This window comes from Bubalus kerabau, chromosome 1 (assembly GCF_029407905.1).
Source record: "Bubalus kerabau isolate K-KA32 ecotype Philippines breed swamp buffalo chromosome 1, PCC_UOA_SB_1v2, whole genome shotgun sequence".
Classification (NCBI taxonomy): domain Eukaryota; kingdom Metazoa; phylum Chordata; class Mammalia; order Artiodactyla; family Bovidae; genus Bubalus; species Bubalus kerabau.
Window position 1 is genome coordinate 82,513,395 of NC_073624.1, and position 282,952 is coordinate 82,796,346.

Sequence of the window (282,952 nt, forward strand, 5' to 3'; positions counted from 1 at the left end):
TCAAGCATTCATGGTAAAATTTTAGTGTTTTATATCAAAAGACATTCATAATCATATGAATAGCTTTAACTATCTTTGGGAATCCTAGGATATTTGGTCAAGAATCTTGCTTTTAAAACATCATACACTTTAAAATTTAAATTTTATTTAAATTTAAAAATTAAAAAAATTAAATTAAAAAATATAGAAGTATACTATAAAATAAATAAATAAATTTAATCATTCCAAATTTTCCTGTCTTCTCCATCTTATACAAATTGTATCTCAGCTTGTCATTTTGTGCTTTAAAAGCCTACAATGGCTCTTCATTGCCCCCAGGCTAAACAACTTCCAGTAGCTGTCAACTACTGGATATTCACTATATGCTGAGCCCTTTGCAGCCACTGCTTCTACACCTCTCAACCACCTTGCTATAGATAGAGACTGAAAAAACTAGGGCTAGGGATCAAAAATAAAATTCAGGTGTATCTAATTTCAACACCTTGAATTCTTGCCACTAGAAAATGATAGCTCACAGTAATTATATGTCTCATTTAGGGTAAATAAGAATACTTTACCGAGTTATAGGGAAAATAAAGTGAATAATCTCTTTAAAGAGCTTAGAGTCTAGTATATAATTAAATATCATTATAATTATAAAATACTTCAGATATACAAGAGCTATATATATATATATCAAAGTATTTATTCAAAATGAAACTGAAAAGATAGAACATTATAAATACATTTAAACATACATGTACTCATCCACCCTCTGCAGGAGAAAGCAATGGCACCCCACTCCAGTACTCTTGCCTGGAAAATCCCAAGGATGGAGGAGCCTGGTAGGCTGCAGTCCATGGGGTCGGGAAGAGTCGGACATGACTGATCGGCTTCACTTTCACTTTTCACTTTTCACTTTCATGCATTGGAGAAGGAAACGGCAACCCACTCCAGTGTTCTTGCCTGGAGAATCCCAGGGATGGGGAAGCCTGGTGGGCTGCCGTCTATGGGATCACACAGGGTCGGACACAACTGAAGCGACTTAGCAGCAGCAGCAGCAGCAGCTACCCTCTGCAGATGTAGCCATTTCTTAAATTTCAATATTTATTCTTTTTATTTATGCTTATATCCAATTACTAAAGGGGTATATATTGTTAAACAATATATGAAAATGGTTTCTCATTTTATAATGAATAAGACCAACTATATTCTGTACTCTAGCTTTTAATGATATATGTTTTGCTTGTGAAAGTAACCATTATTATTATTTAAGTACTGGCTCATTTAATTTCACTATCTATGTTCTGTTTTAGGAATGAAAGACATTTCTTCATCTATTCTCTTACTGATATATATTTAGATTTGTTTCCAAAATTTTACTCTTTTATAAACTGTTATGAAAATAATAAAATGATGAAAGTAATATAAACACTTTTTGATGATTATGTTTTAGGCACTAAGTAATTTACAAATATTGAATTATTTAGTTTAACAACAATTTTTAAGTATTACTATTGTATACCGTGTACACATAGGGAAACAGAGTCAACATTACAGAGCAAGTACACGATGCTGCTAGAAATGAAATGAAACAAATATATTCAAGAGTTAATTCTCCTAACCATATATCTCCCTGGACACACAAGTGAAAGGAGCTCTAAGGCTGATTGTCAGTCCTATCTGTATGTTAGAATCCTCTAGGGTCTTAACTAAAAAAGACATGTGCCCAATCCTCCATGGATCAAGTGATTCAAAATCTCACGGGATAAAGTCTGTAGATAAACAATTTTTAGCCTTATTTTAAATTAAAAAATTATTTTGAGGTAATTGTAAATTTATATGCAATTATAAAAAATAATATGGGGCAATCCTAGGGGCTATTTACCTAGTTTCCCCCAATGATAAAATCTTGCAAAACAGTATAAAAACCAGGATTGACATTAATACAGTTAAGACACAAAACATTTTTACTATCACAAAGATTTCTATGTTGGCTAATGCCAAGATAAATATCAACACACATGTACACATAATCTTTTTTTTTTTAATGCTTTGAATTTAGACTCCATACTTAGTGTAAGTAAAATAGTTTATAGTAAAATGAAAACATTTTAAAACCGTTTATTCATTTCTTGCTTGCTTTTAACATATGAAACGTTTTTTTTTTTAATTTTGGGTTCTTTATGGTTTTATTATTTGAATTTTACATTTGAGTAATTGTAGCAAATCTATGTATAAAATAAAATACCTGAGCTATGCTGAGGTATCATCTTTCATTCATGTTTTAAGAAACTAGTCATCACTTACTACCTTTCTTGCACAGTGTTAGGGAAACAAAAACTGGTTCTGTGAACACTGCAATAATGCAATGGTTTTCAGTCCAGTCTCTACTGCATTACCATCACCTGGAGAACTCCAAGTTCCACTCCAGAGATAATAACTTGGGTTTTGAACCAGGGCAGGGATATATTACAAAAGATTTTTCAGTGATTCTACCTTGCATTTTAGGTAGACAGTGAGTGAGCTAATGAGAAGGCTGTGTTTTTCAAGTGAAATGTATGCTTTAAGGTCAGTAACTATTTCAGGTTTGATAAAACCAAACAATGACATATTTATGGCTTCTATTCTTTTTCAGTCCAAATCCTTGACAAAGAAAAGTGTTTCTGAAAGTATGTAACTGGGAATGAAAAATTCAAATATATTTCCCCAAATGTAAGACATTAGAGTAAACCAAAGTGAAAAGAGAATGCTAGTGATTATAAAATTGATACTCCTTTTCTCCCTTTGCAACTGGGACCTGCTGGCCTGCTTCACATTGCTTATTCACAGAATGAAAGAAATGTTTTTAAGAATTTTCCACAGAAGAAAGTGATTGATATTAAACAGACACTCTGGCTCAAAGGGTATTGCTAAGAAACACACTTTGAATGTGAAATGCCCTACTGACCTGTATCATCTCATAACAGGAAAGTATGGTGGATTTAAAAAGTAGAGAAATAATCTGTTTAAGTGTAACCAGAGGGACTCTATTATAGTTTCACTTAAACAGTTTTATTTTGAAAATAGTTTTGGTTTATTTATGCTACACTGAAGCTTCCATATATTCTGTTTTGTGTAAGGATAAAATTGCAATCATATAATAATATTTTGTTCAAAATAATCACTTTTAAAATAAGTATGCATAAATACAAAATAAACATAGCTTACTTTTCTTTAATCATGATACCCTATTAAAGTAATATATCCTTCATCATAGGAAAATTTGGAAATATGGAAAATATAAAACAGAAAATATCATCCATAATGATACAATACAGAAATGACCATATTTTGGTATTATTCCTTCATATGTTATTTTCTCTAAATACTGAGTAGTTGTTAGCTAGGGGTTTTAAAGTTGTTGTTTCTTTTCTTTTATTTTTTTTTAAGTATGTTCCTTGCCTTCGTGGAGAGTTCTGAAAAAACGTGATCCACTGGAAAATGGAATGGCAAACCACTTCAGTATTCTTGCCTTGAGAACCCCATGAACAGTATGAAAAGGCAAAAAGATAGGACACTGAAAGATGAACTCTCCAGGTTGGTAGGTGCCCAATATGCTACTGGAGATCAGTGGAGAAATAACTCCAGAAAGACTGAAAAGACATAGCCAAAGCAAAAAGAACACACAGTTGTGAATATTGGAAGTAAAGTCTGATGCTGCAAAAAGAAATATTGCATACAAGTCTGGAATGTCGAGTCCATGAATGAAGGCAAATCAGAAGTGGTCAAACAGGAGATGGCAAGAGTGAATGTTGACATTTTAGGAATCAGCGATCTAAAATGGACTGGAATGGGTGAATTTACTCAGATGACCATTGTATCTACTACTGTGGGAAAGAATCCCTTGGAAGAAATGGAGTAGCCATTATAGTCAACAAGAGTCTGAACTGTAGTACTTGGATGCAATCTCAAAAATGACAGAATGATCTCTGTTCGTTTCCAAGGCAAACCATTCACTATCACAGCAATCCAAATCTGTGCCCCGACCAGTAACGTTGAAAAAGCTGAATGGTTCTATGAAGACCTACAAAACCTTCTAGAACTAACACCCAAAAGATGTCCTTTTCATTATAGGGGACTGGAATGCAAAAGTAGGAAATCATGAAATACCTGGAATAACAGGCAAATTTGGCCTTGGAGGACCAAATGAAGCAGGGCAAAGGCTAATAGAGTTTTTCCAAGAGAACACACTGGTCATAGCAAACACCCTCTTCCAACAACAGAGGAGAGGAGGCTATACATGGACATCACCAGATGGTCAATACTGAAATCAGATTGATTATATTCTTTGTTGCCAAAGTTGGAGAAGCTCTATACAGTCAGCAAAAACAAGACCAGGAGCTGACTGTGGCTCAGATCATGAACTGCTTATTACCAAACTCAGACTTAAATTGAAGAAAGTAGAGAGAACCAATAGACCATTCAGGTATGACCTTAAGCAAATCTCTTAAGATTATACAGTGGAAGTGGCAAATAGATTCAAGGGATTAGATCTGATAAACAGAGTGCCTGAAGAACTAAGGGTAGAGGTTTGTGACATTGTACAAGAGGCAGCTATCAAGACCATCCCCAAGAAAAAAAAATGCAAAAAGGCAAAATGATTGTCTGAGGTGGCCTTACAAATAGCTGAGAAAAGAAGAGAGTTGAAAGACAAAGGAGAAAAGGAAAGATATACCCATCTGAACGCAAAGTTCCGAAAAATAACAAGGAGAGATAAGAAAGCCTTCCTCAGTGACCAATGCAAAGACATAGAGGAAAACAACAGAATAGGAAAGACTAGAGATCTCTTCAAGAAAATTAGAGATACCAAGGGAACATTTCATGCAAAGACGGGCACAATAAAGGACAGAAATTGTATGGACCTAATGGAAGCAGAAGATATTAAGAATAGGTGGCAAGAATACACAGAACTATACAAAAAAGATCTTAATGACCCAGAAAACCATATGGTGTGATCACTCACCTAGAGCCAGACATCCTGGAACAAATTCAAGTGGGCCTTAGAAAGCATCACTATGAACAAAGCTAGTGGAGGTGATGGAATTCCAGTTGAGCTCTTTCAAATCCTGAAAGATGATGCTGTGAAAGTGCTGCACTCAATATGCCAGGAAATGTGGAAAACTCAGCAGTGGCCACAGGACTGGCAAAGGTCAGTTTTCATTTCAATCCCAAAGAAAGGCAATGCCAAAGAATGTTCAAGCTACCACACAATTGCACTCATTTCACATGCTAGGAAAGTAATGCTCAAAATTCTCCAAGGCAGGCTACAACAGTACGTGAACCATGAACATCCAGATGTTCAAGCTGAACTTAGAAAAGACAGAGGAACAAGAGGTCAAATTGCCAACATCAATCTGTTGGATCATCGAAAAAGCAAGAGAGTTCCAGAAAAATATCTACTTTTGCTTTATTGATTATGCCAAAGCCTCTGACTGTGTGGATCACAACAAACTGGAAAATTTTGAAAGAGATGGGAATACCAGACCACCTGACCTGCCTCTTGAGAAATTTATATGCAGGTCAAGAAGCAACAGCTAGAACTGGACATAAAACTACAGACTGGTTCCAAATAGGGAAAGGAGTACATCAAGGCTGTATATTGTTACCCCACTTATTTAGTTTATATGCAGAGTACATCATGAGAAACACTGGGTAGATGAAGCACAATCTGGATACAAGATTGCCAGGAGAAATATCAATAACCTCAGATATGCAGATGACACAGCCCTTATCACAGAAAGCGAATAAGAACTGAAGAGTCTCCTGACGATAGTGAAAGAGGAGAGTGAAAAATTTGACTTAAAACTCAACATTCAGAAAACTAAGATCATGGCATCTGGTCCCATTAGTTCATGGCAAATAGATGGGGAAACATCTATTGTATTTGGGGGCACTTCAAAATCACTGCAGATGGTGACTGCAGCCATGAAGTTAGAAGATGCTGGCCACTTGGAAGGAAAGCTATGATCAATCTAGCAGCATATTAAAAAGCAGAGACATTGCTTTGCCAACAAAGTTCTGTAAAGTCAAAGGTACAGTTTTTTCAGTAGTCATGGATGGATGTGAGAGTTGGACTATAAAGAAAGCTGACTGCTGAAGAACTGATGTTTTTGAACTGTGGTGTTGGAGAAGACTCTTGAGAGTCCTTTGAGATCCAACCAGTCCATCCTAAAGGAAATCAGTCCCGAATATTCATTGAAAGGACTGATGCTGAAGCTAAAACTCCAATACTTTGGCCATGTGATGAGAAGAACTGATTCATTTGAAAATACCCTGATGCTGGGAAAGATTGAAGGCCAGAGGAGAAGGGGACGACAGATGATTAGATGGTTGGATGGCATCACCGACTCAATGGACATGAGTTTGAGTAAACTCCAGGAGTTGGTGATGGACAGGGAGGGCTGGCATACTGTAGTCCATGGGGTCCCAAAGAGTTGGACTCTACTGAGCGGCTGAACTGAACTGAGCCTATGCTTATGTGCTCAGTAGCTAAATCATGTCTGACTCTTTTTGAGGCATGGATTGTCACCTGCCAGGCTCCTCTGTCCTTATAATTTTCCAGGCAAGAACACTGGAGTAAGTTGCCATTTCCTACTCAAGGGATCTTCCTGATCAGGGGATTGAACCCATGACTCTTGTGTGTCCTGCATGGGTAGGCAGATTCTTTACCACTGTGCCACCTGGGAAGCTATAACCTATGCAGGATTCTAAAAGGACCTAAAAAGGACTCTGTACAAATATGTCAGTTAAGTTTAAACATTTAAAAGTATATAGTGTTAAAATGCAATATTGAAAACATAAGTCAAATATATACTTATTAATTTCTCACTAAGGTTTCTAAAATATGAATAAATTGATGTATGATTTTTTAATCATAGCTTATGGTTCTAGACTCTAGAATTTTAAAGAAACATATTTTATAAAATGAAAAGGAAACAGATTTGTGTGTCTTTGTTCTTTTTCACATTCCTATTGCTGAAACAGAGAAAAGATAGAAAGTATTTTTTTAGATAAAATTCCCTGATTTGTAGGGAAGGCAGCAAGGAAGCCCTGCTGCCTTCCCTGCAAAGATAGAGAGACTATGGAATTACTTAAGAGGCAAACAGGCAGAGTGCCTCTCAATAAATAAGATTGATGCCTATAACAGACACGAGAGGGAAGAGATCGTTTTCCTTGATTTAGTAGCTGGTAGAAAATTAGAGATACCAAGGGAACAGTTCATGCAAAGATGGGCTCAATAAAGTACAGAAATGATATGGACCTAACAGAAGCAGAAGATATTAAGAAGAGGTGGCAAGAATACACAGAAGAACTATGCAAAAAGGATCTTCATGACCCAGATAACCATGATGGTGTGATCACTCACCTAGAGCCAGACATCCTGGAATGTGAAGTCAAGTGGCCCTTAGGAAGCATCACTATGAACAAAGCTAGTGCAGGTGATGGAATTCCAGTTGAGCTACGTCAAATCCTAAAAGATGAAGCTGTGGAAGTGTTGCACTCAATATGCCAGCAAATTTGGAAAACTCAGCAGTGGCCACAGGACTGGAAGAGGTCAGTTTTCATTCCAATCCCAAAGAAAGGCAATGAATGTTCAATTGCACTCATCTCATATGCTAGTAAAGTAATGCTCAAAATTTTCCAAGCCAGGCTTCAACAATACGTGAACCATGAACTTCCAGATGTTCAAGCTGGTTTTAGAAATGGCAGAGGAACCAGAGATCAAATTGCCAACATCCACTGGACCATGGAAAAAGCAAGAGAGTTCCAGAAAAATATGTACTTCTGCTTTATTGACTATGCCAAAGCCCTTGACTGTGTGGATCACAATAAACTGTGGAAAATTCTGAAAGAGCTGGGAATACCAGACCACCTGACCTGCCTCTTGAGAAACCTGTATGCAGGTCAGGAAGCAACAGTTAGAACTGGACATGGAACAACAGACTGGTTCCAAATAGGAAAAGGAGTACATCAAGACTGTATATTGTCACCCTGCTTATTTAACTTATATGCAGAGTACATCATGAGAAGCACTGGGCTGGATGAATTGCAAGCTGGAATCAAGATTGCAGAGAGAAATATCAATAACCTCAGATATGCAAATGACACCACCCTAATGGCAGAAAGTGATGAAGAGCTAAAGAGCCTCTTGATGAAAGTGAAAGAGGAGATTGAAAAAGTTGGCTTAAAGCTCAACATTCAGAAAATGAAGATCATGGCATCTGGTCCCATCAGTTCATGGCAAATAGATGGGGAAACAGTGGCAGACTTTATTTTTTGGGGGCTCCAAAAATCACAGCAGATAGTGGCTGCAGCCATGAAATTAAGAGACGCTTACTCCTTTGAAGGAACATTCTGACCAACTTAGAAAGCATATTAAAAAGCAGAGACATTACTTTGCCAACAGAGGTCCGTCTAGTCAAGGTTTTTCCATTAGTCATGTTGGATGTGAGAGCTGAACTATAAAGAAAGGTGAGCACTGAAGAACTGATGCTTTTGAACTGTGGTGTTGGAGAAGACTTTTGCAATTTCGTGGCCTGCAAGGAGATACAACCAGTCCATCCTAAAGGAGATCAGTCCTGAGTGTTCATTGGAAGGACTGATGTTGAAGCTGAAACTCCAATAATTTGGCTACCTGATGCGAAGAACTGACTCATTTGAAAAGACCCTGATGCTTGGAAAGATTGAAGGTGTGAAGAGAAGGGTACAACAGAGGATGAGATGGTTGGATGGCATCACTGACTCAATGGACATAGGTTTGGATAAACTCCAGGAGTTGATGATGGACAAGAAGGCCTGCCTTGCTGCAGTCCATGGGGTTGCAAAGAGCTAAACACAACTGAGTGACTGAACTCAACTGAACTGAACTGAGAAAACCTTCATGGGAGGAGAATGTATGAGGACAAAGAACAAGTTTTCCTTCTCTGATTGCCTCTGAATTCATCCCACAATATCACGCCAGTGGGGGCACAGGCCTGGGCTAGCAGATATTCACTTCATGGGGCCAGTCATTTGAAAGTTCTTTAAAGTATTTTGACTGAAACTGTAAAAAATTAAAGCAAACAAAAAATCCTTCTTAGCCTATTCTCTGTAAGAGTTCAACCTTGTCTTAGGAAATGCATTTCTTATCTACCCATTTAATGTAGGTGAGAGGTCTATTAAGAGGTTGGTGAGAAGCAGCTAGGCCGATCATAAAAATCACTGTCCCTCCTTAACTCAATTTAGGCCATAATGTGAAGCAGAAAAGACAAAAATTGTGACTCTTATGGGCAGTTTAAAACAAAACAAAATTACTAAGATAGTTTAACATAGTGATACAGTTAGAATGTGATTGAAGAAAATAAAAGGGCAGTTGTTATGTCATTACTTTTCAGTCTTCAATTTATCCCTGCAGGTGTTGTGCTAATTATGCTTGTTTTTAGTGCCATATAATAATTATGACTTTCAAGGCATTTGTTAATTTATACATGCAGAGATTTTTTTTTTTTTGATGTTTATTAAGCACTTCTTGAACTGTGATGTTGGAGAAGAATCTTGAGAGTCCCTTGGACTGCAAGGAGATCCAACCAGTCCATTCTAAAAGAGATCAGTCCTGGGTGTTCATTGGAAGGACTGATGCTAAAGCTGAAACTCCAATACTTTGGCCACCTCATGCGAAGAGTTGACTCATTGGAAAAGACTCTGATGCTGGGAAGGACTGGGGGCAGGAGGAGAAGGGACGACAGAGGATGAGATGGCTGGATGGCATCACCAACTCAATGGATGTGAGTTTAAGTGAATTCCGGGAGTTGGTGATGGACAGGGAGGCCTGGCGTGCTGCAATTCATGGGGTTGCAAAGAGTCGGACACAACTGAGCGACTGAACTGAACTGAACTGGACTGAAGCACTTCTTGAGTAATTAGGCATTATGGTAGCCTCCAGGAATTTTATAATTTGCATTTGTTCTGTGATCTATTTTGAGATCTTGTGTGTGTGTGTGTGTGTGTGTGTGTGTGTGTGTGTGTGTGAAGAGTGTAAAGTTTTTGTCTAGATGCATTGTTTTTGCCTATGGATGTCTCATTATTCTAGTAGCATACGTTGAAAGGATTCTTTGCTGCCCTACATTGCCTTTGCTCCTTGGTCAAAGTTGACTGCACTTATACAGATCTATTTCTGGGCTCTCTATTCTATTCTATTCATCTGTGTGTTTTTTCACCAATATCACAGTATCTTGATTACTAGAGCTATAGAACAAGGCTTGAAGAAGAATAGTGTCAGTCCTCTGACATTGTTTTTCTCCTTTAATACTGTGTTGGCTATTCTGGGTCTTTTCCTTTTTGATATAAACTTCAGAATCAGCTGTTAATATACAAAATAATATAAAGTAACTTGCTGGAATTGGGATTTTATTGAATCTATAGAACAAATTGGAAAGAATTGACATCTTGACAATACTGGATCATCTTTCCTGTCTTTTCCTCTATGGATAACATTTGCTGAACTGTTTATTCAATAAAAGAATAAAATAAACTCCTCCAACCATAGCCATATCTCAAAAGTTACATTCCTTCCAGAGCTTAGCACTGGCCAAATAACCAGCTGGCCAATGAGGTCAAACAAAGGTCTACCACCCAGAAATTGCATCTTTGCATCGAGCCTATCTGAAGGTGAAGGATATGTTGATTAGATATACTTAGCAGAAGGTGTGGAGAAGGCAATGGCACCCCACTCCAGTACTCTTGCCTGGAAAATCCCATGGATGGAGGAGCCTGGTGGGCTGCAGTCCATGGGGTCACGAAGAGTCGGACACTACTAAGCGACTTCACTTTCACTTTTCACTTTCACACATTGGAGAAGGAAATGACAACTCACTCCAGGGTTCCTGCCTGGAGAATCCCAGGGACGGGGGAGCCTGGTGGGCTGCCGTCTATGGGGTTGCACAGAGTCAGACACGACTGAAGCGACATAGCAGTAGCAGCAGCAGCAGCAGAAGGTGAGAAGAACAGTATAATTACAATGTACCTGAACTTACCTCAAGTTCAAAATCTATGTGATTACATACATGCCAGGTGGTTTGGGAGCTTTTCATTCTCAGCAAACATTGTATATGAATGAAGAAGTTTTCTGTGAAAGACTGTATTAAGTATTGATGCCTATTCAAATAAAAATATTAATTGCAGAAAACAAAATGTCATCCTCCAAGAGAAGGAAACACATCAACAGGAGAAAATAGAACCATAACTAAATAATAATTACTATTGGCATTTTTAAGGATGTCCTGAGGATGTCCTTTTTCAACAATTGTGTACTTTGGTTCTGTTCAGTTCAGTTCATTTCAGTCGCTTGGTCGTGTCTGACTCTTTGCAGCCCCATGGACTGCAGCACACCAGGTTTCCCTGCCCATCACCAACTACCTGAGCTTGTTCAAACTCAGGTCCATTGAGTTGGTGATGCCATCCAATCACCTCATCCTCTGTCATTCCCTTATCCTCCTGCCATCAATCTTCCCAGCATCAGGGTCTTTTTCAGTGAGTCAGTTCTTCATATCAGGTGGCTAAAGTATTGGACTTTCAGCATCAGTCCTTCCAATGAATATTCGGGACTGATTTCCTTTAGGATTGACTGGTTTGGTCTCCTTGCACTCCAAGGGACTCTCCAGAGTCTTCTCCAACACCACAGTTCAAAAGCATCAATTCTTCAGTGCTCAGTGGTCCAACTCTCACATCCATACATGACTAATGGAAAAAACATAGCTTTGAATAGATGGACCTTTGTTGGCAAAATAATGTCTCTGCTTTTTAATATGCTATCTAGGTTGGTCATAGCTTTTCTTCCAAGGAGCAAGTATCTTTTAATTTCATGGCTGCAGCCACCATCTGCAGTGATTTTGGAGCCCAAGAAAATAAAGTCTGTCACTGTTTCCATTGTTTCCCATTCTATTTGCCATGAAGTGATGGGATTGGAATCCATGATCTTAGTTTTCTGAATGTTGAGTTTTAAGCCAACTTTTTCACTCTCCTCTTTCACTTTCATCAAGAGGCTGTTTAGTTCTTCACTTTCTGCCATAAGGGTGATGTCATCTGCATATTTGAGGTTACTGATACTTCTCCCAGCAATCTTGATTCCAGCTTGTGTTCCATCCATCCCAGTACTTCACAAGATGTAGTCTGCATATAACTTAAATAAGCAGAGTGACAATGTTCAGCCTTGACATACTCCTTTCCCAATTTGGAACCAGTCTATTCCATGTTCAGTTCCAATGGAACCGTTGCTTCTTGACCTGCATATGGATTTCTCAGGAGGCAGATAAGGTGGTCTGGTATTCCCATCTCTTTAAGAATTTTCTATAGTTTGTCATGATCCACACAGTCAAAGGCTTTGGCGTAGTCAATAAAGCAAAAGTAGATGTTTTTCTGGAACTCTTTTGCTTTTTTGATGATCCAACAAATGTGGGCAATTTGATCTGTGGTTCCTCTGCCTTTTCTAAAACCAGCTTGAACATCTGGAAGTTCATGGTTCATGTACATTTGAAGCCTATGGAGAATTTTGAGCATTACTTTGCTAGGGTGTAAGATGAGTGCAATTGTTCAGTAGTTTGAATATTCTGTGGCATTGCCTTTCTTTGGGATTGGAATGAAAACTGACCTCTTTCAGTCCTGTGGCCACTGCTGAGTTTTCCAAATTTGCTGGCATATTGAGTGCAGCACTTTCACGGTATCATCTTTTAGAATTTGAAATAGCTCAATTGGAATTCCATCACCTCCACTAGCTTTGTTCATAGTGATGCTTTCTAAGGCCCATTTGACTTTGCATTCCAGGATGTCTGGCTCTAGGTGAGTAGCACACCACCATGGTTTTCTGGGTCATGAAGATCTTTGTTGTATAGTTCTTCTATGTATTCTTGCCACCTCTTCTTAATATCTTCTGCTTCTGTTAGGTCCATACCATTTCTGTACTTTATTGAGCCCATCTTTGCATGAAATGCTCCCTTGGTATCTCTAATTTTCTTGGAGAGATATCTGGTCTTTCCCATTCTATTGTTTTCCACTATGTCTTTGCCTTGATCCCTGAGAAAGGCTTTCTTATCTCTCCTTGCTATACTTTGGAACTGTGCATTCAAATGGGTATATCTTCTCTTTTCTCCTTTCCCTTTAGCTTCTCTTCTTTTCTCAGCTATTTGTAAGACCTCCTCAGACAACCATTTTGTCTTTTTGCATTTCTTTTTCTTGGGGATGGTCTTGTTCTCTGCCTTCTGTACAATGTGTACTTATAGTGTCTTAAATGAAACTTCACTTCTTCAAAGGCAAGATATTTGCAATCTGATACTTTGCAACTTTTTAACAGTCCTGTCTGTGAGGTAACTTGCCAATATCTCGTAATATAATATATATTAAAAGAAATATAAAGGGCAACACATATTTTTTGCTTCTCTGGAATGCTGAGAGAGATGTTTGGTCCAAGAGAATACAAATCATCACAAACACCCTTTCCCAGAAATTCAAGACATCAATCAAAGCAAATAGAACAAAAATGAAAACAGCTAGAGAGTGAGTAAAGAAAAACATGATGGAGTTGAAAACATAATGCTTTTATTAATTGGAAAAGAATGACCTACTAAGATATGAGAAATTAACCATAAATATTCTGGTGGTTATTATTATTATTAAAGATTTCAAATATTGTTAAAATATGAACAAAGAATGAAGGGTCACTTAGATAATTCAAGTAAAAATATTGCATTTTGCCTAAAATTTTCTGCAAAAATTCTTCCTTTTTACCTTGACTATGGAGATCATTATATCATAGCCAAGTAAGAGATTTAATTTTCAAGTGAAATTAAAAATCTCTTACAATGTCAATGGTAATTCAAGATTTTTGTACAGACATATGGACATATTGAATTCAAAACTGATAATTAAGGCTAAAGGTCCTTGAAAAATCATAATAAACCTTGTATTATACTTTCAAAATTAGTTCAAGAGTGGACACATTTTTGCTTTTTAAAACTGTGAGATCTTTATTCTAAGAAACTGAAACTAAACTAGTGACATTTACTAAATCTTCAAAACACCCAAGAAACTGTTTTCTTTAATCTTTAAAAAAAAATCTTCAGCAAGAAATTTTGAACAAAAGCCAAAATATTTTTTTAAACTGATAAAGAAAATAATTCCGGCAGGAGTGCAAAGAGCTGCAAGGTTCCTGCCAAGATGCAACTGTAGCTGCTTTTTTCTTTTAAAGTCAGTGGGCAGACCATGATGGGTGAAAAATTAATCTCAGGTGTACACTTCTGCTGTTAAATTTATCTTCCTTTAATTTCTGTACTGCATAAAACAAATTGATTTAAAATGTTCTACCCATTACTGAACTTCAAAAATATTAGCTCTTTGCAAATCCCCTCCAAATGCCTATACCCTTACCCCAAATTCTGGTCTCACTTATTCAAATGTTTCACTGGGTATCACCACTTGGATGTCTAATAGGAAACTCAAACCTAGCATATTCAAAAGTAAATTTTTTGTCAAGTCACCTCCCTACCAAAACCCTACCTCCCCTTTGCCAAATGGAAGCATCTTCTACTACAACGAGGAAGCTGAGAGATAAGCACTCATCTCTGAACTCCTTCAGAGAAGGCAATGGCACCCCACTCCAGTACTCTTGCCTGGAAAATCCCATGGATTGGAGGGCCCTGGTAGGCTGCAGTCCATGGGGTCACTAAGAGTCAGACACGACTGAGCGATTTCCCTTTCACTTTTCACTTTCATGCATTGGAGAAGGAAATGGCAACCCACTCTAGTATTCTCGCCTGGAGAATCCCAGGGACAGGGGAGCCTGGTGGGCTGCCGTCTATGGGGTTGCACAGAGTTGGACATGACTGAAGTGACTTAGCAGCAGCAGCAGCGGCTGAACTCCTTCCTTTTGCTTATCTTCTACTTCCAGTCATTTTTTATGTCTCACTGGTCATACTTGAAGTCAAATGCCACTTATTTTGTGTCTACTAAATCTCTATGATCTAGACCAGTGTACATGATAGACACTTAAATATTTTAAAACAAATAAAATTGCCTGTACAACTGCTTCTACTACTATGTACTGCTAAGTGAATTGCTGACTTTACCTACCTACATTGCAAGTTGTATTGACAGCTGCACTGTATTAGAGAAGTCATTAGATCTTGGAAGAGAAATGGTATCATATCGTTCCTCTCAAGATAAATACATGGAATTATCCTCAAGTCAGGATTAACTATTAACAGTGATTAAGTTCTAAATGAAGGCAGTGTCATAGCCATTCACAACTGTGGTACTTTTTCTTTCAGTTAGCTTGTTTCTCTGACATGCAAACCTTCTATGGCATTGAACATACGCATACTCATACACCAGTGTGCACATGCACACACATACATATATATATATATATAATAATCACAAGTTCTGTGCAAAGCATTTAATCCTTAATAATATAAACACATATATATATAAGGCACGTTCTGTTCCCTAACTTATAATCTAGTTCTGGTGATGAAAAATTAACACAGATGTACAAATGTTTTGTGTACATTTTTCAAATGATTCTCACAATTGACATAGGCTGGAATAACTTGCCCAAAATGAAATAACTATATGAGGAAGTTCTGATATTATCCATACTCTTGTCTCTCAGTCTCACTGTCTTTTGATAATATAAAAATCTGAAATACTGTGACCATATGTACAGATTTCCCAGGACAATTTCATAATCAGATATTTTTCTCTACTTATTATCTTCATAAGCCATTAAGACCTATCAGAAATATCAGATTTTGACAAAGAAACAACTTATCCAAAATTCTTTTTTCTTCACCTCTTAAAGTGGCTTCAAATGTTTAGTAATCAAATGTCCATATATTCTTTGGAAGTTTGGAAGACAAGCAAGAGCATAATAATGACATATCAGTGAGTCAAAAACTACATAAAGATTTTAGAAAAGGGACAAGACCTCATAGAAGGATATTGAGGACAGTTTTCCTTATAAAGATAATCTTGATCTAGGTTTTAAAATATAGGAAAGGTTTTTGTTTTCTTATCCACTGTAGGGAAAGAGCAAATAAACCAAGATGGTGGTGGTCAGGCTCTGTCACCCGACAGCCTCTCCCTCTCACCCCATGTTTAGTAAATACCTGGTTATGTAACAGCTGAGATCACTTATAGCACTGTGCATGCGCCTCATGATGTACCTGCTTGGCCAAGGGCCACTTTTGCTCTGTAAATCTATATAAAATCCACCTGAAAAGCCCTTGCAGCTGTGCCATGGCTGTGTCCACTGGGTCAGCTTCGAGAGAATACAGCATGTCTGTAGCTGTTAAGTCTGCTGTGCCAGCCAAGAGAAAATAAACATGTCTGCAGTTCCTACAACTCCTTGAGTTTTCTTCCAGCTTCCCTGCTCATGCCTTGCCTATCCTGGGTTCAGTGCACAGTGAGATACAGTAAGACATCCATGAACTGAGGCTAAGAGTAGTAGCTACATTATTGGTTCATGTAAAGATTACTTGAGTTAATGCTTAAGTTTCTAGAACAGAGGCTAGCTTACAAAATGAGAGGTCATAGAGTGTGGTTATCTCAACTACTAAGCTAAAACTTATAAGTGAGTTTTTAAATTTCTTTAATATTAATGTGTACTACATATGATAGATAGTCAATAGATATTTGTTGAAATTTATATCACTGATAAATTTTGAGGCAGAAAGTAAAAGTAAGTCAGTTAAATTTTCTAAAGATCAATTTTAATATTATTCACTAGGTTTCAGATATTTGGATACATGTTCACTAAAATAGTAAATGCATAGGTAAATTTTCCTCTTAACAGCAGGGATCAAAGGGATATCCACTGAGATTTCTCTGAATCTTGAGCCTAACTAGACTCAAAGCTTCTGAAGTTTGAAAACTTGCCTCTACTTCAGTTTGCAAGTGTGGCTTGTATAGCGCCTTTCATATATTAGGTACCCAGTCAGAATTTGCTGATTGATAAGATTTGGGTATGACACAAGAAATCCTTACATTTAGAAAGAATAAAATTATTTCCAGAAGTTATAGATCCTTTACTTTTATATTTCAGTTTTAAAATAATCCACATCTTTGTTCTGTAAGTTCATATAAATGGAGTGATATCCACTCTTGTCTTACAATTTAATCTTTGATATAAATTTGAATAAAAAGGGATAAAGTACTCTGTATAGCCCATGACCATGTTATCCCTATCAATCTGAAACCTTGATGCTATGAATGAATCAGAGTGCAGAAGTTGGGGAGTTTCACCAATATCTCTTCTGGTCACAGAACACTGAAGAGGAGCCTGAAGAGCAGGGTTCATCAACCAAAGTATTTAGGATTAAATATTATGACTATATTTTCTTGCAGAACAATTCAGCAAAAGAAACTTAACTCACTGCCTGTGGAAGAAACCAGAAGTTCAACACATGACATTTAAGGTCCTATAATTTGACAACATTTTTCTCCCCACTTATTAAACGCTCCCATGAGTGCAGTCCCTGGTCATATTAAATGCCTCAGATTTCTCTGAATTTGACACACACTTTCCTACTGTATGCTTTTAGTATTGTTGCCTCCTCCTGCTTGCTTGGATCCATGAGCCAAAAGTAAGACCAGTGATTTGCTTTTAGTAATAGCTCATTATGTTTATTCAACAGATAGTAAATTGAATATTTTCAATGTATAAGATATCACGTCAGGTAATATGGGGCACTGAACAAGGCACAATGCAATCTTATATGGCATTTCTAACCATAAAATTTCCTCACTGGATAAGTCTTTGATTTACAAATAGTTATGCTGCTACTATGAAATGTCTCAATTTGATAGATACTTTATAAATATATATGGAAATAATGAATAATTAAAAATTACCACCCAGCTACCTTTATATGATTATTTTATTTTATACTCTTAAAAGAAAATGAAACAAACTTCTTGGTCTTTGAATAGCATTCAATAAAAAAAACAGGTCTATTAATTCACACTAACATTCAATGACATCCTCTTACATGTGTTTCAAAAAATGAATAGTTATTGAATTGTTCTAGTTGAAGCACATTTTTAAAAAGTGATTCTCTTATGCTGTTTCTAGAAATAAGGGCCTAAAATATCTGAGTAAAAATCAGTCATAAGTTTAAGTACTGAAACAATGACAGGAGTCAGTAACTTTTCCTTGCTTTTTAAAATGAAATGTCAGTGGTTACTTGTTGCCATTTCAGGAGGTCTGTGCCTTCTGTGTGGTATCTCTCTTAACCTGAACAGCACCATGCAATCATGGATGCGTCAATTGTGGGAGAACAGCATGAAATTCTATGTACCTTTATTGGTGAGGTAGAATAAAGGTCTGCTCTTTTATACACAGGACATACAGTTAGATCTGTGCAGCACAGAGCAGTCTTTGGATAGAAGGGCTTAGAGTGGAGCCTCAACAGCAGAGTGGCAGCAGCAATAAAGCCTTGCTGTTAGACGTGGTCATTTCCACAGAAGAAGGAAGCCATACAAAAGGGAGACTATGGCCCAGGAACTCTTTAAAACTCCCAGTGTAAATTGAGTGAGCGTTTCAACCTGGCACCTTTTCTTCACAGACTTGTCCTTTTATGCATGTGTGGGAAGGCAAAAGGAAAAGAAGTTGAAATTTCTCTCTTCCTGGCATGGGAAATTTTTTCTGCTGTCAAGGACTTATTAAATCCTACTTTGGATTTTTAGATATGATTCACAGGGAAAGTATCACAGAGTAGGTTTCTTTGTAATAGTACAGCTATCTCAGATGATTTTGAACTACAGTTAGGCAACAAGAGAAGTTATGTCATTATAGTCCAACAAGAGGGTCTCATTTTAAAGTAGGAAACCTTCCAGGTGGGTGTCAAAGCAATGTATCAAAATGCCTGTTCATGACAATGTAGCAAAGTAAATCAGATGTAGACAGAAAGGATATTCAATTCTCACCCAGACCAAACGCTGCAACAAAGTATAGTGTAGACATAATTTTAAGAGGTAGGTTATTAAGCATTGCATATCTTTTGATTTTTAGAGTGCACTGGCTAAAGATGGGGCTTAATAAAGTCAGAAGCCATTTGCATATTCTCTGACTGGTAGACACTCCAGTACTCTTGCCTGGAAAATCCCATGGACAGAGGAGCCTGGTAGGCTGTGGTCCATGGGGTCGCTAAGAGTCGGGCACGATTGAGCGACTTCACTTTCACTTTCATGCATTGGAGAAGGAAATGGCAACCCACTCCAGTATTCTTGCCTGGAGAATCCCAGGGACAGAGGAGCCTAGTGGGCTTCCATCTATGGGGTCGCACAGAGTCAGACACGACTGAAGCGGCTTAGCAGCAGCAGCAGCAGCAGCAGCTGACTGGTAGAAATATTCCAACCTTCACTTAATTCATTTACTACAATAGTTCTTGAACTTTAGTATGCCTACAAATTACCTGAGAAGCTTGGTTAAAATGCAAATACCTGAGCTGTTCCCTCAGAGACTCTAATTATTCTTGAGAATTGTCAGAAATCTATTTTATTAACAAGCACACCAAGTACTGTAAATGTGTGTGGCTCCTAGACCATACTTTGTAAAACACTGACAGTATTTTGAAAAATATGTTAATCATTGAATGTATAAAATATCATTTATGATTTAGAGCAAGAACAGCTAAATATCTCCTTAAAAAGTTAAATGGTAGAAAGTAAAGGATTTAAGTCTGCCTGGAACAGAATTCAAATTTAGCTCTGTTTTTAGTTGTGTGTCTTTGGGTGATCCTCAGAAGTCGGTCTGTCTCTCAAAATCTCACAGAAATTTGGCAAGATATGGCAGAAAGTGAAGAGGAACTAAAAAGCCTCTTGATGAAAGTGAAAGAGGAGAGTGAAAAAGTTGGCTTAAAACTCAACATTCAGAAAACTAAGATCATGGCATCTGGTCCCATCACTTCATGGGAAATAGATGGGGAAACAGTGGAGACAGTGTCAGAATTTATTTTGGGGGGCTCCAAAATCACTGCAGATGGTGACTGCAGCCATGAAATTAAAAGACACTTACTCCTTGGAAGGAAAGTTAGGACCAACCTAGATAGCATATTCAAAAGCAGAGACATTACTTTGCCAACAAAGGTCCATCTAGTCAAGGCTATGGTTTTTCCAGTAGTCATGTATGGATGTGAGAGTTGGTCTGTGAAGAAAGCTGAGTGCTGAAGAATTTATGCTTTTGAACTGTGGTGCTGGAAAGGACTCTTGAGAGTCCCTTGGACTGCAAGGAGATTCAACCAGTCCATTCTAAAGGAGATCAGTCCTGGGTGTTCCCTGTAAGGACTGATGCTAAAGCTGAAACTAATACTTTGGCTACCTCATGCGAAGTGTTGACTCATTGGAAAAGACCCTGATGCTGGGAGGGATTGGGGGCAGGAGGAGAAGGGGACAACAGAGGATGAGATGGCTGGATGGCATCACCAACTCTATGGACATGAGTTTGAGTAAACTCCAGGAGTTGGTGATGGACAGAGAGGCTTGGTGTGCTGCAATTCATGGGGTCGCAAAGAGTCGGACACGACTGAGAAACTGAACTGAACTGAACTGATGAGATAATATAAAGTGAAAAGTAAAGTCACTCAGTCGTGTCCGACTCTTGGCAATCCTGTGGATTGCAACCCACCAGGCTCCTCAGTCCATGGGATTCTCCAGGCAAGAATAATGGAGTGGGTTGCCATTTCCATCTCCAGGGATGTTCCCGACCCAGGGATCGAACCCAGGTCTCCCTCATTGGAGGCAAACGCTTTAACCTCTTGAGCCACTAGGTAAGCTGAGACAATACATAGGCTGGGAATTAATAAGTTTTTGGTTTTTTTTTTTAGCACATATACATGTTGTACTGTGTGCTGTGCTTAGTCATTCAATCTTGTTTGCCTCTTTGCGACCCCATGGACTGTAGCCCGCCAGGCTCCTCTATCCATGGGAATTCTCCAGGCAAGAATCCTGGAGTGGGTTGCCATGCCCTCCTCCAGGGGATCTTCCCAACTCACGATCGAACCCAGGTCTTCTGCATTGCAGGCGGATTCTTTACTGTCTGAGCAGCGACTAGGAAACCGCCATATACATATTGAAGTGAAATGAAGTGAAGTGAAGTGAAATGCAGTGAAGTCGCTCAGTCGTGTCCAACTCTTTGCGACCCCATGGACTATAGCCTACCAGGCTCCTGGGTCCATGGGATTTTCCAGGCAAGAGTACTGGAGTGGGTTGACATTTCCTTCTGCAGGGGATCTTCCCGACCCAGGGATCGAACCCCGGTCTCCCACGTTGTAGGCAGACGCTTTACCGTCTGAGTTACCTATTGCTCCTTAATTGTTCCCATGTGTCTGAAGTTACCATATTGCTTTCAGTTTTGTTATTAATCTGCCTGACTCCATTCAGTTCTTTCCAACCTGAACCATAATGTAAACCACTGACAACACAAAGATTATTAGGGCAACTCCCCATTATCGTTTCTAACTCTTACTAAAATTCACCTGCTATGCTTTATGTTTCATTTAGCATCCATTTGATATTTTGAAGAGCAATTCTTTGCTATACCCAGCACTAGATTCTGAGGATTCAAAGTAGAATAAGTTATGGAGTTGAATAATAAATGGATTCTTTTAATATTAGTATCATTGATTTAAAATACCAGTTTCAGGTGTACTATATAGTGATTCAATATTTTTATAGGTTATGATCCATTTAAAGTTATTACAAAGCTTTGGCTATATTCCCTGTGTAGTGCATGTGTGTGTGTGTGTGTGTGTGTAAGCAGTTGTGTCTGACTCATTGTGACACCATGGACTGTAGCCCGTTAATGTGTAGTACAATGCTTGTATCCTTGTATCTTTTTTAAAATATTTGTTGTTTTAAGGATCTTGAGTTTATTTATAAACATTTTATATAAGAGTAAGGAGAAGGCAATGGCACACCACTCCAGTACTCTTGCCTGGAAAATCGCTTGGAAGGAGGAGCCTGGTAGGCTGCAGTCCATGGGGTCTCGAAGAGTCAGACACGACTGAGAGACTTCACTTTAACTTTTCACATTCATGCATTGGAGAAGGAAATGGCAACCCACTCCAGTGTTCTTGCCTGGAGAATCCCAGGGACGGGGGAGCCTGGTGGGTTGCCGTCTATGGGGTCGCACAGAGTCCGACACGACTGAAGTGACTTAGCAGATATAAGAGTAAAGCTGATTATTAATACTGTGATAGTTTCAGGTGACTTGTATCTTATTTTATATATAGCATTGTGTAGTGCTTATCCCCAGTGGCAACTGCTGGCTTGTTCTCTATATCTGTGAGTCTGTTTCTGTTCTGTTATATTCATTTATTTATCTTTTAGATTCCATGTGTAAGTGATAACATTTAATATATGTTTCTCTCTCAGATTTATTTCACTAACTATACTACCCTCCAGGTCCATCAGTGTTTTTCTAAATGGTAAAATTTTATTTTTTAATGGCTGAGTTATACACACACACACCATTTCTTCTTTATCCATTCCTCTATTGATGAACACTTAGGTCGCCTCTACATCTTAGCTATTATAAATAATGTTGCTATGAACATTGAAGTGCATGTACCTTTACAAATTACTGTTTTCATTTCCTTATGAATATGTACCCAGGACTGGAACTGCAGGATAATATGGTGATTCTATTTTCAGTTTTTGGAGCAATCTGCACACTGTTCTCCATAGTACCGTGCCAATTTGCATTTCCACCAACGGTGTTTAAGGCTACATCCTTGCAAATCATTTGTCGCTGTTTAGTCTCTAAGTTGTGTCCGACTCTTTTGTGACCCCATGGACTCTAGCCCCACCCAACTCCTCTGTCCATGGGATTTCCCAGACAAGAATACTGGAGTGGGTTCCCATTTCTTTCTCCAGGGGATCTTCCTGACCCAGGGACATAGCTCATGTCTCCTGCCATAGTAGGCAGGTTCTTTACCAGGGAAGCCCACGACCATTTGTTATATGTAGTTTTTTTGACGATAGCCATTCTGACAGGTTTGATGTGATATCTTATTGTGGTTTTGATTTGTATTTCTCTAATGATTAGCCATGTTGAACATCTTTTCAAGTGACCCTTAGCCATACATATGTCTTCTTTGAAAAAAAAAAAATTTGTTCAAATCTTCTGCAATTTTTTGCTTGGATTTTTTTTTTCTTTCTGATATTCAGTTGTATGAACTTCTTGTATGTGTTGGATATTAACCCCTTTATCAGTCATATCCTTTACAAATATTTTCTCCCGTTTAGTAGGAAATCTCTTCCTTTTGTTGATGGTTTCCTTTGCAGTGAAAAAGCTTTTAAGTTTAATTATAACCTAATTTGCTTATTTTTTGCTTTTATTTATTTTACCTTGAGAAACTTATCCAAGAGAATACTGCTACAATTTATGTCAAAGAGTATTTCATCTGTCATCTCTCCTAGGAGTTGTATGGTTTTGGGTCTTATATTTAGGTCTTTAAACCATTTGAGTTTATTTTTGCAGATGGTGTGAAGGAGTCTTATAATTTCATTGTTTAAGTTTTTAAATTTTATTTAAAGTTGGCCTTTTATTAAAGTTAAATTTCATTGTTTAATTTTTTATTTTGTATTGAGATATAGCCAATTAACAATTTTGTGATAGCTTAAGGTGAACAGTGAAGGGGCTCAGCCATACATATACATATATCCCTTCTCTCCCAAACTCCTCTCTCATCCAGGCTGGCACATAACATTGAGCAGGGTTCCATGTGCTGTACAGTAAGTACTTGTTGGTTATCCATTTTAAAATATAGCAGTCTGTACATATTGATGCAACTCTTCAGTTTTCCCAGCACCACTTGTTGAAAAGATTAGTCTTTTCTCCATTGTATATTATTGCCTGCTTTATAGTAGATTAATTGAGTATAAATGTGTGGCCTTGTTACTGGGATCTCTATTCTGTTCCATTAATCTATATGTCTGTTTTTATGCTCATACCACATTGTTTCAATTACTGTAACATTGTAGTATAGTCTGAATACAGGGAATGTGGTAGCTCTAGCTTCAGCCTTTTTATTTTTTTAATCAAGATTGTTTTGATTATTCAGTCTCTTGTGCTTCTATTATCAATTTTAGGACTATTTGTTCTACATCTGTGGAAAATGTCCTTGGTATTTTGATAAGATTGCATTAAATCTGTATATTGCTTTGGATAGTGTGGGCATTTTAATATTATTTCTTCCAGTCCATAAACATGGGATATATTTCCATTTCTTTGTATCATCTTCAATTTCCTTCAACAGTGTTTTATAGTTTTCAGATATTAGGTCTTTCACCTCCTATTTTAAACAGGATTGTTATCCTGCTTTCTCTTTTCTTAAGTTCACTATTGATGTATAGAAAGCAATAGATTTTTGTATGTTAATATTATATCCTTCAATTTTATATAACTCTTGTATTAGTTCTAAGAGCTTCTAATAGAACTTTAGGATTTCCTATATAAAGTATCATGTCATTTATAAATAGTGATAATTTTACTCTACCCTTTTCTTTTGGATTTTTTTTTTATCTGATTGCTGTGGATTGCAATCAGAAAAATGTGTATAGCAAAAGGCAAAATGGTTGTCTGAGGGTGCCTTACAAATAGCTGAGAAAAGAAGATAAGTGAAAGGCAAAGGAGTAAAGGAAAGATATACCCATCTGAATGCAGAGTTCCAAAGAATAGCAAAAAGAGATAAGAAAGATTTCCTAAGTGATAAATGCAAAGAAGTAGAGGAAAATAATAGAATGGGAAAGACCAGAGATCCCTATAAGAAAATTAGAGATACAAAGGGAACATTTCATGCAAAGATTGGATAGAAAAGGTATGGACCTAACAGAAGCAGAAGATATTAAGACGAGATGGCAAGAATACACAGAAATATATAAAACGATATTAAAGACCAGATAACCATGATGGTGTGATCACTCACATAGAGCCAGACATCCTCAAGTGTGAAGTCAGGTGAGCCTTAGGAAGCATCACTGCAAACAAAGCTAGTGGAGGTGATGGAATCCCAGTTGAGCTATTTCAAATCCTAAAAGATGATGCTGTGAAAGTGCTGCATTCAATATGCCAGCAAATTTGGAAAACTCAGCAGTGGCCACAAGACTGAAAGAGGTCAGTTTTCTTTCTTTTTTTTTTTTTTTTTTTTTGCATTTTAGAACTTTTAATTCCAAATTAATTTATTTTTTTTCTTTTTTTTAAAATTTTATTTTATTTTTAAACTTACATAATTGTATTAGTTTTGCCAAATATCAAAATGAATCCACCACAGGTATACATGTGTTTCAGTTTTCATTCCAATCCCAAAGAAAGGCAATGCTACAGAATGTTTAAACTACTGCACAATTGCACTCATCTCACACTCTAACAAAGTAATGCTCAAAATTCTCCAATCTAGGCTTCAACAGTTCATGAACCAAGAACTTCCAGATGTTCAACCTGGGTTTAGAAAAGGCAGAAAAATCAAAGCTCAAATTGTGAACATCCATTGGACCATAGAAAAAAGAGTTCCAGAAAAACTTCTATTTCTGCTTTATCGACTATGCCAAAGCCTTTGACTATGTGGATCACAACAACTGAAAAATTCTAAAAGAGATGGGAATACCAGATCATCTTACCTAATGCCTGAGAAATCTGTATGCAGGCCAAGAAGTATAGCCAGTTAGAACCAGACATGAAACAATGGACTGGCTCCAAACTGGGAAAGTAGTACATCAAGGCTGTATATTGTCGCTCTGTTTATTTAACTTATATGCAGAGTACATCATGCAAAACAATGGGTGGATGAAGCACAAACTGGAATCAAGATTGCTGGGAGAAATATCAATAACCTTAGATATGCAGATGACACTACCCTCATGGCAGAAAGTGAAGAGGGACTAAAGAGCCTCCTGATGAAAGTGAAAGAGGAGAGTGAAAAAGTTGGCTTAAAACTCAGCATTCAGAAAACTTAGATCATGGCATCTGGTCCCATCTCTTCATGGAGATGGAGAAACAATGGAAACTGTGACAGACTTTATTTTCCTGGGCTCCAAAATCACTGCAGATGGTTAGTGCAGTCATGAAATTAAAAGACGCTTGTTTCTTGGAAGAAAAGCTATGTTAGACAGCATTTTAAAAAGAAGAGACATTACTTTGCCAAGGTCCATCTGGTCAAAGCTATGGTTTTTCTATTAGTCATGTATGGATGTGAGAGTTGGACCATAAAGAAACCTGAGCACTGAAAAACTGTTTCTTTTGAACTGTGGTGTTGGAGACAACTGTTGAGAGTCCCTTGGACAGAAAGGAGGTCAAACCAGTTAGACTTAAAGAAAATCAGTCCTGAATATTCATTGGAAGGACTGATGCTGAAGCTGAAACTCCAATCCTTTGGCCACCTGATGCAAAGAACTGACTCACTGGAAAAGACCCTGGTGCTGGGAAAGATTGAAGGCAGGAGGAGAAGCAGATGACAGAGAATGAGACAGTTGTATGGCATCATCAGCTTGATGGAAATGTATTTGAGCAAGCTCTGGGAGTTGGTGATGAACAGAGAAGCCTAGTGTGCAGCATTCAATGGAGTCACAAAGAGTCGGACACAACTAAGCAACTGAACTGAACTGAACTGCTGTGGATAGGACTTTTGAAACTATGTTAAATAGAAATGGTAAAAGTGAAAATCTTTGTCTTCTTCCTGGTTTTAGAGGAAAATCTTTAGTTTTTACCATTGAGTATGATGGTAGTTGTGGATTTGTCATAAATGATATCTTGTTAAGATACACTATTATTCTGATTTTTCAAATCCCAAAGCCATGTCAGTTACAGAGAAGAATATGTTTTTATTTTGCTTCTTTCTAAAAACACAGGTACTTGAGTTGATGTTGTAGCATGTGGCCCCAGCATTAAATTTACTCCCTCGATTAATAAAAAAAAAAGATACGCTACCTCAGACATGACTTAGGGACTGAATGGCTTATCCTGTTTCCTCTGTGCCATCTTTGATGAAAGCTTTAATCACAAATGGATGTTGAGTTTTGTCAAGTGCTTTTCAAGTGTTATTGAGAGGAACATGTGAAATTTATCTTTTGTTTTGTTAATACAGTATATCATACTGTTTTGTGGATATTGAACCACCCTTATATCCCTGGAAATAATTCCACTTGATTATGTTGTATAATCCTTTTTATATTGGTGAATTTAATTTTTTAGAAAAGGCAAAATGATAGGATACTGAAAGAGAAACTCCCCAGATCAGTAGGTGCCCAATATGCTACTGGAGATCAGTGGACAAATAACTTCAGAAAGAATGAAGGGATGGAGCCAAAGCAAAAAGAATACCCAGCTGTGGATGTGACTGGTGATAGAAGCAAGGTCCAATGCTGTAAAGAGCAATATTGCATAGGAACCTGGAATGTCAGGTCCATGAATCAAGGCAAATTTGAAGTGGTCAAACAAGAGATGGCAAGAGTGAACATCGACATTCTAGGAAACAACAAACTAAAATGGACTGAAATGGGTGAATTTAACTGAGATGACCATTATATCTACTACTGTGGGCAGGAATCCCTCAGAAGAAATGGAGTGGCCATCATGGTCAACAAAAGAGTCCGAAATGCAGTACTTGGATGCAATCTCAAAAATGACAGAATGATCTCTGTTCATTTCCAAGGCAAGCCATTCAATATCACAGTAATCCAAGTCTATGCCCCAACCAGTAACGCTGAGGAAGCTGAAGTTGAATGGTTCTATGAAGACCTACAAGACCTTTTAGAACTAACACCCAAAAAAGATGTCCTTTTCATTATAGGGGACTGGAATGCAAAAGTAGAAAGTCAAGAAACACCTGGAGTAACAGGCAAATTTGGCCTTGGAATACAGAATGAAGCAGGGCAAAGGCTAATAGAGTTTTGCCAAGAAAATGCACTGGTCATAACAAACACCCTCTTCCAACAACACAAGAGAAGACTCTATACAGGGACATCACCAGATGGTCAACACCAAAATCAGATTGATTATATTCTTTGCAGCCAAAGATGGAGAAACTCTATACAGTCAGCAAAAACAAGACCAGGAGCTGACTGTGGCTCAGATCATGAACTCCTTATTGCCAAATTCAGACTTAAATTGAAGAAAGTAGGGAAAACCACTAGAGCATTTGGGTATGATCTAAATCAAATCCCTTATGATTATACAGTGGAAGTGAGAAATAGATTTAAGGGCCTAGGTCTGATAGAGTGCCTGATGAACTATGGAATGAGGTTCGTGACATTGTACAGGAGACAGGGATCAAGACCATCCCCATAGAAAAGAAATGCAAAAAAGCAAAATGGCTGTGTGGGGAGGCCTTACAAATAGCTGTGAAAAGAAGAGAAGCAAAAAGCAAAGGAGAAAAGGAAAGATATAAACATGTGAATGCAGAGTTCCAAAGAATAGCAAGAAGAGGTAAGAAAGCCTTCTTCAGCAATCAATGCAAAGAAATAGAGGAAAACAACAGAATGGGAAAGACTAGGGATCTCTTCAAGAAAATCAGAGATACCAAAGGAACATTTCATGCAAAGATGGGCTCAATAAAGGACAGAAATGGTATGGACCTAACAGAAGCAGAAAATATTAAGAAGAGATGGCAAGAACATACAGAAGAACTGTACAAAAAAGATCTTCACGACCAAGATAACCACGATGCTATGATCACTGACCTAGAGCCAGACATCCTGGAATGTGAAGTCAAGTGGGCCTTAGAAAGCATCACTATGAACAAAGCTAGTAGAGGTGATGGAATTCCAGTTGAACTATTCCAAATCCTGAAAGATGATGCTGTGAAAGTGCTGCATTCAATATGCCAGCAAATTTGGAAAACTCAGCAGTGGCCACAGGACTGGAAAAGGTCAGTTTTCATTCCAGTCCCAAAGAAAGGCAAAAATGCCAAAGAATGCTCAAACTACTGCATAATTGCACTCATCTCATACGCTAGTAAAGTAATGCTCAAAAATCTCCAAGCCAGGCTTCAGCAATATGTGAACCGTGAACTTCCTGATGTTCAAGCTGATTTTAGAAAAGGCAGAAGAACCAGAGATCAAATTGCCAACATCCACTGGATCATATAAAAAGCAAGAGAGCTCCAGAAAAACATCTATTTCTGCTTTATTAACTATGCCAAAGCCTTTGACTGTGTGGATCACAATAAACTGTGGAAAATTCTGAAAGAGATGGGAATACCAGACCGCCTGATCTGCCTCTTGAGAAATTTGTATGCAGGTCAGGAAGCAACAATTAGAACTGGACATGGAACAACAGACTGGTTCCAAATAGGAAAAGGAGTTGGTCAAGGCTGTATATTGTCACCCTGTTTATTTAACTTATATGCAGAGTACATCATGAAAAACGCTGGACTGGAAGAAACACAAGCTGGAGTTTGCCGGGAGAAATATCAATAACCTCAGATATGCAGATGACACCACCCTTATGGCAGAAAGTGAAGAGGAACTCAAAAGCCTCTTGATGAAAGTGAAAGTGGAGAGTGAAAAAGTTGGCTTAAAGCTCAACATTCAGAAAACAAAGATCATGGCATCCGGTCCCATCACTTCATGGGAAATAGATGGGGAAACAGTGGAAACAGTTTCAGACTTTATTTTTCTGGGTTCCCAAATCACTACAGATGGTGACTGCAGCCATGAAATTAAAAGGTGCTTACTCCTTGGAAGGAAAGTTATGACCAACCTAGATAGCATATTCAAAAGCAGAGACAATATCATGTATGAAATGAGTTGCCAGTCCAGGTTCGATGCAGGATACTGGATGCTTGGGGCTGGTGCACTGGGACGACCCAGAGGGATGGAATGGGGAGGGAGGAGGGAGGAGGGTTCAGGATGGGGAACACATGTATACCTGTGGCGGATTCATTTTGATATTTGGCAAAACTAATACAGTTATGTAAAGTTTAAAAATAAAATAAAATTTAAAAAAAAATGAAAAAAAAAAAAAGCAGAGACATTACTTTGCTAACAAAGGTTCGTCTAGTCAAGGCTATGGTTTTTCCAGTGGTCATGTGTGGATGTGAGAGTTGGACTGTGAAGAAGGCTGAGCGCCGAAGAATTGATGCTTTTGAACTGTGGTGTTGGAGAAGACTCTTGAGAGTCCCTTGGACTGCAAGGAGATCCAACCAGTCCATTCTGAAGGAGATCAGCCCTGGGATTTCTTTGGAAGGAATGATGCTAAAGCTGAAACTCCAGTACTTTGGCCACCTCATGCGAAGAGTTGACTTATTGGAAAAGACTCTGATGCTGGGAGGGATTGGGAGCAGGAGGAGAAGGGGACGACAGAGGATGAGATGGCTGGATGGCATCACTGACTCAATGGAGGTGAGTCTCAGTGAACTCCGGGAGTTGGTGATGGACAGGGAGGCCTGGCGTGCTGCGATTCATGGGGTCGCAAAGAGTCGGACACGACTGATCTGATCTGATCTGATCTATTGAGGATTTATTGTGTCCATAAGCATCAGAAATATTGGCCTATAATTTTCTTTTTATAGTTCCTTTGTCTGGTTTATGTATCAGAAACAATGTGCGTCATAGACTGAGTTTGGGAGTGTTCCCTCCTCTTCTATTTTTTGGAATAGTTTAAGAAGAATAGATATAAAGTATTCATTGTAGAATTCCTCTATGAAGGGTTTTAATCTTGGACTTTTGTTCACTGGAAGTTTTTGGTTACTGATTCAACTTCATTATTATGATTGATCTGTTTAGATTATCTATTTCTTCCATATTCAGTCTTGGAAGATTATATGTTTAGGAATTTATCCATTTTTGTAGGTTGTTTATTTTTGGCTGCAATATTCCTTATTACTTTTTGTATCTCTGTGATAACAGTTGTAATATTTCACCTCTCATTTCTCATTCTGTTTATATGAGTCCTCTCTCTTTTTTCATAATAAGCCTAGCTAAAGGTTTATCAATTTTGTTATCTTTCCAAAACTAGCTCTTACTTTCATTGATCTTTTCTACACTTTGTATAAATTTTCTTTCTTTCTTTTCTAATAGCTATTATTTTCTTCCTTCTGCCAACTTTGGATTTTGTTTGTTCTTTTTCTAATTCTTTAGATGATAGATTAGGCTGTTTATTTTGAGTTTTTTCTTGTTTCTTGAGATAGGTCTATATTGCTACAAACTTTCCTCTTAGAACTGATTTTGCTGTATCCCATTCATTTTGGAAAGTTGTGCTTTTGTTTTATTTGACTTGAGGTATATTCTGATTTCTTATTTCATTTCTTTACTGAACCATTGGATTTTTAGTAACATGTTTAGTCTTCACATGCTTGTATTTTTCCCAGTTTTCCTCCTGTAATTGATTTCTAGTTTCGTACCTTTCTGATTGGAAAAGATGCTTGATAAAATTTCTAACTTCCTAAATTTCTTAAGATATGTTTCAGGGCCTAGAATGTGATCTATCCTGGAAAGCATTTCATTGCTGGTTTTAGATGGAATGTTCTATGTCTACTAATTAATATCTATTAATTCAACTTGTCTGATGGATATTTTAAAGTAATTTTCCTGATTGTTTTTATGTCTGGATATGTTCTTTTATATGTGAGGTACCCTACTATTTTTGTATTATTGTCAGATTTTCCTTTTATCTATTGTTAGTAGATTCATATCTTTAAGTACTCCTCTATTAGGTGCATACATGTAAAAAAAAATGTTATATCTTGTTCTTATTAGGATCCCTCTATCACTACATAATGCCCTTCTTGATCTTTTGCATTTTGTTTCTTTAAAGTCTACTTTGTCTGACATGAGTACTGCTATCCCAACCTTTTTTTTATTTATATTTTTATAGAATATCATTTTTCTATCTCCTCATTTTCAGTCTGTGTCATTAGCTCTGAAATGAGTCTTCTGCAGATAACTTTTTTTTTTTCCTTGACAGAGATATCAGTGGTTTATTTGACAGGGAGATCTTACAAGTCTAATACGGAGAGTCTTGGAGTGGCAACCCCATATTGTTGGGGATAGTAGATAGCAGGCAGGATATAGTCTTTTTGTTTGTTTGTTTGTTTTAATCTGATCAGTCACCTCTGCCTTTGAGTGGAGTATTTAGTCCACTGAACATTTAATGCAATTATCACTGAGCATGTACTTTTCTTATTTGGTTTCAGTTGTCTTTGTAGTTATTCTCTGTCCTTTCTCTCTTTTTTTTTGCTCCTCTTCCCCTATGGTTTGATGATTATCTTTAGTGCTATGCTCTTATTCCTTTCTCTCTAGTTTTTGATAATCTATTGTGTGTTTTTCATTTACAGTTACCATGGATTTCTATTTGTTTTATTGATAGTCATTTAACTTCAAACACATTCTAAAACAGGTACCATTTTTACTCTCCTCATCCATGCTTTGTGTTTTTGGTATTTTGTATCATCATGTCTATCCCTTACATGTTTATTGTAGCTATATAGATTTTACATTTATTGTCTTTTAATCTTCATACTTGCTTATTTAAATTGTTGATCCACAAACTTTATTATATATTTACCTTTACTAGTAGAATTTTACCTTTCCTATAAATTCTTATTGAAGCCTATTCTTTTCCCATTAAAACTGCCATTTAACATTCCATTTAGGGTCAGTTTGGTATTGCTGAACTCTTAGTTTTTGCTTGTTTGAGATATTATATTTTTCACCTTTAATTCTGAATGATAATTTTACTGATTATAGCATCCTAGGTTTTAGGTTTTTCATTTCAGCACTTTAAATTATAATGTCATTTCCTTCTGGCTTGCAAAATTTCTGCAGAAAAAATCAACTGAAGCATTATAAGAATTTACTTATAAGTGACTTTTTGTTTTTCTCTTGCTACCTTTACAATTTTCTCTTTATCTTTAACATTTGTCATTTTAACTATGACCTGTCTTCATACGAGTCTCTTTGAGTTCCTCTTGTTTGGGACTGTTAGTGATTCCTGTACCTACAAATCTGTTTCCTTCTTCAACCTCAGGAAGTTTTTAGCCATAACTTTATCAAATACATTTTCTACCCCTTTCTCTCTTCTCCTCCTGGATCCATATAATGCAGAAGTTAGTACACCTTATGTTGTCCACAAGGTCCTCTAAGCTATCCTCATTTCTTAAAATTTGTTTTTATTCTGCTCTTATTTGGTGATTCCTATTATTCTGTCTTTCAGATAATTTATGCATTCTTCTACATCACTGATTCTGCTTAGTTCCTTCTAGTGTAATTTTTAGTTCAGTTATTGCATTTTTCTGAAGTAATTGATCAGAAGAAAGAGTGGCTAGGGCCAGATCCAGGTTTGAACCAAGGCTTCTCTCGTGCTCAATGGCAGTCATCCCCCTATCAAAGGCAGAGTTGGTGCCCAAGGTGCTGGAGCAGAAGCCCTGAAGTTTGTATCTGAGCTGGTTTCATTCTAATTGTGTGAAGTCTACTGGCAATGGCAGCTTTCATCCTAACGGAGAGCAACACCAGTGCCAGAAAGGCTGGAGCCAGTGCCAGGTATGGGTCAGGGTACATGCTGGGGCAATCACAGAAAACTGGTCAGAGTCCTAGGCAATTTTCAATTTACAGCTTCTGCACTGTTACTGGGAGTAAGCAAGCATCTGCATGCATGCTTCTTGAGAAAAGTCTTTCTCATAGCTCTCTGGTAAGTTTCACTGGTTTTCAAACCAGCTAAGGGAACTCATCTTACCAAGATCTGAATCCAGGACTGAGATGTCTTATATGTGATTCAATTCCTGGGGAAGATCCTTGAGCCTGGGATATCCCCATTCCTCTTTTGTGTCTCCTGCTAAGGGCTTGGATCCTGACCCATTCACTTCTTCTCCCTTCCTACCTGATTTCATGTGGATCTTTCTTTAAAGGTTTGGTTGTAGGAGAGGTTTTCTTGCTGGTCTCCAGGTTGTTTTCAGCAGGAGTTGATCCATATGTAGATGTAGTTTGATGTGATCATAGTGGGAGGTCAGCCTAGCATCCCCCCACTCTGTCATCTTGATCTCCCTCATAAACTGATTCTTATTTATACACTGATGAGAAAGAGGTTGAGTGGAATCCCCCACATATACGTTTGAGTATTAAATCTTTTTCGACAGAGCAACACTTCCCTTGTTCATTGTTCATCCAAAATCAATAATTTGGGAATTGCAAATAATCAAGAAATCTTATCACCTCATTTGCTTATTACTCTTCCTCTTTTCCATTACCATCTCAGTTTTGTAATTTCAAACAAAATAATTATGTACTATTGGCATCATGTCAGTTTCATTGGGGAGACAATTTCAACTCAACAAAAACTTTCTCTACTTTCTTGAATTTCAAGCAATATCTAGCTATACACACACATACTCCTGAAATGGGACAAAATTCTGTAGGACTTTATTTATCATATAAAAGTGAGAGTTTCTTGAAATTACCCGAACAAAAAGCATATCAATTAGGACATGACTGAACGACTAATACTTTCACACGTCTTTCATATCAATTAGTCCTACATGACATAATGTGCCGACAAAAACTTATATGTTATAAATATCCTGAATAGGATTGCATTATTTTTTAAATCCTTCTTCAGGCATTATATCATTTTGGAAATAAAAAAGTAATTAATTGATCATAAATTCAATTACCTAAAAATATGAACAATCAGTTGTTTTGTAAAATGCAGAGTGTGCTGTCAACACTCAGTAAATACCCATATCTTCAAAAAGCCTTCAGGGTTTTTTTTTTCTGTCAGCAGCCTCCAAGTCATTAATTTCACAGTCCAATAATTTTATATTTATTAAAATACTTGAAACATATTATTTTGCTCCTCTTTTTACCTATACTTCACACACAATCAAGTATCAGGGTATTTCAGCAGCTAATGTAGTTGCTGAAAACAATCACATCCTACCTGTTAGTTGAACAGTGTCTGACTCTATTCTGGAAGAGAAGGATACTGTTTATAATCATTTTCAAAAAAGGTGTTTTTCTTGGGTATGTACTTTATTACTTGGCTTAGAACAGTATGTTCTTCAGAAATTTTTACTGAATATACTTAATCACAGCTGTAAGCTGCTAAAACACTATTAATAACTTTGCAGAAAAACTATTAAACTAAGACAATAATAATTTGATAATAGAGTTTTAAGCTGAGACAATAATAATTTGATAATAGAGTTAAAAAGTAAGTATGAGGCTGAAGAAGACCTCCTAAAGTATGTAATTATGTAGCTACAGGAAGTTATGTCTATGTTTAAGTTGTTTTTAATAATCTGAAAATTATACTGGACCAGTATAATATTGATGTGAAAGTGCTTAATATATAATGTATATAGTATCCCCTTTCTGAGGGATAAGACTTTTAAAATATATAATATCCCTTTTCTAAAACATTCACATATTTTAAATTCAAATCTAATTTGAGTCTTCCCTGGTGGCCCAGTGGTTAAGACTCCACACTTCCACTGCAGCAGGCGTGGATTCCACCCCTGGTCAGGGAACTATGATATCCCACATCCCACACAGCCAAAAAACAAAACAACAAAAAAAATACTGACTTTATTTCTTCAGATTTTTAGTTAATTTCACTTCAGTGAAATAAGACTTCAGTCTATTCTATTTGACTTCTATTATGTACACATATCACAGGATTAAGTGACTGAACAATGTAACCATGTCAAAGGCTTTTACTTATACACATAGATGTGTATCTATATGCGTGCATAATTTGTGTGTGTGTACCCAGTCATGTATGACTGTTTGTGACCCCACGGACTGTAGCCTACCAGGGTTCTCTGTCCATGGAATTTTCCAGGCAAGAATACTGGGGTGGGTTGCCATTTCCTTCTCCAGGGAATCTTTCTGACCCAGGGATTGAACCCACGTCTTTTGAGTCTGCAGCATTGGTAGGTAGATTGTTTACCGCTGTGCCACCTGGGAAGCCCTATGCATAATTTAGTCCTCACAATAATCTTCTGAAGAATGAACCTGAGTTTGCATTCTACAGACTGGGTAACTGACACCTCAGGAAGATTAAGTGACGGGTGCAGCAGAGGCAGATTTTCAGATTGAGTCTGAGGACAAAATATTCCCTGATTTTAAAATGTAGAGTAAGAAATGTTGATGTCTTTTCACCTAGGATAATCTGAGTTCAGCACAAACAAGTTTCCTCTATTTTCTGGAAACTGAAATTCATGGCAAATGTTCCTTAGAACCAGAGCAGAGTGGTCAGTATCATAAGTAAAATTTTAGGTTAAATATTTTTAACATGACCTTTTATGAGCTGTGTTGAGGATCAATCAGAATAGATTCCTGAAATCCTGCCAAATCTTTTTTCTTTCTAAAAGAGATGCCACCACTTGCTAATACATATTAATGTTTTATCCATATTTCTAAATTTTGTTCTCTTTCAATGTAAATGCTTGTATAAGCATCAGTTCAATGAAATATTAGATTTATTGGTATTGTTGGAGGAAACTCTGATTATGTACCAATACTAAATACTTTGTGAATAACTGTTAGTGGCCAAATGTTTGCTAATGTATAGTTGAAGATTTTTAAAATAATTTATATGAAATACCTCATAACAGAACAAAATAAGACAAGAACTAGATGATGTCTGTCTAGCAGAAAAATGCATACATAGATATGGACCAGATTTCTCAAAGGAGAACCATGGCATCATCTAAAGTAAAGAGAGAGGGGAAAAGACAGAAGAGAGCATGAAGGAAGGAGGCAGAGGCTGTCACCTTGTGCTGCCTTATTATATTTTTGTTGTTGTAGTTGTTTAAATATATAAGTAAGTGTCTTAGTAAAGGATGTTGAATTGTTTGGAGAATACTATAGCACCAATACATGTTAGGGAAACACCAGTCCCTAGACACCTATAGAGCTGTGGTTAAGTTGTGATATGAGCCATCTGCAGTACCTGGTGAAAAGCCCTAGGGGAGAGTAGGAGAAACCAGGGAGCTGTTTCCTAGCACAGCATGGCATGTGGACAGGAATGCATCCCCTGGTTCTGGTCATTCTGTTCTTTTGGATATTGAGAAGAAAAGGTCTGCTTCTTTTATTGGCACATCTTTGAGTTGTTTTCTTCTTATGCCACTTCACTTGCTACAACACTTTCAGGAATGTGGGGGCTGGGAGCTGGCTGTGGATTACTGAGTGGTAGGTCCTTAAGGGAGAATTAAGAAGAGCTGTTTCTTCTGTACTAGCATGTGTGGGCTCAGCCTTGCCTCCCTCTCCTCTGCTGCACTCTGAGAGGATGGGATCAGGAGTCACAAGTGATGGGATAACTGGTGACACAACAGAACAAATCAGCAGCATAAAATGCTGTGAGAGATGCTTTTATACTGAAACAGAAAGAAACCCATTAAATAAAATAAAATACATGCTGCCAGGATAATCACTCACTGTCCTATTGAAACAGGCAATATTTGGAGTGAAGGAAAAGATAGTTTGCCTCAGGATAATGAAAAATGTCTCCTTCTGATGAGAATGAAAATATTGAAATTGGAAGACAGTCTTTCAAAAACACTCAATAAAATACACATTAAAAATGCTTTAAAATATTGCTGCTTAGACTGTCCTCTTCTAAGGTGTATATATAAGCAGCAATAATCCATAACTGAGACCAGAGCCCCAGTAAGAAATACTTTTTATTACCTATTAAGTATTTCATGCTTACTTGAAGGAACTAAAGTTAAATTTTAGTTTGTTTCTGGCAAGTGTTTTGAAATACAGTTATGGAATGGTCCATTCATTTCTTCAATAAATATATATCAAATGACTTCTCAGTGCCAGGCATTAGAGACACAACAATAAACAAGTAACATGTCATTGTCTCTTGTAGCCTGATGGGCCCTAACGCCTAGCAGAATAATAGTTAATATTTATTTACTACTTTCACAGTAAGCATTTCACATGTATAATCTTATATGACACTTGCAAGAGTTCTATGAAATGCACATTTTTTTTTTCATATTTTGTACATGAGTCAGAACTTGAGTAATTTTCCCAAAGTTGCAAGCTAAAGATTGGTTGAGCCAAGTTTCAGACAAGATCTGGCTGACTTTCCTGGATTTCCTTTGACTGTGCCTTACCTCAGGTTCCCATATACTGTGGGTGTTGTCTAAGAAGGAAATATAAGATAATATTCTTGACCTAGAAAATTCTTCTGTATCTTATTTTTAGTTTTTTGAAATTGCTCACTCATAGTTACTCTTCCTTTAGACCTGCCCTCATTCTTTCCCAGATTCTTTATATAGTTAATAAGCTAAACAGACCAAGATCTCACTCACATAATTTGTCAAAATTAATAATCTGAAGGATACTCTTCAGAGTAATTGTTCTTTAATTTTACCTGATTCTTTTTCTCTCTGGTCAGTACTACTTCCTCTATAGTCTATAAAAAAAAAAGCAGCAGCATCCCTTGCTCTTAAGATAAATATTATTGGTATGTAAAGTTATTATTTAGAAGTATTTATTATCAATTTAGGTTTATTAATTGATAAATTTGAACTATTTAAAATCCAATAATCACTGACACATTAAACTGCACATGCTTTGTAATTTGCAAAATGTTTGCAAATATATTATCTAAGTTGACCTTTACAAAAAGAACTGTTTGATCGACACAACAGTTTTGGCATAGTTTATGTTTGCCTTTCTCCCCTCCTCCTCATTAAAGGAACTCATCTTAATTAGTGTGTATAACTCAATGAAAAGAATTACAAACCAATGGGCCAAGAAAATGCTGAAATGTACATTTTTGGAGACAAACTTTAAGAGATATAAATAATGTGTATAGGTTTCAAAATTTTTAATTTAGATTTATATTTGAATATTAATGATAACAAAATAAAAAGCTGAATTCTTCTATAGATCATTTAATAGATTCCCCTGCCTCCTGAAGGAATTTATCTTTATTCTTCACCTTTGTTTACTGTTTCTTTTCCTTTCTAATCAGTTCTGTTTAGTAAAAGAAATAAAATTTAAAAGTCTAGACTTAATACAATCTATACATTTGTGTAGTTCTCTTTTTCTTACCAATGTCCAAGAGAAATAAATTGGTCATAATCAATCTTGGCATTTAAAAATTATCTGTTGAATATTTTTCCTTTTGCAAAGATATCTAAAAATTTTCCTGTTGCTCCACTGACCCATATTTACTGTTTGATCTAAAAATTCAACTCTTTTTTTTTTCAATAAATAAATGATTTTTCACTGAAAAATAACCTATACACCAAAAGGGAAAAATATTTTTCCTGATCCATGTAGTAACACTAAATATTTTTACCAGTCTTGGAAAATGCTGGAATTCTGGCAAATTAAAGGGGGAAAAATATGGTCTTAAAGTCCATCACATTAAAAAAAATAAGTAGTACTCTACATGTCATTATGATGCAAGAAATCAGTACCATTTTATTTTGGCTGCTTTAGATAGCATTTAAATATATTTATATATTGATAATAATAACATTAGGTATTTTCAGAATTGCTTTCATGCTCTAATTTATATTTTACATTCAATTCTATGTCATGAGATTCTTATATCCTATTTCTACATATTCTTTGAAAATATGATTTCATGTGTTTTCAAATTGAAGAGCCTATTGTGTCTCAATTGAAGAAGTCAAGTCTGTTTGTAATGCCCTGGAATATTTGAAAATGTGTTATAGTGCCACCACCAGGTCCATCTGAGACATATTTTGCAGTGTTTTTAATAAATGATTAACATGCCAGAATTGAAAGAGACACGTGTACCCCAATGTTCATCGCAGCACTGTTTATAATAGCCAGGACATGGAAGCAACCTAGAGGTCCATCAGCAGATGAATGGATAAGAAAGCTGTGGTACATATACACAATGGAGTATTACTCAGCCATTAAAAAGAATACATTTGAATCAGTTCTAATGAGGTGGATGAAACTGGAGCCTATTATACAGAGTGAAGTAAGCCAGAAAGAAAAACACCAATACAGTATACTAACGCATATATATGGAATTTAGAAAGATGGTAATGATAACCCTGTATGTGAGACAGCAAAAGAGACACAGATGTATAGAACAGTCTTTTGGATTCTGTGGGAGAGGAAGAAGGTCGGATGATTTGGGAGAATGGCATTGAAACATGTATAATATCATATATGAAATGAATTGCCAGTCCAGGTTCGATGCAGGATACAGGATGCTTGGGGCTGGTGCACTGGGACGACCCAGAGGGATGGTACAGGGAGGGAGGTGGGAGGGGGGTTCAGGATGGGCAACACGTGTACACCCGCGGTGGATTCATGTTGATGTATGGCAAAACCAATACAATATTATAAAGTAATTAGCCTCCAATTAAAATAAATAAATTTATATTAAAAAAAAACATGCTTTCAAGTTTAATAATATGTAGATCCAAACAAGTCTGTCATTGCACTGACCTATGTACACATAAGCATTACTGTCGATCTGTGAACTTTTTAAGGGCAAGCAGACTATGCTTTCTTTTTGATTCTTTTATCTGCATGCTTGGTCACAGATGGAGCTACAAAGATGATGATGAGGCTTAAGTCAAAGAGCCCCTCACTAAAATGAAGCTATTTCAATGCCTTGAAACCAAAATAATCATGTGGTCAGAAGTTTTTACAGAATTTTATAAAAGCAAGATATTTTACTTAGACTGATGCATAATTTTGTAGCATAGTTTATTTATTTATTAGTATTTTTTTAAATTTGGCTGTGTTGCATCTTAGTTGCTACATGTGGGATCTTCCATGTGTAGTGCAGGATCTTTCATTGCAACTCATGGACTCTCTAGTTGTGGTGAGTGGACTCAGTAGTTATGACACATGGGCTTATTTTCTCCATGGCATGTGTGATCTTAGTTCCCTGACCAGGGATTGAACCTGTGTCCCCTGAATTGCAAGGTGGATTCTTAGACTTCCCTGACCACCAGGGAAGTCTCTGTAGCTTAGTTTATATTAGTAATTTTGTCTTATCTTTAAAGATAGCTCTCCAAATTTTAAAGATTTTGACATACAAAACCTAGCTTCTCTCTTATAAGGAACAATTATTTACATTTTCTTGAATGAATAAAGGAAAAAAGTGAAAACAGGGAAAGGGAATAAACAAGTTATTAATCAATATACTTTAACATTTAAAAATTTAGCTTTTCTGGCAAAAATTTTCCATAAATTACCAACAGGCAATACTAACATATAACTCTTGTACAATGTCTATGAATTTATAAAATTCTTATACAGATATGGTTGTAGTGATGATTTAGTTTCTAAGTCATGTCTAACTCTTGAGACCCTGTGGACTGTAGCCTGCCAGGCCCCTCTGTCCATGGGATTTTCCAGGCAAGAATCCTGGAATGGGTTGTCACTTCCTTTGCCCTGGGATCTTCCCTACCTAGGGTTTGAATCCGGGTTTCCTGCATTACAGAGGGATTCTTTTACTGCTGAGCTACTAGGGAAATTCTTATACAAATATATGTTTTACTAAATCTTTCTACCAGCGCTTCAGGTCAATTTAATCTTCAGGTAAAATAGTTGACATTGAAATGTTCACAACTCTGCTATTTGTAAAAAGATGTTACTATACTCAATTATTAAAAACTTAAACAAATGTCAATTCAGTTACTTGCTCATGTTTCTTACAATGTCAGTACTGGGAAGAAGCTGAAGCCCTGATACCGAATCTACTCTTTTCATTACAATATGATGTTTACAAATGTATTTAAATAAATTAAAACTTATTCTACAAACAAGAAATATAAAATAAAATAGAATTGATAATATTGTTGACTCCAAATGGTGATATTTTCCATTCCCTTTCTTTCCTTTTTCTTATCTTTCCTCTTCCTTCTCTTCTCTTTATGCAGGTGTTTAATATTATCCAACTGCCATAAAGTTAAAGATTTTTTTTGAAATTTGAACCTAAATTCTACTGAACACAAGATGAAAATGTGGTTGCTGTTCAGTCTCCTTGTAATAATATCTTTTAAAACTTGTCTATCAGGTAAGAAATATCCTGTCTATAACATATAACTTCCATAATTTATGTCAATGTAATTAATATTCTTTTCACTATATTGAACCTGGTGTATAACGTTCAGAATTAATATTTTCCTTTGCCATCTGGGTCAGGCAAGTAAATGCATATATATTAAGGCTGACACTTTTGTTCTTTTTTCTTTTTAGTTTCAATTAAAATTTCATAAGAGAAGTTAATCAATCTTATATAGTGATGTGCTGGTAAATGGTTAAAATCTGAATATGTGGGAGGGGAAAAATACCCCTGCTGCTGCATTTGTCAATCCTACAGAGTACATCGCCCTACTGTTGTCATTTTCAACCTGAAACCCTGTACGGTGGTGGGAGAAACGTTATGCAATAGCTCACCATTATATAGTATGTTCACTATAGCGGTAAAATCGACTTAGCCTCATCAGTATACATAAAAGTAAAACACAGTAAAATATTAGAAAATAATGGGTTTTAAGCTTTTGATACATTTGTCTATTTTTTATAAGTTAATATAATTTAATGTTTATTATTGGCTGGTCAATCTTTTGAAAACAGTTCAAAAATAATCTACAGTGTATTCAAGGACTTAAGAATAACAATGCAGTTTTAAGTATACCGTAGTTTTAGGATAAACAAACACTATATTTCTATTTTTCAAAGATAAGTGTGAAAGATTAAAAAATATTTCTAAAGGTACATTGTATTTTTATCTGAAGCAGTGTTTTCTAACAATATTTTATAATACCTCTGTCTCAATTACCTAAATTCAGCACTTGTTGAGTTGCTGTTAAGTTCAAGATATAGATGGATCTTATATTTTCATTTACGAACCTCCCTTGATTGCTTTAATAATGAACTTGATGGGCACACACATATAGAACTATTTGCATATATGCATATATATTATGTAATATAATAAAGAAAATTTGTGGTAAGGTTATTACTGCTGTCTACATTTATGAATAAAATAAAGCAAAGATATTCTTATTAGTACTGAAAATTCATGCCAATTCTTTAAAATTTTTGGTGCTGTAATTATAAAAATGCAAAGATAAGAAATAAATATTTCCAAAGACATGGTCATACTTCAGCCTTAATAGTGAAGAGCTGATAATCTAATTTCATTAACTAATATCTCATTTATTTGAGTAACATTTGAAATCAAAACAAAGAGCAGCTTTGGGATTAATATTTTTCTGGTTTTTGTCTTTTTTTTTTTCTTTTTAGAGTTTACATGGCACAGAAGGTATGGTCATGGAGGTAAGTTGATGAAAGGGTAACTTTTTAAATAGATTTCTTCAAATAAACCATATTTCATCCCTACATTAAGCTATTAAGTTTTTAAACTTATAGCAAGTGGTTACAATTAGAGCACTTGGGAATTTTGTAGATGTTTTTTCTGAGGTCTTCATGTAATTTATTTGATTACCAAAATAAATGAATAGATACATGACAAGCATATATCCAAGTGGAGGATTGTAGCAGATAGAATATATTCAATGCAACCTGTATTTTCCCTTCATGTTTTATAATAATCCTATAGTACTTAATTTTGCAGCAATATTTTTAATATTGTAAAATTCTAGCTTGTTTTGAAAGCCTTCTGCTTTGCTGCAAGAAGAAGAATTAAAGTTAATCAGCTTGGAACCTTAAGATTCAGTTTAATTAGAAATCCAGATAATGGAAAATTTATTGTTTATCCTTCATTAAATATAATTAGCTATCCTGATAGTTTAGATTATATTTCAACCACTGAATAGTAATTGCTAGAAATATAGACTGGAAAAAATTAGAGTAAGATCAGTCTGGACTTACATATTCAACCTGGTATTCACTATGTGATCTTGTGCAAATTATTCAATTTCTATGAGACTTATGTTTCCTACATGTAAAAATCACAGGATTCTTGTGAACACTAAAAACACAATGTAATGATAACTTACAGCACTGCTGCTCCTAAGTCGCTTCAGTCGTGTCCGACTCTGTGACCCCATAGACGGCAACCCACCAGGCTCCCCCTTCCCTGGGATTCTCCAGGCAAGAACACGGGAGTGGGTTGCCATTTCCTTCTCCAGTGCATGAAAGTGAAAAGTGAAAGTGAAGTCACTCAGTCGTGTCCGACTCTTCGCGACCCCATGGACTGCAGCCCACCAGGCTCCTCCGTCCATGGGATTTTCCAGGCAAGAGTACTGGAGTGGGGTGCCATTGCCTTTTCCAACTTACAGCACAGTGACCTACATAGTAAACAGATAAACATGGTAACACTGGTAATCATTGAAAGCCACAGCACAGTGGTAGGAGAACGAGTAATTAAAAGAATCACTGAGTAACCAGTGCCATTGCTTCCATGCCAAAGCAAGAGTTTCATGCCAGAGTGAGTCAGAATCTCCATCGATAGGGGATTTATAAAAAGGAAAGTCTCAGCAAGAAGCATATCAAAGCTATTTCTGTTTCTTCCTTGTGACTTAGCCTATATAGTGTGAGTATAGGCTATATAAAGATCAGTGACATATGCTCCTTGATTTCAAGAACCTTACATATAATAAGGAATAATAAAAGTAAGTGGGTAACAAATTCATAAGAAAAATATGATAGGCTCTTTAAAATAATTGAGGAATTAATAAATATTTAATGATGGAGCTAGTAGGCAAGGGAAACTGGAAGTATTTCAATTATTAGAAATGGAAATAATTCTTAGAGGAAGTAGAACAAATAAAGCACAGAAGTGGGTAAATATGGACTGTGTTAGGTCACTAATTCAAAGAACACTTGTTCTGAAGGATGTTAGTAGGACTTCATTGTCAAAAAATTTGAGAAAGGCTAGTTCATTAAACTTCAACAGTTTATTATTATGTGTGTTGTTTTTGTTCAGTCCCTCAGTTGTGTCTGATTCTTTGCAACCCCATGGACTGCAGTAATGGACTTATTAGTTTCCTAGGACTGCTATAGCTATAATAAAGCCACCAACTGGGTGGCTTAGAACAACAGAAATTTATTGTCTCACATTCTGAGACGAGATGTCCCAAAGAAAGGAGATATCAGAGTCAGGTTTCTGCTGAAACCTGTATGGGAAAGCTCTTTCCTTTCATCTCTCAGCTTCTTGTACCCCAAACACTGGGCTTCCTTTGTGGCTCAGATGGTAAAGAATTTGCCTACAATGCATGAGACCCAGATCAAGTAGACCCCTTGGAGAAGGGAATGGAAACCCACTCCAGTATACTTGTCTGGAGAACTCCATGGACAGAGAAGCCTGGCAGGCTACAGTCCATGGGGTCACAAACAGTCAGACACAACTGAGCGACTAACACACACACACACACACACATACATCCCAAACATTCCTTGGCTTATGGCAGCAAACACAGGCAAACACAGGTAGGTGTGAACAGATGCCCAGATTGTTATGCAAAACACAGTATCTAGAGTCTGAGGTTGCACCATAGGTCAAGGAAGTAGTTGTCATTAATAAATATGAAAGGCTCTTCTTAGGCAAATAAAATCATGCAAGGAAAACTTAGTCAACAATTCTGATAACCTGATCTTAATTTTCCTTCTAATAATTGGATTCCTGTACATTCTCAAGACCAACTTGTTATATTTTAGTTATGATATATTGCTGCACTGTTACCTATTACCCATGAGACTAAAGAAATGACGAACCAGAGTATTCAAAGCTTAGGCCCTAAATGTCCTTATTCTCTGGAGAAGGCGATGGCACCCCACTCCAGTACTCTTGCCTGGAAAATCCCATGGACGGAGGAGCCTGGTAGGCTGCAGTCCATGGGGTTGCGAAGAGTCGGACAGGACTGAGCGACTTCACTTTCACTTTTCACTTTCACGCATTGGAGAAGGAAATGGCAACCCACTCCAGTGTTCTTGCCTGGACAATCCCATGGACGGCGGAGCCTGGTGGGCTGTTATCTATGGGGTCGCGTAGAGTCGGACACGACTGAAGCGACTTAGCAGCAGCAGCAGCAGTCCTTATTCTCTTATCAGTGAGGAATGTTTGAAAATGGAGATAATAATAATGCTTTGAGCCAATTTAAATATTGTCTCATTTAGAGAGTTTACTGTATTTTAAGAGGGCTTACAACACTCCCCAGGCCATATCCACTGAATATTGTAAACACTGTAAAAATTCAAATATTAGACTCTGCTAAAATTTTGTTCTCATTGCTTTCTTCCTGAAACTCTCATTAAAACATGCTTATGTAAAATTATGTTTGAAAACTAACAGATTAAGATGACATATTACAGAATGAGAAATAGGATTTCTTTCACTGAATATAAAATGAATAAAAATAGCTCTCAAGCACAAATTGTAATTATACTTTCAATTTCCAGAGATAAAATAAGATAGCAAGGTTACAGTGGATCATCTCTACATACCAAGAGGTGAAGTATTTCATTTAAGATCATACACTAACTGACTACATTAACTGTGAGACTGAGAATGCTACTGAAAAAAGCAGCAGTTTTTGCCTTTCTGTTAATCTTCTTGATCAAATTTAAGAAATGAACTTGCTTCTGCAATAGATGAACACTATATGGTAGAAAATAAATTTTTATTGAGTAAATCAAAGAATGATTTGAAGTAATTTTTCAAGTAGCTTGAGAAGTTATCTATATAACTGTGTGCTCCTTTTTAAAAGACTATATCTGGCACAAAAAAAGAGCATATGTTTTAAAAACAACTTTATTTTAACATATTTTCCATTTGTTTCTGTACCCTTTAACCTCATAATACTTCCAAAGCATGATAATTTATCATCTAATTATTTCCATTGCCCTAGAAATAAAGCAAAGGATAACTTAATTTTTGTTAACAGAGATTATAATGCTTGTATTAATGGATCCTTTGCTGAACCTTGTGTTGTATTACCCCTGAAAGTTCTTTTTCCTTGATCTGAGTGCCCTAGCTCAACTAACAGAGCAATGAGCTTGGATAGTCTTCAAGCGGGTTACGAAGCTTACATTCAGAAGTTAACCCTGAGCATACCAAAGCAATTCGAAGCCAGTTATGAGTAATTTATCTCCCAAGAGCCCAAGTATGTCCTCAAAATAAAATGCATATTGTAATTGGTAAACCACCCAATGAAATACATTATTTTATTCAGGCTTGAAAATATTAGAAAAGCAAGAAATATTTATAAAATGTATAAATATATGCTAACATTTTATAAATAACATTTATAAAATAATACTAACTAGAAACACAAATGTGATATCAAGTGTGTCATAGTCTCCTTTTGTTCTTAAAATGGGCAAAAGGAAATATCTTAAATATAATATTTTGTCAAAATGGAAAAATTCAGTGTTTTATTGGAAATTAGTTTCATATTTTATCACTTAAATGATTCATTGTCTCTTCCTGTAAAGGACAAATGGAAATGGAGCACTTGGAAATATCTGCATATAATTTTGGAAAAGTACTTGTTGAGAATAAAATAGCATGGGGCACTGATAATATTCAGTTTGGCCTATAAACTTCAACCCAACTCACCCCCAAAGTGTTTTATCTTTACTTCAATCAGTAGGGGGATTGCCAATCAATAGATATAGTCTGATCATTATTAACATGTGACATTCCATTTTTTTCAATGGAAATTGCCATTGCTGATGTCTTTCCAGAAAGAAACATGCCTTATGATCATGATGAATAAACTATAAACATATGTTCAGTTTGCTAAAAGGTGATGAATTTTTATCTCAAAGTCACACATCTTAAAATCAAAAGATATCCTATCAAAAGAAACATTTAAAACTATGCATTTTATGAAGATGTGCAAGTGTGCAACTAACCTCGACCTCCACACAGATGTATGTTTATGTGCAGCTGTCTTTGTATTTCAAGGCACCATACAATACTTGAAATAATTAAGGCAATTAAGAATGAACAAAACTCAACTACTTCAAATGATAAAACTAGTTATTTTAAGAAAATTAATAAATTATTAATTAAATTGAGGATTCAGGATTGTTATAATCCCAATAAGGCTTCCCTGGTGGCTTAGATGGTGAAGAATTGACTTGCAATGCAGGAGATAATGACAGTACCAGAGGACTCTTTAGAAGCAGGTGCTAGACAGGCCAGGATTAGCTATTTCTACATGGGAAATACAATACTGTTGAATCTTTAGTTAATGCAACTGTGCACCTATTGAGATGAGTTCAAATTTTTTTAAATTGTATGTGATTACAATTATTAAATGAAGTACATATTTAATTCAGTTCAGTTCAGTTCAGTCATTCAGTCGTGTCCGACTCTTTGTGACCCCATGAATTGCAGCACGCCAGGCCTCCCTGTCCATCACCAACTCCCGGAATTCACTTAAACTCACATCCATTGAGTAGGTGATGCCATCCAGCCATCTCATCCTCTGTCATCCCCTTCTCCTCCTGCCCCCAATCCCTCCCAGCATCAGAGTCTTTTCCAATGAGTCAGCTCTTCGAATGAGGTGGCCAGAGTACTGGAGTTTCAGCTTTAGCATCATTCCTTCCAAAGAACACCCAAGGCTGATCTCCTTTAGAATGGACCGGTTGGATCTCCTTGCAGTCCAAGGGACTCTCAAGAGTCTTCTCCAACACCACAGTTCAAAAGCATCAATTCTTTGGCGCTCAGCTTTCTTCACAGTCTAACTCTCACATCCATACATGAATTAGTGGAAAGTTTTTCCAATTTGCTGCTTATTCCAAAATTCTCCAATGTATGTTGAAATGGACCTAAGGAAAATCTCTAATCTTGAAGACCTAAAATTCTATTAACAGTGTCTTTCACAGAACAGAACTTTTAAACATGAATAAAGTCCAGCTTATCATTTTTTTTTTCTTTTGTGGATCATGCTTTTGAAATTATGTCTCAAAATTCTTCACCATATGCAAGGTCTGAATCAAGTTATTGACTGAATTAAGGACACATCGGAGAAGGCAATGGCACCCCACTCCAGTACTCTTGCCTGGAAAATCCCATGGATGGAGGAGCCTGGTAGACTGCAGTCTGTGGGGTCTCTAGGAGTCAGACACGACTGTGTAACTTTCAAGTAGACAACCTGAGCGACTTCACTTTCACTTTTCACTTTCATGCATTGGAGAAGGAAATGGCAAGCCACTCCAGTGTTCTTGCCTGGAGAATCCCAGGGATGGGGCAGCCTGGTGGGCTGCTGTCTCTGGGGTCGCACAGAGTCGGACGTGACTGAAGCGACTTAGCAGTAGCAGCAAGGACAACCAAAACCTCTAGTTCATTAAACTGTAGCCTCACAGAAGACCATTTAAAATTCCTATGTTAACTCTAATGTAACAAGTGGAAACTCAAGATCTATCCAGTGTAGATAAGTTGACTTCTGTTTAAGTTTTATAATTGCACCAAACATTCATTCCTCTTTAAATTTGATGATCTTTTCTGTTGATGATAGTAATACCATAATCATCAAGCTTGTATATAAATACAATGTATTTAGAAGATATTCATGAGCTTAAACTCCCCTAAAATGTATTTATTTTAATATTCTGAATAATTGGTATGTTTAAATTTTTGTAAATTGCTCAGAATTGTTACACTATTCATTATTCATCAAGGGTTAAAGTGAGAATAGTATTCATCTTACCTTCAAGAAGAGAATCAAAATATATTAATAAAATTGAACTTCACTGCTCATCTTTTTAAGCATTTTTGTGTGAATTGGGAAGAAACAGCAGAAGCTCCAAAGCAGCAGGGTTACTAAATTGCTGCAGTTAGTAAAGCTGGGCAACTGACAGAGATTCAAAGAAGAGTTCATGAGATTGTTTAAGTGGGAAAAGAAAGGAAAGTGAAAGTGAAGTTGCTCAGTCGTGTCCGACTCTTTGCGACCCCATGGAAGGTAACTACCAGCCTCCACAGTCCATGGGATTTTCCAGGCAAGAATACTGAACTGGGCTGCCATTTCCTTCTCCAGAGGATCTTCCCAACCCAGGGATCGAACCCGGGTCTCTTGCACTGGAGACAGACTATTTACCGCCTGAGCCACTAGTATCATAGATGTGTGCTTAGTCGCTGTTGTGTCAAACTCTTTGCAACCCCATGGACTGTAGCCCACCAGGCTCCTCTATCCATGGAGACTCTCCGGGCAAGAATACTGGAGTGCGTTGCCATGCCTTACTCCAGGAGATCTTCCCAACCCAGGGATCAAACCCAGGTCTCCCGCATTGTGGGTGGATTCTTTACTATCTGACCCACCAGAGAAGCCCAAAAACACTGGAGTGGGTAGCCTTCTGCAGGGGAACTTACCAACCCAGGAATCGAACTTGGGTTTCCTGCATTGCAGGCAGATTCTTTACCAGCTGAGCTACCCAGGAAGCCCTTTTTATCATAGATAATTCCAAGGCTATTTCTTTCTGAAATCAAAAAAAAAGTCTAGAACCTACATACAAATAAAGGTCTTGTTATCAAGGATTTGAGATTCATTACATGTTTCCCTGTCATGCTATTTCTTCCTAAAGGCCAGAAAACGCTGGGCATCATCAGGTAATTACTAGAAGCAAAGCAGAAAACATTATAGTATTTCTAGTTTTTAGTCTCAAGTATATGGAAATGAACAGCTTAGAGCAGGACTTCAAAAATCATTAGCAAATGACTTCTGTGAACACCTTGCATTCATCATCTTACTTATGGTTGCAGTAGGCCTATGGAGTCCTTACGGCACAGGCCCCAATTCCCTTTTTTTTTTTTTTTTTTTTTTAGTGTAAATAGCATATGGAACGAATGACTTGTATAAAACAACAGCTAGGAAACCAGTGTTGAGCTAAATCCCATTTCCTCTAGTTCCTCCAGTTCTGATTCAGTGATTTATCTGTGATCTGAAATAGGATGATGCTATATAATGTAACTGAGATCCATAAATTCTTGAATGGCATTTTCAGCAAATTCCAACTAAAAATGAGGCTTCTCCCTTTGAAATATTTCAGGTCAGTTTAGAAAAATTAATACTGGGAAAATTAATACTCTTCATACTGGGAGAAACTAACTGAGGTTTTTGATTAATCATCTGTGTACACAAAAATGTGTATTGACATGATGCTTGTGGCACCAGAATTAGAAGAATGAATAAAATTTGGCTTCTGAAACTTTTGGAATTAGTCTAAACGGTGAGATATATAAGACATGTAAATTAAATTTTGAAAAAATTGGCAAATTCATGAGAATGTGGGTTGCCTCAATGTAATTCTCACAGTAGTCAAATGAGGTAGGTTTTAATATTATCTCCATCTTATAAGGGGGGATATCAAGGCTTGGAGATATTAAATAATTTTTCCAAAAGCACTGATAAACTTCACTAAGGCAAGATTTAAAAGATGTAATTAAACTGCTTGTTAGGAGAAACTAGAAGAAAGTTCTTATCCTCAAGTTTAATGTTAGAATAGCCAATTTTTCAGTATGACATTTGCCTTACACTCGCTCTTAAAAAGATAAATTGAAAGAGTGAACCATAGCTTTTGATTAAGCAGAGACCTACAATGATCCCATGTAAGAATATTCCTTCTTTCTAGCCATATATATAAGTATGAAGTCATTTCGAGCATCTGGCTCTTCACTGGGCTCTATAAAAAATGTTCCAAACTGATGACATGTGAGTGATTCTCTTCCTCATCCTGCTGTGAGGTGTCACACCTCCTCTCCAGAGAGGATATGCTGTCAGGAACAACTGCTTCAACACTGGTATTTTTGTGGTAGATTTTAAACCAGCTGGCCAGATCCCATATCCATTTACTGATAACTCATGGATTGTTCAGTAATTTACAGATTGTTCTAGATGCTACCAGTTTTGGTCACATGTTTAAAGAGAAAAACAAAACAAGAACTGACCCAAGAAAAGAACCCATTTCCTCAGAACTTCTAGAAATATATTCATTCTATTGTTCAAAAATTGTTAAACAATTATTATGTTCCACACTGCTAGACAGCTATGGAGGAGAGTGCAGTATAGAAATTACGGTATCTGCAATCTAGTAAACCTTTCCCCAGGCATCTGCAATCTGGTAAAACCATAAATTGCATCAAGAATCACAGCAGCTGTGTTAAGTGCCATAGCCTGCCAGGGAGTTATGAGAACGTGGACCCATTAAAACTAGGAGGGGTTTGAGAGTTGGCTTCCCGAAGGAGCTAACTTTATGATTGCCATTAAGGATTGTACAAATTTTGATGGGAGGAGAGAAATGAGATGGTGGTTCCAGAAAGAAGAAAATCTCAGGGGCATGAAAGCATGACTTGTTTGAGAAGCACTAATTAGTTAAGCATGGCAACACAGAGTGGTTTTCAGAAGATGATTGAGAGATAAGTAGAAAAGAATTTTGAATAAACCTAAACATTTTCCTCAGGATCCTAGAGGCAAACATCTTTGGTTCAAATGACACTGGAGACCCCATGTTTCTGACCTTTCTTTCAAAAAAACCTTTTTAAATGTACTCAAATTTTCTTTGATTTCTAAAATAAAGAAATATAAAATAATTTTATTTTTCTTATAGTTTCTGAGGAAGACAAAGGATTTGGACCAATTTTTGAAGAACAACCAATCAATACCATTTATCCAGAGGAGTCACCGGAAGGAAAAGTTTCACTAAACTGTAGGGCACGAGCCAGCCCTTTCCCAGTTTACAAGTAACGTACCTCACTGCTCTTTTCAGAATGAAGTGTTGGACTAAGATTACAGATCAGCATCTATGATCCTATATCTATAGAGAAAGCTATGGCCTAAAGCTTTCTACAAAATCTAGGGTCATTATAAAAAATATTGTCATACAGCTAATTTTTTAAAAGTTGTTTAATATTGAAATAGTTTTCTTAAACATATGCATATAATTCACTTCTTATTTCCTGCACAGAGAATGCCAGTACCATTTCACATTATCACTTAAAAATCGGCTAATGGAGATCATGCTATTAAATAAGAAAATGGTTACATGAAAAATTTAAATATATTTAAAATATATGCACTTGAGGATAAACTGTTTTTGTATTTATTGGCCTGCTGCTGCTAAGTCATTTCAGTCTTGTCCAACTCTGTGTGACCCCATAGACGGCAGCCCACCAGGATCCTCGGTCCCTGGGATTCTCCAGGCAAGAATACTGGAGTGGGTTGCCATTTCCTTCTCCATATATTGGCCTAGATAACTCATATTTACAGATGACAGATAATAGTCTATATTAACCACATTTAAAGAGCATATTACATAGATAATTCTAGAAAACACCATTTTTCAGTAGTCTCAGATCTATATGCCAGACAACAAAACAAATTCCTTAAATGACTCTATCTATCAGACAATCTATATATCTCTTCATGTTTTTTTCTGGAGTACCTATTAACACTATCAAAAATAAATTTATGAAAAGTAGCAGTCAGTTTTCTTGCTTCAGGGTGTTCAGAAAAATATACTAACAGTTTCTAGTCTGATATAAGGAATAAGATTTTAAAATTAACCAAATGCCAATGGATTTTGGTTCCATGAAGACAAAGCAAGTGATTGACAGGAAAATTGGGGCTCTCGTGTGTTCATATCACCTGAGTTAATTGAAGGTTGTCATTCAACAAAGTTGATTTTAGTAGTAGATTTTTCTTTTCGTGGATAGAAAAACAACTTCTCATTGCTATTAAAAATTTATTATCATGAAGAATACACATTCCTTTCATTTCATTATACTTGAACTCATTTCCTAGTGCCTCTAACTATAATTGCAAATTTTTTCTTAAAATAAAATATAAATTTATATGCAAAATCACCATCTTGGAGTGTAATATAAGTGGATATTTTATAAATTATATAAATAACATATTTGTTCTGAAAATATCTGATGGGCTAGATTTATTTTTACCCTTAAGTCATTCATCATGGGAGTTTACATACATAACCTTGGACTTGGCATAGTATAACTAATGACAGGCTCTAGAGAAGTACAGAATTTTATAGGAAAGGAAGCTGTGACCTATATAAGTAAATTGACTTGCTCCAGACCTAGTACATCACAGCTCTAAGACTGAAACACAAGTATTATGACTTTCAAGGAAACATATAATTTTTTTTCAGTATTCATCTATCTAGACAGGTTGATAGTATTTGAAAAGCTATTTCAGTGATGGTTATTCTGTGATTCTCTTTCCTTGACGTTCATACATGTGGAACTTAAGCAAATCAGCCTCCAGGCTCCCATGAAGAATAAAAGAACAGAAAGAGGTTGTTCTCAGATAGTGTTCTAAGAATGCGGGCTTCTCTTTGCTGCCCCACTGCCACCATAGAGACTGTAAGAAGCAAAGTTTTACATCACTAAAATTGTGTACATATTAATACCCCCTTACATCTGCCTCCCTCAAGTCCCATTTAGTTTTCTTATCACAATTTAAAAAATAACAATAAAAAGCAAAACTTTGCTTGGCAAATATATCACCAACTTCCTCCCACAGACTACATAATCATTTAAGTCCCCAGGGCAAGTATGCCCTTATTATCTATACAGTAATATAGAAAACTGATAGGAAGAAGTAGATGTTTAATAGTTGTGAAGATGGTCTGCATTTGACAGCAAAGTAAGAAAAAATTATTCAGCTCATGATGTAGCTTGTCTGACAAAAGAACACTTGCCATGATGAAAATTTACTTAATATTCAAGGAAAGCCATACTAACCTTGGTAATCATGCAATTTGTCATTAACATAGTACTTTGATATTTATGGTATGTTCTGTGATAATTTGTTATTCATGGCAACATCATGAAAGATAAAACAGGGAACTTTTTTACTTACCAGTCTTGAGACTTTCACTATCTTGCCCTGTCTCCCACAATAACAAGAACTCAAATAAAAATTGTATTTAAGGCTGTGTGAAAGGGATTATAACAATGGTGAATATTCCGAAAAATTAAATAGACGAGTGAACTTACCTAATCACAGCAAGATTTAATCATTATATCACATCAGGACAGAATCAGACCCACTGGGAAGAAGTTAAAACAAGAAATAAAAATTTGGAGTGAATATAATGGGGAGGAATGTATATTGATATCTTATATTTTGATATAACTAGTGCCTCACAAGGGAAACCACTGCCTTGGCAAATGCTAAGTGACTCGACATTGGATGGTTCAGGCAGGGACAATATTGCCATCAGCTAGGATGAAGGGGATGATTTATTCATAGGGCTGATATTTGGTAGGTTTTGAAAAGCAAAGCATGGTTTCCTGTGTTTGCTTTTAAATTACTTCCCACGCTGTAAAAATTAAAACTAAAAATGTTCTAGTAGTTTGATTTATTAAAAATATTATAAAATTATTAGGCCTTTCTAGCAAGATGCTAACCCTAATCAGAATTCTGCAGCCAGGACATGAGTGATGGGGCCACAGCCCACTGGTTGACATAGCTCTTGTCTTAAAACACTGCAGAAGACATGAAACCTTAACCCTAAAAGAGAATGATTATAAAATTATGCAGGTGGTCAGCTTAATTGAAAACTATTTTATATATGCAATCCTCTCATCATCTCACCATGAAAGTTTCCTGATTCTAGTTAGTTTAGATTCTAGATTCCTGTTTCTAGTTAGTTTATTCTCCGTCACCATCAATATACCTGCAATAATGTATCTGTGGCCTGGAACCAAGACCCAATTGACTTTAGCCATTTTCAAATGGTGTGATCGACCTCTAGTGGTCAGAATATGACATTAAATGAGTAAAACCCTGATTTCTATTGGTGTTTTATTCAAAATGAAATTTTATTCAAAAATGACTTTGATATTGATATCTTATATTTTGATATCTTACATCTTATACTTTTATATCTTGTATTCATATCTTATATTTTACTTCTAATATAGTAATATTTTAAATATTTATATAACATTTATTTATTCATGAATCTAACCACTGCATAAATGGTTATTATTTGTGATCCATGTATATCTGCTAAGAAACCATTTATGTAGCAAAATTCAATGAAATATTTGTCCTTTGGAATGCCTCATGCTAAAAAAGGAAATATCTCATATACTTGAACATTTACCTTTCTGTGCCTGAACTAAATTATAAATCATGAGCCCAGGACATGGAATTATAGAATATGAAGAAATACCACTCTGAGTCAACTACTTAATCACCTTCTTTCATGTGGAGCTGTACTCATATTATTTTAGAACAATGTTATCCCAGTATACTGATTTCAGTCCTCTTGACATTTGATATGGCATTTACTTATTTTTTCATAGATGGAGAATGAATAATGGGGATATTGATCTAACAAGTGATCGGTACAGTATGGTAGGAGGAAACCTTGTTATCAACAATCCGGACAAACAGAAAGATGCTGGAATATATTACTGTTTAGCATCAAATAACTATGGGATGGTCAGAAGCACTGAAGCAACCCTGAGTTTTGGATGTAAGTAATTGTGACTTTAAAATGGGTATGTGCATTTAGGTGAAGAAAATTTTATACATTATCAGAAGAATTAAGCAAAAAAGGGGAAATCGAGGAGAAAGAAAAGTGAGAGAAAGACTTATAGATGAGGTGGGTTTTATAAGATTAGTGGGCCTTAATTGTGTGGAGAAGAAAAACAATTCCAAGAGAGCAAAGTGTTATGAGGAGTATTATGAATGTACTTAAAGTAATGAAAGATGATAACACTGGAAAATAAACTAAGGTCATGTTCAGAAAGATCTTGAATAAGTTTCTAAAAATTACTCTCAATGGAAATGCTAAGCTTTGGATTCTCACTGGGGATGATATTGTTCCCAAGATAGTGAAAATCAGTTCTTGGAGGCAGGGAACCATCTTATATATTACAACACAATGGTCTTATTCCGTAGTATTTAATTTTTCTTGTTAGTAATGAATTAAATGTTAACTGATTTAAGTTTAAATTAAATAAAATTTCTCCTTTTAGGGACAATAATAATGAGAATACTTTGAGAAACATTGTGCTAAACTAAAAGTTAGAGGTTATTATGGAATAAAAATGTGTATTGGGAGAGGAGTTAGACTAGATGTTCTCCACACGTGATTTTATAAGTCAGCATTTAAATATTTTGCAAAATGAATTATAGGATGAAAGTGACATTTTTATTTTATTTTTTTTTTTTTAAATTTTATTTTATTTTTAACTTTACATAACTGTATTAGATTTGCCAAATATCAAAATGAATCCGCCACAGGTATACATGTGTTCCCCATCCTGAACCCTCCTCCCTCCTCCCTCCCCATTCCATCCCTCTGGGTCGTCCCAGTGCACCAGCCCCAAGCATCCAGTATCGTGCATCGAACCTGGACTGGCATCTCATTTCATACATGATATTTTACATGTTTCAATGCCATTCTCCCAAATCTTCCCACCCTCTCCCTCTCCCACAGAGTCCATAAGACTGTTCTATACATCAGTGTCTCTTTTGCTGTCTCGTACACAGGGTTATTGTTACCATCTTTCTAAATTCCATATATATGCGTTAGTATACTGTATTGGTGTTTTTCTTTCTGGCTTACTTCACTCTGTATAATAGGCTCCAGTTTCATCCACCTCATTAGAACTGATTCAAATGTATTCTTTTTAATGGCTGAAAGTGACATTTTTAAAAGGACCCAAGTGGTACTGATTACCAGAAGGGAGTGAGACAAAATCAGCAAGTGCAGCCAGATTAAATTCATGTGGTGACAGTGAGAGTGCAAATGATAAACTCAATCCTTGAGGAAATAAACAACAGATTCACTGAAGGAAAAAGACCTTGAATATTTTCTTAAGGAAAGTCTAGTCAAAGGGCAGAAACATTTTGCTCTCTTTAAAATGAAACAGGAGCAATTAACACCAATTTCAAGGATAAAAGGAAGCACTTCAATAGTCTCTTCACATTTAGAGAAAACATTGTTATCCACAGTGAGATAGACCCCAACTAAGTTTTAGAATAGGAATGGCATTCCAGGGAGGCATCAGGACAGGAAAAGCAGATTTGAAGGGTTCTTTGCAAAAAGGTAATTATTGGAATGATGATTTTTCAGAGATGTAAACATATTAAGAGAATTAAAAACTAGATTTCATAATTTGAGTACTGATCACAGCATATTAAAAAGCAGAAACATTACTTTGCTGACAAAGGTCCATTTAGTCAGAGCTATGGTCTTTCTAGTAGTCATGTGAGAGCTGGACCATAAAGAAGGCTGAGTGCCGAAGAATTGATGTTTTCAAATTGTGGTGCTGGGGAAGACTCTTGAGTGTCCCTTGGACAGCAAGGAGATCAAAAAGTCAACCCTAAAGGAAATGAACCCTGAATATTCATTAGAAGGACTGATCCTGAAGCTGAAGTTCCAATCCTTTGGCCGAATGATGTGAAGAACCAACTCACTGGAAAGAACACTGATGCTGAGAAAGATTAAGGGAAAGAGGAGAAGGGGGCTACAGAGGATGAGAAGGTCAGATGGCATCACCAACTCAATGGACATGAGTTTGAGCAAACTCTGGGAGATAGTGAAGGACAGGGAAGCCTGGTGTGCTACATACAGTCCATGGGGTCGCAGAGAGTCAGACATGACTTAGTGACCGACACCAACTTATCACACATAAGGAATTGGAGATGAGACAAGTCTGAAACAGAATAAGAACCAGTAACATAAATGAAGAATCAGATAGTAGACTATCAAAGAATCCAAGCAAAATGTGAGTTCCAAATACACAGAACAGAGTGAAGGAAATAAAAACTGAGGAAAGTCCAGAATTTGAAAAAGAGCAAGATTATTGACCTTCACGTTCCTCAGCTAGGATTCTGCCCTTCATCCTTACTCCTCCCCACTGGACTCCTCTCTCAGACTTTCTCTGGTAGAGCCCTGGGTTTGTCTGTGCACATTGCATTTCCAGATATTCTTACAGAGAGTCTTCCTAAATCTGAAGCAAGGTTTAGAAAATGCACAGTCTTCCGGGTTGTCACAATAGTTATACAGATGCTGCCAATGTCCATAGTCTTCTGTAATGTGTGCACATTCCAGCGTCTGAAAAGGCTCGAATAAGCTTTTGATAAGCTTCACCAAACCAACAGAGAAATATTGTATCCAAAAGTGAATTAGTAGCTGAAAAAGAAACTTTAATGAGTATCAATTTTTCTATTGCCCAGAGAATGAATGTTTTCCTTCTTGCTTTCATGATTAGATCTTGATCCTTTCCCACCTGAGGAACGTCCTGAGGTCAGAGTGAAAGAAGGGAAAGGAATGGTGCTGCTCTGTGACCCTCCATACCATTTCCCAGGTAAACTTAGCTCTTCTATGATTATAAGCATCTAGGAAATGAAGTGGGAACACTTTTATTTCTTAATGATATTGGAGCATTTATAATTAAGACTCAGTATTTGTATAACCTTATAATACATCACTTACTAAAGCTTATAGATGCTTGCTTTTTTGATTCTTTAAACAGTTGTCCGTAATTCCAAAGGTCTATGATCATTTCAGCTTATAAATGACATGTATGTTGGATTATGTTCCTATTAATGTCCTGTTACACGGAAGAAAATATGGTAGATTTTCTACAAATAATTCCTATAATAGAATAGTACCAAGGAGGAAATAATTATTTTATTAATAATTTGGCATCTAAAATATGCTGCTGCTGCTAAGTTGCTTCAGTCGTGTCCCACTCTGTGCGACCCCTGAGACGGCAGCCCACCAGGCTCCCCCGTCCCTGGCATTCTCCAGGCAAGAACACTGGAGTGGGTTGCCATTTCCTCCTCCAATGCATGAAAGTGAAAAGTGAAAGTGAAGTCGCTCAGTCGTGTCCGACTCTTAGCGACCCCATGGGCTGCAGCCAAATATACTAGGACCTGTAATTAAACACCAGAAAGAAAGAGACATAATACATTATTAATCTCTTTAGGAGTTCTAATCCACAAACAAAATGTGAGTTACAAATACATATAGTAAAGAAAATAAAAGCTGAGGAAATCCAGAATTGGGTACAGAGCAAGATTGTTGACCTCCACGTTCCTCAGCTAGGATTCTGCCCTTCATCCTCACTCCTTCTCCCCACTGGAGTGCTCCCTCAGTCTTCCTCTGGTGAAGCCCTGGGTTTGTCTGTGCACATTGTATTTGAAGCAAAGTTTAAAAAATGTGCAGTCTTCAGAGTTGTCACAACAGGTACATAGGTGCTGCCAATGTATCCCTGTACACAAGAAAGGGGCTAAACTGAAGTTCATCTGTTACAAGATTCAACTTTGGAATACATGTTTTCAGTAATTTGATATGGCTAAAATGAAAGCTACAAAACCATTGATTGAAAGATGAACACTGCATATATAATATTTTCACTCATTTCATTTATCAAACATTTTCTTCAAATAATATATTTATACCCTTTTTCTCTCATAAAAAAGTATTCTGGGTTCTTATAGTTTTAATCTTATGTCATAAAGTTGTCTCTAAATATCTCTATATAGAATGATTCATAACAGACTATTATAAATCTGGCATATATTAATATGGAATATATATACATGCACATATATACTATTCTGATTATGTATAGATAATAGACAGTTTATAATCAAATGGTGATCACTTTTTTCTTATAACTGTGGGAGAAAGAGAATTAGTTGATATACATAGGAGACTCAGTAGACATGAGTCTGAGCAAACTCCAAGAGAAAATGGAGGACAGAAGAGCCTGGCATGCTGCAGTCCATGGGGTCGCAAAGAGTCTGACATGACTTAGTGGCTGAACAACAACAAAAGGAGAAATTTATGAATTCAAATGTTGTAAAAAGTTTTTCAATGAAGGAGTGGTCTTTTTTTTTTTTAAGAACTGACAAAATTATGAAAAAATCCCCTCATGTTCATAGTGTTTCCCACAAACCATTGGCATCTGCTTTGAGTGAGATTTTCATTAAAGGGCGTTGAGCAGAGGAATCACAGGACATCACTTAAGTTATAGAAAGGCAAATCTGGTTACTGTTGTAAGAAAAGACTCAGCAGAATATAAAAGTGAAACCAGGAGCTCAGTTAAAGATATTGCCATCATGTAGGCAATGCATATGGACCAGAGCAGGGGAACTGGAGGTAGGAAGAAGTAGTTAAATTCAAGATATATTTTGAAGGAAGGGGTAAGAGTACAGGCTGGTAGACTTTATGTGTGAAATAGAAACACAAGAGTCAAGATGACATCAAAGTATTTGTCATGAGCTCTGGAGAGAATGGAGTTGTCTGGAAGAATAGTAGGTGTGGATGTAAGAGTGAGGTGCCTAAATTAAAATTCCAAAAAGAGTTGTTCAGTTGGCAGTTCTATGAATGTGGAACCCAGGGGCAACATCTGAGGTAGGAGCATCAGTTTGTCATGCAGCATTATATAAACTGTTTTCAAAGTCATAGGACTGTGTGTCATTACCTAGGGAAGTAGTATAGATAGATATATGGGGAATGGTTCAAGGAACACAAACTATGGGATTTTTCTGAGATGAGTCTTGTTTTCAAGCCTTTGTGGCATCTTTACAACTTTGTTGACTGAAGAATTTCATGGACCAAAACTAAGGTTGGTAGAAGCTTCAAATCATTAAGCCAAATGAGTGTATTACCTCTTCTTCCTGATAAAGATACAAATGTTTATATGGGTAGGGGCAGGACTGGGAGGTCTTTTAAATAAGCCAAAGAAACATCATTAATCACAGAATAGAACCTGAACAACTCATCTCCTTGTGCTCTTAGTGGATTATGACCTGTTTGAACATTAGACATGACACCTTCAAATATAATAATGGACATATGCTTCAAGACCATAGTGTGTATATATGTGTGTACTATTTTGCCATTTGCATGTCATAAATCTATCTTTCCACTATATGCAGTTAAGGTTTTGTATATTGCAGTTAATATTTCATGGAGTTGAGGTATAAACGAACCGACCAGGTTTGGATTTTGAACCTCAAAGAACATTATATATGCAACTATTTATAGCAGTCAAATCTTGTTGGCTCTATTTGGTGATCTGATAACCTAAAATTTACTCCTTACTAAGTCAACTTAACTTAGCCATAACTACATCTCAGTTTGCTTGTTTAAAATTTAGGAGTAATAATTCTTGTGCCACCTACTTCACAGACCTTGTTATGAGATTCAAATTTAATGTTTTTAAATTATAAAATGGATATTTAATTTAAAAGGATTATTATTCAATTAAATAAAATGTATTTAGTACATTTAATGTTATATTTTGAATCACCATTAAAACAAAAAAAGTACATCTCACTTCACTAAGAATTTTTTTTATTCACAGCTATTGAATTCACCTCTTATTTATGCACAGGAAAAAGATCTAAGGGGCAATCTCATCATTTACATTCACTACATTTTTCTATGGATTTGGGTGTTCTACAATTTCTTGCAAAGAGAAAAACTCTTATTTGAACCAGTTGTTTATTTATTAGGAATACTTATACATACCTATATCAGTAAAAATGTTGATTCAATTTTATAACAACACTTGATATGCAACTGATTGCCTAGTGCCTAGCACAGGATATGTGTCCAACAAATATTTGAAGAATGAGAAAGTAAAAGAGTAAATAAGTGTATTCATTAAATTGATAGATACATAGTGATTACAATTTTAGCAAAAGATAAATTTTCTTGTTTAGATCTTGTTTTATTAAATAGAATCATGAATTCATTAATGTGTAAGACTTTCTAAACCCCTAGATTCTCAGAAAATGGAAACATGATTCTTTGATTCCAACTGATTTTCAGAACCATCAGAAACTGAGTTACACATGTCACAAAATAGGAATCATATATGTGCATATTCTGTAAGAAAATTTAAAAAAGCCCATCATTTGAAGAGTGAGTACTATTGAGAAAATACAGGATATCTAATAATAGACATGGTGTGGATTTTTAAATAAATAAGAAAGTGGGAATACTCTTAAGAGAAAAAACTCATTAAATGTTGAATGTGATAGTGACTGAATCTCAATAGACTAGAAAGGTAAGCATAAAAATAGACAAGCATGCTAGAGCATAGTAGGGAATATATGAGCCCACAGTATAACCTGGTATAAATTTCTTTCTAAAAGAATTTATATATAGTTTACTATAGGTGTCAAACAAAAGTTAGAAGCTATTGTGATTTTATTGGTATAGGTAAATTCTGTTCTAATGAGGTTAATTAACAACAACAACAAAAAAAGTACAAAAATCTTCAAAAAAGTTTGTGGACAGAGACAGCACTTAATTCCTTCAAATATATATCAAGGAGAAATGTAAAATTATTTATCAAGCTTGGGTAAGTGGTATATTTCAAAATAATACAATGAAACTGATCAAATGCACTATAATTGGCCAAAACAAATCCCCACTGTAATATGGTACAGACTCTCTTGAGGCAAAGAAAAAAGTCCCAGGCACCTATGGATAAAAGCAATGTTTTTGAAACAGTCCTGGTATTTACTCTTCCTAAAAAGTAATTTTATAATAATTTATTATTTAAGCCAGACAGCAAGGCTATGAGGAAAATAGGTGCTGACTTCTTCAGTTCAGTTCAGTCGCTCAGTCGTGTCTGACTCTTTGCAACCCCATGAATCACAGCACGCCAGGCTTCCCTGTCCATCACCAACTTCCGGATTCACCCAAATGGATGGAGTTCGATGGAGTTCACATCCATCGAGTCGGTGATGCCCTCCAGCCATCTCATCCTCTGTCCTCCCCTTTTCCTCCTGCCCCCTACCCCTCCCAGCATCAGAGTCTTTTCCAATTAGTTAACTCTTTGCATGAGGTGGCCAAAGTACTGGAGTTTCAGCTTTAGCATCATTCCTTCCAAAGAACACCCAGGACTGATCTCCTTTAGAATGGACTAGTTGGATCTCCTTGCAGTGGAATGCAAAAGTAGAAAGTCAAGAAACACCTGGAATAACAGGCAAATTTGGCCTTGGAATATGGAATGAAGCAGGGCAAAGGCTAATAGAATTTTGCCAAGAGAACGCACTGGTCATAGCAAACACCCTCTTCCAACAACACAAGAGAAGACTCTACACGTGGACATCACCAAACAGTCAACACTGAAATCAGACTGACTATGTTCTTTATAGCCAAAGATGGAGAAGCTCTATACAGTCACAAAAACAAGACCAAGAGCTGACTGTGGCTCAGATCATGAAGTCCTTATTGCCAAATTCAGACTTACATTGAAGAAAGTAGGGAAAACCACTAGACCATTCAGGTATGACCTAAATCAAATCCATTATGATTATACAGTAGAAGTGAGAAATAGATTTAAGGGTCTAGATCTGATAGATAAGAGTGCCTGATGAACTATGGATGGAAGTTCGTGACAGTGTACAGGAGACAGGGATCAAGACCATCCCCATGGAAAAGAAATGCAAAAAAGCAAAATGGCTGTCTGGGGAGACCTTACAAATAGCTGTGAAAAGAAGAGAAACGAAAAGCAAAGGAGAAAAGGAAAGATACAAGCATCTGAATGCAGAGTTCCAAAGAATAGCAAGAAGAGATAAGAACACCTTCCTCAGTGATCAATGCAAAGAAATAGAGGAAAACAACAAAATGGGAAAGACTTCTTCAGAGATGGTTAATTTTACCATTTGTAGGGAGTAAGGGAAGACAGATAATCTACTGAATGCCCGTAAGAACTGAGTCAGAGTTTGGCTCTTGATTACCTAAATTAAGCTTCATTCTTAAGTCTGATCAGCAGGGCAGCTACCACACCAATTGTGGAACAGTTTTGGTAGTTCTGGGTGGAAAAGGAAGTTAAAAGATCAGTTCTGCCTTCCTTTTGCTAAATGAGAGTCCCTTGGACTGCAAGGAGATCAAACGAGTCAATCTAAGGGAAATCAGTCCTGAATATTCATTGAAAGGACTAATGCTGAAGATGAAGCTCCAATACTTTGGCCACCGAAGAACTGACTCATTGGAAAAGACCCTGATGCTGGGAAAGATTGAAGGCAGGAGGAGAAGGGGATGACAGAGGATGAGATGGTTGGATGGCATCACCGACTCGATGGACATGAGTTTGAGTAAGCTCCGGGGGTTGGTGATGGATAGGGAAGCCTGGCATGCTGCAGTCCATGGGGTCACAAAGAGTAAGACACAACTGATCGACTGAACGGAATTGATTGCTATATGTCCTTGGGCGAGTCAACCTAGCTAAACCTCTGTATCCTTTTTTTAAAATGACAGTAGTGATCCCTAGCTTTGTTTTAGTGAGAAATGATATCATCCAACATATTGCAATTATTCTTTTGTTCAAGTAGATGGTTTATCATTAGACAATAATCTATTAAATAAATTTATATTATTAATATTACAAGTTCCACAAGGGCAATGACCAAATTTGTCTTGTTTAGTGGCACATAGAAGATAACTCAGTAAACTGGAGGGGAGGCCCAATTTTGACCCATTGAGCAGGAAGCTCCCATGGAAAATGGGATGGGTACCCACTCCACTATTCTCACCTGGAGAACCCATGGACAGAAGGGCCTGACAGACTACAGGCCATGGGGTCGCAAAGAGTTGGACACAACTGAGTTACTAACACTTTCCCATTGAATATTTAGGAAAATACACACTGGGCCTTAAATCAGCCAGACCATTTATTCTGTAGTACAAGATTTATGTTTTTACCAACACATGGCAGTAACTTCTCTGACCTAACTTTTCTGCCTTTAAGATTCAAAGAGTAAAACATTATCCTGTTCCTCTTCTCTAATGAGTGGTACACAGAAAAATTTCTTAGAATTTAGAAAAACTGAGTAATATGGTAGTTAAAATAGCCTGACCAAAGTCATATTAATATTTAGTCTAGAATTAAAATACAGGTCTCCACATTGACATAACTATGGAGTACTCAGAATATTCTGAATTAGTTTTGTGTGTGGTATCTTGAAATATTGTATAGCTAAGAAAATTCTTCTGTAAGGAAATCTGTACTTTCCTGACTCTTTCTGATTTTTTTGGAATTTGTGTCCAGAAATCATTACAAAAATATTAATTTTCTTTTTAAGTGAGAATACAAAAATTATTTCAAAACTAGACAAACTCACATCTGTTGAAATATACTTTAAATATTATTTTGGTTTACAGTCTGTTAAAATATATGATAAATGTTATTTCTAAATACTATAAACATAGAATTATTTGTTGCCCAATTCCAAAAACCTGATTTCAGCAATTTAAGCAGCCTCCAAAGTTTCTGCTTATTTTGTTTCTTCTGTGGTTTTTACCTGACCTTCTTAAATCAGCATAAGGATAACAATTAATATTAATAGAATCATTCACTTCATGGCAAATAGGTTGGGAAACAATGGAAACAGTAAAAAAGTTTATTTTCTTGGGCTCCAAAAATCACTGCAGAGGATGACTGCAGCCATGAAATTTAAAAAATGCTTGCTCCTTGGAGGAAAAGTTATGACAAACCTAGTCAGCATATTAAAAAGCAGAGACATTTCTTCACCAACAAAGGTCCATATGGTTAAACTATGATTTATCCAGTAGTCATGTATGGATGTGAGAGTTGGACCATAAAGAAGGCTGAGCACTGAAGAACTGATGCTTTTGAACTGTGGTGTTGGGGATGACTTTTGAGAGTCACTTGGACAGAATGGGGATCAAACCAGTCAATCCTAAAGGAAATCAACCCTGAATATTCATTAGAAGGACTGATGCTGAAGCTGAAGCTCCAATACTTTGGCCACCTGATGCAGAGAGTCAACTCATTGGAAAAGACCCTGATGCTGGGAAAGACTGAAGGCAAGAGGAGAAGGGGACAACAGAGGATGAGTTGGTTGGATGGCATCACCGACTTAATGCACTTGAGTTCGAGCAAGCTCTAGGAGATGTTGAAGGACAGGGAAGCCTGGCGTGCTGCAGTCTATAGGGCCACAAAGATTTGGACATGACTGAGCAACAGCAACAAGAATTATTCACAGATACAAAGGTCTAGAGAGGTGTATGCTAACAATAAGAATGCTGAGTTGGAGAAATATGGTGATTTTATTTTCTTTCAAATTTAACTTTGTATTTTCATTTTTTGAAAACAAAAAATAAACTTCTGTAATTAAAAAGTTAAGATAAAAAAATAATCATCTTCATTCACTTTTATGAGACTGTATATTGCTGGAGAAAATTATATAGCTAATTTAAATGGAATCCCCTGGACTATTATTTTCAATCATACTGGATGTATATAGCATGCAATTCTTTTAGTTTTTCATATTAAGCTCTTTTTCATTCTCTATTTAGCAGCTTTACCAGTCAATCACCTTGAGTTCCATAAAGCAAAATGGAATGGTGTCAGGTCAAGATTATTTCATTTTTAAAATATCTTGATTTTCCACCATCTTGCATCTAAATCTTTTCTAACTTGAACTAAGAGATCTTTTTCTGAGGGTACCTTTTTTTTTTTTTTATTCCCCTGAGGGTATTTTTTCCCCCTGAGGGTATCTCCCTAGAGACAGTTGTCTTCACATGGCTATAATGTTTTAAAGGGGATTAGGATATTGAGACTGAGAAATATGTATCACCCAGCGTTCCCTCTTATGCATTACTGCTGTGCATGACTACTGGAATGTCATCCCTCAAAATATAAAGGGGAGATCCGAATGGAAAACTGGGAAAAGCAGCAATTTAATGAGGAAATTCAACTTTTGGCCTAACCAGCCAGTATGCTTAGCGAAAGGAATTTACAACAGTTAAAAGTTACCATATAATCTGCTTCCTAATATTTAAGAAAACAAGTAAAATGCCTTTTTTTCTTTTCTGTAGTTTTTACTTTTTAATGTAGCCAGAATAGGCTGCATAAACTCATTTCTAAATCTGTCATGTATAATAGGAGAATAAAAAGATATAAAGCCACAGTACAGTTGACTTTATCTTTTAAATGCAGTAGGGAAGATGGAATTTGAAGTTATTAGACCTGGATTCAAAATCCTAATTCTACTTAGTCATGAAATTCTAAGCAAGTCATTTAAACTGAGTTGCATTCAGCCCATAATTAATTAAAAGAATAATGGTAATTCATGAATAATTGAGAAATAGATATTATTGCTTAGTATCACTTTATATTCAAACTACGGTAGCTTTTAGAAAATTTGTGCTGTTTATCTTGGCCTACTTCCAACATTTACTCTACAAAAGCCTAGATTAGATTATGTGCTAGTTTATTTCTAGAAAATAAGACTTTTCCTTTTGGAGAAGAGCTTAAAACTGAGTCAATAATATTTGAAAAGCCTAGATTAAGTTACGAACTAGCTTACTACTAGAAAACAAAATCTTTGCTTTTGGAGGGAGTTTAATACTTAGACAACAATATTTTCTTCTAGATGATCTTAGCTACCGCTGGCTTCTAAATGAATTTCCTGTATTTATCACAATGGATAAACGAAGATTTGTGTCTCAGACAAATGGCAATCTCTACATTGCTAATGTTGAGGCATCTGACAAAGGCAACTATTCTTGCTTTGTTTCCAGTCCCTCTATTACAAAGAGTGTGTTCAGCAAATTTATCCCACTCATTCCACTACCTGAACGTAAGTATATTTGTTCTCTGTTTTTGTAAGGTTGTCTACTTATGGCATACTTATAATAATGAAAAGAAATTTCCAGTGGGCAAACCAGCTGACTGCTTCACCAGGACAAATAGAGGACATATACTTTGAAAGTCTTGGTTTTTCCTTAGATTTTCACCTAGAGAAGATTTACATCATAAAGTGTCCTAAGGTGGTTGAGTTTGAATTGGTTGCCTCCAGTTCAGTGAATGTATAGAAACCTGATTGATTTACTAGCAAAATGCCAATATATTGGTTATAAATGGGAATCACCACCATCTGTTTTTTGTTTCATGGTCAGTCCTACTTCTTAGTCAATTCATGAAAGTGAATGAATGATTATATCAAAACAAGCTGCAGTGATTACAGAATTAGGGTGGAAGGAAAGGCAATCAGATCATTTTTTATTTTTAAGGAATTATTTACATGAAGCAAATAAGTATAAAAATTGCCTTTCTATTGTAAGTAGTGTAGGGTATGACTACTGTGGAACCATCTTGAATGACAGTTAAGAGTTAATACACTCTTAACGGGCCTTTCCCCAGGCTTCAGTTGAATGAACTTAAATCAGAATACAATATGTTTTCTTACTTCAGGTTATTTTTATCTCAGTCCTCCTGCAACACTCATATCACTGAATTCAAGCTTCTAAGGAAATACTGGTTCTGTTGTTGGCAGACTTAAATTTGGGTCTTACCTCTAAGTTTTGTATAATAATGGTGGCAAGTCTATCATATCACAGACATTCTATTATTATTCTCAAGATAGCAGTCACATGGTTAGTATTCAATAAACATCTTATTATCTGGCTTTTTTTTAACCCTCTCAAATCTTAGGAAATACTCTCACCACTACTTCACGGAGTGAAAAGGAACCATCATGTGGAAACTTCCCTCATTTTCATCCCTCAAAATTCAGTGCTTCTTACTTTCTTTCTCAGTGGAATAAGTGTTTTTCCTGCTGCTCAAGCTAATTGCTGCAGCTGCTCTGATTCACATTCCATTTGTTTCATTTAAGGATGTCATTGCATCACTCTTTCTTTTCTGAGTCTTTAAACTCTCCTCCATTTGTTTCCCTCTGCATATTCTTTTGTATTCAATGCAAACAGTCTTGAGTAATCAAAACCACTTCTTATTTGCTAAATCCAAAAGACATTTTCAGATCTGATTCTGTATGAAATTTGACCCTTGTTGATCTCTTCTGCCTCTCTTGAAATCTCCTTTCTTTTCCTATTTTTTGACTATTTCTGCCTCTGCTTATTTCCCAGCTGCCTCAGTGACAACCTCTATGCAGTATCTTTCATCAGATCATCCTCATTCTCATATTTCTTTCCAATCTTTGTCTAGATAGTCTCATTCATTTATACCTTTATTTCACTAGAAGCTCTATGTGCTGACTCCAGATTCACTTCTCCAAAACTTTTCCCTAATCCTACCTACATCCTGGGCCTAACACACAGAAGCTTCTCAAGAGTGTTAAATTTGAAATATTCCAAACACATCTTTCATCTGCTCTCTAAACCTCCTCTACTGGTGTTCTTCATCTCATTGAATAATACTATCATATTTCTCACCGGTAACTCAGGAGAGAATTTTAATCGTCAACTCCTTTCCACTGACATCCTGAGGACAGTGAACACAGCAGTTTTCATTTAGGACATAAGCACTTGGCAAGTTCGAGGAAAATGTGGAACCCAAAGATAATGATTCAGCAGATCCAGGATGTGACCCAGGAATCTATAGTTTCAATGAGTATCCCAAGTGATTTTAATGAATTGGATTTTATTTATTTATTTATTTTTACCAATACAATATTGTAAAGTAATTAACCTCCAATTAAAATAAATAAATTTATATTTGAATTGGATTTTTGATCTGTATCTTGGGAAAACATTGATCCAAGGGGCAGTTCTTTTGATTCTGGTTCTAAAACACAACTTGGATCTGTGTTTTCCTTTCTGCTCCCACTGTGACTCTGCCCTTGTTCAGGCCCTCACTTAGAACTCTGACTCTCTGCTATATTTTTCTTCTCCATGTTCCTTCCCTTAAAACTGCCAACAAATCTACTTAAACAAAGGCAAATTTCATATTTAGTCTCTTAACAAATCCTATTAATAGCTAACCATTGAGGAAATTAATCTCAAAATCTTTAATATCAGTTTCAAACCTTCTATATTGTAGATTCAAGTTCATCTTCAACTACATATACTTCAATATCATTTTGATTCCTAGACCTTTTATAATTGCCTGCACACTCCTGAATTTGTGTCAAAATAAGCGATTTCCTCAACTTGAACTGGTCTGGTTCAAATGTCCTCTTTGCCTGAGATTCCCTCAGCCCTTATATATTTCCAACAATCCTCCTTGGCCACCACTTTTTTAGAGCATTTACTATTGATTTGGTTTATATTTCAGGTCTTTGTGTATCTATTTGTCTTTCAAGTGTTCTACAGTATAAAGCACACACTCATGTTATGATTCTAAGCAGTGTATTTAGCCTTTCTGCTCTGCTTGCTAATTTTGGTTTTTCTTAAATTAGGAACAACAAAACCATATCCTGCTGATATTGTAGTTCAGTTCAAGGATGTATATGCATTGATGGGCCAAAACGTGACTTTAGAGTGTTTTGCACTTGGCAAGTGAGTATGCTCACAGTTTTCATTAATGTATATAGAGTTTAAATCTTATATTTTTAGGAAATAAATGTTAAAAATGTTTATCTATAAACATAGAGTAAATTGACTTTTAAGTGTTGTGGACTATTAGCTCTTGTTATCTTCTATTTAAGTCCTGTTCCTGATATCCGATGGCGAAAAGTCCTAGAACCAATGCCAAGCACAGCTGAGATCAGCACCTCTGGAGCTGTCCTCAAGATCTTCAATATTCAGCTAGAAGATGAAGGCATATATGAATGCGAGGCTGAGAACAATAGAGGAAAGGATAAACACCAGGCAAGAATTTATGTTCAAGGTAGATACATTGTTTTTAATTTTCCACACATGTAATCAATATCTTATTTAAAACCATTTTCTAACTTGAAAACAGCATAAAATGATTAACCTTAAAAATAGTAATGTGCATTACATTGTGAAAAACAATAAAATATTTATGTTTATGTCCAACTAAGTCACAAAAATGAGGAGACAAGTTAGGAATTTATGCCACTGGTATTACAGGAACATGAATGGATCAATAGTAGTGTTCTTGATAATTTTGAGAAAATACAATTCATATGGCTTGTTGACTTTCTTCAGGCTCTTTTTTATTTGTAGAAGCACCTACGCATTATGACATAGTTTAAGCCAGTGATTCACAAACTTTACCATGTTTTAAAATCATCTGGAGGGCTTACTTAAAGACACAAATTGCTGGTTCTCATACTCAAGAGTTTCTGAGTTAGAAGGTCTATGTGGGGTGTGAGAATTTGTATTTATAAAAAATTCTTAGGAGATGTTGATGCTACTTGTCCAGGAGCCACTCTTAGAGAATTATTGGTCTAAGGAAAGTTTTTCTTTGATACAATTTTTTGATACAAGTATTTAATTGAAATAAGCTTTATTTGGGAGGAGAGAATATAGTTTCTCAGTCAATGCTTAAAACTTCGCATACTGAAATCCTCCCTACAGTGTTCTCCAATGTGAAATTTGCAGGTCACACCTGAATAAACATCTAAGGCTTTGATAAGGTCATTCACTGAAAGGATGAATGTACACAGAGTACGTCCTCAGAGGCAGACACAGTAGGAGCCAGAAGAGTTAAATATAGGAAATATTTTGTCCTTGAGGGGTTCATACTCTAGTCATACCATATGAAAAACCTCCAAATTTATATAGTCATACACAGTCAAATAAATATATATCTCTAATGTATATAATTATAAAGAAAATTGTGAGTACAATATGGGGATTACATATGATATTGATAAAGCATTTGATAAAGGGGTACCTTAGTCTCATCAAAGGATGGATGATAGGAAAAACTAGAGATGATGCCTGAGCTGAACTGGAATACCAGTAGACTAAAGAGTGCTGTGGCAGTGTCAAGACCAACCCTTACCTCCTACCCCTGGACCCCAGGCCTCTGTCTATAGAGGAATGAAGTAAGCATCTCCAATGACCCAGCACATGCAGCCTCATCACCACCATCTCAGAACGTCCACTAGGATTAGGATTAATTTAACTTTCACCTTGTGCATTTCATTTGCCCTAAGAAGCCCTTGGACCCCAGGGCCGTCTTATGGGCTACACTTTCATACCCACATAGCTCTGCACCTTTCCTACTCAGACTCTATATTCTCTTCATTCCTAACTTCTGACGTCCTTATAATAAGCCTCTAGAACACATAGTCCATCATTATCAGATTCCCCTATATCCGTAACTTTGCACATTCCCTTTATTTATTTATTGCCTGTTTATTTATTTATTTATTTTATTCACATGCCCTTTAGTCTTTGCTGTAACTGACACTGTTTCTACTGCAGACCACGCAAGCAGTGGCTGAATTTTCTTTCACAACCCTCATCCCCAGGTGTGACTTGTACACTTGTCCTCCTTGCTCTTTATTGCCATTGCTAGACTATCTTTCTTTTCCTTTAATCATCTAGTTTATAATCTTATGTCAGGTTACCTTCCCAACCCATTGTTCTAAGATTTTCATTATTAACAACTATCACCACTACAAGTCTTTTCATGACTTCATTCTTGGTGACATAAAATCATGTGGACTATAATAATTTTTCTAACGCTCTTGTGTCTCACTTCCTTTGAACTCCTCTCTTCCAATGATCTTGTTCTACAATCTTCCTCAGCAATCCACTCCTAAGGCTGAGGGTTCAGGCCTTATTGTTACCAAAAGTGCAATCCCTTTACAATCTCAAGTTTAAGTGTTTAAACTCTGATCACCACCTTTCAAGCTTCAATACCCAGATTCCTACAATCCTTTTAATCTACCAGCAACTATAATCAGTTAGTCTTACTCTGTTTTAACTTCCTCTCACTTTCCCTAACTTGGCCATCTCTTTCCTAAACCTGGGTTCAATCATTATCATTTCCCTGCACACCAACTTAGCTCACTCATCTCTCTCCACTTGGTCTTGCTACTTTGGCAAAGAGTCATACTGGAAAACTCTGGCTCTCTGCCTTAGTGTCAGAACCAAGGCACTTGAATATGACTTGAAATGAACACTACCAAACTGATTAGCCTATGTCTAGTTAAACATCACTGCATCACTAACTTTAAATAGGCCCTTAATATTGCTTGGCAACTAGACTATTTTTCTCCAGATTTATTCACTCTCTCATTTTATTAGATGACCATATCATGCCTTCATGGTTTCCATTAAACCCACAGTAATTCCTTCTTCGACCTTCCTCTCAGCTAATAACTTGGCTTCCTAGTTTACAGAGAAAATGGTAGTAATTAAATTAGAACTCTCACAAACTTCTGTTCTGTTTCTACTAACACTTGCATCTCCACCCTTCTCTCTTTTTACTCTGGAGTCAGCTATTCTCTGAGGACAGCACCTCCACTTGTGCACTGGACTCTATCCCTCTTACACAATAGACTGAAACATAATTCTTTCAAACCTTAAATATCAGTTTGAAAGATTTATTAGAAAAAGATCAGTTATTTTAGTGTTATTTATGAATCAGCTTTCCAACAAAACATGCTCACAAATAGAAAAACAATTATAAATTGAATTAGAATTACCTTGTCTCTAATGATGTAAAGCTTACCTACAGACCTATATACAACTTCAATGATTCTATCATTGATTCTAAGACTCAGAGAGTATCTGATGTATTCTCCAGAAGAAAGTCAAAACTATAAGATTTGTCATCTTGAGTTGATGAAGAATGCTGAGACTTGCATTTGCATTTACAATGTTCTTTACTTTTTAGCATTTCCTGAGTGGGTGGAACACATCAATGACACAGAAGTGGATATAGGCAGTGATCTCTACTGGCCTTGTGTGGCCACAGGGAAGCCCATTCCTACCATCCGATGGCTGAAGAATGGATATTCGGTATGTGTGTTCAAGTGCTTTGCAGTTCTTGAGCCTATGTTCAGGTAACATTTCCTATAATCCCGGGAAAAATTAGTGGCATGTAGGCCCTGAAATATAAAAGTTTCCTTTAAAACAACAACAACAACAACAAAAAAAAAAGTGAACATAAAGTGTCTTTTTTCAGCTTAAACAGTTTTCTATAATCTTATGTCTACCTTCTCTTTCTCTCTCCTTATTGTCTTTGTTCCACTTCCCCCTTCTTCCTTTGCATCCTTCTCCACTACCTGATATTGTCCTCTTTTTCTTACCACTGTTTCCCTGACCCCACAGAAACAGAGGTAAGAGTGAAGGTTCCTACCTTTAGCCCTGGGGACAAGTAGCAGCAGTGGGGTTCTTCTCTACCTTCCCACTGTAATCTCTCAGCTGGGCCGAGAGGGAAAAAGGTGGACTCTCTGCTCTGTAGGATGAATAGAACAAGAGCCACTGGGCATGGTAAGTGGGTTTTACTTCCCCATACCATGAAAACCCCACTCCACTCGACTTAATTAACAGTGGGGGAAAAATAATGTACTTAAAATGGAAGACAACCAAGCCCAAACCCAAATGAAAGCATTTCTGTTAAAGTTTTTCAAGGAGACGTGTTTTACTTTGTGTTCTTTCCAGTACCATAGAGGGGAACTGAGGCTGTATGACGTGACCTTTGAAAACGCTGGCATGTACCAGTGCATAGCTGAAAACACACATGGAGCAATTTACGCAAATGCCGAGTTGAAGATCCTGGGTCAGTATCACTTTCTGTTTCTGTCAACAATCAGCAAGAAAGCAACACATTAAAAAGTATCTTGGGTTATCTAGATTATACTTAATTTCATATTACTTTCTTGAATTAACAGTTTCTTGAATTAGAAATTAAGCATTTCTAAAATGTGGTTTGTATTAGAATGGTATTATTTTCCTTTCATTGAAGAATAGTAAATAAACTGGAAGCAATGTAGAGTATAAAGGTTTTTAAAATGTTTTTAATGGTAAAGCAAACTTTACACATGTCAATTTTTACAAGTCTTGCTTTCTCCTATGTCTGGGCAACTAAACACTGCCAGAACATCGCACAGTACAGCTGCTCCCTCAGTGCCTGTGAGGCAGCCTCGGAGAGTCTTTGGCACTCAGTAGCTTTATCAGTCCCTGGGTTTCATATCCTACAATTGCTGTTCAAAACCTTCAGCACATTCCTCAGTCCCCTTACCCCACACTGAGTTTCTTCTTCATGAATATTGAAAATCATGGAGATAAAATGTTTCAACTTCCTATCCCTCATTCAAAACTATCTGAATCTTTACTATACTTGTCCTTTAGATACTCTTTATCCAGAGGATGATGTATACGTCCTCTTGTCCAAAAATAATCCCTTTACCTCTGTACTCAACACACAGCCCTTCTCTTTGTGTGTGTGTGAGTGTGTAAATGTGTATGTGCATATCTCTCAAGATGCCTCTCTTTCTGGGCATGTTTTCCTCTTGAATTCTCCTCTCCTTTGGGTTTAGTGACTCAATGCTGATACTTCCTATATTATTTCTTCTTGATCACTTCATTTTTTCCTTTTCATCCCTTCCTTTGCTCAGTTGAAATTGCTGTTTTCCAGAGTTCCATTCCTCTGGCTGCATTCCATTTTCTTCCTCATTCTTTCACATATTCTATAATATTATTCCTGAATTATTATTATTTTGAAATTAAAATTATCCTGGATGATATCTTCTTCTCCCATTAACTGTCAATGACCCCTTGATGTAAATCTCTGGGTCAGATTTTTATCCTCAGCTTCTATCTCAGTATGAAAACTTCTTGGCAGAAATGGTCATCTGGGTAAATTCATAGATATCCAAAACTTAGCATGTCTGAAATTAAAGTCATTATTTCTCATTCATCCACACATTTTCCTCTTGAAATGTTTACTGTTCTATAGAATGAAACAATCCATTACATCCTTTTCCCCTATTATATCTATTAAATTTCTCATTTTTACCCTATAAATCTTTCTGAGATTTTTTTTACATTCTTATTTTCATTACAACTACCTTAAATAACACCTTACTATATCATGCCTTTTTCATACTACTTGAAGTGGCTATCATTGAGTTTAGTTATATTTCAAGTAATTAATCCAGATGAGCAGGCTTCCTCTTGTGGATATGATTACTGAAAAGATAAAGCAATAACTCCGGAGAAGGCAATGGCACCCCACTCCAGTACTCTTGCCTGGAAAATCCCATGGACGGAGGAGCCTGGTAGGCTGCAGTCCATGAGGTCGCTAAAAGTCGGACACAACTGAGCGACTTCACTTTCAGTTTTCACTTTCATGCATTAGAGAAGGAAATGACAACCCACTCCAGTGTTCTTCCCTGGAGAATTCCAGGGACGGGGGAGCCTGGTGGGCTGCCGTCTGTGGGGTCGCACAGAGTCGGACACAACTGAAGCAACTTAGCAGCAGCAGCAGCAGCAAAGCAGTAACTCAGTGCAGCCTATTTGATTTTTGCTACACCAAAGGTTAGTCCTTTAAAACAGTTGTACCACTACAAATTGAGTGACACTAAAAGAATGTGAAAGGCAGTGAAATAATAATAAGAAAGTATTAAAGAAAACTATCTTTTAAAAGAGTTGAGCCTTCTTAATTTTAACTTTCCCTGATTCTTCTTAAATTTTAAGGATCATATTCCATTTCTTCCCCTTAAAGTCAAAATTCCTTACTAATATATTCAATCTAGCTTCTTTGGGTATCAAGCAGATGTTTAGGCTTAGGCTTCATACTGTATCACTTTGGTGAAAAGTACAAATAAATCATTTGACTTTTAGAGAAGATATGAGGTGAGTTTCAATTATTTCCCAAATGTAAACTCTTTCGTTTTCTGTTGTAATTTCTTCTTTTTAAAAAAATCAGTTTATCAGTTTTTTAATCAGAGGATAATTACTTTACAATACTATGATGGTTTTTGCAACACATACACATAAATTGGCATACATATGTACCCCCCATCCTGAGCCCCCCTTCAACCTCGCTCTCTATCACATCCCTCTGGGTTTTCCCAGAGCACCAGCTTTGGGTGACCGTAATTGTTATACATTACAAAATGATAAGAAAATACAACAGTTCAGATTGAAAGATCTCTTTGTCTTCAAGCCAAAAATCTTCCAATCATTGAATGTCTATTAATGTAGTAATTAAGCAAACTGAGCATTTTGAGATTGAGATCAATTCCTGGGCATCTTTATATTTGTTTCAATATATTTTTTTGTTTATTGCCTGTAGAAATGGTGTTTCTCATTCTTCTTTCTTGAGTTATTTAGTTAACTTTTATTTATCTATGAAATGATTATTGAGTACTTTTGCTGTACCATATATTAGTCTATAATAAGCTCAATAAAGAACAAAGAGAATATACATACATACCTATGTATATATATATGTGTGTGTGTGTATACACATATATATGAACATAGTCTAGATTCTGTCACTAGAAATTCAAATATTACATAAGCATGAAGTCATTCTAATGACTGGACAAAAGCAACTATTTTATTAAAAGTAAACTGATTCAAGAAAAATTCTCATTTTATAGATGAATTTAGGCTTTTTAAATATAATTATATTACATTTTCTCTCATTTTACAAACAATATGTTACCCATAATATTTATTGAACCTAGACAGTACCCGGAGAAGGCAATGGCACCTCACTCCAGTACTCTTGCCTGGAAAATCCCATGGATGGAGGACCCTGGTAGGCTGCAGTCCATGAGGTCGCTAAGAGTCAGACACGACTGAGAGACTTCACTTTCACTTTTCATTTTCATGCATTGGAGAAGGAAATGGCAACCCACTCCAGTGTTCTTGCCTGTAGAATCTCAGGGATGGTGGAGCCTGATGGGCTGCCATCTATGGGGTCGCACAGAGTCGGACACGACTGAAGTGACTTAGCAGCAGCAGCAGCAGCAGAGTACCACATGCTGTGTTAGGTATACAGCACAAGTTGGTTGTTTACTTATATATTTATTGCCAATTATAAGACACAAACTATAAGAACAATGGAATAACCTAAATCTTTTCCGTAAGAAATGTATTCCTCAGAGTACGTTCCTCACTTCCTAGAAGTGCTGAATTTCAGGTTCACCCCAGACCTACTGAGATCTCAGCAGCATTTTTACCGAGATCCTCTGATGCTTCTGATGCTCAGATAAAATTTGAGAATCATGGAACTAGATGATGAAGCACTAAGACTTGGATAAAGATATACTTAGACTCAGAAAAAGCTGTAGAAAGGACAGTTACAGATCACTGGAATATGTGGAAATAGAAGGAATTCCCCCAGAGTCTGGGGGAAGATGAAGAGATTGAGAAATGAGCTAGATGTGGAGACACTAAAGAAAGTGAGACATCATTAAGTAAGTGATTTTAGGCTCTAACCTGTTTTCATAATTATTGTTCCATACTTTGAGGTAAGGAGATGTATCATGTACTCCTCAGTTAATTGAAAACATCATTCCCATAGCTGTTTGTAGGTTGGTCTTAAATGCAGGGGTTTCTGTTTATTAAGGCATCTCATAGTGTCTGCACATAGTTGGTGCTCAATAAATGTTTGTATAATGAAGGAGGAATCTTATAGTTTACTGAAAAGAGCATGCTTGTGAATTAGATGGAACTAGATTCAAATCTAACTCCCATCTGATAACCCTCTGCCTGTTGTACCTTTGGCAAGTTCCATAATCTTAATAGATATTAGTTTTCTCACTTGTAAACTAGAGACTGTTCAAAGTGTGTTTAAAGAATACTAATTATAAATATGTGTCAGCATTAATAATGGTGCTCCATTTCCTCCAGCCTTTCACTTAACTTCCCTTGTGAAATTGAGTCAAGAAAATTGAATTAGATGTTACCTTAAAAATTATACAGCATTTGACTGCAACTAAAATTTATAATAATCCAGTTATCACCAAGAATTGCATATTTAAAATGGGCAAGATTTGATCAATAAAATATACCTTAGTGAAGTTATTAAAGCAAAGAAAAACTACTAGTGTTATGTATGGAATGTCTGTTGGTCATAGTGGATAATATTTGGTGAGATTAATCCTTTCTGGCTTCCCAAGTGGCTCGGCGGTAAAGAATCCACCTGCCAATGCAGGAGACCCAGGTTTGATCCCTGGGTTGGGAAGATCCCCTGAAGAAGGAAATGGCAACCCACTCCAGTACTCTTGCCTGGGAAACCCCATGGACAGAGAATCCCGTTGGGCTACAGTCCATGGGGTCACAAAAATCAGAAACAATGACCAACAGCAACAATCCTTTCTATTGATTATTAATCAAAAGGAAATAAAAAGTGCTATAGTATAGAAGAATTTTTTTTCTTTTTACCAAAAAAAGAAAATAACTAGTTCTTTCTTTTTAGCTTTGGCTCCAACTTTTGAAATGAATCCTATGAAGAAAAAGATCCTGGCTGCTAAGGGAGGACGGGTTATAATTGAATGCAAACCCAAAGCTGCACCCAAACCAAAATTTTTGTGGAGTAAAGGCACAGAGCGGCTTGTCAATAGCAGCAGGTTAGTCCAGAATGCGGTTCAGTATTCAGAAAAGCTTACTTTGTAAAGAACCTGTTTTCACATTCATAATGTAAATATTTTTGTTCTAACTTTTCTCCACAGATGATATCACAGTTCTAAGGTAAACCAAAATACTTACCCATCACTGTCCCTATCTATTATAAACATTTAAACATCTACAATTTATAAGGATATTTTAAAAGTGAGGCCCAGAGATTTGTGATAAATTGCCCAAGACTTCAAAAGTAATTAACAATGGGAAATAGAACAGAATCTAATTTTTTCCCTAACAAGCACATCTATAGCCATTCATATTTGATTTAATTTTATGTGATTAGTCTATTAAACATTCCAGTGGGGAAATAAAAGGTGATTTCAAAGTACAAGTCACCTCTTCCCATCTTCCAAAGTGAACAGGAACTTCTAATCTTCCTAACTACCTATCAGTATTTTAGAGGCTTTGGGATAAAACATAAAGCATATAGCTTGCATAGATTATTTGCATAAAAGCCAAACTGAATGGTTTTTATAAGTTTCCCAGAAGAAGTTATGATTATATTGAGTACTAAAGTATGGGGAGAAGCAAGTCACGCTGGGAAATAAGAGAAGTGGGATATGAAGGTTGAGGAGCAAGAAATATTTCATTCAAGGGAGTGTAGTATGTGCAAAGGCACTAAGGCAGAGGGCAGAGGATGTATAAAGATTGTAAGAACTAAAATCAGTGTGGCTGTCTTTAGAGGAAAATGAAGAGTGTTAAGGGATGACACATAGTAAGCCAGATGATCAGCAATGTTTTTTGTGCTGAGGGACTTGGCTTCATCTACGAGTAATGGAAATCTGTCTAGAGGCCTAAATAAGGGAGGGGAAAAGTAGCCTTTGCTTTAAAAAATATTCCGGCAAAAATGTAAAATATAAATCTTCTTATAATAATCCAATAAAGAATGTAAGATGGATGCTACCATCTCCATTTTTATATACCTAAAGCCTGGAAGGAGAAGGCAATGGCACCCCACTCCAGTATTCTTGCCTGGAAAATCCCATGGACGGAGGAGCCTAGTGGGCTGCAGTCCATGGGGTCATGAAGAGTCAGACACAACTGAGCGACTTCACTTTCATGCATTGGAGAAGGAAATGGCAACCCACTCCAGTGTTCTTGCCTGGAGAATCCCAGGGACGGGGGAGCCTGGTGGGCTGCCATCTATGGGGTCGCACAGAGTCGGACACGACTGAAGCGACTTAGCAGCAGCAGCAGCAAAGCCTGGAAAGGTTTAAGTAACCTTCTGAAAATATCTCAAATGAGATCTAAGCTAGAACTTTGAACTTGTGCCATGTTGATATGAAATGAACGTATTTCTCTTGTTAGGATAATCGCAGGTATGACTGTGTATACGACAGAAATGGAGTGGGAAGGGGTAGGCAGGGACAGCAGCTGTTTCCCAGAACACATTAACTTTTATAGTTAATATGTTTGACTAAGAGTTATTAAGACTTTAACAAAATAATACCTGAAGAATTAGTGTTAAAGGAAAAGTCAACTTATGCAATATAGCATTGAAACTTTAGCAGTCAGACGAAGAATGATACAGACCGTAATCTAAAGGTAGTTCCATTCTCAGGTATTCACTACTACAACATCCTGGGGCATGGCGTTCCCTATTGGCTGCACCGTTAGCTCTCTCTCCTTAATGAAGAAAATCTTGCTCTGATTCCTATGAGGACTCATGTCATAGGCCTCTGCAACCATGGATTTCTCAGAACCATGCTTCATGGATTATACTGAGATAATTTTGGCAACAAGTGACTAATTTATTAAAGACCATGTGGTTCCTGGCTTCTGCAACTGTTTATATCATATTTTCTAAAAATAAGACATATATTTCACTTGTATATGAAATCTAAAATATGACACAAATGAACTTACTTACAAAACAGAAACAGACTCACAGACACAGAGAAAAGACTTGTTGCCAAGGAGGAGGAGGTTGGAGGAGGGATGGGTTGGGAGTTTGGGATTAGTAGATGCAAACTATTATATACAGACTGGATAAACAACAAGGTCCTACTGTAAAGCACAGAATAGTCAATATCCTGTAATAAGCCATAATGGAAAACAATTTTAAAGGTTTATAAAATAAAGTAAAAATCCAGGGACAGATAATCCAATAATGACTCTAAGTACAAACATTATATAATAAAGTTATATAATAATATACAAAGTATTAATATATGTAATATAAATCATGTATGATATATAATAATATATGTGATATTAATATAGTATGAATTAGATGTAAAAGTTATAAGAAATGAGTTTTTGGTCTCCTGGCTCTAAGGAAGAGGCAGACAGGCAGAGGGAATAGATTTAAGTTCTGTTAGTATGAAAGATTTAGTTTACATTCATAGAAGAATTTCCTAAGCAGTAATTTATACAGAAGCTTTCACTAAGAGAGGTTTTACAATATCTTTGTTTGAAAGTTTCTAAAAATAAAATATGTTTGTATTTCTCTGTAACTGTGGAAATAACAGTCTGTTCTAACTTCCAAGTCTGAAGTTCTGAGGTCACTTTCCTGGAAGATCTGGACTCATATCTTTCAGGCTTGTGACTTGTCTAAGTCTATCTCACAGTGGTTTAAACATCATTTACAGTGGTGTGTAGACAGCCACTACTTCAGTCAGACTCCATGTAGTTCATATATTCAAAATCAGCTTGTTTGAGTGCCTCTTCATTGTTCCATGTCTCCCTCCTTAAGGAGTTTCTGGAAAATAGTATTTTTTTTTTGTTTTTTCCTAATGAATATATAAACGTTAATCGATATCTTACCTAGTTGGAGACAGGACTAAAAACAAAACAGATAAAAATTCATGACATCTAATGCAAAGATAGATAAATAAGTAAAACTGAAGTACTTTTCTGATGAAATATGTATTAGGAAGAAAAATTCTGGGAACAAGGATAGCATGAGGAATGCCAGGACAGTAGCAGAGCCATGTGTGCCTGTGTGCATGTCGTAATATCTGGAGTTATAAGGCAAAGCTTTCCTGAAGGTGCCACTGGGGGAAACCCTGAAGAATGTAGGAAATGAACTGTGAAATTGTACTGGGCCTGAAAGGACAATTTGAGGACTGTGGCCCTTACTATGCATGAGGTGGAAAAGTCACTGGAGGGTCCTGAGCTGTGGAGTGACATCAGTGAGCCAGAGAGTGATGTGATATTAGTTATATGACATATCTTCATGTCTGGCTGACATGTGGGAAAGGAGACTGTGGAGAGACAAGGATGGCAGCAGGAAGATAGGATTACTGTGATAGTCCAAGAAAAAGATGAAGATTGCTTCCCAAAACAATTTGATGTTGGGAAAGAATGTTCTAAACAAAGGCAGAATGTTTCATCTTTTAAAAGTCTCTGTCAAGGAATTTATATAAAATGTTAATGATACAAAGATGTTAGTGTTTTTAAACTAATACATAGAATAATAGCATATTTCATTAAATTAATTTTGTGAAGTATGTATTTTTTTCATTTCATAGAATACTCATATGGGAAGACGGCAGCTTGGAAATCAATAACATTACAAGGAGTGATGGAGGTGTCTATACATGCTTTGTGGAAAATAATAAAGGGAAGGCTAATAGCACTGGGACTCTTGTTATCACAGGTAAGAAAACATTTGATTAATTTTACATTTTTTTTAAAGTTTAACAATGCTTAGTTTCTAATGTGCCATAAGACATGTGATTCTGTACTAAGCTTATAAGACAATTCATGTATTGATGCTTCCACTTCAAAAGCCTTCTGGGCAAATCTCTTGCTTGATGAAACTGTTTCTGGAATTTGATTAGTAGACATCTTACTCCTTTGCCCAGGGAATTCAATTATATTGATTTTTATTTTGTAATATACCAGATAATATGGTGTCTCCTACTTTTTTGAAATGTGCTTTACTCCTCTATTTAAAAATATTTAGATCCCACACGAATTATATTGGCCCCGATTAATGCTGATATCACTGTTGGAGAAAATGCCACCATGCAGTGTGCCGCTTCCTTTGATCCTGCCCTGGATCTGACATTTGTTTGGTCCTTCAACGGTTATGTGATCGACTTTAACAAAGAGAACATTCATTACCAGCGGAATTTTATGGTACGTGTTTTATTTATGGCATGTCCTTATTTTCATCTTATTAACATTCTGATAACACCCATGTGTCTGCATTGGAATTCTTATTACTAAATCATATACTTGAGACTGAAAAACAGGCAATATTTTTTTCATGGGCCTCCTTAAATTAATCGTAGTATTGAACCTTTCTAAAAATGATTAGCCCTGAGGATTTTGGTAGTGAGCCACTAGGGAAGCCCAACAATACTGGAGTGGGTAGCCTATCCCTTCTTCAGTGGATCTTCCTGACCCAGGAATCGAATCATGGTCTCCTGCATTGCAGGTGACCAGCTGACTACTAGGAAAGCCCTCATTATGTCCATTTTCTCTTTATTGTAATACAATTTTATATTAATGTGCGCTCTACCTCACTATATCTATACTTTAGGTTCTAAGTGACTTCATTTCAAATGAAGTAAGAGCACAGAACTTATCCTTTCCTGTAATGATGATTTTAGGTCATTTATTTTTTTTGTTGTTGTTGGTAAGAAATAGACAAAATATATACATGGAAAGCTCAACATTCAGAAAACTAAGATCATGGCATCTGGTCCCATCAATTCATGGGAAATAGATGGGGAAAAGGTGGAAACAGTGTCAGACTTTATTTTTTGGGGCTCCAAAATCACTGCAGATGGTGATTGCAGCCATGAAATTAAAAGACACTTACTCCTTGGAAGGAAAGTTATGACCAACCTAGACAGCATATTGAAAAGCAGAGACATTACTTTGCCAACAAAGGTTCATCTAGTCAAGGCTATGGTTTTTCCAGTGGTCATGTATGGATGTGAGAGTTGGACTGTGAAGAAAGCTGAGCACTGAAGAATTGATGCTTTTGAACTGTGGTGTTGGAAAACTCTTGAGAGTCCCTTGGACTACAAGGAGATTAAACCAGTCCATCCTAAAGGAGATCAGTCCTGGGTGTTCATTGGAAGGATTGATGCTGAAACTCCAGTACTTTGGCCACTTCATGCGAAGAGTTGACTCATTGGAAAAGACCCTGATTCTGGAGGGATTGGGGGCAGGAGGGGAAGGGGATGACAGAGGATGAGATGGCTGGATGGCATCACCAACTCGATGGACATGAGTTTGAGTAAACTCTGGGAGTTGGTGATAGACAGGGAGGCCTGGCGTGCTGTGATTCATGGGGTCGCAAAGAGTCGGACACAACTGAGCGACTGAACTGACTGATACATGGAAAGGTTTGGAGAAGTAGTTCATGTGATTTTTAAAGGTCTAAATGGCTGTATTTTAAGAATAGGAAGCATGGTGATGTCACTGTATAGAAATAAAGAAAACAAAGGAAAAGGAGGAGGGGGTAATGCAGGAATAACAACTTCTGTAGGAACACCCTTGGTTGCACTGATGAGTGAAGTCTCTCAGTCGTGTCCGACTCTTTGCGACCCTGTGGACTGTAGCCCCCCAGGCTCCTCCGTCCATGGGATTCTCCAGGCTTGAATACTGGAGTGGGTCGCCATTTCCTTCTCCATTGCACTGATAAGGTTCCTTAAATTATGATGAATTTAAAGTGCAAATTGATCACTGCTCCTGTCAGTCTGTTCTCTAGGAAGGCAATCGTTTAGGAGCCTAAAGATCTATCTAGACCATATGCTTAGTTAAGAAACTAACTTACTTCTTTTAGAAGTCAGTTATAATAAGTTTGAGTTAACTCAGTATAGTATTTAAGATTTTTCAAGTCCTATGAAATCTGAAGTTTGATACATGTGAAGTGAAGTGAACTCGCTCAGTCGTGTCTGACTCTTTGTGACCCTGTGGACTATAGCCCACCAGGCTCCTCTGTCCATGGGATTCTCCAGGCAAGAATACTGGAGTGGGTTGCCATTTCCTTCTCCAGGGGATCTTCCCAACCTAGGGATCGAACTCAAGTCTGCCACATGGCAGGCAGATGCTTTATTGTCTGAGCCACCAGGGAATCATAATATTATACTTTCAAATTGTCTGCTGCTGCTGCTAAGTCGCTTCAGTCCTGTCCAATTCAGTGCGACCCCATAGATGGCAGCTCACCAGCCTCTCTGTCCACAGGATTCTCTAGGCAAAAATACCGGAGTGGGTTGCCATTTCCTTCTACATTCAAATTGTCTAACTATCCTTAAAAAATTCATCTAGAACATCACACTTTAAAAAGCCAAAACAAGCATTCAGTCAGATTGAGACTGATTTTAATGGGCTGAAAAGACTTATTCTTAATTATTTATTAGATAGATGCATAAAACAATTATCAACACAGTATCAATATTTATGCCTTCCATATGTCCGCTGTAATTCCAGTTTCTTTCTTTTTAATCTAACAGATCTAGGTACAACTGCGCATATACAGAGAATCTACTGTCTTTCAGTTTCTGAACCAAATTTACACTTTAAAACTAAACAACTGGGAATTTATGGAAGACAATTTTAACAGAACATGTGATACTTTTTCCTTATATGCCTATTTTGATGTGCTTAATCATAAGCATGACCAACATAAGTAAATTTGGTACCATTGTCTTTGATAATTTCTTCACATTATGTTTTGTTTTGCAAGAAAAGCAAATACCACTCAGTTTTCATTCATTTGAAGAAAAAAAAAGTAAACAAAATAGAGGTTTGTTGTTTTTTTTTAAAGTAGACTTTGAATTTTAGTTACTTGGTGTTATATACTGAATAATGTCTAAAATGCAGCAAGTATAATTTATATAAGTACTTACTTTTAGCTGCAGTGGAGTCTATAAAAATGAATTGGCAGTTATAAATTGCCCAAATAAAGCTGAAACTTCAAATGCCGAGCCTCTATTTTCTTTAAAATGATAGTTTCTTTTTGTTGATTGATTCAAATAAACATTTCAAAAGAAAGAAATTAAAGGAGGAAGGAAGAAAGGAAGGAAGGGAGAAAAGGAGAGAGGAAGGAAAGAAGACAAAGAGAGAGAAGTTGGGGGAGGGGAGAGGAAAAAAAGAAAAAAGAAGCTCATGAAGAAATAACTGAAATCCTAATTAAGAAATTAATATTAAATTGGCTGATAATGATGTAAAAATTGGCTTAAAGCTCAACATTCAGAAAACTAAGATCATGGAATCTGGTCCCATCATTTCATGGCAAATAGATGGATAAACAGTAGAAACAGTGGCAAACTTTATTCTTGGGAGGCTCCAAAATCACTGCAGATGGTTATTGCAGCCATGAAATTAAAAGATGTTTACTCCTTGGAAGAAAAGTTATGACCAACCTAGACAGCATATTAAAAAGCAGAGACATCACTTTGCCAACAAAGGTCCATCTAGTTAAGGCTATGGTTTTTCCATGAGTCATGTATGGATGTAAGAGTTGGACTTTTAGAAAGCTGAGCACCAAAGAATTGATAAATTTAAACTGTGGTGTTGGAGAAGACTTTTGAGAGTCCCGTGGCCTTCAAGGAGATCCAACCAGTCCGTCCTAAAGGAGATCAGTCCTGAGTGTTCATTGGAAGGACTGATGTTGAAGCTGAAACTCCAATACTTTGGCCACTTGATGCAAAGAGCTGACTCATTTGAAAATACCCTGATACTGGAAAAGATTGAAGGTGGGAGCAGAAGGGGACGACAGAGGATGAGATGGTTAAATGGCGCCACCAACTCAATAGACATGAGTTTGAGTAAACTCCAGGAATTGGTGATGGACAGGGAGACCTGGCGTGGTGCAGTCCATGGCGTCACAAAGAGTCAGACAAGACTGAGCAACTGAACTGAACTGAATGATGTAAAAGTCTTTGATCATCATTCATTCACTGTACTCCTTCCTTCTGGATGTTAACCACAGAGCTTCATGCTTTCCTCTCAGAGAAGCCAGAACAGACCCTAACTGCAGGCCAATGCTCTGGCCTAAGGGACTTAGTTTCAGCTTCATTTCACCAAATAAGGAGTATAATAATAATCAGTGGCAGAAATCATACTCACTGGCTAAATATACAACTTCAGTTCAGTTCAGTTCAGTTGCTCAGTCGTGTCCTCTTTGTGACCCCATGGACTGCAGCAGGCCAGGCCTCCTCCCTTCAGTTCAGTTCGTCGCTCAGTCCTGTCTGACTCTTGGCGACCCCATGAACTGTAGCACGCCAGACCTCCCTGACCATCACCAACTGCCAGAGTCCACCCAAACCCATGTCCATTGAATTGGTGAGCATATAGGGCACCTACTGACCTGCGGAGTTCATCCTTCAATGTCCTATCTTTTTGCCTTTTCATACTGTTCATAGGGTTCTCAAGGCAAGAGTACTGAAGTGGTCCATCACCAATTCCTAGAGTTTACAAACTGATGTCCATTGAGTCAATGATGCCATCCAACCTTCTCATCCTCTGTCGTCCCCTTCTCCTCCCACCTTCAGTCTTTCCCAGCATCAGGGTCTTTTCAAATGAGTCAGCTCTTCGAATCAGGTGGCCAAAGAATTGGAGTTTCAGCTTCAACATCAGTCCTTCCAGTGAACACCCAGGACTGATCTCTTTTAGGATGGACTGGTTGGATCTCCTTGAAGGCCACGGGACTCTCAAAAGTCTTTTCCAACACCACAGTTGAAAATCATCAATTCTTTGGTGCTCAGCTTTCTAAAAGTCCAACTCTCACATCCATACATGATGTCTGGAAAAACCATAGCCTTAACTAGATGGACCTTTGTGGCAAAGTGATGTCTCTGCTTTTTAATATGCTGTCTAGGTTGGTCATAACTTTTCTTCCAAGGAGTAAAAGCAAAGGCACATTTTTAGCACTTTGTAGATGGACAAGTCGATTTAATTCTGTAAATAATTAAAAAAACCAGACAAGAAATGTATTTTAAAATAAATTGTTAAACTTAATTCAGTCTTTTGAACCTAAAAAAGACCTTTAACACTTTCCCTTGCATCTTCCTTCTCTTTCAAAGCAAATTTCAAAGTCACACTTCACTGCTAAATGTTTCTGATCCACCTTTTGTAAGATAGTCCTAATGCTAGCAAGTGCTTCTGAGGTTACGGATAGACCACTCTCAGAAGAAGAGGCTCTTCCAATCTAAAACTCAGTTAGTGAACACATAACAGTGATGGCAGGTACGGGGAAAGCAAATGTGAGGAGAGGATCACAGCTGCTTACATTTGTCTATTATCCAAGTTGCACTATCAAATACATCACTATTTAATGTTGAAGATTTTAAAATCATATTTTTATATTTTATTTAATTCTGGCAACATTTTAATTATTAAATATCATATATTCACTTAAAAGTATAGTATTGAACCCATACTATGGCAGAAACAGTGATACGCACTAGAGTAAAGAAAACACTGAATAAGACAACTGCAGGCACTATTGAGATCTATTTTGATGGGGCTTTTTCTGTAAGCCTACATCACTGGAAATGCCTTGAGGAGTAACAATGTAGTTTCCTTTACTTACAGAAATACCTGTTAGACTGTAACATTTTGAAGTGTATCCATATTCCATTGGAGGTCAAAGAAGCCCAACTAAAAGCATTGTGGACTGACTGACGTGACAACTGTAGGCTCAGCAAAAATTATTTTTTAAAGGCTATCATCAAGATTATGACTCAGACATTGGCATAACTAAGTAACTATGCAAGGACTCAGAACATGTGAAATTCCTAAAAAATTTATTGACAGAGAATTTTGCCTGTATTACATTACACATAATAAAAGAAAGCCCTTTATATTTTTTTGTAGAAAAAAAAGACAAACACAGGCACTGATCTAAAATCATAGCTACCCTATGAGTTTAAAATTAAAATATAAATTATTTGGAAAAAAATAACCTGGTAGTTATCGCAGTTAACAAACCTATCATCATCATCGTATTTAAATCATTTAAATTGCTAAAAATTAATAACAAACTCTAATTTATGAAGAATATAGACATCAAAATTTAAACTTTTAATTTAAGAATCTGTTTGTATTTTCTAGTTTGATTTCAATAATATATTATATTCAATAATCAAGCATTCTTGATTTTAGCTTGCTATCCTTGATCTTGCCACTATGTGGCAACCTTACATAAGGTTTCAAATTTCACACCATGGACTCTGGAACTTGAAGTTTTATGAAACTAAACAACTATATTTCCTTATATCTAAGATGTATGATTTAATCTTTTTCTTTATACTTCTTCCAATTATATTCATATAATTATCAGGGGAAAAGTAACTATATTTTTGAAGATGTGCATTTCCTTTAAGAATTTATAGTGACCTATAAAATTTAAATACATGAATAATATTACATTTATAATCTTGCTTTATGTAAGGCTTTTGAATTAGTTAATTTTAAAATGGAGCTATTAATTTTAAAGCTGTAAGTAAACAATACTGATTATAGAAAAAGACTTAAAGGTTAACTATATAATTTACCTGTCATGTTATTTATCCTGTCACTATTCAAATAAATATTCACCGAGTATTGTATGGCTATGTAATCAAGGTCAGTAAATGTTTCATTTGAACTTGAATTTATGAAATGATGTTAAGTATTCTTATATTTATACATATATATGAATTACAAATGTCGTAACTTTGGAACTTTGATACAATAAGCTTATAATTAGCTTATAATTTATTTGGCATTCTTTTATTCTGTTAAAATTGTATGGCAAATACATAAATTTTTCAAGTCCAAATATAAAATGATTTTTATTTTGATTTTCCAATCCTGTAGCTACTTCTCCTTTAGAGTAAATAAAAAAGCAGCATCATTTTACTTACTAATTTTTAACCCCGTTTGCTCTAGAAAAGACCTGAGACACTACCAAAAAAAATGTATTTATAACATATCATTTTTGCCTCTCCCATGGTGATACCTGATATGCAGATTTTTTTTTCAAGAACTTTTGACATCTACTTTGAGTCATTTTCTGTCAACTATTCGTCAATTTGCCCTGTCAGAGCCACTATCTAAGTTTAAGTTTCTTTAACTTTCTAATTCTGGTATTGCCACTGAAATGACTTAGCTCTTTTTCTAATTAAAAATAAAAGTTAAAATTATAATTCAAGTAGAAGATTTTACATACCTGTTTTGAATTCATAAATATCATATAAATTGTTCAGAGACTTTGCCACAACTGGAGCTCTGGGCTCAATTTTTTTCATTTCTTACTCTGTGACTCTGAGTCAGTCATTAAGCCTCTCTAAGTTTCATATTTCCCCCTTGGTAAAATTTTATTAGTAATTCACCTACTTCACTAGTTACTTCATTGGGTTTGCAACATGGGGTACGTCATAGTATTTTTGTGAGAATTCTATGAGAGAATGCCTATAAAGTGCCTGGCACAAGATCTGGCAAATGGTGGTTTATTACTAATACTTTTATAGTAGAGCAATCATTCTTCATTGAAAATTCCAGAAGATTTTGCCAGATAGTTTTGTCTGGTTACAGATCTCATTTTTCATGATTTATATTTTGCACTGCTTGCTGTACTGAATACCTAGCCTGAAACAAAAGATTCTAGGTATTTCCTTGCTGAGGACAATGGAGGGGTGATAAATAGTCAACAGTTTATTGAGTTTGGCAAGCATTGGGCCTAATGTTTTTCTTGTATTTCTCAGTCGATCTTCATAGTAGTTCTCTATGGAGCATATATTACTGTGATTGTCTCAATTTCCAAGATGAGGAAACAGCATTTGAAAGGTTAAGTAGCTTATCCAAAGTCATATAACTTACTGGTGGTAGAGGATTTGAAACCAAGATGGTTTGATTGCAGACCCTGTGGTCCTCACCACTTCAGTTTCCAATCCGTTGGCTGGTACTCATGTCTATATCTATTTAAATAATCTCCCTCCCATTATTTGCAACACTATTAGACAGCAGTTGAACAGCAGTTCTACTCCTAACTTTTTCTATATCTTATTTAATGAACTTATAAAAATTTCACTCACTTTCAGTTGTTCTGGGTCTTTGATGTGTGCAGGCCTCCTCTAGTTCAGGTGGTGGGGTGGTGGGGCTACTCTTCCTTGTGATGCACGCACTTCTCATTGCAGTGGCTTCTCTAGTTGTGAAGCACAGGACTTAGGCATAGGGACTTCAGTAGCTGTGGCTTGGGGGCTCTAGAGCATGTGCTCAGTAACTGTTTATTTGCCCCATGGCATAATGGAATCTTCCCAGACCAGGATCAAACACATGTCCCCTGCATTGGCAGGCAGATTCTTATCCACTGTAATAACAGGGAAGTCTTAAAGAAATTTTTATGTTCACTCAAAATTATCCAAATTGCTTTATTCTCCCTACACTTTTAGCAAAATTTGGACATAGTAAGTCAAGTCTACAGAGTTTCAGGCAGTTCTTAATGATCTCCTTTAGCAAGATAGGTTATATGTGTATTTGCAGGTATGCGGCAACGCATTTGTTCTGACTGCATAGACAACATTCAAAAAAGGCTAAAAGAAAATACTAATTCTATTGAAAAATGTGTTTAAATTTGAAACACGTATATCTCATACTAGAAAGTATTATGAATTTGAACTGATATTTTGCTTCTGTGTGTGTGAAAAGAAAGTAACAATAATAAAAAGGAAGTCATTATTTTTCTTTTAATTTCATTGGTTCTCTGTCATTGTCAAGCAAGAAGGTAATCATTGTCCAGAGTAATGAGGCAACAGATATCTGTGGAAAAAGAGCATTAGGCCACGATCCAGGCAAATAAATCAAATTAGACCTGAAGAAATAGAGCAGAAGACCGAGCAGGCTCAGTGAGATGATGTGAGCTCTAAAATGATGGTTCTAAACCAGGAACAGTTTTTCTTCCCAGGGAAATTTAGTCATATTTGAGGACATTTTTGGTTGTCACAGCTGAGGGGAGGTGGTGTATTATTGGTGTCTAGCACAGGTGCAGCTAAACGTCCCAGAATGATGAGGACCATCCACAACAGAAAATTATCTCGACCAGACTGTCCATCGGGTCAAAGTTGAGAAATGCTGTTCTCAAGGGAGATTAAAAAAAAAAAAAAGACAATAAAAGGACTGAAAAGTCTTAAGCATGGTATGTTGGAAACAAGGAGAAGTTATATTATTTTGAACAGATGACAGTGCTGAAGACAAAGGAATGATAAGATATATAAAGATACATGAATCATTTTTCAAAATAGACTGAATGTATTTTGTGAATTTAAGACTGAAATTCTGATGAATGGTGGCAGAAAGAACTATGTAAAAATTCCCTGGACTTGCTTCTATGACCTACAAACAACTCAAAGTGTCAGTTACTTCTGGCCAAACTGTTTCTCTACTAACATTAATTAATTGGAAAAGAGAATTCTATCATACCTCATCCTGTATGAATTTTCTCAAACTCCTTTTCACTACGCTAAAAAGCCTACTTATACCACGTTTTCCATTTTGCCATTTTCCCCCAGTAAACATAGAGGGAGGTAGGTTCCTATGCTCACTAGATGTATCTATACTTAGACTGGCTTTTTCTGTATCATCACACTTCCAGGGTAGAGATCATGCCAACTACAGTTATTCTCTAACAGACAGTTCCACAGTCTAGTCTTCAGGAAGCATTTGTTGAAGATCATGCTCAGTTTAGTTCATTCGCTCAGTAGTGTCCAACTCTTTGCAACCCCTAGGACTCCAGTACTCTTGCCTGGAAAATCCCATGGATGTAGGAGCCTGGTGGGCTGCAGTCCATGGGGTCGCTAAGAGTCGGACATGACTGAGAGACTTCACTTTCACTTTTCTCTTTCATGCATTGGAGAAGGAAACGGCAACCCACTCCAGTATTCTTGCCTGGAGAATCCCAGGGACAGGGGAGCCTGGTGGGCTGCCGTCTGTAGGGTTGCACAGAGTTGGACACGACTGAAGTGACTTAGCATAGGACTGCAGCACACCTGGTCCCTGTCCATCACCAACTCCCGGAAGTTAATCTCATGTCCATTGAGTTGATGATGCCATCCAACCATCTCATCCTCTGTTGTCCCCTTCTCCTCCTGCTTTCAATCTTTCCCAGTATCAGGGACTTTTCTAATGAGTCATTTCTTCACATCAGGTGGCCAAAGTATTGGAGCTTCAGCTTCAGCATCAGTCCTTCCAATAAGTATTCAGGACTGATTTCCTTTAGGATTGACTGGTTTGATCTCCTTGCAGTCCAAAGGACTCTCAAGAGTCTTCTCTAACACCACAGTTTAAAAGCATCAATTCTTTGGGCACTCAGCTTTCTCATATCCGTACATAACTACTGGAAAAACCACAGCTCTGACTAGACTGACCTTTGTTGGCAAAGTAATAAATAGAACCAAGTATATATGGCTGCAAGTCTTTATTCTTCAGAAATGCATTGGCTTGGAAAAATTTCCAAAAATTCATGCAAAATTAAAGTCTCATTTGTTTTACGTAAAACTCCTTGCATACTTAACAATCACTGGAGTAATTATTCTGGTTCTTTATGCTTGCAAAATATAGTGTGTATATAGAAATACATATATAAAATAGAAGGGAAAATAAGCATAAACTTTTGGTGTCTGAGGAATTTTATTTTATAATTTCATGTTGTTGATTTTGATGTTTTATTTATTATATCACACTAGAAATATACTATTTTGTCATTAGCTATCATATTCCCCCAAAATAGAACTTTTTTTAAAATCTAGTTTTTAAAAACAGAACATTATCTAAAGATCTAGAATTCTGTTGTGGTTTTGCCCTTGACAAATTATATGACCTTCAGCAAAGCAGTCACTCTGAGCCTCAGGCTTCTCATCTGTCATATGAGGAAGTTGGGCCACAGCAGAAATTTTGAAAAACAGCAACAGAAGGCTTTTAGCAGCAGAATTCTTTTCCCAAAGAAAAGTTAAATTTAAATTGGAACTCAAATAAACATCCAAGGTGAAGTTAAAATTACTCTGACTGTAAGAAATTGTATGCATAATTTCTGAGAATCTGTTTGTGAGGATTTCACAGTTGTAGGAGCCCAAAGACCTAACTGTAGGGTCTCTCACATCTTCCTATCCCTAAACACATCTTGTTCTGATCCCTTCTTTCTACCAAGCAATCCATGAAGGTTTTAGAACTCTAAGACTAATGGAAATCAATTCAAAAACTATACAAATTAAGCGATGTTCCAGGTTTTCTTTCAACGCTAAAATATGGGTGCTAAACCTAAGGCTTTCATGGTTTTGGCCATCATTTAAAATGCTTAGTAGACATTTCCTTCCTTGTGAATTTTAATTTAAAATGATCCAATTGATGAAAATTGAACACGTCAGCCATCAGAATAGCCAAATTTAGGGATAGTCAATGTTCTATTGATCCTATAAGTACTGGGCAACATCTTAGTAGTTGTCCTACATGATTTCCCTAATATATTTAAGTGTGTCTATTTGTTATGACAATACTCATTTTCATAAATTTTTTGTAAGCCCTATCTTTTCAAGTTTTTTCTTTACATTCAAGCAAATTTAGCGCTGATATATTACTTAAAATAACACTAACTTGAATATGTTAATTATGCCATGTGTGAAAATGATTTTGTGATTAAGATAATGGCCTTACTTTTTGGAGATTCAATTTAATGTTTTAAGAAATGAATTATAGTATCAGTATTTTATTTTTTAAGGGTTCAACACTAGATAGACACATAACTTGATACATAGATAAAAGCAAATACGGCAAGAAATTTGTAATTGTTGAATCTAATTGGTTAGTATATGGGTGGCCATTGTACTATTCTATTTTCTTATGCTTGAGTGTTTAGGTTAAAATTTAAATAGACAAGAAAATAATTATATGTTGTATTTTTCCTGTTGTGAGCAAACATCCACTTTTACCTACTAAAGTGTGAACCTAAATTCAAATGTTTGATCCATGAAGTACTGCTTTGGCAGCAGCTTAACTTGGTGATCAGATCAGATCAGATCAGTTGCTTAGTCATGTCCGACTCTTTGTGACCCCATGAATCGCACCATGCCAGGCCTCCCTGTCCATCACGAACTCCCAGAGTTCACTGAGACTCACGTCCATCAAGTCAGTGATGCCATCCAGCCATCTCATCCTCTGTCATCCCCTTTTCCTCCTGTCCCCAATCCCTCCCAGCATCAGAGTCTTTTCCAATGAGTCAACTCTTCGCATGAGGTGGCCAAAGTACTGGAGTTTCAGCTTTAGCATCATTCCTTCCAAAGAAATCCCAGGGCTGATCTCCTTCAGAATGGACTGGTTGGATCTCCTTGCAGTCCAAGGGACTCTCAAGAATCTTTTCCAACACCACAGTTCAAAAGCATCAATTCTTCAGTGCTCAGCCTTCTTCACAGTCCAACTCTCACATCCATACATGACCACAGGAAAAACCATAGCCTTGATTAGACAAACCTTTGTTGGCAAAGTAATGTCTCTGCGTTTCAATATGCTATCTAGGTTGGTCATAACCTTCCTTCCAAGGAGTAAGCGTCTTTTAATTTCATGGCTGCAGTCACCATCTGTAGTGATTTTGGAGCCCAGAAAAATAAAGTCTGACACTGTTTCCACTGTTTCCCCATCTATTTCCCATGAAGTGGTGGGACCGGATGCCATGATCTTAGTTTTCTGAATGTTGAGCTTTAAGCCAACTTTTTCACTCTCCACTTTCACTTTCATCAAGAGGCTTTTTAGTTCCTCTTCACTTTCTGCCATAAGGGTGGTGTCATCTGTATATCTGAGGTTATTGATATTTCTCCCAGCAATCTTGATTCCAGCTTGTGCTTCTTCCAGCCCAGCATTACTCATGATGTACTCTGCATAGAAGTTAAATAAACAGGGTGACAATATACAGCCTTGACATACTCCTTTTCCTATTTCGAACCAGTCTGTTTTTCCATGTCCAGTTCTAACTGTTGCTTCCTGACCTGCATACAAATTTCTCAAGAGGCAGATCAGGTGGTCTGGTATTCCCATCTCTTTCAGAATTTTCCACAGTTTTTTGTGATGCACACAGTCAAAGGCTTTAGCATAGTCAATAAAGCAGAAATAGATGTTTTTCTGGAACTCTCTTGCTTTTTCCATGATCCAGTGGATGTTGGCAATTTGATCTCTGGTTCCTCTGCCTTTTCTAAAACCAGCTTGAACATCAGGAAGTTCACAGTTCACGTATTGCTGAAGCCTGACTTGGAGAATTTTGAGCATTACTTTACTAGCGTGTGAGATGAGTGCAACTGTGCAGTAGTTTGAGCATTCTTTGGCATTGCCTTTCTTTGGGATTGGAATGAACACTGACCTTTTCCAGTCCTGTGGCCACTGCTGAGTTTTCCAAATTTGCTGGCATATTGAGTGCAGCACTTTCACAGCATCATCTTTCAGGATTTGCAATAGCTCAACTGGAATTCCATCACCTCCACTAGCTTTGTTCGTAGTGATGCTTTCTAAGGCCCACTTGACTTCACATTCCAGGATGTCTGGCTCTAGGTCAGTGATCACACCATCATGATTATCTGGGTCGTGAAGATCTTTTTTGTACAGTTCTTCTGTGTATTCTTGCCATCTCTTCTTAATATCTTCTGCTTCTGTTAGGTCCATACCGTTTCTGTCCTTTATCGAGCTCATCTTTGCATGAAATGTTCCTTTGGTATCTCTGATTTTCTTGAAGAAATCCCTAGTCTTTCCCATTCTGTTATTTTCCTCTATTTCTTTGCATTGATCGCTGAGGAAGGCTTTCTTGTCTCTTCTTGCTATTCTTTGGAACTCTGCGTTCAGATGCTTATATCTTTCCTTTTCTCCTTAGCTTTTCTCTTCTCTTCTTTTCACAGCTATTTCTAAGGCCTCCCCAGATAGCCATTTTGCTTTTTTGCATTTCTTTTCCATGGGGATGGTCTTGATCCCTGTCTCCTGTACAATGTCACGAACCTCAGTCCATAGTTCATCAGGCACACTATCTATCAGATCTAGGCCCTTAAATCTATTTCTCACCTCCACTGTATAATCATAAGGGATTTGATTTAGGTCATACCTGAATGGTGTAGTGGTCTTCCCTACTTTCTTCAATTTCAGTCTGAATTTGGCAATAAGGAGTTCATGGTCTGAGCCACAGTCAGCTCCTGGTCTTGTTTTTGCTGACTGTATAGAGCTTCTCCATCTCTGGCTGCAAAGAATATAATCAATCCGATTTTGGTGTTGACCATCTGGTGATGTCCCTGTATAGAGTCTTCTCTTGTGTTGTTGGAAGAGGGTGTTTGTTATGACCAGTGCATTTTCTTGGCAAAACTCTATTAGTCTTTGCCCTGCTTCATTCCGTATTCCAAGGCCAAATTTGCCTGTTACTCCAGGTGTTTCTTGACTTCCTACTTTTGCATTCCATTCCCTATAATGAAAAGGACATCTTTTTTGCGTGTTAGTTCTAAAAGGTCTTGTAGGTCTTCATAGAACTGTTCAACTTCAGCTTCTTCAGTGTTACTGGTTGGGGCATAGACTTGGATTACTGTGATATTGAATGGTTTGCCTTGGAAACTAACAGAGATCATTCTGTCATTTTTGAGATTGCATACAAGTACTGCATTTCGGACTCTTTTGTTGACCATGATGGCCACTCCATTTCTTCTGAGGGATTCCTGCCCGCAGTAGTAGATATAATGGTCATCTGAGTTAAATTCACCCATTCCAGTCCATTTCAGTTCGCTGATTCCTAGAATGTCGACATTCACTGTTGCCATTACTTGTTTGACCACTTCCAATTTGCCTTGATTCATGGACCTGACATTCCAGGTTTAACTTGGTGAAAATAGGTTAATTATTGAGCCTTCTTTGTTGTTGTTGTTCTTGTCTGGTCATTAAGTTGTGTCCAAATCTTTTGTGACTCCACGGACTGTAGCCCGCCAGGGCTACATTCCCTGTACATGGGATTTTCCAGGCAAGAATACTGGAATAGGTTGCCATTTCCTTCTCCAGGGGATCTTCCCAACCCAGGGAATGAACTTGGGTCTTCTGCTCAGCAGGCGGATTCTTTACCACTGAGCCACCTGGGAAACCTTCTACCAGTAGCTTAAATTAAAATCTCATATTCCTTATCCATAAAATAGAAAGATTAACTATATCTCCCTGAACATTATACAAAAAATAAGAAAATATATTTAAAGTAGCAAGCACATTGCCAAGCATCTAGCGTAGTGTGTGTGTGCTCAGTGATGTCTGACTCTTTGTGACCCTATAGACTGTAGACCTCCGGGCTCCTCTGTCCATGGGAGTGTCCAGGCAAGGATAGTGGAGTGGGTTGTCATTTCCTCCTCCAGGGGAACTTCCTGGCCTGCGGAATGAACCCGAGTTTCCTGCATCTCCCGCATTGGCAGGCAGATTCTTTACCACTAAGCCAAGCATCTAAAGAGCCTTTAATAAATAAGTTAGATCAAATATTAATAGTTCACAGTGGCAATAGCAATGGCAGTCGCAATAGTAGAAGTTGTACTAGCATTCTTAATAGAGGTATTAATAGCAGCAGAAGTAGTATCCTATTCACAGCAACAGTGGTAGCAGTAGTAGCGGTTGTAGTAACAGTAGTGTTGTGTCCTCATCTCTAAAATAAAGTTAAGAATAGTACCTCTCTCCCAGGGTGGTGGTTGTAAATGAATTTTCACATGCAAAGTATTTGTATTAGCCTCTGGCACCTATAAAACCCTTACTAAATATTTGTTGTGTTGATGATGGTGATGTTAAAGTTTGCAGTTGCAGCAGATGAATTTGCAACAGTTATCCTTTCTTTAACTTAGCAAGCCAAAAGTAAAAGAGAAAAATATTTTTCATAGATATAGCATGTTTCATACATATTTATTAATTTTCCTTATAGGTTTCTAAAATATTCTCTTTAAAGGCTCTGCTTTTGTCCAACCTTCTATATTTGTCTCTTCATTCTGAACTTCAATGTAACAAAATAGATATTTCTGTAGAGACATTATGAGTTCTAAGCCTTATTCAGACCTTGTATATACATACTATTTAGCATATTTCTTTGTTCATTATGGTTAATTGAATTTGTTAATACAATTTAGTAATTCAGATTCATTTATACTACAGGAATGATTTTTCAAAGTTAGTTCATGGGAGAGGGGGAAGGAAGGAATGGGCATTTATATTTTGGAAGTCTTTTGACTTAAACTTGGGAAATTTCTCAGTGGTAAACCACATATACACTTTGGAACATCCCTGAGCTGTGCTATCACAATTTCCAGTATGTGATTCAACCCTCCTCATATGAAGGGAAGCATTTTGTAATTCAGCCAAGCAGCGGTTTGTAGTGAAAATATAGAGAGCATTCGTATCTAATTTGTGGCTAGAATGTGCTGAGATCCATGATCTTTACTTGCTTTGTAAGCGTTCTGTCAACCACTGAGAACCTCAACTTCTGAGGTATGGAAAGCGCTAGCATCATTTATAAATGCTTCAGCAAAGCTTTTGTACATACACAACTCGATTGGAAGTGATATAGTACATTTTTTCTTTGCTTTCCTTTTGAGGTGTTTCAACACCACACCTTCACCAAAAATAGACCAAATGAGAATAAATGTTAAAGTACCTTATTATTGTTTTATGTGAGTAAACCTATCATTAGCTGCTGATGCCACTGCTGCTAAGTTGCTTCAGTCCTCTCTGACTCTGTGCGACCTCATAGATGGCAACCCACCAGGCTCCCCCGCCCCTGGGATTCTCCAGGCAAGAACACTGGAGTGGGTTGTCATTTCCTTCTCCAACGCATGAAAGTGAAAAGTGAAAGGGAAGTCACTAAGTCGTGTCCGACTCTTAGCAACCCCATGGACTGCAGCCTACCAGGCTCCTCCGTCCATGGGGATTTTCCAGGCAAGAGTACTGGAGTGGGGTTCCATTGCCTTCTCCGTATCATTAGCTACCTAAGTCCTAATGTTGAAAACAGGGCTGACATTTAAATGTGCTTAGCATTAAACTTTTAGAATAGTTTAATTAAAAGTTTTTAAGGAGTTAATTCTGAAGATTCAGTAAGTATAACTTTAATATGATAAGACATAAAATAGTTTGTGTTTTTCATTGCATGTCAAAAGTATAAAAAAATATGACCACATTATTCCTCTCAGAATTAAGTAAGTGAATATAAAGGAGCAATATGCTTCAAACTGAGATTTGGGGAGGAATTATAGCAATTTCATTAAAAGAAGATTATTAGGTATATAGCATTCAAGTATTTTACAAAGGGTAGTTATGGTTCCACAATTTTTTAAAATTATTTTTGCCCTCTTTTTTTATTATAAGGTTGAATTTTTAAAAAATTAATTTCTGAAGTGTTTTATTTTTAATTCCAATCTAATCACATAGCTCATTGAAATAGCCAGAGTTTAACAACAGGATTATCTTTCATTAGATACATGAAGCAACCAAAGTAGTGAGTTCACATAATAAAAGCGTATAATAGAGCTAAGTGCTTTTCACTTCATGCAAACATTATTCTTTCTCAAATATAGCTATTATCTTGTGTCATAATAGTGTTAAACTGTTTTATTTAATATCTTTTCATTACTGAATATTTAGTGTAAAAATTCAGTCTATTAAGGATGTAAAAGTACATCAGTCTGTTTTATAAATATATAGTGATTGATTATTTTTATTTTACTATAGTTACTTTACATTATTTTTTCTCACTAGAATTTTCTTGAAAAATATGTGCCAGTTAGCTTCTATGATGGCTCAAGAAAAACTCTTCTATTATTACCTTCCCCATATACACAATTTTACTCTGTATTTACTTCAAATATTTTTAAAAAGAGTTATAAATAATAAAATAATATTTATTTACTTCCTCTCTTAGATGAATTCTACTTAGTAGGAATATGAGGAGTTGGTTATGAGGAATTGGCCAACTACAAAGTTAGGCAAGTTCCCAAGACAATCTTCAGTTCTGAAACCAACTACAAGTTCCAAGAGTTGCCAAAACCACCCTCAGCTTTGATTTTCTAGAAGTCCCTGAAAGCTATTATGCTTATGATTATAATTTATTACCCAAATGCTGCTGCTACTGTTTAGTCACTAAGTTGTGTCCGACTCTTTGCTACCCTGTGGAATAACATGCAGATTAAAATCAGCCAAGGGAAGAAGTGCATGGGGTGGAGTCCAGAAGATGTACCAAACACAGAGCTTCCATTGTTCTCTCCCCTTGGAGTCAAGATGTGTTACTGTATCACTTTGGTGTGTGGCAGTATGCACAGAGTATTGCCAACCAGGGAGTCTTTCTTGAGCTTTGATGTCCAGAGATTTAGTTGGGGCTTAATCATATCGGCATTGATGGATTGCCCAAATATAATAGTTAATCTCAATCTCTAGGTTGATGGTTACTATATGACTCAAAGCTGCTACTTGGAGAAGGAAATGGCAACCCATTCCAGTGCTCTTGCCTGGAAAAATCCCATGGACAGAGGAGCCTGGTAGGCTGCAGTCCGTGGAGTTGCTAAGAGTTGGACACCACTGAGCGACTTCACTTTCACTTTTCTCTTTCATGCATTGGAGAAGGAAATGGCAACCCACTCCAGTGATCTTGCCTGGAGAATCCCAGAGACAGGGGACCCTGGTGGGCTGCCATCTATAAGGTTGCACAGAGTTGGACATGACTGAAGCGACTTAGCAGCAGCAGCAGCAGCAAAGCTGCTACTAGAAGTCACAATATTCATCTTTTGGGCTTGGCCATTCCCTACTCTAAAACTACACAGTTGCAGCTAATGGCCACCCTAAATCACATGATTAGAATTGTTTAGTATGACCCAAGATAACCAGGCAAAGAAAGATACTAAAGATTACCTTCCAGAAGCTGAGGGAAAGGCAAACCTTTCTTTGTAAATTTGTGATTTGCATTACAAATTTGGAAACTGTAAAGGCTTAATTTTTTTTTTTGGTAGGCTTAATTCTTTACAACAGTTATTGTTGTTGTTGTCTAATTGTTAAGTTGAGTCTGACTCTTTAGACCCCATGTACTAAAGCCTGCAAGGCTCCTCTGTCCACCAGATTTTCCAGGCAAGAATAATGGAATGGGTTGCCATTTCCTTCTCCAGGGGATCTTCCAAACTCAGGAATTGAACCCATGTGTCCTACAATATAGGCAAATTCTTTACCACTGTGCCACCAGAGAAGCCCCTACCCAGGCTACACAGTTATGGGTGGTTGTAAAACTTAGAGGTGTCCATTTTCTTATATGTCAACTGCATTCTTTCCTCTATAAATTTACATATTATTCCTAAAATGTTTATATTTACTCATGAAATTAGTTTACAAATAATTTGAAATATAATATTAATTGACAGTTGATCTCATGAATATGGACAGCAACAGTTGTTCTTAATTCAGCTATTTTATCTTATAATATGATCATTATCTTACCTGAAAAATCACAAGAAATTACTAAAAGAATTTATTAAAAACATTGTAGATAATAATTCTTTTAATTCATTTATGCCATATTTATTGGCTGAATTCCTCTTGTATGTCAGATATCACAATATGTAATTTGTATATAATAATAAATAAGTGCTAAATTCTTTCTCAAAGAATTACAATCTAGTAGAAGAAATTAAAAGCTAGACAATTAGAGTAGAAAGGAATAGTTACAATGAAAATATACAAGGGACAACTCCGTAACTGGGACTTTGGATTCCAGAGGAGAAAGGAGAAGCTAACAACTTGAAGCTAACCAAGTGATAGAAGTGGGAAATGAGAGAATCCAGGCAATGGAAACGATATGTAAACAAAGGTCTGCAGAAAAGAGAACACATAGTAAAGTGTGAGTTACTGGGGTACAGGAAATGGGAAAGGAAGTAGCAAGAATGTGTTTCATCCTGACACCAAAATAAGTCTCATCATGTGCTTACAAAATGCTGCCATTGTGATAGACTATATGAATTTGCTATCCTAATTCTGCTTGTAGCTAAAAAGTAAGTACATGTTATCTCAAGCTCTGATGTCAGAAGTCTTAATAAGCATGTCGACTTGTCCATTCAGATGATATACTTTTGGTCTTATGTTCCTGGCACTGCTGTGCTGGTCCTAGAGATACAGCACATACAGCTGTTTGTGAGTAACACAGGGATACAAAGCTGAATAAAATAGGGAAGGTTTTTCCTTCAGGGAAACCAACTTTAATCATATAATTGTATAAATATTTTACTGAAATGAAATATATAATTTCACATTAAGTAAATTGTGCTATGGCAAAACATAACAACAGAAATTAGAAAGATTGCCTTAGGGAAATGACTTGAACTGATTCTGGTCAGGGACAGTAAATGTTATTTCGGTGAAGGTGGGGAGAGGGTAGGATATAAGGGGACCAAATCCAGGAGAGGAAACACTTTGGAGAACAAGAGATAAGAGATAACAAGATACATTAAGCCTTAAAAAGGGAATGTTCTGGAAAGCAGAGTGTAAGTGAAATGGTGGCACTTGGTGAGCTGGAATATTGGACGGAATTTAGAGAATGGATCCAGGTTGACCATCATACCACTTACAGCTTTTATTCCAAGAAGGGGAATATTTTTAAAGGTTTTTGTTTGTTTGTATAGAAAGGGATGATTTGATCATATTTGCATTTTTAAAAGGTCACTGTGGGTGCCAAATGGAGAAGAGAATAAATAGGACCGGGGTGGAGGTCATGACCAAATAGGATATAGTAGTTCAGTGACCCACTCCAGTGTTCTTGCCTGGAGAATCCCAAGTACGGGGGAGGCTGGCGGGCTTCTGTCTATGGGGTCACACAGAGTCGGACACGACTGAAGCGACTTAGCAGCAGCAGTTCAGTGACAGATCTTGGTAGCTTGGACAAAGACAGAGGAATGGTGATGAAGAGAAAGGGATAAATTCAATAATTCATATGATGGAATTGAAACTGAAGAAGAGAAAGGGTTGAGAGTTTTCTCAAAATTTCTGGAAAATGTGCTGTCACAGATGACAAGAAAAGTTGAGTTTTGGGGGACAGAAGGTCAAATGCTATCAGAAATCATGCAAAATGAGTTTAAGAAGCAGGAACCAGCTTGAAACGGATGGAGGAGTAAGGTAAATAAATGGCAAAAGCTGAAAACAGAAAGTCAGGTTTTGATAATTAGGTATGGTCAGGATGCAAGCAATCATACAAGAATTAAGTAGCTTAAAATAAGGAAAGAAGAATAGTTGATTGTTTCTAGAGGAAACAAGAAAGAGCAGTCAGAGGTAAGATATGGAACTGGGAACAAATGCCAACAAGATGGCAGGGAACTGGGAGAAGTAAAGGTCACTGAGAAATCCTCAATAAAAGTATGACCTATAGGACTTTTAAGAATAGAAATATGTATTGGATGATAATTTCTCTACTTTGTGGGATACAACCAATTCCTTGAACTTCAACTCTCCTGTAAACCTACTTTACTATGGGAAGCATTGTGTTAGTAGGTTTCAAGGCAAAATAGAGAAAGGGCTGGTCTGAGGCTCCTTAGTATGGCAAAAAAAATAAATGGACAAGAGAACAGAGGGAAAGAAACCCCCTACCTTAGGAATGCACAGAAATCTTGAAATCTGAATTTTTACCCAATTTAGACCTCAAGGGGCAGGAGGATCTACAACTAACATGAAATTGTATTATCTGTAGCTGTGTTTTTACTGAAACTGGCTAAGAGCAAGGAATAAGGTGTGTGGCCACTGACCAGATATTTATATGAAGATAGCAGTATTCTGTTACAATCAATTGAATCAATCTGTTCCGATTATAACTAAATTCTTAATTAATCTTATTAATCAAGCAAGGATTGCAACCCAAATACTTTCTAAGACCAGCAGGAAATTTAATATGTAAAGGGCCCACTGGCAGAACCAATGGTGAAGCAGAGCATTCATTTTACATACAGTCATTAAATAATCAGAATTTAAAATTTGCAAGTATGTCATATAAAAGAAACAGTGCCTTCATGAAAAACTGACTTAACCATTAGTTTTTCATCCTTTTATCTATCTGGATATCTATGATCGCAATAGTAAATCAATATTTTTGATTCGCTGGAAAACGAAATGTCTGTTTAAAAATTGAATTTTCCTTATTTGTCTTTTAAGAGGGTATTTGGAGATAATGAGTATGAACTATGTTATGCTCCTCCTAACCAAACAAACAAAGTAACTATAGTTAAATTACTTGGATGCTCTAACTTTTGTCTTTAATAAAATGTACAAATTAGGACTCATCTCATAGAACTGTCCACAGAAGAGAATGGAATGAGAAAAGCTGTACAGAGGAGACTTTTGATAAATATTAGCTATTTTTAGAAATTGCATTGAAATGGTACCTTGCCATTCACAAGCAAAATTCCTTTAAGCCTTTTTCAAAAAATATGTGTTAAACACTATTCTAAGCAATGGGCGTAGAGCAGTGAATGAGACAAAAATCCTTCCCCACATGGAGCTTATATTTTGGCCCAAATGGAACATGTTAGTAGAATTGTCCATTTTAACATTTTCTACACACTTTGATTATCATTGTAAAATGAACTGTGACACATCTGGAAATTAATAACTCTTCATAGCCAAAGAGCATGTATGTATCCTCATTGATATTCAACATCAATATCAAGTTTCATCCTGTGGGTTTTCTCAAAAGGACCTCTGCTTATAAGAATAATGGGATGCTAAAGACATTAGAGCTAAAATGGACCTTAAGTAATTCGCTCTATTTTTCACTTCAGATACTGAAGACCAGAAGTTTAAGTAACATAAGAACACACTGTCAGTACATCCAAAAGAGATGCCTTTTAATGAAAATGATTTCATTTTGTTAGGGGAAAATGTATCTCTCATATCCTAAATACCACTTAATTGGTGAAAAAGTTACTGATTTGAATGACTGCTGTTTTTGCTGACAGCTGGATTCCAATGGGGAGCTGCTCATCCGAAATGCCCAGTTGAAACACGCTGGGAGGTACACGTGCACGGCTCAGACAATTGTAGACAATTCTTCAGCCTCTGCTGACCTTGTTGTGCGAGGTAAGAGTTTCGACATTTTAGAATCATAAAACCAAAGCTATTTGACTTGCATAAATATGTATAATTTTCTGGTAACTCTGGTACGAATTCTTATATACTTAGAATCTCGATCTTTGAGAACAGCTCTTCACCCATGCCTAAGACTGATTTATGCCAGACAAGTAGTAAACAAAACTGATTTTGTTTGTTTTACTAACTACATATCTTCTAGAAACTTATACCACTACCTCCTACTAAATGTTTGTGCTTTTAAACCTAGTACTTACCAGAAGTTCTCAGTTTCTGCTAATACTTCTCATGTTTGAACAGCATGTTTCCTTTTTTAATCTTTTATGGAAAAAAAAATATACTGATGATGTTTATTATAACCTCAATTGTTTTTTTTAATTAATTAATTTATTTTAATTGGAGGCCAATTACTTTACAATATTGTAGTGGTTTTTGCCATCCATTGACATGAATCAGCCATGGGTATAAATGTGTCCCCCCTCCTGAACCCTCTTCCCACCTGCCTCCCCATCCCATCCTCAGGGTCATCCCAGTGCACCATCCCTGAGCACCCTGTCTCATGCATTGAACCTGGGCTGTTTCACATATGATAATATACATGTTTCAATGCTATTCTGTCAAATCATCCCACCCTTGCCTTCTCCCACAGAGTCCAAAAGACTGTTCTTTACATCTGTGACTCTTTTGCTGTCTCGCATATAGGGTCATCGTTACCATCTTTCTAAATTCCATCTATATGCATTAGTATACTATATTGGTGTTTTTCTTCTGACTTACTTCACTCTGTATAATGTATAACCTCAATTGTTAATACATTTGCCACTATCATCTTAGAATAAAAAATGATTTTACAGGTATCATGTTTCTATTTGTTGCTGATTTTCAAACCTGTGCTTTTGTTCTTATAAATGATTGAGAATGTGCTTGGATATATGCTTATTGAAAATCACTTTGCTACTGATCTCTGCTGTATAGGTGTGAGGCCAGCTCAAAACATGCCTCACTTTATTTAAAATCATTCATCTGCTCTTCACACACTGTCTAAAGAATGAAGACCATTCCTTTTAGCTAAGCACCTGAGAAGTTCCGTACTGTGTGGTGACCTTGGCCTGTTTAGCTTTAATCTCTCACCATTCCTGCTGACCAACTAGTCCACAGAAATATCCTAAGATTTTTACCTCTGTTCCTTGGTTCACAGCATTCCTTCCACATCCTGTTTTCATTGCTTGTTGCCCAAGTCTTATCCATCCTTCAAGGTGAGGTGAAAGTTGCTCAGTCTGGTCTGACTCTTTGCGACCCCATGGACTCTACAGTCCATGAAATTCTCCAGGACAGAATACTGGAGTGGGTAGCCTTTCCCTTCTCCAGGGGATCTTCCCAACCCAGGGATTGAACCCAGGTCTCCCACATTGCAGGCAGATTCTTTACCTGCTGAGCCACAAGGGAAGCCCTCCATCCTTCAAAGATTAGCTCAAAAGTACAAAACTCATAAGTCATTTTTTGATGTCCTAAATATTAACCCTCTTTTCTAAACTCTGTAACAATAACTATTTTGTCAAATGAGTTTTATAGCAATTTGTGCATATGAGTTATCTCCTCTACTAAGTTGTGAAATTCACATATGTATTTTTATTATTAATAATATTTAGTGAGCTGCAGAATTCTGTTTTATAACTTCATAGTTCTCTTTTTCCCTCTGTCTCAATAGCATGTTAAAATTTTTATTTTTTCACACTTTATGTACTAAAATATTTATTGACCATTTTTATTGTACTTTTCATCAGTTTTTGCATAATCAGATAAATTATTAGTAAATGAGATGATACACATGGTTTGTAATATTACCCATACTAAATCCAGATCAAAAATATAATTTCACTCAAGCTCATATATGTCCTGCATTTTCCTCTAGAGCAAAGGTAGTATGGAGTCCCCCAGTCTCACTGAGCAAATATTGAAAACACTTATTCCAGTTAAATATATTCTTCAGTAGAGTATTAGAAGTCTAGCTGAAATTTCTTTATCCAAATAAACCTAGGTATTTATTACACACAACCCTTATTGAAAATTAGTTAAACTCCAAGGCTACAAAATGTTAAATTCAATAAAGTTCCTATAGGTTCAATATTTCCATTTTGTTTTCTTGGACATCTGTCTGAGAGTTATCTGGGAGAGGAATTATTCACTGTTTTTACTAGTCAGACAACTTGCTGCTAAGCTGCTTCCAAGGATAGCCTATATTTGCATTTAATTGACTTTGTTTGCATGTTAAATGATTATTATTAGCATTGTAATAGGTGTGCTAAGTCACTTCCCCTGTGTCCAACTCATTGTGACCCTATGGACTGCAGCCTGCCACTGCACTGCAGACTGCACCCTGTCCATGGGATTCTCCAGGCAAGAATACTGGAGTGGGTTGCTGGGCTCTCCTCCAGGGATTCTTCCTGACCCAGGGATCGAACTTATGTCTCTTATGTCTCTTGAAATTTGCAGGCAAGTTCTTTACCACTAGCATCACCTGGGAAGCCCTATCACAATAGGGGTTATATTATAATGTATGTACATCAGTGTCTTCATATAACTTAGATGTTGTTGTTGTTTAGTCACTAAGTCGTGCCATACTCTTTGCAGCCCCATGGATGGTAGCCCACCAGGCCCCTCTGTCCATGGGATTTCCCAGACAAAAATACTAGAGTGGGTTGCCATTTCCTTCTCCAAGGCATCTTTCTAACCCAGAGATCAAACCCCTGTCTCCTGAATTGACAGGCGTATTCTTTATAGATGAGCCATCAAAATTGCAGTAAACTCCTGGAATGCAGAGGGAAGAATAAGTTTCGCAGATATAGCCAAAGAATATTAATAATCTTGACCACTAACACTAAGTAATTAATAATCATCATAGTGTGTATTTTTTATGAAAGTAAAAACCAGTATAAAAATGTATAGCAGCTATTATGTGAAAATATAAGTTTTTATTTCTAAAGCCTTTTAGTTCTAAGAAAAATAACTTAAAACAATGGAAACTGAGTTCCTGCACTATAACAGAATGTTAAAAAAACTATAGCCTCGTGGGTTACAGTCCATGGGTTGCAAAGAGTCAGACACAACTGAGCGACCAAGCACAGCACCGCACAGATAAAAAGAATTGCTTCAGTTCAGTTCATTTGCTCAGTCGTGTCCGACTCTATGCGACCCCATGAATTGCAGCACGCCAGGCTTCCCTGTCCATCACCAACTCCCAGAGTTCACCCAGACTCACGTCCATCGAGTCCGTGATGCCATCTAGCCATCTCATCCTCTGTTGTCTCCTTCTCCTCCTGCCCCCAATCCCTCCCAGCATCAGAGTCTTTTCCAATGAGTCAACTCTTCCCACGAGGTGGCCAAAGTACTGGAGTTTCAGCTTTAGCATCGTTCCTTCCAAAGAACACCCAGGGCTGATCTCCTTTAGAATGGACTGGTTGGATCTCCTTGCAGTCCAAGGGATTCTCAAGAGTCTTCTCCAACACCACATTTCAAAAGCATGAATTCTTCGGCACTCAGCTTTCTTCACTGTCTTAGCATTGATAAAAGTCTAAGCTATAATCATTCTCCAAATTTCATTATTAATAAGATATTCATTTTGCATCAATAAAAATTTGAAATTCAAATAGTCAGATGCATTTCTGCATAGCTTTTGTCAAAAATATATATAAAGTAAACCTTCAGATATGATTTATATATTTATATCATGGAATATAGAATTAAAGTTTTCCTTATTTCTTAAAATAATGATGAGTAATGATATAGTATGATTTTAGTAATATTGTTTACCCACCTCATTATGTTTTTTTATTTAGTCTAGAAAATCATAACCTGGAATCCAGTGATAGGCTTCAAGTGGCCTATGGATCTCCTGAAGTTAAATGGAAAATTCAATGAGTATCTAGATTGTCCTGGGAAGAGAATTTATCACTTTCATTAAATTTCCACAGCCAGCAAAGACCCAAAAGGCCACTTTTAGCTAAAAGACCAAGGAATTTAATCTATTATTCTTTTTACCCCATCTAGACCAAGATTCTCAAAAAAAGAAAACGTAAGGGATTATTTTTCACCTCATGCTAATAAAAAACTAATGAATTTTATGTAGTGAGGTCTAATAGCACATTTAGATTATAAATTGCTTTCAATCAGTTTTCTTTCAAATTTTCAAGAATATATCTGTCTATAAATATATTAACCATGCTATATATTAGACAATATATAAGAGCTTGCTAAATCTGAGGTAAATTAATGCCCAACAGCTTAGATGGTAAAGAATCTGCCGGCCATGCAGGAGACCCTGGTTTGAGCCCTTGGTCAGGAAGATCCCTTAGAAAAGGGACTGACTACCCACTCCAGCATTTTGCCTGAGGAATTCCATGGACAGAAGAGCCTGGTGGGCTACAGTCCATGGGGTCTCTGAGTTGGACACAACCAAGTGACTAATGCACACACACAGTGCTAATTCACACTCAGATATCAGTGATCTGAACTGACGTTTCTAAAATTATGAGAATGTCAGTGCTGTGAGAGGGATAGTGAACAGATTAGAGGGGAAAGTAATTTCCTCTTATGATCACTGAGAAAAAAAATTTGACAATATATCCATCTTAGTACATACACTATTATGCCTTATCAGAAGGTTTAAACAAAAGTAGAAATATTCAGGGATAATTTGGAAAATGTGGATCTTTTAGCTTATGTTCTCTTGCAGTAAATGAATACATAGTGAAAATTTTGTATCCCCCTTATATTCTATGTGTGTGTGCGTGTGTGTGTGTGTATTTGCCAGTTTGGATGGGTGGTTGTGCAGGTAAAGCCTGATGAAAATTTGAATAAGAGTGAAAAATGTATTTTAAGCTTGTGCCTTTCATCATCATTTTTAAATTGAGTTTAGAATGGAGGCAGTGAATTAGTTAAATATGAATGTTTCTAAATATAAAACTGAAATTAAATATAGAAAAACACATAGCTTAAGGAAAATGTAACATTAGATCTGCTTTTGTGGGACTTTTTTACCCAGAGGTAACTCACTTCCCCACTTATCCATTTAATGTTTGGTAGAACTGAGAAATGAAGAAGACAATAGCAAGTGTTGTCAACTGAAAACAATTTATAGAAAATGGCCCAATAATCGAATATAAGCCATTGTCATTCTGTAGCAGTCATAAGTGTTTACATGTAAAAACCTGTAGAACTTCAATTGCTTTACCCACTAGTTAAGTCCACAGACCCTCAAGGAAAAAAGATCATATAAGTGACACACATTGCCTATTTCTCCAGTTATACAAATAATTTCAAGTTATGAGGTAGTACTGGCCATGTAATTTTCACCTTTGATGTCCAAAACTGCATTTTATACTAGTTCTATCCTTTCAGTTTGGAAATATTTCTCTTAGTATTTCTATAGTGTCGACATTATTCTTGTAAAAGCAACCTTTATTTAAACAATGTTGTCCTGGAAGCTCAATATATAGAATTCAAGCTGCCCTGATTGAAAGAAATGAAAACTTTTTTTTTTTTTTTTGGCAAAGTGTTCATTCACTGTTCTAAAAACTCACTAGAAACACAAAACATTTTAGATAAGTCAATAAACATTCTTCATCAGAGCCCAGGCAAATGTAAAGGAATACCATCTCTGAAATAGCATTCAACACAGCCTTTTAGGATTCCAACAAATTTAGATAAATCAAATATTGAACTATGTAAAAAACGACAGGCCATAAAAATGAATCAGTGAGGATTAAAAACAAAACAATAAAGTCTAGAGTCCATCAGATACTCTAATCATCAGAATAAGAATAAAAATAACCATGCTTAAATCTTTAGACAAATAAGAGAGAAAATGATAAAAATTTGGAAATAAGATACTATGAAATGAAGCTGTTTGGGGAAAAAAAGAACTACAAACAATAAACAATCATTGGAAATTTAAAATAAATCATTGGATGGGTTAAATAACAATTACAGACAAATTAAGAAAAGATTAGGGACAGCATTCATAGCAGTTTTCTTCATGATAGCCCAACACTGGAAACAAATGCTCTTAAACACAAGAGTGGTTAAACAAACTGTGGTATACTAGTACTGTGGACTACTATTCAGAAATAAGAATAATCTAGTTATGTGTGCCATTTGGCTATATCTCAAGTGAATGCTGCATGGAAAGCAGCCAATTTGCATACTCTATGAGTCCATTTATTTAGCATTTTTGAAATGAAAATTATAGAGATGGAGACTAGATTATCAGTTGTTATGACTTAAAGAGATTAGAAGAAGGGGAGTGGTTGTAGCCATAAAAATGTAGTGCAGGGAATCCTTATAATGAGATTGTTCTGTATCTTAACTCTGGTCATGGTCACTGAAGTCTACACATGTGATAAAACTAAAAGTTTCTTAGAAATAAGCAAGCACACAGACACACAAACTAATGAAATCTGTACTATAAGTTTGATGGATAGTATCAATGTCAATTTTCTGGTTGTGCTAATATATTTAGTTAGGCAAACTGCTGTGGTGAGTAAATGAATGAAGGATATTCAGGACCTTCCTTCATTAATAGTCACAATTGCATGTGAATCTATAATTTCTCCAAAACTTTTTAACAAAAAAAATCAATAAACATAAAACACACTGAAAATATAAAGAAAATATGTTCATGTTTTCTCTTTTTTCAAAAATAGCATGATATTACTAGGAAGCGTAAATTACGGCATACTCAGAAGTAATGTTTGAACAAGTGGCATCTACTAAACTGCTTCTGAGGAAGTTGATCCTAGCCTGGGAAGGACTGAGTTGGGCTGCAGCTTTGGCACCAGGGTTGAATTACCAAAGGCAGTAGGGGAGAATGTGTTGCCTGCATCTTTACCCAGAACCCTCCTTCACTCTTTTCCCCTATGCATTACTGTATTCTTTTCAAATAAGTATTGGATATATTTTTAAAGAATGTCATTATGGAGGGCATCAAATTATACCATTCCAGAGTAGCCAAATGTTTAAACCTGGCCTGAGTTGGCAAGTCTCTTTTTTTATAAAACCGCACAATGCTTGTGATGAAGTGGTCTTTAAATGGTTTTCAGAAATTATTGTTCTAGAGAATTCATGGAAAATGGTTTGAAAGTCATAATGTTTTGTTTATAGAATAGATAAAGAATTAGAAATGTGTTTCAGAAAGATAATAAGATCCTTTTTTCCTCCAGTTTATCCTATGCAAACCAAATAGAAGTCTCAACAAATAATTGAAAAAACACTTATGAATATTTGGCTAGATGTCAAGGAAGGGAGCTCTGATGTAAGGACAGGAATGTTATGGGAATGGAAGAAGGCAGTTCAGGTGGTGAGAAAAGAGTTAACTCCAGGTGGTTTTCCCTCACCCTTATATAATTTTAGCACAACTGAACTTTAAGCACTAAATCACACCAAGGAAGATAATCAGCTTCAAAAACTCTGAAGTTAATCAAGAACCACTCAACCTATGTATCAACAGTAAGTAAAAAAAATAGATAAAAAATAAGATGAAATATTCCCCAGCTAGAGCTAATATAAAATGATATGATAAAATATAACTAATATAAAAATGAAGATAACTTTTATAAGAGATTGTAATACCATTCTTGGTATTATGACATTTAAAGTAATTTGTAGATAATTTTAGTGAATTATTTTTCTGTTAGAGCACACACTGACCTCAGTTTAAAATAATATTGTATTAGTGAAAGAGGGAATTTCAGAATAAAACTTTAAAACACAGGCATGTATGACATAGCCAAGGGGATTTAGAACTCAAACAAATTGTTTAATAGCTAAAAGACCTTTATAGTCTAAAATTATTTTTAGTTAAACAAACAAAAAACAGCTATTTTTAGGCTTCTTATATAAGAAACCAAATCAAGATGATTGATACAAATTTCCATTTTGTTATTGTTTTTATAATAAAGGTTGTACTTAATAGGTCCCATAAAAGTGTAATTCAGGTTGCTTCATCAAGTAAGTTTTGGTGCACATCAACAGCCCTGTTGTTTTTAGCAAAATATGTTTCTAGAGGACTTAATGCTTTTAAGTTAAAAGAAAAAAGTGTCATTTATAAGGAAAGGTTTCTCAGGATTCATTTGACAGCACTTTGGGGAACATTTATGTAGCTTGCCAAAGTTAAATTCTCTTTTATGAGTGCACTTTTGGACAATATTCAAAAATGGACCATAATATTAGGCCACAAAAGCAAGAAATTAGGCTTTGACATCTGTGTTTTACTACTTCCATGGCATTTCTGCTGTATTATAAATATCCTTGGTAGTGCTACCAACTGTTAGCACCCTCCTGACACCTGGCTGAACATAATGTTTGTCACTAAAGTTGAAAAAATAGAAAATGCAGTCATGATTATTCTTTTCATATCTGCCCCCCCATTTTTATATCTTAAATACCATATTAAACAACATTTCTTAATACAAGGCTGAGATTAAAAAACAAACAAAAGGTAAAAAGACTTTGATTCTCTGAAACTTTTAGTTTGATTCTCAATACTAACCTATGCTATGTGAAATTTGGAAATGTTTTGGAAAAAGAATGACTGAAGTTAAAGTGGATAATACAAAACTATGCAAACTATTGAATCCCCAAGTCAAGTTTGTATTTTTATATTAGAAGCTTACATGCATAGTTCTATGTAGATTTTTATTTAGACAAGAATATTATGTGTGTGCATGTGTGTGCATATTTCTACTTTATTTCTAATGCCAAAATACAGTTGCAGAATGGAAATGAATGTAAGTAAGATGTCATCTTTATTTGATGTAATCCCCTGAAGTTTTTATTACTTGGCCTAATGACACGGTTACCAGATTCTTTCTTAAGGAGGTCATTTTGGTTGATGACTAGCTCACTTTTAAATTCTGTGTTGGTTAAGTTAAGCTAATATGGTCAAATAAATAACCTGATGGAAGCTGGCAATATAATTTTTAGTCTGAATAATACTGCTGTATTTTTAACAATCATAATAGTTGGCTAAGTCTTTTCTACAGAAAATGCCCTTGGGTATTTATTATTTCCAGATGTTCTGTTAGCAGAGTTCACATCCAAAGCATACTCTCTTTGCTATCCAGACAAACTTAATTTTGAACCATTTACTTGGAGATGTTGTTCCAGATTCATTAGTACTCTTTCTTAAAAAAACATGAAATAAACATTTTCTTTGTTTGAGATAAAAGGGCTCTAATGGCCCTGTTATTAGAAAAGCATGCACAAAAATTACATTTTTTTTCCCTTCTAACTTCTTCAGAGTAGCTACATGAAATACCTGCATTTATCTTAAAGCTGGAATATACAATTTCAAATCTAGAATTAGTCCTGGAGGTCATCTAGACTGTTCCCATCCCTTTTTACTACAAAATTTAGATTTCGAGAGAGACTTGCCTTGAATTACCCATGTATTTTGTGACAGTTATCTTGGAACCTCAATTCAATTTTCTGATAATAGATGTCTTTTAGATAGTAGGAATAAATAAAATCTATAGTTAATTTCTAAAACTTTTGTACCTAAGGCTTTAAAATTTTAATACTTTAATACTCTAAAATGTTCAATAGTTAATTTGGTATAATAGCCAGAAGACTACCAAGTCTGTTGTAGAATTGCTGCTATGAAAGTTACTGATTGCAGTTCTGCTCTGCTCACTTTCCCATTATTGTCCAGCACATGCTAATAAATAGTAGCTGGGGTTTTAAACATCAAGGGAAAAATAAAGCCAGAGACATTTATTTTAAAAGGTTGAATTACCTCCTCTTGGGTTATTTAATGTTGTATTTGTATGGTTAACTCAGGAACCTTGGCTATTTTTGAAAGTAGAAGGAAAATGAGACTGCCGTCACGTTAAAAGTTAGTGGAACTCTTGGTGTTTAATCAGGATTTAGACTTCTGCAGTATCTGGCATAAATATTCACACTGTGTTCAAGAATTCCAATATTCAAATTATTAAATAACCAAAAGTGGATTTACGTTCAAAATTATTATTTAAGCATGGCATGCCTTAATTAATTCGAAAGGACTTTTACATTAATTAATTTAATAACTATAAAATTAGGAAGGACAGATTAAAAAGTTTCATGTGATATACACACAAAGTTAGACAGACATAAAATTATGCATGCACCTTACTAGCCTTCACCCACTAACACACTACACTCACTCTTAGTGAAGACATCCAGAAAAGAGATTCACTTATATAGGCAGAAAGATGTGTGCAGATCATCATTGCCAAATCAAAGAGAATAGTTGAGGTAGTTTTTCAAGTATTTGGGTCAGAAAAACACACATTTACCTCAGATTCTTGGATAATTGCCTTTGCTTTCCACTTACTTTGGCCAAGAAAATTTGCCACAGAGACAGACTACAGATTCCATCTCATCAGTCCTTGAAGGCTGAGACAGGAAAATGGCCCTTCCTGCCCACACTGGTTGGAACAATGACTGACCGGGCGCCATTCAGAGGCATCCTGACCCCAGTTGGCTCTATACCGCAGTAATACATCTATTAATAGTGAAGATTGCCCAGAAATTAAGCTTTCTCATTTCCATTGAGAATCAACTAATTCACAAGCTACTAAGTGCCAGTTCTCCATAACTGTTAAATGCTAAAGCTGAAATGCATATTTGTTTATCATAAATGCAGAATTTAGAAGTAGCTTGATTGTTTCAAAGCTAGAACTTACTAGTAGTTCTATTTATAAAAGCTCTAGTAAAAATAGCAGCTTTCCTAATCACTGCTAAAGCTACAAAGTACAGTAATAATTTGAAATTGTATTTTTTAATGTCAAAACAATGTATATTGACATAAATTCAAGGAAATGTTCAATTATATCAATGAAGTGTGTAGTTCTTTCAGACTGAGATATGATATTTTAAACTTTAAGATGGATCTTGGAAGTGATTTAGTTTAACCCTTCATTTTACAAATTCAAAAATCAAAAATAACAATATGAGGGTTATAAACTGGTAGATGACACTATGAAGAATGCACTGATATAAATTTAATTACTTATTTTTCCCTCATTGAAGTACAGTGAGAGAAGTTTCATTGCAGGATTTCTTCTTTTCTTCAATTAATTGTTCTCTTTGTCTAATAAGCTAACTGGTCAGGTTTTAGCAAACTGGAATTTATTCTTTGCTACAGTGGGTTTATATCCAGGGCTCCCTTAAAACAACAATCAACAAACTTGCTTCTCCTCACTCTGATTCCAGGAGAGAAAGCAGGAAAGCTTTACAGAACTTAATAGCCTGGATCTTGTTAAACACTTCATTTCACTGGTCCCTAATGATCTTAATATATTAATGTATATTTACCAGAGTAATCCAAATTAAACTGACAATTATGTCAAATTACAAGAGGGGTACAGATAATCAGTGATATACACAAGCCTTTATGAGCATGAATAAATGGCAATTGGTTCATATTTTAAAAATTAATTTTAATTTACATTGGCAAAATATATATTTATAGCTCCAGTCTTTATGCTGTGAAAGACACATATTTTAATATAAAATAAAAATATTTGTTATTACATAATTTAATGTATCAGTCAGTTCACTTCAGTTGCTTAGTCGTGTCTGACTGTTTGTGACCCCATGAATTGCAGCATGCCAGACCTCCCTGTCCATTACCAACTCCCGAAGTTCATTCAAAGTAATGTTCATCGAGTCAGTGATGCCATCCAGCCATCTCATCCTCTGTCATCCCCTTCTCCTCCTGCCCCCAATCCCTCCCAGCATCAGAGTCTTTTCCAATGAGTCAACTCTTCCCATGAGGTGGCCAAAGTACTGGAGTTTCAGCTTTAGCATCATTCCTTCCAAAGAACACCCAGGACTGATCTTTAGAATGGACTGGTTGGATCTCCTTGCAGTCCAAGGGACTCTCAAGAGTCTTCTCCAGCACCACAGTTTAAAAGCATCAATTCTTCGGCCCTCAGCTTTCTTCACAGTCAAACTCTCACATCCATACATGACCACTGGAAAAACCGTAGCCTTGACTAGATGGACCTTTGTTAGCAAAGTAATATCTCTGCTTTTTAATATGCTATCTAGGTTGGTCATAACTTTCCTGCCAAGGAGTAAGCATCTTTTAATTTCATGGTTGCAGTCACCATTGCAGTGATTTTGGAGCCCCCAAAAATAAAGTCTGACACTGTTTCCCCATCTATTTCCCATGAAGTGATGAGACTAGATGCCATGATCTTTGTTTTCTGAATGTTGAGTTTTAAGCCAATGTTTTCACTCTCCACTTTCACTTTCATCAAGAGGCTTTTGAGTTCCTCTTCACTTTTTGCCATAAGGGTGGTGTCATCTGCATATCTGAGGTTATTGATATTTCTCCCGGCAATCTTGATTCCAGCTTGTGCTTCTTCCAGTCCAGCGTTTCTCATGATGTACTCTGCATATAAGTTAAATAAGCAGGGTGATAATATACAGCCTTGACATACTCCTTTTCCTATTTGGAACCAGTCTGTTGTTCCATGTCCAGTTCTAACTGTTGCTTCCTGACCTGCATACAGGTTTCTCAAGAGGCAGATCAGGCGGTCTGGTATTCCCATCTCTTTCAGAATTTTCCACAGTTTATTGTGATCCACACAGTCAAAGGCTTTGGCATAGTCAATAAAGCAGAAATAGATGTTTTTCTGGAACTCTTGCTTTTTCCATGATCCAGCTGATGCCGGCAATTTGATCTCTGGTTCCTCTGCCTTTTCTAAAACCAGCTTGAACATCAGGAAGTTCACGGTTCCCATATTGCTGAAGCCTGGCTTGGAGAATTTTGAGCATTACTTTACTAGCATGTGAGATGAGTGCAATTGTGTGGTAGTTTGAGCATTCTTTGGCATTGCCTCTCTTTGGGACTGGAATGAAAACTGACCTTTTCCAGTCCTGTGGCCACTGCTGAGTTTTCCAAATTTGCTGGCATATTGAGTGTAGCACTTTCACAGCATCATCTTTTAGGATTTGAAAGAACTCAACTGGAATTCCATCACCTCCACTAGCTTTGTTTATAGTGATGCTTTCTAAGGCCCACTTGACTTCACATTCCAGGATGTCTAGCTCTAGGTGAGTGATCACACCATCGTGATTATCTTAGTCGTGAAGATCTATTTTGTATAGTTCTTCTGTGTATTCTTGCCACCTCTTCTTAATATCTTCTGCTTCTGTTAGGTCCATACCATTTCTGTCCTTTATTGAGCCCATCTTTGCATGAAATGTTCCCTTGGTATCTCTAATTGTATAATATATGACAAATCATATACTATATATAATAATAAAATACATATTGCAAGTATCCATTTATTATATTATTCAAGGGTATATAATATTTACTAAAGGTTTACTTTTACCAGGCACTATTTTAAGAGATGGATGGATACTGTTGTTATCTCCATTTTACACATGAGGAAATTGAGTCCCAGAGAGGCTAAGTTACTTGCCTAAGGTTATTCAGATACTAAGCAAAAAGATAAGATTTGAATATAGGCAGTCCCGCTTCATATATAATGCCCAGTTCATTGCTCAAAGCAATGTAATTAAGCACTAATTCAAATATATTCAGAGATAAAGTAATCAATGTGAAAAGTTAAAATGTAGGCCTTTTTTTGATAATAAATATTAATTTCATATAAAAGTTACTGATGCAAATTTTTCAATTTTATTTTTGCCCATAATGTATTTATGATAGGTCTGGTGACAAAAGAAAGCTATAATATTTTTTCCTCTATTAACATTATAAATTATAATTACAATAGCAAAAAGAGTAAATAAATCATAATAGATAGTTTAAACTTGATTTTTACAATGTGTTTTTTGGCCTTAAAAATAGTTCATTCAAAATGTTTAAATGTTTTAGATTAAAATGTATGTGTCTACAGAACTTTCATATAAATTTTTTCAGGTCATCCTAACAAAACTGCTGCACGTTAGAAGTGCAAGGATTTATCTTTCTCACTTTTCTTTAATATTTAACTTCCCCAGATATAAAATCAGATCAGATAATTTTTATTTTGCATCCTTTTATACTGTTGATATATGGTTTGTTTTATCAAATTAGTTAAATTGTCCACCCGAACACCCTGAGGCATTGATAATTAGAAGTTAATTTACAGAGTAAACTTTTAAGTTACTTGAAATTAGAATTTCTTAATATCTTCTGTTCTTGGTTCATTTTATTTAAAAAAGAATAGAAAACACCTGAGCTTCATTATTGAAAAAATAATCAACAGAAGACTCAATGGCATATAATTCTTTTTAAGCAAAACAATTTTTTTTGATATGCTTCTTGTGAAATCTGCCATTTCGAGTTTCAGAAATGTGCCATTATTTCCTCATAGTACCTTTTGCAGACTGGCTTCCTGCCACTCCCATCTTCTTCCCACCAGCTAACCTCACTAACCTGGGAGTTTGACTGGGTCACAGAACTTTTTATACCCAAGCAAAAGAAAATGAAGGAAATCAGAGAAAACCTTTACCCTCTAAACCTGTGGTCAGTTTAAGAAGCTGCAGAGAGGGGATTTTTGTCCTTTTGAATTCCTATCACATAGCTCATCTGACTACCATCGTCACTGTGGTTAAGTGAGATAGACTAAAGAGAAGGGCAGAGATGTTGAAAGGGTAATCCAACCTACTGTGAATCTCTACTGGTATTCTACAAAGCCAGCTATTTTGGGGTTACACCTTCCCTGTTTCCTCCTTAAAGGTGACTACATGATTCAGTCCTTGTGTGCTAGACCCCCACACATGTGTTTAAATCTGGCTTAGGATATCTCTTTAGATTAGTACAATGGGAAGCTCTCTCTGCCAAACACTTTTCCATTATAATGTTTAACTGACCGATACACTCATGAGTGAATGCAGATTCTGGAATAAATCCAAAAGATTTTTTTATTTTCCAAAAAAGTAAAATGCCATTTTGATTTCTAATTGTCCAGTGATAGTAATAGTCATTCTGTGGACATGGGGTGAGGTGAGGAACTTGGTTGGGGTCCATGTGCATTTCCCAGGACACTGCTGGAACACCAACCCCTTTATCTGAAAGTACATTGGGATGAAGGTAAGCAAGAGCTAGCAAAATTAAAAGGATATACTTGAATCTGCTTCATTTTTACAAAAAAATAATGTACAAAATTATGAATTTTTGATATTCTTAGCAGCAAAAAATGCGTGACCCACTAGAATGTAGGTGTGTCACAGAGTAGTCTGGGCTCTGTCACACTGAGGAATATACTCCTGAGCATCAGCTCACTACATTCTTCAGGGCCTCAATAGCCAGTGTTTGAGCCCCCTGCACATCTCTGAGAATTTCTTCAGGGGCAAGGGACTGTTCCTGAATAGAAGACACCAGGTGCTTCTGATTGTGGTTTAAACAACTTGGAGGACCACTATTTGATATATTCCTTCAAAGGCTGAAAGCTACTGTTAACTAATTCAAGAAACAGCAGTCTAATGTGCAACTGTTTAGGGAGGCTTCCTGTGTGACTGTTCACAACTCCCTCTCTCTCTGCAAAAATACCAAGACTTCATTTGAAAGGGAGAAAAAAGAATATCTCAAAAATTATCAACTTCAGCTCTCATCAAAAGACTTGGAAATCTCTAACATTTGAAAGACACATAGAAGGGACAAATGCATTAAGTAACCTTTGTTACCATTTATCATAGGACTAAATTTGCAACAAGTAGTCAGCAATTTTCCTAGCAAGTTTTTCTATACACTATTACTCCTATTTAAATAACTATAACTAGGAGGATACTAGTGGTTACAAAATAGCCTAATTATAATCAAACTATCCCTAGTTATAGTAAGGAAACATAGGAGGATGAACATCTTGTTAATGTCATGATTTTCTATAATGGTATAGTTATACTAATATATGATATAGTCATTAAAAGATCCACGTGATGCAAAGGGAATGGTCTGGCTTTTGGTATTATGTGAGCATAGATTTAAAGAGCACTTCACCTGCTGAATAACCTGTGGTCTTGTAGGTCTCAGAGTCCATATTTATGTAAGAGAATAATAACAACTCCAGTTCACGTGTTGCCCATGATGACTTTTATAAACATTTTCTTTTACTTCGCTCCCCTTTTGTCATAATGTTCATATAGACATGAATAATAAATATATTTCTCAAGACACAGGTTCCTACAACTTCCAGCTCCAATCTCTGATTAATTTTTTAAGTCACAGCTTAAATTTACCCTCAAGCTTTTTTTCTTAATTAGAAGTCTTGAAGGCACAAACATATTTTCAGTGGGAAGACTTGTTCTTTGTGGAGTGAAATCACAAAGGCTTTAGGAGTTTTTTGTTTTGTTTCATTTGTTTATAGAGGGGAAGAGGGGATTCGGTTACAACTCTTATTCTTTAGAAAGTCAGTCACTATTTCTGAGGGAAACAGGTTGAATGGGCCAAAGCTTGTCTCTTCAGGCTTCTCCTTTTTGGACTCTCATCCACAATGTCTAGAAGTTGTTCTTTGTTCGTATTTCAACTTACCAATTAAGGATATATGACAAATTTTCAAAGTACATGGCTTCCTGCTCCTAAACGGGCATCGACACTTGCCCTTCAGCCTTGATCTTTCCTCTTGCAGGTAAAAACAGAAAAGATGGAGAGAAAAACATGGTGGATCCTTTTCTCCCCGTCTGTGCAAGCCTGCCTCCAACCTGGTGATCGCTGACACTCACTATTTGTGTGAAAACTTGTTTTTAACACATTATACTAGATTTTACTAATTAATTCAATATTGTAGCTTCTGAAGTTCCCCCTGCCAAAATCCAATTCCTAGAGGATTTTTTCCTTTTGGACACCTAAACATACTTTGAACAGAAAGATACTTGAAAATAATGATATAGTTTTACTAATATCTGAAAACTGTCTGCTGAACTAACCCAGTACATCATATGATGGCCAAGTAAAATTTTTGTGTTTTCATGTCCTGTCTTTCTTTAAAATTACATATCTCAGAAATTAGCTCATTATCTGAAAAAAAATATGAAAAATTGGTGAATTATAGTACAAGAGTATTGCCACTGAATGGACTGTTTGATTTACCCAAGCAGGTAATGAACAAACCTGTTGTCAAATTCACTAATGAGTCATCTTAATTAGGATGTAAGCTAAGGGGCATTATTCCCGTGGCCTTCTGTACCCTGGTTCCATATATATAATTTGGCAAGAAAAGACGTAGAGCAGCAAGAAACAACTGAAGCCTGCTCATGGCCCTGTAGGGTTTTTGGAACAATTCCTGGAACTGGGAAGTGAAATTGGACAGCATGTGGAGAAAACTGTCATCTCAGTAGCTAGATTTAAGTGAAGATAACAAAGTGATTAACAGCATGTATACATATTTAATTGTTAACTCCTAGCATCGGCCTTCTTGGATCTTTATTTTGAAAGGAAGGTCAAGACTTTTTGGAAGGACATGGGTAGAAATGAGAGACTAATATTGGAACTGCTTAAATTTCATTATTTGAAAATGTTTCCCTTTCCCCGCTTTGGTCAAACAAACATGCTTAAAATTCTTATTTCTTCACAAGAAATACTTTTGCTCTTCTTAAACAGGCTTACTCTTAGGCATGGGATATTATATGAATATCTCCTTTAGTAACTGTAGCATTCCCATCTGTGGTTGGAATAACTCTTAGGGAAGTTTTGAGAGAAATATATATGAATCCCAAATATTTAAGTAATTAAAAAACAATTGATCAGCCATCTTAAAGGAATACATATCTCTGGCTCAAAATGTTACTTATTTCCATCATTTTTTACTTCTCATTTTCTAGTCTCAATTATTGTCACAGAAAGAAGCATCCTAGAATGTAGACTGGAGATCTAGGGCAATTTCCATTTTAATAAGATTTTTAAAAATAATTTGAGATTGTCCTGTATCCATTAATATTGCCATGGAGATGTACATGAATCAGCATTGTGGGCCCCTTAAGTGATGTCTAATTGAAAGTATACCAGCAATATATACCATCAGATATGAATATAGTTTGGGAAAGGATCAATAAAAATTAGAAAGGAAACCACATGGCAAGTATGAAAAGTCCCAGGAAAAAAAGAAGCTTTCCTTCTCTAGTTTCTTTAGATAAACTGTATCAATATCAGCTAGAATTACATAGATTCATTTACCTCCCTTTAACCTCATTCTCATTTCTAATGGGGATCTAAGTTCATTTTTATCAAGTAGAAGGTTAAAATACCATTGTTAGAGGTTAAAAACTACCATATTCCCATTTAATATTCAGCTTCTTCTTAATACAGCCTTACTTTCATGCATTGGAGAAGGAAATGGCAACCCACTCCAGTGTTCTTGCCTGGAGAATCCCAGGGATGGGGGAGCCTGGTTGGCTGCCATCTATGGGGTCGCACAGAGTCGGACACTACTGAAGCGACTTAGCAGCAGCAGCATGCTTCAACAACACCACACGTCAATTTGTGTTATATTACCTTATGATAAAGCAGTTGTCTTAACTAATTTTCAGAACAAGAACAGGCTTGTAGTAAAAAAGGGACTTCAGTTGATGTATTTTTGTAAAGAAGAAGCCACCTGCCTTAATATAACATGTTCTTTCAGCATTGTTATTTTCAGATTTCTTTATTTTAAAAGGGACAATAATTTACACTGAACTTTTCATTAAGCTTTTCATTGACATTTAGCATTCAAACTTTTCATTATGATTTACTATTTTAGTAAAAATAAACAGTGAACCACGGGATAGGATATTATATGTGATGGTTTGTTCTTAATTGTTTACTGAGCAATTACAAGTGGAAATAGGATGACATTGGGATGTGTTTCCTGTTTAGTGTCAAAGCTTATATTAAATGTGTGCTATGTGGAGTGGAATCCCAGAAGGACCAACAGTATGTTGGATCCAATTCCAACCACAGTTGTTTAGAAAGCCAGTCAGTGTTTAAGCAGAAGAAAGTGCGTTAAGGTTTTTGGCTAAGTGTTGTCACTGACTCATGATGCTTGACTACTATGCATCCTGTTTAATCTTGGAGGATCCCAGTTTCAAATCTTCTATGCCACTTGACTTAAATGAAAATGAATCTCAATTATTGATGGAATGAATAATGGGATACATGTGTCTTTTTCAACTACAATAGCTAGAACATGGAAGCAACCTAGATGTCCAGATGAATGGATAAAGAAGTTGTGGTACACATACACAAGGAATATTACTCAGACATAAAAAGGAATACCTTTGAGTCAGTTCTAATGAGGTGGATGAACCTAGAACCTATTATACAGAGTGAAGTAAGTCAGAAAGAGAAAGATAAATACTGTATTCTAACACATATATACGGAATCTAGAAAAATGGTACTGAAGAATTTATTTACAGGGCAGCAATAGAAAAACAGATATAGAAAATGGACTTATATGGACATGGGGAGAGGGGAGGAGAGGGTGAATGTATGTAAAGAGTAACATGGAAACTTACATTACCATATGTAACATAGATAGCCAACAGGAATTTGCTGTATGGCTCAGGAAACTCAAACAGGGGCTCTGTATCAATCTAGAGGGATGGGATAGGGAGGGATATGGGAGGGAGGTTCAAAAGGGAGGGGGTATATGTATAGCTATGGCTGATTCATGTTGAGGTTTGACAGAAAACAATAAGTCTGTAAAGCAATTATCCTTCAATTAAAAAATAAATTAAAAAATTATTGATGTAGAAAATATAGTCAACTTATAATGTGTGAATAATCATTTTGAAAAAATAAATTTTCTTCTATTTTTCCTCAAATGTCACTATTTCCTCAAATGTCACTAAACTATTTCACAGAGTGTTACTACAATCCTAAAGAAGAAATGATGGAATTGAGAAATAATTGTATTTCTGCTCATTTTTTCCTTCTAATTATTTTATATATGAAAGAGACTGAGTGGAAATCACATCTGTATTTTGTTCATACATAGTTTTTTTTTTTTTTTTCCTAAAAAATTGGTAAATTTCAGGAAAGATTAACAAACACTTTTACAATAATAAAAACAAAACCTCTTTAGTTCTTTGGCCCATTTTTTGATTGGGTCATTTATTTTTCTGGAGTTGAGCTGTAGGAGTTGCTTGTATATTCTCGAGATTAGTTGTTTGTCAGTTGCTTCATTTGCTATTATCTTCTCCCATTCTGAAGGCTGTCTTTTCACCTTGCCAATAGTTTCCTTTGATGTGCAGAAGCTTTTAAGGTTAATTAGGTCCCATTTGTTTATTTTTGCTTTTATTTCCAATATTCTGGGAGGTGGGTCATAGAGGATCCTGCTGTGATGTATGTCAGAGAGTGTTTTGCCTATGTTGTCCTCTAGGAGTTTTATAGTTTCTGGTCTTACGTTTAGATCTTTAATCCATTTTGAGTTTATTTTTGTGTATGGTGTTAGAAAGTGTTCTAGTTTCATTCTTTTACAAGTGGTTGACCAGAGTTCTAGAAAGATGGTAACAATAACCCTGTGTACGAGACAGCAAAAGAGACACAGATGTATAGAACAGTCTTATGGACTCTGTGGGAGAGGGAGAGGGTGGGAAGATTTGGGAGAATGGCATTGAAACATGTAAATATCATGTATGAAATGAGTTGCCAGTCCAGGTTCGATGCACGATACTGGATGCTTGGGGCTGGTGCACTGGGACGACCCAGAGGGATGGAATGGGGAGGGAGGAGGGAGGAGGGTTCAGGATGGGGAACACATGTGTACCTGTGGCGGATTCATTTTGATATTTGGCAAATCTAATACAGTTATGTAAAGTTTAAAAATAAAATAAAATTAAAAAAAAAAAAAAAAATAAAAACAAAACCTTAGGATGTAATACAGTAGGAATTTATATGATGTATTTATGTGATGTATTTATCTTCATTTATCTGAGTTAACAGATCACAAAAAAGATATAAAAAGCTATAATCAATGTAACACAGTTTTTTATCATTTTCCCAAAAATGCACACTAATGCCCAAGTAATTCATATTCTCCGCAACATGAAAGGTCTCTAAAGGAAAGCTGTCAAGGCCATTTTTTAATTTGAATCTGGTAATATTGTTTTTAAATGATTGTTTTCGTTGTAGTAAATGAAAAGCCTGATGGCGAATCAGTTGTGTTCAAATCTTAGCTTTAGCTTTGCTAGCTGGATGACTGTGGTTATTTTATTTAATCTATTCATGTCTGGATTTCCTCATCTATTAAGGAGTGAAAATAACGTGCTTACATTTTAGGGTTATTTGTAAGAATTATAAAAGACTCAGATATAATAAGGATTTACTAAAATATATTATTTTGTTTGCCAGTAGTCAGTGATTTAATAGTAAATACATTGAGAACCTAGAAAAATTTTGGAAAAGTGAGTATGGATGTGGCCAGTGAGATTCCGTTGGACCACAGAAAGTGGTTCATAACCACTCTGGCTCTGTCCAGAAGGATGGTCAGTTTCTAAATGCCTGCCTTTGTGCTGAGGAACTAGTGGCTGCATTATTTTATTTTCTGCCACAGCACTTTTCTCTCCATTTTGAACAGAAAAACAGAGCAAGTAACATGAGCTACACTGCTTAGAAAACCTTTCTGCTGGAAGACAGTGCAAGCCTGGCCACGTTTCTCTCCACAGTACCCCTCTAGTTTCGCTGCATCCTGGTTCCTTTGTACACACTAGAGGGCCTTCACATGACCAGTTTTCCTTATCTCCAAAAAATTTACCAGAAACAACTTAATTTTGAGTGGAAAGAACTGGTGTTTACCAGGACAATCTGATAAACAGATCCTTGTTAATTATACAAATATTAATCCTGTCCAACAGCTCAGATGTGCAGAAAGCTCTTACAGGTGTAACAATGATAGTATTCAAACTAAAATTTACTAAGGGCTTTCTGTAGACCAGGCCTAGCACTACATTCCTTAAAGATTTTTATTTTAATCCTAACAACAATCTGGTCAGTTTTTATGACTCCTATTTTATACCTGAGAAAATGAAAGCTTAGTCAATGTGATAAACTTGCCCAAGATAAATCAAGGCACTGAATTTAAAATCAAGCCTTTTTCAACTCTAAAATCTCTGTTCTTTAGTAGTATATTTCCTCTCAGGTATTTCCTAGGGGATATTTGTATTTAATTACTACATGGAAAAAAACCTACTTGGTAAATTACTACCAAGATATATTGCCACACTATGGTTTTGGGGTTATTAACCAACTCCTTTCCATTTATTTTCTCAATTTCACCTGCTTAATGCAATACAGTTTCAGAGCAAATGAAAGAATGGAGATTGTGTTGTGTATAACTGTTATGTTTACAGAGCTCTGAAGGTCAATGTGATAAATTTATTTATGTCTTCACCAAATATTTATTAAGAAGGGTCAGTATAGGCCAGGCATATATCAGAGAAAGAAATGCATAAATATAATTACAGCCTTTTGCTTCATATTGTTCCTCAGTGAATGGGATGAATTATTATGCATATAGTATCCCAATTAATGCATTATTAATATGCAGCTTTAACCTGACCTTTCCAAAAGTCATTCATTTGCCATCTGAAAATTTGAGAGAGTAATAGTGGGGAAATGATTTACACCTTAATGATAAAAGACTAACCTATGGCGATTTTGCCTTAAATTCCCTTTAACATTTCCTTATGCTCAGAAAAAGTGTATGAATGCCTGCACTATAAGACTTTCTCTTTTTTTAAAAAAATATAGTTTTTAATTTTTCATTTCTAAATTTTAATTTTAATACTCTGAAATATACCACTCAGTAATTGACTTGGGCTGATGCTTAAAGTGAAGTAAGGAACATTGTGGTTCTGATCAAGAATGTGTATTGTTTTTCAATGTAGTCTTTACATATGGAAAATGCAACATGTTCTTTCTGAATATCAAATGTGGTTTATATAATTTATGTGGCTATTTTCATTAATTTTGGATGGCATATTATTGTTACTTTTAATTAACATCAGTAAGTATAAAAATACTATTACATATTATATATTTATAAGAATCTATTTGCCCTTATTAATTTATGTTTTGTGCTTCTAAATAAAAGTTACTATCATAAATAGGCTGTGTCTTGTGTTATTTTACTGTTAGTAGTAATGCAACTGTGTTGTTCTATACACATTTTTCTCTTTGGGACCAATTACAAAGAAATTGGTGCAGGTTTGGAGTGTTATCTATACCTCTGTAAAGACCAAAGCCCATGTGGAGAACAAGGCCCTGTAGATAAAGCAGCTGATCTGACATTTAAACGGGAAGGCACTTAAATAATGTGCCCATTTTCTCTAGCTGCTCTCAAGATTTCTCTTTGTATTTGCTTTCACCTAAAAGATAAAAACATGTGTTTTATTCAATACTTAAAAAATTTGCCACTCTGCTAACATTGTTGATTATTTTGTTCAATGTGCCTAATTCAATCGGGGATGGCCTCCTTTCTGATGCAAAGAAAAGTGATGTCATTGTCTGAAATGTCTATCTTAGGAGTTCTCTGGCAACAGAACCTTGTTTAGCATTGTAAGTGGTAGACACTACATTACCATCTAAAGAACTTTTTCTCACAATTTTAAAAAGAAGACATCATGATGCAAAGTCTAAGTATGCTGTAACCCATAAACTTGTCATTTGCTACTGTCTTTTACAGTCACTTATTTATTGTGCCATTTCACCCTTTGCACGACAAAGATCTGTTCAAAGCCCGAAAGTTATGTCTCATTTATCTTTTCATTTCTCCCACTCAACACAATGTTCTCAGTTTAGAGAATAAATGAATAATATCAATACTGAGTTATTAAGCATCTGTGAAATCCTATTTTTAACATTGTCTTATGACCTGTTTCTTCATATAATTCTTCTGACCTGTTTCTTCAGTATATTATTTGATGTTTTTAGATCATTCCTGGTATGCCTGAATTAATAGTTGTTTTCTACCTTTAATATACACAGAAATATTTCTTTTAATATTATTTCTATTACTTTAACTAACATAGAATGTATTACCCAAAATGGAACATACAGTCATTTTCAGAAATTTCTACTCCAGGTAAAATAAATTAACTATAACATTTAGAATTATTAAAAAGTATTTGTTCCATTTTGGGGAAGCAGAATGAAACTATGACTAACTATCCTCATATCTAGACAGTGTTATCTGCTCTGATTCATTTATTCAGCAAAATTTCATTAAATCTCACTATGATTAAAATCTGTTAGGTTCCTTGATGTCAACTGTATTTTATGAGTCAAAGATTATCATATATATCCTGAATAATAATGCCATTTTAAAGGATGGCATTTATCTCTTTTCATAAAAAGACATCATGAAATCATTTAGTAAAAACTATAAATACCATTAGTATTGCTTCTTATAGTTTATGCTTAAAAGGAATGTGGCAACACTGATTTCATTGTGTAAATATTCTTTAGATTAATTGCAAGGAAGACAATTTTGTATGCCAATATGCACCCAATTCACTGGATGGGATTCATTGATTCATTACCCATATTTTCATTCCAGGCCCTCCAGGCCCTCCAGGTGGTCTGCGAATAGAAGACATTAGAGCCACTTCTGTGGCACTTACTTGGAGCCGTGGTTCAGACAATCATAGTCCTATATCTAAGTACACTATCCAGACAAAGACTATTCTTTCGGATGATTGGAAAGATGCGAAGACAGGTGAGTTTATTTGTTTGATTAATCTGTTCATGTTTTGAGATGAATTCTTTTTTCTTGTATTCAGTTCAGTTCAGTTCAGTCGCTCAGTCATGTCCAACTCTTTGCAACCCCATGAATCGCAGCATGCCAGGCCTCCCTGTCCCTCACCAACTCCTGGAGTTCACTCAGACTCACATCCATCGAGTCAGTGATGCCATCCAGCCATCTCATCCTCTGTCGTCCCCTTCTCCTCCTGCCCCCAATCCCTCCCAGCATCAGAGTCTTTTCCAATGAGTCAACTCTTCGCATGAGGTGGCCAAAGTACTGGAGTTTCAGCTTTAGCATCATTCCTTCCAGGGAAATTCCAGGGCTGATCTCCTTCAGAATGGACTGGTTGGATCTCCTTGCAGTCCAAGGGACTCTCAAGAGTCTTCTCTACCCTGAAAATTTTCTTTAAAAAAATTATTTTTTTAGTAACCCCACACTTTGGTAGTAAACAAAACCACAACAAACTAAATGTTTTAAAGCTATAAAGGACGAAGCAGCATGGCTAATCTATTAATATAATGGGGGAGCAAAGAGAGGCCTCCTGGGTTTCTTATTTGAGCTATATGTAAGTCTAAGATGTATTAGGAAAAAAGTATAGAGGAGGTGTTACTTTGGCAAATGGTATCTATAGCATTATTTATTACCCTTTTTATCAAATTACATAGGTACTATAGCTCTGCATTAAAAAAAAAAAAAGACAATTGATCATAAAGATTAAACACTTAAATCTTACTGGCATAACTCTGAGTATGTTCCTGTCTGGCTTAAATTTCCTCAAAACAGGCTTTAAAAGAAGTTTAGTGCCTCAACTGTTTCCCGCCTCATATTTTATTCAGATTTTCTAAAAGAAAAAAAATTCTAAGAGTAAGTGGGTACTTTCCCTTGTGTAGAAGTTATTACCATTGCCATTTGTTATCACCAGTTTTCAATATCACATGTTAGCTTATTTTCTCAGATATAAAAGTAGATAGAGGATTGTTTTGATAAAATAGCCTGTTAATCCTTGTCATTGTTGACAATATTTCTAACCAAATTTGTAGTTATCAGAATATATTTTAGATGCATAAGGAAGAGGCATAAAATATGGCCTTTGTTGTCACAAAGGGAAGAAAAAAAGACAAAAGGGAATAGAATGTTCCTTTAAAAAAACAAAAAAACCAACAACAAGAATTAGTCCCAGCATAACTTAAACCTGCTCGTTTTAATCTTTACATAATGGAATTTATTTGTACTGCTCCCTGAGAAGTTTTAATTTACATTTACCTTTTTAGGATAATGTCTTCTTATCATGGGAAATTAATGAAATATAAATTTGAAATCTATACCAAGGGTTTAGGATACATTTTTGGGCTTCTCAGGTAGCTCAGCTGGTAAAGGATTGACCTGCATTGCAGGAGACCCTGGTTCAATTCCTGGATTGAGAAGATCCTCTGGAGAAGGATAGGCTACTCATTCCAGTATTCTTGGGCTTCCGTGGTGGCTCAGACAGTAAAGAATATGCCTGAAATGTGGGAGACGTGGGTTTGATCCCTGGGTTGAGAAGATCCTCTAGACGAGGGCATGGCAGCCCATACCAGTATTCTTGCCTGGAGAATCCCCATGGACAGTGAAGCCGGGTGGGCTACAATCCATGGAGTTGCAAAGTGTTGGACACAACTGAGCAACTAAGAACAGCACAGGATATATTTTATTGTTAAGCAATTCTCTACAGTACCTGAATGGCCTAGTGGTTTTCCCTACTTTTTTTCAATTTAAGTCTAAAGAAAGAAAATTTAGAAAACTCAGCAGTTGCCACAGGACTGGACAAGGTCAGTTTTCATTCCAATCCCAAAGAAAAGCAATGCTGAAGAACATTAAAACTATCACACAATTACACTCATTTCATATGCTAGCAAGGTCATGCTCAAAATCCTCTAAGCTAGGCTTCAACAATACCTGAACCGATAACTTCCAGCTGTACAAGATGGTTTTAGAAATGGCAGAGAAACCAGAGATCAAATTGTCAACATCCATTGGATCATAGAAAAAGCAAGAGAATTCCAGAAAAACCATCTACTTCTGCTTCATTGATTACACTAAAGCCTTTTACTATGTGGATCACAACAAATTGTGGAAAATTCCTCAAGAGATGAGAATACTAGACCACGTAAACTGCCTCCTGAGAAACCTGTATGTAGGTCAAGAAGCAACAGTTAGAACTGGACATGGAACAACAGACTGATTCAAAATTAGTAAAGGAGTACATCAATGTTGTATATTGTCACCCTGCTTATTTAACTTCTATGCAGAGTACATCATGCAAAATACCGGGCTAGATGAAGCACAAGCTGAAATCAAGATTGCCAGGAGAAATATCAGTAACCTCAGATATGCAGATGACACCACCCTAATGGTAGAAAGCAAAGAGGAACTAAAGAGCCTCTTGATGAAGGTGAAAGAGGAGAGAGTGAAAAAGCTCACTTAAAACTCAATATTCAAAAAGCAAAGATCATGGCATCTGGCTCCATCACTTTACAGCAAATAGATGGAGAAACAATGGAAACAGTTACAGACTTTATTTTCTTGGGCTCCAAAATCACTGTGGATGGTGACTGTAGCCATGAAATTAAAAGACTCTTTCTCCTTGAGAGAAAAGCTATGAAAAATCTAAACAGAGGATTAAAAAGCAGAGACATCATTTTGTTGACAAAAGTCCTTCTAGTCAAAGCTATGGTTTTTCTAGTAGTCATGTATGGATGTAAGAGTTGGACCATAAAGAAGGCTGAATGCCAAAGAATTGATGCTTTCAAACTGTGGTGTTGGAGAAGACTCCTGAGAATCCCCTGGACTGCATGAATATCAAACCAGTCAATCCTAAAGGAAATCAAGCCTGAATATTCATTGGAACGACTGATGCTGAAGCTGAAGTTCCAGTACTTTAGTCACCGGATGCAAAGAGCTGACTCATTGGAAAGTACCCTGATGTTGGAAAAGATTGAAGGTAGGAGGGAAGGGGAGGACAAGATGGTTGGATGGCACCACGACTTAATGGAAATGAGTATGAGCAAACTCTGGGCGATGGTGAATGACAGGGAAGCCTGGTGCACTGCAGTCCATGGGGCCACAAAAAGTTGAACACAGCTGAGCAATTCTGTATATAAGTTTATGAAGTTCAAATGAATTAGAAACAAGTGAAACATTTCTATTACATTATGCTTGTGAGTATAAGAATTATTTATAAGCATACTTGGCAAAATCCAACCATTTGAAAAACAATTTTTTAAACCATTTAGATATTTGACAAAATAATGCACAAGCAGCTTCTCCTTCTCCAAATAGAATGAAAATGGATGACAGTAATAAAACAGTAGATGATCTTCAATATCCAGTCAAATTGATGTTAATTATAGATACTGGAGAGCAAATGAAATACACACATGTTTAAAATTTGGTTTGGCTTTGAGAAAGGAATAATAATTGCAATCATCTCCATTAATTGTGTATGCTTACTGTGTAGCTCAATAAAATATGCTTCTCACTAAAAAAAATTATTCTATTATAAACTATGTTTCATGAGAAGGAAGACTTTTGTTTGATTCACTATTCTATCCTTAACAACTAATTAAGGCTCATAAGGTTCATTCATTAAATGTATACATATTGAGCTGCCCTTGTGTGTCTGAACCTGTCCTAGATGCTGGTTTCATAATTGACCAGCTGTGAGTAGATGAGAGAGGGAAAAAATAAATAAATAAATAAACAAACCAAATGCCATAGCCCTATCTTTAAAGAGCTTACATTCTACTAGGAGAGATTGTAGTAAGCAACTAACTAAAATGTAAAGTAAGTCACATGGTGTTTAGTGCTAAAAAAAAACAGAGAAGGGAGATTGGGAAGCAAAAGTTGCATTTGAATAGGGTGCTTCTGATATTAACATAGATGCTTCTATTTGTTATGGTTCCTGTTTCCATGTTATATCTTTTACAATTGCCAACCTATTTGTATCTTTGAATCTAAAGTATATTTTCTGTTGATAGCATATAGTTGGATCTTATTTTATATCTAGCCTACAATCTCTGCCTTTTGATTATTTAATCCATTAACATTTGATGTTATCACTGGTGTAGTTGAATTTATATTTGCCTGATATTTTTGCCTTCTAAATATTTCATGTTTATGTCTTTCTATTCCTTCTTTATTGCTTTCTTTTGCATTATGAATATTTTCTAGCATAAAAATTTAGCTAATTTAATGAAATTCTCTAAATATAAAACCTTAATGATTACTCTAATCATTAATCAGAGCTTACCTGATTTACCTGAGTTTATCAGAATAATCTTCATATTTTTACCGATAATATCAGTGAGATATAGAAACATTGCCTTTAAGGGTGGTCTCTCAGCACTCTTCTGCTTCCAAACTTTATTGAATACATCTGGTGAAGCCTACAAAAAAGAACTTATCAACAGGAAAAGACTCTCCTTTATTTCCCATGGATTCAAAAAAGTCATGCCAGCATGCACTCTGTCTTTAAATATCTATGAAACGTTAAACTGAGTTTTTCTTATGAACATTTGTGACTACTTCCTCCTCTTCCCATGACTCTATCAATGATGATTTAATTCATTAGATTTCCTCACAAATTCAACCCTCTGATGGGCTCTGCAAAAGCTATTATTATTTATATTATTTTATATATTCTTGTTAGTAGTATCAGTATTGTTCTCTTGTGATTGTGTCCTAATGTTTTAGCCACGTGTTCTGGGAAACAAACTCACTCAGAAGGACAATGCAGACAGTGGAGTGCAGTTTATTACACTGGTGGGCCCAAGGCAGAGTCTCCCCTTAGCCAAGGACCCCGACCAGTTTTTGTGAAAACCTTATATACCCTAAGTGTGCATGCTCAAACCCACCTCCCCAAATTCCCTGAAACTACTCTGAACAAAGGAAAAGAAAGATACAAAGTTAACCCGTGATTCTCGTATGCCTTAAGCCTAGGTAGTTAACAGTGGACAATTATCAATAGGCCTGTGGTCATACCCCAATGAGCATAATGGAATTTATGATTCTATTCGGTTACACAGTTAATTAGGGTATTCTTTTAGGTGAATAGGTGAATAGACTCTCCACCTAGGTGGAGTGTTGATACGAGCCCTGGGGCTCTCCCATGGAGGGGGGGGGGGCGGGAGTCTGGTTTTCCAGTTGATATGTCATTTCCATAAATACTGGGCATATAGCTCAAAGTCCACAGTCCAGCCCAAAATGGAGTCCTGCTTTCAAGATGGAGCCTGTTCCGTCTGTTTCCTCCTTCAATAAATAGAAGTGAAAAATAATTTTGGCAACCAATGCAGAAATAAAAATCACATGGTTTTTGTTTATAGTGGTGTCCACTGAAGACAGGAGGTGCCAAATTAAATTCAGTTTTATGAAGGTAATTATTTTAGGTGTCCAATAGGTATTTTTCAGATACCAGCTTTCAACATTCTAAAGATTAAATTTAGGATAATGACATGAAATAATGGAAAGCACATCTTTCCAAAACAAGCTACTGTTAAGTATTACTTCTCTTGAGCATTTTTGGGGATGAACGACATAAATTTGATACCATTCCTAGAGTTCCTCGAGATGCTCAGGTCAGATTTAGAATGTTATGTTGGATTATATGCTACTGCTTTCAGAGGAAAAATTATAGAATACTTCTGGTGATGGTTTGTGTGGAAGAGAAAGGCTGGCCAGAATATAAAATGGCCTGGAAACTGTGCTATGAGGAACAATTGAGAGAATCCTGGATATGTTTTCAAAAAAAAAAGAAAGAAAGAAAAGGAAGAAAAATGTCCTTATGTTTAAAGTTCTATCATAAGCAAGACTAGAATTGTTTTAAATCTCTGCAATTATCATCTCAGTACATAAATGTTTCTCTGAATTATTCAGATTATTTAGATTATTTCCTCAGAATAAACATTTGTAATTTAAATTATTGAGTGTAAGCATGCTTAAGCTCATACTGCAAAATTACACTGTAGAAAGGTATAAGTTTTTACTTCCACCACCAGTATATGAGTTTCTCTTCTACCACATTGCTACTTAGTATTTAGTATTTTTTTTTCTCCTTTTTTTTTTAATTTTATTTTATTTTTAAACTTTACATAACTGTATTAGATTTGCCAAATATCAAAATGAATCCGCCACAGGTATACATTAGTATTTTTTTTTTAAATCTTTGCCAAAGTAATAGTTTAAAAAATGAAAAAAAGAATTGGGCTCCTTGTAGGAGATTGCATTTTAAAAATTTACTATTTTCTTGATGCTTTCCTGTAGCTTCACTTTTGTTGTTCTCATTTCAAATATAAATTTCTGGGTTTTTATGAGGCTACATGCAAATTTTCCCTAGAGAAGAATCAATGAATCATACACTCTGGGATGCCAAAGTGCAATCTACTTCTCTTTCTCTTCAAGGAACTTTGTCACACCTCCGGCTCCTCCCTGAGTCCTGCCAAATGGTCTCTGTGTTGGGTCTAGAGCCTCTAACATCACACAGAGTACTTGTGTCAGTGCCAGAGAGAAGCCTTTAAATGCCCATTTTCATTTTCGAACAATGGACTAGTTTTTTTCAGCTAGAATCCCCAAGTGGGTAATGGTTTCCAGGTACTTTCAAAAACTTGTGTTTTAGATTGAAATGGAAGTTACTGAGGATTTGAATTGTATTTAAATCCTGAGGAAATAGCAGCATTTACTATGGCAACATTGGAGAATCTAGAACAGGTGATACATTGCCTGGAGTTATTTTTGAAACTTCTTCTTTTTCTTAGTCTGGAGGTCATTCTGTGTATTTCTGAAGCTGCTCAAAGAATTAATCAATGTGACTTAGAAGGTACGGCAATACAAAGCATATGACAAAGCACCACAAAGCAAAACCTTGTAACTTTTGGCCTTTCAATACCCATAAAGCTTGCTTCTCTTTTCCTCCAAAGAACAGTTAGAATTTCTCTTTTTAATTCTGAGCATTATGGGCTAAAACTATTTGAAAATATATCTCTACGTTACTGCTCAGGGCTGGTTATCAAAATAAGACCTTCTAAAGAAGAGTCTTTTGATCTGAGTATTAAAGTAAGATTTATGTCTCCTATTCTATATCCTTTTGCAACCAATCTAAATACCTGTCAGGTTAATATACTGTTGTAGACACACGTTCCGGGAAACAAACTCACTCAGAAGGACAATGCAGATAGTGGAGTGCAGTTTATTACACCATGGGCCCAAGGCAGAGTCTCCTCTTAGCCAAGGACCCCGATCAGTTTTTGTGAAAATCTTATATACCCCAAGTGTACATGTTCAAACCCACATCCCCAAATTCTCTGAAACTACTCTGAACAAAGGAGAAGAAAGATACAATAAAAATTAACCCATGATTCATATGCCTTAAACCTGTGTTTCATATGCCTTAAGCCTAGGTAGTTAACAGTGGACAATTATCAATAGGCCTTTGGTCATACCCCAATACGCATAATAGAATTTATGATTCTACTTGGTTACACAGATAATTAGTGTATTCTTTTAGGTGATGGAGAGTCTAGATATGAGCCCTGGGGCTCTTTCATAGGTAGCGGGAGGGGGTCTGGTTTTCCAGTTGGTATGTCGTTTCCATAAATACTGGGCATATAGCTCAAAGTCTAGTCCGGCCCAAGATGGAGTCCTGCTTTCAAGATGGAGCCTGTTCTGTCTGTTTCCTCCTTCAATATAATATTTTACCTTTGTTTTTTTTCTAACAGAGAGAAGCCTCTGACCTTATACAGTTAAAAATCTGATTTTCTACACTGTAATCTGTAAAAAGTGACCTGACTCAGAACTGACTCAGTTGAAACTCAGGAACTTGAGCTCTCAGTCCTAATTCTGGGTATTTGCCTCTGTTGTGCAAAGTACTCACCTCTCTTTCTGACCCCAGAAATAGCAAACAGGTAGCAAGAGACTTGGCTGAAGAAAGGTGACACAGAATCCCTCTGCTCCTAACTATTGTCCATTTGGCTAGGGGCATGAAACTCTTTTCAAAGGAAAGATGACCTTTGCTTCCAACCTATCTGTGTGGGTGGTTTTGGAAAAATAAAATACATCCAGTAGCTTCTACCAAGGCTAAAGGGATTGGAAAAAATTACAAGAGGTACAAATCCTTTTATAGGAACATTTAGGGCTATGAATAAAATGAATAAAAATTAGGTAAAACATAGTAGCAGTGGAGGAGAGAAATCAGAAAGGACCAACTCAGAGTTAAAGAGAATGTGAGAGAGCTTAAGAGAATGGAGATGAGCTTTATCCTCTGCTTTAGACAAGGCAGGATAATTTATGAGTTGAATATAGATATAAAAGCCATAAAGCATGGATATTTTTTGGAGGGTTCAAGTAATATAATGCCCTCTTTTCTACTACCTGCTGATTCAGGGTTGGTAGGGCAGGTAGCCTGCCTGATTCAGGGTTGAAGGAGAAAATAAAGTGATTGTTGTACACATGGTTGTGCTGAGACTTTGTAAACTCTATGCTAAGTCACTTCAGTCGTGTCCGACTCTGTGCGACCCCATAGACGGCAGCCCACCAGGCTCCCCCGTCCCTGGGATTCTCCAGGAAAGAACACTAAATAAGCACAATTTCTGTATTTGTATTTTGTTTACGATTTCTACAAATATTTATCAAGTACTTTTACCTACAAGACATCATACTAGGTATACGAAGCCCTGAGTGGCCCCAAAATATGATTAAGAAGTAAAAGAAACACAAACATATATATGGAGATATATATATCCATAAATGACAAATAGGAGTAAATAAGTGGGACATAGAGATATATTATGAGTATGGCCTGGTATGGACATAGCCAATCTTGAGGTTCTAATTGTAAGATGATGATATGGGCTGCTTAGCTCAAGATTGGACAGGAAAAAAAAAATTAGAAAGCAAACTTTTAAATCCTGTTCTTGTGATACGGTATGAGTCAGAAGTCCTGACCCCTTTTGGGGAAGGAAAGCGGGCCAGAAACAGAACCACATTTAATTCTAGATACATTTTTCTAAAAAGATTGGTATTCATCATTTTTGCTAGATTAGCCCTATTACTTATATAAATGGTTTTATACAGAGAGTATTGTAAAGATATGCCAAAAACTTTTTTGTTTTAGATACTTACCATTTCATAGGTGCTGATGTTAGTGTATATTAATAAGAATGAACATAACTGGTTTTTGTTCTTAAAAAGAGGAGCTTTTACACCTTTAGCTATATTTGTAGATATATTATTAGCTTGTTGATATCAAATTCCTTCTTTAATTATTCATAAGGTACATCTTGAAAGTCTATCCTCCTAACACCCACTTCCAATTTCCTGTTTTGAAAGTCATTTGCATCATTGGGCCAAGGGTTTCCCACTGAGGCCTGTCCTCTCATGGTTGTAATGTAACTCCATGGCTCTTTGCTTGTTCTTCTTTCTTTACCTCAGACTTCATTTAGTCACAGATCTTACATCTTCATCTGGAATCTAAAACTTACCCTAAATTGACTCCAGTTGATTTTTCTTTATCTCTCACCATTCTTCCAAATATTTTCTGTAGTCAAGTATGACTTTCTACTCAGGACATACTCCTGAGCTTCCATTTGCTTGGAGATATTTTAGTATTGGACCTTCATGCATGTTTGGAGTCAGTTTATCAGCTGCAGTTTTTACTGCACATCCATCAGGGTATTTCTGTTCTGACCCAGACTTCACCTGCCCCTACCTATTGACTGCCCAGCTGCTTGGAAAAGCCCCAGTGTAGGTTTTACCATCTTGAGAGCACCATGCCCTTGCCAAGAATGGCCCTTTAGAACAGTTTCAACATTTCCATTCTTCAGACATTTAAATGGGACTGGGGTTTTGCAGCATAAGTAGCAGAGGAGAATATCCAACTGCCTCCTTGACCCTTCTGTTATACTTTTTAACTTGTACTTTCCAGACTTACAAACTCACAGATATTTCCACCAGTCTCTGCCTCTAAATCTCAGTATTAATTCCCTAGGGCTGTCATAACGGAGAAGGCAATGGCACCCTACTCCAGTACTCTTGCCTGGAAAATCCCATGGACGGAGAAGCCAGGTGGGATGGGGTCGCTAAGAGTCAGACACGACTGAGTGACTTCACTTTGACTTCTCACTTTGCATGGAGAAGGAAATGGAAACCCACTCCAGTGTTCTTGCCTGGAGAATCCCAGGGACAGGGGAGCCTGGTGGGCTGCCGTCTATGGGGTCGCACAGAGTCGGACACGACTGAAGCGACTCAGCAGCAGCAACTGTCATAACATGTTACCACAGATTTGGTGGTTTACAACAACAGAAGTACAAAATCATGGTGTTGGCAGGGCTGTACCATCTCCAAGGATCTCAGGGAACAACCCATTTCTTGCCTTTCCCAGCTTCCAGAGGCTCTAAATACTCCTTGGCATGTGGCTGCTTCCCTTCAGTTTTTGCCTTTGTGGTCACATTTCGCCCTCCTCTTCTCTATGTTTCCTTGTTGTGTTTCTCTTATAAGAACATTGGTCATTGGATTTAGGATCCATCTAGACAATCCAGGATGATTTTAGCCAAAGATTTTTAACTTTGTTTTAGTCTTAAAATTAAAATGGTTGATAAATTCTTTGCAAAACAAAGTCACATTCAAGGTTCTGGTGATTTGAACATAGACATATCTTTTGGCAGGGGAGGGACAATCACCATTCAAATCATGGAAGCTCAAAATCATTAAAAGGCATCTAGTGAGGAAGACTCTACCCAGTGTCATAACAATGAGCCCTCTGTTTTCCCTTTCTCTGTGAAGAGTCCTGCACATTCAAAACTTCATCTTCCCTCTTCCAATTACCTAAAATTAGTTCTTATGTATATGAAGTAAGACAAACAGATTCTGATATGGTGTGACAGTGTGGTGGAGGTGATAGAAGATAAAGAGGCAGAATTAAAACAGAGGCAAAAGCAAAGCCAAAGTTTTCATCAGAATGTCAAAAATATGTCAAATATATAAAACAAGTCCTTAACAAAATAAGACATTGGATGGTAAAATTAGTGTCTAGGAGAGTTCTGCCACATGTGGCAACGTGACACATGGGATAGGCTGAGCTGTATAGGAATTCGTCCAAAAGTAGAAACTGACACTGTGATGCTTAGCATTTATGGTGGCAGTTGGTACAGTATCTTAAAAAGCTACGTATTCATGGTCTGCAGTGTTAGATAAAGATTTAGGAATTCCCTAAGTAATAAGATAATGAGTCATATGCAAGCCTAAGGGAACACATTTTTCAAATAAATGATGTACATTTGTTTTATATGCATATGTATGTGTAGATTGATTATTAAAGACATGTGAAAGTATTTTGTTGTTGTTTAGTGGCTAAGCCATGTCCAATGAACTATTGCTTACCTGGATTAATAAATAAATAGATAAATAAATAATCCCTATCTATGGGATTTCCCAGGCAAGAATACTGGGGTGGGTTGCCTTTACATTCTCCAGGGGATCTTCCCAACCCAGGGTTTGAACCCATATTGACAGGCAGATTCTTTACCATCGAAGAGTTTTTTAGGGAAGCCCTAAAAAATATTTTAGGATAACTAACTTATGCAGATGACACCATCCTTATGGCAGAAAGTGAAGAGGAACTAAAAAGCCTTTCAATGAAAGTGAAAGTGGAGAGTGAAAAAGTTGGCTTAAAACTCAACATTCAGAAAATGAAGATCATGGCATCTGGTCCCATCACTTCATGGGAAATAGATGGGGAAACAGTGGAAACAGTGTCAGACTTTATTTTGGGGGGCTCCAAAATCACTGCAGATGGTGATTGCAGCCATGAAATTAAAAGATGCTTACTCCTTGGAAGGAAAGTTATGACCAACCTAGATAGCATATTCAAAAGCAGAGACATTACTTTGTCAACAAAGGTCCATCTAGTCAAGGCTATGGTTTTTCCAGTGGTCATGAATGGATGTGAGAGTTGGACTGTGAAGAAAGCCGAGTGCCGAAGAACTGATGCTTTTGAACTGTGGTGTTGGAGAAGACTCTTGAGAGTCCCTTGGAGTGCAAGGAGATCCAACCAGTCCATTCTGAAGGCGATCAGTCCTGGGTGTTCATTGGAAGGACTGATGCTAAAGCTGAAACTCCAGTACTTTGGCCACCTCAAGCGAAGAGTTGACTCATTGGAAAAGACTCTGATGCTGGGAGGGATTGGGGGCAAGAGGAGAAAGGGATGACAGAGGATGACATGGCTGGATGGCATCACCGACTCGATAGACATGAGTTTGAGTGAACTCCGGGAGTTGGTGATGGACAGGGAGGCCTGGCGTGCTGCAATTCATGGGGTTGCAGAGTCGGACACGACTGAGCGACTGAACTAAACTGAACTGAACTTAAAATAATGTATGGTCCTGCCTTGGTTGTATGTTTTCTAATACATAAACTAAATAAGCATATCTTACCCCTAAGGTATAATTTACCTGTTAATATCTAGTAGCATAAATTCTGAATATTAAATAAATCTGAATGAATTATTTTAACATTTATTAATAACTGCCCCAAATGATTTGGGTTTAAATCTAAAAAGCTTACAACAAAAGGGTATAAACATATAGGTACTGTACTTATCAATCATTTTCTACCTATACACTGTATCAGTTTGAGTCCAGAAAAATTTTATCTTCCTGAATCATACCCTCGGGTCAAGAATTTTTCTGGATTCTGTCTTCAGAATACATATTCTCAGTGTTCAGAGTGTAGCCAGTGGACTAGCAGCAAAGACCTGAACTGGGAGTCATTTAGAAAAGCAGAATCTGAGTGCACCTGACCTATACTTACTAAATAAATGATACATATGTGTGTCTGTCTTTCTAAGGTCTAAGATTTTCTTAAGGACCTCTCTTCTTACTTCTTTAAATCTAATTAAGATTTTGTCATCCTAGTTTTTATTTATATTTGACTTAGTGGAATATGTGCCATTTTCTCAAAAGAGTAAAATAAAAATAGGGAATTATAAGAGTGATATTACTCAACTAATATTCTCTATTTAATATTTGTTTTATTTAGATCCCCCAATTATTGAAGGAAACATGGAGGCAGCAAGAGCAGTGGATTTAATCCCATGGATGGAATATGAATTTCGTGTGGTAGCAACCAATACATTGGGTATAGGAGAGCCCAGTATACCATCAAACAAAATTAAAACAGATGGCGCTGGTATGTAGAAAAAACGTTTTAAAATTTAAAAGTTTTATAAATTCAGTGACACTTTAATACATAATTGAACATATTTGGAAATAATGCTGTGAAGTAAGTAATTAAAAATGTATATATATATATATATATATATACGTATATCACACATGTATGCACATTATGTGCCAAGAAGTCAAAAATCAAAAGAGAAAATATAAAGCTTTAAAATATTTTTACATAATTAATGCAAAAGAGGTAAATAGAGGCAAGTCTGTGATCCTCTAGACACTACTTAAATGAATTTGGCGTTTAGAATATAAGTGAAAGTGTTAGTCTCTCAGTCATGTCTGACTATTTGTGACCCCATGGACTGTAGCCCACCAGGCTCCTCTGTCCATGGAATTCCCCAAGTAAGAATACTGGAGTGGGTTGCCATTCCCTTCTCCAGGGGGTCTTCCCCACCCAGGGATCAAACCCGGGTCTCCCACATTGCTGTCAGATTCTTTGCCCTCTGAGCCACAAGGGAAGCCCATTTAGAATATAAATTTTAATGTAAATTGTGAATCTTAACCAGGCAGAGTCATGTAGACAGTTTCCTTGATCTAGAAGGCTCACATTTTTTTCTGTCTTTCAGAGACATTTATAACTGAATGGTCACATGGATGGAAGTATGAGCAGGAGAGTAGGATGAGCAGGCTTTGGAGAGAAAGTGAAGGACACTCTCAGATCTGTACACCTGGGGAGTCAGAGCACCTTAGAAATAGTTATAATGTGTTCTTTTGAGTATTAGGTGCCACTCTAAATGTGCTCTTTTCAGCTCAACCATAGCTATTCTTCCAATTTAGGTCCAATTTTTATGCTGAACACCAACTCCATTTTAATAATCGTTCATACAAGAAATATTCCACTCTGTTTTCCTTCTCCCTTGCATTTCTGGGCAAAAATATTGTTCTGATTCTAATAATAACTTTTCTTTATCATTCCTTGTCTATGAAAAAGAAAATGTTTTGTAGACTCTCTGAGTTTGTTTATTTTTACTATGCCTTGCCAAACTTCAGTGCTTTATTTGGGGAAAAATATTTTAAATGGATGACAGAACACCATTAAAATTCTGCTGTGTTATCTTAATAACATTTATCCATTTCTGGCTACATCAATCCCTTGGCCTAACTTCTAAATATAATTATGAATTGTACTGTCTGTAGTTTTTAAAGCTAAATTATTCACAGACTGCCATCAGTAAACTCTGTCTTAAAGTTTCATGTAACTTCATGTAATTTACCAGATAAAATAGATGATTCTATAATAAAAGAAGAATAGAAACACTAAAATACTGATCTATGCTGACTATTTTCACATATATTTTAGTTAATCCTCCTAATAATATTTTGAGGTAGGTATTATATTGTTATTGTTCAGTTGCCCAATTGGGTCTGACTCTTTGCAACCCCATGGACAGCATCACACCAGGCTTCCCTGTCCCTCACTATCTCCTGGAATTTGCTCAACTTCATGTCCATTTGATCGGAGATGCCATTCAACCATTTCATCCTCTGATGCCCTCTTTTCCTTCTGCCCTCAAGCTTTCCCAGAAGCAGGGACTTTTCCAATGATGCAGCTGTTCGCATCAGTTGACCAAAATAAAAGCTTCAGCTTCAGCATCAGTCCTTCTAATGAATATTCAGGGTTGATTTCCTTTAAGATTGACTGGTTTGATCTCCTTGCTGTCCAAGGAACTCTCAGGAGTCTTCTCCAGCACCACAGTTCAAAGGCATCAATTTTTTGGCCCTCTGCCTTCTTTACAGTCCAGCTCTCCACAACCCTACATGACCACTAGGAAGACCACAGTCTTAACTATACTGACTTTTGTCTGCAGAGTGATTTATCTGCTTTTCAACACACTTTATAGGTCTGTCATACCTTTCCTGCCAAGAAGCAATTGTCTTCTGATCATGGCTGTGGTCACTGGCCACAATGATTTTAAAGCCAAAGTAGAGGAAATTTGTCATTGCTTTCACCTTTTCCCCTTCTATTTGCCATGAAGTAATGGGGCCAAATGCCATGATCCTAGAGTTTTAATAGTTTTAATGGAAGGTATTATAATCCAATACTCATTAATAAGCAGTAAACTCAGAGACACTAGATAGTTTGCCTAGGTTGATGTAACTATTTTAAATATTCAGAATTCAAATCCAGACCTGATACATTCAACTTTCTCTCTTAAAGGTGGTTTTTCAAGCAGGTTTTAAAAGCATAGTCATTTATATGAAACTTTATTAGTGTTCTAGTAGAAATTCACATTCAATTCTCAATTACAAAAATATATGACTTGAATACCATTTTTTGTTTGCCTTCATATATCCACCTGTGAAATGAACACAATTGTTTCTTTTACTCTACCTCACATAAATCTCATTAGGATGCAGAGATAATATAAATTGCAGCTTTAGAGAATGCAGATACCAGATAGCCAGGATCCTTGAGTTTGGTTTTTATTATTAAAGCCTCCTATGTTTGTAATAGAAGCTTCTATGTGATGAACTGAACAAGTTGTCCCTTCTTAAAAATCAAAAATAAGAAGGAACTGGGACATTATCTGACTGGTTGTTTAAACCACATAACTCATGCTGAGAGATCATGTACTTGCTTCAACAAGTATTCATTTTCTAAATATAATTGCAAAAATATCAAATGATTAAGAAAGTCAAAATAAACCAATTTCAGTTAAAAATTATAACAGATTTACCTCAGATATCCAAAGAATAGCAAGAAGAGATAAGAAAGCCTTCTTCAGCAATCAATGCAAAGAAATAGAGGAAAACAACAGAATGGGAAAGACTAGGGATCTCTTCAAGAAAATCAGAGATACCAAAGGAAAATTTCATGCAAAGATGGGCTCGATAAAGGACAGAAATGGTATGGACCTAACAGAAGCAGAAGATATTAAGAAGAGATGGCAAGAATACACAGAAGAACTGTACAAAAAAGATCTTCATGACCCAGATAATCACGATGGTGTGATCACTGACCTACAGCCAGACATCCTGGAATGTGAAGTCAAGTGGGCCTTAGAAAGCATCACTATGAACAAAGCTAGTGGAGGTGATGGAATTCCAGTTGAGCTATTCCAAATTCTGAAAGATGATGCTGTGAAAGTGCTGCACTCAATATGCCAACAAATTTGGAAAACTCAGCAGTGGCCACAGGACTGGGAAAGGTCAGTTTTCATTCCAATCCCAAAGAAAGGCAATGCTAAAGAATGCTGAAACTACCGCACAATTGCACTCATCTCACATGCTAGTAAAGTAATGCTCAAAATTCTCTAAGCCAGGCTTCAGCAATATGTGAACTGTGAACTTCCTGATGCTCAAGCTGGTTTTAGAAAAGGCAGAGGAACCAGAGATCAAATTGCCAACATCTGCTGGATCATGGAAAAAGCAAGAGAGTTCCAGAAAAACATCTATTTCTGTTTATTGACTATGCCAAAGCCTTTGACTGTGTGGATCACAGTAAACTGTGGAAAATTCTGAAAGACATGGGAATACCAGACCACCTGATCTGCCTCTTGAGAAACCTGTATGCAGGTCAGGAAGCAAGAGTTAGAACTGGACATGGAACAACAGACTGGTTCCAAATAGGAAAAGGAGTTCGTCAAGGCTGTATATTGTCACCCTGCTTATTTAACTTCTATGCAGAGTACATCGTGAGAAACACTGGACTAGAAGAAACACAAGCTGGAATCAAGATTGCCAGGAGAAATATCGATAACCTCAGATATGCAGATGACACCACCCTATGGCAGAAAGTGAAGAGGAACTCAAAAGCCTCTTGATGAAAGTGAAAGTGGAGAGTGAAAACATTGGCTTAAAGCTCAACATTCAGAAAACGAAGATCATGGCATCTGGTCCCATCACTTCATGGGAAATAGATGGGGAAACAGTGGAAACAGTGTCAGACTTTATTTTGGGGGGCTCCAAAATCACTGCAGATGGTGATTGCAGCCATGAAATTAAAAGAGGCTTACTCCTTGGAAGGAAAGTTATGACCAACCTAGATAGCATATTCAAAAGCAGAGACATTACTTTGCCAACAAAGTTTCATCTAGTCAAGGCTATGGTTTTTCCTGTGGTCATGTATGGATGTGAGAGATGGACTGTGAAGAAGGCTGAGCACCGAAGAACTGATGCTTTTGAACTGTGGTGTTGGAGAAGACTCTTGAGAGTCCCTTGGCCTGCAAGGAGATCCAACCAGTCCATTCTGAAGGAGATCAGCCCTGGGATTTCTTTGGAAGGAATGATGCTAAAGCTGAAACTCCAGTACTCTGGCCACCTCATGCGAAGAGTTGACTCATTGGAAAAGACTCTGATGCTGGGAGGGATTGGGGGCAGGAGGAGAAGGGGATGACAGAGGATGAGATGGCTGGATGGCATCACTGACTCGATGGAGGTGAGTCTCAGTGAACTCCGGGAGTTGGTGATGGACAGGGAGGCCTGGCAGGCTGCCATTCATGGGGTGGCATAGAGTCGGACACGACTGAGCGACTGATCTGATCTGATCTGATCAGCTTTTTCTTTTTTAATTTCATGGAGCTTGATTAATTTTCTGTCCTATGTTGACCAGTAAAATGTGAATTAATTCTAATCCAAAAATAACATTGTTCATGGGGAGGGAAGATATTTTCTCTGGCATTGACGATGTTAGTAGACCCTCTCTTTTCCTTCTGAGAAATTTTGTTACCAAAAAATTATTTATTTCAAAACTTATTGCTTTAGTATACTTTGGTTGATCATTTGGTCAGAATTATCATAAGAATTTAGATTTTTTATTTTTTAATCTCAGTGTACAATCAATTAAATGAAATATGTTTTTAAGAGCAACAATAAAAATGTTCAGAAAGAAAGATTTAATCTAAGTCTTTCATATGTGAATCTCTGAATATAATTTATATTTAACATCATATTTAGAAGACTAGAATACTTTTTATGTCCATTTTGCCAGGAGTTTTCATGTAACTCTGAAGACTTTCCAACCTTAATGTTTTCTTATCTTTAGAAATGCTGGGAACAATTTGTTTCAGACTGATATCAAACCTAAAATTTTGGTAAGGTTATTACTTTCAACCAATAACTTTTGGCATCACCTTCATTAAGTATCACTTCTAACATTATGTTTGCTGAAATGTATTTTGTTAAGGACTTAATTCTCTCTATAGTGTGCTTGGAAAACAACTTCTCTTAAAAGCCTTCAAACACAAAACAAACACATGAAGTAGTGACAGTCTTATTCGGAATGCAAGATATGACTCTATAGTGATATAGTGAAACGATGCATTCCTTTCAATTGTGAAAAAATAAAGCCTATACTCTGTAATGCATTTGTTAACCTTTCATAAGAAAATATTTTAGACCTTTATTAATCAACATTTATGCCTACTATCATTTATGTACTTTCTGTGTGTTATCTCAGAGTGCTAAACTCTCTACTTTCATTGCTCCATTTAATTCCCACAATAACTTTATTCACTTGTATTATTATTTCTAATTTACAGACAAAGAAGCCAATATCCCATTCAGTTAATGTGAAGCAGAGCTGGAATTCAAATTAAGGGCTTTGTAATAATAAAAGCTTTGTTCCTAAACAACTTCCTAGAAGTACAATGTGCAGTATTAAAGCTCTGGGACATTGATTCTTTAGTAGAATATTGGTTCCATCATTTAAAATCTCCGTAATTAGAGGCACATTACTCAACCTCCCTAAACCTCAATTTTCTCATCTCTAAGTGGAAATTATTTTCCTTATGAAATCTTATAATGATTAGCAACATGTAAGGAAAGCAAAGTTAGTACTTTCCAGTACATAATATTTGCTGAATCAAATTTTTATTATGCTCTCAATGCTCATTTTATGCTTTAATATGCTTATAAGAAAATATTATCTACTCTGTAATAAATCACCACATTTGGCAATGTTTCCATTTTTCTAAACATAGTGGAGAATCATATAATTTCAGTCATCTTACAAGAATATGTCTATATATTTAATACAATAAAATTCAACAGACTTTCTCTTTAATTTCTGTTTTTTCTTTCATCTTGTTTTTGAAAAATTGAGTATTCATAAAATTGGACATTTATATTTTTTATCCTTACAAAAAAATACTTTCTGAAACACGGGGTTATTTGTCTTGTCATGTACCATTATATCAAGTCTCTAAGAGATGCCAACATTTGTTATATGAGATAAAGGCTAGTTTCCATTTGATGGGAAGGGTACTGTGTGGCTCATTATGCTGACTGAAAGACAGGACATTATCTAGTGCAGCATACACCCTTATCTGTCCAATTACTTAATGTTAAGATCACAAGGCATGGTTGGGTATATTCTTTGGTTACAGACAAGTGCATTATAAAATGGATGGTCCCAAATGAAGAATTAGAAGATGTGTTTGTAACCCATTTAATTTTGACTGTAAATGAGAGATAACAAAAGCATCCTTCAAAGTGATGTGTCATTGTAAGACCAAACCCTTATGGCTAATAGCTCTTCAGGTACAGTTGGCAAGTCAGTATCCTAAAATGGTATACTCAGGTTTGCTTTGAAAGCTTTTGCCATTTATTTACCAGACACAACTAAGAAGGAAAAGAGAAAAAATACTATAACACTGGAATCAACACTTTCATACCTTGTTTAGAACTTTAATTTCATGTCCAATGAAGCTATTCTGCTCTTTCATATACTTTTATTTTTTAGATATGTTTGATAAAGGAGAAGAATGGTATAAAGAACATATTTAATAGCCAGTAAGATGCTATATTAAATTCAGTAGCTGTCACTAATAATACAATAGAAAAATCTTGTTTTAAAAGTGCTAACCTGAGTATCCAGTTAGGTGTGATATATAAAAATCCTTTCGAAGTTCTAGATGAGTCTTAATACACTGGGCTTTCTTACATTCATTCATACTTTCATCTGGTCCTTCCCTCATACTTCAGTTGATAAAGAATCTGCAGTTCAGGAGACCCCAGTTGTAGAAGGGATAGGCTACCCACTCCAGTATTCTTGGGCTTTCCTTACGGCTCAGCTGGTTAAGAATCCACCTGCAATGTGGGAGACCTGGGTTGGATCCCTGGGTTGGGAAGATCCCCTGGAGAAGGAAAAGGCCACTTACTCCAGTATTCTGGTCTGGAGAATTCCATGGACTATACAGTCCATGGGGTCACACAGAGTTGGACACGACTGAGCGACTTTCACTTCATACATTCATCCAGCAAATTGTTACTGGGGATTTTTTAATACATTGTAGATATTTAACATATGAGTTAAAACTAGTTGTACATATTTAGCTTGTACTATATTAGCATCTTCAGGACTGAAATCAGATTTTATTCATATTGTAACTTTAGTGCTTATGACAGCATAGTTACTTAAAATTATTTGTAGGAAAAGAGAGGAACAAGAAGGAAAAGAGGATGGTTCTGGAAATTGTAAGTGAATAGAGGAAAATGAAAAGAAAAGTAGTGATCAAAGCTACAGTGATAATTGTATATTAAAATTTAGACAAATCCATTAATAAATGCAATTTATTTTGTTCAAAATAAAGTTAAAATATGCATTAGATGCTTTTGTTTTTAATACAGTGAGATAAACTGGGACGTGTTCATTCTTTCACTTAAATGAAATATCCATAATTGGTCTGAGTTCTTTATATTAATAATAAATTTACTATTTATCATGATTATTTCAGTTTGTAGCATTCTTTTCTGCCCATCTGAACTTTCCCCAGATTACTTGTTTTTAGACTAACATCCCAATGAGAAATTAACAAATTTACTCTGTTATGTGCTTTTAAATTTCCTGTTTGACAGCAAAATTTAGATTAATAAGCAAACAACAAATTTGGCCTGATAAGCCCTAAAGACAGTAATATTTTTGTGAACTATCTCAGACCCTATATCTCTTTTATCTGATGCGTGTGTGCTAGATTGCTTCAGTTTTGTCAGACTCTTTGCAACGCTATGGACCATAGCCTGCCAGGCTTCTCTGTCATGGGATTCTCCAGACAAGAATACTAGAGTGGGTCACCATGGCTTCCCCCAGGGGATCGTCCTCACCTGCAAAGAGCATCAATTTAACATGGCAGATGCATTAAAATTGTTAACAATATGCCCCACCATCAGAACAGTAGATCATGAGTTATGGGCAACTCATTTGAATATCCAAACATGCAGTTCATTTGATTTTATTAATTTTTTGACTTTATTAACTTTATTAATATCTTCAGAAAGAAAACATATTTACAGATAGAATAAAAGCAGATGTAAGACTTTAATTGCTTTGTTTATCTAGACTCTAGAGTATTACTTGCTATTTTGAATTTCTTACTAAAAAATTTGTTTTAAATCACAAAGAAATTCTGATGCAAATTAAAATAAGAAGCTATTGGGTTAGCCAGGAAGTTTATTCAAGTTTTTCTGGATGATATTATGGAAAAAACCAAATGATCTTTTTTGATCAACCCAATATATCCATGTTAACTTTATCTCTGTAAAAATAGCTATTTAAATTAAAGCAATAATTAACAAGAACTGAATAATCAGTATATTCTAAGTCAAGAGCCTCTACTCCATGATTTTTATAATTTAGAATTATGTCCCAAGGTGATTTGCATATTGTTAAATAAAATGCTACAGTCCCCAAAGGTACTTCTATGCAAATTATTTAAGTGCTAAATCTAAAAGTAAAATTGACAGCATTAGTTTCATAACATAGGAAAGATGAATCAGGGTATTGGCTTGATTTTCTTTTTAAATATTTTCTAGATCTACAACTAAAATTCAAAGTCATCCTATAAGCATAACAAAGAATCCCTGTTAGACTGAAATCATGGCAAAAGCATGAGTTAAAAAACCTCATTACCTTTAATTGTTTGTTTGTGATTAATTCAAGAACTTTATATTTTTCCAAAATATTTATTAAAATTATTTGTAATGATTTATCATTAAGAGAATGCCTAGTTTGTTCACTGTTAAATGCCCTGGAGCCTAAAGTTAAATAAACTTCCTTGTGCTCAGGGTAATTTACTTCTCTGAACAGAATCACTATTTGGCCAAGTCCTCCTGTTTCTGCAGGACTAAATATAAGTACAGAACAGCTAGTTGCTCAGATTCATGTCAGATGTGTAGGTTATATGTCCAATTCCCTTGTGAAAAAAATGTCCCTTAGCTGCTAAATTTACAACTGAACATTCAAAGCTCAAAGGAAATTAAACCAATTATTATTCCAAGTAATGTATATGACACTCTATTAAGAGATACAGCTACCTTTATTTCTGGGTGTTTCTTTGTCTTGTTTTCAGCATATTGAACTCGATGGATGATCTTTGAAGAGCAAAATTATCTTTAAAATAAGTGTTATGAAATGGGAAAAACATTCACTATAACATAAGCAGACTCTATTTTTAGATCTTTTCTAAATAAGAAAGGTTCATATTGATTATAATAAAAAGGATTATAGTGAAATGCTTTGGCAAATAATACTTGCCCTGATGAAGGCAATACCTGATTCAACAAATTTCAGTATAATAAATTATTTTGGAGTTACTTTTGAAACTATTTGCCCGTCACCACAATATTTATACTTAAACACACAAAATTTGATTTATTCATTGATTGCAAGACAACATGCTTTTTGTATCTCTATAGCACATAGAGTTTAGGCTTCAGAACATGAGTTACGGAGTTTAAAGAATTTCCAAGAGTATTCTAATGTTTCAGCTTTCAATATGTGTAAGGTATAGTTCCAGACGAGGCAATGAAGAAAGGAAGATGACCTTAATGGAGACAGATTACCTTTATTCAGGCAAGGAGGGACAATAGTCGGTCTAACGACCAGGCTGAGCGCGTGCGGGACTAGGGAGGCTTCATATTTAAGGTGAGGTTTTGCAGAAGTGATTCGGGAAGATTTAGTCAGGCGGGGCATTCTGGGTAATCTTTAGCTGAGAAGGCAGGGGCGGCAGGGCGGGCGGGGTTCCGGGCAGGCGGGGTTCCGGGCAGCGGGTGGGGGGTCCCAGGCTGATGCAGTCTGCCGTGAGTATCAGGGTGGGACTTAAAGTTTAGTTTTGCCATCTCCGAAGTCAGATGGTTCAGCAAGGGCCCTTGAGGTTATCTTCTTTTCTAGGCATGAGGACTCCTTTAATATGTATTTCATCTAAAGTGCTATAAGTAAATTAACTTTTAACACCCCCATGCGCTAAATTTAATTTCTAACTCTCATGTGGTGACAGTTGAATAAAAAAAAGCTCTCAAACTTCACATTAATTTCTTAATCTGGAAAGTAAACCATATAATTTTATAGATATAAAAAATAGCTTCTATTTTGTTTGTTTCTGTATAATTACTATACATAGTTCAGCAAAGAATTTTCATGACTAACATAGAGGAAATTTTGAAGTATTTGAGAATCACAGTTACATTAGGATCTGTAAATAAATACTCTCTCCAAGGTGTTGCTGTTTCCTTTTGAGAGGACTATTTGGAAAGTCAAGGAAGAAATGACATTTCATCTGTTCCTTAAAATGTTAAGAGAACTGGGAATAATATCTCAGACTGAGTCATAGCAGTTGTGTGGGACAATGTGTGTTCTCAGTAAAGACACAGTCTTCTTCCATGTAGCTGGGTAGCTGGTCTCCAAGGGCTTGAAGTACAGGAATAAACTGCTTTAATATTTATCTGTACAACTCCAATTAGATGCAAATCCAATAAGATGTAGCCTACAATAAGACAGTATTTAATTTTATTTTTTAGACATGTTCAACTGTTCTGTAATCTATGGACTATAGGTTTTCAAATAAATAAAACATGGGAAGGCAAATCTGCTTCACTATCTTTTGTTGAAGTAAACCAGCACATTCATTTTGTCCATGAGATTTCCCAGACAAAAATACTGAAGTGGGTTGCCATTTCCTTCTCCAGGGGATCTTCCCAACCTAGGGATTGAATCCACATCTTCTGCATTATAGGCAGATTCTTTACCAGTGAGCCACCTACAAATCTGATAATATATAGCACACATCCTGAAGGACTTCCAAGGAGAGAGAATAACTTGGAGAAAAACAAAGAAGCCATTGGACTTGGTAGTTAAAAGCAATTTTGTGATTTTTGAGAGAGTGATTTCAGTAATATGAAGACATAGAAAACAGATTATGCATCATTAAAAAGTGATTATAGAGTGAAGTACAAAAATAATCATGTATCAGTTCTTCTTTGCACCTCAGTGACAGGAAAGGGTAAGATGGCTTGGAGGTTAAGTGTAAAGCAGTATTATAGGATGATTTTTAAGGCTGAGAATTTACAAAGGATAGTCACTACAGTAGAGAGACTGAAAAATCGAATGATGTTATAAAAAGAAGTAAGGGAGAAGAACCCTGACAGGACAGGGTTCCCGAAGAGATTTAGGCATTTAAAATGAGAACACAAGAACAGTATTAGATTTGTAATGTTTCCAAATATCTTTGGGAAGCACAATCGTATGTTAATGTGCATGTTCCGTTTCTTAAAAGTTATTTGTAGACTGAGGCATGAAACTAACCCAACAGTATGTTGTTAGAAGTTTATAGAGTTCAAAACAAGAGCTGTGAAATATTTTCCCAACAAAATGAGTCCAGTCTTTCAAAGTCATATTAAATGAAAGGACACAGAAAAAAATTAAAAAACGGAAGGCAAATTTGCTTCACCACCTCTTAGTGAAGGAATCCAGCACATTTCCTGAAGCACTGAACTAATTTTTATTTTGGCAGAAAATCAGATTATTACAGCAAATCTGGGGCTTTGTTATTATAATGGAGTGTATCGTGTGCAGCTTGTCTTTTCTAGTAAAAGGAAAAAAAATGTGTATGGTTTCTAAGTGAATAAGAAATCTAACATCAGAAAAAATTACATGGCCTCTCTTTTGTGGTTTTATTTGTTTGTTTCAGCACCTAATGTGGCTCCTTCAGATGTAGGAGGTGGGGGTGGAAGCAACAGAGAACTGACCATAACATGGGCGGTAAGTGTTAAGAAGTTGCACATGTAATTTGTTGCTTTACCTACAGTTAATCTCAAACCCATTTTGTTTCCTGAAATAAAAGACAATGCCTCAAAACAAATAAGAATAAATTACTAAAATTAATTTTTTTCTCTAATGCATGCCAGATTTTTCCTAATTTACTATGGCTTAGTGTCCCATTCTTATGCAAAAATAAATTCTTGATGCTATAGTATCTAAAGGCCTAGGCCTAAAAGATTAAATAAACCTTCAATTCTTTCATTCCAGAGACGAATGTACTCTGTACTCATTGTGGCCTGGTAACCCAATTGCAATTCATAATTTTTGCTCTGGACTTTCAAAATTTCAAAGATTCAGTTAAAAAATCTTTTGTATCAGCATCTGTTTTTATTTATTTATTTATTTATTTTATTTTATTTTTAAACTTTACATAATTGTATTAGTTTTGCCAAATATCAAAATGAATCCGCCACAGGTATACATGTTTTTAAATTGACCCTTGCTCTCTGACTTGAAACTTACTTTCATCAGCACATATAATTTATCATATAGGTCAGTCTTAGAAGTCCCCACAAATGACTTGTTATTAAGGTATCCAAAACATTTTATTAAAATTTTATGACCCAAAGGGAGCTCTATATCAGAGGGTATAATGTTTGGAAAATAATGCATCCTAGCTGGATTTTTGAAGTGACGGAGATATTAGGGATGGGGAAAACTTTGATAACATAAATGTGTCTAAATTAGACATCTGGCATTTATGTAGATAACATGCTTTATATAGCTCTATGTATCCATTAAATAGTTTTAGTATTTAATCTCTGCTGATGATCAAAGAACACAATTAAGACTCCAAAAAATTCCAAAAATTACAGAAATAACAAATATGTTTTATTCTTTATGCGTGTCAAATTAATTTATACAATAAGTGATATTTAGCCAAAGTTGACTTCACTCTGTATTGTATAGTCATGTTTTATACTTGTCATTACATCATATATTAAAGAAGGATTTAGGAAAAAATTGCCTCTTCTTCATTTGAATCTCAAATGATTTGGCAGTTTTAGTGACAGTGTGATACACAAAAAGTGAAGATATTAGAAAATTGGAACATTTTACTTCTTTAGGTTTTATTTTCTCAACATGTGTAGATATCTGCCTCACAGTAAGATGAGAAGCTTGTCAAAACATTCAGATTGGAACTCATTTACCATAAATTTGAAATCAAGTCTCCGAGAACAGGACCAGAGAGTCACTACATTCTGAAAGCTTCATAGCTAATTCTGATATGTTAGCCACTCAGTCATGTCTGACTCTTTGAGATACCATGAACTGTAGCCTGCCATGCTCCTCTGTCCATGGAATTCTTCAGGCAAGAATACTGGAATAGGTTACCATTTACTTCTCCCGGCGATCTTCCCAACCCAGGGATTGAACCTGGGTCTTTCACATTGTAGGCAGATTCTTTACCATCTGAGCCACCAGGGAAGCCCATTTCTGATACACTAAATTGCAAAAATTAAGTATAGAACTATCAATAAGAAAAAGAAATGTTTAAAGTCTGGTGGGAATGTTAGGCTATTCTGTTAATAATATAAAATTATATTATGTACCTCCTTGCAATCATGCTTTACAGTTTCTATATTGTGCAACCAAGAGCAACTTCTTCTTCCTTTGAAATTTGTACATTTACATGCATCCCTGTTTAACATAAGGATATTCAAGCTACTATGTTGTACTTAGTTAAAGGTTTTCCCTCAAGACACTTTAACTGTGATATTTCTGTGTAAAAAGCAAATATATAATGGCTAAAAAAGATTAAATGATGAATACTCAGTAGAATTTGTTTTAAGTCAGAATTTAGGGCTGATTGAACATCTTTATTGAGTAATTGACATGAAATAATAGCTCTAAGAAAATGTAAAACAGAGGTCTTTCTTCAGTATTACAGTCAGACAGGGTGCCTAGCCAGTCACCTGCAGATGGAGGCAATGCTATCTTTTGCTCCTTTCTCCTTCTTTCTTTTTCTGTGACTGGTTTCTACTGTTCGGTTGCAGTACAGATATTCCAGTGTATAGTTAAGTTTCTTATTATAGTCTTTCAACTCTAAAGAAATTCATTAACTTATCCATTGAATAAATACTACTTGAGACTTTGTTTGGGTTTTAAAGAGGTAAATGAAACTGTCAATAACCCTGTTCTCATGAAACTTACGTTCTACTAGACAAGAAAGACAATAAAATAGACAATAAGTAAATATATAGTGTAGATCATAATAGTGTTAAAGAAGGAAAAATAACTGGGGATGTTTTATATAGATTATTGCACAAAGAATCTTAAAATGGCAGATCCTATGGCCAGGGAAAGCACCAAGTAGTTTTTTAGCCTTCAGAAAGTGAGGGAAGGGCCTTTTGACTCAGGGAAAGCACCCTTGAAGGAAGAAACTGAAAGTAAAAAGACCCAGCGTGAGAGGTACCCCTCCCCCAGAGTGTTTCAGAAGTAGTGAACTTGGTAAACGAAGTCTCACGTGTTGCAGCTCGTTTGTGCCGAATTTTTGTAGGCAGCTCTCACTTAAGAAATAAAAATGTTTTTACAGAAAGCTTGCTTCCATGTGTAGCATTTTTGTTTGCATATGGTTTTCTCCCTGTTACCTGTATTGCTTAAACCTGTTTAACATTTCAATTTCTATTTAGCCTTTGTCAAGAGAATACCATTATGGCAACAATTTTGGTTACATAGTGGCATTTAAGCCATTTGATGGGGAAGAATGGAAAAAAGTGACAGTTACTAATCCAGATACTGGCCGCTATGTCCATAAAGACGAGACCATGCGCCCTTCCACTGCATTTCAAGTCAAAGTCAAAGCTTTCAACAACAAAGGAGACGGACCCTACAGTCTCACAGCTGTCATCCACTCCGCACAAGACGGTAGGTGAAAGAAAGGCCCCACTGACATGATGAGGGATGAAAAATCTGGTTCTCTAGTAGGCATTTTGTTTGCAGTCTTTTCAGTATTATTTTGAGCCAAATCAGCATGTCAATCTCTTTATCTAAATGACAAGAATGTTGCCAAAATCTTTTTCATCCTTTAGATTGTGTTTATGGTAGTTAGTAAATCGCCACTTAAATTGTTGGCTCAGCCCTATTCCTGATCTCTTAATTATAATTTTTCAGTCAGAAAATCTCTAGATTTGAGAACCTCAGTGTGCCTGTTCATTCATAAAATTCACTAGTTTACCAACTCTTTAATAATACTAATGATATTTAATTAATAATATAATTTTTGATAAAAATTTCTCCATTTAACTAAAAAATGTGTAATGTAGCATTTATGTAACCTTTTTTGTCATTACAGTAGCATGTTGATTAGTGTTAGTGTTAGTCGCTCAATTGTGTCCAACTCTTTGCGACTCCACAGACTGTACCCCACCAGACTCCTCTGTCCATGGAATTCTCCAGGCAAGAATACTAGAGTGGGTTGTCATTCCCTTCTCCAGGAGACCTTCCCTACCCAGGGATTGAACCAGGGTCTCCAGCATTGCAGGCAGATTCTTTATCAACAGTAGCATCCTGGAATTTTATTAGAGGGAATTTAGGCATAATTCTATGAAAAAGGGGTCAGAAGGCCAATGTAAGTTTTTTTCTTAAAAATAAAAATATATATGAAAGGGATAAAATTACCAATACTGGTTCTCTGTTTTTCTAGAAACTTTAATTGAACCGATCATGTTCCTAAAGAACTTTATATATGTATGATAAATGATACATAGTTTTAAATGTAATTACACTAATTTCTATGATTTCCTATTTAAGTTACTACATTTTTATTATTTATTTTCCTATTTGAAAAGATAATACTTCCTTATTATACCTTCTACTCATGTGCATTAGGTAAATAATTAATAACTAAAAGAGAAAGTAGAAATTTTCATTGCTTTCTGACCTAACACATTTGTGCTTGGATAAGTTTCATTTTGCACATGTGTGACAAGCAACAATGGAAGGGTTTTAAAACTTAAAGCTATGTGAAATATTCTCATGATTTCTTAGAGAAAAAGCACTATTTGTTAGTTTACCCAATTTACATTATGTGTGGTCCTCAAGAAACATTTAGCTATCCCTTATAGTTTATGCTCTACAGTCATAGATTTGTTAGCTTTCATATTTGTTAAAAATGTATATAGTCAAATCATTCCATGATCTTTACTTCTAATACAAACATAAACAACTATCTTGTATATGTATCTATGTACACACACTCTTTTTGAAAGATAAAACACATAGAAAAACAAGTAGAAATTTCTAAATTTATAATCAATTCTGGACTTTTTAATCCTCAGTAATGAATTTTACATTTTCAAAACTCGCTCTAATTTGGAGAAATATTATAACTTGACTCAATCTTAATAGTTTGAATGACATATGTACAACTCACAGAGAAAATGAAAATATAAAATATTTTACAAGTTATCTTCTCATCTAGTATCATTCTTAATGTTTTATTTGATGCTAAAGTAATCAGGTAAAGGTCATGCTTGTCATGTCTTTAGTTATGGCCATCTGTATTTAATTACATTTCTTTCCTAAATGTTTCATAAGCCTCATAAAACCTGCATGTGCCGAAACTTGTATAAATGTTCATTTTCTCTTTTACTGCTAAGAAATCAATCATAGTACCACACATTTACCTTTCGGAAAGGTAAGACAACAGTGTTCACATGCAGGACACTTGAGCATAAAAGAGTATTATGTCTTGTTAAGAAAAGACAATAAAAATTGATCACTCCTGATCATTCCTGCTTAAGATTTCCTTAGTTTCTTTGTGTAATTTTTGTAAGGGATATAGAGTACTTTTTTTTTTACTGAACAGAGGCCTTTTTGATACATATTTGACTTGATGCCCAGTTGGAAGATTAGACTTATAAAAGCTTTCCTGAGCCCAAGAAGCAGTGAATGTCACAACTTGTTTCAAAGGATCTTAAAAAAAAAAACTTAGCTTAAACGTAAAAGAAAAAGAGGAAAGTATTGCTGTGTATCTTTAGCTGATACAAATAGCATGAGAAAGTTGAAAATTAATTGTTAATGAATAATTTTCTGTAAGAAATACCTAATTTCCTATTTTTAATAATATATAGAGAGTTGATAAGTTGAACATATTAATAATAAATTTTGATTTGCATTCACAAGCTTTCATAAACAAGTTAATTAAAAGAAATATAAAATATTAGTATGGTTCTTGCTCAAGGATATCAGAGAAATTCTTATGGATTTCCATATTTTGTACAAGTGTGTGTGTACATATGTATGCATATGTGTCTCTATATTAACATTCATATATATGAATATGTGTGTGTGTATATTACTGATAGCCATGACATAAATAAAAATAGAGAAATAAATAATAAATTTTTTTAACTATTTATTTTGGAAATATTAAAACTATTTTAAATACTATAATATAGTTTCATCCATTCATACAGCAAATGGTGCTATTTGAGTTTCTTAATATAAGCATCTTATGTAAGAATGCATTGTTCTCATCAAATTTCAGCTCCCAGTGAAGCCCCAACAGCAGTAGGAGTAAAAGTCTTATCATCTTCTGAGATATCTGTTCATTGGGAGCATGTTGTAGAAAAAATTGTAGAAAGCTATCAGGTGAGTTCAATTTTTATCAAACTGAAATACATCTACTCATAATTATCAGCATATGTTTTCAAATATGTTGCATCTTTCAATGTGCTGTGTCCTTCTGATTTATGTGACAACACTATATTTTCTGTGTTCAATATGTTGGATATTTATTAATTAATTATCATGAGTAAAGTGGAGATTTCCAACCAACTTATCTATGAGAGATGTAGAGTCCTATGTGTAAGTAAACAATTGACTGAAATAAAAACTAAAGTAATAAAACTAAGATTTAAACATGATCTTTTGAAACAAATGTTCTCATAACATCTGGTGAATCTCAAGTTTTGGGGAAATCATTTTGGTAATTTAAAATGTTTATCATATTTGACTCAGTAGTTCTACTTCCAAAAGACCCTCCTAAAGAAACACTTCTAAATATGCTAAGTATATATCCCATTATATTATATATGAAGGCAGAAAATTGGCAAACTCAAAATATGTCAAAGGTAACTTCCTTTGAAATAAGTCTTAAAAGAGTAGTAGGAATTAGCCAGCAGGAAAGGGGAGGACTTGTTTTAGTCAAAGGAAATAAGACCTGGGATATTAAAGCTAGTTCAGTTGGGATCTTTATTATGAAATTTAGACTCAATTGTGTAGGAAAATTGAAGTCATCTCATAGCACAAAGACTAAAAATTAAGAACTGACATCATCCTACCTTTACCAATGAGCAAATGGATGTGAAAGTGTTTCAATGGCTTGTCTTAGTTAGCACCAAGGGAAAATGTCAGAGACTGCCTAAAATTCAGATGTCCTGATTCCAAGTGCTATGATTTATGCCAAATCACAGACTCCCTTTATTTTATTCAGTGAGTGGACAGTAACTGACCTTCTGAAGCTGTGGCTGGTGAGCTGCCCACCCAGTCAACTTGCCCTCAGTTCTTGTGCTTTATCATACATCAGTGGAATATTCATTTCATGAGGGTAGCATTTTGTCTCTTTTGCTCTCAGTGTCAAGAACAGTGGGCATATCATAGGCATTACTGAAATATTCACTGAGTGCTGATAGAAATACTAAAGTATGGTCAAATAAAATGCTGCAATCTAACTTTCTCAAGACCATGTAACCACAGGAGCAGCCTAAGGTTTTAAGTTGCAAACACACAACCTAACAGGAAGATTTTTCTTGGTATCATGTGTTATAATTGGGGTAGTTAGATGTCAAAATGTTTTCAGATTATTCTTGCAAACATTTAGCTGAAGATATCATCAAGACTGTGGAGTTATAGAAGTGGACTGTGAAGATCCAATATTCATAACATATTAAACTTCCATTTCAGAGAAGGCAATGGCACCCCACTCTAGTACTCTTGCCTGGAAAATCCCATGGACGGAGGAGCCTGGTGGGCTGCAGTCCATGGGGTCGCTAAGAGTCGGACACGACTGAGCGACTTCACTTTCACTTTTCACTTTCATGCATTGGAGAAGGAAATGGCAACCCACTCCAGTGTTGTTGCCTGGAGAATCCCAGGGACGGGGGAGCCTGGTGGGTTGCCGTCTATGGGGTCGCAGAGAGTCGGACATGACTGAAGTGACTTAGCAGCAGCAAACTTCCATTTACAGCTGGTAGAAAAGAAATGGGAAACAGATAAATTCACTAAATGTTACAAGCCCCTATAATAAACTAGTCTAAGGTATCTTGAGAGGGCACATTAATATTTAGAGTTTTCAAGCCATATTTTACTATTGCTTTCTAAGCAATAAAAGAAAAAAGATTAATATATACCCCATGCATTATCAAAATGGAGAAGATATATTTTACTTTGTTAAAAACATGCCACTAAAATATATCTTGTCTTTATCAAATAATTATATACTAACTATTTTATAACTTCTGACATGCATATGACAAAGGACATACAAGATAAGAAATGATGCCCTGGTACCAGTGAATTTAGACAGTAATCAGAATATATGCTCTTGATGGGTAAATTAGCTAAATTAAGTTTTGCCAAATTAAATAGTCAGCAAAAAATAATCTTCAAATAATGTTTAACAGCTATGATTCCTCAAATGATAAAAAACTACACTAGCAAGTTTAGTTTTGTAGATTTCTGGTGTTTAGCAACTCCACACTAGAAAATTATGAGCTTTGTTGGTGAGCATACATGCATTTAATTTCTCAGCTCTGTCACTTAAGAATTCTGTGGAAAATTTATTCAAATTGTCTGAGCCCTAATTTCCTCACCTACAAAGCTGAGAGTAATCACTGCCTCATATCCTTCCATTGTATGGAAGAAATTAAATAACCTGCACTTAATGTCATTCCCTATTTCATGTCATTGGACATTTGAAGAAGACAATGATGATGTTAATAATAACAACTGATAATATTTGTTAATCCTTATTATATTAAAAATTTAATTAAGCTCATCGTATTGAATCCACACAATCACAGGAAATAATACTATTATTTTTTTCCATTTTAAAGATGAAGAACTTGGAGGTTTGAAAACGTTTATCTGAGTAATAATTGGTATATCCTGACTTGAACCTAGGTCTTGCCTCTCCAGAGAATAGTTAAAAGTGTTGGAAGTAAATCACAAAATTATTATTGCCATTTGTTCCTTTTTAAAAAGCCTTTACGTTTTTCACACAGAGCCTTGAATATCAAAGAGTCAAGCATGACAGTTTAAAAGAGACAATCCATAACATTTATTCTCCTCTAAGAAACTGTTCTTTATGGGGGAAAATCTTGGCTCACTATAATATGGTTATTGTTTCTGTTTTAAAATATGAAGGAAAAAGTCAATGATTTAACAAGACAGATGATCATGAAAGCTAATACTCCACTGCACTTCCCATGAAAATGTACAATGGGTCTAAATTATAAAGAAACAGAAAAAAAGCAAGTTAATAAAATAAGATAAATGAAAAGCTGTGTGATTGACCCCCATCTCAAGGTTAATTTCCTGAGATTTAAGTGAGAATTGTAGGCAGTTGGATTTAAAAATAAACCCTTGTGGTTTTAAGTTTGTCTTATAGAAAGTTCAAGTTTTATTTTCCTCCCCCCCTCCATCCGCCCCACCTTGGCTAGTTAAAGAGCTCACCACTTCTAACCTTGTTCTTAATTTTCTGCAGTGTAGGTGAACTAGAAGAATTCAAGAAGTGTTTCTTATCAAAGGCATATTAGAACTTTGGGCTCCAGCCCAGGAATCCACAAAAGACTTAGTTTACTTACCCAGCAGGTAAAGAATTCCCTTAATGAAAACAAGCACAATGTGCTATCAGGAATAACAGAAAGCCTCTTAGCAGCTGAATCAGAGATTAATGAAGATGATTGATTATTCTTAAAAGATTATCAATCCTGAGCAGTTTACTCAGATGTCTTAAAGTCAAATTATTGTGGAGAGCAGAAGCTCATGTTAGGAAGTATGGTATTTTCTTATTTGGAGAAGGCATGTATCTTGATCTGATCTCCTAAAAGGAAAGTCAGACACAGATGTAGAAAAAGTTAGTGATTTTGCTGTTGTTATTGTTGCTTATTTATTTGTTTTAAATATGATCCCAGGGAGTACATAAGAAGAAAAAGCAGAATGAACAGAAGAGGGAGAAGCTTGGTTAGAAAAATGCTTTATCATGTCGGCAACCACTGTGGGCAACTGATACTCCATCCCTTGGGATCGTTGAGGAACATCATAAATGTGGTTCAGAACTGACCCACACAGGATGAAAGGGGAAGCTTTCAACCACTATAATTGCCCACAGGTTAAGAATGGCCCCAGGGGCACCACCTCCCCTCCCTGCATGAGCTGCAGGGCAAAGTTCACACTGCAGCATCAAGAATGATACAAGACAGGAAGTGAGAGTTTAGTGGAAATAGTAGAGGAAAAATGCAGGTAGTACTATGGGAAGCTGGTTGAAGCCTGCATAGAACTGTTTAGTTCCTGAACCAATGGCTAGAATAAAAATGAACTTTGAATAGCTTCCAAGAGGTGTAAGAATACAGATTTTTAAAGATTTATATTACTGCTCTTCTTAAACCCATAGAATGTACTAATGCATGACTTAGTCTGCGATCTGGATGATATCAAGCTATTATATAACATCTTTTAGAGGTTGAACTTTTTGTTGCAGAACTTCAGTTTTTATTTAAGTAACCATATTTTGATTATTTTCTGGAAAACTGTATTAAATCCATAACAAAAGAACATTCAGTTGTCATGTCCAACTCTTTGTAATCCCATCCATAAATTCTCCAGGCCAGAATACTGGAGTGGGTAGCTTTTCCCTTCTTCAGGGGATTTTCCCAACCCTGGGATTGAACCCAGGTCTCCCACATTGCAGGTGAGTTCTTTACCAACTGAACCACAAGGGAATCCCAGGAATATTGAAGTGGGTAGTCTACCCCTTTTCTAGAAGATCTTCCTAACCCAGGAATTGAACCGGGGTCTCCTGCATTGCAGGCGAATTCTTTACCAACTGATCTATCAGGAAAACCCATTAGATCTATAACAAAAGAATATTCAGTTATCAGAAGATTTTTTTCTTTTCATAAAATTTAGAATTTGAAGGAGAGAATTTGGAAATCTGCAACAAAAGTTTACTACTGAAGTAGAAAATAACAATGGAGCAAGTCTAATTTTCAAAAGTGCTAAATGTTTTTAAGCACTAACATAATTGTAACATCTAGGCCTTTATTTATTTATTTATTAAAATTTTTTACATTTCCCTTGGAAGGAATATAACTACTATCTTTATTCAAAAGTGGTGTTGTTGTGGCTCATAAATGTATGGAAAGTATAATTATTCTTTATTAAAAGTATGAGTTAGTCCTTTTTCTGAGGCTTTTCTTTTCAGCTTTCCAATATTGTTATAAAGAGTAAATTTTCTTGGGGTAAAATTATACACAGATTATTCCATCAAAGATATTAGTAATCTATGTGGACTTAAACATTCTGATTTCTATTTTAAAGATTTATGAAGGCAAAAACATGTTTGCTTGGTTCACTACTATATTCCCAGCACCTAACACAGTAGCTGGTACAATGTATATACACAATAAATATTTATTCAATGAATGAATGAGTGCTATACATCAACTGCAGTCCTCTGTACATCGTGTTCAAAATAGTTGATATTCGTCCTCAAGCAATTTATAATCTAGTAATAGTAGAGACCAGTAATGACGTAATTCCATAATTGTTTAATAAACTCTAAGATAGATTAACACTAGACAAGGAGTGTTGTACAGATTTTAGGAACATGTAAATAAAGGGTTAAATTTATATAATACCACAGCATGCAATAGAAATAAATACACCATATGTTGCTCTAGCATGTGAAAATGAATTTATGGTCAACTATCCTTAAAGCAAAAACTGCTTCATTTATTTATTTATTTTTATACTAGTTCATTCAGGCTGTCTTTCAGTCTCCCTAGTGATTAGTCAAAAGCATGCATTTGTTCTGCTCCATTACTATGGGTTCACTTCATTCCAAGCAATTTTCTCTCAGGTTAAAGTTGGTTCTTTACCTCAATGGGCAACTCAGGGCGAGGATCAAAATGCAGTCGCCCAAATTGTCTATTTGGAAATTATCTCTAAGTGCATGGCCAATGGCTGGTTCAGATAAAAAAATACAATGCCATATTTTATATAGACTGTTTAATTTAGAATTGTTTGAAAATATTGCAACTTATATGTAAATGCATGATTTGAGTTAAGGAGAGAGCTTATTCAACCGAAATAATTTTGTATCAGATGCTTTCATTAGTAGATGCTTAAAATACTGTATAAGTGTCATTCAAATCTCATATTATAAAATAAGGAAATCAGGGATTATTTTGCACACTCAATAACTCTCTGGGTTCCCTAGTTACCATGGCATAACTAAAGCAATGCCTAAGTTTATTGGGAATTCCAGTGGAGACCGTGTAACATAGATCTGTGTCAAAATCAGATGAATATAGTAATTTGACACTTAGGATATAGATGCAAAGAGTAAATTAAAGACACTTTTGCTCTCTCCTTCTCTATTGCCAAAATGCCTCATGGAATTTTGGGTAAAATGTCAAAAAATTTGTCACTCTTAAGTCCTCATTTTAGTGCTTACTATCTTAGGAATATCTAGTTAAAAATCTTCTCTTTTCCTTTATGGTTTATCACAGAATATGGAAAAGAATATTAAAAAAAATGTATATATATATGCAACTGAGTCACTTTGATGTACAGCAGAGGAGGTTGGCACAACAATATAAATCTACAATGCCTTAAAAAAAAAAGTTTCTCCTCTTTAAACTGTATAGAAAAGTTGTGATATTGGAATGAAGATTGTGAAAGGTGGTCTCAGTCAACAGGCATCCATATAAAAGTACCTGAATCTCAGGGGCTTCAGTTTTGATTGCTGTATAACAAGGTGTTGTTCTTCAGTCACTAAGTGTCTGTGTCCGACTAAGAGTCGTGTCCGACTCTTTGTGACCCCATGGACTGCAGCATTAAACAAGGTAAATGCTACCATTCCAGACTTGTTGAGAAAATAATACATATGAATGATCCTACTTTAGTACCTGGCATTTCATTGGAATATAAGTGCGCATTTTATTTCTCTTCAGCCAAGGAGTGGAAGAGGCCTTACATGTCACACAGTTCAAATGCCCACTAAAATGTAGGCTGTCTTCCTCCTTCTCAGATGAATGTAGGCGCTGCCTGAATGCTCCCAGCATGAGGAAACTCATGCCTTCATAAGGATACTCCTACCGTCATAAATCTTTTCTCTGCCATCTGACTTTGAACCACTTGGTATAATTCTGCTTCTTCAGTTCTGAGCCATCCTTGGTCAGAGAGCACAAAAGCCAGAGAGATTCTATCAAAACTCTTCGGAAAAAATGTATTGGCCTCAGAAAAAATGAGCACTAGTCAACAAGATAAAAATATATCAAAGGAAACCAATCAGAAATTAGTAACTAGCCTTTTTTTAAAAAAATGTGCTCATTCTACATATTAACCCCATTTTGTTACTGAAGAAATTTGAGCTGTCCAGTTCCATTTTATAATGGCTTCATATGTGTTTATGTAAAAAAATTTCAGAATTATATCAATATTAAATATTATCCCATAGTATTTTGGTTAATTGTGAAATTCAAATCTCATTGTTTTATAGACAGGACATTTAAAATATAAAATAGAGGTAAACTTATAAGCAAGCTTTTATTTTTATTTATAACTTAGATATAATTATGGATTTTTTAACCAAAAATTTATTTGAGGAATGAAAATTATAATTCATGGCTTTAACTTAAAATTTAAGAGCCTATGAAGGCTGTCATTGATATACTGGATGGTAAAAGTAGTCATTTCTAATCACCACATGAATGAAATTTTTTAAAACATTTTAAAGATAAATAATTTCTGCAACCAGTTTTTAGGTATAATATTTCTTTGATAGCTGGTCAAAGAAGATTCTTTTACATACTTCTGAAATAAGCTAGCAAAAAATAATTATGCTAGCCTATTTTAGACCACGTGGTTGTTTTTATCAGTGACCCTCAACAAATTTGCAATCATATAAACAGAAATAAAGCAGAAAACCAATGATATAAATTATTGGGTCAAATGCTTCTAAACAGAGACCAGTTTTATGTTTTAAGAGCAAACCTTATGCAAAGTTTTTTGGCTTTTTCTCTTTTTTCATCTGTGTATGGCTATTTCAGGCCTTGAAGTGAGGCTTTAATTTGCTTTTGACATCTTTAATCAGATCTGCATTATATGCTTTGCCATAGTCTAAGACTAATAGAAATGGAACAGCAAGTAACACTTGATAATCTGATGCCCAGCCATCATCAATGGTGTCATAACAAGTTGAAAAGAATTTTTACAACTGAAGTGTCTGAATCATGAAAAAACCTTACTTAACTTGCATGTTTGCAGATTCGGTACTGGGCTTCCCATGACAAAGAAGCAGCCGCACACAGAGTTCAAGTTGCTAGCCAAGAATACTCGGCCAGGCTGGAGAACCTTCTGCCTGACACCCAGTATTTTGTGGAAGTCAGGGCGTGCAATAGTGCAGGGTGTGGACCTCCCAGTGATATGATTGAGACCTTCACCAAGAAAGCACGTGAGTCTCAATATTTGTATTATATACTTGCCAAAATTCCCCATTGATTGAATCATACAGGTACAGGTGAGAGAAATTTACTACTAGCAATCAGCACATTTGGGTTTCAACTTTAGCCTTTAAAATCATATAAGTTTTAAAATACAACAAAAACAAACAAAAACATTGTTAGTTATTGTAGATGAAAAAGTGTGGCAATTACTTTCACATAATTAATATCCATTTCAGAAATAAAATTGCAGGACCTCCTTTTCTAAAGACTATCCACAAAATCTTGCATCATTAGATAATTAGTTTATTATTTTAAACTTGGTTTTATAAGAATGCATCAACAGCATGAGAAAATGAAAATTATGTAATTATTCTATGCTTTGATCTATGTCATCATTATACAATGCAAATGCAAGTTAAATGTTGAAGTGTTATCTTCACTCTCTTATTACTATATGTTCTCACTGTTAATATATAAGACCTCCTGCCCTGCTCACATTTTGTGCTCATCCTCATCTCCCTGGCTTCACTATGATAGCTCCTTCTTGAAATTAAGTTGAACGTATAGAAGAAGAGAATTTATATTCAGAATCCTGGGAAGTTTCACAAGAATCTGAAGACATTATTACCGTTAGAGTTTGGAAATTTATTTGGGTGAAAAGAGTGTCCTAATGGTTAACAGAGCATGGAGGTAGGATCCAGACTTTAGTATCAAAGAGGGGTTTCAAATTTGTCTCTATCACTTACTCAATTGTGTATTGGTAGACATCAGATCAGATCAGGTCAGTCGCTCACTTATGTCCAACTCTTTGCGACCCCACGAATCGCAGACGCCAGGCCTCCCTGTCCATCACCAACTCCGGGAGTTCACCCAGACTTACATCCATCGAGTCAGTGATGCCATCCAGCCATCTCATCCTCTGTCGTCCCCTTCTCCTCTTGCCCCCACTCCCTCCCAGCATCAGAGTCTTTTCCAATGAGTCAACTCTTCGCACGAGGTGGCCAAAGTACTGGAGTTTCAGCTTTAGCATCATTCCTTCCAAAGAAATCCCAGGGCTAATCTCCTTCAGAATGGACTGGTTGGATCTCCTTGCAGTCCAAGGGACTCTCAAGAGTCTTCTCCAACACCACAGTTCAAAAGCATCAATTCTTCAGCGCTCAACCTTCCTCACAGTCCAACTCTCACATCCATACATGACCACAGGAAAAACCATAGCCTTGACTAGATGAATCTTTGTTGGAAAATGTCTCTGCTTTTGAATATGCTATCTAGGTTGGTCATAACTTTCCTTCCAAGGAGTAAGCGTCTTTTAATTTCATGGCTGCAGTCACCATCTGCAGTGATTTTGGAGCCCCCCAAAATAAAGTCTGACACTGTTTCCACTGTTTCCCCATCTATTTCCCATGAACTGGTGGGACCAGATGCCATGATCTTCGTTTTCTGAATGTTGAGCTTTAAGCCAACTTTTTCACTCTCCACTTTCACTTTCATCAAGAGGCTTTTGAGTTCCTCTTCACTTTCTGCCATAAGGGTGGTGTCATCTGCATATCTGAGGTTATTGATATTTCTCCCGGCAATCTTGATTCCAACTTGTGTTTCTTCCAGTCCAGCTTTTCTCATGATGTACTCTGCATATAAGTTAAATAAACAAGGTGACAATATACAGCCTTGACATACTCCTTTTCCTATTTAGAACCAGTCTGTTGTTCCATGTCCAGTTCTAACTCTTGCTTCCTGACCTGCATACAAATTTCTCAAGAGGCAGATCAGGTGTTCTGTTATTCCCATCTCTTTCAGAATTTTCCACAGTTTATTGTGATCCACACAGTCAAAGGCTTTGGCATAGTTAATAAAGCAGAAATAGATGCTTTTCTGAAACTCTCTTGCTTTTTCCATGATCCAGCAGATGTTGGCAATTTGATCTCTGGTTCCTCTGCCTTTTCTAAAACCAGCTTGAACATCAGGAAGTTCACGGTTCACATATTGCTGAAGCCTGGCTTGGAGAATTTTGAGCATTACTTTACTAGCGTGTGAGATGAGTGCAATTGTGCAGTAGTTTGAGCATTCTTTGGCATTGCCTTTCTTTGGGATTGGAATGAACACTGACCCTTTCCAGTCCTGTGGCCACTGCTGAGTTTTCCAAATTTGCTGGCATATTGAGTGCAGCACTTTCACAGCATCATCTTTCAAGATTTGGAATAGCTCTACTGGAATTCCATCACCTCCACTAGCTTTGTTCGTAATGATGCTTTCTAAGTCCCACTTGACTTCACTTTCCAGGATGCCTGGCTCTAGGTCAGTGATCACATCATCATGATTATCTGGGACATGAAGCTCTTTTTTGTACGGTTCTTCTGTGTATTCTTGCCACCTCTTCTTCACACCTTCTGCTTCTGTTAGGTCCATACCATTTCTGTCCTTTATTGAGCCCATCTTTGCATGAAATGTTCCTTTGCTATCTCTGATTTTCTTGAAGAGATCCCTAGTCTTTCCCATTCTGTTGTTTTCCTCTATTTCTTTGCATTGATTGCTGAAGAAGGCTTTCTTATCTCTTCTTGCTATTCTTTGGAACTCTGCATTCAGATGTTTATATCTTTCCTTTTCTCCTTTGCTTTTCTCTTCTCTTCTTTTCACAGCTATTTCTAAGGCCTCCCCAGACAGCCATTTTGCTTTTCCGCATTTCTTTTCCATGGGGATGGTCTTGATCCCTGTCTCCTGTACAATATCATGAACCTCATTCCTTAGTTCATCAGGCACTCTATCTATCAGATCTAGGCCCTTAAATCTATTTCTCACTTCCACCGTATAATCATAAGGGATTTGATTTAGGTCATACCTGAATGGTCTAGTGGTCTTCCCTACTTTCTTCAATTTAAGTCTGAATTTGGCAATAAGGAGTTCATGGTCTGAGCCACAGTCAGCTCCTGGTCTTGTTTTTGCTGACTGTATAGAGTTTCTCCATCTTTGGCTGCAAAGAATATAATCAATGATTTCGGTGTTGACCATCTGGTGATGTCCCTGTATAGAGTCTTCTCTTGTGTTGTTGGAAGAGGGTGTTTGTTATGACCAGTGCATTTTCTTGGCAAAACTCTATTAGTCTTTGCCCTGCTTCATTCCGTATTCCAAGGCCAAATTTGCCTGTTACTCCAGGTGTTTCTTGACTTTCTACTTTTGCATTCCAGTCCCCTATAATGAAAAGGACATCTTTTTCGAGTGTTAGTTCTAAAAGGTCTTGTAGGTCTTCATAGAACCGTTCAGCTTCTTCAGCATTACTGGTTGGGTCATAGACTTGGATTACTGTGATAGTGAATGGTTTGCCTTGGAAACAAACAGAGATCATTCTGTTGTTTTTGGAATTGCATCCAAGTACTGCATTTTGGACTCTTTTGTTGACCATAATGGCCACTCCATTTCTTCTGAGGGATTCCTGCGCACAGTAGTAGATATAATGGTCATCTGATTTAAATTCACCCATTCCAGTTCATTTCAGTTCGCTGATTCCTAGAATGTCGACATTCACTCTTGCCATCTCTTGTTTGACCACTTCCAATTTGCCTTGATTTATGGACCTGACATTCCAGGTTCCTATGCAATATTGCTCTTTACAGCATCGGACCTTGCTTCTATCACCAGTCACATCCACAGCTGGGTATTCTTTTTGCTTTGGCTCCATCCCTCCATTCTTTCTGGAGTTATTTCTCCACTGATCTCCAGTAGCATATTGGGCATCTACCACCCTGGGGAGTTTCTCTTTCAGTATCCTATCATTTTGCCTTTTCATACTGTTCATGGGGTTCTCAAGGCAAGAATACTGAAGTGGTACCTCAATATTTAAACATCAGCTTTGTAACTTATAAGATGAGCATTCATTCCTTTGTTATATTTTCAATTTATTAATTTACCAAAAGTATGCTATGTGCCCTCGACAGCTCTAGGTATTGAGGATAGAGAAAAGATCAAGCCAGATCCAGATCCTCTTCTCACAGGATTTAACTAACTAATGGAAAGAGAGGGAGAGAGAAAAGGAAGGAGAGAAAAATATGACAAATTAATATGATAACATCAAATGACAGAGCAATAAATTAAATAAATAAATAATGGAGGAAGAGACCAAGATGACAGAGTAGAGAACTTGAGCTCACTTCCCTCAATGAACACATCAAAAACACACCTACATGTAGAGCAATTCTCACTGAAATAAACTGGGGCCTATTGGAAATACTCTTCTACAATCAAGGCTGTTAAGTAAGATCCTCATAGAGTCAAATTGAAAGGGAGAAGTAATCAGGTTGGGACCATAGCCCTAGTAGGGGACATAGAAGTGGAAGGGGGATATCCCAGACTCAGAGATCCTCCCTGGAGAGTGGTTTGAGCCACATCTAAGGTTCCCCAACCATAGAGTCCAGCACCAGGAAGATGAGTCCCAGTAGCAGATTTCAGTACTGGTGGGACTTACAAGATGGCTGTAGAAAAATAAGATCTCATTCATGAAGAGCAAAATCTGCTGGAGTGATTTCCTGAGACAGCCCCAGCATATGTCCCAGCCTGTTCCAGATGCCTTCTTCAGAACAACTCCCCAGTAAAACAAAGGCTACATTGCCAAGGAGATTGCACAACTGTGGGGGATAGAACTAGAAAAGAACAAGCACTGGATCTGAATGGAGCAAAGAAAACCATTGCTTGTGCTCACAGAGGCTGTGAATTGGGAGCTGTCTCAAGCTCTGACTGTCTTGCCAGGACTGTCTTATCACATGCTCTGGCTTGCTCTGGGCACCCACTGTAGTACCTTGCTCTAGCATTGCTTAGCCCTGGGGGCAAAGATGCCGTTGCTGGGGGGAGAGGGAGAGCACATTTAAAGGGCATGAAACCAGCTTAAACTTGACCCTCAAGGTTTCTGCTCCAGCACCCTGGGACCCAAAACTACCCCCAATAGAATGGTGATGGCCATTGAACAGAGGAAAAGTTCCAGCTCCCACCTACCTTTGGAATGAACCCCTCCATTTCCAGCCCCATATCCTACCAGCATGCCCTAGGAAAATATGTGATCTGTGCTAATTATAGATCCAGCTCTCCCACCAAAGCCACTGGGCATACGCTGACTGATAGAGCCACTACAACCTAGGAACACACCTTCAAGAACTGGATAGAATTACAGTTGAGCTATTTCAAATACTAAAAGATGACGCTGTGAAAGTGCTGCACTCAATATGCCAGCAAATTTGGAAAACTCAGCAGTGGCCACAGGACTGGAAAAGGTCAGGTTTCATCCCAATCCCAAAGAAAGACAATGCCAAAGAATGTTTAAACTACTGCACAATTGTGCTCATTTCAAGTTCTAACAAAGTAATGCTCAAGATCCTTCAAGCTAGGCTTCAATAATACATGAACTGAGAACTTCCAGATGTACAAGTTGAATTTAGAAAAGGCAGAGGAACCAGAGATCAAATTGCCAACATCCATTGGATCATAAAAAAGCAAGGGAATTCCAGGAAAAATATCTACTTCTTCCTTGACTACACTAAAGCCTTTGATTCTGTAGATGATAATAAACCTTAAAATTCTGAAAGAGATGGGAATACCAAACCACCTTACCTGCCACCTGAGAAACCTGTATGCGGTCAAAAAGCAACAGTTAGAACCAGACATGGAACAATGGACTGGATCAAAATTGGGACAGGGGTAGGTCAAGGCTGTTTATTGTCACTCTGCTTATTTAACTTTTATGCAGAGTACATCATTAGAAGTGCTGGGCTGGATGAAACACAAACTATAATCAAGATTGCTAGAAGAAATATCAATAACCTCAGATATGCAGATGCCACCACCCTTATGGCAGAAAGCAAAGAGGAACTAACGAGCCTATTGATGAAAGTAAAAGAGGAGAGTGAAAAAACTGATTTAAAATTCAACATTCAAAAAACTAATATAATGGTATTCAGTCCGATCATTTCACAACAAATAGATGGGGAAACAATGGAAACAGTGACAGACTTTATTTTCTTGGGCTCTAAAATCATTGTGGACAGTGACTGCAGCCATGAAAATAAAAGACACTTGCTTCTTGGAAGAAAAACTATGACCAACCTAGACAGCATATTAAAAAGCAGAGACATTACTCTGCTGAAAAATGTCCATCTAGTCAAAGCTGTGGTTTTCCCAGTAGTCATGTATGATGTGAGAGTTGGACCATAAAGAAGGTTGAGTGCTAAAAAATTGATGCTTTTGAACTGTGGTGCTGGAGAACACTCTTGAGAGTTCTTTGGACTGCAAAGAGATCAAACCAGTCAATACTAAAAGAAATCAAGCCTGAATATTCATTGGAAGGACTGATGCTGAAGCTGAAGCTCCAATCCTTTGACCACCTGATGCAAAGAGCTGACTCATTTGAAAAGACCCTGATGCTACAAAAGATTGGAGGCTGGAGGAGAAGGGGACAACAGAGGATGAGATGGTTGGATGGTATCACCAACTCAACAGACATGAGTTTGAGCAAAGTCCTGGAGATAGTGAAGGACAGGGAAGCCTGGCATGCTGCAGTCATGGGGTCAGAAATAATCAGACATGACTGAGGAACTGAACAACAAGAAGTGTTTCACCTAATTTCAGAGTCTGAGAAACTTAAACCTGAATGCAGAGAAATTACTTTAAAACAAAAGAACAAGGGAAAATCTCCTTAAAAAATGACTAATGCAACAGAGGTAAATAATTTACCAGATAGAGTTTGTCACTAGTAATAAGAATACTAACTGAACTTGGGAAAAGAATAAATGAAGACAATGGAAATCTTAACAAGATTTAGAAAATATAGAAAGGAATAAGTCACAACTGAAGAATGCAATGACTGAAATGAAAACTAGATGGAATTAACAGCAAACTATGTGATATGCAGATGACACCACCCTTATGGCAGAAAGTGAAGAGGAACTCAAAAGCCTCTTGATGAAAGTGAAAGAGGAGAGTGAAAAAGTTGGCTTAAAGCTCAACATTCAGAAAACGAAGATCATGGCATTTGGTCCTATCACGTCATGGGAAATAGATGGAGAAACAGTGGAAACAGTGTCAGACTTTGTTTTTTTGGGCTCCAAAATCACTGCAGATGGTGACTGAAGCCATGAAATTAAAAGACGCTTACTCCTTGGAAGGAAAGTTATGACCAACCTAGACAATGTATTAAAAAGCAGAGACATTACTTTGTCAACAAAGATCCGTCTAGTCAAGGCTATGGTTTTTCCAGTGGTCATGTATGGATGTGAGAGTTGGACTGTGAAGAAAGCTGAGCACTGAAGAATTGATGCTTTTGAACTGTGGTGTTGGAGAAGACTCTTGAGAGTCCCTTGGACTGCAAGGAGATCCAACCAGTCCATTCAGAAGGAGATCAGCCCTGGGATTTCTTTGGAAGGAATGATGCTAAAGCTGAAACTCCAGTACTTTGGCCACCTCGTGCAAAGAGTTGACTCATTGGAAAAGACTCTGATGCTGAGAGGGATTAGAAAAGGGGACCACAGAGGATGAGATGGCTGGATGGCATCACTGACTCGATGGACGTGAGTCTCAGTGAACTCCGGCAGTTGGTGATGGACAGGGAGGCCTGGCGTGCTGTGATTCATGGGGTCGCAAAGAGTCGGACACGACTGAGCAACTGAACTGAACTGATGTGATACAAAATATCTGGAAGACAGAATAATGGAAATAACCCAATCAGAACAGCAAAAGAAAAACAGATTTTAAGGGACTAGTTTAAGGGACCTCTGTGACAACATCAAGCATAGCAACATTTTTATTATAGAGAGTTCCAGAATAAGAAGAGAGAACAGGGCCAAAATATATTTGATGAAATTATGGCTGAAAATTTCCAAACCTGAGGAAGGAAAGAGATATCCAGATACAGGAATCACAGAGGATTCCAAACATGATGAACCCAAAGAAACCTAAGACATATTATAAAGAATATAGCAAAAGTTAAAGAGAGAATTCTAAAGTCAGTAAGAGAAAAATTAAAAAAATCACATACAAGGGAACCTCCATAAGACTATTACCTGACATTTCTGCAGAAACTTTGCAGGCCAGATGGGAGTGACCTAATATATTTAAAGTGCTAAAAGGGAAAAACCTACAAACTAGGATACTCTATTCACTATGGTTATCAATCAGAATTGAGTTTATCAATACTAAACCAATCTTACAAACATTTTTAAAGAATCTTTTCCAAGTGGAAAAGAGAAGGCTACAACAAGTAGTAAGAATTGATAGAAAAGAAAAAATCCTACTAGTAAAGTCAAATATATAGTAAAGGGCTGTGGATCAAGCACTTGAATAAGCATCTATGAATATTAAAAAAAAGAAATTATAAAATGAACTATAACCACAATAGACTATTAAGGGTTAAACATGCATAAGTGAAATATGACATCAAAACACAAAACTTGCAAAGGAGGTTTAAAGAGTAGATATCGTAGAATGTGTTTGAACTTAAATGACTATAAGTTTAAGACAGGTAGATATGTTTATAGATCAACATATATGAACTCCATGGTAAGTACAAATCAAAACCCACAGTTATACACACAGAAAAACTAGAGAGAAAGGAACACAAGCATGCAAATAAAGAAAATCATCAAACCACAAGGGAAGAAACTAAAAGAACAGAGAACTACAAAAACAACCAGAAAACAAGTAACAGAATGGCATTAAGTATATTTCTATCAATAATCATTTCAAATGTCAATATGCTAAATATTCTAATCAAAAGACATAGAATGAAAAAAAAAAGGCATAGAGTGGTTGATTAAGTAAAAAAGCCCTATGTATTTGATACTTTCAAGAGACTCACTTTAGAGCTAAAGACACACATATACTGAAAGTGAGAAGACGGCAAAGATATTTCATGCAAATGGAAACTAAAAGGGACTAGGGTTACAGGATTCAGAGGTACAAGCTGCTATATATAAAATAAATAAGCTACAAGGATATATTGTATGGCATTGATATACAATTACATAGCTGCTATTTTATAACTTTTAAAGTGATATAATCAAAAATATGAATCACTGTTGTACACCTGAAACTAATATGGTAAATCAACTACAATTCATTTAAAGATAAATAATATATAAAATCTAAGAAATAACCAAATATGAACATTTAAAATGGTTTGGGTGGGAGCCAAATTCTAATAGGATAGTTGGGAATGTCCTTTTAGAGAAGATCCTATCTGACCTAGGATATGAATAATAAGAAGGAGTACTTAGCTGAGGAGATTCTATCAGGCAGAGAAAACAACCAGTACAAAGCCTTTACATGAGAGGAGTTTGGTGTGTTTTAAGTGTAGAAAAGACAATGGTTCCAGCTCTGAATTGTGGAGGAGTCATATGAAGCAGGGTTTTACAGATCATAGTAAGGAGTTTAAATTCTTTCTAAGTGTCATAAGAAATCACTGGACAATTTTAAGGCAGAGAGTGATATTATATATATATTTAATTTTCTGCCTTCTGGGTAAACAAGGAACATGGTAGAATAAGAGCGAAATCTGTATAGGCAATTAGGAGGCCTTTTTTAATATTCAAGGAAGAGCTGATGGTGACCAGAGATGAAAAGAGATAGAAGCAGAAAATTTTCTGCAGGCAGAGTTGACAGTTTTCAGCTAATTTGTATGTTGGCAATGAATGAAACAGAAGACTGAATAGATTTTGGCTTGAAACATTGGGAGTTTGGTTGTGCCATTTAGTAAATTTGGGAAATAGAGAAAGGCAAATTTGAAGGCTACATAGTAAATGTTCTGTCTTGATTGTATTGCATTTGGGAAACCCTTTAGACATTGAGGAGGATATAGGAAGTTGGACACATATCTGTACAAGTTCAAAGATTACCTTGAGATAGAATCTTATGTATTTAAAGCCATAGGCCCAGATGTAAGGTTTGACCACCTCATGCGAAGAGTTGACTCATTGGAAAAGACTCTGATGCTGGGAGGGATTGGGGGCAGGAGGAGAAGGGGGCGACAGAGGATGAGATGGCTGGATGGCATCACTGACTCGATGGACGTGAGTCTGAGTGAACTCCGGGAGTTGGTGAGGGACAGGGAAGCCTGGCGTGCTGCAATTCATGGGGTTGCAAAGATTCAGACACGACTGAGTGACTGATCTGATCTGATCTGGTCTGATACATAGAGGAGAGAAGAGTGCTCAGGATCAAGTCCTAAGTCGTCCCAACATTGGGAAACTTGGCAGAGGTCATGGAGCTAGCAAAGAATGATTAATGAGAAGGAGCAATGTGAGAGACAAGAGGAAAGATTATAAGAGATTATGAATTTAAGAAAAGATATTCGAGAAAGAATTAGAAGGTTAATTCTGTGAAATGTGAAGATGTTAAACTTGAAAAGAATAAAAAAGTGACATTAAATTTGGCTAACTGGAGGTGACTGATGAGCTTGAGAATAGCAGTTTCTAAACAGTGGTGGAAATGAGACAACCAACTGAAGGTTGATGAGAAGAGAATAAGAGATCATTATATTACCTTACCTCCCAGGGCCACAAGGTACATTAAATGAAACCATGGATGCAGAATATAGGACCAGGCACGTAATACAGACATCAAAATTAGCTATTTTTATTCCCACATCACTATCAGTATTATAATTCCTGATGTTGTGCAGCTTGCAGAACTGAAGTTGTATGTGGTTACCATCAGTAGCGTATTATTACTTTCACAGCTCCAAGCCAGCCTCCTCGAATCATCAGTTCCGTAAGGTCTGGTTCCCGCTACATAATCACCTGGGATCATGTGGTTGCACTGTCAAATGAATCTACAGTGACGGGATATAAGGTATACAAAAGATTACTAGATTATTTCCTACACAAGCTTCATTCTTACAAGGAGTGATTGATATTTGTTCTTTTATTGTTGTTTTGTCAAAACCCATCCAGCTCTTATTCTAGTTGTATAGTGGAATCAGATGACATAGTGCTATGATAAATTTTGAAATGAGAAAAGATCTTCAGTGAATTCCAGGAAAATACAATGTCAAGTGAATAAGATAGAATAACTACTTTAATGAATAGAATTGTTAGAATAATTAGTGTTTAAGGAAGAGAGAAAGAATTGATTTTTGCTTGGCAGTGATTAAGATAGTGTTGCCAAGCTCATAGTGAATTCTTTGATGTATTGAGGCACCCTCCGTAACTGAACAAAAATGGAAAAAAAAATTTTTTTATATAAATTCTTTATATCACTATCACATTTTTCAATGGATACCAAATTTTAGGAATAGTGTGAAAAATTCTAATGGTGAGGCAATTTTTTAGACTATTTCAATATTTTGAAAGAGCCCTCATTTTATACCTTTTTTCATTAAAAAATACATTTTTAATCTCTATTTTAGATAGGTTCAAAAAATGAAATTCAGATGCTTAAGATGTGTCCTCTTGGATTAGCCTAAAATAAATAAAATCTATATGATTTAAAAATAATATGGATTTTTCAGCTAGTTTACACATAGCTTCCTAATTTTTTAAATTATTATAAGTATAAGCATTTTTAGTCAAATTTAGTATTAGGGGATTGGTTTACTATTACCCATGTATTAAATAGTCCTATTCTGAAACTTTTAAAGGTACTCTATAGACCTGATGGCCAGCATGACGGCAAGCTGTATTCAACTCATAAACACTCCATAGAAGTCCCAATCCCCAGGGATGGAGAATATGTTGTAGAGGTTCGTGCACACAGTGATGGAGGAGATGGAGTGGTGTCTCAAGTCAAAATTTCAGGTAAGCCAATCATTTAAGACACATTTTAATTAACTACTCATAAGTTTCTAGGCCCATATGGGTTCCCAAATATAAATGTGGGACTTATATTCCCACTAATATCAGTATTATTTGTAAGTAGATTTGAAATGTTAAAGATGCCCTTTAACAAAGGGCAAAGCTGTTATTTGTTCCCTTATGTGTCACAAAAGTACATTGGCAACATATCAGATACTTATTGATTATTATCTGAACATCAAAACACAATGGTATTTATTGAAATAATAAAAAATAATATCCAAACTTATACTGATAATATTATCCAAAGACAATAATATCCAAACTTCTCTAATATCAAAAGAAAATTCATTGGACTACTATTAATATTTTCCTAAACACTCTTTCCTTACCTTACACATATTAGCATAATAATAAGATAAGAAAGACTAGTAGATGACAATTCCTTCCTTTACCAATATATCTATTTGTCTCAGTATAGCTATTCCTTTTCTGAAAACTCTATTTTCACAGCATTGGTTAATTTGAAATAGATATGTAAGGCAGTGAATTTTTTCTCTATTTGGATTTGTAAAACTCTACTAATTTTTACAATTTTGTTGCTTTTCTCTCACTCTGTACACATGGTTTAGTACTGGATTAAAATCAACGTTATTTTGAGAATTTTATGAGACTATGAAATTCTAGAAGATGCTAAATCAAAAATGAAGTAATTGATTTAGAAGAAAATTTGATAATATATAGTTAAATAGATGAATATGGCTATATATTAACCTAATAAAAAGTCCTTTAAAACAATGCCAGCGTTTTTTGTCCAAACATAACTATACAAAGAAACTGTTGAATTAACATGAAATGTCAGATGTTAGGTAAATAGTATAATTCGAGACTTTAAAAAAATGTTTGGATTTATTTGCAAATTATTTAAACTATTTGCAATGAGAAAAGGATATGAATACAAATGGAAATTTTACATTTTCATATGAATTTAAATTATTTACATTAAAAACAATTTTATTTTAGACATTGTTATTATGTCTTTTACAAAATTTAGAAATTGCAAAAAATGAAAGGAAAATAAAATAGTTATATTCCACTCTAAGTGCTTAACTAATGTTCAGTGGAATTCGCTTTAAGTTACCCTATAGACATTTGTAATTTCATGTGTGGGCTTTTATTGAATATATCCTGTCATATCCAAATTTTATCAATTATGTTTCATGAACATTGAAAAATTCATGAATTTTATTTAAAATCTCTGTAACTCAAATGGTAAAGAATCTGCCTTCAATGCAGTAGACCTGGGTTCGATCCCTGGGTATGGAAGGTCTTCTAGAGAAGTAGAGAAAGGAATGGCAATCTGGTCCAGTATTCTTGCCTGGAGAATCCCATGGATGGAAGAGCCTTGTGGGCTATAGTTCATGGTGTCACAAAGAGTCAGACATGACTGAGCGACTAACACTGAGACTACTATTCTCTCAAACAAATGTGCAAAGTTATCTACTCATTTCAGTTTTTTCTATCATAAATAATACTATTTTCACTGCATTTTTATAAATCTTTCTGCAGGTTAAATTTAAATAATCTTCCTGAAGGTTAAATTCAAACAATGAGTTAAAGAGTTTTACTTCTATATTTCAAATTTTCTTTTAAAATATGTATCAACTTATGTTCCTATTATTATTGTGTATGGGTGCATTTTCTTTTTTTTTTTTTTCACTTTTATTTATTTATTTTATTTTATTTTTTTTTATTTTTTTTATTTTATTTTATTTTAAATTTTATTTTATTTTTAAACTTAACATAACTGTATTAGATTTGCCAAATATCAAAATGAATCCGCCACAGGTATACATATAATTGTATTAGTTTTGCCAAATATCAAAATGAATCAGCCACAGGTATACATGTGTTCCCCATCCTGAACCCTCCTCCCTCCTCCCTCCCCATACCATCCCTCTGGGTCGTCCCAGTGCACCAGCCCCAAGCATCCAGTATCGTGCATCAAACCTGGACTGGCAACTCGTTTCATACATGATATTTTACATATTTCAATGCCATTCTCCCAAATCTTCCCACCCTCTCCCTCTCTCCCAGAGTCCATAAGACTGTTCTATACATCAGTGTCTCTTTTGCTGTCTCGTACAGAGGGTTATTGTTACCATTTTTCTAAATTCCATATATATGCGTTAGTATACTGTATTGGTGTTTTTCTTTCTGGCTTATTTCACTCTGTATAATAGGCTCCAGTTTCATCCACCTCATTAGAACTGATTCAAATGTATTCTTTTTAATGGCTGAATAATACTCCATTGTGTATATGTACCACTGCTTTCTTATCCATTCATCTGCTGATGGACATCTAGGTTGCTTCCATGTCCTGGCTATTATAAACAGTGCTGGGATGAACATTGGGGTACACGTGTCTCTTTCCCTTCTGGTTTCCTCAGTGTGTATGCCCAGCAGTGGGATTGCTGGATCATAAGGCAGTTCTATTTCCAGTTTTTTAAGGAATCTCCACACTGTTCTCCATAGTGGCTGTACTAGTTTGCATTCCCACCAACAGTGGAAGAGGGTTCCCTTTTCTCCACACCCTCTCCAGCATTTATTACTTGTAGACTTTTGGATCACAGCCATTCTGACTGGTGTGAAATGGTACCTCATGGTAGTTTTGATTTGCATTTCTCTGATAATGAGTGATGTTGAGCATCTTTTCATGTGTTTGTGAGCCATCTGGATGTCTTCTTTGGAGAAATGTCTATTTAGTTCTTTGGCCCATTTTTTGATTGGGTCATTTATTTTTCTGGAGTTGAGCTGTAGGAGTTGCTTGTATATTCTCGAGATTAGTTGTCAGTTGCTTCATTTGCTATTATCTTCTCCCATTCTGAAGGCTGTCTTTTCACCTTGCTAATAGTTTCCTTTGATGTGCAGAAGCTTTTAAGGTTAATTAGGTCCCATTTGTTTATTTTTGCTTTTATTTCCAATATTCTGGGAGGTGGGTCATAGAGGATCCTGCTGTGATGTATGTCAGAGAGTGTTTTGCCTATGTTCTCCTCTAGGAGTTTTATAGTTTCTGGTCTTACGTTGAGATCTTTAATCCATTTTGAGTTTATTTTTGTGTATGGTGTTAGAAAGTGTTCTAGTTTCATTCTTTTACAAGTGGTTGACCAGATTTCCCAGCACCACCTGTTAAAGAGATTGTCTTTAATCCATTGTATATTCTTGCCTCCTTTGTCAAAGATAAGGTGTCCATATGTGTGTGGATTTATCCCTGGGCTTTCTATTTTGTTCCATTGATCTATATTTCTGTCTTTGTGCCAGTACCATACTGTCTTGATAACGGTGGCTTTGTAGTAGAGCCTGAAGTCAGGTAGGTTGATTCCTCCAGTTCCATTCTTCTTTCTCAAGATCGCTTTGGCTATTCAAGGTTTTTTGTATTTCCATACAAATTGTGAGTGCATTTTCTACTGCACCACTCCAACACTAGTCTCTATCTTTTAAGTCATCACTATTTTGATAGGAGAACATGGCATCTTTGTATTTTTTAAACTTTTTCTAAATTTTGAACTTGGATAGCACACAGATTCAATAGTTTTACACTTAGAAGGGCTGTTTCACAAAAGGAAATTATTTTGATTGTGATAAATTGCAAAAAATCCTGAGTAAGTTGCTTTTGAAAACTGACCTTCCCTCTTTAGAAGCCGGACAGTGGCATACTGTTGTTCTCTTCATTTTTACCCTTGATGTGTTCCTGCTGCTGCTGCTGCTAAGTCGCTTCAGTCATGTCCGACTCTGCATGACCCCATAGACGGCAGCCCACCAGGCTCCCCCGTCCCTGGGATTCTCCAGGCAAGAACACTGGAGTGGGTTGCCATTTCCTTCTCCAATGCATGAAAGTGAAAAGTGAAAGTGAAGTTGCTCAGTTGTGTCCAACCCTCAAAGACCCCATGGACTGCAGCCTTCCAGGCTCCTCCATCCTCGGATTTTCCAGGCAGGAGTACTGGAGTGGGGTGCCATTGCCTTCTCTGTAATCTGTTCCTAATGTGAAGTGAAAGATAGTTTCTGGGATTTAAACTACAGAAGTTTGTAGCAGTGACAAAGGCTGTAGCAGTGACAGTAGCATCAGTAGAGTCGTAACTAGTGATGTTTTGGTAAATGTTCAACGATTGACCCTCTGAAGGTAGGAGGAAACCCTGGTATATAGTGTTTGCCAATTTTTATGATGTAAATATTTTCATCATGTCTGATTTCAAGCTTGCTACATGATGTCCCTAAACATGGAGTTGGAAGGAGGTGCTCAGGAGCACAAGTTTCCCTAGTGGCTCAGTGGTAAAGAATCTCCCTACCATATAGGAGATGTGGGTTCAGTCTCTGGGTGGAAAAGATCCCCTGGGAAAGGAAATGGCAACCCACTCCAGTCTTCTTGCCTGGGAAATCCCATGGACAGAGGAGCCTGGTGGGCTACAGTCAGTGGGGTCACAAAGAGTTGGACACTTGGCAACTAAACCAGCTCAGGAGCACACTGTGTTAGGGTTGTCACCGTCCAGACGCAATAGGCATAACCTCATGAGCATTGACGAAGGTGAACTGCAGTAAAGTGATGAAAGTGAAAGTGTAACCCACATTGCTGGCAGATTCTTTAGCAACTGAGCCACCAGGGAAGCCCGAGACCACTGGAGTGGGTAGCCTATCCCTTCTCCAGGGGATCTTCCCCACCCAAGAATTGAACCGAGGTCTCCTGCATTGCAGGCAGATTCTTTACCATCTGAGCTACCAGGGAAGCCCAGGGAAGGGATTCCCTTCTACCTCAGTTGGTATAGAATCTGCCTGCAATGTCTGAGGCCTGGGTTCAATTCCTGGTTTGGGAAGATCCCCTGGCGAAAGAAGTAGCAACCCAGTCCAGTATTGTTGCCTGGGCAATCCATCCGACAGAAGAGCCTGGTAGGCTATAGCCCATGGGGTCGCAAGAGTTGAACATGACTTAGTGATTAAAACCAACCAAAGTGAAGAAGCTGAGTGTTTACTATCTTTGTTCTAATATTTTTCAATTAACTAATAAGTTTCCATAGTTTCAATTTTAATAACAGCATTTTAAACAACCCACTCACAAATTTCCTTAAAATATAACAGTCACCTTTTGGCAGGTAGCATGGACCAGCTGCAGCACACCAAGTTTATAGTCTGATTTCAGGGTGTAAATAGCCCATGTACAGAAGACACAGTATGATTTTTTAGAAACTTGAAATATACTCAGAATGGTTTACTTTTATTGCTAAATAATGGAAAATGTTTTTATTAATGCAGAATTTCTATTATTTATCTCTTAATTTGGTCAGAACTGTACAAAAAAAACCCTCCAAAACCTGTAGAATTAATATTAAGAAATATCAGATATTTTATGAACACACCATTCTAGAATTTTCTCATTTATTATTTTCAAATTATTTGTAATGGGAAAAGCATTTGAATACACATGAAAATGTTAGACTTTTCGTTAAGTTTAAAAGACTCCCAGTACTTTCCTTTGTTTCAGTTTTTGTGCCTAAAATATGTAGCTATGAGTATAATACATTGCTACATTTTCATGTCTATATGCATCATGCTGTTCATTCATTTTCTCATTCAAAAAATATACATTAAATGCCTAAAATACTTCAGGCATAATTTACATACTTAAAATGTTCTACCATTTATATATTCCCACATGCTTTGGAGTCTACATCACAATCATCCCCCTCTGGCTCTACTATAATTCTAAAATTTCTCTTGGCTTCCAATTTTGGCTTCCTATATATAGTATATAGGCTGTATAACAGCCAGACTGATCCTTCCAAACATAAGTCAAATCATAGAGCTTTCCTCTTAGAAAAACATCCCATAGAATAAAATCAAAACCCCTCACCACTTCCCTGTATAATCTGGTCCTCCCAAACACTCTTCCTTCAATTGATTTCACCTGTGCTCCTTTAACCCTTTTTGCTTCCTGAACATACCAGCATTATTCAACCTTTAAACATTATTCAACCTTTAAGCCTCTGTTCTTGCCACTGTCTGGAATTCTGTGGATTTTGGCACTGCTGGTTATTTCTTTCATTTTTGTTTCTGCTCAGATGTCGCCTTCTCAAGGAAGAATTATTATACGTCCATCAATGTAACATAGCCCCCTACTCTAGTGCTTTTCATATCACATCGTTTTTTTAATTTATTCATATTTGTAGCTATTAGAATTATTTATTAATTTATACTGTTCACTGTCTATATCCTTACTTGTATATAAGCTCTGTGGGAGCAAGTTCTTGCCTGCCTTGTTCAATCCTTGAATCCTTAGAACTCAAGGGACATATCTGGCACGTAACAGGGTATTAACAAATAATTGTTTAATTAATTAATGGTTTCTGTATAGAGGAAGATTTAGTTATAACAATAATTGGGGCAACTTAAACTGTAGTTTAGATGTCTAGAATGTTGATATGCTATCCTTTTGGGCACATGATTTATGCCATGCTAATCTACAAATTTGATTCTTACAAAGATTAAGACTTTGTATCAGAGATATTCTAGAAAATTGATTAGACATGGTAATCTGTAACTCTATTTATCTCTGACCTGAACACTGTCATCTGCTGTCTTAATAAATTATTCCCTATCAGATTGCTTATAATTCACATAGAGGCAAACATAACACTGCAAATGTTTCATCACAAGCATACTATGTCTGATACATTCTATATTGTCTTTTAAGAATCCTTTGTTTTTATAGATCACTGTAAATGAAATTAAGAATCAGGTGAAATTTAAGGGTGATGGTGGCCTCATAGAATGAGTTTGGAAGTTTACCTTCCTCTGCAATTTTCTGGAAGAGTTTGAGCATGATAGGTGTTAGCTCTTCTCTAAATTTTTGGTAGAATTCAGCTGTGAAGCCGTCTGGACGTGGGCTTTTGTTTGCTGGAAGATTTTTGATTACAGTTTCAATTTCCGTGCTTGTGATGGGTCTGTTAAGATTTTCTATTTCTTCTTGGTCAAGTTTTGGAAAGTTGTACTTTTCTAAGAATTTGTCCATTTCTTCCACGTTGTCCATTTTATTGGCATATAATTGTTGATAGTAGTCTCTTATGATCCTTTGTATTTCTGTGTTGTCTGTTGTGATCTCTCCATTTTCATTTCTAATTTTATTGATTTGATTTTTCTCCCTTTGTTTCTTGATGAGTCTGGCTAATGGTTTGTCAATTTTATTTATCCTTTCAAAGAACCAGCTTTTGGTTTTGTTGATTTTTGCTATGGTTTAACTATACATTTTAATACCAAGTAATTTATCTTAATGGCAACCCACTCCAGTATTCTTACCTGGAAAATCCCATGGATGGAGGATCCTGGTAGGCTACAGTCCATGGGGTCACAAAGAGTTGGACATGACTGAGTGACATCACTTCACTTCTTCATGAAATATACACTTATAAAATTTCAGAATATAAACTGACAATACATATCCACAGAGAAGCAGTATTTCCTTACTGATGTGTCAATGTGTGTATTTTGAGCTTTTATTTTTCTTTTAGTTTTAAACCCACTAAAGCCATCTTATTCAAACAAGAGTTTCAAGGACATTTTAGAGTTTGGACTACTTAAAATAAAAAAAAGAGTCATTTGAACCCTTTAAAGTGGTAGTAATATGACCAGATATTTGCACTTGAAAAATTACTTTGTTGTTTGTGGAAAATATATACAGTAGGAGAGTAAGATATAAGGAGATGAATTACAAGGTTATTATCATAGAATGATTAATATGATGATGGTCTGGATTGGAAAGAAGGCAGTGGTAGGTCTAGGGTAGGTTCTAAAAGAACGAGACATCTTTTCTGCTTGATTTAAAGTTACTATAGATTTATTTTGTTGACTTTATGTCTTCTAATAAATCTGCAATTTATCCTGATGTTACCATAGATGATATGATCTAAACATTTAACCTACTATTTTTGATAACTCCAAGCTATTAAGTTAAACTATATAACCAAAGCCACTGACTTAAACACTGATGAAAAACACATTTTGTTTTTTCAGTTTGTTCTCTTCCCAGTAGCAGAAGTTAAAGGGCTAGGAAACCGCTCTCTAGTGAAACCTTTAGATGTCTGACTACCGTTACTCACATGCTCCCTTCTCCACCGTCTGTGTTTAATTCCTACTTTATGAAATTAAAGTTCTTCATTAACATCAGCAATTTTGCAAATACCTTAGTAAGCATTTTCAAAACAAAAAATAGTCTGAGCATCTAATTTTATACAATAGCCTGTATATACATGGTGGTCTAAGGCTTACTTTAACCTGTCTTATTTAATGACAGGATGCCATATTCTTAAGTGATCTCCATATCTGTAACCTTGTAAATGTTCTGTATCATTTGAAAAATAAATTTCAATAAATAAATTAGCTACTAGCCTAAAATTTTGACATGGTATATTATGTCACAGTAAAGTTAAGTTGAATGTCATTTTTATAAGTTAATCATCATAACTTTAAAGTTTTATATTTGTGACTATGAGACAATCAAATATTGTCATTCAAGAAATGCTATCACTCAAACCATTTTGAAATAATCAAATATTTTGTTTTCCTTTGCTACATCCTGTGGGGGATGCAAGAGAGTGAATCCAACCTGTATATTTCTAGGCTGACAAATATCTTACATTTAAAATTACCTCTAAAATATAAATTCCTTTTATTACCATTCAGTCATGACTACCCACTTAAAATGTTTTCTGACTCTATTGCAGTGCTTGACTCTTCTAGTTTTGTAAAAAGACTAAAATAAATGAGAAGGTATCTGAGCAAACTAATACTTTTTCACATCTTTATATTTGATTTAGAGACTGACTCAGTGCCCTGTTCATTGTCAACGTATGAATGATCCATGTTTGTTTCAGCAGTTGATGGACAGGGTTAGGGACTCCCAGTAAAGAAGTTCTCAGAGGTTTACTTACCCTTCAGAAGCTTTGGGCAGTAATTCTAGGAGCAGATTTTGTCACTTTGTCAGACCATGCATAGCATCTCTCCATCTAAACTAATCTGGGTTCTCCTGAATCTTCCCTAAGGTTTTTTATTTATGTATTTTTTAGTTACTAGTAAGTTCACACAACACCCGAGATATTTTGTTCATTAACTTAGTTGCAGATATAATTTGATTATAAAAATCCACACTGGAATACATTATAAAAATAGAGAAAATAAGAAATCATCCCCCAATATTTCAGTCCAGTGCAGTCACTCAGTCATGTCCGGCTGTTTGCAATCCCATGGACTGCAGCACGCCAGGCTTCCCTGTCCATCACCAACACCCGGAGCTTAATCAAACTCATACCCATTGAATTGATAATGCCACCCAACTATCTTATCCTCTGTCATCCCCTTCTCCTCCCGCCTTCAATCATTCCCAGCATCAGGGTCTTTTCCAATGAGTCAGTTCTTCATATCAGGTGGCCAAAGTATTGGAGTTTCAGCTTCAGCATCAGTCCTTCCAATGAATATTCAGGACTAATCTCCTTTAGGATTAACTGGTTGGATCTCCTCACAGTTCAAGGGACTCTCAAGAGTCTTCTCCAACACCACAGTTCAAAAGCATCAATTCTTTGGCACTCAGCTTACTTTATTGTCCAACTCTCACATCCATACCTGCCTACCGGAAAAACAATAGCTTTGACTAGACGGACCCTTGTTAGCAAAGTAATGTCTTTGCTTTTTAATATGCTGTCTACGTTGGTCACAGCTTTTCTTCCAAGAAGCAAGCATCTGTTAATTTCATGGCAGCAGGTACCATCTGCAGGGATTTTGGAGCCCCCAAAAATAAAGTCTATCACTGTTTCCATTGTTTCCCCATCTACTTGCCATGAACTGATGGGACCAGATGCCATGATTTTAGTTTTCAGAATATTGAGTTTTAAGCTAACTTTTTAACTCTTCTCTTTTACTTTCTTCAAGAGGCTCTTTAGTTCTTTGCTTTCTGCCATAAGGGTTGTGTCATCTGTATATCTGAGGTTATTGATATTTCTCCTAACAATCTTGATTCCAGCTTGTACTTCATCCAGTCCAGTATTTCTCATGATGTACTCTGCATATAAATTAAATAAGCAGGGTTACAATATACAGCCTTGACGTACTCGTTTCCTGCTTTGGAACCAGTATGTTGTTCCATGTCCAGTTCTTACTGTTGCTTCTTAACCTGAATGCAGATTTCTCAGGAGGCAGGTTTGGTATTCCCATCTCTTTAAGAATTTTCCACAGTTTGTTGTGATCCACACAATCAAAGGCTTTGGCATAGTTAATAAAGCAGAAGTAGATGTATTTTTGGAACTCTCTTGCTTTCTCAATGATCCAACGGATGTTGGCAACTTGATCTCTGGTTCCTCTGGCTTTTCTTAATTCATCTTGAACATCTGGAAGTTGATAGTTCACATACTGTTGAAGTCTGGCTCAGAAAATTTTGAGCATTACTTTGCTAACATGTGAAATGAGTGTAATTGTACAGTTGTTTGTGCATTCTTTGGCATTGCCTTTCTTTGGGATTTGAATGAAAATGGACCTTTTCCTGTCCTGTGGTCACTGCTGAGTTTTCCAAATTTGCTGACATATTGAGGGCAGCACTTTCAGAGCATCATCTTTTGGGATTTGAAGTAGCTCAACTGGAATTCCATCACCTCCACTAGCTTTGTTTGCACTGATGCTTCCTAAGGCCCACTTGACTTTGCATTCCAAGATGTCTGGCTATAGGTGAATGATCACTCCATTGTGCTTATCTGAAGCACAGATCATGAAGATCATTTTTGTATAGTTCTTCTGTGTATTCTTGCCACCTCTTCTTAATATCTTCTGCTTCTGTTAGGTCCATATCATTTCCGTCCTTTATTGTGCCCATCTTTGCATGAAATATTCCCTTGGTATCTCTAATTTTATTGAAGATACCCCTAGTTTTTCCCATTCTATTGTTTTCCTCTATTTCTTTGCATTGATCACTGAAGAAGGCTCTCTTATCTCTCCTTGCTATTCTTTGGAACTCTGCATTCAAATGAGTATATCTTTCCTTCTCTTCTTTGCCTTTTGCTTCTCTTCTTTTCACAGCTATTTGTAAGGCCTCTTCAGACAACCATTTTGCCTCCAGTGAAAATAATTTTTCCCTCTGATAAAATTTACTCTCAAAACATTCCATATTTGTATAACACATTTGCTCTGTAGAACACTGATTCATTCAATGGACATCTACTGAACACCTGCAATATGTCAGGCTACTGCTAGGTTACTTGGTACAACAATTGGCAAGTGCTTCTGAAGCTTGCATGCAGCAACATGGATAGACCCGTAGATTATCATACTAAGTAAAGTAAGTCAGACAGAAAAAGACAAATGTCTTATGACATTACTTATATGTGGATTCTAAAATATGACACAAGTGAACTTATTTACAAAACATAAAAAGAGCTGCAGACATAGAAAACAAACTTATGGTTACCAAAGGGGAAAGGGAATAAGGAAGGAATAAATTAGAAGTTTGGGATTAACAGATACATACTACTTATATGTAACACAGATAAACTAAGACTTACTGTATAGCACTGGAAACTATATTCTGAGACCCCCCTGAGGGGGTTTTCTCTGTGGATCCAGGGAATATTCAATATCTTACAATAAACTATAATGGAAAAGAATATAAAACATGTATGTTTGTACATATATATACACATAACTGAATCACTTTATTGTATACCAGAAATTACCACAACATTGTAAATCAATTTATAAAAATAAGAAAGCTAATAGATACCAAGAAAATAAAGCGCTAATCCAAATAATAACATTTATCTAGATATGGATTTACTAAGGCCTATAAGAAAAAATAACAAGCTAATATAGAGAATAAAAGAGGTAAGACTGATTTAAATAAGATGAGCAGGTTAAGCCTCCTTTAAATAGGAGATGTTTAGGACTTCCCTGGTGGCTCAGATGGTAAAGCGTCTGCCTGCAATACGGGAGACCCAGGTTCGATCCCTGGGTTGGGAAGATTTCCTGGAGAAGGAAATGGCAACCCACTCCAGTATTCCTGCCTGGAGAATCCCAGGGACGGAGGAGCCTGGTAGGCTACAGTCCATGGGGTCGCAAAGAGTCGGACACGACTGAGCGACTTCACTTCACTTCTTCACTTCAGGCTGAAGCCTAAAAAGGAACTAGACAGACCACACAAATGAGGCTAAGAGTCACAGGGACAAGGAAGGAGCATGACATGTTCAAGAAGCTGAAAAACCAATGTGACTGTTATAAAGAGGAAGGGGATGAACTGGAGAGATTAGGAGGGGCAAAGCTATAAATGGCCATGATTCCATCTCAGACTCATACTCTTCACCTCCCATTCTAAGTCTCTCCCTTTTCCTATCCTTAAAGGTTTTTGTCAGAAGTTTGTACTTTATTCTATGTTCAGTGGGAAAATATTAATGAGCCTTTACAAGATGAGTGATGCAATCTGATTTAAGATCATCTTTGCTATAGTGCTGAAAACAGTTAAAGTGGAACAAAAGGGGAATTGTTGGGGCTTGTGAGAAAATAGCAAGTTTGAAATCCAATCATTACAAGCAGATTCTCCTTCAGAAATAATTGATATATAGGATAGTTTAATTTTTTTGTTGTTCTGAGATGTAAAGCAAATTGCAAGACATTTTCTAGCATAAATGACTAAAGACATTGTATACAATTCAGAGGATGAAATGTACATTTTAGAATGTTTTTAATAAAAAATTTCAAGTGGAATATTAGAGATATTAATAAAAATATAAAGAATTCATAAGCTTGCTGGAAGAAAATGTCTATCTCATCTAGTTCAGCTCCTTCCCAAAGTTTGGAATTCCCTGTAGGACATTGATGGTTTATGCTCTCTCAGCATCAGCTGAAACACTGTTAGTGATGGGGAGGAAATTCACCCATTTTACAAGCAGTCTTGTAAATATCAAAAGCTTTAATCAACAGATTATAACTCTCAATCAGTTCTATAATGAGAGTGGACACAGCAAGTCTGAAGAGTTAAACAGGACCTGAATCATAACTAGATTTATGGATCTTGGTTGAGGACATTGGAATTTACTCTAAATGTGAGAAGAAACCATTGAAGCATTTTAAGATGTGGGCTGACATGATTAGATTTATATTTTACAAGTTGTATTTTTTCAATTCTTTGGAAAGAGGTAGAAATTTTGTGAATTCTGGAGGAAATCTCTGTCAATATCAGGAAATAAGGAGGGCAGGAAATAGCAGCCTAAAGGTGAGAGTCGAAGCAAGAGATGATGTCAGCTTGACGTCGTGTGTGTGTGTGTGTGTGTGTGTGTGTGTTAGTCCCTCTGTCATGTCCAACTCTCTGTGACCCCATGGACTGTACCCTGCCAGGCTCCTCTGTCCAAGGAATTTCCCAGGCAAGAATACTGGAGTGGATTGCCATTTGCTTCTCCAGAGGATCTTCCCAACCCAAGGATTGAACCTGGGTCTCCTGCATTGCAGATGGTGTCCTTACCATCTGAGCCACACTATTTGACTAGAATGGTCACAGTGAAAGAAGTGAGAAATGGCTGTAGTCAGGATTTATTTGAAAGAAGACCCAACAATATTTTCTGATGAGAGAGGGGGTGAAAGAACAATTGGCATGACTCTTAAGAATTTAGGTTAATCAGCAAAATCATCTACTGAAATGGCCAACAGAATATCTACTTCAATAGAACCAATTACTGAAAATAGATAATTGGAGAAAATAATTAGGAGTTCAAATTTTGATATGCTACTTTATGCTATGTCTATTAGACATCCAGGTATATAGATTTTAAAGCAATCATCTAGCCGAACAGAAACTAGCTGAGGTCAGATAACAAATTTGTCAGAAAACCAATTGGCACAACTGTGTAAGTATCTATAGCCCATAGCAGCCTGATATAGAAATAGAAATAGCAGAGAGTTGTGGGTGTTGCCCAAAGCTGGTACACTGCATGGTAATAGGAGATCAAGGGAAACAAGGATGTATTACTTCTAGTTAAAGAAGAATTTAAATAGCTGGACAGAGTGTTCATATCTATTAGGATATTTTCAGCTGGCAGAAGCAAACTCTCAACTCAAAATTGCTTGAGAGATAGGTAGGCTCTCCACCTTTGTGACATCAGTGTCTCAAACATATAATCAAGGACCAGTCACCCTACTCCCCCAGATTTGTCTTCTTGGGAGGTCTCAGGATTAGGTTCATTCTAAAGCTCATCCAAGGCTCTCTGTGCTGCATGATGGCTGCAACAGTGCTAGGAATTATTTCATACAGACCTGATGACCTCCAATAGAGAAGAGTTCTGTCTCTTTTGAAACTCTGTTTTTAAAATGAAGGATCTTTCCCAAAAGAACTTCAGAAAACCTTTCCATATTATCTAGAACTGGGTCACATATCTACCTTTAAACTAATAAAATGGCATTTGCATGATTGCTCACTGTGATAAAATTTACCACATATCTGGGGATACAAACTATCTTCCTTGAGGGGAGAACATCTGAACAAAACATGGAACTGTCTTGACAAGGAAGCAAAGAGAAGCTTTCAACCTTAACTTTTAACTTTTCAAAGTTAACTAACAAGATAAATATCCATGGAAATAGGGAAAGGAAAAAGAGGAAACTAGGTCAAAGAGCAACTTCATAAAAGTGCAGAAGAGAAAGGCAAGGTACAGGAAGGATAGAAATTTAGCTTCAAAAGCAGAAAATTTAGGCAAGATTAATTTTTTAATTGAAATAATGAGACTTCACCACAAGGATTCTGAGACTTAAACAAGGATTTAGGATGTCAAACGAATAGCCAAAGAGTATGGCAATAAACTGAGAGAACTCTAATCAAAGTCAGTAAACACAAGTTTACTCTCAAAATTATATATGTGGCACTACCATTCTTAAGGAAACTGACCTAAATTAAATCCTTTATGATTATACAGTGGAAGTGAGGAATAGATTTAAGGGACTAGATCTGATAGACAGAGCCCCTGATGAACTATGGACAGAGGTTCATGACATTGTACAGGAGACAGGGATCACGACCATCCCCAGGAAAAAGAAATGCAAAAGGGCAAAATGGCTGTCTGAGGAGGCCTTAAAAAGGCTGTGAAAAGAAGAAAAGCAAAAAGCAAAGGAGAAAAGGAAAGATATATCCATTTGAATGCAGAGTTCCAAAGAATAGCAAGGAGAGATAAGAAAGCCTTCCTCAGTGATCAGTGCAAGGAAACAGAGGGAAAACAATAGAATGGGAAAGACTAAGGATATCTTCAAGAAAATTAGAGATACCAAGGAAACATTTTATGCAAAGATGGGCTCAATGAGGGAACAAAATGATATGGACCTAACAGAAGCAGAAGATGTTAAGAAGAGGTGGCAAGAATACACAGAAAGAGATCTTCATGACCCAGATAACCACGACGGTGTGGTCACTCACCTAGAGCCAGACATCCTGGAATGTGAAGTCAAATGGGCCTTAGAAAGCATCACTACAAACAAAACTAGTGGAGGTGATGGAATTCCAGTTGAGCTGTTTCAAATCCTAAAAGATGATGCTGTGAAAGTGCTGCACTCAATATGCCAGCAAATTTGGAAAACTCAACAGTGGCCACAGGACTGGAAAAGTTCAGTTTTCATTCCAATCCCAAAGCAAGGCAATGCCAAGAATGCTCAGACTACTGCACAATTGCACTCATCTCACATGCTAGTAAAGTAATGCTCAAAATTCTCCAAGCCAGGCTTCAGCAATATGTGAGCCATGAACTTCCACATGTTCAAGCTGGTTTTAGAAAAGGCAGAAGAACCCGAGATCAAATTGCCAACATCTGTTGGATCACCGAAAAAGCAAGAGGAGTTCCAGAAAATCATCTATTTCTGCTTTATTGACTATGCCAAAGCCTTTGACTGTGTGGATCAAAACAAACTGTGGAACATTCTGAAAGAGATAGGAATACCAGGCCACCTGACCTGCCTTTGAGAAACCTGTATGCAGGTCAAGAAGCAACAGTTAGAACTGTACATGGAACAACAGACTGGTTCCAAATAGGAAAAGGAGTACATCAAGGCTGTATATTGTCACCCTGCTTATTTAACTTCTATGCAGAGTACATCATGAGAAATGATGGGCTGGAAGAAGCACAAGTTGGAATCAAGATTGCTGGGAGAAATATCAATAACCTCAGATATGCCACTGACACCACCCTTATGGCAGAAAGTGAAGAACTAAAAAGCCTCTTGAGGAAAGTGAAAGAGGAGAGTGAAAGTGTGAAAAGAGTAAAAAAGAGTGAAGTGTGAAAAGAGTAAAAAAGACTGAAAAAGTTGGCTTAAATCTTAACATTCAGAAAACTAAGATCATGGCATCTGTTCCCATCACTTCATGGCAAATAGATGGGGAAACAGTGGCTGACTTTATTTTTGGGGGCTCCAAAATCGCTCTAGATGGTAATTTCACTGCAGATGAAATTAAAAGACGCTTACTCCCTGGAAGGAAAGTTATGACCAACCTAGACAGCATATTAAAAAGCAGAGACATTACTTTGCCAACAAAGGTCCATGTAGTCAAGGCTATGGTTTTTCCATTGGTCATGTATGGATGTGAGAGTTGGACTATAAAGAAAGCTGAGCGCTGAAGAATTGATGCTTTTGAACTGTGGTGTTGGAGAAGACTCTTGAGAGTCTTTTGGACTGCAGGAGATTCAACCAGTCAATCCTAAATATCAGTCCTTGGTGTTCATTGGAAGGATTGATGTTGAAGCTGAAACTCCAATACTTTGGCCACCTGATGCAAAGAGCTGACTCATTTGAGAAGACCCTGATGCTGGAAAAGATTGAGGGGAGGAGGATAAGGGGATGACAGAGGATGAGATGGTTGGATAGCATCACCGACTCAACGGACATGAGTTTGGGTGGACTCTGGGAGTTGGTGATGGACAGGGAGTCATTGTGTGCTGAGGTTCATGGGTCTCAAAGAGTCGGATATGACTGAGTGACTGAACTGAATTGAACTGAAGTAGGTAAATGGGCTTCCCTGGTTGCTTAGATGGTAAAGAATCCACCTGCAATGAAGGAGACCCAGGTTTGATCCCTGGGTAAGGAAGATGCCCTGGAGAATGCAATAGCTGCTCACTACAGTAATCTTGCCTGGAGAATTCCGTGGAAAGAGGAGCCTGGTGAGCTGCACTCTATGGGATCGCAAACAGTTGGACCTGACTGAGAGACTAACACATGCTTTAAAGTAGGTAAATAGGCATGTTTAAAGGAACAGCTTAATATCATGTATGAAACGAGTTGCCAGTCCAGGTTCGATGCACGATACTGGATGCTTGGGGCTGGTGCACTGGGACGACCCAGAGGGATGATATGGGGAGGGAGGAGGGTTCAGGATGGGGAACACATGTAAACCTGTGGTGGATTCATTTTGATATTTGGCAAAACTAATACAATTATGTAAAGTTTAAAAATAAAATAAAAAAAAAAGGAACAGCTTAAGTCATTACTGTCACAGAAGGGTTATAAATGTCTATCTACTTTGTTTTACATCTTAGATTAGATACCCCACCATACTCAAATCTGTGAGACAAACCCTTCCCCTCAAGAGTTGCATTTAGCGAAGTTTTCTAAACTTAGAAAATTATATTAGGAGAGTGGAATCTGGAAAGAATATTGTTGATGTAACTAAAATTGGAACCTAGTTTGCAAAGAGATTTCCTTATATAGTAAGTGCTTTCCAAAACAGAGTTGCAAATTAAGGAATTAAACATTTTTAAAGAATATAAGTACATTGAAGAAGTTGCAAAAAATGAACCAATGGTCTATTCAGAATGGGCTTTTTTTTTTTTAATTTTGAGTATCAGCAAAACTATAGTCTTAGTAAATACTCATCTGTTTATTTTACCTTATTTGCATAATACCAAGCTTTGTGGAATATAATAAAGGTTTAAAAGATATTATGATGGGTCATAATATTATACATCAATAAATTAGTCATAAATGGATTATCTTGTGCAATGGTCTATCTTAAATATATAATTTTAATTATTAGTAAGCTCAATTTTGCATTTTATGAATGTTGATTAGTGGCATAAAATGTTACATTAAATTATATATTCTGTACATGCAGATGGGTTGGATATCCTATGATCCTAAGGAGGGAATATTAGGATAAATGTCCTCTCAAATCACTGGATATTACTTCATATTCTCTCTTGACTTAAGAGCAACAAATAATTTAATTAAAATAATTATATTATCTTAAACTGATATATACATCAACCATTAAAATACCATTTTGGAATTAATTTTCCTATGAAAAATTATAGGCTCTGTTGAAATTTGTAACTTTCTTAGAAAGATATAGAGACAATTGTCTGTGGTGAGAAAGAAAGTTGGGTTTTGAATTTTCTCTCCTGAGGTTTGACACTCACTGTAATATAAACTTGAAAACCGTTTAGAAAATAAAATGTCATTGTTGAAAATAAAACCCTGAAAATTTCTCACAAATAGAACTAGAAAACTTAATGCTCTGATGAAAGGGAATATGGCACTTAAACTGGAATGTGATATGTCAACATATTAAAATGATCCGTTGGATACTACTTTAGGGACCAGCTTTATGGGGAACACATGTATACCTGTGGCGGATTCATTTTGATATTTGGCAAAACTAATACAGTTATGTAAAGTTTAAAAATAAAATAAAATTAAAAAAAATAAATAAAATAAAATAAAATAAAAATGATCTTTATCAGTTTCATGACATCAAAAAAAAAAAAAAAAAAAAACAATGTTGAGGTCTCAAAGTACTTCTCATAGTTGAGTAAGGCTAGAAACCAGGCTCCTTGCTAGATTATCCACAGTATGAAAGTCATGCAATGAAGCAAACAATGTTCCAGAGGCACTTTCTTCGGATACCTTCTGAAAGATGAGCCAGACAAACGAAAATAAATCATTTCGAACATATTCCAAGAGCATCAATTTTTCCGTCCTGTAGTCTTTCTTCTATAGCCTACCACTCCAAAACAGACCCTGAATAACTGACTTTCATCTTTAAAGCAAATCACCAGCCTTGGTCACATGGCCATGAGAAGCTGGTGGAGGGAAGACTGTTTGTCACTGGTTACAGAGGACTCGGGAAGAATCAAGGATACTGTAGATTACAAAGGAGTAGCTCAACAAGATGCTTATGCATAGGTATTGCCTCAAAGTCCAAATATATTAATAGCTGGAAGTTCTGAAATCTTTGGATATCAATGTCTGTGGAGATGATCATTCTGATATCCTAGCTTCTTAATTCCTCTTTCCTGATGATCTGGCCCTCTGCCTGATTCAGCCACCCAGCCATGATTACATCTAGACAGGGCTTCACAAACTTGCATATTAGTTAGAAGTTGAATGGTTGCTGAAACTTGACTGAGAAAAAATTACATTGTAATTTTTACTAATTTTTAACTAAAATTTATTATTTCTCAAATATGAATTTAAATAACAAATCTGTCACCAGAAACAATCCCAGATATTCTCATTTAATATTTCACCTGTTGCAATATCACTTCTTCAAAAAATATGATATTTATTAGACCATATCTTAGTTTTTTATGTAATGTTACAAGCACACTGAAAGTGAAAGTTGCTAAGTTGTGTCTGACTCTGCAACCCCATGGACCATACAGTCCATATATGCAAACTACTTATATATTAATAAGCATATATTTGTTTTTCTGATATTTAAAAAATCATTTTAATATAATGTATTTCCTTTTCACTCTATGTATTGTATTTTATGTATATAAAAGCATTATTTTCAGTGTTCTCAGAGATTCACAGAATGCCAAGATATATATGACACATAAAGTGATTAAAAATCTTTGCAAATCCTGACATTACTGATACAAAAGATTAAAATTTTAAGCCTTTATTCTCTGACCACTATTATCTTTCCAATTTATTCCTTCAAATCTCCTTCCAACTCCAACAGTTCTCCCACTCCCACCCCAGACTTACTGCTATTTTTTTTCTTCTTTTTTCCCTCTCTCATTCTCCTTCATGTCCTCAGTTATGTCCTTAAAGAGCTCAGATTCCATAGTCCATAATTAAAACCACTGCTGTATCTGTACCTTGTCTCATTCTTTCTTTATGCTCCTCACATGGTCAAATCCAAATTTTTATTCAACAAAACTTTCTACATATTTTATGCCTGTACACAAGCAGAGGTCCATGTGTTGCCGCCAGAATCTCCTCTTCAATCACCATCACTAACAATCACCACCTCCCCAGTACTACTAACTGGAAACCCTCAGGTCTAACAGATAAATACCACTTTGTGTGCCCCATTTTAAGGCTTCATTACTCTCCAAACTTAATTCTTAAACCTTTCTACTCTGCCTCTGGAATTATTGGCAGTCATTGGTAGTATCCTATAATGTCCGTCTCTTCACTGACTGTTTCCTTCACCTTCTTTATTTATCAGAAACCCCACCCCTTGCTCCCAGTGATGTTTCACCTCCTATAGTCTATTCATATGCCTTGAACACCGGACCCCATGCAGGATAGGTGCTCTTCCTTTCTGTTGTTGCTTCCACTGTACTCTCCTTCTTTCTTACCCCAAGTTCCCTGCTTAGAACCTCATGTCATCTGCCTCTCTGACTCATTTTGTCTTCCTGAGGTTTGCTATGAGTTCCTTGAAGATTTTGATGCCCAGATCAGTCACTGTCTCCAACACTACTTCTCTCCTACCTTCTGATGATTTCCATATACACGTCAATGATCCTTACATTACCTTGTCCTCTCAATTCTTTAAAACACTTCCTCCAATTTATGTTGTCCTTCCCATGGTTTCAGTTTTACTCTATTGTTTTTGCTTCCTTAATTTCAAATATTCTCATCTCTTTCCTGCACCCATCTTTCTTCTCACTTTTTCTAGTACTCAGATTTCTGAAAATTTTTGATCCACCGGAAACCACAAACCCTTTATCTTACCACTTTTCCTATGTCTCCTACTTTTCTCAGTCTCTACATATCCATCTGAAATCCCACAGTCATAAATTATCATTACTCCTTAGCATAGACATTCACACCCTTTTACTTCTCTCACTTCATCATACTCACTTGGATAAATTGTGGATTAAATCTAACTGTCCACTTATTCCAAACCCACACTTTCACAGCTAACAATGGCTAGAGAAAAATACCCCAAATTAAGATTGATTCCACCTTGAATTTATGCTGTGTCAAGTGGGCCCACAGTGCTGCCATCCCGACACTCTATCAAAATAGCTCTTGTCAAGATCACCAATGACCTTCATGTTTCCAATGCAGGAGTCAGTTCTTCTCTCCCACTCCATTTCTTAGCAATGTGAATACTGTTGATCACTTTCTCCTTCTTGGTTTTCTGGGCACCAGTCTGGATTTTCCTCCTCCTTCATAGGATGCTGTTCTCAGTCTTTTGCTGGTTCCTGATCATCCTTCCTGGAGAAGGAAATGGCAACCCACTACAGTATTCATGCCTGGGAAATCCCATGGACCGAGGAGCCTGGTGGGCTACAATCCATGGGGTCCCAAAGAGTTGGACACGACTGAACGACTTCTGTGTGTGTGTGTGATCATCCTTCCAACCTCTAAATTTTAAAATGGGCAAGAGCTCAGTGCTTCAATAGCTCTGTCCTTCTTAGTCCATATCTGAGCCACCATGGCTCAGAGGTTAAAGTGTCTGCCTACAATGCGGGAGACCTGGGTTCGATCCCTGGGTCAGGAAAATCCCCTGGAGAAGGAAATGGCAACCCACTCCAGTATTCTTGCCTGGAGAATCCCATGGACGGAGGAGCTTGGTGGGCTACAGTCCATGGGGTTGCAAAGAGTCGGACACGATTGAGCAACTTCACTTCATTTTCTTAGTCCATAAGCAATCTTATTGTGTCAAGGCTATAAATGCTAAAAACTCTCAAATATATATCTCTGATTTATCCAACTGTCTAATTGCTATCTCCACTTGGACACCTAAGTTAAACTTTTCTTTCTTTGCTTTTCCTACACTTTTGCCTGTCTCAACAATGCATCTCCTGGAAATCATCTTTGACTTCCTTTTTCCTCTTATATGTTAGTTTCATTTCATCAAGAAATCCTATTGGTTTTACCACTAAATATATCCAGAAATCTCCACATCTGCTGCCATCATCATGGTCCAGGCTTCATGCTTTCTCTCCAGGATTACAGATTAGTCATCTAACTGTTTTCTCTGCTTTGTGCTTAGCCACAACCCTACAATTCATTCTCAACAGAATGGCCACAGGGATCATTTAAAATTACATCAGGTCTCATCTGTGCAAAAACTTCCAATGACTTTCTGCCTTTTCAGAAATAGATCATATTCATATTTATTATTTGTCAACTATGGTTATTACCATTAACACTTTAATTCATAAAACAAATATATTTCTATGAGATTTAAATTGGCTTTCTAATATTTTACAAATTTGAAAATTTGATTCTTCTAATCAAGATGCCTATCATATTCCTATATAGTTTTATATATTTTTACTATTTATATGGCATGATCATTTAACATAGTTATATTCTATACTTTACATTTAGAATGGGAACAATAGTGTCTACCTTTTATGTGAGTAATAAATGAGTAAATTATTGCCTTCTATTATTGTGAGTAGTAAATGATGAATATGTTCTTATTCACTATTATCGTGAGTAATAAATGAATAAATTAAAACCAGTCTTCATGTATCTTACATCTTTGCCACCCAATTCCAAACAGAATAATTGGGAGAGATAATAGTCTATATCAGTGTTTCTCAACCTTTTTCACTATTGTCTCCCTATTGTGTAAATTGCCTTTTTACAGTTTTTTTCCCCCCCTTGGCAGCTGTTGCCACTCATGAAATTTTAATTCTATAGAAACACTGTATATCTGTTTATGTACTGTAGTCTTCCTTTTATTGTTTGAAATTTTTCTCAGGTGAGGCTGAACCTAGAGAAGTGAACACAGTAGGCCAGGCCAATAAATACATGCTCAAAATATCTGATACTTAATATTAAATCAGTATTTTAAAATTTTGTATATATAGTTGTATAGAGAAGATGAAATCTCATTAGAGGAAAGAAATGAAAGAAGTCCACTTCTGTTTAAATTTCTAGAAAATTTTATCTCCTCAGGACACCCTCTGCTTCACACACAAAAAATTGATACAGTTAAATAAATCCATTCTGCTCTGGATGCAGCTTAGATATTACTTATTGGGGCACTTTTAATAGAAACTTGTTCTCCACACAAACACTCTAAATAGTTCCTTCAACATAGTACTCTCCTTTTGAAGATCTAGGGGTGATAGGAAGGGGAGATGAAAATCAACACTTCTGGTAAATATGCTTTCTTAATTTGTTGCATTTCCAGTACTGAATAGCATCCTTTACCCCAGGTACTGCCCAGCTAGCCTATCCCTTAACTAGCATCATTTCTCTAGTCTAAGGACTAGAAATAGGACACTTTTTTTGAGCACAGTACTTGTTTGTATCTTTATAATAATGAACTTAATGACTGAGCTACTTCTCTATTTGAATTCCCTGGCCAGAACCCTGGCTTGCTCCTTGGAAAAAAAGCTTTGACCAATCTAGACAACATATTAAAAAGCAGAGACATTACTTTGCCAATAAGATCCATCTAGTCAAAGCTATGGTTTTTTCAGTAATCATGTATAGATGTGAGAGTTGGACTACAAAGAAACCTGAGCACCAAAGAATTGATGCTTTTGAACTCTGGTTTTGGAAAAGACTCTTGAGAGTACCTTGGACTGCAAGGAGATCCAACCAGTCCATCCTAAAGGAGATCAGTCCTGAATATTCATTGGAAGGACTGATGCTGAAGCTGAAACTCCAATACTTTGGCCACCTGATATGAAGAACTGACTCATTTGAAAATACCCTGATGCTGGGAAAGATTGAAGGCAGGAGGAGAAGGGGACAGCAGAGGATAAGATAGTTGAATGGCATCACTGACTTGATGGACATGAATTTAAGTAAGCTCAGGGAGTTGGTGATGGACAGGGAAGCCTGGCGTGCTGCAGTCCATGGGGTCACAAAAAGTCGGAGATGACTGAGCAACTGAATGGAACTGAAAGTCTTCCCCGGTGGCTCAGCAGTATAGAATCCACCTGCAATGCAGGAGATGCTGGTTTGATCCCTGGATCAGGAAGATTCCCTGGAAGAGGGCATCTCAACCCATTTCAGTATTCTTGCCTGGAGAATTCCATGGACTGAGGAGCCTGGCTGGGCTATAGTCCTTAGGGTCACAAAGAGTCGGACATGACTGAAGCGACTGAGCATGTATGTACACATAAGGTCATAAACAATGTATTCTAAAATGTAAGAACCTATGAAATCTGAAGAAAAAAATGCTAAAAATGAAGAAAAATGGACACAATTTAAAATTGCTTGTATTATTAGTATAATAATTTTCATGGCCAATGGAGACCTGGCACATGGGATTCTTAAATTTCAAAGAGACTGTAAACCAAGGAGAAATTCCAAACATAAAACAAACAAATTTAAAAGTAAAAAAAGATTAGAAGCATAAAAAATATGCCATCACATTAAAAATATATAGACATAATTCTTATATAGTCATAATTTTAATATTCTTATGAATAATATATAGTCAAATTCTTATATTCTTCCAAGTACCTCAAGTAATTTAGTACCATTATGCATTCTGAGGTTTTTAAGAAATCTTTGCTAAGTGCTAAGTCACTTCAGTCGTGTCCAACTCTGTGCGACCCCATAGACGGCAGCCCACCAGGCTCCTCTGCCCATGGGATTCTCCAGGCAAGAGTACTGGAGTGGGGTGCCATTGCCTTCTCCAATGCATGAAAGTGAAAAGTGAAAGTGAAGTCGCTCAGTCGTGTCCGACTCTTAGCGACCCCATGGATTGCAGCCTAACAGGCTCCTCCTTCCATGGGATTTTCCAAGCAAGAGTACTGGAGTGGGGTGCCATTGCCTTCTCCGAAATCTTTATTTTTTATAAATGAAAAGATGTTCTTTCTTTTTATACTGTCACCATAAGAGGCTCCCTAATCCTCCAAACTGGGCTTCCCCAGTGGCTCAGCAGTAAAGAATACACCTGTAATACAGGAGATACAGGTTTGATCATGGGTGGGGAAGATCCCCTGGAGAAGGAAATGGAAACCTACTCCAGTATTCATGTCTGGGAATACCTTGGACAGAGGAGCCTGGTGGGCTACAGTCCATGGGGTGGCAAAATTTGAACATAACTTAACAACTAAACAACAGCAACAACAACACTCCAAACATATAAATATACTGACACAGGTATCTGAAATCCAACATGAATTTAATGTAAAGAATGAAGTATTGCACAGATAAGATTTTTGGCTTCTGTCTCTTATGCTTTCACTGAATATATGTTTCTGTTGGTAACATTGAGTTGGTCATTTAAAAGATTGCTCATTTCTGAGGAATCCTAATTATTTTATGATTTTGTACATAACTTTTCCCTTTATTTGGATATTTTTGACAATTGAGCACATATTTTTTCAGTCCTCTGAAGCCACATATTATTTTGTTAGGATTAAAAAATTGTCTTTATCAAAAAATTTTAGCTGATTATTGATACATTAAATTAAGATATATTAAAATAATATTACAAAAGAGATACTATCTTATATTTGTTCAGTTATTACACTTTTGTTGAACATTGGGTTCAGTTAAAAAATAGGAAGATCATTTAACATAAAATTTTCTTGTTCTGATTTTTTTAATTTTTTTTGCCCATTCATCAATTAAATATAACTTATCACTAAATTTAGAACCTCATTACTCTATTGTCTTATTATTTTCTAATTCTTCTAGAAATAGTTTCTATTAATTATAGTCACAACTATTAATTATATTCAGAGAATTTTATTTAAAAATCAGTATTTTATGTCACATAAAATGGCCCAACTGGTAAAGAATCTGCCTGCAATGTGGGAGACGTGGGTTCAGTCCCTGGGTTGGGAAGATCCCCTGGAGAAAGGAACAGCTACCCACTCCAGTATTCTGGCCTGGAGAATTCCATGGACTGTATAGTCCATGGGATGGCAAAGGGTTGGGCATGACTGAGAGACTTTCACAAAAGAAATTTTTAAAATATTCTATATCTGAATTTCTTAAACATAGTTCCCTAACTTGGAGATGGGGAAATTTACATTGTTCTCAAAGAAACTAAAATGAAAACAAGGATGCTTTTTATTATTAGATGATCATTTGGAATTATATTTTTAAATATTTTTGTTATTCTTTCTGGATGAATGTTTATTTTACTAAAATTTGAGATTAATACTATGGGTAATAAATAATGCTAAGAATTACAGCTTTGATATCAGAAAGAAAATAAGCCATATATTTTTCAGGCAATATTAAATTCATTATTTTAAGTATTTCCTAGGGCATGTTTTATTATAAGCATTTCTCTGTAAATTAGAGATTGTTGTCAATTCTTGGTATCCATTACATCAGATGTATGAGGCAAGTTTAGCTAAACAAAAGATGGAAAATCACAGTGAAAATGTGATTAGACAGTTTTTGCTTTGACAAGGAACAAAATAATATGTCTTCTTACTTTAAATTTGAACAAATTTCTTATCTTTAAAATTAACCTATTATATAGGCAAAAGTACTTATCAGAGTGTATAGCAATTACTCAGTAATATTATTTAATCTTTAGCAGTCACCATTGAACACAACAATCCAGCAAATGAATAGTGTGCTTTACAGGAAAATATTAATTTGTATTTACTAAATGAACTAAATATATTCATATACAAGTATATTTATATTTAGAGATTATCAAGTCTAAGGATGCATTTGTGCAAATTTGATAAATTCCTATTTATATGTATTCATTTTAAAATGTGATGTCTCATGACATTTTAAAATGAATATGTTACACCAATATATTTTTTATATAAATATGCTATGTGGTCAGTGAAGAGTATATCCTCTATGGCTTATACTCAGCCATTTTTAAGTAGGTAGCATGCAACATTTCAGGTTTTAAAACTAAAGGTTACTCATTATTCCAACTAAGACATTTTTGTTGTAGCTCTTTTCCTAGGTTAATAACTTCTCTGACATTGAACAACTATATTTGAAATACAGTCTCATAGAATGTATATTTATATTACATTTATGTTAAAAAAGATCATGATAAACTATCTCCTTAAATTTTAAAGCATTTGCATGCTTTTATTATTTTGGAGTGTTCTATGAATTAATTATGGAAGTTAATATTGCTTAGGGGATTTATTGGGAGAAGGCAATGGCAAGCCACTCCAGTACTCTTGCCTAGAAAATCCCATGGATGGAGGAGCCTGGTAGGTTGCAGTCCATGGGGTCGCTACAAGTCGGACGCGACCGAGCGACTTCACTTTCACTTTTCACTTTCACACAATGGAGAAGGCAATGGCAACCCACTCCAGTGTTCTTGCCTGGAGAATCCCAGGGACTGGGGAGCCTGGTGGGCTGCTGTCTATGGGGTCGCACAGAGTCGGACACGACTGAAGTGACTTAGCAGCAGCAGCAGCAGGGGATTTATTAGAACTTTAAATTAAATTAGATGATAATAAAGCCATGGCTTAGCATAAGACTTTATTTCCTTTTGAATATCAAGGATTATTTTTCATTAGGTGTTTTTAGTATGCATTTCTTGGTAAATATTTTATTATCACAAAGGGCATTTGTGAAGCACATACATATATTTTGCCCCATCTCTTCTTGCTAAGCTTGTGTCCCTTTTCCTCCCAGAAACTCCTTTTGCGCCACCACCTGCAGCTTCCCACTTTTTGCTCCCATGGTGTCTTAGGCATTCTGAGGGCAACAAACAATACAGAAAGGTTGACTTGTAATTCAGCTGTGATCTCAGGGGGCAGAATGGCTGTTTCTGCACTAGGCAGAGTAGTAGTAGGTTCTCATTGTGTGTAAATTGAATTCATGAAAACTTACAGACGCTATCTTTTTAAAAAAGCAGAATTGCTTAGGTTAAATTTTAATCACATCCAGATGTCTACTGCTTACTTAGCTAAAATATCCAGTAACTCTATCTACAAGGTAGATCATGCCTGTGTAACTTTCTCAGCAGTGACTTCCTCCTCTGTCTTCTCAGCTTCTACTTGGGACATTACAGCCTAGGGTCTCCTCACTTCTGTACCAAGCCCAGATTCAAGTGTGTACAGCTTTGGAAATCCAGAGTAGTTAAATTGTAGTCAGAACAGTGTGTTCCTTCCCGGCTTGTCTTGAATGGTTTCCTAAATCTTAGTTGTTACCTAGCAAATGCCCTTCAGTTTGGACTTGTCCCAGTGTCTTTTCCTTCCTGAGTCCAGTAAAAACATTTTGTGGAATGTGACCTGCAGAGACCACAGATGAGTGGCAATCTCTTCTTTGACAAATAGAGCAGATCAGGAAAAGAACTTTCTAGTAATTACAGTAGGAATAGCTACCTACTGTGAAGTATTTCTCTATAATTGCAATGCACTTTCTGTAGGTTTAATAGTTGTAATCAAGTAGATAAATGTAGCTATCCTCATTTCACTGATGAAATAACTGAGATCAGAGAGTTTAAGTAACTTGCCAAAAATCACATTGTTGTTAAAGTGAGAGGCCAGGGTTCAGATGACTTAGCTTTTCTACATGTGTTCTTGGTCTCTATATTAAGTTCAGTTCAGTTCAGTTCAGTCACTCAGTCGTGTTCGACTCTTTGCAACCCCATGAATCGCAGCACGCCAGGCGTCCCTGTCCATCACCAACTTAAGTCCAGAGGAGGTTAATTTCATGTGGCAATTTTTAACAAGAATCTGATCCTGGGAAATGACGTGGCACAGTGGAGGAAAAACAAAGACACACAGAAATATCTAGGTCATTCCATAAGTAATTCTTCATTGCAGAACAAGTAGTAAATACCAGAGAAAGAAGCGAGATTTCCAGCAGCCAAATCCAAACCATATTTTGTTAATTATATAGAAAGGACCTTCACAGTCTCTACCATTATCTAATGAGAAAGCATCTAAATAATCATTGAAGAAGTAAATAAACTCAGATTGCTTTAATTATTTAGATTCTATGTGGAAATTCATTTGATTTAAAGGTAAAATTCTTAAAGCACAAATTATGCAAATGAAAATATCTAAATATGTTCCTTTAAAGAAACAGTCTTCTTTTCCTGGTCCAAGATTATATTCTAAACATATTCACAACTTAAAAATGACCAAAACACTATAGAAAGAAAGAAAGATATTAAGTGACACAAAAATCTCATAACTTCATTAGGAGAACTATCACAAGAGGAAAAAATAGTAAAGTTTTAGTGTGTAGCTAAGTTATATTAGTGAACTCTATTACCTTTTTAATCCAAATTATAAAATAATACTAACAGTCATCTGGTTAGCAGTTATTCTCAGAAAATGGACTATCAGTGAAAGATCTTGTTTGTTCATATATACATTTTTAGCCCTTTATTGCTTATAGGTTAAATGGGATGATTGCTTGATTTTGTGTCTACAAACAGATGGTGATTTTATAGGGAAACTAATTTGTTATACTACATCTTCTCAGGAATGGTCTTTCTCAGATATGTCTAGAGAGAGAGAGATCTTTGGTGGAACTACAGTGCTGGGGGAGGGATGCTCTAAAGTAGGACCATTAGTGTAACTCATTCAGCAAAAATGGACTGAGCATCAAATGTGTATTAGGTAGAACTTGGTCCCTAGAAGTTGGAAGATGAATAAGAGCATGGTCTCTGTTCTTAAAAGAACCATAAAGTCTTAGAAAAATAAGATAGGTGAGAAAATAATTTTCAGCACAAAATGTTGTAGAAGCAAGCTCTGCTCTGTGCTTAGTTGCTCAGTCCTGTCTGACTCTGCAGAGAGAAGGCTTGATAATCTCTATCCATGGACTGTAGCCCACCAGACTTCTCTGTCCATGGGCATTCTCCAGGCAAGAACACTGGAGTGGGTTGCCAGGGGATCTTTCCAACCTGGGGATTGAATCCAGGTCTCTGCATTGCATTTGGATTATTTACTGTCTGAGCCACCAGCAAACACCTAGGAGGAAATAATTAAATTCATGCACAATTATTTAAAAGAATGATACTTTGATGACTCATTTATGATCAGTGAGTGTTTTCCAGGTATAAAAGGAGGTAAAATAGTACTTCAGCTTGAGGAAACAAGTGTTGACTCTGAGCACACATAAAAATGCCATCTCATTCAGTGTATCTTTAAGGAGGATTCCAAAAGTAGAGGAAAGTAAATATAGTTAGAGTATAGGTTATAGACAGACTGCAAAGGAGGTAGATTGCTTTTTTTCATCTGTTTACTTTTTCTTGTGTTTAAATAAAAGGTGATGAAGTCCTGGATAGCTATGGGAGAGACTGGAGAGACAGTGGAGCAGAGAGATTCTAGAGCTTTCTTAGAGATGGAATCAATTATACGTGGTGACCAAGATGGTGTATGCAAGTGAGAAAGAAAAGCACTTTGAAAATTATTCTGTGTTTTCCATTCTGAGTAATTAAAAATGAATGGCAAACGATTAACCGAGCTAAGTAATTCAGAAGGATGCAAAAAAGACTAATGACAAAACAGATAATGTAGAGGTCGAGAGAGGTGGTGCTCCTATGTGGAACCTAGCATGGAAAAGCCAGGGAAAGGGAACAAGAGGTAGGACAGTCCAGGGGAAATAAATATCAAAGCAAATTAGTAGTCTCAAACTTCTTTCTAGATTTTATAATATTTCTCTTAATATCTTGACAGTTATGTTATTTTGGTGGTGGTTTAGTCACTAAGTCATGTCCAACTCTTGCGACCCCATAGACAGAGGAGCCTGACAGGTTACACCATGGGATTCTCCAGGCAGGACTACTGGAGTGGGTTGCCATTTCCTTCTCCATGTGTTATTTTAAGCATATTCATCTATCATTATCAATCAACATCTAACAGTGCCTTTGTATAGAATACACTGTCACAAAGCAAATACACTTTCATGAAGCATAAAGACACAAGATACAAGACGCAAGTCTTGTGGAGAAAAAGTCAATAATTACCCCAGATATTTTGTAATAAAGTGACTGGAAGAATACTGGTTAGAAAAATAGATGTTGACAAAAGAACTTCAATTTCCACTCACTGTATAAGAATTTGACTTTGTTCAGTATAAACAAAATGGTTCCTTAAGGCATTTCCCAGAATTCCTGTTGGTTAGCAAGGAGTAACTACTAGGTAGACTTTTAAAATAAACTCCTCATACACGTGATGAAATTCAACCTTCTTTTCTTCCACTTTGTTGTTGTTGTGCAGTCACGAAGTCTTATCGGACTCTTAGTGACTCCATGGATTGCAGTATGCCAGGCTTCCCTGTCCTTTGTGAACCTAAAAGGAATTTGCTGCTGCTGCTAAGTCGCTTCAGTCATGTCCGACTCTGTGCGACCCCATGGACTGCAGCCTACCAGGCTCCTCCATCCATGGGATTTTCCAGGCAACAGTACTGGAGTGGGGTGCCATTGCCTTCTCCCAAAAAGAATTTGCTGCTGCTGCTGCGAAGTCGCTTCAGTCGTGTCCGACTCTGTGCAACCCCATAGACGGCAGCCAACCAGGCTCTCCCCGTCCCTGGGATTCTCCAGGCAAGAACACTGGAGTGGGTTGCCATTTCCTTCTCCAATGCATGAAAGTGAAAAGTGAAAGTGAAGTCGCTCAGTCGTGTCCGACTCTTAGCGACCCCATGGACTGCAGACCACCAGGCTCTTCCGTCCATGGGATTTTCCAGGCAGGAGTACTGGAGTGGGGTGCCATTGCCTTCTCCGAAAAAGAATTTAGAAGAGCTTAAAATTTCAGGATTTAGCACCATGAAACATAACTAAGAATGAGACTTATGCGGGGGTAGGGAGGGAAACTCTTAAAAATATATAAACAGAACAAGAATTCCATGTAGATGCCATCCAAAGTTATTGAAAAAATTTTATATCTTCTACTGAACCAGCACAAAATCTTATAAATCCTTTAGAGTAATTAGTGCTGATTTCAGCCAGTAACTCCTTAGATATGTGTTTCAGATTGTTGTTACAATAGCTGAGAAATTGTTTCTTTTGTGAAAGTACAAAAAGAAGTTTCACTTGATTATGATCCTTTTAATAATTGTGAAGGTTCAATGAATTCAGACAATTTCTTATAAGCACTTCATGCGTATGTGGAAAAACAGCGAGGCGCCCATTAATCCTTGATGATAGATGGGTGACACTGAATCTTGCATAAGGCCCCAAGGTCTGACAGACGTATCAGTTCAGGATCAAATTAAAAAGGAAAATCTTAAGTAAAAAATACCACCTCAAACAGGTGAGTCACTTATTTGTCATAGCCCCAAAGCAAAGAAAAATCAAATAGAACTTTTTTCTGGTTTTGCCCTGGGAAAGCGTCTAAGTATTTGTGACTCTGAACCACCACATTTAACCAGTAGGGGACTGGAGTGTGACTTCTGTGGCAAGGAGATGTTTGGATACTCATAATATTTTCTAACTCTCAAGTCATTACATTATGGAAGGAAGCATTCATGTAGCATCTTTGGAGTAGAGAAAATAACATTGGGACCAGGTTTCAGTTCAAAAGCCAATTTTGCCTTTTGCGAGGTGGACAAATCTGACCTTTAAGCCTTTCTTCAGTAAATGAGGATAATGAGACAAAATTTAACTGTATTATAAGAATTAAGCAAAATAACATGTTGCAAAAATTTCCTGGACAGAGCAGGCACTTAGTAAATTAAATAAAAATAATCTTTTGAACAAATATTTTTTAATGACAAATATTGTTACTTGGGCCAGTTATAAAGAAAACTTATGAATAAATAAAGTAATTTTAAAGAAATCATTTTTATTCTTATATTACCACTATCTGTATATTTAAATTTTGGAGTTTTCCTCATTGTTAGGTGAAGATTTGATTTGAAAAGAAAAGCAGAGGTAATACTTAAATTTAAATTAACCTGCATCTATTCTTTGTTGAAACCTGATACGTGAATTGGAAACCACCCCCAGGTAGGCCAGCCAGATGAAAGATGGCTGCCTAGTTAGGGTCCTACAAAGCAGTTACATAAAACTGAAGGAGTTCCCATTATAGGGGTCACAGTGCCAGTTGACAGAGGATTTTCTGTGTCATCCTCATAACTCATCTCTTGAAAAATCTACTATTCTAAGAAAATTTAAAAGGCAAGATACCTAACCTTTCCTAGAACTGGAGGATGACTTGTCCCACAAATATTAGTACCATAAATAGGCATGCAAATATGTATCTGCTAAAAATAGGTTATCTGTCATATAATTTTAAGGATGCCTAAACAGAATAGATCCTCTATGAATAAATAGTCATGATGTCTAGGAGCATGACTAAGCTTTTTTGCTCCATGGTCTCACATATAAGCAAACATTTTGCCTATCATGACCATAAGCATGAGTATTAAAATCAGCAAAAGATTATTTACTCAAATTTATTTTAAAAAAGAACTAAAAAAAAATTCAGTGGGCTTTGTAGTAAGATGTATCTACCTACTTCCCTTCTTTGGATTTCTTCATTTGAATTTCTTTGATTATATACACTGATAAGTTTAAGAAAAATTGACTTTCATGACCAGTTAGTTTTATTCCAGGGCTATCCATGTTAGAATACTCTGCCAGTGAGCTATTTCTAGCACCAAAAGCAAAGGTGATCCAGTAAGCTGGCTCTGGTTGTTTGTGAATAACAAAAAGCAAAAGCTTGAAAGTTATTTGTTAAGGATTTTGAGGAAAAAATTAACCCCCTGAAATCCATTATATATACGTCAAACAATTTCTAGCATAGCAGAGAAGAAAGCACTAAGTCTCTTTGGCCTCATCCCATGCTCAGTTTATTTTCATAGATATTCACTAAGTAGTAATTTTTAAATGAATGCACCAAATGTCATATTTCAGATTCATAATTACAGATGGTGCTTACTATGCATTTTTAACTTTTTTCCATTTAATTGTCATAAATACTGTGCTATGGAAGTATTCCCCATTTTGCTGATAAAGAAATGGAGACTCTGAAATATTCAGTACCTTGCAGGAGGTTACACACTCAAGTGAGCATAACAGTATTCAAGTGAATTTTTCTTAATGCCAAATCTCATGCTTTAGTGAAAGCCTCACCTTATATTTCTAAAGAAGTAGGTAAACCAGTTTTAAAAGTCCTCAGCATTATAGCCTCATCTTGCCCAAAAGTCATATTAAAATTAGGCTACACACCATGTGCTTGTTAACCCTAACCCTAACCAGCAAGGAGGTCCAACCAGTCCATTCTAAAGGAGATCAGTCCTGAATTGGCAGTCCTGAATTGGAATTGGAAGGACTGATGTTGAAGCTGAAACTCCAATACCTTGGCCACCTGATGCAAAGAACTGACTCATTTGAAAAGACCCTGATGCTGGGAAAGATTGAAGGCAGGAGGAGAAGGGGACGACAGAGGACGAGATGGTTGGATGGCATCGCCGACTCAATGGACATGAGTTTGAGTAGGCTCCAGGAGTTGGTGATGAACAGGGAGGCCTGGTGTGCTGCAGTCCATGGGGTTGCAAAGAGTCGGACATGACTGAGTGACTGAACTGAGCTGAACTATTGGCCAATAATAGACAGAAGTTATGTTTACATTTCCCAGCAAATAAACAGTCATCACTATTAGAAATGCTTGCTCCTTTCTTGAAGAGGAAATGCATCCTTGCAATCTAGCATTTCCTGACAGGGAAAGGACCAGAGTCAACAGTAAGGAAAGTATACAACTACCAGAATAAGCTGCCAGCAAATCATATACCCTTGCCAAAAACAACACCATTTGCTTGACATATGGGTTTATAATTGCCAAACAAATAGGAATAGCAAGATTAGTGGGTTTCACCAGTTTTAAAGAACCATCATAACCACTATCACTTACATAATCAAGCTTTTAATGCATATATAAACAAATATCAACTTAGATAAATAAGGAGAAATATAATAAATATCTTTACAAAGTTTATGGCTCAATCCTTGACATTCTTAAATTAATCATGGTTTGCATGGAATCACATACTAATAGCAATACTAAGAACCCAAGGACTTATAGTATTGAACCCTGTCATTTTACAGAAGGAAAATCGATAGCCTTGACAAGTAAAATGCCCAAAAATCACTCCAGCCTCAGAGCCATATTTTGAGTCCGAATTTTCTCTTTTCTCAAAGTTATACAACTGGCTATCAACAGGACTATAAATAGGTCTTAAATTGTCTTTTTCTCTTCTTCACACAGCTTAGTGTTTTGCTATCTGAAAGAGATGTAAGGAGAAAAAAGTATAAAACACAAAATAAGCAAGCTGATACCATATAGGCACTATAATAAAATAGATCTCAAAGCAAAAAAAAAAAAATCATCAAATATATAAAAAGTCTACAGTACCTCAAAGAAAAAAAATCCATTTTAATTTTTTATTTCTTTTTTTTCTTTTCTAGAAACTCTTAAAAAATAGATTAGATTATTCCATTTTATCAAAGGCAGGTATTTATGCTTATAATAATTGAGATAACATTGAAAACTTTCTCAACATTTCCCCCAAGAGTTAGCAGAGTAAACTAACTTTTAAAAAGATATCTCTTTTAATTCTTCTTAGACAATTTATAAAAATAACTGTTCTGGTATATGGCCCAGAGTAAATTTTAAGGTTAACCTCATTAGTTACAGGAGTTTTACTGAAAATTCTTTACCAGATTCTAGGCAAGGATAAAAAATAGAGTGGACTAACTGGAAGAATCCAGGAAAGGTCAAAAGGAGACTCCACGTATCCTACCACCTCCCAGAATCCTCGTTGGCATCCATCTTGGCTGAGCAATGTATGCGTGAGTCAGAGTAATTGGCCAGAGACCACTAGGAAACTAATCCTATCACCATAAAATACTGAGACTGTGAACCATGTGGCACAGCAGTCCTGGGTTTCTTTTCCCTCCTGCTCTCTGCCCAGGCACCCTTTCCCAATAAAATCCCTTGATTTGTCAGCAAGAAAAAAAAAATGGTGGGAATCTGGAAAAGGGTCAGAAGAAGGGTATATGGTTTGCCAGCTGCTATCCTGGCAGTTGTATACTTCCCTTACTGTTGACTCTAGTCTTTCCCCTGTCAGGAAATGCTAAACTGCAAGAATGCATTTCCTCCTTGAGAAAGGTGCAAGCACATAGAGTGATGTCTGGTTATTTGTTGGGAAATGTAAACATATGGTCTATTATTGGCCAACAAGCACATACTAAATAACCTAATTTTAATATGATTTTGGGGCATGATGAGGCTATAATTATGAGGACTTTTAAAACTGGTTTACCTACTGCTTTAGAAATGTAAGCATGAATATGAAAGAGAGAAGAGACATATAAGATGGAAAGCCCAGAAATTAATTTACCAATAACAAATCTATAATTGTTTTGTCTCATTTAATAAAATCCCAGTAGTCAAGATAAATTTTAAATAGTTTTCTTTTCTTTCTTTTTTTTTTGCCTCTAAAGACTTCCGATCCTTCATGTTAAGTCCTGAAAGAAAATTGGAGTGTGTGATATTTTAAAAAAGTGATCTTGGTCAGAAAATTCATTCATACATTAAATTATGTGTCAGGATTTCAAAGTAAGAAACAGCTTTTCCTCCTTTAACTTTGTTTTCACCCACCTCTGTCACAAAATTTAGGAAAATAAGTGCCATTTTCTCACTTAATCCTCACAACATCTAATTGGTAAACAGATACAAAACATTTTCTAAAGGGTACACAGCCAAGGAGTGATAGACTCAGGAGGCTGAACTGGTTAAGCTAACTCCAAAAACAAAGCTCTTAATTAATACCTGAGATTAGGAAGGTTAATGTCTTCTTAAGTGACGCTTCTCCTTGGCCAGAGCGATTGACTGAGGGATGGGATGGGCACCTGCTCTAATCTAGTTCAATCACACAAATCCACTAATTCAGCCACAATATTGGTCTTACAGTAGGTGTATGACTCAGGCTTCTCAAATAAGAGTCTTTCCTTGAGAGTTTTCTCACTGGAGTTGAAGTTAAAAAAAATCGTCTCTTTGCTTTTAAGAATGTATAATTGTGAGCTTCACACTCTGGTCTGTCTTGAGGAGTCAGTCTGAGAATGTGAGGCCATCTGCAAAGAAAGAAGAGATAAAAGCCAGAAATGTGGCAGACACAAGTGTTCAGTTAACTGGCTCTAGTTGTCCCAAAGCAGTGCAAAATCAGCTTTTTCTTCACTGAGTTCCAGTGAATTAAAATAAAGAATCCCCAACTACCATGTCACAGAGGAGATCACCTTGAGCTGCTGCTAAGTCACTTCAGTCGTGTCTGACTCTGTGCAACCCCATAGACGGCAGCCCACCAGGCTCCTCTGCCCATGGGATTTTCCAGGCAAGAGTACTGGAGTGGGTTGCCATTGCCTTCTCCGCACCTCGAGCTAGGCAACTACAGAAAAGTGCAATATGTCCGGTGTTGATATGTGAAAGGACATTTCAGGGCTGTTTGTGACCTAACTGGACACAATATGTGATTGGGGAGCAATAAGTAGGCATATAGGTTTCCAATGTAAGTTGTGTGCAGGGGCATACCTGCTTTCTCTATTGTTTTCCTTTGTTTTTATCCAACTATTTTTCAAAAATATAATGTAGGATTATATAAAGAGATGAACAACATCAAATGTATGAATCACTGTCATTTATGGGAGTTTTCTATCAGCCATGAATTTTTTGAAGTGCTCTACATATAACAACTATTTTCAAACTGTGATAAGCAAAGCGCCACTCATTTTCTGGAGTGATGGGCTTGAGGGAGTACAGGAATCAGCATGAATGCAAAGGAGGTAAAAAATATCTGTGGTCCCCTGCCCCAGGCCCATCTTTAAATAAAGCATCCCCTCTCCCTCCTTGTTCAGTTAAAGAGCTTCCATATATGATTGCTTCTGAAGAAAGGTTATGCTGCTAAAACACACTAAGAACCATCGATACACATCTTCTTCATGTCTTCTCACAATAAAGACATGAGGTATATTATCCCTTTTTCTTACTTGAAGGAACTAGGACACAAAAAGATTAAAGAATATGCTCAGGATTACCTAGCCAATGGAAAGCAGAGGCAGAATGTGGACGTCATTATCCTTGCTTGGCTCTAGAGCCCCATGACACTATTCTTAGTACACCCTTACATCTCCTGGAAGGACAGTGGCCTGTTTACAGACCTTCATATTTGCCTATTTGTTCTCAAAATCTAAACATCCAAAGACCAAGTACAAACTCGTACTCTGACAGGCAATCAGACCATCCGTAATCAACTAGATGTAACAAGGAAACACACCTCAACACAGTCATGGAGCACCACTCAAGTAGGAAGGAGAAACATCTTATGTAAGATTTGAGTTCTTGCTGAATAATCCAGAGGAGGGTCTAAGGGAAGAAGCAATCAGTTCCGAGTTATTTGCTGTTTCTGAGATAAGGCCAGAAGTATCAGGAATTAAGGAGGGTTGGGACCTATCATGGGGCTTCCCAGGTGGTGCTAGTGGTAAAGAACCCACCTGCCAATGCAGGAGATGCAGGAGACATGGGTTCAATATCTGGGTTGGGAAGATCCCCTGGAAAAGGAAATGGCAACCTACTCTAGTATTCTTGCCTGGAGAATCTCATGGACAGAGGACCCTGGTGGGCTACAGTTCATGGGATCACAAAAAGCTGGACATGACTAAAGTGACTTAGCATGCCAGGAACCCATCATGAGGGGAGAGTAGTTTACCAGCTGCATGTTCCTAGTAAAAGATAGGAAAAGTAAAGAAGGTATGGAATATTATTGGTAAGTCAACACTAGCCACTCAGTGATGGGGTTGTTCTTGCATTTTCTAGTCGCTGCATGATCTTAGAAATGTTTCTCAGTTGGCATTATCTTTGTCTCTCATATAACTAACCTGAATAAAGACAGGTCACTTTGTTTTTGTTTTTTTTTTTTCCCCTCTGAGCTGATTTTACTGTCAATCCCAGACAGACTTTTATATTCTCCAAACTTTCTGCTATCCCAGAGGGAGTTTTATTGAATTCAACACAAACACACACTGATGTATTCCTAAAACACCTAATATATATGAAGATGGGGATAAATCATCTTATCAAAGCACTTTCTTCCCCCAGCCCAAGGCCAAGGATAAGACTGTGAAGGAATCCAAAGTAACATCCCACTAAGACAAGTTGCAGAACGCTTTGGGCTGAGGAGTAAAACATGGCCTTTCTGATGTTGCGGATTTTAACATTGTTTCTCTGATAAGAGATGCAGCTCACAGTGGTTGTCTTTGTCTTCGTCTTTAAACCCCCATGTCTTACCCCTTTACTGTCTTTCTGACCTTGTACTCTACAATCAGAAAAGATTCAGGGATTTTAACTGTAAGAATTATTTATATCATACCTTTATAGTTAAATTACTATATGTTGAGCTTGGTATTAGACAACACAGCTGAAAATATAATTTGGATATATTCCGTCCTGAAGATGTTCACAAAATGTTAAAAATTGTGAACATAAAGCATGACACCACAAGGAGAAAATTATAGCAAACATTAGCCATTTGGGTTGGAGCATGTCCAAACTTAAGCATCAGAAAAGACATTTGTATTAAAAGCTGACTAGAGTGACTGTCTTATGCTCATGCTCAGTACTCCGTCGCTCAGACATGTCTGACTCTTTGTGACCCCATGGACTGTAACCCACTAGGCTCCTCTGTCCATGGGATTTCCCAGGAAAGAATACTGGAGTGGGTTGCCATTTTCTTCTCCAGGGGATATTCCCCACCCATTAATCAAACCCCCATCTCCTGCATTGGCAGGTGGATTCTTTACCACTAAGCCACCAAGGAAGCCTAGAGTGACCGTCTACTTACCATAAAACCTGAAAAGATTGTTAAGTACTGCTTGTTTTTTACTTAAATTTCTCTTCTCAATGTGTAACTAGGCAGTTTAGAGTAAAAAAAATCCAGAAACCCAATGACATAGTATTCTAAATAGGCTTTACATGAGTTCTTATAGGCAAAAGTAATTAACCAGATTGATGATTTGTTCATGTTTGATATTCAGTGAAAGTGAAAGTTGCTCAGTTGTGTCCAGCTCTTTGCAACCATGGACTACACAGTTCATGGAATTCTCCAGACCAGAATACTGGAGTGGGTAGCCTTTCCCTTCTCAAGGGGATGATCCCAATCCAGGGATCGAATACAGGTCTCCTTGCATTGATGCAAAATACATGTTTACAACTAACCATGTAAGTACTGAAATTATTCTTGATAGCAATATTATATACATTTTGTTAGGTAAAAAAAGAATATATGTTTAAAACCCCTCAAGAATATGGGGATCCCACATTTAAAATGATTTTAAATAGCAATTCAGTGAGGTCTCTAATTTCTATTTGGAATGTGGAAGAGAATTGAAGATGAAGACCACAATTACATAGGCTTGAGCCATTAGAGAAATTAAATATAACACATATAAACTTTGAAGAGTTTATTTTAAATAAATCAAATATCCTGATGTTGTAGCCACAAGTTATGAAATTATATTTGGTTTTCATACTAACATCAAAACTTTAAAATGGCATTCACAGTTGACTAACCATCTTTCTGTTGCCACAGTTTGTACTTAGACAACCCACATATTCAGGCAAATACACGAACGTGTACCCATCACTAATGTAATTTGTGGTCAAAGGACAGAGCATTTCAGAGACCCTGCTGTCATTCTCAGACAAAGGTCTTTGGGAAAGATCATTTAAATTAGGTCAAACATTGAAAACTAATATTTTTCTGTGTGATTAAGGTTTATTATTGGTCATCTTATTGAATAAAATAATATGTGTGCTGAAGCATAGTTTTAAAATATCTATGTAGAAAAAGAGAAGGAAAACTACAAGAACAAATACCCCTGGAAACAGCTTAGGTGCTCTACTTTCCCCTATGTCATTTATTTTCCTTTAGTACTCTGCCTTGACACTTGAAGTGCAGGATGTAGCATTCTAGTGCTTTTCTAGACCTGGTTCATTTCCAAAGTGACCTGTATAAAGTGGCAGCAATGTAGAAAGAACATGGACTTTGGAGCCAGCCTGGTCTGAGATCTAATCCTGGCTCTGCCTTCTACTGGCTACTGGTCTTAAGCAGTAATTTTATCTGAATCTGAGTTACATAACCTATAAAGTGCAGGCATGAAATTAAGAGACACTTGCTCCTTGGAAGAAAAGCTATGACAAACTTAGACAGCATTTTAAAGAGCAGAGACATCACTTTGCCGACAAATATGTATATAGTCAAAGCTATGGTTTTTCTAGTAGTCATGTATGGATATGAGCTTTGGATCACAAAAAAGGCTGAGCTCTGAAGAACTGATGCTTTCATACTGTGCTGGAGAAGACTCTTGAGAGTCCCTTGGACTTCAAGGAGATCAAACCAGTCAATTCTAAAGGAAATCAACCCTGAATATTCATTGGAAGGACTGATGCTGAAGCTGAAGCTCCAGTACTTTGCCACCTAATGCAAACAGCCAACTCATTGGAAAAGACCCCGATGCTGGGAAAGATTGAGGACAGGAGGAGAAGGAGGTGACAGATGATGAGATGGTTGTATGGCATCACTAATTCAATGGACATGAGTTTGAGCAAACTTCAGGAGATAATGAAGGACAGGGAAGCCCGGCATGCTGCAGTCCATGGTGTCGCAAAGTCGGACGTGATTGAGTGACTGAACAACAACAACAACAAGTCTATAGAGTCAGGATAGTAAGTTCTACCATCTTAGACTACTGTATAAATATCACAATACTCATAAAAGGCCAGTGTGGTTTCTGTCTTGTATAGAGCAGTGAATAGCAGCTGTCAGAGTTATTATTAGTGTCATTGCTGCTGGTAGTGCTCTTATGCAGCATCTCCATAATGAGGCAGCTGCTCGAGGGCCGTTTACATTGTGCCCGCTGTTCTGCCCTCACTTTTACCCTCACTGCCTGCTCACTTCTAAGAACCCCTTTATGTGTGTCTCATAATGTTTTCTCTCTTACATTTTCCATGCAGCACCAAATGCTGCTAACAGGGCAATAGTGGAATATAGGTAGACACAATCATTGTCCACCTTAAAAGGAGTATGACTGTGCTTTCATGACCAAATTGAAGAAAAGATTCTTCTCTTCAATCTTGAGTCTTTCAAAATGTAAGGAGACTATTCCAAAGAAAGGGATATTTAGACAGCTGTAGATATAGTTGATAACAATGACTTAAAGTTTCAAATTTAGAGACCTTCCAAATCTATTATATTTACACAAATAGACACAAATCTATTATACTTGCAATCTGTTGACTGTATTTTTAGCCTGCCACTCTTCCCAGCAGTGCGGTCATTGAAAAGAGTTCTTAATAATTGTGGAGAGTTGAAAGGAAGAGTATACTTTTTTGATCCCACTTTTCAACCTTTTCTCAAGAATCCCAGTGATGCTGGACTTAGACCTATAAATTTCCTTAGCACAGGGAAGAGCCCTTCTAGATGGCATTCAAGATGTATGTTAAGTATATAGAATATCACATCATTTTTATTCTTAAATCACAGCATTAATATTTCAGAGCAATTGTTCTTTAGATACAAATTTGAATAGATTATTATTATCAAAAATACATTTATCAAATCATTGTGTATATGTCCCTAAATGTTTTAAAACTATTGATATATGGGATATGAAATCATGCAATATCTTCCAGTATACATATGATGTCATTCAGTTCAGTCACTTAGCATGTCTGACTCTTTGTGACATCATGGACTGCAGTATGCCAGGCTTCCCTGTCCATCACCAACTCCAAGAGCTTGCTCAAATTCATGTCCATTGAGTCGGTGATGTCATCCAACCATCTCATCCTCTGTTGTCCCCTTCTCCTCTTCAATGTCATTGCCCCAGGTTTAACATTATTAGCATTTTTGCTGCATCTCTTCATCTTATTGTGTCACAGCTTACATATGATTTTTCACTTATTTATGTATGTTTCCTGACCTAGTGACTTCTAGTAGAAGTTTAGGACTGCTGGATCATAGGAAAAATAGAAACATTTGTGATCTTATTATCTTAAATGATTTATATGAACTCATGGTATAAATGGTCCATATACTTTCACACACAAAATCCTTGATCAACCATTTTTATTTTTACTAAGTCACTTAAGACTAAGAGAAGCTGGTATTTTTTTCAAAGGAAACACTTGTTTTTCAGGGTTACATAATATGGTCTTCCCCAAAGCAGAGGAAATGAGCAATAGTGACTGTTATTAATGAACTAATAAGCACGTGTTTGATTTGCGTTATAGGTGCATCCATCCTATCACCATGTCTTCTCGGCTTCCTGCTGCCTGCCCTTGGCATCCTTGTCTACTTGGAATTCTGAATGTGGTGTGACAACCTGCTTTTCCCAGCCCAGCTCAGAGAACACCCTTCATCCCTATGATGACTACAGTTCCTTCCAATCCCTGCGGCTCCATGCTAAGCCAAATAAATCATAATTTAACAAACTATCCAACTGATTTACAACATATGTTATGACTGAGGCATTCAGGAACCCCTTCATCCAAAAGAATAAACTTTTAAATGAATATAAAATGATTTTTAACTCGTTCCAATATGCCTTATAAACCACTTAAACTGATTCTGTGACAGTTGCATGATTTAATCCAATGGGACAAGTTACAGTGTTCAATTCAATACTATAGGCTGTAGAGTGAAAGTAAAATCACCATACACAGGTGCTTTAAATTTAATAACAAGTTGTGAAATATAATAGAGGTTGAAGTGTTGATCGTATGTGGTAAATGTAAGAGTACTATAGTCTCTTGTACTATCCTCTCTGTTTTGGGTCCTGCATATTTTTGAATGGCCCCTATCATTCTTGACATTTTGAGTTTTCTTAGAAAAAAATAATAGAACTGAAGAATTAGACATAATCTCCAATACCAAATCATTTTATTGAATGAGTTGGAAGATTTTGAATATTGAAAACCAAATTCTAGAACTTATGATAAGTATTCCTATTTTGGAAGCAAGTAATTTTCTAAACATTTGGTTTTCAGAATCAGTAATTCTTTTAAGTTAGTTTTTTAATAGTAAAATTAACATACTGTATGAAGTTTTTTTTTTTACTTTTGTATTCTACTCTGATGTTCTTTTATGCTTTTCTTATTATCAATTTCAAACCTCAAAAATCATAACTCTTGTGATAGAGTATCATCATGTTGCTGTATTTATTCATATGTGAAATGATCAATTTTAAAAAGTAGAGAGCTTCCATTTTTTTAATTGAGAAGTGACAGGCTTTACATAGCTAGGAATAAATGTCAGTTAAGTGAATATCAGAATTATCTAATATTCTAGTGTCTTTGTTTTTGTGCTTCATTATAAGTAAAACCTTTCTTTATTAAAGGTGTGGGATCAAGAAATCACCTGTAGCTTGGAAAAACTACAGTATTCCCCATTATTTTTTAAATTTAGTTTTAAATTCATTTCCTGCTTCAATGCAATACTGAAAACTGGCTAAAAATACCAAATCAAGGTTTGTTAATGGTACTTTGAAGAGTATCCAAAACTAGAAGGCTGGGAGGAGAAAAATAGCTTGCCTGTGCAGTGGTATCTCCCAAGTGTTGGTATTTTAGGTTTTTATAAGTCCTGAAAAGGAAGATGCACATTTCTTCATTCTCCATGGTGTGCACGGACATGTGTTTGAGTGTGAATGTGAAAGAAGTAATAAAGGATTAGCTGGCTAATGAAATAGTGCAATGTCTGATGCTTCAAGAGGTATAATCCTATTTTATTAGCACAACCTTGCTAGCTAATTAGAGATAGAGTTTATCTTTTTAGAAAGGATACCTTATAGGTTCATAAAAATATCTACAGGAAGCAAAATAGATCTATTACTATTTTACCCCCTTTTCTTTAATTTGTATAATTTTTGTACTATATATCTATGTGTAAATGTTTAGAGCTTTCATTAAGAAAATACCAATAAATATTTCATTAGTTTACATTTAACTCTTTGTTATAAAATGAAACTTTTTAAAAACAAGTGAAAGGGATGATTCCCCAGTAGAAGTATGTCAACGGTCTGAGATCATTGCCAGATTTCATAAAATATTTAATTATTTGAAAAAGAAACAAAATCTCTTCATACTTTCGGGAAACAAATACTCTGTGAGCCTTCTGTACAAATGTTTGTGTTTTCATTGTTACACTTTGGGGTTTTCCTTTTGCAATGTGACCCATGTTGGGCATTTTTATATAATCAACAACTAAATATTTTGCCAAATGCATGCTTGCCTTTTATTTTCTTATGTATGGTAATAAAGAGCAAAACTGGTTAGATTTTGCATGAAATGGTTCTGACAGATAAGAAGAAAACAGACTTTGAAGGTTGTTTGTTTAATTTTAAATTTGTGACAGAGATAAAATAGAGTAAAATCTCTCATACACTGATAATTCAAGCTTTCATTTCCTCATAGACGTGTACAAATTTGACTGGGACCACCAGGTTTAAACTGTTGTCAAACTAATGCATCATCTGCTTTAAGACACAAGATTCTTAATTAAACTTTATATAGTGATAGATACATCTGTTGTTTCTTTGTATTTCAAGGAAAGGTGGTAGTAGTTTTATTTGATACTGATAAATATTGAATTGATTTTTTTAGTTATTTTTTATCATTTTTTTCAATGGAGTAGCATAGGACTGTGCTTTGTCCTTTTTATGAATGAAAAAAAATTATAAAGAAATAAATGTCTTACTGTTACCCATGAAATAACAACTGTCCTTTCAATTTACCTGAATTTGAAAATTCATTTTTAGAGGATTTTCTTTAAAAAATTAATAACATGGAAAAAATATTACATATTAAACAAAACAGCAGTTCAATGTTTGAAGCATTCTACAAAAAATATACAAAAAACATATACATGCACACACATGTGATCACCTGGGAGATGACTTCAATTTATGGAGAGGTCAGTGCATATCACTCAATCTTATGCTGGACACTAATGCAAGCTGTTAGATACTGAAAAAATAAGAGACTGTTTAAACCCTGAATGAGCTGATACTCTTATGGAGGAATTTACTCAAAAGCATAGCTGTGCAAACAGGAATCTGGTACAGGTGAAGCCTTCTCTGAGTCCTGAGCCAGACTGAACCTCAAATGCTGAATCCCAGAGGTTTCTGCCTTCTTCCTTACGTCCTCCCTTGTGTTCTGATTGTGATTTCTCACTGGCATTCTGACCTCTCTTCCTGTTTCATGAAGCTTGCTTCCACCCTGCACCCTGGTTCCCCTTTTGGACCCCACCTCTGTTTCTTGACCCTAAGTATTATATTACTTCCATTCTAATATTTTACTTTTGGTATTTGACCCAGGACTGACCCCATCTCTAATTCTCCAGGCTTTGGGAGATCAAAGCTTCTTTCTGTGAGTGCATTTTCCCTGTTAGTTGTTCTCAAACCTGGTTGTCCATCAGGATAACCTGGAGAATTTGAAAAAGCAAAATAGATTTCCGAGGCCTCAGTCAGGCTTACCAAATCAAAATTGGGCAGTGAGGCATAGGGATCTGTATCTTTTTAGGTTGGTTGTGAGAGTCTAAAACGGATCCCAGGTTTGAGAATCACAGGTTTTCATCATTATTACAAGTTAGATTAATTGATATTTTAAATTGAATCAACAATATAAACATCATGGATACATAATTTAAATTCTCTTAAAAATAAATCCATTCTCTTGGTTTATCTAAAATGTTAATTTGTTCATTTTTTGTCTTTTGGTTCTATATCTTAAGTGTCAAAATGCTATATACTTTTGTCTGTTAAAATTGTCCCCTAAGTTGTTTGTGTCTAAAATCCATGCAGCAGACTGAAATGCATTTCAGGTTTTCTCTCTAGAGAAATGTGGATTTTATTTTATTTTTTTCTTTTCCCTTTTTATAACGTGGAAAGTTAATTTTCATACCTAATTTCCTGAATCTCTAATCTTCTGGAGACGGCTAATAAAAAGATTGTTGAAAGGTGCCCTTTCCCCAACTTGAGCATTTTTTTTTCCACAATGAAAACATGAGTGGTTATGAATGAATTGACTTCAAAATTAGTGGGTAGGGAGGCCAAAATTAGTTTCTACATTGTTTATCACATTTAAAAAACAGGTTTCACTTTTCAATTACTACTAATAAATTTGATGCTTGGAGAAATTACATGCATCAGTACCCATGATGCTATTACTATTTGACTCTTGAATTCAATTGGGCATATCCTAAGGCAAAACTGTGAAGTGAAGAAACTTGGTCTTAATCTATCCTATGTCCTCAGTCAGGCTCTTTTGCTTTATGAAAGCTGCCTTAAAAGCAATCCCCTAACTTTCATACCTTCTTGTATTAGTTTCCTAGGTTTTCCACAACAAATGACCACAAACTGAGTGGCTTCAAACAACAGAAATCTATCTCTTACATTTCTGGAAGCTGGAAGTTGGAATTCAAGGTGTCAGCAAGATTGGTTTCATGTGGATTCTGAGGGAGCATCTGTTCTGTGCGTCTCTTGTGGTTGGAGGCAATCCTTGGTGTTTCTCTGTTTGCAGCTGCATGTCTCCAATCTCTGCTTCTGTTGTCATGTGACAGTCTCCGTTTGTATTTAAATTTCTCTCTTTTTATGGTTGCTGGGGTGAAGGACAGGAGGAATGGATAATTGCAGAATTTGAGATGTGTGGCAACCTGAATGGGAGGGGAGTTTGGGGGAGAATGGATACATGTATATATAGGGTGACTCCCATGGTTGTTTACCTGAAACTATCACAGTGCTGTTTGCTAATCAGCTATACCTCAGTACAAAATAAAAAGTTTAAAAAATATAAATAAAGGAATAATTTTCTCTCTTCTCATAAAAACACTAGTCATTGGATTAGGGCCCACCCTAATCCAGTTTGACATCATCTTAATTTGATTACATCTAAAAAGTTCCCATTTCCAAAAAAGGTCACATTCATAGATTCCAGCTGAATATAAATCTAGAATACTATTCACCCCAGTATATGTCTCTTTTCCTCTTTTTAAAACCTGTATATCCCCACTCAGACTTCCCAGTTGAAGCACCAGTAAAGAATCTGCCTGTCAATAGAGGAGATACAAGAGACGTGGGTTTGATCCCATGTTCGGGAAGATCCCCTGGAGTAGGAAATGGCAACTCACTCCAGTATTCTTGCCTGGAGAATTCCATAGACAGAGGAGCCTGGCGGCCTGTAGTTCCTGGGATTGGAAAAAGTCAGACATGACTGAGAACTGAACACACACACACACACACACACACACACACACACACACACACACGCCCCACTCATGCTAATGAGGATTAGACTGAAAAACTACTCCAGGCATGCTTTCATAAAACATTTATGTTGATGATATACAGCAGTATGGAACAGAATACATTATGCTAAGCAGAAAAAAGCCAGATTGAAAAGACTGTGTGATTCCATTTATATGACATTCTGGAAAAGGCAAAATTCTAGGGTCAGAGAACAAGTCAGTGGTTATAAAGTGTTAAGAGTAAGGAGGAGAGTTTGACCTAAAAGGGACAGCATGGAGGGAACTTCTCAAGGGTGCCAAAACTGATGGCAGTGACTCAAATCTATTTATCAAAACTCATAAAACTATACAACAAAAAAGGGAGTTTTACTGTATGTACACTTTAGAAATTTTTATAATGTAGTTAGGCAAAGATCATGAATGTTGGACAGACCTGTGATCATATTCTAACTCTGTTATTACCTTATGAGATACCTTATGAAACCTTCAGTGAGTAAGTTGACATTTGGAAGATAGTTTCCTTTACCATAAAGTGAGAGTAATACTTTTGAATCATTTAGAATCCTTTCAGCTGCAAGTGACAAACACTCAACTCAAATAAGTTTAAGACAAACAAGGACTTTGTTGACTCAAATAATTGCATCTATGAGATACCAGGGCTGGGTATAAGGGCTTAAGTAGTATTCTCAGAGAATTATCTCTCCATCTGATGATTCTGGTTCTCCCTGTGCACATGTTTCATTCATAGGCAGGCTATCTTCTTGTGGCAGGAATCATGGATGCTGACTGGTCCAACCCTACATTCTACTGATTGGTGGCCTCAAAGCACTAGAGATTTTTTTTCCTACTTATTACAGGTATAAAATCTCATTAAAGACTCATATTATCCCCAGGAGGCTGGCCATCATGGGCTGTCATGGGACCCCTGGCTATCTTTCTAGATAACTGGATGGTGGCAAGAGCACTGTAAGAAGTTTCACCAGAACCACATGAAATGGAAAAGGATGATTCCCTTAAATGGGACACCAGGTGCTATTAACAAAAGGAGGGTATTGGACTAGCAAAAACATTCTCCATTCCACTTGTTCTTCCTAAAATTCTATGTGTTAAATAGATGATAGAGTTAAAATGCCTAGCATATAATAAATGCCTGCAAAATCTTAAATTTCCCCTTCCACCATAACTTTTCACCATATATATACATATTAGCATATAAAGCTTCTAAAATTCTTAATTCAGGTGATTGAATAGTTAGAGCTTAGCATTCACAGTCAAATCAAGGTCTGCTATCCTTGGTAAGGTAGAGCTGATTTAGTTGAAATGAATGCAATCCTGTCAAGTCACTTCAGTCATGTCCGACTCTTTGCTACACTATGGACTGTAGCACGCCAGACTCTTCTGTCCATAGGATTCTCCAGGCAAGAATACTGGAGTGGGTTGCAATGCCCTCCTCCAGGGGATCTTCCAGACCCAGGGATCAAACCCATCTCTATGTCTCCTGCTTTGTCAAGTGGGCTCTTTACCACTAGCACCACCTGGGAAGCCCCAATGAATGCAATAGCAGAATATAAAAGAACAGGGCCAAGGGTCTGATGGCTCTGAAATCTTCCTTTTATTTCATTTGAAATGTATAACATTTTTAATAATGAGGCATGAGGGGAAAACATTGTCAAGCAGTCCCGTCTATACTTTTTTCATTATTTCTAAGAATGATGTGCATATCCAGGCATACTACAAGTTTCCAAGGGACTTGAGAACTTCTTTGGAAAATCTTATCCACTTATCCAATGAAACAATGGGAAGGGGCATAGCACATTAAAGTGGTGAAAACGCATATACCATTTAAAGTTAATTATATTAGTTATTTATCACCATAATAATGCTGCAGAAACATAGTCACAAAACCTTAGTGACATATAACAGTAAACATTAATTGCTCACACATAAGATCAGCAGTGGATCAGAAATGTGGCCTTGCTAATGTAAGCTGGACTTTCTCACACACTTGAGAGCAGGCTATCAGCTGTTATAGCTGGCACCTTTAGGGCCAGCTTGGATCTGCTCCACTTTTCTGTCATCCTGCAGCAGCCTAGTTCTGGCATGTTGTCATGACAAATGGCAGAGGTAGAAGGAAGCAAATGGAAATGTGCATGTACTCTTTCAAGCCTTTGCTTGCCACATGACTGCTAATATCTCATTAACAGAATCAAGGTATATGATAAAGCTCAGACTCAAGGAGCAGGGCAGGTCACCCACGTATGTGGGTGGACACCTTAAAGGCAAAGGGTGTGGATAAAGGGAATACTGATAAGTTGGAACCAAATGATGCAAGCTACCATGTATATTTACCAAATCCCATTGGTTTAAAGGCCACTAATTTTACCATCAAGAAAGAAAAAAATACTTGTAATTAAACTATAATACAATGTTTATCATATAGACTTGTATATTTATGGAAATATTAATTTAAACAAAATGTTTATGACTTGTGATTCTCATGCACACACAAGAAAGAAACTATGTACAAAAGAAATTGTGTAATATAGTCTTAAATATTTCCATATTCAGAAAATAATTCTTCTAAACCAATCTTAAACTCTGAGTAATTGATATTTGTATTTTGCCACAAAATATTATTCTTTGGTGGTATTTGTATATGCATCATTTCTTAAAAGACTGCTTAAGTATATCTTTCAAGCTACCAATGCTCATTCTGCAGTACTTTCTCAGTCTTATCAGGCATTGTTATTGTGGTTGTTGTTGTTCAGTCACTAAGTATGTCTGAATTTTTGTGACCCCATGGACTACAGCATACCAGGCTTCCCTGTCCTTCACTATCTCCTGGAGTTTGCTCAAATTCATGTTCACTGAATTGATGATGCTATCTAACCATTTCATCCTCTGCTGCCCTCTTCACCTTTGCCTTTAATCTTTCCTAGCATCAGGGTCAACTCTTCGTATCAGGTGTTGATCTCCTTGCAGTCCAAGGGATTCTAAAGCACCATAATTTAAAAGCATCAGTTCTTCGGTGCTCAACTTCCTTTATGGTCTACATCAATGCATGACTACTGGGAAAGCCATAGCCCTGATTATTCAGACCTCTGTCGGCAAAGTGATGTCTCTGCTTTTTAAAATATTGTCTAGGTTTGTCATAGCTTTCCTTTCAAGGAGCAAGTGTTTTTTAATTTCATGGCTGCAGTCACGATCCACAGTTTCTGTTCTTTATCTTGCTCATCTTTGCATGAAATGTTCACTTGATAGCTCAAAATTTTTTTGAAAAGATCTCTAGTGTTTCCTATTTCATTGTATTCCTCTATTTCTTTGCATTGTTCAGTTAAGAAGGAGCTTTCTTATTTCTCCTTGCTATTCTTTGGTACTCTGCATTCAGTGGTATATATCTTTCCCATTCTCCTTTGCCTTTCACTTCTTTTATCTGCTATTCCTAAAGCCTCCTCAGGCAACCACTTTGCCTTCTTGCATTATTTTTTCTTTGTGATGGTTTTGGTTACTGCCTCCTCTACAATGTTATGAACCTCCGTCCATAGTTCTTCAGACACTCTGTCTACCAGATCTAATCCCTTGAATCTATTCATCACCTCCACTGTATAATCATAAGGGATATGATTTAGGTCATACCTGAATGGTCTAGTGGTTTTTCCTGCTTTCTTCAATTTAAGTCTGAATTTTGCAATAAGGAGCTCAAGTCTGAGTCAGCTCCAAGTCTTGTTTTTGCTGACTGTATAGAGCTTCTCCATCTTTAGCTGCAAAGAATATAATCAATCTGATTTCAGCATTGACTATTTGGTTATATCCACGTGCAGAGTCATCTCTTGTGTTGTCGGAAGAGGGTGTTTGCTACTAGCAGTGTATTTTCCTGGCAAAATTCTGTTAGCCTTTGCCCTGCTTCATTTTGTACTCCATGGCAAAACTTGCCTGTTGCTACAGGTATTTCTTGACTTCCTACTTTTGCATTCCAACCCACTATGAAGGAAAGGAGATCCTTTTTGGAGTTAGGTTTTGCAAGTCTTCATTGAACCAGTTGACTTCAGCTTCTTCAGTATTAGAGGTCAGCAGATAGACTTGTATTACTGTGATGTTGAATGGTTTGCCTAAATGAACCAAGATCATTCTGTTCATTTTTGGAACTGCACTCAAAAAAAAGAGATTGATAATCTTTTTTTTTTTTTAATATGAGGGCTACTCCATTTCTTATAAGATATTCTTGACAACAGTAGTAGATATAATGGTCATCTGAATTAAATTCACCCATTTCCATTCATTTTAGTTCACTGATTTCTAAGATGTCTATGTTTACTCTTGACATCCCCTACTTGACTACATCCAATTTACCTTGATTCATGGACCTAACTTTCAAGGTTCCTATGCGAAATTCTTCTTACAGCATTGGGCTTTACTTTCACCACCAGAAACATCCACAACTGAGCATTGTTTCCACTTTGACCCAGCCACTTCATTCTTTCTGGAGCTATTGATAATTGTCCTCCACTCTTTCGCAGTAGCCTTCTGACTTTGTAACCTGGGGGGCTCTTCTTCCAGTATCATATCTTTTTCACTTTTCATACAGTTCATGGGTTTCTTGCAGTAAGAATACTGGCATGGTTTGCCATTCCATTCTCCATTTTGTCAGAACTCTCCACTATGACCTGTCCATCTTGGGTGCTCCTGCATGGCATGATTTATAGCTTCATTGAGTTACCCAAGCCCCTTCACCATGACAAGGCTGTGATCCATGAAGGAGTATTAATAGGCATTAATATCAAGCACTAATAGATAGCTATTAGGGATATTAAAAAAAAGAAAAAAAGAAGTCCACAGATTCTTTGATATTCCTCCTTTCAGGAGGTGGAACCTAATTCCAATTCCCTTCCACTTGAGGTTGAACTGAATTTAGTGACTCATTTCAAGTGAATATGATAAAAAACAGAAGTGACAGTGCAGGATTTTGGAAACTAAGTCATAAAAAGCCAATGCAGTTTATATGGTTTTCATTTTGGTCTTTCTCTCTAAGATAAATTATTGTAGAAGTACACAGGCAGCCCTCTGGAGATGTCCCCATAGTGAGAAACTGGGCCCTGCCAACAGCCATGTTAATGAGACATTTTGCAAGCACATCCCAGCCCCAGTCAAGCCTTCAGATGACTGAAGCCCTGGCTAAAAGCAAAGCTGCAGGCTGGGAAAGACATTGAATAAGAGCTACCCAACCAAAATGCTTCCACATTCATGACTCTTGGAAACTGCATGATATAACAAATACTTGATGTTTTAAGCCCAAAAGATTTGAGGATAGTATATTACACATAGAATAAAATAAAAACTCATATTAAGCAAGTGAAATTGTCTGACCTGGCCAACAGGAAGAAAAAGTGTTATCCTTTATGCCCAGTTCAGTTCAGTTGTGTCCGACTCTTTGTGACCCCATGTATTGCAGCACGCCAAGCCTCTATGTCCATCACCAACTCCCGGAGTTTACTCAAACTCATGTCCATTGAGTCAGTGATGCCGTCCAACCATCTCATCCTCTGTCATCCCCTTCACCTCCTGCCTTCAATCTTTTCCAACATCAGGGTCTTTTCAAATGAGTCAGTTCTTCGCATCAGGTGGCCAAGGTATTGGAGTTTCAGCTTCAACATCAGTCCTTCCAATGTATATTTAGGACTGAATTCCTTTAGGATGAACTGGTTGGATCTCCTTGCAGTTGAGGGGACTCTCAAGAGTCTTCTCCAACACCACAGTTCAAAAGCATCAATTCTTCAGCACTCAGCTTTCTTTATAGTCCAACTTTCACATTCATACATGACTACTGGAAAAACCAGAGCTTTGACTAGACAGACCTTTGTTGGCAAAGTAATGTCTCTGCTTTTTAATATGCTGTCTAGGTTGATCATAGCTTTTCTTCCAAGGAGCAAGCGTCTTTTAATTTCATGGCTGCAGTCACCATCTGCAATGCATTTAACTTCAGTTCAGTCGCTCAGTCATGTCCAACTCTTTGTGAAGCCATGAACTGCGGCACTCCAGGTCTCCCTGTCCATCACCAACTCCCGGAGTTTACTCAAACTCATGTTCATTGAGTAGGTGATGCCATCCAACCATCTCATCCTCTGTCGTCCCCTTCTCCTCCTGCCCTCAATCTTTCCCAACATCAGGGTCTTTTCAAATGAGTCAGCTCTTCGCATCAGGTGGCCAAAGTATTGGAGCTTCAGCTTTAGCATCAGTCCTTCCAAAGAACACTCATGGCTAATCTCCTTTAGGATGGACTGGTTGGACCTCCTTGCCATCCAAGTGACTCTCAAGAGTCTTCTCCAACACCACAGTTCAAAAGCATCAATTCTTTGGCGTTCAGCTTTCTTTATAGTCCAACTCTCACATCCATATATGACTACCGGAAAAACCACAGCCTTGACTAGACGGCCTTTGTTGGCAAAGTAATGTCTCTGCTTTTTAATATGCTATCTGCTGCTGCTGCTGCTAAGTCGCTTCAGTTGTGTCCGACTCTGTGCGACCCCATAGACGGCACCCCACCAGGCTCCCTCATCCCTGGGATTCTCCAGGCAAGAACACTGGAATGGGTTGCCATTTCCTTCTCCAATATGCTGTCTAGGTTGGTCATAACTTTCCTTTTAAGGAGTATGTGTTTTTTAATTTCATGGCTGCAGTCACCATTTGCAGTGATTTTGGAGCCCCCTCCCCACAAAAAAAATAAAGTCTGACACTGTTTCCCATCTATTTTCCATGAAGTGATGGGAACGGATGCCATGATGTTAGTTTTCTGAATGTTGAGCTTTAAGTCAACATTTTCACTCTCCTCTTTCACTTTCATCAAGAGTCTTTTTAGTTCTTCTTCACTTTCTGCCATAAGAGTGGTGTCTTCTACATATCTGAGGTTATTGATATTTCTCCCAGCAATCTTGATTCCAGCTTGGGCTTCATCCAGCCCAGCGTTTCTCATGATGTACTCTGCATATAAGTTAAATAAGCAGGGTGACAATATACAGCCTTGATGTATATCTTTCCCTATTTGGAACCACTCTATTGTTCCATATCTAGTTCCAACTATTGCTTCCTGACCTGCATACAGATTTCTGAAGAGTCAGGTCAGGTGGTCTGGTATTCCCATCTCTTTCAGAATTTTCCACAGTTAATTGTGATCCACTCAGTCAAAGGAAGCTGTGGCTCTACAGTGCTGGGGCAGCAAGCAGCCAAGAGATACCCCACTTCCAAGGTCAGGAGCAGTGACTGTGCTTTGCTGGAGCAGTCGTGAAGAGAGAACCCATGTCCAAATTAAGAGAAACCCCACATAGACAGTAAGCTCTGAGAGGGGACATCAAAGGGCAGACAGACTGAAACCACAATCAGAGAAAACTAGCCAATCTAATCACATAGACCACAGCCTTGTCTAACTCAATGAAACTAAGCCATGCCATATAGGGTCACCCAAGATGGTCAACAAAATGTGGTCCACTGGAGAAGGGAATGGCAAACCACTTCAGTATTCTTGCCTTGAGAACCCCATGAACAGAATGAAAAGGAAGTGATTTTGGAGCCCCCCAAAATAAAGTCTGTCATTGTTTCCACTATTTCCCCTTCTATTTGCCATGAAGTGATGGGACCAGATGCCATAATCTTAGTTTTCTGAATGTTGAGTTTTAAGCTAACTTTTTCACTCTCCTCTTTCACTTTCATCCAGAGGCTCTTTAGTTATTTTTAGCTTTCTGACATAAGGGTGGTGTCATGTACATATCTGAGGTTATTGATATTTCTCCCAGCAATCAAAATTCCAGCTTGTGCTTCATCCAGCCCAGCGTTTCTCATGATATACTCTGCATATAAGTTAAATAAGCAAGGGTGACAATATACAGTCTTGAAGTACTTGTTTCCCTATTTGGAACCAGTCTGTTTTTCCATGAGGAGATACCACACGTCCAAGGTCAGAAAAACCCAGCAAGATCGTAGGTGCTGGAGTGGTGGCTGAACAGTGCTGGAGAGGCTGTGAGGAGAGACCCCACACCCAAGGGCAAAGGAGAAGGCCCAGCAAGACTGTAGGAGGGGCAAATTCCCCATTCCCACCAGAGACGCTGAGAGAGCTGAACAAACCTTGTGTGCACCAGGACCCAGGGACCCCACAGAGACTGAGAGAGAACTGTGTTTGAACATCTCCTGTGGAGGTATGGGTCATCAGTGGACTGCCACAGGGACAGGGGCTCTGGGTGCAGCAGACTTGGGTATGGCATAAGACCTCTTGGAGGAGGTCACCATTAACCCTACCATAGAGTTGCCAGAATCCACACAGGACTGGGAAATAGTCTCTTGGAGGGCACAAACAGAACTTTGTGTGCACCAGAACCCAGGATAAAGGAGCAGTGGCCCCACAAAAGACTGATCTAGACTTGCCTGGGAGTGTCCAAGAGTCTCCAGCAGAGGCATGGGTAGATGGTGGCCTCCTGCACGGTTGGGGGCAGTGAGTGTAACAGCACATGCATGGGATCTTTGAAAGAGTTCACCATTATCTTCATTACCTCCAGAGGAACCAACACTCAAACTGCCAACATCAGTTGGATTATTGAAAAAGCAAGAGTCTTCTTGCTTTTTCTTCTAAGGGATTCTTACCCACAGTAGTAGATATAATCGTCATCTGAGCTAAATCGACCCATTCCAGTCCATTTTAGTTCAGTTCAGTCGCTCAGTCGTGTCCAACTCTTTGCGACCCCATGAATTGCAGCACGCCAGGCGTCCCTGTCCATCACCAACTCCCGCAGTTCACCCAGACTCACATCCATTGAGTCAGTGATGCCATCAAGACATCTCATTCTCTGTCATCCCCTTCTCTTCCTGCCCCCAATCCCTCCCAGCATCAGAGTCTTTTCCAATGAGTCAACTCTTCACATGAGGTGGCCAAAGTATTGGAGTTTCAGCTTTAGCATCATTCCTTCCAAAGAACACCCAGGACTGATCTCCTATAGAATGGACTGGTTGGATCTCCTTGCTATCCAAGGGACTCTAAAGAGTCTTCTCCAACACCACAGCTCAAAAGCATCAAAAGAATCAAAACCATTTTAGTTCACTGATTCCTAAAATGTTGGTGTTCACTCTTGCCCATCTCCTGTATGACCACTTCCAATTTGCCTTGATTCATGGAGCTAACATTCCAGGTTCACATGCAGTATTGCTTTTTACAGCATTGGACTTTATTTCCTATATGTCCAGGTGCTCTATTTCCATAAATTTCAGTAAATAATAAATTTTTGGTCTTACTGATGAATCATAAGACATTTAAAGAGCCATTAAACTCAATGTTTTATCCCCAAAATGCTCCTAACACAAATAAAGTAATACCAATTATAAACAGTTATGACCAAAGTCACATATGTGCAAGCAGTGACAATAAAGTCATTATTGTCTCCTGACTTATAGCATTTAAGAGATGCTATAAATTTTAAGATGCATTCCATTCTCAGATATCAGTCAGTTCAGTTCAGTTGCTCAGTTGTGCCTGACTCTTTGCAACCCCGTGGACTGTAGCACGCCAGGCTTCCCTGTCCATCTCCAACTCCCAAAGCTGCTTGAACTCATGTCCATTGAGTCAGTGATGCCATCCAACCATCTCATCCTCTGTCATCCCCTTCACCTACCTTCAATCTTTCCCAGCATCAGGGTCTTTTCCAATGAGTCAGTTCTTTGCATCAGGTGGCCAAAGTTTTGGAGTTTCATCTTCAGCATCAGTCCTTCCAATGAATATTCAGGACTGATTGCCTTTGGATTGACTGGTTTGATCTTGCAGTTCAAGGGACTCTCAAGAGTCTTCTCCAACACCACAATTCAAAACTATCAATTCTTTAGCACCCATCATCAATTCTCATATATTAACGTGTAAAAAACATTGAGTGTATTAGAAATAATGACATATGAATATTTACAGTTTTGAATAATTACAGCTTCTGGACCAAATTTGAGTTAAAGAAGGTAAGAGTTATATTTAGGATTCTGAACATTATTTGTTTAGTTCACTGAGGAAGCAAAATGCCTAGCATAAGTGGCTAGAATACCAGTGGTGATTTGAGATGAGCATGGTTGCCAAGAGTAGTAGTCTCTCTACATTTACATTTATCATAAAGACAACAGTTCAAAGTGTCCCAACAGGTTACACTATGCTTCCTTTCACAGAACAGCACAAGATCTTGTGTGTAATAAGACACACACACAAACACACATGTGACTCAAATGGAAAAGAATCTGCTTGCAGTGCAGGAAACCCAGCTTTATTTCTCAGTAGGGAAGATCCCCTGGAGAAGGAAATGGCAATGACTCTAATATTCTTGCCTGGAGAATCCCATGGTAACAGGAGCCTGGCGGGCTGCAGTCCATAGGGTTGCAAACAGTAAGACATGACTGAACAGCTAACACAAACACCCATACACAATACAGAATGGTGTAGTGAATGAAAGAATGCAATCAATCTGATTTCTGTATTGACCATCTGGTGATGTCCACGTGTAGAGTCGTTTCTTGTGTTGTTAAGAAAGGTGTTTTCTATGATCAGTACATTCTCCTGGCAAAACTCTGTTAGTCTTTGCCCTACTTCATTTTGTACTCCAAGGCTAAACTTGCCTGTTACCCCAGATATCTCTTAACTTCCTACTTTTGCATTCCAGTCCCCTATGATGGAAAGGACATCTTTTTTGGTGTTAGTTCTAGAGGGTCTTGTAGGTCTTCATAGAACCATTCAGCTTCTTTGGCATTAGTGGTTGGAACATGGGCTTAGATTACTGTGATATTGAATGGTTTGCCTTGGAAATGAACAGAGACCATTCCATTGTTTTTGAGATTCCAACCAAGTACTGCATTTCATGCTATTTTGTTGACTATAAGGGCTGCTCTGTTTCTTCTAAATGATTCTTGCCCACAGTAGTAGATATAATGATCATCTGAATTAAACTTGCCCATTCTGGTCCATTTTAGTTCACTGATTCCTAAAACACTGATGTTCACTCTTGAAATATTCTGTTTGACCACTTCCAATTTGACTCGATTCATGGACCTAACATTCCAGGTTAGTATGCAGTATTGTTCTTACAGCATCAGACTTTACTTCCATCACCAGTCATATCCACAACTGGGTGTTGTTTTTTCTTTGGCTCAGCCTCTTCATTCTTTCTAGAGCTTTTTTTCCACTCACCTCCAGTAGCATATTGGGCACCTACTAACATGGGGAGTTCATCTTTCAGTGTCACATCTTTTGTGTTTTCATACTGTTCTTGGGTTCTCAAGGAAAAATACAGAAGTGGTTTGCCATTCCCTTCCCCAGTGGACCACATTTTGTCAGAACTCTACACCATGACCCGTCCATCTTGGGTGGCCCTACATGGAATGGCTCATAGTTTCATTGAATGAGACAAGGCTGTGATCCAAGTGATCAGTTTGGTTACTGTTCTGTGATTGCGGTTTTCATTCGGTCTGCCCTCTGATGGAGAAGTTATATACAGTCAGCAAAAACAAGACAAGGAGGTTACTGTGGCTCAGATAATGAACTTATTGCAAAACTCAAAACTAAATTGAAGAAAGTAGGGAAAGCCACTAGACCATTCAGGTATGACCTAAATCAAATCACTTATGATTATACAGTGGAAGTAACAAATAAATTCAAGGAATTAGATCTGATAGACAGCATGACTGAAGAATTATGAATGGTGGTTCATCACATTGTATAGGAGGTGGTGATCAAAACAATCCCTAAGAAAAAGAAATGCAAAAAAAGGCGAAACGGTTGTCTGAGGAGGCTTACAAATAGATGAGAAAAGAAGAGAAGCAAAAGGCAACGGAGAAAAGGAAAGATATACCCATGTAAATTCAGAGATCCAAAGAATAGCAAGAAGAGATAAGAAAGCCTTCCTAAGTGATCATTGAAAAGAAATAGAGGAACACAGTAGAATGGGAACGACTAGAGATCCCTTCAAGAAAATTAAATATACCAAGGGAACATTTCATGCAAAGATGGGCACAATAAAGGACAGAAATGGCATGGAACTGACAGAAGCAGAAGATATTAGGAAGAGGTGGCAGAAATACAGAGAAGATCCATACAAAAAAGATCTTAATGACCCAGATAACTATGATGGTGTGATTACTCACCTAGAGCCAGACATCCTGGGGTGCATAAGTCAAGTAGGCCTTAGGAAGCAACACTATGAATAAAGCTAGTGGGGGTGATGGAATTCCAGCTGAGCTATTTCAAATCCTAAGAGATGATCCTGTTAAAGTGCTACACTCAATATGCCAGCACATCTGGAAAACATCAACAGTGGACACAGGACTTGAAAAGGTCAGTTTTTATTCCAATCCTAAAGAAAGACAATGCCAAGGAATGTTCAAACTACTGCACACTTGTGCTCATTTCACATGTTAGCAAAGCAATGCACAAAATTCTCCATGCCAAGGTCAACATAACGTGAACTGAGAAATTCCAGATGAACATGCTGGATTTAGAAAAGGCAGAGGAACCAAAGATCAAATTACCACATTCATTGGGTCATAGAAAAATCAAGAGAATGCCAGAAAAATATCTACTTCTGCTTCATTGACTACACTAAAGCCTTTACTGTGTGGATCACAACAAACTGTGGAAAATTCTTAAAGAGATGGGAATACCAAACCACCTTACCTGCCTCCTGATAAATCTGCATGCAGGTCAAGAAGCAACAGTAAGAACTGGACATGGAACAACAGACTGGTTCCAAATCGGGAAAGGAGTACGTCAAGGCTGTATACTGTCACCCTGCTTACTTAACTTATATGCAGAGTACTTCATGTGAAATGCTGGGCTGGATGAAGCACAAGCTGGGATCAAGTTTCTGGGAGAAATATCAATAACCTCAGATATGCAGATGACACCACCCTTATGGAAGAAAACAAAGAGAAACTAAAGAGCCTCTGGATGAAAGTGAAAGAGGAGAGTGAAAAATTTGGCTTAAAACTCAACATTCAAACTACTAAGATCATGACATCCAGTCCCATCACTTTATGGCAAATATATGCAGAAAAAATGGATAGAGTGAAAGACTTTATTTTCTTGAGCTCCAGAATCACTGCAGATGGTGACTGCAGTCATAAAATTAAAAGACACTTGCTCCTTGGGAAAAAATCTATGACAAAGCTAGACAGCATATTTATAAGCAGAGACATTACTTTGTTGACAAAAGTCTGTAGAGTTAAAGCTCTGGTTTTTCCAGTAGTCTTGTATGGATGTGAGTGTTGGACCTCAAAGAGGGCTGAATGCTGAAGAATTGGTGCTTTTGAATTGTGGTGTTGGAGAAGACTCTTGAGAGTCCCTTGAACTGCAAGGAGAGAAAAACCAGTCAAATCCTAAAGGAAATCAACCCTGAATTTCATGGGAAAGACTGATGCTGAAGCTCCAGTACTTTGGCTACCTGATACAAACAGCTGATTCATTAGAAAAGACCCTGATGCTGAGGAAGATTGAAGTCAGGAGGAGAAATGGAGAAAAGAGGATGAGATGGTTGGATGGCATCACTGAGTCAATGAGCATCAGCTTGGGCAAGCTTCAGAAGTTGGGGAAGGACAGGTAAGCTTGGTGAGCTGCAGTCCATGGGGTTGCAAAGACCCAGGCACAACTGAGTGACTGAAAAAAAAAAACACAGTACTTGTTCCATGTTTTTAAGTACTCCTATGGTGTTCTGGAGAAGGAAATGGCAACCTACTCCAGTACTCTTGCCTGGAAAATCCCATGGACAGAGGAGCCTGGTAGGCTACAGTCCATCGGGTCTCGAAGAGTTGGGTACAACTGAGCAACTTCACTTTTACTTTTCACTCTCATGCATTGGAGAAGGAAATGGCAACCCACTCCAGTGTTCTTGCCTGGAGAATCCTAGGGACAGAGGAGCCTGGTGGGCTGCTGTCTATGGGGTCGCACAGGGTTGGACACAACTAAAGCGACTTAGCAGCTGCATGGTGTGCTGTGCTTAATCGCTCAGTTGTGTCTGACTCTTTGCGACCCCATGGACTATAGCCTGCCAGGCTCCTCTGTCACAGGGGTTCTCCAGGCAAGAATACTGGAGTGGGTTGCCATGGCCTTCTCTAGGGGATCTTCTCAGCCCAGGAATTAAACCCAGGTGTCCCGCATTGCGGGCAGATTCTTTACCATCTGAGCATCCAGGGAAGCTCAAGTACTTCTATGTTGGGGTCCAATTTTGTCCGATACAAATGCTGTAAGACTCTGCTGTCTATTAATTTTCAGTTGCATGGATATCTTTTTCTCTCCTGTTACTATCAGTTTGTATGTATATTTAAAGTGTGTCTCTTGTAGGTAGCATATAGATACCATTAAGAAATCATCATATTTAATCATTTCCAAGCTGTGTATTTTTTCATAATTTAACATGTCTTAAATGACATCTCACAATTCTGGTCGGATACAGGCATTTTAAAGGAGGTGATCTTGTCTGGGCCTGTAAGAACTTGGTTATAATGTTAATATTGTTCTCACTACAGTTAAAAAATAGCTGTAGTTGGCACCATATATATTTTGTTTAATTACATGTAAAATATCCTGGTTATACTATGAATTGGTATTTTTAAATGATTGTATATGCAAAAAGATATAAAAGCAACATAATGCAAAGACATTTTATTAGTGAAATTGTTACTCATCTTTGAAGAAATGACTACAAGTAACAAAATTTGCTGAATGGTGTAAATTGTTTGGAAAAATATATCTGGGACTAAAACATGCTCCATCAATTACCCTCTTCTATAGCTTAGAAAATCAAGAACACTGAGAACTCAGAGAATAAAAAGCAATTCTCAGAAGGAAGAGGATTTAGGTAATCCTTAGTCAATTCATTTCACTTATATTTTTCTTTTTATGTGCAATAGTGAAATATGACAAGAGTAAATTTGAAGGTATATCTAAAGAGGTTGTTTACTAAATATAAAAAATTGTAAGGGAAAAGAAAGCATTTCTGTGTAATTGGTGATCATTTTTGGTGGGGATATATATAGTAATGCTACATTCTGCACATATGACATCTTAAAAATTGATGAAATCTGAAATGTTCTTAGCACTCCTATGTTTTTATATTCTTGCAATTTTGATAGAGATTCAGAATCCAATGAAAGGGCACTTAGTAGCCTTACTTAAACAATGTGATAATCCCTTTTCCTTAAAGAGGATGAGTACCTTGATTGGTAATGCCAACAAAATTTATTCCAATGAAGACCATTTGGATTCTCAAAGGAATATCAGAGTTTTATTACAAAAAGAATGGCACATGGATATTAAGTAATCAAGACAGTTGTATAACAAAATGTTCATATTATTTATAACTAGAATATTCTTAATATATAAAAAACTAATGTAAATTAATCAACATATATGAGAATATTAATATCCCAGAAACTTCATCTACACTTGATATTACAATTTTTTCTCAATCTAATGAGAGAATATTTCACAATTGTGTTAATTTGCATTTCCTTCCTTTCTATTTAAGGCAAACATCTGTTATATGTGTCTGGTCATTTGTATTTCCTCTTCTGGAGATGATTTGTTCAAAATTTTGCCTATTTTTTTTTTACTGTATTTTTGTCTTTTCTTATTCAACATTCAGAAAACTAAAGATCATGGCATCTGATCCCATCACTTCAGGGCAAATAGAAGGAGAAACATCAAAAACACTGAAAACAGTCGGGGGCTCCAAAATCCCTGCAGATGTGACTGCAGCCATGAAATTAAAAAACACTTGCTCCTTGGAAGAAAAGCTATGACCAGTCTAAACAGCATATTCAAAAGCAGAGACATTACTTTGCCAACAAAGGTCCATCTAGTCAAAGCTATGGGTTTTCTAGGAGTCATATATGGATGTGAGAGTTGGACTATAAAGAAAGCTGAGCACTGAAGAATTAATGCTTTTGAATTGTGGTGTTGGATAAGACTCTTGAGAGTCCGTTGGACTGCAAAGAGATCCAATCAGTCAATCCTAAATGAAATCAGTCCTGAATATATTCATTGGAAAGATTGATGCTGAAGCTGAAACTCCAAAACTTTGGCCTCCAAAACATGATGCGAAGAACTGACTCATTGGAAAAGACCCTTATGTTGGGAAAGATTGAAGGCAGGAAGAGAAGGGGACAACAGAGGATGAAATGGTTGGATGGCATCACTGACTCGACGGACATGAGTCTGAGCGAGCTTTGGGAGCTGGTGATGGACAGGGAAGCCTGGTGTGCTGCAGTCCATTAGGTCACAGAGTTGTACACAACTGAGCGACTGAACTGAACTGAACTGATAGTCATTATGGAATATTTTGGATATTTTTTTTCTGTTATATATTGTTGCATACTCTTTCAGTCAATTGTTTTAGTTTTAACTTTGTTTACATAGTGCTTTTTCAAACAGATAATTGTTATTTTGGCATTGTCAAGCATATAGATTTCCCAATTCACAGAGCAAAGACAGTTAACCTCAGTAGAGTATGTTCTCTTGAAAGCAAGGAGTATAACTGTGTTCAGTGCAGCTTGCAAATGGAGGAAAAGCCTCCAATGTGCTGAGATGATAACTAACTGGTCTATCCGAAATAGCTAAGGGTCAAGGACTTCACTTAGAGTTTCAATAGAGTGGAAGATCCCTTCTAGGTCACTGAAATTCAGCTCTTTCCTCCATTACACCTTGTCATAAACAAAAATACACAAGACATCTTTCACTGGGTCAGTCTTGATCCTTGAGGATCCCCAAATTCCAGGAATGTGTGAATCCTATCAAGCCTCTAGTATTAGGTTAAAGAATCCATGTGCATTCCCAAACACCCTTGTCCAACACTGACTTTATTCCATTTATTTACATCACGTCTTTGGAAAGAGGGCATCACAAGCATGTAGAAATTTAGCTTTTAAGACATCAAGATTTTTTTATGTCTGAGCTAAACTGCTACCTCAACAGTAAAGTGATAATTATGTAAATGTAGTATTTACCCCAAGTAGTATTTATTAAGTATTCAAAAATGCTAACAGAAAATGGAAAATGTGTACATAAACTTTTGCAATTTAGAAAATAAGATCAATAATCATCAGCCAAATATCTTGAGTCAGTGTTTTTTAATACACCATGTTTTTATTTATGTTTTATAATTGGTTTGTTTTACTCTTTAAACAATATTAAGACAGGTAAGAAAATTCTTAACTCCAGAAATATAACTAGGAAGACTACATTTTCAATTATACACCATGAAACTAAATTATGTGTTCATCTTTCATGCAAAAATGGGAATCTATTTGCAAGCACATATTTTAAAACTTGGAAAATGTTATGAAATCAAATATCTGAAATGTTGCAGAAGAGTAGTTCATTCAGAACCAAAATCTGCAAGCATAGCTGCTTGCAACATCAATCTCATCACAAGTTCTTGGAACATTTACAGAAAGCAATTCCAAGTTCACACAATAATGCATTTTAAATGCTGATGATATGTGTGTGGTACTGGAAACCATGAACACAATTATTTTTGAAAAGCAATTAATATAAAGTCATTGGTATTAAATGAGTGTCAGCAGAGTAACTCATTAATATAAATGCTTTTACCAAGTTAAGGAGAGAAGTATTGATTACTCTTAGGCAGAGAAAATTAAATTAAGTAAACTCTAAAATCCAACATCTTGACATTTTGCTAGTAAGCAAGAGATATTTTAAACTAATCCATGAAATTGGTTGGCTGACTGCCATTATTAGCTCAGATCTTGGGTTGTTTAAGGGAAAAGTTTGTTCTAATAAAAAGTCTTTTTCCAAAGTAACATACTTGATGGAGGCACTATTTAAATTCTCATAAATAGAAAAATTAAGCCAGTACATCTAAGAAAGAACTTTCATTGTGTTCAGTAAATATTTTTGAAACATGTCAAAGACAAATCTAAATTAATGAAAAAGCTTTTCCTTTTATCCTGAATTATACCTTTCATGAAATTAAAAAATGCTTACTCCTTGAAAGGAAAGTTATGACCAACCTAGATAGCATATTCAAAAGCAGAGACATTACTTTGCCAACAAAGGTTCATCTAGTCAAGGCTATGGTTTTTCCAGTGGTCATGTATGGATGTGAGAGTTGGACTCTGAAGAAAGCTGAGCACCGAAAAATTGATGCTTTTGAACTGTGGTGTTGGAGAAGACTCTTGAGAGTCCCATGGACTGCAAGGAGATCCAACCAGTCCATTCTAGAGGTCAGTCCTGGGTGTTCTTTGGAAGGACTGATGCTAAAGCTGAAACTCCAATACTTTGGCCACCTCATGCGAAGAGTTGACTCATTGGAAAAGACTCTGATGCTGGGAGGGATTAGGGGCAGGAGGAGAAGGGGACGACAGAGGATGAGATGGCTGGATGACATTACTGACTCAATGGACATGAGTTTGAGTGAACTCCGGGAGTTGGTGATGGACAGGGACGCCTGGCGTGTTGCAATTCATGGAGTCGCAAAGAGTCGGACAGATTGAGCTACTGAACTAAACTAAGTTTCCCCCAAATGGATAAACCTATTGATCATTTTACCTCTTATATCTGGATATGTTTCTTGTAAAACATTCTACTAGGTAATAATCAATACTCATTATCATCATTTAATATGATAAACTTTTGGTTCACAAAAGTATTTTTATTCACTTCTCACTTTCTGAAATGGAATACATTAAATACCTTAGGCTGAGGTGTTTTATTTATAAGATTAACATCATCGACATGGCAAATATAGACACACCTAGGCATGAGTTTGGCTTGGAAATGGGTTTCCCAGAATAAATCTCATTTGCTTACTAATTTTGCAAATTTTTAAGAATATGTAATATTAACAACTCATATAATCTGCACTTTATTATCCTTAAATATAGAAACTGTACATTCATTTAATGATAAAATTTGCATGTTTAAAAAATATACAAGCCAGTTAGTTTACAAAAATCAAACAATTCCATCACTTGGATATAATCATTGCTAAATTTTAGTGGTCTTAATTCCAGACAATCATTTATTCCTACATGAGCATAGAGATAAAGATATCTAGACTGAGAGAGCAAACTACCACTATTAAAATGAAACTATACTTGCTTCTTTTCTTTTAAAAATCATCAATGCCATTTTATTTTAATTTAAAAGAAAAAGAGCTGAATTGAAGCTAAATCAATTGCTATCATTTTGGCAATTGTTTCTTCATCAAAAAAATACCTTAATTTAAAGTAGCTTTCCAAATTAAATTTTAAGTGTTCATGAAAGCCTAAAAAATTTATATCATTATTTCAACTAAACATCTCAGGTTCAGGCAATAGTGATTGACTGTCTATTATGAAAGTGAGTACGTGAACCCTCAAATTCATTCTCCTACCAATTACTTCCTGTTCTTCCACATAGCTAAACATTTGTTTTACTATCTATGACTTTCGTTTGTTTAGTTGGAATTTTAGTTTTATTACATATGAATGTTTTACATCACTTGCACCCTATTCTGTGACTTTTTGGCCTCCTAATAAGCCTCTCAAACTTTATTAAGCCCAACAACCAGCTCAGCAGAAGATTAAAATCTGTTCTTCCACCGTCTTGTCACATCTTGGTTATTAGCAACTCTAGTCTCCACTTGCTCAATACACGAAACCTGGAGTCATTCTCACCCCACATCCAAATCATAAAAATTCCTGCCAGTTCTACCTTCTAAGTATACTGAGAATCTGCCCATCTTCTCAGCACTGAACTTCAGCCCCATCACACTGGTACAAATCACCAACAATCTACCTGAACCTAAGCAACAGCTTCCTACCTGGTCTCCCTGCTTTGCCCTGTGCCCCCTCAGCCACTTCTCAACACAGAATGATCCTTTTTTAAAAACAGTACATTTATGTCAACATTTTGAGGGAAACCCTTCAAGGTTTTAACAATGGCCAAAAAGTCCCTGTACAATCTTACCCTGTTCCCATTTCACCTAGTGTCTTACGACCCCACTCCAGCCACATTGGCCTCCTCAAATATGACAGGTAACACTGGACACTATTGGACATGGTCCTTGCTTTGTGTTTCATACATTTTGTTGGATACATGATTAGAATGGAATGAGTCAAATGACATGCATATACACAATTTTCATACACAATGCCAAATGGTTTTACAATGTGGTTTTACCAATTTATACTTCTACTACCAATTTATACTCCATTCCATGAGAATGGACTGGAATGGAATGCTCATGGACTATGTGGAGCATTCTTATTACTCCACATATTTGAAAACGTTAAATTGTTACTCTTTATTTCTAGCCATCTGGTGAGTGCATAGTGAACCTATTTGCAGGTTTACTCCTTATTTCCCCTATTACCAATGAGGTTGATCATCATTCTGAATTATCTGTTGTCAACTTGGCATCGCTAATTAAGATGTTTCCTTGTTATAGAGGAGAAACTAGATATTGCATTTCCAAGAACTTCCTGTCTGCTTGATTTTGAATTGAAGTCTGACCTTGAGAGAATCTGAGAAGAGAAGGAAAGGTCATATTCTCCAGAGAAAGTTATAGCCAGACTAACTGGCAGACATGAGAGTCTGAGCAGCTTCTGATGAGCTCCTGACACGGTCACTTCACTAAAGCAGAGGAAGACGGCAAGAGCATTTCCGAGCTTTACTACCCAGGCTCTTTATAAAGCTATATATGCTTCTAATTCACGGTACTAAAACTCTTTATACATCCAAATACGTAATGTGTCTTCTGCTTTACTATCCAAAATTCTGATGGTATTAATACCTGTTCACATATTTATTGGCCCTTGAGAAATTTTGTGAAGGGTTTGTTCAAGCCTCCTGCCTTTTTATCATTCTGGGTTGTCTTTCTCTCATTGATTAGTAGGAATATTTAATATTATTTTAGAGTTTAGTTATAGATGATATAAGTATTTCTCCCACTCCATAGACTGCTTTTTTCAATCTCTCAAATGGTGTATTTTGATAAGATTAACAATTTTGAAGTAGTTTAACAAATACATGAGTAATGATTTTATGTTTTAACTTTAAAAACTATTTCCTAACAATAGTCATGAAGATATGCTCTTGTGCTATTTTTATCTTTGGTTTTCCTTTCACATCCATATTTAAAATTTAAAATCTGTTTGGAAATAATTTTTTTCAGTAAGGCATGAGGAAACTTCATTCCCCTCCCCCCACATAGTTATCCAATTGATCAACACTTTATCAAACAGACCATTTTTTTTCTCCCATTTCTTGGGTGCCAACTTTTACATAGATTAACTATCTATATCTATGTGGATTTCTTTCTGGGTTTTCTAGTCTGTTTATTTGAGCTATTGGTCTATTCTTCAGTCAACCCCACACTGTCTTGATTATCTTCATAGCAAATACCAATATCCCTTAAAGAAAGCCTTTCTACCCTTTTATCATCTTTTCAGTTCAGTTCAGTTCAGTTCAGTCACTCTTTGTCCGACTTTTTGCGACCCCATGAATCACAGCATGCCAGGCCTCCCTGTCCATCACCATCTCCCTGAGTTCACTCAAACTCACGTCCATCGAGTCAGTGATGCCATCCAGCCATCTCATCCTCTGTCATCCCCTTTCCCTCCTACCCCCAATCCCTTCCAGCATCAGAGTCTTTTCCAATGAGTCAACTCTTCGCATGAGGTGGCCAAAGTACTGGAGTTTCAGCTTTAGCATCATTCCTTCCAAAGAACACCTAGAGTTGATCCCCTTTAGAATGGACTGGTTGGATCTCTGTTCATCTTTTAAACTGTCTCAAGTATTCTTGGTCTTTTGTAATTCTAAATAAATTTTTGAATAAGACTATCAATTTCCATTTTGGAAAACTGTTAATTTATTTGCTTTATCTGTTCCATTTTGTTTGATTTAGTTTTTGAAGGGAGAAGGTGTGGTACTTAAATCAATACTCCCTGCTCCCAGCGATATCTGACACACAAATATAATCTCAGCTCCTCAGTTTTAATTCCGAAAGTCACATTCACTCCAGATAAAATCTTTATAGATTGTTAGACTATTGTGCAAGACTCTATACTGACTTATTCTTGCCTTTATTTCCAGCCACAGTATATGCCAAGAATAGAGCTTGGGAACTATATATTAGATTAAACTTCTTTCTTTAGGTATTAACCTGGCTGTCATGTTTTTCCAGAAGTCTTTCTTGAGTTCATCAAGCAAGGATAATAACTATCTTCTGTTGTATAAACCTCTATATGTAATATATATTCATTTGTAGCCTTAAATTTTTTTAAGCATTATTCAAACATCCCTAATAAGAAGACAGAGATATAATATAACCATCTTGAATCTTGAATAAAAAATACTTAGGCAAGCATCTATACTTTAGAAACATAAATGGATACGCAAATAGATATTTAGAGATAAATAGTTGGCATTTTAGTCTAGTATCACATTAGTTTACACTATTTTTCTGTAAGTCATTTCTATAGATTTTTTGATGATTATAAAGGACAGAACAACACAGTCAGCATTAAAAGCAGATTGGGGATTCTATAGGAAAATGGCTCTACAGTGGTATTCTAATGATTTTACCTGCACACTGTCCACGTGGCCATCACAGTCTAACCCAAGTGTTGATCTGGAGCCCTGTGACTCGGTTTGGAGCAAGCAGAGAGAAGCCTCATGAGAAGTTGCTGCAAGGCAGTTTCTCTCCTAATCTTGTGAAAGACTGACACAGAGCTAATTCTTGTACATATCTCTCATTTCAGCTGAGCACAGATTTTCCACAGAACCTCATCCCACGGAGTACAGATTCAGGTTCTGTGTAAGTTTATAAAACTGCTTGGTTTTGGTTTAAAAACTGCTCCCCAATGGCAGAGTGACCCATCACCTGTGTTGTCTGTCATCTGACATTTGTGGTTTAGAGTCATAATGTGAAACAGGGAATATGGGGAACTGCTACCATGCTGATCTTCCTTTCCTTTGGCATAAGTAATAAAGAGTCTCTTTGAGGCCATTGACTCTGCACTGGCCAAATCTATGGTACAGTGATAAAAACGTGTTGTCACCCTGTTATTATGCTGTTTTTGGAATATCTGACAACTTTTTAAAATGCCAGCTGTTAATAGTTAGCAAATTTTGCCAACTATCAACAAAAATATGTATAAATATGCTCTTAAAGAGTGAAAATTCATGATAACACTCAATAGAATGTATAATGTACCTGTTGAAATAGAAGTCACAAAATAAAGCAATAGTGAAAAGAATGGCGGCCTACGTGTATCAGGGTCAGTTCAGTTCGGTCGCGCAGTCGTGTCCGACTCTTTGTGACCCCATGGATTGCGGCACGCCTGGCTTTCCTGTCTATCATCTTCCAAAGCTTGCTCAAACTCATCTCCAGTCGAGTCAGTGAGGCCATCCAGCCATCTCATCCTCTGTCATCTCTTTCACCTCTTGTCTTCAATATTTCCCAGCATCAAGGTCTTTTCCAATGAGTCAGTTTTTCTCATCAGGTGGCCAAAGTATTGGAGTTTTAGCCTCAGCATCAGTCCTTCCAATGAATATTCAGGACTGATTTCATTAAGGATTGACTGGTTGGATCTCCTTGCAGTCCAAGGGACTCTCAAGAGTCTTCTCCAACACCACGGTTCGAAAGCAGCAATTCTTCAGCACTCAGCTTTCTCTATAGTCCAACTCTCACATTCATACATGACTACTGGAAACAACCATAGCCTTGACTAGATGGATCTTTGTTGGCAAAGTGATGTCTCTGCTTTTGGATATGCTGTCTAGGTTGGTCATAGCTTTTCTTCCAAAGAGCAAGTGTCCTTTAATTTCATGGCTGCAGTCACCATCTGCAGTGATTTTGGAGCCCCCCAAAATAAAGTCTGTTACTGTTTCCATTGTTTCCCCATCTATTGCCATGAAGTGACAGGACCAGATGCCACGATCTTAGTTTTCTGAATGTTGAGTTTTAAGCCAACTTTTTCACTCTTCTCTTTCACTTTCATTCAGAGGCTCTTTAGTTTCTCTTTGCTTTATGCCATAAGGGTGGTGTCATCTGCATATCTTAGGTTATTGATATTTCTTCCAACAATCTTGATTCCAGCTTGTGCTTTATTCAGCCTGGCATTTTGCATAATGTAAGCTGCATATAAGTTAAATGAGCAGAGTGACAATATGCAGCCTCGACATACTCCTTTCCCAATTTGGAACCAGTCTGTTGTTTCATGTCCAGTTCTAACTGTTGCTTCTTGACCTGCATGCAGATTTCTCAGGAGGCAGGTCAGGTGGTCTGGTATTCCCATCTCTTGAAGAATTTTCCAGTTTTTTGTGATCCAAATAGTCAAAGGCTTTGGCATAGTCAATAAAGCAGAAGTAGATAGTAGATGTTTTTCTGAAACTGTCTTGCTTTTTTGATGATCCAGCGGATATTGGCAATTTGATCTCTGGTTCTTCTGCCTTTTCTAAATCCAGCTTGAACATCTGGAACTTCACGATTCATGTACTTGTTGAAGTTGGCTTGGAGAATTTTGAGCATTACTTTGCTAGTGTGTGACATGAGTGCAATTGTGCAGCAGTTCCATTCTCCAGGGGTCTTCCCAACCCAGAAATCGAACCCAGGTCTCCTGCATTGCAGGCAGATTCTTTACCATTACCCAGAAAGGCCTTTATTTCAATTTAATGGGAAGAACTACAACTTTACAGACAAAAGCTAAACAAAAGCTAAAAGACGTCAGTTCTACCAAACTAACTACCAGAAATGTTAAAGGGACTTCTCTATCCAAAAAAAAAAAAAAGTCACAACTAGAAACTTAAAAATTACAAAAGAAAAAAGCTCACTGATAAAGATAAGCACACAGTAATAGTGATAAATTAACCATCTACAAAACTAGTAAGGAAAGTTAAAAGGCAAAGTAGTAAAATCATTTATTTCCACAATAAGTAGCTAATGGATGCACAAAACAAAAAGATATAAAATATGATGTCAAAAACAATAGTCATGGTGAGGGGAGTGAAAATGCAAGATTGTTAAAATTTTCTTGAAATTAAGAGATCACCAAATGAAATAATTACATATGTATGATTATACATGCATACATACACACACACATAGGAAGAAAGGGAGAAAGATAGAGGAATTGAGAGAGACTGCTGTGTATAAATCACATGGTAATTATAATTATGTATTCTATAATAGTTATACACACACACACACACACACACAGAAATTCAACTATAACATTAAATGTAGTCAGTAAGAAATAACAGAAGGGAACAAAGAAGAAACAAAAAACAACAATGAAAGCAACTCCAAAACAATTTTTTAAATTGCAATAAACACATGCCCATCAATAATAACTTTAAATTTAAATGGACTAAATGCTCCAATGAAAAAGCATAAGAGTGGCTCAATGGCTACAAAAATAAGATACATATGCACACTACCTACAAGAGATTCACATCAGGTGTAAAAACACACATAAATGAAAGTGAGAAGATAGAAAAAGATATTCCATGTAAATGGAAAATCAAAAGAAAGCTGGGAGAGCAATACTTACTTCAGAAAAAATAAATACTTTAAAACAAAAATTTTAATAAGAGACAAAAATATTATTAATGATAAAGAATAAATTCATGAGAAAGATATAACAATTGTAAATATATATACACCCAATACCAGAGACTCTAAATACATAAAGCAAATACTAGCAGTCATAATTAAAGAAATTGATAGTAACACAATAGTACTAGGAGAGTTTTTAAACTTCACTTATATCAATGGACAGATTATTTAATAAGAAAATTCTGAACAAGAATGAAACATTAGACCAAATGGATATATGTGTCTCTGTGTGTGTGGTCTAATGTATCATCCATATATTATACATATATAATGACATATTATATACATATATATATGACATATATCTATAAATATGACTTTACATCCAAATGCAGCAGAATGCACATTCTTTTCAAGACAACCCCAAAACAATTTTTTAAATTGCAATAAGTACAGACCTATCGATAACCATTTTAAATGTAAATAGACATTCTCCAGGATGAATCATACTTTAGGCCACAATGTAAGTCTCAATAACTTTAATAAAACTGAAATATCTAGCATCTTTTCAGCCATAATGCTATAAGACAATAAATTAATTGCAAGGGAAATACTACAAAAACCACAAACACATGGAAGTTTAAAAATATATGCTAAACAATCAATGAAGAAATCAAATAAGATATTTTAAAAAATACCTGGAGACAACTGAAACTGAAAATACAATGATCCAAATTCTATGGAATGCAGGAAAAGTAGCTCTAAGAAGGAAGTCTATAGCCCATATTGGGAAACAAGAAAAATCTCAAGTAAACAACTTATCCTTACACCTAAAGGAACTAGAAAAAGGAAAAAGGAGCAAATTTAGTAGAAAGAGAGAAATGATAAAGATTAGAGAAAGAATAAATGAAATATGATTAGAAAACAATAGAAGAAATCAATTAAACTGAGAGCTGGTCCTTCAAAAAAAGCAAACAAAATTGGTAAACCATTGGCCAAGCTTATCAAGAAAAAAAGAGACAGAGCTAAAATCAATAAAATCAGAAATGGAAAAGGAGAAGTTGTAAGTAATACTACAGAAATGCAAAGAATCACAGGAGATTACTACAAAAAAATTATACCCCAATACAATGGACAATCTTGGAATTGTAAAACCTCCAAAGACTGAACCAGGTAGAAATAGAAAATATGAACAGACTAAGTAAAAGCAATGATATTGAATCAGTAACTAAAAATGTAAAAATCACCCAATGAAAGGGCAGGACAAGTGAATTCTATCACAAGTTTTTTTGTTTTTGTTTTTTTTTTTGGTGAACAAAAGCCCGCACTTCATTTTCCAAAGTAGTTTTTATACCTTAAGTTATGCATAGGGGATAATGAGGGAAGGGGTAGGGTCAGCAGTAAGCCAGGCTTTCTTCCTGCAAACTTATCATATGCAAAAGTTTAGGTGATCTAGTTTTAGTATCAGGATGATAGGGGCTTATACAGTGAGTTAAAAACAGTTTTTCCTCTAGTTTTTTGTAACAGTTCAGGATGATAGGTAAGTTCCACCTATCCATCCTGAACTGTTACAAAAAACTAGAGGAAAAACTGTTTCACCTATCCATCCTGAACTGTTACAAAAAACTAGAGGAAAAACTGTTTTTAACTCACTGTACAAGCCCCTATCATCCTGATACTAAAACTAAAACTGTGATAGATCACAAGTTTAGAGAAGAGTTACCACCTATCCATCCTGAACTGTTACAAAAAACTAGAGGAAAAAATGTTTTTAACTCACTGTATAAGCCCCTATCATCCTGATACTAAAACTAGAGAAAGATAGCAGAAATAAATTTATAGGTCAATATCTCTGATGAATATATATGCAAAAATCCTCAACAAAATAATAGCAAGCCAAATTCAATCATACATTAAAAACATCATACACTATTATCAAGTGGGATTTACTCTAGGGATATAGGAATAGTTTAACTTCTGCAAATCAGTGTGATATACCACAATAACAAACTGAAGAATAAAATCATACGATCATCTGCATAGGTGCAAAAAAAGCTTTTGACAAAATTCAACGTACTTTTTAAGGAAAACATCTCCTAGAAATTGGGTATTGAGGAAATATACCTCAACATTATACAGGACATATATGAGAAGCCACAGCTAAAGCCACATTGAACAGTGAAAGGTGAAAGCATTTTCTCTTAGGTGAGGAACAAGAAAAGGATGCCCACACTTGCAAATTTTATTCAACATTGTATAGCAGATCCTAGCCACAGAAATCAGACAAGAAAAAGAAATAAAAAGAATCCAAATTGGAAAGGAAAAAATAAAACTGTCACTGTTTCAAATGATAGAAAATCCTAAAGACACAACACACACACACAAAAGCTACTATAGATCATCGATGAATTTGGTAAAGTTGCAGGATACAAAATTAATACAGAGGACGATGTTGCATTTCCATACACTAACAATGAACTATCAAGAAGAGAAGGTAAGAAAATGATCATATTTATCATCACATCAAAAAGAATAAAATTATTTTCTGTCACTAAGCTGTATCTGACTCTTTGTGACTCCATGGATTGCAGAACACCCAGTTTCTCTGTCCTTCATTATTTCCCAGAGTTTGTTCACATTCATGTCCATTGAGTCACTGATGCTATCTAATCATTTTATCCTCTGCCACCCTCTTCTCTTTTTGCCTTCAATCTTTCCCAGCCTTTGGATCAGGTGGCTCAAGTTTTGGAGCTTCATCTACAGCATCAGTACATCCAATGAATATTCAGGGTTGATTTCCTTTAGGATAGACTGGTTTGATATCCTTGCTGTCCAAGTAATTCTCAATAGTCTTCTCCTGCACAACAAAAGCATCAATTCTTCTGTACTCAGCCTTCTTCATGGCCCAGATCTCACATCTATTCATGACTACTGCTACTGCTGCTAAGTCACTTCACTCGTGTCTGACTCTGTGTGACCCCATAGACGGCAGCCCACCAGGCTCCCCCGTCCCTGGGATTCTCAAGACAAGAACACTGGAGTGGGTTGCCATTTCCTTCTCCAATGCATGAAAGTGAAAAGTGAAAGGGAAGTCATTCAGTCATGTCCGACTCTTCGCGACCCCACGAACTGAAGCCTACCAGGCTCCTCCGTCCATGGGATCTTCCAGGCAAGAGTACTGGAGTGGGGTGCCATTGCCTTGGGAAACCATAGCTTTGACTATAAGGACATATGTTGGCAAATGATATTTCTGATTTTCAATATGCTGTCTAGGTTTGTTATAGCTTTCCTTCCAAGGAGAAAGCATCTTTTAATTTCGTGGCTGCAGTCACGGTCTGCAGTGATTTTGGAGCCAAGAAAATTAAATCTGTCACTGCTTCCACTTGTTTCTCCTTCTATTTGCCAGGCGAAAACCCACCTAAGGAGGCAAAAGACCTATTCTCCAAATGTATGAGATACTGATGAAAGAAAGACAACATAAATAGATGAAAATATATACCATGTTTCATGGATTAGAAGAACTAATATTGTTAAAAAGGACCATACTCCTCAAGCCAATCTACAATTTCATTATAAACACCTATCAAAATAGCAATAGCATTTTTCATATAACTAGAACAAATAATTTTAAGACTTGTATCAGTTCAGTTCAGTTCAGTCATTCAGTTGTATCCAACTCTGTGACCCCATGAATCACAGCATGCCAGGCCTCCCCATCCATCACCAACTTCCGGAGTTCACTCAAACTCATGTCCATCGAGTCGGTGATGCCATTCAGCCATCTCATCCTCTGTCGTCCCCTTCTCCAGACTTGTATATAAAAACAAAAGATCCCAAATAGTCAAAGCAATCTTGAAAAAGAACAGCGCCAGACATATACACTCCCTGATTTCAAACTGTTCTATAAAGCTACAGTTATCAAAACAGTTTGGTACTTGCACAAAAACAGACACATAGATCATGGGAAAAATGGAGAGCCCAGAAATAAACCCATGCATTTATAACCAACCTACTATGAAAGAGGGAGAACATACATAATACAGAAAAAATAGTCTCTTCTATACGTGCTGCTAGAAAAAATTAGACAGCTACTTGTTAAAGAATGAAATTAGAACATTCTCTAACACCATATACAAAAATAAATGCAGAATAAATTAAAGACCTAAATGTAAGACCAGAATCATAAAGCTCCTACAAGTAAGCACAGGCAGAACACTCTTTGACATAAATAGTAGTAGTGTGTCTTTGGATCTGTGTTCTAATGCAAAGAAAACAAAAGCAAAGATTTTAAAATGGAAACTCATAAAACTTAAATGCTTTTGCAAAGCAAAGGAAACTACTGACAAACCAAAAAGACAACTTATGGAATGGTAGAAAATATTTGTAATTAACATGACCTATTTAGGGGTTAAGGAAAAGGAGTATGTCAAGGCTGTATATTGTCACCCTACTTATCTAACTTTTATGCAGAATAAATCACGAGAAACGCGGTGATGGAGAAAGCACAAGCTGGAATCAAGATTGCCGGGAGAAATATCAATAACCTCAGATATGCAGATGACACCACCCTTATGGCAGAAAGTGAAGAGGAACTAAAAAGCCTCTTGATGAAAGAGAAAGAGGAGTGAAAAAGTTGGCTTAAAGTTCAACATTCAGAAAACTAACATCATGGTATTTGGTCCCATCACTTCTTGGGAAATAGATGGGGAAACAGTGGAAACAGTGTCAGACTTTATTTTTCTGGGCTCCAAAATCACTTCAGATGGTGATTGCACCCATGAAATTAAAAGACGCTCACTCCTTGGATCAACCTAGATAGCATATTAAAAAGCAGAGACAATACTTTGCCAACAAAGGTCCATCTAGTCAAGGCTTTGGTTTTTCCAGTGGTCATGTATGGATGTGAGAGTTGGACTGTGAAGAAAGCTGAGCACCGAAGAATTGATGCTTTTAAACTGTGGTGTTGGAGAAGACTCTTGAGAGTCCCTTGGACTGCAAGGAGTTCCAACCAGTCCATTCTGAAGGAGATCAGCCCTGGGATTTCTTTGGAAGGATGATGCTAAAGCTGAAACTCCAGTACTTTGGCCACCTCATGCAAAGAGTTGACTCATTGGAAAAGACTCTGATGCTGGGAGGGATTGGGGGCAGGAGGAGAAGGGGATGACAGAGGATGAGATGGCTGGATGGCATCACTGACTCGATGGATGTGAGTCTGAGTGAACTCCAGGAGTTGGTGATGGACAAGGAGGCCTGGCGTGCTGTGATTGATGGGGTTGCAAAGAGTTGAACATGACTGAGCGACTGAACTGAACTACTCCTTGGAAGGAAAGTTATGACCAACCTAGATAGCATATTCAAAAGCAGAGACGTTACTTTGTCCACAAAGGTCTGTCTAGTCAAGGCTATGGTTTTTCCAGTGGTCATGTATGGATGTAAGGGCTGGACTGTGAAGAAAACAGAGCGCCAAAGATTAGATGCTTTTGAACTTTGGTGTTGGAAAAGACTCTTGAGACTCCCCTGGACTGCAAGGAGATCCAACCAGTCCATTCTGAAGGAGATCAGCCCTGGGATTTCTTTGGAAGGAATGATGCTAAAGCTGAAACTCCAGTACTTTGGCCACCTCATGCGAAGAGTTGACTCATTGGAAAAGACTCTGATGCTGGGAGAGATTGTGGGCAGGAGGAGAAGGGGATGACAGAGGATAAGATGCCTGGATGGTATCACCGACTCGATGGACATGAGTTTTAGTAAACTCCGACAGTTAGTGATGGACAGGGAGGCCTGGCATGCTGCAATTCATGGGGTTGCAAAGAGTTGGACACCACTGAGCGACTGAACTGTACTGATCCAAAATATATAAACAGCTCATACAGTTGAATATTAAAAAATAAAAATAAAAAATAGGCATAAATTCTGAATAGACATTTTACCAAAGAAGACATATAGATGGCCAACAGGCACAAAAAGATATCTTTTCAATGCTCATTACCACTAATTATTAGACAAATGCAAATCAAACAGAATGAAGAATTACTTCACACCTGTTGGAATGGTTATCATCAAAAAAGTCTACAGATAACCATATATTGATGAGGATGTGGAGAAAAGGGAGACCTTGTACACTGTTAATTGGAATGTAAATTAGTGCAGCCACTATAGAAACAACAGTATGGAGTTTCCTCATAAAATAAAAATAGATTTCATATGGTCTAGCATGGATACAAAAATTCCACTCCTGGGTGTTTTCCAAAGAAAACACTAATTTGAAAATATACATCCGCCCTGATGTTCTTAGCAGCATTATTTACAGTAGCCAAGATTTGAAAGCAACCTAAGGATCCATCAACAATGAATGGTTAAGGAAGATATTATACACACATGCACACACACACATGTGTGCACACATACAGTGTAATACTACTCAGTTATATAAAAGAATGAAATTATGCCATTTGAAACTACATGGATAGACCTGGAGGGTATTATGATTAATGAATTAAGACAGAAAGATAAATATTGTATGTTATTACTTACATGTGGAGTCTAAAAAAGAAAACGAAGAAATAAATACAACAAAATAGAAGATTCATAGATATAGAGTGCAAACTGGTGTTTATCAGTGGGAAGAGGGGAGGGGAAAGATAGGAGTAGAGAATTTATTGGCACCAACTACTTTCTATTAAAAAATCTATAAGGATATATAACAGAGAATATAGCCAATATTTTAAGATAAATTTGGAGTATAATTTATGAAAATTTTGAATCTAATGCTATGCACATGAAACTAATATATTGTAAAATAACTATGCCTCAATTAAAAAAATAATTTTCCAAGCCCCTATTCATTACACATTTTCAACGCTGCTTCTACATTTTTAGATATTTGTCACAGCAGCATCCCTTCATTTCAGTATCAGTTTCTGTCCTATTTCAGACTGTTAGTACAGTGTACCATCGACTGAGTAGCTTATAAACAGAAAAATTTATTTCTCACGATTCTGGAGGATGGAAGTCTAAAATCAGGTTACTCACATGGTCAGTTTCTGGTGAGTCTCCTTTTCAGAGTTGCAGCCTGCCAATTTATTTTATCATTACATGGCAAGACCAGAGAGAGGAAACAAGGTCTCACATGACTCTTATAAAGATACTCATTCCATTCATGAGGGCGCCACCCTCATGACTTCATCTAATCCTAATCACTTCCCCAAAACCTCACCTTCTAATACCTCCACATTGAGGCATAGAATTTCAACATACAACTTTGGGAGAGACACAAATATTTAATCCATTGCACTCTTACATGGAACTATTTACAATAAATTATGAATTCTTTTGAATAACATATGATATGTTACTTGGGCTCCCCTGCCTAATCACTTTGAACCATTGCACCAAATGCAAGACACTTTCTATTTCCCAATGTTTCTCTCTTTATTGAAAGCCCATTTATTTTTAAAAATAGTTCACTATGACCACCAATCTTTTTTATCCCTTTCCCCTGGTTAAAATTTTACTAATCTTGGCATTCATAGTAGTACCTCTCATAGTACCATAAATAGTGAAATAAAATTTATAAGATGTATTGGATACAAATCACCAAAATATGTATCTTCTTCTAATGATTCATAATAGCAGAGGGAACACCTTCATCTAAACAGGACTGTTTCATTATAGTTCTCCTATTAAGTTAGGACAGAATACATGTTTTTATTTAGGTAATTTGTATCTAATCACAGTAAGAATGAGTAATAAGGGGAAAATCTCTCTTTCTCTCTCTTTCTCTCACATACACAAACACACAAATAATACTTTACAACCTTATTACATGAAGTATGTTAACTAAATGTAAACCACACGCCCCAAGTTGTTCTACTACTGACAAATTTTTGAAAAATCACTTGAAAATCTGGCTAAAAACTGATATATTTTTGCTAGACAATCAATTTTTCTTATTTTTCCTATGTTTTTGTTATGCCAAGTACTTCCATGGCAGCTTGCGTGAACCTCATAAAGTCTGTTTTCTTCTGGGTAGCCCCACAGCAGTCAGGGAATATTCTTGTATGAATAGCTCAGCATAAAGTCTCAGAATTACAAATTTTATCTCATTTCAGGTGTAGATTCATTCCCTGTCATCCAATGACATTACTCCTTTTACAGACCAGTGGGCCAAATGTAAGCTAATTCACAAAGTGGCAGGCTGAAGAGCATGTGGAATGCTGAACAAGAAATAAACAAAAATGTAAATGAAACTGGGCACTCTGCCTAGAAAACAGAATCCGTGTGCAAACAACAGCATTCAATGCCAAATTTTAGACCCTTTGTGACACCATTCAATTATATTCTCTCTAAGCATAGCACCAAAGTGGAAATAGGTGAATTTTCCATCAATACACAGTGGGGAGGTATAAGGTGTAAAGATCATAAATCTACTCTAGGAAAGGCTGAACAAAAGGATAAAAATTCAACTAATTCATCCCTAATTTGACAGGTTGACATGTCACATAGAAATAGCTACCATTGGAGAAGGCAATGGCACCCCACTCCAGTACTCTTGCCTGGAAAATCCCACGGACAGAGGAGCCTGGTAGGCTGCAGTCCATGGGGTCGCTGGGAGTCGGACACGACTGAGCAACTTCACTTTCACTTTTCACTTTCATGCATTGGAGAAGGAAATGGCAACCCCCTCCAGTGTTCTTGCCTGGAGAATCCCAGGCAATCCCGGCCTGGTGGGCTGCAGTCTATGGGGTCGCACAGAGTCGGACATGACTGAAGCGACTTAGCAGCAGTAGCAGTAGCAGCAACCACAGAAAGTCCTAGGATTCTCTTCATAGTTGAGCTCCATGTCTTAAAATTTATTTTGACTCATCAAAGCCTACATTTTTCACAATATTATTAGAGACCTCAAAGGCTAAAATTAGTATCAAGTGGCTTGCACCTTATCTCAGGTTATGTGATTGGACAAATCTCTTTCTTCCAGTCCCATCTTTAAAACAAAGTAAAACATTTCCTAAAGTCATAACTATAAAAAACAGTCTGTAAATATAAGGTACTATTATTTTTATAGACAGCAAGGAATAGTAAGAGCATTCCTGAGAAAATAGTACTCAATCAGTTTGCAGGTCTTAAACGTGGAAGTAGGAAGTAGCCAGGCCACAGCTGGGAAACAAGTAGTATACCTCTCTGGTTGGCCTAATAAACTCCAAAAATATTTTTGAAGCTTTCCACTAGTCTATAACTATTAGTTCAGAATAACTATCCTTTCCTTTAATTTTGATAGCTTTTTCCCTTATCTCTTCACAGTCAGTTAATTCCTTTCTATAATTATTATCCAGAAATTAGAAAAAAAAAAAAACCTTCTACCTGATTTGAGATCCTATGATCTCATTTCTCTCCATTTCAATCCATGTTAAAAGTCCTCACATATAGTTTTCATGTACTGAAATATCTGCTGAAAATTCTACCAAAAAATCACTCTAAAAAGCTTGATATTTTAGTTATATTTACTACCCGATTTCAAAGTCCTTTATTACCTACCCCCACTCAAACAGTCTAAGATCATTTTCTATCCAGGTCTGAGTCAGAGCAATTCCTTCCATTTCTGGAGGGTTTCTCAATTAGATCCACCTCTCCTCTGAGGCAGGATCTGCAATAAGTTTCCTTTGAGGGTGAAAATATGATTTAAATGTACCAGTGGTCCATGCTGCTGCTGCTAAGTCGCTTCAGTCGTGTCCGACTCTGTGTGACCCCATAGACGGCAGCCGACCAGGCTCCCCTGTCTCTGGGATTCTCCAGGCAAGAGTACTGGAGTAGATTGCCATTTCCTTCTCCAATACATGAAAGTGAAAAGTGAAAGTGAAGTCACTCAGTTGTGTCCAACTCTTAGTGACCCCATGGACTGCAGCCTACCAGGCTCCTCTGTCCATGGGATTTTCCAGGCAAGAGTACTGGAGTGGGGTGCCATTGCCTTCTCCGTCAGTGGTCCATACCATGCTAAAATCAGAAATGTAGTTTTCTGAGATGGAAACTTTCTGTTTCAGTGTAAACTGTGGTCTGCATTATTATGTTTAATATTTAAATTTTACAAGGAATGAGAAAAAGTCATACTACACCTAGAAAGGGTGTAAACATTGAATGCTACACTCATGGAAAGGTCTGTGTCTTGATAATATTTTTAATCAAAGTTGTTTCCACAGTTACAATATTATTAACCAGATTATGCATGATGTGATAAGCCACTGTAATTTTCTATTGTTAGATGGTTACTAAAATATGAAATTAAAATTAAATTATTGTTTAACTTTTATATTGAATATATGTTTCAAAATAAGGCAGCAAAATCATCTATGCTTTTTTTGTATTAATGAGGAAGACATTTTGTTTTTAAGTTTGATGTACTTTAGTCTTTTGGAGATAGAAAGACTAATAGAGTTTTGCCAAGAAAATGCACTAGTCATAACAAACACCCTCTTCCAACAACACAAGAGAAGACTCTATACATGGACATCACCAGATGGTCAACACCGAAATCAGATTGATTATATTCTTTGCAGCCAAAGATGGAGAAACTCTATACAGTCAGCAAAAACAAGACCAGGAGCTGACTGTGGCTCAGACCATGAACTCCTTATTGCCAAATTCAGACTGAAATTGAAGAAAGTAGGGAAAACCACTAGACCATTCAGGTATGACCTAAATCAAATCCCTTATGATTATACAGTGGAAGTGAGAAATAGATTTAAGGGCCTAGATCTGATAGATAGAGTGCCTGATGAACTATGGAATGAGGTTTGTGACATTGAACAGGAGACAGGGATCAAGACCATCCCCATGGAAAATGAAATGCAAAAAAGCAAAATGGCTGTCTGGGGAGGCCTTACAAATAGCTGTGAAAAGAAGAGAAGCGAAAAGCAAAGGAGACAAGGAAAGATATAAACATCTGAATGCAGAGTTCCAAAGAATAGCAAGAAGAAATAAGAAAGCCTTCTTCAGCGATCAATGCAAAGAAATAGAGGAAAACAACAGAATGGGAAAGACTAGAGATCTCTTCAAGAAAATCAGAGATACCAAAGGAAAATTTCAGGCAAAGATGGGCTCGATAAAGGACACAAATGGTATGGACTTAACAAAAGCAGAAGATATTAAGACGAGATGGCAAGAATACACAGAAGAACTGTACAAAAAAGATCTTCATGACCCAGATAATCACGATGGTGTGATCACTGACCTAGAGCCAGACATCCTGGAATGCGAAGTCAAGTGGGCCTTAGAAAGCATCACTACGAACAAAGCTAGTGGAGGTGATGGAATTCCAGTGGAGCTATTCCAAATCCTGAAAGATGATGCTGGGAAAGTGCTGCACTCAATATGCCAGCAAATTTGGAAAACTCTGCAGTGGCCACAGGACTGGAAAAGGTCAGTTTTCATTCCAATCCCAAAGAAAGACAATGCCAAAGAATGCTCAAACTACTGCACAATTGCACTCATCTCACATGCTAGTAAAGTAATGCTCAAAACTCTCCAAGCCAGGCTTCAGCAATATGTGAATCATAAAGTTCCAGATGTTAAAGCTGGTTTTAGAAAAGGCAGTGGAACCAGAGATCAAATTGCTAATATCTGCTGGATCATGGAAAAAGAAAGAGAGTTCCAGAAAAATATTTATTTCTGCTTTATTGACTATGCCAAAGCCGTTGACTGTGTGGATCACAAGAAACTGTGGAAAATTCTGAAAGAGATGGGAATACCAGACCACCTGATCTGCCTCTTGAGAAATTTGTATGCAGGTCAGGAAGCAACAGTTAGAACTGGACATGGAACAACAGACTGGTTCTAAATAGGAAAATGAGTACGTCAAGGCTGTATATTGTCAACCTGCTTATTTAACCTATATACAGAGTACATCATGAGAAACGCTGGACTGGAAGAAACACAAGCTGGAATCAAGATTGTCAGGAGAAATACCAATAACCTCAGATATGCAGATGACACCACCCTTATGGCAGAAAGTGAAGAGGAACTCAAAAGCCTCTTGATGAAAGTGAAAGTGGAGAGTGAAAAAGTTGGCTTAAAGCTCAACATTCAGAAAACGAAGATCATGGCATCCGGTCCCATCACTTCATGGGAAATAGATGGGGAAACAGTGGAAACAGTGTCAGACTTTATTTTTCTGGGCTCCAAAATCACTGCAGATGGTGACTGCAGCCATGAAATTAAAAGATGCTTACTCCTTGGAAGGAAAGTTATGACCAACCTAGATAGCATATTCAAAAGCAGAGACCTTACTTTGCCAACAAAGGTCCGTCTAGTCAAGGCTTTGGTTTTTCCTGTGGTCATGTATGGATGTGAGAGTCGGACTGTGAAGAAAGCTGAGTGCCGAAGAATTGATGCTTTTGAACTATGGTTTTGGAGAAGACTCTTGAGAATCCCTTGGACTGCAAGGAGATCCAACCAGTCCATTCTGAAGGAGATCAGCCCTGGCATTTCTTTGGAAGGAATGATGCTAAAGCTGAAACTCCAGTACTTTGGTCACCTCATGTGAAGAGTTGACTCACTGGAAAAGACTCTGATGCTGGGAGGGATTGGGGGCAGGAGGAGAAGGGGACGACAGAGGATGAGATGGCTGGATGGCATCACTGACTCGATGGATGTGAGTCTGAGTGAACTCCGGGAGTTGGTGATGGATAAGGAGGCCTGGCGTTCTGCGATTCATGGGGTCACAAAGAGTTGGACACGAATGAGAGACTGATCTGATCTGATCCAATGGCTAGATCTAGTCTCAGAAAAATTATCCTTTCTAAACAGCTTGATTTGAGGAACTACATTTATTTTTAGGATTTGATTTTCTGTTAGTCTAAGTAAAATAATACTATGCTTCAAAAAAAAAATCTATTCTCTGAATATGCAGAGTATATAGTATTTACCACCTCTTTCAAAAAGAGATTTAGGTCTGGTTTTTAAGGAGAAATTCAGGGAGAAGATGAAGAATAGAGGCTTCAGCCTCTGAAAGGAGTGTCACACTCTTCCTTCTGACAGTTTCTAGTTTTATGACTCTAATTTGATCTATTTTAAAGAACTCCAATACTTTGGCCACCTGATGTGAAGAGCTGACTCATTGGGAAAGACCCTGATGCTGGGAAAGATTGAGGGCAGGAGGAGAAGGGGACGCCAGTGGATGAGATGGCTGGATGGCATCACCGACTCAGTGAACATGGGTTTGGGTGGACTGGGGAGTTGGTGATAGACAGGGAGGCCTGGCGTGCTGCGGTTCATGGGGTCGCAAAGAGTGGACACGACTGAGCAACTGAACTGAACTGAAAGAACTGTGGCCTAAAGTCGGGCTAAAAAAATAAAATTTATTATGTAACTAAATATTGCATGCCTTATGCCTTTAAGTTTGGACAATTCCTTCCTCAGGTGAAATAATCTGAGTCTCAGTTTGGAGGAGTGCAACAGCTTGAGCAAAAAGAGCACAGGATATGCAGAGGTTTGCAAAAGTGAAGGGATAAGCATCTGGTGAAGGAAAGGACAAGACAGAGAGCTGAGGGAAGAGGGGCTGGGAGGGCAAGTTCTTCCTGCAACTCTGCCTCCCCTCCCTTACAGGAGCTCCCCTGGGGAAGCCAAAAGTTTCAAGTCCTGAAATAAACCCAACAGTGAGCTGTGCCCTAGGCTTAAGTTAGAGTTTCCTTGCTTTTTTCCTCCTACAGAGAACCTTTGTTACATTAGAGAAATGAAAACACATTTATATCAAGCCACTTCCAACATTCAAACTTCCTCGCAATTTATCTATTGACTATATATTTACAGATTAAATATGATTGGTGTTAATATCAGTAAGTGGTTGAAATGATAGCAGCAGTGTGATGTAAGGTAACACTAACTTCATCTGCCCCACCTGTCCATGCCAAGAACAACAAAGTAATCACCATTTAACAATCCCTGCACCTGGATTCTGTATTAAACTTCAGGTGGATTTTTATATAAATATCACATTAATTTAATGCCAAAACCGTGAAATGAAGTCACCTTAAATGCACCAGTGTACTATGTCAAGTTAGGTGCTTTGATATAATAGCTACAGTTATACATTGTAAAAAGAATTTTAAAGCTATTGTATTTCCATGTTTATTCTCCAGTTAGTCATATAAAATTTTAGTGTTCACATAATTTTCCCAAAGGAAACTTCAAATTCTAGGCATGGCATTATGATAGTCATGGCACTATTAAAAAATAATGATAGTTGTATTTGTGATTTATGGATTTAGGTGAGTCATATATAGAGTCATATGTATATGATATTAATTGAGCTGGATGAAATCCAGAAACAAATACTCATCTTCCCATCTCTACACAAAAGATTTGAATTCTCATCTGCCAGAAACATTATTTATTAGCACAATATATGCTTCATGTTCTGAAATGCTCACAAGTCTGCCAGCACACTCTGCTTAAACCCTCTGAATGTTCCTACCTACTTTTCCTCTTTTACCCTATTTCTCTTTCTCTCTCTCTCTCTCCTACACACACACACACACACACACACACACACACACACACACACATCACAGCTTATACTTCCTGTGTCAGTTTGTGATGTGTTTACTTTTGTACATTTGAACTCTCAAGGGAACTGGGGGCCTGTTGTTCATGTTTGGGCTTCCCTTGTGGCTCAGATGGTAAAAAATCCACCTGCAATGCAGGAGACCCATTGTCAACTTTTACTATTTTGTGGGAAAAAAAAAAAAGTTTGAATCGACAAGTTTCCTATCAAGACTTTATCTTTTCATAAAGTTCAATTTCCCCTTAACTCTAAGGGGAGAAGAAAGAAACTTTTGGCCAGTCCCTGTGATGAAACAGGCATCATCGTAGGTATCTGCCATATTTATCTTATGTAATCCTCATACCTGCTCTGAAAGATTCACTCATTTTATTTCCATTTATGTTCCAACATTACTCTGTCAGGAAGACCTTTGGATAAAGTCTTTATCTTCATAAATCTGTCTAAATAGAAAGGCCTACCATCATCTTAATTGCTTTTACCAGTTACTTTTCTTCTTAGGTACTTATCTTCACCTGATAAGATTATATAGATTTTGCTTATTTATGGTTTTCCCCTTACTATATCAAAACTATCATGAGAGTGACCATTTTTCTTGCTTTCATTCAGAGCTGTCTCTTTATTACAGCAACACATAATATATGCAGATAAATACATGCAAAATGAATGATTAGAAAAGTGATTGACCTAAGGTAAAGAACAAAGTTGAGTTGAGTTTAGTCAGTCAGTCATGTCTGACTCTTTGTGACCCTATGGACAGCAGCACGCCAGGACTCCCTGTCCGTCACCAACTACCAGAGCTTACTCAAATTCATGTCCATTGAGTTGGTGATGCTATCCAACCATCTTATCCACTGTCATCCCCTTCTGCTCCTGCCTTCATATTTCCCAGCATCAGGGTCTTTTCAAACAATTCAGTTCTTCTCATCAGGTAGCCAAAGTATTGGAGTTTCAGCTTCAGCATCAGTCAACCCAATGAATGAGAAATGCTGGACTGGATGAAGCACAAGCTGTAATCAAGATTGCTGGGAGAAATATCAATAACCTCAGATACACAGATGACACTACACTGCAAAAAAAAACAAAGAAAGACTGATTTCCTTTAGGATGGACTGGTTGGATCTCCTTGTAGTCCAAGGGATATTCAAGAGTCTCTTCCAACAACACAGTTCAAAAGCATCAATTACTCTGCAGTCAGCTTTCTTTACAAGAACACTCACATCCATACATAACTACTGGGGAAAAAAAAAAAAAAAAACCTTGACTAAACGGACCTTTGTTGGCAAAATAATGTCTCTGCTTTTTAATATGCTGTCTAGGTTGGTCATAACTTTTCTTCCAAGGAGCAAGCATCTGTTAATTTCAAGGCTGCAGTCACTATCTGCAGTGCTTTTGTAGCCCCAAAAAGTAAAGTTTGCCACTGTTTCCATTGTTGCCCCATCTATTTGCCATGAAGTGATGGGACCAGATGCCATGATCTTAGTTTTCTGAATGTTGAGTTTTAAGTCAACTTCTTCACTCTCCTCTTTCACTTTCATCAAGAGACTCTTTAGTTCTTCTTAGCTTTTTCTGCAGGGTAGTGTCATCTGCATTTCTGAGGTTATTGATATTTCTCCCAGCAATCTTAATTCCAGCTTGTGCTTCATCCAGTCCAGCATTTCTCATGATCTACTCTGCATATAAGTTAAATAAGCACGGTGACAATGTAAAGCCTTGACGTACTCCTTTCCTGATTTGGAACAAGTCTGTTGTTCCATGTCTAGTTCTAACTGTTGCTTCTTGACCTCAGGAGGCAGGTCAGATCGTCTGGTATTTCTTGAAAATTTTTCCATGGTTTTTTTGTGATCCACACAGTCAAAGACTTTGCCATAGTCAATAAAACAGAAGTAGATGTTTTTCTGGAACTCTCTTGCCTTATCCATGATCCAACAGATGTTGGCAATTTGATCTCTGGTTCCACTGCCTTTTCTAAATCCAGCTTGAACATCTGGAACTTCACGATTCACATACTCTTGAAGCCTGGCTTGGAGAATTTTGAGCATTACTTTACTAGCGTGTGAGATGAGTGCAATTGTGCGGTAGTTTGAACATTCTTTGGTATTGCCTTTCTTTGGGATTGGAATGAAAACTGACCTTTTCCAGTCCTGTGGCCACTGCTGAGTTTTTCAAATTTGCTGGCATATTGAGTGCAGCACTTTCCCAGCATCATCTTTCAGGATTTGGAATAGCTCCACTGGAATTCCATCACCTCCACTAGCTTTGTTCATAGTGATGCTTTCTAAGGCCCATTTGACTTCACATTCCGGGATGTCTGGCTCTAGGTCAGTGATCACACCATTGTGATTATCTGGATCATGAAGCTTTTTTTGTACAGTTCTTCTGTGTATACTTGCTACCTCTTCTTAATATCTTCTGCTTCTGTTAGGTCCATACCATTTCTGTCCCATATTTGCATGAAATGTTCCCTTGGTATCTCTAACTTTCTTGAAGAGATCTCTAGTCTTTCCCATTCTACTGTGTTCCTCTTATTTCTTTTTAATGATCACTGAGGAAGGTTTTCTTATCTCTCCTTGCTATTCTTTGGAACTCTGCATTCAAATGGGTATATCCTTCCTTTTCTCCTTTGCCTTTCACTTCTATTCTTTTCACAGATATTTGTAAGACCTCCTCAGACAGCCATTTTGCCTTTTTGCATTTCTTTTCCTTGGGGATGGTCTTGATCCCTGCCTCTTGTACAATGTCACAAACCTCTATCCATAGTTCTTCAGACACTCTATCAGACCTAATCCCTTGAATCTATTTCTCACTTCCACTGTATAATAGTAAGGGGCTTGATTTAAGTCATACCTGAATGGTCTAGAGGTTTCCCTTATTTTATTCAATTTAAGTCTGAATTTGGCAATAAGGAGTTCATGATCTGAGCCACAGTCGCTCCTGGTCTTGTTTTTGCTGACTGTATAGAGCTTCTCCATCTTTGGCTACAAAGAATATAGTCAATCTGATTTCAGTATTGACCATCTGGTGATGTCCATGTGTAGAGTCTTCTTGTGTTGTTGGAAGAGGGTGTTTTCTATGACCAGTGTGTTCTCTTAGCAAAATTCTGTTAGCTTTTGCCCTTCTTCATTCTATACTCCAAGGCTAAATTTTCCTGTTACTCCAGGTGTTTCTTGACTTTCTACTTTTGCATTCTATCCCCTATAATGAAAAGGACATCTTTTTTGGATGTTAGTTTTAAAAGGTCTTATATATCTTCATGTTATGCTATGCTATGCTAAGTCACTTCAGTCGTGTCCGACTCTGTGTGACCCCATAGACGGCAACCTACCAGGCTCCCCCGTCCCTGGGATTCTCCAGGCAAGAACACTGGAGTGGGTTGCCATTTCCTTCTCCAATTCATGAAAGTGAAATGTGAAAGTGAAGTCGCTCAGTCGTGTCTGACTCTTAGCGACCCCATGGATTGCAGCCTAACAGGCTCCTTCGTCCATGGGATTTCCAAGCAAGCGTACTGGAGTGGGGTGCCATTGCCTTCTCCAATAGAACCATTCAACTTTACCTTCTTCAGCATTACTGGTCAGGGTATAGACTTGGATTACTGTGATATTGAATGGTTTGCCTTGGAAATAAACAGAGATCATTCTGTCGTTTTTGAGATTGCATCCAAGAGCTGCATTTCAGACTATTGTTGGCTACTCCATTTCTTCTAAGGGATTCTTGCCCACAGTAGTAGATACAATGGTCATCTGAGTTAAATTCACCCATTCCAGTCCATTTTAGTTCACTGATTCCTAAAATGTCAATATTCATTCTTGCCATCTCCTGTTTGACCACTTCCAATTTGCCTTGATTCATGGACCTAACATTCCATGTTCCTATGCAATATTGTTCTTTACAGCATTAGACTTTACTTCCATCATCAGTCACATCCACAACTGGGTGTTGTTTTTGCGTTGGTTCTGTCTCTTCATTCTTTCTGGAATTATTTCTCTACTGATCTCCAGTAGCATAATGGGCACCAACTGACCTGGGGAGTTCATTTTTCAGTGTCTTATTTTTTTGCCTTTTCATACTGTTCATGGGGTTCTCATGGAGAAGACAATGGCACCCCACTCCAGTACTCTTGCCTGGAAAATCCCATGAATGGAAGAGCCTGGTAGGCTGCAGTCCATGAGGTCGCTAAGAGTCAGACACGACTGAGTGACTTCCCTTTCACTTTTCACTTTCATGCATTACAGAAGGAAATGGCAACCCACTGTAGTATTCTTGACTGGAGAATCCCAGGGACAGTGGAGCCTGGTGGGCTGCCATCTATGGGGTCGTACAGAGTCGGACACGACTGAAGCGACTTGGCAGCAGCAGCAGCATGGGGTTCTCAAGGCAAGAATACTGAAGTGGTTTTCCATTCCCTTCTCCAGTGGACCTCATTTTGTCAGAACTCTCCACCGTGACCTGTCTGTCTTGGGTGGCCCTCCATGGTATGGCTCATAGTTTCATTGAGTTAGACAAGGCTGTGGTCCATGTGACCAGATTGATTAGTTTCCTGTGATTGTGGTTTTCAGTCTGTCTGCCCTCTGATGGAGAAGGATAAGAGGTTTATGGACACTTCCTGATGGGAGAGGCTGATGGAGGGAGAAAGTGGGTCTTGTTCTGATGGGCAGGGCCATGCTCAGTAAATCTTTAATCCAAGTTTTTGTTGATAGGCGGGGCTGTGTTCCCTCCCTGTTATTTGACCTGAGGCCAAACTATGGTGGAGGTAATGAAGATAATACTGACCTACTTCAATAGGTCCCATGCAGACACTGCTACACTCAGTGCCCTCAACCCTGCAGCAGGCCACTGCCGACCCACGCCTCCATGGGAGACTCCTGGACCCTCATGGGCAAGTCTGGCTCAGTCTCTTATGGGGTCACTACTCCTTTCTTCTGGGTCCTGGTGCACACAAGGCTTTGTTTGTGCACTCCATGAGATGTTTCCCAAGTCCTGTGTAAGTTCTGGCGGCTCTGTAGTGGGGTTAATGGCGACCTCCTCTAAGAGGGCTTATGCCATACCCGGGTCTACTGAAACTAGAGTCCCTGCCCCTGCAGCAGTCCACTGCTGACCTGTATCTCCTCAGGAGACACTCAAACACAGTTCTGTCTCAGTTTCTGTGGAGTCTCTGGGTCCTGGTGTGCACAAGGTATGTTTGAGCCCTCTGAGTGTCTGTGGCAGGTATGGAGTTTCATTATAAACATGATTTTTCCCCTCCTACCATCTTGCTAGGGTTTCTCCTTTGCCCTTGGACATGGGGTATCTCCTGAATGTCATTCTGGTGCCACACAGCCACTGCTCCAGTGCTTACTGTCTTGCTGGGGCTTCTCTGCCCTTGGACGCAGGGTATATCCTCACAATCACTCCAGTGCCACGTGACCACCACTCCAGCAAGAGCATAGACTGTAGTCTTAATGTCTGGTTCAGCTCTCCACAGAGTTAATGCAGGTTAGCTGTTAAATTATATAGCCACTTGGGTTGGAAGCCCAGCTTTACCATTCACTTTACCATTTGTTTGCTATTTGACCTTGGATGAGGTTCTTCACTGCACTGGTTTCAAGGTTCCTCATCTGAAAGATGGTGTTCATAATAGCAACCACCTCATAGGGTTATGTGAGAATTGTATGAATGAACACAGTGTAATTAGGACAGTATCCAGTGTTCCATGTTAAAAGTTATCATTGACTTCAGTTCACAGATCAAGAAACAGAGACTCAGAGAAGTGATGCGACATATAGGTGGGAAAATAGGAGTTCAAGCAGAACTTTTTCTGATGCCACAAACTGTATGTTGTAATAAAGTGTTCTCAGTTTAAGGAAATAATCATGGAAAAAAAAATAATAGGGTAAGAAAAATGACTATATGAATGAATATATGAGGAATAATAACTCATAGTCTAATTTTTCTCTAAAATCTTTGAATATTAAATTATCTACCTACAGAGATAGCTTTGAATTGCTTATTTAAAAATCCTTCAAAAGAATGCCCAGTGTACATGGCAGCACTATTTTCAATAGCTGAGACATAGAAGCAACCTAAATGTCCACTGACAAAGGCATAGATAAAGAAGAAGTGGTGTGTGTGTGTGTGTATATATATATATATATATATATATATATATATGCAATGGAATACTACCCAGCCATTAAAAAGAATGAAATTATGCCATTTGCAGCAACACAGATGGACCTAGAGAGTGTCATGCTGAGTGAAGTAAGTCAGACAGAGAAGGAGAAATACGTATGGCATCCCATATATGTGGAATCTAAAAAGAAATGATACAAATTAATGTGATTACAGAACAGAAAGAGACTCACAGACTTAGAAAATGAACTTACAGTTGCCGAGGGGAAGGTATAGTAAGGGACTTTGGGAAAGTCATATACACACTACTATACTTAAAGTGAATGACCAATAAGGATCTACTGTATAGCACATGGAACTCTGCTCAATGTTACATCCAGCCTGGATGGGAGGGGTTTCAGGGGAGAATGGATACATGTATATGTATGGCTGAGTCCTTTCACTGTTCACCTGAAACTACCACAACATTTGTAATGGGCTGTGAGAAGGCAATGGCACCCCACTGCAGTACTCCTGCCTGGAAAATTCCATGGACAGAGGAGCCTGGTGGGCTGCAGTCCATGGGGTCGCGAAGAGTTGGACATGACTGATTGACTTCACTTTCACTTTTCACTTTCATGCATTGGAGAAGGAAATGGCAACCCACTCCAGTGTTCTTGCCTGGAAAATCCCAGGCAATCCCAGCCTGGTGGGCTGCCGTCTATGGGATCACACAGAGTCGGACACGACTTAAGCGACTTAGCAGCAGCAGTAGCAGCAGTAGGCCAATATAAAACAAAAAGTTTAAAGTTTGGGGGAAAAAATTCTTCACCATGAAATGTTATGCTGTAAGCACCACAAATATAGATTCTTTTAAGAGTGAATAAAGTTGCTTGATGCTAATTTTAGTAATTTTGTTTTATTTGTTTCCTATGATGAAGGATTCGGGGGCTTTGCAGATTTTTAAAAATATATGTGGTAACATCTTTTTCTTGTTTGTTTGTTTTTGTGTGGTAACATCTTTTATCCTATCATAAATCATTTCTCCAATACTCTGTAGTAGTTTTTTATACACTTCTTTTCTCTTTTGTTTAGAGAATCCTTTCGTCATAAACAATTTACCTGGAACTCAATATAAAAGTGGAGTCACTCGTATTGAAGTAAGATTGGACAGTTCAGAGTCTAGATCATTCAGTCCCTCCTCTACCTCCTATAGGAGTGCCTGAAAATACAGAGAAGACTCCAGGGTAAGATTTTCATTTCCAAAGAAATATTGTAAAGCAGAACATATTTCCCAGATCCCACTTTGACTTTGAAAAACTAATGTAAACCTTACAATACCCAAATGACCTTCAGGACAGTGAGCCTTCAGCCAGGCTGGTTCATGCAGACCCCACACTGAGTCCTAAAGGTCAGTCACCTCAGGTCAGGGACTGTCTCCTTGCTTGGAAAATTATTACATATGAGAGTATAGTTAGGGACACTTTCCCTGACAGGGAAGACATGAAAATTTCTGAGATGTTCCTTACAATAATGACTAAATATCCATTATTCTCAGTTTTAATAGGATGGGAATTTATTTAAAACAGGTCAAGAGACTGTTTTTTTTTTTTTTTTTTTTTTTGTACATTGTAGTCTAAAATTTATCTCAGGTACAAATAATTTAGAAGTATTTCTTTAAATTTAGAATTTTTTCTAGTATCTTCTAAATGTGCAAAAGTTAGTTCATTTATTTTGGGTGTATTATTGTGTTTGGGTTCTCTTTTCTCAAGATGGGATATTAACTTGGTGTGTTTGCATAATACTATTTCCAAGTAGAACAGAGTCTACTCTGTTATTGAGTAAAGTCTACTCTGATATTGAGTAAATTGTGATGGGATTGGTTGGCTCTGACTGTACATAATATATGAGTGAATATGTTAAATTGCCTTGAGTGAATGGAGTCTCAAGTATATTCAGTTTCCAACCTGACATTTGGCTTATAGTATTAATTTTTTAACAAATACTCTTTAAGATTAAAATACTAAAAATTGTTTAAAAAACTATTACACCATTACAATCATATGATGAATTATTACAAAGTGCATTAAAGTTTTGCTATACTGACAAAACTGAGATTTCAATAATGCAGAAGATACTGTTTACCACTGATAGCAACAATTTTAATTTTATGAAACAGAATGAGAAAAGACAAACACAATAGAATGTCTTCATATCCTTTCAGAGGTGTGTAATTTTCTTTCTAAGCATATTTCACATTCTAATAAAGGCACAATCCCTTACTCAGCCCACACATAACAGCTTCATAACTGCTTTTGTTAATGAGGGAGTAGAGGATGATTAATAATAGGGAGAATTTCATTGAATAAATATTTTATATACTTTGTATTAAAAAGAATTAAACTAGCTGTAATCACTAGTTTTGTGGGAATCTGCAACTACAAAGCTCATTAGGTGACCAATAGCTTCTATGCAATCTCATAAAGATCACCATTTGATGGGGTTAGAGCTGATTAATAGCTCTTTAAAAAAAAAAAAATTCATTTGCAGCTTGGCTTCATCTTAGACCCTTTTGCTGCCACCTCATCCATCATAAAGCCTGGGTTATCTCTTGTGATTGCAAATCTCAAAAGGGTTGTAATATGGCACACCAATTGGAATTTCCTTCTCTAGGTTTCTGAGGAATGTCTTTGGTCCATCCCACTTGTTTAGAGGTGTTATATACAAGCTGACCCCTATTAGCTATCCTCTCAATAAAATGCTATTATATTAAAATGGCACATACCCTGTTGGATGCTTAATACGTGAGGCACTGTGCTAGACATCTTAAGATCCCTAACTTATCCTTATTATACAGATGGTGCAACTGAGAAAGATAAGGTCATGTTTCCATGGTTAATATTAGTTAATCAGTGTCAAAAATGTGATTCAAGTCTAGATCTGATTTTTACAACTTAACAATATGTTGCTTTTGTATATTCAGCCTGTATAATTGTGTTAACTCATTCATCCACTGGTTTAACAACATTTATCAAGTGCTGACAGAAAGGTGCTAGAATATAAAATGCATAGAATAGTGTGCTTGGCCTCTTGGGTTTCTCCACATTTTCAGAAGCAAAGAAATTTCTAAATAATAATATAAATAAATATTAAATGATCAGAGAGGAAAACACAATTCAATAATTGTGGAAGCCAAGGATAAAGTTCTCAAGTGAGGATGATACTGGAACTGATTCTTGAAAGATGGATAGTATTGGGATCTAAAAATGCATGTTGACTTTGAAGAAGAATGTCAAGACTGAAATGCAAAAATGGCAAAGCTTGAGAGAAGACAAGGTCATATCTTGTTTAACATTCTAATGAAAGTAAATATTATTCTAGATGTAGATATAGGGTAAATATGAGAGTATTTTAAGCATCTCTAAGATTTATGGGTAAGCTCTTTAAGGATTCTCATCTTAGCATTCAGCACTAAAAGGTCCTAGCCTTTTAGTAGGTGCTCAGTAAATGTTTTCTTGTCCACTTAATGGGTTATAAAAAAAGAAATTAAAAAATAATTTAAGTAAAAGAAAAGCAAAAACAGGTGGCCTCAGTTGAGAAGAGCTTGGGCACAAATGCACCAACTATTGAAAATTTGGAGAAACAATAAAAATTTGAATATGTGAATGTGATAAAGCACTGTGGAGAGAGTAAGTAATCACATATAAAAGTATATATGGATGCAAAATATACAAGAGGATGTTAACACCTGCCATACAGTAAGGGTTCAATATGAATCAGCTTTAAAAAAAAAAGTAATGAGGAATCAGAAGAAGATGGCAAAGAGTATGATGGGGAGATTGTCAGCCTGTCAAAAAATACATCAAAAACTCATCAAGATATGGAACAACTACAGAACAACCTTTAGATGACAGCAGAAGAGCCCAGTCCTCCAGAGTGACAGACTAAGCTCCCTGAAATGAGGTAGGAGAGGAGATTGAGACATAAAAAGGGAAAAGGCAGAGAAATCCTGGGTGGGAGCTTGTGCCACAGAGGGAGGGAGTCCTGAAACAGGAAGAGTTCCCATGCACTGGGAAGCTCCCTCGAAGGCACACCTAAGGGGGAACTGTAGAGTCTAGGAAAACCTGGAAAAGCAGGGACTTAAAGGGCAGAAAACAGAGAAAGCTGCACTTCCCAGGCCATAAACAGCTCACGGGCTGTGGTCATGACCAGACGGCAGGCTCGGGGAAAGGAGAGAAGCCCATAGAAGCCCCACAGCACAGAGGGCAGGCCCAGGATGCTGAGAGTGGAGAGGCATACAAACCTCTCCAGTGCACATAACCCTTGCGGCAGAGAAGGTAGGCCTAGAGAGCCAAAAGAAGGACACACAAGCCCTGTGACATACAGGGTGGGCTGGTAAGTTGAAACAAGTGCATACAAACCCCTCAACGCAGAGGGCGGGCCCCATGAGCCAAGACAAGTGCACACAAGCCCTGTGACGTAGAGGGCGGGCCTGGAGAGTGAAGACAAGTGCACATAAGCCCCGCAACACAGAGGGTGAGCTCAGGGGGCTGAGGGAAACCCACACAAGACTCTGGTGACACAGAGGGCATGGTCAGGGAACTGAGAAAAGATCCATACAAGCCCCTAACTAGCAAGCTTAGGCCAGTGTGCAGGGTGGGACCTGGGACCAGAAGCACTGGCAATAATTCCAGGGACATGAAGGGGGCTGGCAGCAGTGAAGATATGCTGAGACGGCCACTTTGAAGCAGCTGCAGAAATAGATGTGTCTAACACTGCCAAAGCCAGAAGGACTGCCCAAAGACATACTGAACCCATAGACACCCCAAAACCTACCACTGGACACTGAATTGCCCTTCAGAGAGACGAGATCCAGCTCCATCAACCAGAAACAGGCACTATCTCCCCTAACCAGGAAAACATCACAGAATACTAACCCAACCCCATCCACGGGGGCAGACTCCACAAGCAAGAAGAACTATGACCTTGAGAACCTTTTTTTCTTGTAAATCAAACGGATTGTTCCCCCTACATATTTTTACCTTCACATTAGCCTTTTGCAGTGCTGTGTTTTCTTCTTTGTTTAAAAAAGAAATTTCATTTTAAGATTTTTTTTTAAATTTCTTTTTCATCCAATTTTTGGTGATTTTGATGATTTTGTTTTTAATACATTCAGCTGCTTTTCTTATAGTTCTTTACCAGCTGTAGCTATTCCTAAATACATATAAATCTTTTTCACATACATCTATATCTTTTTCACATACATCTATTTATCTTTGTTTTTCCATTTTTTTCTTTTCTCTTTCTTTTTTGAATACTCTTTTCCACCCCTTCCATTTTTCTTTTCCCTCCCTTCTCCTCTTGTTTTTTTTTCTCTTTTTCTTCTCCTTTTCCCCTTCAGTCTTTCTTTTTTCACTAAGTAGGTTAAATTGTTGAACTCTTTTTGTTATGTTCCTCAGTTGCCACTCTGCTCACGCTCAGTTTTCCAGATTGATCATTAGCTAGCTCTGCTTTTATTTGGTCGATATCACTTTTGGTTTCTCTTGTTCACCAAGTCAATCTCCTGTACTCTTTTCTTTAGAATACTTTGATTATAACCATGTGTGTGAAAGTGTGTATATAAGTCCCATTATT

The 282,952-nt window shown here is 36.7% G+C and overlaps 1 protein-coding gene and 1 long non-coding RNA gene across 2 annotated transcripts; one reads left to right on the plus strand and one right to left on the minus strand.

Annotated features, from left to right (window-relative positions):
* Positions 1 to 41,895: 41,895 nt before the first annotated feature.
* CNTN1 (contactin 1) lies at positions 41,896 to 226,347 on the plus strand. The gene is made up of 23 exons (XM_055566313.1): positions 41,896 to 42,019; positions 43,255 to 43,287; positions 52,525 to 52,657; positions 56,252 to 56,424; positions 59,174 to 59,269; positions 68,334 to 68,540; positions 71,097 to 71,196; positions 71,346 to 71,527; positions 74,459 to 74,583; positions 75,229 to 75,346; positions 80,003 to 80,153; positions 83,682 to 83,809; positions 84,119 to 84,294; positions 107,094 to 107,214; positions 131,752 to 131,910; positions 145,000 to 145,149; positions 157,100 to 157,170; positions 159,864 to 160,098; positions 162,722 to 162,825; positions 170,728 to 170,914; positions 181,615 to 181,727; positions 182,515 to 182,671; positions 226,117 to 226,347. The coding sequence occupies exons 1-23, from the start codon at positions 41,959 to 41,961 to the stop codon at positions 226,191 to 226,193; spliced, it is 3,057 nt and encodes a 1,018-aa protein (XP_055422288.1). The 5' UTR covers positions 41,896 to 41,958; the 3' UTR covers positions 226,194 to 226,347.
* Positions 151,917 to 155,053, minus strand: LOC129641664 (uncharacterized). Its single transcript, XR_008709384.1, has 3 exons — positions 154,977 to 155,053; positions 154,449 to 154,505; positions 151,917 to 152,225 (listed from the first exon to the last, which is right to left on the minus strand). It is a non-coding gene; the product is annotated as an uncharacterized LOC129641664 (long non-coding RNA).
* Positions 226,348 to 282,952: the final 56,605 nt, after the last annotated feature.

What these genes read in the sequence shown, in the direction of transcription:
- CNTN1 (XM_055566313.1), top strand. Translation starts at nt 41,959, where the DNA reads ATGAAAATGTGGTTGCTGTTCAGTCTCCTTGTAATAATATCTTTTAAA. An exon ending in CCCTCCATACCATTTCCCAG is followed by an intron (nt 59,270 to 68,333) that starts GTAAACTTAGCT and finishes ATTTTCTTCTAG; the next exon opens with ATGATCTTAGCTACCGCTGG. An exon ending in AATTAAAACAGATGGCGCTG is followed by an intron (nt 145,150 to 157,099) that starts GTATGTAGAAAA and finishes TGTTTGTTTCAG; the next exon opens with CACCTAATGTGGCTCCTTCA.